The 267260-nt window shown below is 43.5% G+C and overlaps 1 protein-coding gene and 1 long non-coding RNA gene across 3 annotated transcripts; one reads left to right on the top strand and one right to left on the bottom strand.

The window, feature by feature from the left end:
• Positions 20736–233110, bottom strand: FAM107B (family with sequence similarity 107 member B). 2 transcript variants are annotated; one of them, XM_005687957.3, is made up of 5 exons: positions 232700–233110; positions 152668–152728; positions 34897–35080; positions 25415–25565; positions 20736–23491 (listed from the first exon to the last, which is right to left on the bottom strand). In XM_005687957.3, exons 1-5 carry the CDS (start codon positions 233108–233110, stop codon positions 23375–23377), a joined length of 924 nt encoding a protein of 307 aa, XP_005688014.1. In that variant the 3' UTR covers positions 20736–23374. The 2 variants fall into 2 exon arrangements, with proteins under 2 accessions (XP_005688014.1, XP_017912619.1); XM_018057130.1 differs by lacking the exons at positions 152668–152728; positions 232700–233110 and adding an exon at positions 93338–93488.
• LOC106502747 lies at positions 218330–229368 on the top strand. Its single transcript, XR_001296392.2, has 3 exons — positions 218330–218572; positions 221529–221642; positions 228962–229368. It is a non-coding gene; the product is annotated as an uncharacterized LOC106502747 (long non-coding RNA).

Here is a 267260-nt window from a genome sequence, read left to right on the forward strand (position 1 = left end):
GGGGGAGTTGTGTCTTGTTGGTAGGTGAAGATGTTATTCTTACTCACTCCATTTACGCTGTCTATATATTATATTATCCCAATATTTTTTCCTTTCCTAATATAGACTAGATCCACTAAACTCTCTTTTTCCTTTTCTACACTCTTCTTGAGGACTTCCCTTGTCACTCAGAAGCAAAGAATCCACCTGCAGTGCAGGAGGTGCAGAAGCTGCTGGTTCTTTCCCTGGGTTGCTAAGATCCCCTTGAGGAGGGCACAGCAACCCACTCCAGTATTCTTGTCTGGAGAATCCCTGTGGACAGAAGAACCTCGAAGCCTACATTCCTTAGGGTTGCACAGAGTCAGACACGACTGAAGTGACTTAGCACACTCTTTCTGAAGTTCTATGTTCTATTTTTAGTCTACTAGTTTTACTTCCATTTTTAGCTAACTCAATTAAACTACATTTTCTAGCAACATCAATAATTAATATTCTAACTTCCCTCTTCTCCAAATCAAACTAGATGATATGGTGACAACTTATTGTATCCTCTCTTAATGACCCCTTGCCTTAAGCTTTGTGGAAGTAATGTTGAATTTTAGCTCCAGGATTGTAATTATTATCATGAGGGCTTTTTTTTTTAACTTATAATAGACTATTTTTTAGAGCACTTTTAGGCTCACTTTCTGTACTTTTGAGCAGAAAGTAGAGAGTTCCCATATACTATCATTTGCCCATGCCCCCATGCACACATAGTTTCTTAGTTTCTCCCGCTATCAAACTCCAAACCAGAGTGGTGCATTTGTTACAATCAGTTAATCTGATTCATCATTATCACCCAAAACCATAGTTTACATTAAGGTTCACTCTTGGTGTTGGTGTTTTATATTCAATGAGTTTTGACAAATGTGTAATGACATGTATCCACCATTATAATGTCAGACAGGGTAGTCTCACTGCCTTCAAAATCCTTGGCACTCTGCTGTTCAACCCTCTTTTCCCCAACTCCTGCAGCCACTGATCCTTTACTGTCTCCATAGTTTCGTCTTTTCTAGGATGCCACATAGTTAGAATCATATAGTATGTAGCTTTTTCATATTGCTTCCTTCACTAAGTAATATGCATCTAATTTTCCTCCATGTCATTTTTTTTTAGTGCTGAATAATATTTCACTATCTGGATATACCATAATTTATTTAACCATCCATCCACTGAAGGACATCTTGGTTACTTCCAAGTTTTGGAAATTATAAATAAGGCTGCCATAAACATCCATGTGCAGGATTTTTGAGGATATGTAGACACAACTTATAATTGTATTTGGATAAATATCAAGGAATGCAATTGCTAGACTGCATGATAACATTATGGTTAGTCTTGTAAGAAACTGCCAAAGTGGCTGTACCAATCTACGTTCCCCCAGCAATTGATGAGAGTTTCTTCTGTTCCACATTATCATCAGCATGTGAGGGTGTCACTGTTTGACATCTTTGCCATTCTAATGGTATATTTGATAATTGCTTTAATTTGCAATTCTCTAGAGACATATATTTTTTAGTTTTTTAATTCTTTAAAAAACTTGTCTTAGTCCATTGGAGCTTCTATAACAAAACGCCACAGACTAGGTGGCTTAAAACACAACAAAAATTTATTTCTCAAAGTTCTGGAAGCTGAAAGTCCAAGATCAGGAAGCCAGCATGATCAAATGAAGGCCCTCTTCTGGGCCACAGACTTCTTGTACCCAGCTGTAGGGTCTCTTATAAGGGCATGCATGTATGCATGTTCAGTCACCCAGTTGTGCTGGACTCTTTGCAACCCCATGGACTGCAGTCCACCAGGCAACTCTGTCCAAGGGATTTTTCAGGCAAGAATACTGGAGTGGGTTGCCATTTCCTCTTCCAAAGGATCTTCTTAACCCAGGGATAAAACCTGTGTCCCCTGCATTGGCAGGCAGATTCTTGACCACAGAGCCACCTGCGTATCTCAAAAAGAGCCAGCTTGACCCTGATGTGACTTGAACATACAACCTTCTGATATGGAGTAAGATGCACTACCATTGTGCTAAGGGCACTAATCCCTATTAGGAGGGCTCCACCCTCATGACCTGATCATTTTCCAAAAGCCTAACCTCCTAATACCATCACCTTGGGGGTTTGGATTCCAACATATGAGTTTGGGGGTAACACAAACATTCAGACCACAGCAGTATTAAACCTTATGACAGCATTAACAGCAACAATGTAAATGTAACTTTAGGGCTTCCCTGGTGGCTCAGTGGTAAAGAATCCACCAGCCAATACAGGAGAAGAGGGTTCAATTTCTAGTCCAGGAAGCTCCCACATACCTCAGAGCAACTAAGCCTGTGCACCACAACTATCAAGCCTGTGCTCTAGAGCCCAGGAGCTGCGATTCCTGAGCCCATGTGCCACAACTACTGAAGCCCAAATGCTCTAGAGCCCGTGCTCTGCAACAAAAGGAGCCACAACAATGAGAAGCCTGCACATCATAACTAGAGAGTAGCCCCCACTCTCTGAAACTAGAGAAAGCCTGAGCACAACAATGAAGATCCAGCACAGCTAAATAAATAAATACTTTTAAAAATAAATATAACTTTAAATGTTAATGGTTTCACCCCTCACTATAGCATTCCTTTTCATTTTTTGAGTTTATTCATGTAATCCACAAATATTGACCTCCAGGGAGATCTAACAGCCACCAGCTCATAGTCTCTGTCTTCCTGAAACATACATCCCAGTGAGAGCTTTAAGTTATTTTGTGTTTTGCTGGAGTATGCCCTTAAATCATTATTGTTTTAGTCATTCTTCCCCAAACACTCTTCCCCTGGAAGGAAGCATGGCTCTTCCTTGAGTTCCTCCAGGTCTTGGCTCAAACATCACTTGCCCAGTGAGCACTTTCAAATCCACACCATTTTCAATGGCACCTTCCTATGTTATTATCCTGTACAACACTTCTTATATTCAAAATACCACATTTCATTAAAGGCAGCAAGAATTTTCACATGCACCATTGGGTCATGTGTCACTAAAAGGAAAGACGAGCCAGCTGAGTCAATGCCTTAATGTCAAGTCACACTGCTCAAGTTTCTTTGGTAATTTTTATGAGTCAGAAGTTTTAAGAGTCGTCTACAGCCTTGATATCCTTGGCATGTGATCAGCAATCCATTTGCAAATAGAGCTCACTAATAAAATATGATATGGCTACATCTACTTGGAGGTATCTTCCTTTCTTAAGGTGTCAAAACATTGTTAGTTGTTTATATGAAAATATGGTTAGGGTTGTACAGCAGAAACTAACAACATCATAAAGAAATTATAAATCCAATAATATAATTCAAAACCTAAAATCTATTGTCCTCAAAATTAAATACCTACATGATTTTGATCAAAAAGAATATAATGCTTTAAACAGTGAGAAAACATTAAATTTTTTTTAATTTAAAAAGAAAATATGGAATTGTGGTCATTCTTCCAAGAATGAGTATTTGCTTGTTGGTTCCCAAGTCTTTCAGTGTACATAGCTTGTTGTTTCAATGCCCAATCATCAAGGACTCTTTTTGGAGACATCTTTAAGTGGCAAATTAAATTCTATGCATAGAGTACCAACAATCTGCACAACTGGATTGGAGCAGCAACATTATGATCAACTATTATCAAACTCAAGTCCATGTGCCTGATGCACAGTGAGAACAAAGGATAGCAATACGTTACAATTTGCAGCAGAGAAAGGTTTATTGCAGGGCCCCTGCAAGGAGACAGGTGGCTCATGCCTTAAAAACCCCAAACTCCCCGAGAGCTTTCAGCACAAGCCCTTTTCTAGGAAAGGGGCATGGTTAGTTGTTGCAGACTTCTTGGTATCAGATCCTTTGTTCTTTTTTTTTTTAGATTTTTTTGATGTGGATCATTTCTAAAGTCCTTAATGAACTTGTTATAATATTACTTCTGTTTTATGTTTTGGTTTTGTGCCCATGAGGCTTATAGGATCTTAGTTCCGCTACCAGGGATTGGGATTGAACCTGCATCCCCTGCATTGGAAGGTGAAGTCTTAACTACTGGACCACCAGGGAAGTCCTAGGTCCTTTGTTCTTGAGGCGAAGTCATGGTCAGGTCACGATGTTCCTGTAAACCTTCACCAAACGTTATTCTCCATTCGGATTAGAAAAGGCAAGGTCCTAAGGCTCGGCTTTCACTCTCTGAGGGCCAGATCCTGGCTAAGAGGACAGAGTTCCAGGAGCATTGGCCGAGCCCCCAGTCTGGGTCCTCCTCCTAGCACCTAGGCCCTGCTGAAGAGGTTGATCTCAGCTGGCAGCCCCTCAGATCCAAGTCCCCGCCCAGCTATCATCAATGAGGGAGCCAGGCACCCAGGACCCCGCCGCCCCCAGGCTTTTCATTTAACTGGAGAGAATCCTTTGTAGAGGATCAATAGGAATACGTGTTGTAGCTAATACCAATTGGGTTAATTCCAAATTCACAATGATTGCTCTTCTTAGAACAGCCCGGACCACAGAGGTGGACCCGAAGTAATGACATGCAATGTCCCTGCAATTTAACCCTGACCTCCCAGAGTTAGAAAACTCATCTAAGCCGGATTGATTTCTGAAACTTGAAAGGAGAGACTGAAGCTGGTTGAAGGCATTACCTGAATGGCAGTGTGTGTATCCTTCCATTGCTGGGGCTTCTGTGGACGGTGAACCGTGGAAACGACTAACGTCGCCATCAAGTCTCACAGGCGAGGACCGGGAAGAGGTTCACGGTCACTTCCAGGCTTGGACCCGACCAACGGGCAGCCGTGTGAGACACAGCCCCTGGCCTGTCCCCACGGCCCCCCAGTTCACCTGCTGGCCTGAGGCCAGAGCACCTGGAGGCCCCCGGGGAGAAGGCTGTAATCCACCTCTCACCACACCTTCTGCCGTGAGGACCGCCACTGCCAGGCTGACCATTGGCACAGCGGGATCTCTAACGGTCGCTTTCCGGGTCTCGTGCCAATACTCTCGCGATAACGAGAGTTATCGCACCTGCCCCGCTCCTGTTTCACAGCTCTGCTCAGCACAGTCGCAGTTGATGACATTCTTAAAGGCAGCTGCCTGGCCGACAGCAATTGTAAGATACCCTGTGATTACAGAAAGGCCCCCAAATTCAGAGCAGCTAATGGGGAAACTCTGTACTTCCCGCAGATCAACAAAACATGGTAATTTGGTTGCATTGTCTTTCACATGCTCTATGAGCTTGCAAGTTCAATGAAAATAGGGAATTTCTCTGTCTACTGATATACCATGGATGCCTGGAACAGAATCTGGCCAATAGGACAGATATTCATATATTCAAATACTTTCTGAGTGAATGCATAAATGAAACAGGATTTGACTCTAGATCTGCTTACCTGGGAAACCACGAACTCCCCCTGCCTCGACACCTCATGGCCCTTCACTCCAGCTTGGAATGCACTTTTATGGTCTTGTTGTTTCTGTGTGTTCCTGCCCCTCCAGGGAGCTGGAAGCCTCTTTTTTGGTCAACAGGGAAACGGCTGACTGGCACACGTCATCCAGAAGATGAATGTTGATGTTCTAGGCTGTGGTGGGGTTTTTGTCAAATGCTTGTAAAAAATTCAGCCACGGTGCTCTTGTTATAAATCAAAACAAGAACAAAGAAAGAGAGAGGGACGGAGGAGAGAGGAAAGAAGGAAGGAAAAAGAGACATTTCCTAGGAAGTTACTCACTGATGATATTGGCTCTGGTTCAGTAGACATACTGGCGGAGCACAGGTATCGATTCCTGGGCACTTTGATGTTTGAGAGGCCAAGGAGGTTCTCGGGCACTACAACCCTCAGCAGGCCCTGGCCCTGTGCTTCTATGGAGGGCATCTGTGCTTGACCTCCAAATCTGTGTGCCTGCAGTGAAGGCAGACTGCTTTCATAACCATTCAATTTCATACACAGCCTAGCAGAAAGAAAAATATTTCTCACTAACTACACATTGCCTTAAATTCCCACTCTTATGGTTCTATTTCACAGAAATTTATGTTTGGGAGGCATGATGAGTGACCCCTATGGACAGGTGCTTTTTTTCTTTTATTTTCAGGGCCCAGAAATTAGTTTTGACAACCACCAAGGGATCTGACAGGGAGGCCTGGCATGCTGCATTCCATGGGGTAGCAGAGTAGGACACGACTGAGCGACTGAACTGAACTGAACTGAAGGAAGAGATCCAAAGCTTTGGAGCCTGAAGTAGAGGATATCTCTTTTAATTCCCTTGAGAGGCCATCTAAACTCATCCATTATATTTACAATTCATTTAATAATCTCATTTTATGGAAAAAGATGTGATGTGCTATTCCACATGAATTAGCACAACTCAATTTTTTATTCCAGATACAAACAGAATCTTGATCTTTAAGATCCTAATACCACAAACTCAGCCTCAGGTTACTGATGACCTTAGTGCTGGGTGCAATGGAAACCTGTTACTGTTTTTCCACTCAAAATTAACAGAATAACAAGCTGGGGGAAAAGCCTCCAGATCCAGGGATCCTGAAAGTATGGTCAGGAAAGAGCACTAATGAAAGCGTGGATGCCGGATTCAGCGTTCACCTCATCCATTCATTCATTCAGTGTGATTCAGTGAGTCCCCACCAGTGGCTCAGTCCCCCCCAGTGGCTCCTACCACACTAGGCACTGGTGCTGCAGAATAACATGGGGCATGTCCAATGTCTGGAGGGAAATAACTAAGACAGTCTGTTATTAGAATGAATTTAAATCTTACTTACTAGTTATCTATTCATTCCCTTACATGGTGCTCTTTTCAAAGAAACATATCCATCCTATTAAAATAACAGTAAAACCCCTTATAGAAGAAGCTGATGGAAATAAGACGCTGTTGCATGGACTTTACCTCCCCAAATGATACACTGAAGGTCCCACTTCGAAATTTCTAGTAGGAGCATCCCAAAGTACTTCTTCCTCTGAGAACAGCGGAGAGTCCGGTTTTCAAGGGCCTCACACTCCAGTGCCCCCAGAGCCCTCACGGACAGACAAATCTCTGTCATGTTTAACGCAGACATAAAAATGGAGGTTAGGGCCAAAAGAAATTACAAAGTGAAAGTGAAGAGTAATTTATTATGCACGGGCTCTCCTCCCCTTATAACCTCCGTTTGTTCCATTTTTATAGGGATCTGGGCTTTTAAGTGAATTCCAAATAAAATCTCCTATCAACAGATGCTTGTACTCAAGCAGCCTAACAATAAGGGGCCAGTAAAAGGAGATGAAGATAAGGCGGTCTGAGGTTTGCATGGACAGATGTGGTAAGGCCAATATACATCCTACAGATTTATTACAATGGTTGCCAGTGCTATTGATTTAAACAAGTAACAGGTGAAGCAAATCTAATCTAATTCCTTTTGCTGCAATGTGAATGCACCCTAATTATCTTACCTTTGTTTCTCAGAACAAATTGTATTCACTCCACTGCGTATTGGCAGTTGCTAGAACCCACAGGGAGAGCTGGTTAATAGGCAAGATAGTACTGCAGGGCAGAGGGAGAGAGGCCTGCTCAGAGGTGAAACTAGAGAACCTTTCTTCAAGACCATCATATTGTGAAAGCTCCTGGCTTCTTTCTTCTTCCCAGATATGCTGGTGTCCACTTCCTAGGGGACCAAGGTTTTTCTTACAGAACCAATCGTTAGGTTTAACCGAAATGTTGTCATTGAAAAAAAAGGGACTGTGGAATATTTCATACTAAGAAGAGTATATACAGAATGTCTGTGTTGTAAATAATTATAAAGCAAACACTCATGCTCCCATGAGCCAGGTTCATTCAAAAAGATACATGCCCCCCAGTGTTTATAGCAGCACTATTTACAACAGCCAAGCACATAACATTATTTAAGAAAATTTTGTTTTTTTAATGTTATAATTTCTCCCTGATTGCAAATTATTTCATATAAAGCAATTTTCATTTGCAGTCACAAAAGTCATTAAGGTTACTCGTTTTTGAGTCTAGAACTATTATTCAGGAAGATCAGATAAATATGATGAAATGAGAGAAAGTGAAGACCAGAGAAAGAGGAAGACAATCTACTTAGAGAACAAGGGATGTAGTTTCTATTGTCACAGACTATATAAATCTCATTTTGTCACACAGCCCCCCCTCAAAAAAAGACTCCAGGTCTCACCTATCTAACCAATCCTCTAAAAAGAGAAAATTGGCTGCTGCCATAGGGAGCCATCCTTTGGAACTTATTTCTGACAACACACTGCATTCTTTAGTACTTTCCATTTATTAGATTTTTTTAAAAATAACTATTTATTTTTCTGCACCGGTCTCAGTTGTGGCACATGGGGATCTTTAGTAGTGGAGCGTGAACCCTTAGTTTCAGGATGTGGGAGCCAGTTCCCTGACCAGGAATCAAACTCGGGCCCACCTGGCATTGGGAGTGTGAAGTCTTAGCCACTGGACCACCAGCAAGTCCCCCTTTGTTAGATTTTTAATTGCAAGGGCAATTTACATTCATATTTCTCCCCAATGCCCACAGACTTCTGATAATTTCTGCCAGCTCCAATTTATAGCCAAGGAAACCGCTTTCTAAAATCAATTAAATGACTCTAAGCAATGCGGCTGCAGAGCCAAGGTCTGAATCTAAGAACGCTAGGATTTGAAGGAATCCCAGAAATCATTTGGGGAACTCCTTGTTCCACTGAGAAGTTTAATAAGGAACAGTCAGAGAGGGGCAGAGCCCCAGACAGAACCAAGTGCATGAATCCGAGACCAGGGTCCTACCCATTTCCTGGTGAGGTAAAGGATGAAGAAAAAACTTTTCTCCCAGTCCAAGTCACTACATTGAAGCTACTTGGAGCTCTGTCAGTAGGGTCAAGGTTGCCTTTAAAACAAACAATTTTGCTGCACCGGGTCTTAGTTGCGGCATGTGGGACCTAGTTCCCTGACCAGGGAGTGAACCCAGGTCCCCTGCATTGGCAACACAGAGTCCCAGCCAGTGGACCACCAGGGAATTCCCTCAAGGTTGCCTTTGTGCAAAGTCTGTGTCAGGATAGTTTCAAGTCTCTTTCTCAGTAAGTAACACAAGCACTTCCCCAGATAGTGAACCCTGGTTAAAATGGCAGAAGCCATCCTGAATTGTAATACTAAAATCAAGACCAAGAAATGCTCAGGCACAAGCGAACATTTCATCTCCTATATCCGTTTGCATTTTATAAAGGCATTTTAAAAGCATCTGCTGACTTCTGATTCTCTGAGGTTTTCCAGCATGCAGGGCACTCTCTCCTGAGCTGTTCATTTCCTGCCATTCAGCAAACCTGTGTTTCGTTCAGGCCGCTACAGGTGTGGATGAGATCCTGGTCACATGTTCAGGGAGGCAAATGAGTACGAACTCCGCCACACGTGATAAGGCTTGACCCAGGCAGGGGCCCTTCCAGGGCTGGGGGTGGCCAGAGCAGGGCCATGGATGTGAGGGGCAGTCTGGTGGTGCTCAGGACCTCTGAGCTGCCTCATGAGTAATTGATGAGATTTCACCAGAGGGCCCACACACCCGATGTGAGCAGAGGTGCAGAAGCTGGAAGCTAAGTGGCAGCGTGGCACAGAAGCCAAGGACACGGGCTCTGCCATAAGTGGGACCTGGGTCTGAGCTGCAGGGACCTGCTCTTTACAAGCTGTGAAGCCTCAGGCCAGTTCCTTGGCTCCTCCCTGCCTTGGTTTCCCCATCGATAAGCAGAGGGTAGTGATAGGAGCTCTTGGGCTGTGGCAAAGATGAACAGATAAAGCACTTACTTGGCAGTGCGCCTGATGCCCAGCCAAGGCCACCTGCTATGAGTTCAAAACACCAGAAGCAGCTTGATGGAGCGGCCGGAATAGAGAAACGTCCGGAACAGAGAAACTGGACTTTATTATATTGAACAAGGAGCTGGTTTCTGAGCAAGGCAGTGATGTCCAGATTTGTGTTTCAGAAAAGAATTTAAGTATTAGGAAAGGAAAAAGGCTGGAAGCCAAGAATGGAGGGAGTCCCTTGAAAAATGGTTCCATGGCTTGTTCATTTTGCGTGTCGGTCTATTTCCTCCTGGGTTCCTGGGTCCCGGATGGCAGTCCCCCACCCCCAACCTCCTTCCTCACGAGGGATCCAGGGCTGGTACTCAGCGGGCTCCACCACAGATTGGTCAGACTAATGAATGAACGGGTGAAACTGTGCTCCTCGGACTTGCTGTAGACTGAAAAGGGTTGGGTAGCCCTTTTCATCAGTTTACTGATGAGAAACACTGCGCATCCGGAGGCCCACAGACTCACCTACCGCCCCACAGGAAAAGGGGCTATGGGACCAGAAGAGAGAGGCTCTGCTCTCTGTGCCGGAGGCTAGCGCATCAGCTGGACGTGCTTGACTTCCATTAGACACCTCAGATCAAGAACATAAAACAGATATCCTGAAAAAAAAAATCTTAGGGCCAACAGGGGAAATAATACTTAATTCATTAATTAATTTCAATTCTAAAAACTTAAAGTTCTGCTGATGCACAGTAGAGGGCAGCATCTTGCATCTTTAAAAAAAATTTTTTTTGTTTATTTCTTTCTCTCTAAGCTGTGCCACAGAGCCTGTGGGAACCCTAGTTCCCCAACCAGGGATGGAACCCATGCCCCCTGCACTGGAAGCGCAGAGTCGCAGCCACTGGACCACCAGGGTAGTCCGTTGCATCACTTTTGAGGGCAGTAATAGCAGCAGTCAGCCCCCTCCTTGGTGGGTCTGTAGAGACTGCGCCCTAAGCCAGGGCTTGATTTTTATTATTTCATTTACGCCTCATGACCACTCAGTTCTGCAGATTAAAACAGCCTAGCAGAAAGGATCAAATTTAGAAGCCTGAGGCCGCCAGCCTTCCTCTCGCCAGAGTGGACATGCACAGAGGTTCCATGTGACTGCCTTGCCTTGTCACTGAAGATGACCCCCAGGGAAGCCTCGATTTCTAGAAGCATCTGAATTAGGGTCCTGCCATGGTGAGAAGGGGCAGTAGGGACAGAGGCATCCCTGGACCTTAAGAATGAGCCGGCAACACCTCCAGGGACCTCCCTTACTGGCCCCCTGACTTCTGCTGAGCCAGGCCAGCGGAGGGCACACTAACGACAGCCCACACCTGCCAGTGCCCAAGGTGCCTCTTCCTAGGCCCCGTCTTTCAATGGCAAGTATTTATTGAGCACCTATTGTGCCTGCAATGCAGGAGACCCGGGGTCGATTCCTGAGTCGGGAAGATCCCCTGGAGAAGGAAATGGCAATCGACTCCAGCACTCTTGCCTGGAAAATCCCATGGATGGAGGAGCCTGATAGGCTACCGTTCATGGGGTCGCAAAGAGTCGGACACGACTGAGCCACTTCACTTTCACTTTCCTTATTGTGCACCAGCAACATGCTCCAAATACCAGTCCCCAAGCCCCACATGCCTTTGCCTCTGCACCATCCATACCAGCCACCCTCCTGCTCCTGACTCCTCGGGGTTGCTGCTTAGCTTCCACAAGCCCTCGGCTCATGGCCTAGTCTGTCTCCTCTCTTCCCCAGCCCAAAAGGAACTGTCCTGTTCCTAGGACTTGAGGGTATATCGAGGTGTCTGTGCCACACACGAGAGGGTAACTATTCTCTCTCCCCGGGTGACAGCACATTGGAATTTTCACAGATTTAGACCATGGTAGGAATTAAATCTATTTGCAGGGCAGGAATAGAGATGCAGATGTACAGAATAGACAGGTGGACACAGAGGAGAGGGAAGGGAGGGCAGGATGGACTAAGAGAATAGGACTGACATATATACACGACCATGTGTAAAACAGATAGCTAGTGGGAAGCTGCCGTACAGCACAGGGAGCTCAGCTCGGTGCTCTGTGATGACCTAGACGGGTGGGAAGAGGGAGGGGTGGGAGGGAGGTCCTAGAGGGAGGGGATATATGTATACATATAGCTGATTCACTTCATCATAGAGCAGAAACTAACACAACATTGTAAAGCAGTTATACTCCAATAAAAAACAATAATAAAGAATACTATAGGCTTTTAGAAGAGTAATTCCGGGAGCAGGTGGATGTTATGGCTTTAAATCGCACCATAAGGCAGAGTCTTGTACCGGGATCGCCTTGGCCCTGGGCGTTGATTCTGTAAGCAACACAGTCCTGAAGCCATCTGGCACAGGAGCCTCTGCTGACCAAGCCTGCACTTGTTCATAAATACAAGCTAGAGACCACAGACACAAAGAACATCACAGCCACCAATGTTTATTATGTGCTTCACATGTGCTGACTCCTGTGAAACTCACATGACTCAGTGACAGATCTGCTCATTATTCCCACTGTTCAGATGAGAAAACTGACACCAGATATTTTATTTACTCAGGATCGAAAAGCTAGAAAATGGAGGGGCTGAGATTCAAACAAGAGCCTGGGCTCCTAACCTTACTCTTGCTCACTCATGTTTCCCTCAAACACCAATCCAACATCCAATGTGAATCCCATCTCTCTCTCTCTTTCTCTCTCTCTCACACACACATAGCCCTTCTACTGAAGGCAGACATCCCCAAATACCTCCTGGTTCATGCTGTCAGCTGGAGAGAATGAATCAAAGTTAGTTTCAAGCTGGGGAAAGGAGGCTCAGGAGTTGACCATGGCTTTGGATCACTGCGTTTGACTCGTGTGTGAGCCTATAGGTGTGTTCCTATAGTGACGCAGACAAGACCATGGGATTTTCTTGTGACGCCTGGATTTGACTTTCCCTCATACTCTCTTAGAAAAACACATTGATTTTTTTTGTGGTTCCTACAATACTTACTATATATATCCACGTCTGTTAAGGTCAACACCCGGAAGGTTCCTTGCATGTTGAGGACACTTGTTTACTTGAAGGGCCTCCAAGGAGCATAAGCTCCAGAATGGGGACCTCTATCATACTCAGATTCAATCTTCATGCTGGCTAGCATACAGGAGGCACTCAATAAATGAATCCTTGAGAGAGGAGAGGGTGGACTCAGGAAAGAAGGAGTCTCTTCTGAATTTCTGGACTGGCCACCCCTCCACCTGAAGGCTCCCTCGCTGGGCTTCCCTGGATGCCTGTCCTCCATCAAAGAACAGGGACGGGTGTGACACTGCAGAGCCAGAGCCAAAAGCCACGACAGGTCCAGTCACACAGGAGGAAGACAATGCGGCAACTATAGAAAAGGCCAGCGCAGCTTGGATGCTCAGCTTCCCCGAGATCTTGAGTAAGATGCAGGCCATTCGCGGAAATACGGTAAAGTCATCATCTCCAACACAGCAAGTTGATGAGAGCCTCACGGTTGCAGGTTTGTGAAGAAAAACTCACCTGACTGGATAAGGTTTGATCAACCTTTAAAATATCTTAGGGACTTCCCTGGCAGTCCAGTGGTTAAGACTCTGCACTTATCCAATGCAGGGGGCACGGGTTTTATCCCTGGTTGGAGAACTAAGATCCCACATGCTGTGCAGCACAGCCAAAAGAAAGAAAGAAAAACCAATATAAATACCTTTTCTGTTTCACTGTGTGAGAAGGAGGAGGGGGTGTAGTTAACGAGTTGTGTTGAGGATGAGGGAGGAGGGGACTTATTTTTAAGATGAACAGTTTATCAGTATGAGTAAACAGCCTACATTCGGAATCATCCAAGTCTCAGATTATAGGTTAATGTCCTTGGCTGAAGAATAAAATGTGGAAAAGAAAGGGTAATTGCATGCATTCAATCTTGTTCTCCTCATCCTTGCCTTTGATCTTTCTGACCTTGGCCACCTGATGTGAAGAGCCAGCTCATTGGAAAAGACCCTGATGCTGGGAAAGATTGAAGGCAGGAGAAGAAGGGGGTGACCGAGGATGAGATGGTTGGATAACAATACCGACTCAATGGACATGAGTTTGAGCAAATTCCAGGAGATAGTGGAGGACAAAGGAGCCTGGTGTGCTACAGTCCGTGGGGTCACGAAGAATTGAATACGACTTAGCAGCTGAACAACAACAACAGTAGCTTCTAATTGGCTAGATTCGCTGATGTGTCTTGCCCTGTGGATTCACTGTTACTGCCTAGTCTCCTGATTGTTTGGGGCTGGGTGGGGGCGCGGGGGGGCAGTGATCACAGCACACACCCCAGCTGTCACATTGTCTGATTCTTTGGATAACATTTGGCTCCTTGTTAGATTTTAAGCTCCCAAACAACAGAGACTGAACACGATTTTGTAGCCCGTCGCTGAGCATTGTGGTTAAAAACAAAGAACCTGGACGTGAAATGCATGCTTCCTTGGAACCCTGTTCGTTCCTGAATACCCACTCCAGGCACATGGGGAAAGCTTGCTGTTTACTTGGTATTAATCATGCCACCGCAAACTGCACAGCTCTTCAGGGTTCATGCTAGGAAGCAAATCTAAACTCACCCACAGCCTAACCTTCAGTATCTCAGGAAGTTCTTTGGAAATAAACAATGTCATTCATCACCTGGCAATGCTACAAACTGTTGTGCATGGTGGAGCTGAGGGTTTACTTGCTATGCCCTCTTTGCCACACTCCACTCTCTTATCGCTGATATTCAGAAGAACCTGGGTTTTCAAACTGTCCAGTCTTTTTATTTTTTTCAAGAAACAGTGAAGCAAAGAGGAAGATCAAGGATAAATAAGATGCACATTTCATTTAAAACTTTACTTGAACGGTTCCTTTCCACTGCTTTCTCTCCGAGAACGTTTATGAGAGCATCTGTGTAGCAATAAAACCACTTAATTTAGTGTATTTATTTTCTTTTCCTAATTTGCTCCTATAGGCCTTATCTTCTCGGTATTCATGTGGTCTTTTATTTAATTTAATGCTTGTTATTATTTGCTACATCCCATGCAATGTCTTATGGCTGAACAAGATTATAAATACCCTAGGGCTGGAACTGGCTTGTTGCAAAATATCTTGTAAATGTCTTCAGTAAGTACTTTTAGTTGATCGATCTAGGGGCTTATCTTTGAGAAACACTGAAATCACTGTGGAAGGAGAGAGAAATGGGGATAACCAGCTCATCAAATTAAAGCCAATTTATGAGTTTTAGCCAGAAAATTGCCTTTGCTTATTTGAGTTTACACCGTGAATTTTCTCCTTGTGAAAGTCCTAGGTTGAATTCCAGCTCTAAAGAGGCTACATATGAACCCGATTCTGGTTCACAGTTCACTGTGTAAGATTTTTGCCCAGTGGTTCAGTAGATGTTTTGATCACGGTGACCCCTCTTTGTTGGTACCTGACATAGATGTGATGGTTTTCTGAACTCTTTTGAACACGTAAATGACCATGGAGAAATGACCAAGATGGTATGCATGTGATCACATCTCCCACTTCAACAGTGAAGTCAGGACAATTGGCACTGCTGTCTATTTTCTCCAGCATGAATTCTCTTCTAAGCCAGCCTCCATTCCAAGGCCTATTAGCCCTTTGAAAAGGGCCAGCATTTCTCCATTTCTTGGCTAACTCCTCTTCTAAGCTGAAATCTTTTGTTAAAAAATTTATTTACTTTTTTATTAAAGTATAGTTGTTGTGAAAAAAATGCGTTAATTTCAGGTATACAGCAAAGTGATTCAGTTACATGTATACATTTATATATTAATAGTCTTTTTTTCCTATACTTTTCCATTATAGTTTACTACAACTTACTTAATATACCTCCCTATGTACTACAGTAAATCTTTGTCGTTTCTCTGTTTTATATATAGTAGTATGCATCTGGTAATCCAATATCACAATTCATCCCTCCCCCCATTCCCCTTTGGTAACCAGATATGTTTTCCATGGCTATTCATTTGTGCTAAGTTTTAGATTCCATATGGAAGTGATATCACCTAATATTTGTTCTTCTCTAACTTCACTTAGGATGACAATCTTTAGGTCCATCCATGTTGCTGCAAATGGTAGGATTTCATTCTTTTTTATGGCTGAACCTGAGTTTAAATTTTAAGCCTTCATCCAGAAGAAGCAGAAAAAATAAAAATAAAAGGATTAGTAATAGAATGAAATCTCCACCTGGAAGCAAGGGAGAAGGTGAACAGAACTTTCACCATCATCCAAAAGAGAATATGTGCCAAGAAGACTGCGACTGGTCAACCTAAAGCTCCCAAGGCCCTGCGTGCAGAGGGTACCGGTAATTCATTACCAAGCTACATGTCCCCAGGTTCCCAGTCTCCTTGATCTCAGCCAACAAAAACAAACATGGGAAAAACCAATACTATAGCCGCACTACCTTAAATTCCAACAGCAGAGGAAACATGTAAAGAGCAGAGTTGTTTCTAGGCTGAAGCCTGCAACTGGACCCCTTACAAGGAGCCCCAGCTTAGGTCTCTGGTTCATCATTGTGAGACAGGCTGGGACCTGGCACCTAGGACCCTTTGCTACAATGGCTATACCTGGAAAAACATCTCCTCAACAAAATACAAACTATCGAGGACTAAAAATAACTGCATGCACAGTTGGGGAAAGTTATGAAGAATAAGATACAAAAAGACAAAAAAGCCCGATTAGCACTTCTGAAGAGCCGGGAGCAAAAACAGGGTTCAGTTCAGTTCAGTTGCTCAGTCGTGTCCGACTCTTTGCGACCACATGAATCGCAGCATGCCAGGCCTCCCCGTCCATCACTGACTCCCGGAGTTCACTCAGATTCATGTCCCTTGAGTCAGTGATGCCAGCCAGCCATCTCATCCTCTGTCATCCCCTTCTCCTCCTGCCCTCAATCCCTCCCAGCATCAAAGTCTTTTCCAGTGAGTCAACTCTTCGCATGAGGTGGCCAAAGTACTGGAGTTGCAGCTTCAGCATCATTCCTTCCAAAGAAATCCCAGGGCTGATCTCCTTCAGAATGGACTGGTTGGATCTCCTTGCAGTCCAAGGGACTCTCAAGAATTTTCTCCAACACCACAGTTCAAAAGCATCAATTCTTCGGCGCTCAGCCTTCTTCACAGTCCAACTCTCACATCCATATATGACCACAGGAAAAACCACAGCCTTGACTAGACGGACCTTAGTCGGCAAAGTAATGTCTTTGCTTTTCAACATGCTATCTAGGTTGGTCATAACTTTTCTTCCAAGGAGTAAGCGTCTTTTAATTTCATGCCTGCAAAAACAGGGTACTGGGAACAAAAGCAGAGGACTGCACACGCCCCCTGCACTCAACAACAATGCAGTGGGCAAGCCACCCAAGCCACCCCTCTGGCTGGCTCCCGGGCCTGCCTCTGCCCTAACCCCATATGACGAACCAGCTCACCACCTCAATTCAGGAAGCGACCAAGGGCAACTAACTGTTCTGATTCTTGCTGCCCCCTGCTGCAGCAGCGGCCCCAATAAAGCCTTCCTGAGTTTCTTGTCTGGCCTCTGATCAATTTCTATTGATTAAGGAGGCCAAGAACCCTGGGGGTCAACAAAGAATTGAAACATTCCTCACTGCCATTCTGGAGTCAATGCTTCCCTTTATTCCTTCCCTGGACCCTCTTTTCCTGTGACTCTACTTCAATTACAGGTCTGTGTGCTTAAAATAATTGGATTCTTGAGTTTCTTAAAAGTCACTTTTACCTTGCTGTTGAAAACACTGAAATCATTCCATTGTAATTTTTTACCACATACTCTATGTGCAAATAATTACGAAATGAGTATTATATAGTTCTGAAGATAATTTTGTGTGAAACACTTTTTCAAGATTTTTCTTTGCTTCCTATGACCTTTTAAATACTGGTGACTCAAGAACACCTATTAACTGTGAAAAATTAGTAAAAATCTACACAAATTAAACTAGGAAGCCCCCCTTTATTTCTAACCCAAATTCCTTTCCCTCCCTCAGTAGTAACCACCACTGAGATGGTAAATAAATGTCCTGTCTTATTTATAAGCATTTATATAGATGTGTACTCTTGCCTGGAAAATCCCATGGACAGAGGAGCCTAGTAGGCTGCAGTCCATGGGGTCGCTAAGAGTCAGACATGACTGAGCGACTTCCCTTTCACTTTCCACTTTCATGCATTGGAGAAGGAAATGGCAACCTACTCCAGTATTCTTACCTAGAGAATCCCAGGGATGGGGGAGCCTGGTGGGCTGCCGTCTATGGGGTCGCATAGGGTCGGACACGACTAAAGCAACTTAGCATCAGCAGCAGCAGCATGGATAATAGACTTTTTTCATGTAAATGGGATTATATGACACGTATTGTTCTGTAATTTACTTTTTTATGTAACAGTATAGCTTCAAAGTCTTATTTCTGTATAAGTAAATAAAATATTAATAGCTTTCCTGGTGGCTCAGATGGTGAAGAATCTGCCGGCAATATGGGATACCCGGGTTCGGTCCCTGGGTTGAGAAGATCCCCTGGAGGAAGGCATGGCAACCCACTCCAGTATGCTTGCCTGGAGAATCCCCATGGACAGAGGAACCTGGTGGGTTATAGTCCATGGCGTCACTAACAGTTGGACACAACTGAGTGACTAAGCACACACACATTATTTTAAAAGACATGCATTATGGTACATAATAGGGAGTAGGGATGTATTATATGTAATCTAGCAAACTATTGCAATATAGTTGGGTTGTTTCCTAGAGAAATTATGAGAAATGCTCCATTATCTTTGAACAACAATCTTTGTGCAGATAAATACTTCCGAAGAACTCCTAGAAATCTAACTGTGCATTCAAAGGATATGTGCATTTTAAAAAGCTTGACTGAGGTATAACTCACATACCAAAAAAGTTACCCATTTTAAGTGAGCATTAGTATATTTATGTTTATACAGTTACTAGTATAGGTGAAGAGTTGTATGACTATCACAATTTTAAATAATTTCTATCACCCTATCCCCAAAATCTCATGTCCATTTGCAATCATTTCCCATTCCTACCATTGGAACCACTATTTTGCTTTCTGTCCCTATAGTTTTATATACTCTGAACATTGCATACAGATGTAAGTGTACACTATATCATCTTTTCTGTCAGCCACCTTTCACTTAGCAGAATGTTTCTGAGGTTTGTTCATGTTGAAGCAGAGAAGGCAATGGCACCCCACTCCAGTACTCTTGCCTGGAAAATCCCATGGACGGAGGAGCCTGGTAGGCTGCAGTCCATGGGGTTGCTGAGAGTCAGACACAACCGAGCGACTTCACTTTCACTTTTCACTTTCATGCATTGGAGAAGGCAATGGCAACCCACTCCAGTATTCTTGCCTGGAGAATCCTGGGGACGGGGGAGCCTGGTGGGCTGCCGTCTAAGGGGTCACACAGAGTAGGACACAACTGAAGCGACTTAGCAGCAGCATGTTGAAGCATGTATAAGTACTTTGTTCCTTTTCGTGGCTGAATAATATTTCATCACATAGATATACTACCTTTGCTTATCCATTCACCAGCTGATAGACACCTGGATTTGCTGGTCCACCCTGGAAATCCTAGCACAAGAAGAGTGAGCCTCAGCAGTGGTCACACACAATAACCAAGCAGAAAAGCAGCCATAAACACAGAAACAACAAATTTAGAAGGACCCAGTAGTACATCCAAGACAATACCTAGGCAAATGTCTCAGAGGAAGCACCACTTGATGACTTTAGGTAGACAAAATCTCAATATGATTCTACTAATTATACAAGATATTGGTAAGGCATACCAGACTCTGGCATTACCATCTTTCTGGGAGAGTGGCAAGATGTTCCCAAACACCTCCAATTAATAATCAGACTGCATTTTTTCATGAGAAGAAAAAAAAAGGAGAAATTATAATTGTGAGACTGTGAAGCTATAAAGATTTTATTTACCCTAAGACCTTGGAATAAAACACTTCATTCTTCATTGTATCAGTAAATGTAAGCCTGATAGTAGTATTCTAATCCTCTTTTTTTAGCTGTACTATAACATTTTAAATCTTATCAAACATATTCACACATTATCGACCAGGGGAGTTTTACAGAAACTAAAGCCTGAGGTGTTAATATGTCTCCAGTCAATACTGTGTTAATTGACCTCTGTCTTCTTTCAAGTCTATGACTATACTGTAAGAACCACACAATGGTCTAATGAAATGGACCAACGGCCTCAAAACTGTCACCTTGGAAAACTGCCTAGTTATTCCAAGGATGTGGTTATTCCTCAAATTATTTTTGTAGCCCTTCTGCATTGGCCTTTGGAGCTCATGGTATAATACTAGACACAGAAAATCTTCACTGCCCAGAGTAGATATAATTTTTTAAAACAGTCCAAAGATACTGGAGTTGGGTGAATGAGCTGAGTAGTAATTTGGTAGTAATGAAAAATAAGGGCATAATTATATAAAGAAATTTGACTTTCCAAGGCTATTACAACCAATAGTATAATGTAATCAAGTGACTTGAGGATGAAATTAATTTAGCTGAAAAAGCAAAATAATTCCATGGTCATACTTATGCCATACGTGCTCACAAGCACTAAAACGTGGCCCTTCCAAAAATATATATCCCACTGTTCTACCAAGCTACTTAAAATGCAGAATACTCTGATCTGAAGAACTAACAGCTGCTGCTAAAATACCACATATTCTAAGTGTAGCATAATATCTTAGCATGAATTTGCTTGACAGAATAAATTGCCAGCCTTAACTGACATAAGGCAAGAGGACATAACTGATTTGGAGGGGGAAGACCATCAGAGGGAAACCCCAGAACCACCTTCTGATCCTTGAATTGAACACAGCAACCCCCCCACATCAGTTCCAGACATCCACCTTAAACAGATCAGACAAACACAGCTGTATGGTCCAAGCATGTGGTGATTTTTATTAAGAATAACTTTGGTTCTAAGAATTCCACCCTCAATTCTGTAATACTTTCCATTAAAAACAATTATACAAGAGCAAATACAAAAAATATTAAATTATGAAAACAAATCCATTAAGGCTCCCTTTATATATATTATATACACTCAGACAAGTGAACATTTTTCAGAGTAGAAGAATAAAGTCAACTGTGGTAGCTTAGAAAGCAACACTACCTTCCTACTTGGAGATTAGAAAACACTGAGCTATTTTAAGAAAACCTTAGAGTGGAAAAATGGAGCCATTTTTGTCAAAAAGTGGCTCAAAGCCCAAAACTGCTCAGATGTCCGTGAGTCCTAGAGGTTTGGACTCTAGAGTATTGAAGTGTGGGGCAGCAGGGAGGGAGAGAATGATGCCTTTTTAAACTCAAGCTTATGAGCAGAACTGACCTGGCAACTTCAAAGAGCTTTTCTATCTGTACATTCCACTGTTTAGCGAGGAAACATCACTTGACACTATTTACAAGTCTTCTTTCAGCCAGACCTCGGACTACCAACCACTACTAATTTTGCAGATTTGTGAGTGAGATTGAGAGGGAAATGCTTTTGGAATTTAGCTTTTCCCAGTGAAGCATGAATTCTAGGTAAGTTCTAGGAACAGAATTGGTCCTTCTAAAGAAGCCTGTCTGGGCCCTTGAAAATTTTATCAAGTGGCAGAATTTTGCTTCAAGGATACAGGATCTAAAGATCTTGCATATCCAGCTGGATTAAAGGCTATGAGCTAGTCTTGAATCTTCATTTTATAAATCGCATCACTATTTCGTATACACAGAGAAAGAACTCTAGTCAATGTGCAATCAGAAATGTACTTTCAAGATGCTTAGTTAACACACTTTCTTCTCGCAAAAAGAAGAAGGATGGGAAAAAATAGTTATCCTTCCATCCTTCCAAAGCAAATTACTATACAGCAACATTTTATCCTAAGCTCCTCGTATTTTATTCATATAATACTTGCTGATGAAAGAAATAATCTGTTTCAGATGTAGTCCACGTGTTCTCTGACTAGCAGTATATTATCTATGCATTTACTTTTGTCTTGTTCACATTAGGGACGAATAGAAGCCTCATGGCCCACCATGAAAACTGCAGAATTCCCAGAGAAAGCTAATTTCTACTAGGCTGATTAAGGATTCAAAAGCTTAGGATCCAGCTTTCTTTGATTCTTGAATTATAAGAAGAGCCTTCAACGCCAAAATTACTGGATGAATCATTTCTACAGAGAACATACTGGATCCACACAGATTCTTCTAAACCACCCCAAACAGAAATGTTTCCCCTGCCCATACTGGTGACAGAGAATGCATTCTGCATTAAGAATCTGCTGTAAAGTTGGTAACTCGGGGTTCATGTGGAGGATAGTATGCCAGTTGGAGAGCACAGACTGAGTGTGCCCCATTCCCTCAGCTGTTCCGGAGAGATCAACAGTGGTCACAACATCATCCTTACCAACAGTACCACCATCACAAAGGTAGGGATGAGACAGTCTTCCTTCACAAGGAAAAAGGGCAAAGAGCTGGTGATCCTTAGAGAATTTCAAAGCTTGCATTCAAATAATATTCAAAATGCATAAATGCTATAATTCTTCCAGAGACCAGTTCATATTCGTTTCACATCAAAAAGCCCAAAGAACTCTTCCTTCCCAAGCTTCCGGTGGGAGCTTTCCCCATGCTGTTCTCAGAAGAAGGCAAAAGGCTTGAACCCACTCCTTTGACACTGAAGTTGGGTGATTTGGACTAGTTTTTATTCCTCAAAGGGCTGGGAGATTATTTCACATAAAAGGACTAAATGAGCAAGAAATTAAAACCAAACACGAAACAAAAGCCCTAACAGTTATCAAAGCAATACACAGATTTGTAGGACATACCTTCCCTGAAGTAGAAGGTCACTGTGACGCCTCAGAAAACCAGCAGGAATGAAAATAAGATCAAGATGGACATTTACAGAGTTTTGTTTCTAAATTTTTGTTTCTGTATTTTTACACCTCCTCATCCTATTTCTGAATCTAAATGTCAACAAAGGCAAAAGCTGTGCTCAACATGAATATTAACATTCTCCAGTGTGAAGCCTAAAGTGGGTGAAAGGGTAAATGAGACAAGAAAACGGAATTTACAAACGGTGGATGTAACAGATTCAACGAGTTTCTGTGCAGTCTAAATTACTGGATAGATAAGAAAGGAAGAATGAAAGGTGTTTTCTTTAGGTTTTGAAAGAGAAAAGGCTCTGTGCCCCACTATACTTGGCCTGGAAGAAAAACCAAGTAGTGCAACTCTCAAGAATTTATTCCAGTGTCCTCTTCGTTTCTTGTTGTTGTCTTTTAAAAGTCTTTGAACACAGGTCCATTATCCCACCTTAAGTGCTGGTCAACATCCTTTGTTTGGCGAATAGGAACTGCAACAGTCACAGGTGACTCACCCACCCGGATGAGAGAAAAACCAAAATCAAACCCTTTTGAAAGTAACAGATCCCTGCTGGCTGGGATTCGCTCCAGGGGCTTTGGCCCTGAGCTTAAGCGCTGGGGAGGCCCCGGCACAGGCCTTCTGTGTGCTGGGCTGGGTGCGTGGTCTCTGCAGCCTGGACCTACGACTCCTGGGCTTGCGCCACTTCCTGGCCTGTTCTTCTGAGATTGCCTTTAACCTTCACAAACTCTGGGGCATTTTCTTGCTCTTCTTGCAGTTTCTGTTTCTCAAGTTCAAGCTAAACAGAATTCAGAAATAGGAGAATTATTTACAAAGTATTCACAAAGGGAGAAGCTTTCCAAAACACTGTTTTCTCTTCGCAAAGGCCCTAATGACTTCGATTCCCAACAGAAGAAAAGTTTCTCCTGTCTCCACTTTGAATATATTTATATTTTCAGATATGCGGTAGGATCTAGGTCCTGGAGTAAGAATTCTGTACAGAAGCAGCAGCCCACTGGTTGTTGCTGAAACCCTGGGGGGTGACAAGAACATGAAGATCAAGGCTAAGGATGAAAACAAGAGCTGAGGGAAACACACACATGCTCTCCAGTTGTGAGTGAAGCTGAACTTCACTCATGTGCTTGAGCTCCAGCACTAAGCTGTGAATTCAATGGCAGCCCCTGGCTTTGGCTGTGCCTCCCTGATCTCTTCTAGACCCTCAACAGAATCCTTCTCTTGATCTTGAATGTCTTTTAGTCCACCTGCAGACATCTGTCTCAGCTTTTCCTTTCACTGTACATAAACACTTACATCCGATGTGTCTGGGAAATTCTGGACAAGGGAAGTCAGGGAAAGACAAGTACTGTATGATCTCTCTTATATGTGGAATCGAAAAACAGAGGGTAAAATGGGGACTAGCAGGGACTTAGGCTGGAGAATAGGAAAGATGCATTTAAGGGTACACACTTGCAACTTTCAGAAAACTAAGATCATGGCATCTGGTTCCATCACTTCATGGGAAATAGATGGGGAAACAATGGAAACAGTGACAGACTTTATTTTGGGGGGCTCCCAAATCACTGCAGATGGTGATTGCAGCCATGAAATTAAAAGACACTTGCTCTTTGGAAGGAAAGTTATGACCAACCTAGACAGCATATTAAAAAGCAGAGACACTACTTTGCCAACAAAGGTCTGTCTAGTCAAGGCTATGGTTTTTCCAGTGGTTGTGTATGGATGTGAGAGTTGGACTGTGAAGAAAGCTAAGCACCAAAGAATTGCTGCTTTTGAACTGTGGTGTTGGAAAACGGTGTTGGAGAAGACTCTTGAGAGTCCCTTGGACTGTAAGGAGATCCAACCAGTCCATCCTAAAGGAGATCAGTCCTGGGTGTTCATTGGAAGGACTGATGTTGAAGCTGAAACTCCAATACTTTGGCCACCTCATGTGGAGAGCTGACTCATTGGAAAAGACCCTGATGCTGGGAAAGATAAAGGGCAGGAGGAAGGAGAAGGGGACAACAGAGGATGAGATGGTTGGATGGCATCACCGACACAATGGACATGGGTTTGGGTGGACTCTGGGAGTTGGTGATGGACAGGGAGGCCTGGCGTGCTGTGATTCATGGGGTCACAAAGAGTGGGACACGACTGAGCGACTGAACTGAACTGAACTCGCAAGTAGAAGATAAGTCCTGGAGACCTAACACATAGTCCAGGGATTACAGGGAGCAAAGTGATTATAAACATGAACATGAAGAAACTAGAATGCTCCCCACCACTAGCTGCTACTGCTGCTGCTAAATCACTTCAGTTGTGTCCAACTCTGTGTGACCCCATAGACAGCACCCCACCAGGCTCCCCCGTCCCTGGGATTCTCCAGGCAAGAACACTGGAGTGGGTTGCCATTTTCTTCTCCAATGCATGAAAGTGAAAAGTGAAAGTGAAGTTGCTTAGTCATGTGCGACTCTTAGCGACCCATGGACTGCAGCCTACCAGGCTCCTCCGTCCATGGGACCTTCCAGGCAAGAGTACTGGAGTGGGGTGCCATTGCCTTCTCCACCCCACCACTAGAAGAAAGGGTAATTATACGACAGAGGTGTGCGCTAACACTACAATGACAATTGTGATACAAATGCATCAAGTCAATGTATCTTCCCTCAAACAATATTTTAAGTCAAATATCTCAATAAAAACCCCCACCTTTATCCCCAATCACCCTTACCTGCTCCAACTTCTGCTGCCGTTTTAATAGTTCTATTTCCAGGTCAGATTTCTTCTTTTGTGCTTCTTCTTCCTTCTGCTTTATTACTTGATCTCGTTTTCTCTTTTCCATCACTTTCTGCAGTTCTGGTTTATTCTGAGGGGCAAGACCCCTGCAAAAAACGCATTAACAAATCACTTTGCTGAACACCTCAAACTAACGCAATACTGGACCTCAAAAAAAAATTTTCAGTTGAAAAAAGTAAAAAAAAAAATTAAATTGAAAAAATTTTAAAGCATTAACAAAATTTAAAAGTTGTACTCTAACAGACGCATCTTTCATGATCAGAAATTTAGGCATCAACCACAGAAGGGTCTAGTAACTTAGCATGACTGTGACACCTACTACCAGCTAACAGTCAGCACTGAGGAGCCTCAGAAATTCACAAGCATGAGAGAAAAGGGCAAGAACATCTTTTTAAGCGTAAGCAAAACCTGCCGCTCAATAAAATCTCTACTGCATGCCAGATACTAGGCCATGCAAGGGAGGCTAGTGTCTGTGGTCTGTGGGGGAAGTTGAGGAATAGCACACTCATTCAGAGTGTGTGATGGTCACCTATACTGGAGAGGAAGTTGCCTCCACCCAGAATTCCCGGGGAAGTTTCCCAAGATGGAGCCCCTGACCCCAAGTATTAAATGCAGCCTGGAGAGAAGCTAGAAGAAAGCTCAACAACAAAATGGCTTGGAAACCTCCTCCAACCCTCCCTGTTTCAGACTTGGGAGAGGATTCTCACACATCCCAAGGCACACCCAAGGCTCCATCACTGCTGGGGTCATGGCCACAGAAAATCCAGATCCCGACTCCCAGCCCAACGCTCTGGAACCATTTCAGACACACAGTTCAACTGCTGACGACGCTTGGAAGTCAGGCTTCAGGGAGCGATGGATCAGGCTGCCAGCTCTTCAAATGGGGCAAAACAAAACCCAAACTCAGGCCATTCCCCGGCAACTCTCATCTGAAAGGTTTGAGCCAGGTCAGGGGAAGGACATTCACGGACACTGTTGTAGAAGGGATTTCTATGCTAAAGTCAGCTGGGATTTGCCCAGTCTCCATTTCTTCAGACAGGGCTGTTGGCCAGGTTGCTCCTCAGGGTTTCTCCAGTCTGGACTCCCCCTTGTGCCCCGACCCTCGTGCTAGCTTAGCTGCCCACCTCCTCTTCACTGTCCTCCCTCCCTTGAGCCAGTCTCCACTGCCCCCTAAAGTATCTCAACTCAGTATTCACACTGATGACAAAAACACAGCAAGTTACAGAACAGGAAGAGTGTTATCAAGGTCAGACAGCCAAGGGTGTAAGGGACAGAGCTATCACACTCGCGCCCACGAGCACACACACAGCCACAATAGGAACTCGTGCTTTTCTGGAAACCAGCTCTGCTGGATCAGCCCAGGACCGAGGAAGCCTGTGTGCCTCCCAACACACCGGCCGGCCTCAATGATGATGCCCGGGAGTCTGTGCACCAGGCCCATCAATCTCCGTGGCTGTTCTCCAAACTACTCCAATCAGCTAAGGCGACTAATCAACTAGGAGTCATCTGAATAACTTAAAGAATTTCCAAAACATGTTCTGGTTTTAAGAATCTCAACAACACCCTTGCTTCAATCTCTTTCAAGTTCACTCTATCATATTTTGCAAACTAATCACACTTGCAAACATCACACTTCCTCATCTATCGGAATTTTTAAAATTCTGGCATCTCTGCTCTCTACCTACATTTTAAATAAATGATTTTTTCAAAGCTTCTTTTTATAAAGTAAAGATGAGTATAATCCATCACTGAATATAAAGGACATAGACCTCAAAATAACATGTATGTCTTCCCTTTCCCCATTTTCATTAGCAGAATCCTTGGTTTAAAAAAAAAAGAAAAGAAAATATTAAACTCAGCCATATTTCCAGTGAAATAAAAGAGGCTATTTTGTGATTTAATTAACAGTTTGTTTCCTAGTTGTTAACATTGTATGAGGAGGAGAGAAGTATAGACAGACTAGTCCAGAAACCAAATCTTTACTCAGTGCAATAAACAAGTTGCTTACGGTACTCTTCTGCTATAGACTTAGGTGTCACTGAGCACTGGAAAATCTGTTTGTAAATAATCTGAGAAAGACCCACTGAGCTTCATGACTATTAAAAACTCTCACTATAACACTTACAGAGTTAAGGGATTTAAATTATAGAATTAAGAATTTAGCTACCTGCACAATTTAAATTTCAAACTATAATTCACTGGAGAAATTAACCTCAACTGTTATTAAGTGCTTCTGGATTATGCAAAAGCTGTTGAACAAACTGATGTATGATGCATTAAGCTGGCACTCTACAGAAACATGTGAATGGGTTTAACTAATACACGTACTCATTTTCTGTTCAAAGATTTTACCCAATAGTGCAGTAAGATAAAATATTTAGTAACACAAAACTCAGGAAAATGGCGCTTATATGATAAATGTCCTGCACTTATAATAGTCAAGAAGTCATACAAATTTAATTAATATTTTATTAAGCAGCTCACTTAACTTTGTGCCAAATGGAAAAAGGCAATCACTATCTATGTGATTCTCTGAGTCTAAAACAGTATAAGCCTCTGCATGACAACATTGATTATCTTTAATCCATTCTAACATATACAATTAACAAGAACTTTCAATCACTTGATGACTGACAACTTGGCCTGGGGGCCACGGTACCACTCAAGACCAACAGTTATTCCTGAATTGCTTGCTGCTGCTGCTGCTAAGTCACTTCAGTCGTGTCCGACTCTGTGAGACCCCATAGACGGCAGCCCACCAGGCTCCCCCATCCCTGGGACTCTCCAGGCAAGAACACTGGAGTGGGTTGCCATTTCCTTCTCCAGTGCATGAAAGTAAAACGTGAAAGTGAAGTCGCTCAGTCGTGTCCAACTTTGCAACTCCTTGGACTGCAGCCTACCAGGCTCCTCCACCCATGGGATTTTCCAGGCAAGAGTACTGGAGTGGGTTGCCATTGCCTTCTCCACCTGAATTGCTTACTGTGACTTTTATAGTGGACCAAATTGATTTTTCAAATTAGTAAGTCCTCTTTGAAAAAAACAATGTTTTATAGGGCTTCCCTGGTGGCTCAGATGGTAAAGAATCTGCCTGCAATGCAGGAGACCTGGGTTCAATTCCTGGGTTGGGAAGACCCTCTGGAGAAGGAAATGGCAACCCACTCCAGTAATCTTGCCTGCAAATCCCACAAACAGAGGCTACAGTCCATGTGGTCACAAAGAGTTGGACATGACTTAGCGACTGACACTTTGAAAAAAGTTAGGTGACTTATACATATTAGCAAGACAAAAAGTGAAAGCACACCTCAACTCCCCCCGGTCGACATCTACTGGGCACACCACGCGCACAGTGTTCTAGGTGAACGGTGGCTCTGAAAACTGTACAAGATAGAGGCCCTACACCCATGGACTGCTCCCCACTCCTGTGTGCATGTGTGCTCAGTTGGTCGACCATGTCCAATTCTTTGTGATCTCCTGGACTGTAGTCCACCAGGATCCTCCGTCCATGGAATTTTCCAACCAAGAATACTGGAATGTGTTGCCATTTCCTCCTCCAGGGGATCTTCCCAGCCCAGGGATGGAACCTGAGTCCCCTGCACTGGCAGGTGGATTCTTTACCACTGAGCCACCTGGGAAGCCCTCCCCACACCACTGCATCCACAGATAACTCCCCATCTCGTCTGTGCTCCCCTATACTAGCTATAGCTTTATCAGAGCGCAGAAGTGCCAAAATTTTGTCACGCCTATAATGAGACATTTAGGTTGTTTCCAGTTGTCCCCGATGGAACACAAGGAGGCGAGAGACTTCCTCGACCATTTATATCTGTCCTATCCAAGTATTTCTGTTGGTGACATTCTCAGAAGCAGAACTGCTGGCTAAGCATCTGCATATTCTGGATTTGGATGTGGATGGCCAAATCACTTTCCAAATAGGCTGCAACAATTTATATTCCCACCATCACCAATGAAAACGTACAGACAACTTTTAAAGGTCCCTTTCACTTTTCACAGAAACCACTGAACACATCTGGGGACCGACTGGACCGCCCCACCTCCATGGCAGCCACACTTAAACCTGTGACAGGGAAACCATCGTGCAGGTCAGCACCAGGCAGCGGAAGGTCTGGCACAAACTTTAACACAACACGCTCCTTTCCCCTGCCTACCCAGCCAAGCCTCTTGGCCTAATATTTTCCTTTATGGGGGAGGAGAAGGGTTGCCTTTGGTTCTCCAGCCCTTGATCTTGAATCTTGGAATCTTCTGGTTTGGTTGGCCCACCTCTACATTTTTAACTAAGCCCTTTCTACCTGCATTGATTCAAATGCAAATATTTCTACATCAACTTCCCTTACTTTTTTTCATGTTGCACAGCAATAAGCATTTATTGAGGAACTAATTGTTTGTCTAGCAAAGCACGCCAACTGCAGAAAGTCCTGGAAACTGCTGCCTGAAAGGTACAAGCCAAAGATCCAGCGGTGGGGATGCAGGGTAGCTGGGGGTTCTATATTTGTCCCAAAGGACTCTTTCTAGAAGGGCTTCCCTGATGGTTCAGTGGTACAGAACCCACCTGCCAATGCAGGAGACATAAGAGATGCAGGTTCGATCCCTGGGTCGGGGAGATCCCCTGGAGGAGGGCATTGCCTGGAGTATTCTTGCCTGGAGTATCCCATGGACAGAGGAGCCTGGCAGGCTACAGTCCATAGGGTCGCCAAGAGTCAGACACAACTGAAGTGACTTAGCACAGATACTCTTTTTAGAGAAGGCAGATTCTCTCTAAATTATATCAGAAATAAGCACTCTTGAACACTGATCTTTCAAGTATCAAAAATAATGCCTCTTGCAATCTGCCATTTTATGGAAATAGCTAAAGACTCTGAGAACCCTAACACAAGGTCTTAATCATCAGACCAAGTGGAATGACCAGATCAAAAGATGACTTTTAGGGACTTCCCTGGTGGTCCAGTGGTTAAGATTTCATCTTCCAATGCAGAGGATACGGGTTCAATCCCCGGTCAGGGAGCTATGATCCCATATGCCTCTCAGCCAAAAAAATCAAAACATAAAACAGAAGCAATATTGTAACAAATTCAATAAAGTCTTTAAAAATGGTCCACATCAAAAACATCTTTTCAAAAAAAATTTAAAGACTTTTAACCTGAAACATAGCTGGGTCCAGAAGCTGGCAAACAAAAGAGCAGAATACTTGAAGGCGTATGGGATGCGGAGTGAGAACACCTATGAGAATGCGCTCTCCTAAGCACGGACTCTGCTTTTGTCTTCTGATCTCTAGAAGGTGCTTCCAACAACTCTTTGAACTGCGACAGAGATTTGAGCCAAATATGTAGCCACAAAGAGCAAAGGTTCCACAAAGCTTGTTCTGTGATCTCAGTTCTGTCTTCCTCTCCTATTCCTACCCCTTCTTCTCATTTATATATTATTTTCAAAATTATTTATTTATTTATTGGGCTGTGCCAAGCCTTAGTTGTGGCACTTGGGATCTTCAATCTTTGCTTGGGGCTTGCAGGATCTTTAGTTGGAGCACACAGGAGCTAGTTCCCTGACCAGGGATTGAACCCAGGACCGCTGCACTGGGAGCAAAGTTTTCACCACTGGAACACCAGGGAAGTCCCTCATTCATATTTTTATTAAATTTGATTCATAGCTATCTTTAAAGATATATATAATTAAAAACATACATAATTCTATATTGATTTCAACCCTGTTTTTATTCCAAAAAGCTACTGTGTCACCTTGAGAAGACTCTTTAGCCTGGTACCCTGAAGAGTTTCCCTTCATTCACATATCAAATTAGAACAATTCCAAAACAACATACACTGGGTTTCTGAAAAAATCATTGGATAAAATATGGAAAAGCCCTTTACAAGTTGCAGAAAAGTCAATAGAATTTCATTACAGTACAAACTAGTCAGCAAGTATGACAATGCTTTAACTGAATATATACATACTATCAGGGTTTTCTGGAGAAGGCAATGGCAACCCACTCCAGTACTCTTGCCTGGAAAATCCCATGGGTGGAGGAGCCTGGTAGGCTGCAGTCCATGGGGTTGTGAAGAGTCGGACACGACTGAGCAACTTCACTTTTACTTTTCACTTTCATGCACTGGAGAAGGAAATGGCAACCCACTCCAGTGTTCTCGCCTGGAGAATCCCAGGGACGGGAGCCTGGTGGACAGCCGTCTATGGGGTCACACAGAGTCGGACACAACTGAAGCAACTTAGCAGCAGCAGCAGCAGCAGCAGCAGCACCAGAAGGGTTTTCCTGCTGGTTCAGATGGTAAAGAATCTGCTTGCAATGCATGAGACCCAGGTTTGATCCCTGGATTGGGAAGATCCCCTGGAGAAGGAAATGGCAACCCACTCCAGTATTCTTGCCTGAAGAATTCCATAGACAGAGAAGCCTGACAGCCTATAATATAGTCCATGGGGTCACTAAGAGTCGGACATGACTGAGCAACTTTTATTCATTCATTCATGCATACTATTGATGTGATACTTTCTACTATTTGGTACTAAAACTTAGAAACGAAAAGCCAAAGTTGTGAAAAAGTATATGTGCTAGAAGATAAATGTAAGAGAAGAAACTGCTTTAGAAGTCTTTACTCTAAAAGCAGGTGTATTATAAAGAGGATTCTACCAAACTAAGATCTTACCTTTGGAAAAAACCTAAAGAAGCAGGATAAGATATACTCACTTGATTTTGCAACTTCTATTTTATTTTTTTAAATACACTTCTACAACCAGATCAGAACTCTTCAGAGAAAAACAGGAAAAGGCAATACGGATTTTTCAGATGCTGCGTCAGGGTAAGTGGAAAGACAGATGGTGCTAACTGAGCACGTCTTACATAGGTCAGGTATTTTAGTAGATGTTTATCCACGTTCTCCTTCATTTTCATCTTTATAAGAAAGATTATTTTTATCCCTCACTTAACAGATGAAGAAACAGATCTCAGGAAAGAAGACCTGATTTTGTCCAAAATCATAAAAGGTTGGGAAGATCCCCTGGGGAAGGGAATGGCAACCCTCGCTAGTATTCTTGCACAGAGAATCCCATGGACAGAGGAACCTGGCAAGCTGTCCATGGGGTCACAAAGAGTCAGACATGATGTAGCAACCAAACAACAAGTTAAATGTTGAACCGGATCCATACCATTTCTCCCTGACCTCAAAGCCCATGTGCTCTCCTCACCTTGGTGCTCAAGGGAACATGAGCATTCTCTAAAATCCCTCTAAAAGCAGCTGAGCTGGGCCCAGCTGAGAGGTCAGCTGTGCAAACAAGGAGAGAAAAGCGCAGGAGAAAGGCCAACAGGAGGATGATGCATCCTCATAGGATGTATCTACTCAGGAAATCTGGAAACAGATTCACTGCACAAACCAAACCAGTAATGTTCTACCTGTACAGGTATGACCCAGGCTGCTACATACATTTCTGCAGAATAGTCTAGAGGGTCTAACTCAAACAACGACTATGCTGCCAATTTTGGTTTACTTTTGCCTCTATTTCTGACATGGAGGCTTTCTGTAAATGTTATAGAAAAAACAAAAAAACCCAACAACAGTTTGAACTAGAATGTTTCTCAGAGATCAATTAAGTGTCCTAGTGCTGTCTGACAGACAAGAAATCTAAGATCCAAGAGATAAAGATAGTCAGAAAACTTTTTGTTCAGAAAACCATTTAGCTACTCTCTTTTAGAGGATATTAACCTTTCCATCTCCCCAGCAAAATGCAGGTGCGGTTTCTTGCAGGGACAGCTTCCAAATTCTTTGGCCTACTGAGGAACTTACATAGTCCTGTTTCACTTTGGGCATGATGATACCCATTTGGTTTTGTTGTTGTTTTAACTTTTATGTGATGAAGACAGGTAGAAGTTAAGCACTTATTCAAAAAGGATCAAACTCACATTCTGTTGAATAAGGGTTAACCCAGCAGCACACTGTCACGCTGGGGACAGAAAGCAAAACACATTACCACTTTTGGAGGGAGAGATGTAATCACAGAGAGTTCCTGGGACAGGAGTTAGGAGTTCTGGCCTAGGTGTACTCAGACAGAGAACTACCATAAAAATGCCCCCTCATATCCTGTTGGAAAGGTTTTATTTTTGATTAAGCCTTCCTTCCATAACATTACCCCAGTGCTTAGCTTTGTCTGCACATCTTTCAGTTCAGTGAGTAGTAGCTACCTTATCACCAAAGCAGAGCAAACAGCGAGTGGTTGAGTGATCCAGTTTCACAATTCAGATCAACAATTTCAGTCTGAAGACCCAAAAACAGTTCTAAATGAAGCTTAACAGATCTTAGAGAAAATAATGTTTGTCTTACATCCTCAGCTCTCCTAGCCCAATGGTCTTGCTTAGAATCACTTAAAGAGCAGAGTACCAGCCACAAAAAAGAATGAAATAATGTCATGTGCTACAAAATGCATGGACCTAGAGACTATGATACTAGGCAAAGTCAGAAAGAGAAAGACAAATACCATATGACATCACTTACTTGTGGAATCTAAAATATTACATAAATGAACTTATCTACGAAACAGGCTCACAGACACACAAAACAGACTCATCGTTGCCAAGGCAGAGGAGAACAGGGGAGGGATGGACTGGGAGTTTGGGATTAGCAGATGCAAACTCTTATATACAGAATGGATGGACAACAGAGTCCTACAGCACAGGGAACTATATTCGTATCCTGTGATAAACCATCATGGAAAATAATATATATTTACATGTATAACTGAATCACTTTGCTGTTCACCAGAACAGCAAATGTAGTTGTAAATCAACTACATTTCAATAAAATAAATTTTTAAAAAAATTTAAAAAGCAGAGTACACCACACCCAACAATCAAAATTGCATTATTACACAGATGGAACCAACAAATGGTTTACAAGGAAGACAGAAGGCAAACGCTTTACTCCTCTCCAAAAAACAAATAGTAATAATAAGAATGACTGTAATCATCTAAAATGCCCCCCTGAAAACAAACAAATGAGAACACAAGAAAGGGGGTCCTTATCTATTGTTAAGTCTGATGTGGTTCTAGAGACTTCTCTCGGCCACTCTACAAATGCTAAGGTTGGCAGTATCTGGTTCTCACGTTTCCCCAAATATATGGGGAAACAACGTACTTCTCTTTGATGAAAGACAAGCTCTTTTATCCTTAATCCAGCCTCTTGTGTACACATTCTAAAATATGTGTCCATCTGAGAAGGGGACTCAGGACCACAGAACCCTCAGTGATCCTGGAGGCGGCAACTGAGCCTACAGATGGCTTTATACCATGGATGTTCTGACTCAAGGATGCGTGAAGGAATAAGGAAGCTTTCAATATGGCCAAGAAACAAATCTAGCTACCTCAAAAGTCCCCTAAGGAAAACTTTGCTCAAAACGCCATCGTACCTTTTCTGATTCATAAGAAGTTCTCTGTGAAGGTCTTGATGGTTCCGGGACGTCTTAACAGGATTGACTAGTTTCTGAGGCCTAATGAGTTCAGGATTGTCATCGTCTATATAGTCTGGCTCGGCCATGATGTTTCTTGGGATGAGATACGTGTCCTTGGGGTCAGGATCCTCCAATGGGCTGTCTGAAACAGAACGATGAGAGTCATTGTGGCATCGGTTCAGATGTCTGTCTGCCCAGAGCAGAGGCCTGGGATAGCCGAGCGCATCCTCCAGGGGGCCTCCGCCACTTCATTGGAAACCCTCTGAAGCTCTGTCTTAGCCACGGTGGGTGACGAGGAGCGGGAGGAGCCCACTTGGTTCTGGGAGCAGACAACTAAAGCACAGGAGAGGCCCACCCCCAGACGGGTCCCCACCAGGCTCACTGTGAGCTTCAGGTCACACGGGTCCTGCCCACCACCGTGTCTAAATACCCACTGAACCCACAATGAGCACCTGGACACCAGACCCAGGTCCTTCACACTCCCTTCAGCCTCCAAATTAAGACGTTCTAAAAACATACAGATCCCAGAGCCCACATAAGAGGCCAGCAGCTCCCTGGGGGCAGATCAGCCTTCTTATCCTGCCAGGCTATTGGACCCTGTCTCCTTCCCACTCCTGTGAGCACCCTGGAGACTTCATCCCATTCATAGCCTTTTGCATCTTTCCTCAGATGGCACCTTCTCAGAGAGCCCTGACCTCCTAACAGCCCTGCTTAAACCTGCAATCCCACCCCAGCCCTTCTGCGCTTCCTCCAAACCACAGGTTGACTGACTAGTCACTGGCCACCTAAAGCAGATGCCCCTGAGGGCAAGGATTTCATCCGTGCACACACCCCACCCCCCAGCTGCCAGAACATTGCCAGGCGCAGGGGGAGGGACCAGGCAGCAGAGCCCAGCTCTCCACACTTGTCTAGAAGGAAGAGGAGGCTTCACTGGAGAACAGAACAGACCACCCAAGTGGCTTATTTCTGGGCTTGGACTCTGTTATCAGCACGTGAAAGGAACACATGACGTGATGACCCCTGGGTCCTGTGTTCAATTTAAGTGCATGTGTGTAGAGGTCCCTGGAGAGTGGGGTACACGTCTCCTTCCTTCGTTCTCTGCAGCCTCGATACCCAGAGACAACTGTATGAAAACGTGTCATATTTTGTGAGACGGAAGAGAAAAGGCATGGGGGCAAGAGCTGGGGGGATATGGCTGGCTGAGTGCAGGCTGAAACCCCTGTGATCCACCTGGCAGGTATCCGGTTGCTGCAGACCCCTGGGCCTGTCTCTCAGAGCTTACCCACCCCTGCTCCCTCTCCCTAACACACATAAACCTTTCAAGATAACCAACACGTCATTTTATGCTTCCCTGTCCTGCAGGATGACGAAATTTTCCAAACCAAAAGTCAGAGGCAGGGCCTCACTACAGCAGAACATCTGATAGCGGGACTTCCCTGGAAAGTCCAGAGTACATGCGTGTTAATTCTCTGGCAAGAGCCATGCCCCCGGATGGAACAGGGATCTGAGAAGAGGGCAAGGGCAGGAGGGAGGATCCCATCTGAGCAGGCTCACACCCAGCACTGCCCCCTGTCCCCACCTCTCCAGGTGAGTCAAGAGAGTGGTCCCCCTCCCCTGCATCCTCAGAGCCCCAGCAGCACCATGCAGATGTATTTCCGGTACAAGAAGCATCCGTACACCTGGGAGGGCTTCCCCAGTGGCTCAGTGGTAAAGAGCCTGCCTACCATCACAGGAGACACGGGTTTAATCCCTGACCTGGGAAGATCACCTGGAGAAGGAAATGGCAACTCACTCCAGCATTCTTGTCTGCAGAATCCCATGGACAGGGGAGCCTGGCAGACTGCGGTCCACAGGGCCACAAAAGAGTCAGAAACGACTGAGCAAGTGAGCACTCGTGCACGCACACGCCGTAACCATACATGTCTGTCTAGTCTGTGAAAGGGCCAGAAACACTTTGTCTCCAGCTTTAAATCCGAGGGTCCAGCCAAGTGTCTGGCACATGGCAGAAGCTGAATAAACTTTGAACTTAATCAAATCTGTAATAAACAGAAAGAAGACAGAGCCCCTGTGAGCAAGCTCCTGGATGGAAGACAGACTCCATCTTTATTTCTGCCCATGAAATCAATGCCCCAAGCAAATACCCAAGTGAAAGACAGAGAGAGAGTGTGTGTGTGTGTGTGTGTGTGTACACACGGGGCAGGGGTGCAGGCAGGAGAGATGTGGCTATGTGCTTCCATGGACTCTGGCATGGGGGTGGGGGAGTGGGGGTATAATCGAAAAGAATAAAGATGCAATCTCAAGTAGAATTTAGAAATAAGTAAAACGGGTCCAGAGGCCGGTAGCTACAAGTAGGAGTCTTGGGTCTCAAAGTCATCAGTGATGTTTCCTGAATCTCTGAACTGTCCTCAACAGCAGCCAACAATTTCCCAACACTTTAGATACAGCACCTGTGGGTACGTGATCACACCTGATCCCAGTGACAGTCCTATGAACAGAAGCACTAGAATCTTTATTTCACAGACAATAAACAGAGGAATAAAAGTTAAAATAACTTGCCTAAGCTAATTTTGCCAATAGTGTAAATCTCAGACTTGAAAAAAAAATGAAAATTAACACTCTCTGATCTGAAAACTCATGTTCTGTCTCCCAAATTACAATTTTTCCTATTTTTAATAGAAAGATCTTTTGAAAATTGACATGAAATAAAGAGGGAAAAAGAATAAATTAAATCAACTAAAACAGAAACACTGTGGCTGCATCATTTGTGTATTTTAGGTATAAATGCACGGCCAAGCAATAATACACACGTATCTAACAGACTGGGCTTCCCTCGTAGCTCAGTTAGTAAAGCATCTGCCTGCAGTGCAGTAGACCCGGGTTCGATTCCTGGGTTGGGAAGATCCCCTGGAGAAGGAAATGGCAACCCACTCCAGTAGTCTTGCCTGGAGAATCCCATGGACAGAGGAGCCTGGCAGGCTACAGTCCATGGGGTTGCAAGAGTCAAAAACGACTTAGCAACTAAACCACCACCACCCCATCTAACAGATTAAACCAAATATTCCTTAAATGCTACCTGCATTGATCTTTTAAAAGACAAGTATGTCTGCAGCCTCCCCCAAATGGAAACTCACGAATTGGGCCTGTCATAGGTCAGCGATCCCATCACATCAGCCTGCCTATTTGAACTGGCCCCTCAGAGAATGCACTCCTTAGTGGAGACTGGAGAAGTGCCAGACAGACCTGCAGGCAGTCTTGATTTTGTTTAAAAGCCAACAGCAGTTTCATCTAGTTAATCAGTAGACAAGAAGGCAATGAGCTGCCATAAAAGGATTAGTCCCTCTGTCCTAAACCAAGGATAATCTCCCCGACCTCACATCCAGATTCCTGCCTCCTGAGGTCAAGGTGTCAGCAGGGTAGGGGAGCCTGTAGACCTGGGGAGAAGAGTGTTCCAGACTCGGGGAATAGAGAGTCAGGAGCACGCCTGATGCATCTGAGGAAGGAGGGACATGAGTGAAGGTGGGGATGGAGGGGGACCAGTGGGGGCACCAGAGAGGGGTGGGATTCGATGCGGGGACTTGAAGGCCAGTGCCAGCGCTCTGGCTTTTGCCCTGAGTGACAGCAAAGAACCATTCAGGGCTCTGAGCAGGAAGGGACGAGCTCTGACTCATGTGTCTGGACAATTATTCTAGCCGAGTGTAGGACAGGCCCAGCACAGCCAAGGAAAGACTCCAGGAGGCAGCTGTCAGGGGACCCAGGTGAGAGATGGGTGCAGCAGACCGGATGTCATTTCATTTCAGCGCTTGGGACTTCCTGAAGGACTGTACACCAGGAGTGAGACACACAGAGGGGTCGAGGGTGCCTCCAAGGGCTCTGGCCTGAGCAACGAGGACAGAGCTGCTGTGGTGGAGGCTGTGAGCACAGCAGACGGGAGTGAGGTCAGGAGCTCCCTTTGGGACATGCTGGGTTGGAGATGTCCCTGGACACCCGGGTGACTGAGGGAAGCAGCTGAGGCAGTGAGGGCCCAGACCCTGGGGGGCTCCTTCCTGGTCCTACTAAGTGACTGCCGGGGTCTCTCACTTCACCTCTCCCACAACCCCCCAACCCTCCACTCCCACTATTCCCATGACAGGAGGCCACACAGATGCCCACTGCCCCTGGCTCCCAGGGGGCAGGGCTGGGGCTCACTGTCTGGGGCCTTGGCGGCAAGAGACAGATTGAGCTTCCTGTGCACACAGCGAGCAGACTTCAGCTCTGAGCCTAGAGCACAAGCTCTAGCTTGCATTCTTCTTCACTTTCTCTTAAGACGAGGGGCCTGAGAAGCCTCTCTTTTTCCACTGGCAGAGAGGCCTGAGACAGAATCGGCCTGTCTCCTGCTGGACAGAGGCAGACAGGCCACGGGTGGGCAGCGGCTGAGGGAGCTCTGCCCATAAACGAAGGCACAGACTTCTTCCTTCTTCTCTCTCCCTGGTTTGTCCTTCATCCAAGTGGAGACAGGAAAGGGGGCCCCAGCCTGAGTCAAGTGTACAGACCTCAAGCGAGACTGCAAACTAGTCTGAGGGGAAAGCTGTGGTCACAGGGAGTGAACCATGCTGGGGTCTGGGAAAGGTTATGTATGAGAAGGAAGGTGGCCCTGAAAACTGTACACGATAGAGGCCCTGCACCCATGAACTGCTCCCCACTCCTGTGTGGGTGCGCACTCAGTCGCACGACTGTGTCTGAGTCTGCAACCCCACGGACGGTAGCCCACCAGTCTCAGACTCTTGTCTGTGGAATTCTCCAGGCAAAAATACTGCAGTGAGTTGCCATTCTCTTCTCCAAGGGATCTTCCCGACCCAGGAATCGAACCCAGGTCTCCCGCACTGCGAGCAGATTCTTTACAGTCTGAGTTACCAGATACATTGCACTGGGTCGAAGACTAATCCTTAAATGAAGGAACAGAATCCAGGAAGAACCACCAGGAGAGGGAGCCCCGGAGCTGCCTGGAGTCTCAAGCAACGTGGCTTAAAGCCTGAGCAACCAGTAATCCACAGCCCAGAAGGAAAGAGGAGACAGAAAAATGTCTGGAAGTAAAGGCACTTTGAAATGGATATCAGTATTGCTACATGAAACCTTCTTCCAGAAATTAACATGAAGACACTCTTATCAGATACACGCACCTGGACCAGTAACTGATTCATAAAGGGATTTCTTAAAAACTATCAAGTCAGTGAAGGAAAATGAGGGTCAGCTCAGTAGAGAAGCCCCCTTCATGTTCTCTCTGGTAACTTTTTCCTTTTTTTAAAAGCTTTTTCTTCTTTTAAATGATGGAGCCCATTAAATCTCATTGCTGTTTGCTGGTGTGTTTGCTTGTTTTAATGATAATAAAGCATTCTTTACAATCCCCTAACTCACTGGGAAGTCTCCCTAGGTTTACTCACCCCCTCCCCTCATGTAAGCCACAGTCGATGGTAACTTTCAATGGTTCTAAGACCCGTTCATGCTACCGACATTAAGACCTTTCTGCAAAATGTGAAGTCTATCACACGCACATGGAGTTCTGAATGGCTCTGGCTGCAGTGTAAGGCATGTACCAAGGGGACAGGGCTGATGTTGAGAAACTCTGATGCTGTTTTGAGGTCGAGGGGATTCAGTGAAAGATTTTAAGCTGAGGAATAAAAACACAGATTTGCATTTTAGACAGACACTAACACTGTACACTAAAAATGTAACCTGATGAGAATTCTGCCTTTGATTCCTGTGAATGAGCAAAATCATTACTAAACTCCACTGCCCCAGAAGAGAGGGGAATTCCAGCCTTATAGATGCCCTCTTGAGTCCTTCTTTGCATTTTTCCCCTTTTCAAAAGTTAACCGTGGGTCCAGGCCTCTGCTAGTCCCGGGTATTTTGTGTTGACTGCTTTTCAGAGGTGAATAACCATCCCCACAGAAAAATTCCACAACTGGATGAATAAACATTCACTGCATCTGGGTTTCCCATTAGACTATTCCTGGCTCCAGGAGTTCATTTTCAAATTTCTACATCACAAAGATAATTTTATTATTTTTTTTGTAGGGCTTGTGGGAATCTTAGTTCCCTGACCAGGGACTGAACCCAGATACTCATTAATTCATAGTCCTAGCCCCTAGGCCACCAGGGAATTCCCACAAAGATAAAAGTTAAAACTTAGTCCTCGGAGATATTGCAGGTTTGGTTCTAGACCACAATAAACTGAGTACTGAAATAAAACAAGTCACCCAAATTTTGGGGTCTTCCCTCATGGCTCAGCTGGTAAAGAATCCACCTGCAATGCAAGAGACTTGGATTCGATCCCTGGGTTAGGAAGATCCCCTGGAGAAGAGAAAAGCTACCCACTCCAGTATTCTGGCCTGGAGAACTCCATAGACTGTATAGCCCATGGGGTCACAAAGAGTCAGACATGACTGAGCGACTTTCACTTCACTTCACCTCAGTACATATCAAAGTTATATTTATACTATAAAATAAAACAATCCTCTGAGAGGAAAAAAATCAAAATTTACAGATTATGCTAAGTTCCATGTCCACCTCAATATTTAAAATCTATCTAAAGCACTCATAAATGAATCCTTTAGAAAACAACACCTGAAACCTATCAGTGCATGCAGGTTACAGCTATACCAGAACCAAACCGAAGCTAAACAATTAAATGTCTGAAGTACTGCAACTTCTGGGAAAGTAATTCCCAGGAAGTTTTTAAGAGCATTTGTTTCCCAGGCTGTCTCTAAGAGATTTACTTGGAAAAATCCAAGTCACTTAAGCTTGCACACCAGCCAAGTCCAGGCTCGGGTCAACCTGGAAGAGCAAAGGACTGTCCCTGGAGCCATGGCAGTCTCCCTCAGCACCCACAGTTCCCAGAAGGGAGCCTGGTTGTGAGGAGGAAGGCCTTGAGAGAGCAGAAAGTGAGTTAAAATGGGAATTTCTCCCAAACACCCAAGGGCTTCACTTACAAAACTCCTGAGCCTGGGAACAACCTGAAGATTCAGTCTTGTTGACAGGAGATCGTGGCACTATCTGGGACCCAAAGGCATCAGACAAGTGCCCAGATGACCTTCGTGGCCACAAACTCAACAAAGGCAGACAAGTGACGCCGAACCAGAGCAATCCACGCGAGCTCAGAAACGTGGCTTTTCCAACTGTGCCGGGCCCACCGCTGCTGGAATTTCAGACTCGCAATAAACTGGCCACAGAGATGCTGCCACACGCTTGCCAAACAGTGACGTGCTTGGGAAAATACCAAACTCGTTTTCTCATCCTTAAAGAACGTATTTTTATATTAAAAAAATAAGGCACACATTTTATATTTAGAAGATGGGAACGAAGGCAAGAGAAACCTTGGGAAGACAGAACACGTGCCCACGTTTAAGATCTCAACTGGACCAAGTGAGACGGGACCAACCAGTAGGTGGCGATGGCTCCACAAATAACACGGTGTCCGTTTCCAGGATGACGCCTGGTGGAGCAGGGCCACCTCACCCAGACCCTCAGCACTGTTAGCAAAAGCATCAGAGACAAGCCACAAGAGGAATCCACTGTGGAGTCACTATGCATCATCTCTCGGTGTTCTGCATAAGCGTCTCCCCATCACTTAAGCCTCACAATGGCCCAGTGAGGCAGGAGTTTCTATTCCGTGTAAGTCTCCCCATTCCCTCTGAGCTCAGACAGCTTCAAGGATGTAGGCTCCGATCACACCAAATGGGTCTAAATTCCAGCTCTCATTTACTGTAAGTGTGATTTGGGGTTATGTTTCCTCACCAGTTAAAAAGAAGAAGAAGAAAGGAAGGGGAAGAAGATGGAGAAGAGGAGGCGGAGGAGCAGTGGAAGAAGAGGAAGAAGGAAGAGGAAGAGGAAAGGCAGATCCTCTTCTACGGTTATGAAGAACAGACGAGACGGGCACACCCACCTCGGGGCCTGGAAACGGTAAGCCTTCCGTAAGTGTCATCTGTGACAAGTGCTGTCGCTGGCCACAGGTAACAACTAGGGCTTCCCTGGTAGCGCAGCTGGTAAAGACTCTGCCTGCAATGCAGGAGACCCTAGTTCGAATCCTGGGTGGGGAAGATCCCCTGGAGAAGGGATAGGCTACCCACTCCAGGCATCTCCTGATGCCTCAGTAGGTAAAAATCTACCCGCAATGTGGGAGACCTGGGTTTGATCCCTGGGTTGGGAAGATCCTGTGGAGGAGAACATGGCAAGCTACTCTAGTATTCTTGCATGGAGAATCCTCATGGACAGAGGAGACTGATGGGCTACAGTCCATGGGGTCACAAAGAGTTGGACAGGACTGAGCAACTAAGCACAGTAAACAGAAACCCTGTTATTTTGCCCCAGGTTACACAGCTCGTAAAGTACAGGACCAGGATTTGAACCTGGATCTGATTCCAAAAGGGTGCTTTCACCCCTTTCAACATCATACTCTTCTGAGCTGGGAAAATGGAAGGGGGCAGGCAGGAGAGCAGAGAATGGGTTTCACTTTAAACAGGATGATTTTCTCAACAAGATTTTAGAAGCTAACATCATAGCTTTATAATCCCAACTAGAAAACACCTTGCAGAAACCCATACTGAAGTGGGGAAAGGTGGCAAGAGAGACACATTTTCTTTCAAACACATAAATGTTTTCATAGAGATGTTCAGAGTAGTACTATTCACGACAGCCCCGAATGGGAGGCAACCCCAATGTCCATTAACAGCTGCGTGGAGAAGCAGACTGTGGGGCGTGAGGATACCGTTGAACAGACAGCAAGGAGAACGACAGCAACAGCCTGAGTCTCGGAAATACAATGTTCAGCCAAAGGAGCCAGACACACAAGCGTCCATCGCAGATCATTCCATCAGTCAGATGCTCAAAACGAGCAAAACCACCTCTGATGTCAGATGTCAGCATAACGGGAGGCACAGAGTGAGTGGATGGAAAGAAACAGGGCTCCTGGGGTGCTGGTAAGGTTCTGATTTCCGATACAGGTTCTAGTTACACAGGCATATTCACTCTGAAAATTTAACAAGCAGTTCATCTATTTTTTTTGGCTTATGCTCTTCTCTGTATGTGTATTATACCTCAATAAATAAAGTCCCTATTAAATACTAACAGCTATTAAAATTACCACCTAGAGATCACTCAGTTGCTGCTGTGTTATTACAGTTTTGTTCTTTCATCCATTTTAAACCTTGTTCAGTCATGAGAAGTAATAAATACCAGCCCGTTTGAAGACCACCTCCATCCTGAATTAGAAGCCTATTATGCCACGTACCAATTATGTGACTTAACCTGAGTCTTGTGATTTCCTCATCTGTAAATCAGGGTGCTCATAGCCACACTTGCAGGATTATTGTGAGCACTGAATAAAACTTAAGGAGAACATTCACTACACATGGTACCAGACCATGTGGCAGATGTTCAATAAACTGGATGGTTAAATAGTTAAAACAAATTAATTCATTAATCTAACTCTCCATGAATCAATGTCCTATCAAACTGAAAAATGGATGACCACGCAGTACAAACATACTAGTTTAGACCAAGCTTAATGGTGAACCCCATATAGGCCTCTGCTCGTTTTTCCAATTTGTTCTTAGATGGGAGAGAGGGACAGAGTCTATGGGAGAAAACAGAATCCCTAACGGGCTTTTGTTTCACAGCCAAAGCAGAGAGAGTAGCCAACAGCCCAAGCCAGCCCACACCATGAAAATGCTGATTATGTCCCAATCTCTGGGCTTCGGTCTTCTTATCTGTACAGCTAAACTGCCACGTCACTCTGGTTCCTGTTGTAAATAACTATTCTGCAGACAGAGCAATAATACAAATATGAGGGATCGATAAAAACATAATTTTGAACTGTGCTGGAGAAGACTCTTGAGAGTCCCTTGGGCTGCAAGGAGATCAAACTAATCAACCCTAAAGGAAATCAACCCTGAATCGTCAAGGACTTATACTGAAGCTGAAACTCCATCCAATACTTTGATGTGAAGAGCTGGCTCACTGGGAAAAAGACTCTGATGCTGGGAAAGATGAAGGCAAAAAGAGAAGGAGGTGGCAGAGGATGAGATGGTTAGATAGCATCACTGACTCAATGGACATGAATTTGCGCAAACACTGGGAGATAGTGGAGAACAAAGGAGCCTGTCAGGCTACAGTCCATGGGGGTCACAAACAGTCGGACACCACTTGAGGACAGAACAATAACAACAAATAAAAACAGAAGCTAGTCCAATATAAAGAGTCTAGCTGTTCACAGGTAGCCCTGGTGGAATCTGACCTTTTGATTCAGTTGGACAACTCTACAAAAAAGTCAAAACAGAAAACAGGCAAGATCTTTTTAGAGGCATTTTTGCATAACGTTCAAAATGTCAAACCCCATGGGAAAGCAGTGGGCAGAAACGCAATGGGTGGAGGACAGACAAAGATGTCCCCCAAAAACTCAGCACTTTGTTCTTCTGCACGTCACTCCACTGGCTCTGTAGGTAAAGTGTACTGCTGCTGCACGTTTATAATCAAGCAGTGTATTAATGCTCTAACACAGAACAGCTCAAACACGTACAAGCGGTAACCAGAAAATACACGCCTGCATCAGGACCTCAGAAAATGCTCATACCTAAGCTGGGCACCCACAAGTCTGCAGGTGTCTGATCAGGGGGAAAAAAAAAAGTGATGCTGATTGTCAACAGATGCAAGTTTGGGTTGCTTTCCATAGAAACCAGCAAATTAACCCTATGATTGAATTCCTTCTGCCTTCTAGCTCCCCAAAGTCCAATGCTTTGGAAGAAAAAGGAGTTTGCTATGTCGCCAATGAGGTCATGCTCAAAGCCTAAGAAAAAGTTTAAAACAAAAAAATCAAAAAAGAAGTTCTTGAATAACCTCGTTTTGCTAGTAAGTTGGCCATTCAAGCTACCTTGGTGAAGTGTGAAGACAAAATACACAAAGAAAATGAAAACAAAAACACTATGGGGGTATGAGAAAAAAATGTTTCTAAGTAGAACTAAACTAATATAAAATTGATAAAGATTTACTAAGTTGCTCAGTTGAAGGAAGAAAAGAAGTGAACAAAATCCCTCAAGGGCACCGAACCAATGATGCCATTCACACCGTCCGGGCAGGCAGCTCATCCAGGTGACATCTTCTCTCCGATACCTAAACAAATCCTAGAACCTCAGCTGAGACACAGACTCTGTACATGCCCTCTGTCTGCCTCCAGAGAAGAGTCTGGAACTCCCTGGTGGATGGCGGCGCTACCTCATTCTGCGAGCAGTGAGTGATAAGGGGTCAGCACACATCTGAGAAAAGGAGAGAGGGTGCCCAGAAGTGGCTCACCGAGGCGGGGTCCCACCACCACAGGAGGGCCACCAGCGCCGCACGGGGTATCACAGGGTCCACTGTACTGCTCATCCTTCTCAACCACGCACAAGCACTAGGGCATTCCCCCAAGAAAACAGCTGGGCCGGAGTATAAATCAACATGTATTTCAACCTGGAAGGACAGTAGCATACCTCTTTCTGCCCAACTACTAGCTGGGGGGCAATGTTCCTTAAGATTCAAGCTCCTGTGCTCTGGCCCCCAGGTCTGTCCACAAGGGCTGTGACCTTCGAGGCCCCAGGGACAAAAAGCCACCAGCGAATCCTTAACAGAAAGAGATCGCAGAAAACGTCCCATTCACCTCACAGTCCACATGCAGGGGACTCCCGGCTTCTTGGGGTACCTTCTCCCCAGCCTCTTGTGAGAATTCAAAGCCGCTGTCCATCTCCTTGTCAACCTGAAAGCCAGCCGTCTGGATGACCCTCTCTCCTGGTTCTCCCCACACCCGATGGCCCCGTGTCTCTTCCATCCTGACCTCTTGGTGCTGAGAGGTCTCAGGAACAGGCTCCAGACCTTTCTCTCAGCCTCGCCTTCCCAGCCCCCACACCCTTAGTCCTCCAGTTCTGTGAGTAATTTCTCCCCCCGGCCACTGACCCAGCCGTCTCCCTCCCATCTGCAGTGCTGAGTACAATGTTACCTGGTGTTCCCTCCGTCCATGAACCTGACACTCATCATCCATCAATTTTTTTCCTGCATCTCCAGGTGGTCCCTCCTGCAGGAGAGATGTGCGTCCCTTCGGTGGGGAAAAGACCCCTGACCAACTGGAAAAGACGCCTGACCAATTTCAGTCACCCTGCCCCCCAGCACATATGCCGTCCAAAGTGGAAGCAGCCCCACCATGACTAGTGGATGAAGAAAAGCCAACAGGAAGGTGGGGCTACTGGCTCCGTGTGCCCACAGCTAAGCATCAGGGGAGCCAGCGGCACACCCAGCTTTATTCCCTCCTTCATTCCCAGGCTGGGAGTCACCCCACAGGCACCTGGAAGAACTGCACTGAATGAAGGGGGCAGACACTGAAGGAATGGAGAATTCAAACCAGGTAGCTCATCTCCTGAAGCCTCTCCTGACTCCTCTTGCGGTTTTCCTCCTTTCTGTTCCAACAGGACACTCACTGTGAGCCCCTCTCTAATGATGCTTATAGCTGCTGCTATGAAAATGACAATGACAGTCTCTCACTTTAAAGTCACAAAGGGAAGGCCTGACTTTTCCTCACTTCTTACCTGCAGAAACATTGCTATCTATACCTCCTGTATATCGTTCAACTCAATTTGACTCACTGACAAGTGACGTGCAGAGCTCAGATCTACACAAGGGGTGGAAGGCAGGGGAGGGGGAAAGAGGACATCTCATGCTTTGAACAAACTCTGTCCTCATCTGATCTTGACAAAGCTTGGGGACTTCTCTGGTGGTCCCACGGTTAAGACTTCCCCTTCTAATGCAGAGGGAGTAGGTTCAGTCCCTCCTTGGGGAACTAAGATCCCCCATGCCTTGTGGCCAAAAATCTAAAACACAAAACAGAAGCAATATTGTCACACATTCAATAAAAACTTTAAAAATTATCTACATCCAAAAATAAAAAAAAATCTTAAGAAAAAGCTCAGAATGAGTGAGAGACAAGTTCCTAGTTCTTCTGGTACATATCAGTCCAGGGAACCAAATGCCCATTTTTTTTTAACCCAGCAGACGGTGCTCCTTCTCGCATAAGATGACCCCCAAAACCCTCACTCAAAGTCTGTAACATGAATTGCTATGTACGAGCCATGTGTCTTTTGCCCCAGAAAGATAACTCAGATTGTCTGGTGGGAAATAAATCTGAGTGCACAGGCTTGCACCAATATTCCCATGAAGTAATTAGCACCTCATTAATATGCAGCCCATCAATCTGCACAAGCCTCTAAGCAACTGAAATGCTGTCCAATTAACAGATTTCCTCAATAATTGATTACCCTAAACCCGCTGGCCTCAAAATCGCCGTAGGCTGATAAATTACACTTATCAAATAACATTTGATAGATGGCCATTAAGGGGTTCAGAGTTTCTCTCTCTCCTAGGTAAAGCAGCCTGATGAGATCTGAAGTTCAAAGACCCTTGATTTTACTCTCAAAGAGTGTTCTGTGGTCTAACAGTGTCACCCAGTGGCAGAAGGCACCGTCTGTGTTCAGAGCAGCTGTCGTTTTTTAAAAGAAGTATTTGTCACATGTGTTTCTTTACTCAACGGAAAAGAAGACCATTTTTGAGGAATTGCTCTAAGAAAACTAGCATGTGTAAATTCAAGAAAAACATGGGGCTGGCACAAGCGGAGAACTCCCCTAAGTCCAAAATTACTTTGAAGCCTTTGGGGGCCAGGCAGATGTGTGCCCCTCTGAAGCCAGACATGCGGGAGGCCCCTGTGACCAGGGGGAGGTGCAGGTTTGATGTGAAATCTATTCAGTGTTCCAGGGCTGAGCAATACGGTCACTCATGCCATCTGCTTTCCCGTCCACCATTCAGCCCTTTCAGTTCTCAAAAGTTCGGCTCTCCCACAACAAGGAAAGAAAGCCCATTCTGTTCCAAGGTTGACTATCTGATTTTAAAAACTTATGAGGTGAAGTTTAATTGAAAACAATAAATTATTTATCTTCCTTATCTGTAACGAGAGAAGGCTAGACCAGACGGTCCTGAACTCCCTTCTTGGTTCTAACATTCTGAGAATACAGAAGAGTTCGGCTTATCTGGTGCTCCCACCACGGGGCTTCTGACCCAAGGCTGCGAAACTGGCCCCATCATCAGGGCCTGACGGACCCCGGGAGGGCACCCTTCTCATGTTCCATGCACGCCCCACCATGCCCTCCACTCCTCCTCATCCCTGTTCCCAGTGTCTGACATCTAGGCTTTCTGGTCCTGATGCGCCGTTACTCCAGAAGCAGCCACCCTCATTCCTAGTCCCTCGAGGAGAGTCTCAGTGGCCTGGTCAGGGGCTAGAGATGTCCACACAGGAGGGAGCATGGCCTAGGCTTTATTAAACCAGAACCCCAGTCCAGGGAGCCCCTAGATACTCCAGTCAAGAACCACACATATATCATATATGATCAACAAAAACGAAGCACTGTTTATTCTTCTTTGCGTGAAACCACCTATATAGCAAGTATACGTTACACTACAATTAAATTAATTCGTCTGAATCCTAAACTGCCCTGAAATCAAGCCACAGTTCAGCCTTTTGCTCCTTCTTAGCTCTTCTTGACGTATCTTGGCCTTCTCTATAAATCCACTTTCTTCCTGCCTACTCCCAACAAGCCCAAACAGGTGCATTTCATACAGTCAATGACAGTTTTTTCTCCTCGCTGCCTTACATTTAGAAAATCACTATCTACTCTCACAGGCTATTCATAAGAAGATAAAATTTTGCTACTTCCTGTCTGAAGAATTGTGGGCAGTCTGTGACAAGAGGCTTTAACACGTACACATCCGTGAATCTGGTAATTCCACTCCCAGGAATTTACTCCAAAGAGATAATCAGACATGTACACAAAACATATGTATAAGAATATTTTACGTGTGGTTCATGAGAGTGAAAAAAGAAACCCCGCTTAAATACCTAATAATGCAATACAATCCACCTTTAAAATCATATTATTAGAATAAGTAATGAAAGGGGAAATATTCATGATGGATCGAATGGGAGATAAACACCAGGTTCCAAAATAGTATGTCCTTTATTTCCTAATACGTGCATCTGCGTGAACAAAAGGTATTTGGAGTGTCCAAAGACCAGCTGTATTGGCATTGCCCAGGAACTCGCTCAGTGCACGTGCCCTGAGAAGCACAGGGGGAGTGCCCAGTGCAACCTTTTGAGGGAGATACTAAAATCTGCCCCATTGTACAGATGGGGAGATTGAGGCTCAGAGAAGCGAGGTAAATTCCCTAAAGCTGCAAAGCTCGCAAGGCTAGCTCCAGAGTCCACACTCCACGCCACTCTGCTCTAGGGCCTCTCTGGGATAGCTCTGTACCTCTAAATGTGCTCTGTGCTCCTCTCCCTCAGTCAACAACACGATGCGCCCCACTCTCCTAAAGTTTCAGTGTTTCTGTCACAGAGCTGTGGCTGGGGCGGGCAGGCGGGGGGCGCTACCCCGACACAGGCACCACCCCCGACACACCTCATGGTGAGGATCTGCTTAACATCACTGAAGTCTTTAAAAAGATGTTTTGACATAAGTGCACATTAAATACCACCCCCCATCAACAGAACTCCTAAAGCCCTCGAGCGGCAGCACGGAGCATGATATGGACTGAACATGCAAAGCTTTCCTGTCACCAGCAAGAGTGGGGCTGCCACTGGCCATTCCATAAACACCTGGGACAAGCCACCTGTCTTAGAAATCAGGCAACTTTTGATCAATTTCTTTTACTCTTTTGATTCCTGCATTCAACATCTGCATGCATCAAAATACTTAAATTTTATATAATGCTATTTTATAGTCATCAAATTTGCAAACACACACCACCAGCCTTTACCCACAAACTGAAAATTCCTGAATAAAGGCGCCTCCCTTAGCACATTTACTGGATATGACTTTCTAAGGTGTTAACACCTCGGAGACTACAAAGGGGATGCCCTGGGAAGATGTGGGTTTAGGCCTGGTTCCCGCTGAGGGGAAGAAAACTACACAGACCAGGAAAAAAAAAAAAAAAAAAACTTCCTGCTGAACTAGCTTTCAAAGCCCTCAAGTATTCCTGCTTTTAGAAACGAACAGTAATTTCATAAAATGGATGACCTGGTCCATTTTACGGGAAACTGAACAAGTCTTTTCCAAAGAGGGGAGTATCTTCAAAAAGGACTTAACAGAGAAACTTAGAGCAGAGACAATCTGTTCAACTTCCCCGGCACCAAAGAGGAGGAAACAGAGGCCCAGAGAGATGGAAGTTTGACTAAGTTCAAAGAGAAGGTGGCCAAGCCTGGACCATAAAGTGCGTGTCTGCCCCCGCTCCCACTCGGCTGGACTACACCACCTCACTCACTTCTGACTCCTATACTAAACGGTACTGAGTTTTCTAAATTCATTTCCTACTGATTTGGGGGGCAGGGGGGCTGGCACCAGCACTACCACCACCGTTAACAGTACCTCTTGATCAGTAACTGGATGGCATCTTTAGAGATAATGATATGCTTCAGTTGTAAGTATCCACATTTCCACCTGCTTCTACATCCTGCCAAATTCCAGAAGACTACAAAGTCACTGTGACGATTAAAACAACAAAACAAACAAAAACACCTCTTGTTACTTCCCTGGTGGGTCCAGTGGTTGGGACTCTGCGCTTCCGAAGTAGGGGGCATGGGTTCAATCCCTGGTCGGGAAACTAAGATCCCACATACATGAAGCATGGCAAAAAATAAAAACAAACAAACAAACAAAAAACCCATGCCTCTTAGGGTAGGAGAAAACAACTCATTTGCCTTTTTTTAAAAACCTGATATTAACATTGAGCAACTACAACATTGAAGAACAGTGACTGTTCAGACTCAGTGAGTGACTTCAGACATCCTCTTTGGACTCTCCACTCACCATCTCATTCTTCTCCTACTAAAGCCAACCATTCCTCAAGCATCATTATCCAGGATCAAACCAAATCAATTACCGGAAAAGTAAAAATCTGCCTTACCAACAATGGGACAAGGAAAGACAGGCCTTACTAATAACCAACCCCAATATTCCATCAGGACATAAACTTCAGCATGGAACCCAGACACCAAGCCCATGCCTACCTCCACAAAAATGAATGACCGTCCCACTTTTCTCACTAACCTGTGACTGCTAATTATTTACCAAGTGGCAACTCTAACCCCACTTTAATCTCTTGCATCCTATATAAAAATTAAGATACCCAGTCACTGAAATGTACCTGCTTCCTTACCACATCCAAACCAGCTCTGGCCCCGTTTCTCTAACCCCACCTTCAAGTCATCCAGCACAAGCGCAAACCTAACTCTGCCTTTCCAAAAGAATTCCAGAATCCCAATGCTGTTCCAGGCCACACTCGCCCTGCTGCTAAATGAACTGAATCTCTACAATGACACGTGCATTCCTGGGGGCTGCTGGCTGGGGGGATTTGACACTCTTTTATCTTAATAAGTTACTAATAACATGAGGTACAGCAAGAGAAAACCTGAAAATTAAAGGTCCACTAACCTGAATCTTGACTTATTGCTTCTCCGGGTCTGTTTCCTTAGTGGTAAAATGACAATTATTCTATACTTTTACAACTTTTCATCTCAAATACACTATGCTCTGACTTCCAAAAACTCAATTACTTCACGTGCGAAATACAGCAGAGTGGCAAAAACCTCATTTTTCACTCTAAAGAAAAGAGATCTTCATGTGAGAAACAATGGTTACAATTATGTGCTTTTCTGGATGGTTAATATGTTTCATAATTATACAAATGTAATATTTGATTTGATTTCTCCTTCCACAGTGACAAATTAGCATGAGGATTGGGGCACGTCTCCATCTGGGTCTTTGGAATACTGTCTGGCGCTAACTAAACCCCAGAGAGCAGCTGTGCGCACAGCTCAGGTACTTTTAATTAAAGTCTGTTTTCCCACTTACTCCTCTTCTGGTTACCCGGTGGACTTTCTGTGAACAACAAATAGCCAGTCTTGTGATGAGGACACCAAAACCAGCATAGGGTTATTAAGCCAAGGCTAGACTACGAGTGTCCACTCCTTTGTACGAGCCTTGAGTCAGCCCCTAAAGATCTTGGAGGAGTGAGATGTGGTCCCTGCTGTCCAGAGCTCAAGGCCTGGAGGAGACAGGCTCACAATCAATACTGTGATATGTACACCTTGAGGGTGGGAAGACCAGGCCAGTGTCAGGGATAAGGTCTTCCCAAGACTGTACCTCCTCCCAGCTCCAAAAGGAGGAAGGTTCTCCCCTGTGACTCCATCAGTGAGGATGCCCTGGACCACACTCAAAACCTGCCTGAAAGGAGCGGCGCCACAAGGGCTCGTTTGTACCTCTCACAAGGATGTGGCATTAGGCTGTGCAAGGCTGCCTCGCAGGTCAGCGGTGTCAGGGGGGCACTGGGATCTTCTCACTGCTCTGATCTGCTCAGCAGCCCTGGCATCTCCAGGAGGAAAGGCCGACTGGGAAGGCACCCCCCATCCGGCGTCCCTTTATCTGGGAGGGAGGCCGCTCCCAGAAGCCCTCTCATTGGCCAGAGGTGTGTCCTGTGATGACCATAGCAACAAAGGGCCCTGGGAAAATGGGGACACGGCATTCCAGCAGCGAAGGGGGGACATCTGTTAGGTAGACAATCAACTCTGCCACACACAGACAGTTATGGGTGGAATGGGTCTCCCCCAAATTTGTATGTTGAGGCCCCAACCCCCAATGTGACAGTATGCAGAGGTGGGGTCTTTGTAAGATGATCAGGTCTAAATGAAGTCATGAGGGTGAGGCTCCCATGATGGGACTGGTGTCCTCATAGGAGGATGAGATAACACGGCTGGCATCTCCCCCCACCCCCACCTTGTAAAGACTCAGGTGAGAAGGCTGCCTGCCATCTGTAAGCCAGGCAGAGAGTCCTCACCGGGAATCCCATCTGAACCCTGATCTTGGACTTCCAGCCTCCAGAACCATGAGAAATAAATGTCTGTTGTTTAACCCATTCAAGTCGTGTCAGACTATTTGCAACCCATGGACAGTGGCCCACCAGGCTCCTGCGTCCACTCAGCCTATAGCAGCCGAAGTTGACTAGGACACAAACCCAATTCAATTGTCTTCAAAGGCACTCCGGCCTTCTGAGGAGGGGCTCACCGGGCCCCTCTGGGTGAAGTCAGCGGGCACCCTGTCTCTCCGCTCCAAAGCTGACGGGGAAACTAGAGCACCAGTCGTTTCTCAGAAGTGTTCTGACATCAGAACATTCATAAGGAAAGCTACAGTGAGCAACAGAGACAGGGTCCTTTTAATGGAAACCCTTCCTTTTAATGGAAACCCTTTCAGCCTTCAGCTTCTCCTTCCACACAAAACTCCCCTTTTCTAATGAAGGGGATTTTGGCAAAAGTTCAAACGTAAACATATTTGTCGTGGGAGGGGATGCCAGAACGAGGGAGTAAACCACACTGACGTGAACTTTCTCTGTTTGAACTCCACACATTAACTCAGCTCCCCCAGAGGTTTGTCATTCTAGGTTGCCAGGCCTTACCGTGTTCCCTCAGGTTGTCTTGCAGTCACAGCAAAACAAAAACAAGGTGCCCCCAGCTCCAAGAGGCTGTCTCTGCAATCTAGACAGTGATTTCTGCCCCCTTCCCCACCCCCGCCATCTAACAGGCCCACCCAACCTACAAACTAGATACAATCCCCCTTGGGCCTCCACTGGAGCTCTGACTTCCTCCATGTACAGGAACAGGCAGAGGAAAACTTTCAAAATAAGAACGGGGGGAAAATGACAGCAATCTACTTGGCAAGGAATACAGAAAAACAAAAGCCTGAAAACAAGGAGCCTGCATTTAAACCAGCAGGTCTCAGGTGCCACCATCTCTGAAAAGCCTAACATAACATAGCCTTTCTTCTTACTGGAAAGGAAGGGGGCTCGAGGTTAATTAGAAAATAGTCAAGATTTCAAAAATGTATCTATTCCAAGAGCATACAGAGGCCTCAGAGACATAGGCACTTAGCTTGACTGACAAGCAACAGGCACATCAATCACAACCCAGGTCCTACAGAAACTGGGTGATATTACTCATCTTTATTCCAACAAGATGGTTTAGGGATATTTATTTTCAAACATAAAATGTTTTATGTACAATTTATGACTACTTCAAAACTCTCATATTTATTTGGTAGCTTCCACCAAGGATATGCTCTCTTAAAATAAAGCCTTAGCCATCGCCCCTTCCTCCCTCCATCCAAGTATGCACTTACCAGTGTCTACAGCCCCAGGTCCTCAGCCAAGAGGGATTAGGACAAGTTCCATGAGTACTAACACATCCTCCATCAGGCTACTCACTCTGGCATCTCAATCAAATCTGTTGCTTACCAACAATACTGTTATATTATATGTTTTCCCCAAGTCTTGATACATCCACAGCAGCAATACTGATTAAGAACAGGACAGCTGGTAACTAGCAAATGCTCTGCTCAACCCCAGTTGCATAGGAAATGGAGAATTCTGCTTCTCTCTCTCCCTGAAGTTACCCAATTTTGAGATGTTCTTATTTCTTTTGTTGCAACAGGACTCCTTACTCAAAAACTTTGCATCCAGAAACTTCCCATCAGCTTCTGACTTCTCTACAGCTCTTCTCCGGAAGTTCAGAACTTTGTATCTGTTTTAAAATCCACACACAACAGGAGCTACTGGTTAATTAAATGAAAAGGGCAAGGATAAAGGGCATATCAACACATTCATAATGAAAATTTCTCCTCTACTTATAGCTGGTTATAAAGGAAATCATTCACAGCTTCCAGAAGAACAGCTATAAAATAATTTAACAAGAAACTAGAGATGTATCATGATAGCTAACTACTTCCCTGATGCCTTAAAAAAAAAAAAAAAACAAAGAATCTAAAAAGCTTAATTAAGACAGGATAGTTTTACCTACTTAAATGAAATATTCAAAAGCAAAATATAGCCAAAGGCCATGAAAAATGTTTCATTTAAAAAGTTTTCAAGGTAATTCAAGGAACAAAAATCACTACCCTTTAGTTTTTAATCTTACAAATGCCAAACTGAGTATGAACCCAAGTATTTAAGAATCAAATTTAAAAATTTTAAATTCAGTCTATAGTACAAAATCTACAAACACAACGGTACATGTGATATGATAATTAGGAAGGCACTATCAACTTTATTTGGTAATTTCATCCATGAACCACTGGCGTTAAAATCATAAACCTTACTTTCTATTTATAAAATATATGTTAGCTTTGGGGGAAAAAAAAAATCTCTGAGTTACCACACTGTGTTTCTAAATTTCATTCTGTGAACCCTATACAAAAACCAATGTCAAGGACTAAGCTAAAGAACTTCCCTTCCATGCAACATTCAGACTTGCTCTCAAGCTGATAAACTTTCAAAAACACCTCAGATCAGTGCCTTCCAAACTTTTCTGTCTGTAATTGTCTTTATACACAGGGACCCAATAACAAGCCCACACTAAAACAAACTGAAGTAGAAGTTTCCAGAAGCAATACCAGCCTATATACACTCTGATAATTTTCACTATTTTGGGGGGGGGGAGGGTAGCGGGGGGTAATGCTTCTTGCTTAGTGGCTCAGTTGGGTCTGACTCTCTGCAATCCCATGAACTGCTGCCTTCCAGGCTCCTCTGTCCATGGAATTCTCCAGGCAGGAATACTGGAGTGGGTTGCCATTTCCTACTCCAGGTAATGCTTCTTGTGACCCACTAAATTGATTCTGTGATCCACTAATGGATGCAGCTTGGAAAATCTTATCCTAATTCATTTACTTAACTTTGCCACCAGCTGCTGCCAGCACTCAGGGTACTAGGGAAGACACCTGAAAATTTCCAACGGAAATGTAAACTGGAAGACGGCATGTATGCCAACTGTTACCATCCCCTCCAGATGGGAAACACTTAAGATCCACGACCTTTTAAAAGCTTATTTGGGCTTCTATTACTAATGCTGAAGCCATCATCTTCTCCTCTGTCTAATCTTTAAAATACCATTATTCCAATCGCTAAAGAATAACCTCAAATCCTTCTAGCTATATGTGAATGAGAAAAGGAATACAAATTAGAGATTACTTGGAGAATTAAGTTCATTCATAGTTCAGCGATAAGCCTTTTTCTCCATGATGACGAACACAGGGGATGGAGATCACCAAGGCGGTATTTTCTCTCCTTATTAAAGTGTTTTTTAAAAGCAGGTTCAACAGTTTCTCTATCCACAAATAAAATGATAGCCATAGTACAGCAATATTTAAAACCAACTTTATGGCATTTGCCTATTTGTTAAAAATTATAGTATAACTCAGCTTCTTAACACCAAAACAACAATTCTATTTACATATTTTTTAAGAAATAGGACAAAATCCACAGTTAACTGGAGTGAACGATGAGTAAGATGGGTCTTCCCCTGGTGGCTCAGTGGTAAAGAATCTGCCTGCCAAGGAAGGAGACACAGGTTCGATACCTGATCCAGGAAGATCGTACATGCCAAGGAGCAACTAAGTCCATGCACAAGTACTGAGCCAGTGCTCCAGAGCCAGTGCTCCAGAGCCAATGCTCCAGAGGTAGTGCTCCAGAGGCAATGCTCCAGAGGCAGTGCTCTGCAGCAAGAGAACCTACCGCAATGAGAAGCCCGCACACCACAACTAGAGAGTAGCCCCCACTCACTGCAACTGAAGAGCGCCTGCACATAGCAATGAAGACCTAGCACAGCCAACAATGAATAACTAAATAAAATTATTTTAAAAAATAAAAAGAATTTAAAAAAAAAAAAAAAACAGTAAGAGGAAGTTCTCCAGTCCTGGGTACCTGCAACACAACTGTCCAAGGTCATTTACAGCGACCACATGGGAACCGGGCCAGAAAATGGTAAGGGAGGCAACTAAGAATTGATCTGTTTTTCTTCCTGGTAAAAAGAGACATGGCAGCAGTAGTGGTGGTTATGAAATAGGAGAAAGAGCTAAGCTTTAAAGTTTGAGGAGCCCAAAGCCAACTCCGCCACGTATTAGCTGGATGACCTTGGTTCAACAAGATAAATACCTAAAATGATTACTCAATAAATATTAGCACGTGGGCTGAACAGTCCTAAATGTCCCCACATAGTGCATTTTCACAACACTGGAGGTAGATTCTGAGTGCCAGAGTGGCTGAGGCAGCAGTCCCCCACTTTTTTGGCTCCAGGAACCAGTTTCATGGAAGACAATTTTTCCATAAACAGGGGGCAGGAGTGGTTTTGGGATGATTCAGGGACATTACATTTACTGTGCACTTTATTTCTATTATTATTACATCAGCTCCATCTCAGATCATCGGGCATTAGATCCTGACAGCTGGGGATCCCTGGGCCAAGCCACTTATCCAAATTCACACAACCAGTCATGGAAAGGCCAGAGTTCAAACATAAGTCAACTCATTTCAAAATGTGTGTGGGGGCTGCCTTCTGAGCCTGGTTCCTTATCTTCCCTTCTCAGGGTTGCTGTTTAGATTAACATCTGCTAATAAGGACTCATCACTCCCATGACCCAGCATCTCAGCAGCTGCTTACCTGCGCAGGTCACCAAATATCTCAGGTGAGTGGGCTTCACCTATTCAAACTCAGAAACTTATCTTTTGTTCAGCAATAGAAACCTTATCTTTGTTTTCCTTCTACCCTCTCACTGCTCCACCCTTCAAACACACCTCCCCTACAAATACCTTTTATTAACCTTAGGAAATATTTCACCAGCACTGCAGGCAAGGGTACACAACACCTACCATGAGTATGTTTACTAAAGGAAGGGAGGTGAGTGTCTAACGTTTGTTAGGCAGGGCTGAGTTGTCAGGCTTCATTCAGAGCCAAGACAATGACAGACAGAGAGCACAAAGGCTGGACTCAGAAGGCACGGCAGGAGCACCCCAGAACAATCACGAGGGTTAAATTGTATTTACCCTGTGAGGTCCTGACCAGGGACAGAATGAAGGCAGGAGAGCGACTGAGCCAGTTGTGGCTTGGGGATCCGGCAGGAATTAGAGGGGCAGAGCCTCAAATATGCCAGGAATTCTGCTGAAGGCAATAAACAATCTCATAGTGGAGGGTAGGCTGGCATTAAAACAGTTTTGGAAACAGGAAGTACCGGGACTGAGTGGTTAATGAGTGTCGACAGAACTTTTCAAAATGGGGTTACATTTCTCCCTCGCTTTCCTGTCCACCTTAGTTGGCAAATGCTACCTCCTCCACTTCCTTACCCCTCAAAAAGTAGGTAAACAGAAGCACTGATGGGCTGGTTCCATGAACAGAACCAAAGCACATCAAACAAGTTAATTTCACCAAGTTGATCAAAGACATGTCAATAATACAACATCACCCAATCACTGAATCCAGTCTGTTTTAAAAACAAAGAAATTAACTGTGCATGTGCCCTCAAGGTGTAACAAGCTAGCTATATATGTTAGACTTAAACTATTAGTTTTCATAGAAACAGTAGACAGTAAATGCCTGCATAGATCAGTATTTGCCAATTTAGCTCTTTGTTTTACACTATACATCCTATCACTAATTATATTATATACTTTCCAAGTATTAAGAATTCCCCAGTTTGGGTTTCCCTGGTGGCTCAGTGGTAAGGAATCCACCTACCAATGCAGGGGACACAGGTTCCATCCCTGATTCGGGAAGATCCCACAGGCTTTGGGCCAACTAAGCCCATGCACCACAACTACTGAGCTTCTGCTCTGGAGCCCAAGAGCTCCAACTACTGGGCCCACGTGCCACACACTGAAGCCCATGAGCCCTAGAGCCTGGGCTCTGCAGCAAGAGAAGCTACCGCAACGACAAGCCCGTGCAGCAACAGAGACCCAACACAGCCAAAAATGGACAAATGCATGTTAAAGAAAGGAATCACCATTTTGCCAAACCAAAAGGGAATACAACCCGTAAGGCTGACTTGGAAAAATACACTCATAAATCTAAAGGACACACGTTGAATTTATGAATGTTCAGAAAACAGGACACTGCTGATATATAGCTATTTAACAATCTGAAGAGATACAGTGGCTTTTTACCCTTAGGGAAGAAATTATGAAACAACCTACCTGATTAAATAGTATTATCTAACAAAAGTAGATTTCCTAATACATTCATTATTTTAATTAAATTAAGTACTGATAACATTATGAGTTTACAATCATAAGTCATACAATCATACAATCGAAAGTCACTCCCACTGACATACTACTTTTTAAAAAATTGTATTAGAGTTGATTTACAATGTCAAGTCAGTTTCTGCTATACGGTAAAGTATATCAGTTATACATATACATACAGCCACTTTTTCTTAGATTCTTTTCCCATACAGGTCATTACAGAGTATTAAGTAGAGGTCCCTGCGCTATACAGTAGGTTCTTATTAGTTATTTATCTTATATATAGCAGTGTGCATACTCACTGACATTTTTATTTAATGCCTGATTATAAAACAAAGATACAAAGTATTTAATCTAGTTTTATTTTGCCTCTAATCTAGGTTTATTTTGCCTCATTCTCACTTTTTAAAATAAGCTGTTTCCACCTCACTAGCTAAAATCAAATTTTGTTTTCTCTTAAAATAGTTCACTGCCAGTTTTACAAGATCCAACTCAGTGGCTTGAAATGACTGGATGTTACTTATTTCCTCGTTACATCTGCTACTGACCATTTTCTTTACAATTAATCCAAACAACACATTCTGTCAAAGGCCACAGGTCCAAGCACCAAAAATGCCAGGTCTTGGTCCCAGCTCAGCCACTGCCAGGCTCTGTGGTTCAGAAAAGGATCATGTCCCTAGTGGTCAGTTTCCTCACCTGTGAGCCCCAGACCAGGAGACCAGCGATTCTCACCAATCAGGAGACACACACACACACACACACACACACACACACACACACACACGACACAGACTGAACACAGATACACACTGGACACAGACACACACACACACACACACACTGCACCAGGCAACACAGTCACGCCCCAACAGAGACAGGCCTTTCTAAGCCACTCCATCTAAGCCACTCCCTAACCCCGCAAAGGGGAAATGTGAGAACTATTTTTACCCATCTTTAGGTATGCATGCTAAATCGTTTCAGTCTGACTTTTTGCATGGCCATGGACTGTATGTAGCTGGCCAGGCTCCTCTGTCCAGGCAAGAATATGGGAGTGGGTTGCCATGCCCTCCTCCAGGGGATCTTCCCCACCCGGGGATTGAACCCATGTCTCCTGCGTTCCTATACTGCAGGTGGATTCTTCACTGCTCAGCCACCACAAAGTTCTATTTTTTTAGGTATAATACAAAATAATAGGGTGACTCTTCAGAAGATCTGTGACCAGAAGAAATCCAGGTTAAATTCTGTATCTGAAATGCAGCCCCTCACTGCTTGTACACACGGACTCTCCATGCTTGGAGGCGACCAGGCAGAGTAAGAAAGCAAACCAGTAAGACAGCACAGCACTCCTCTCTCAGCATTCCCTACAATAAAGAACACTACTGGATTAATAACAATTAATAACAATTGCTCTAAAAAGGCCTTCCATCCAGTCCTCCTCTGTCATCTGAAACGATTGATTTCATCATCAGTAATTTGACATCAGAAATTTACAATAAACTAGTCCATGCCCATTCTTCCCAAAAGCACAGAATATCTCCAAGTGCTGATGGTGGTGTTTCTGGATTGTTCCTGGCTCAGCTGGGATGCTGTGATAGAAAAAGAAAATACATCAGTCAGCGCTTGGCTTGCCAGCTGTCAGCCAGGTCACAGTATTGTCATTGGTCACAGTCCCGATGAATGACGGTTCTGCTCTTGACACCACAAAGCTGTGCCAACCACTGGCTGGACTAGCCCCTTCCCACGTGTTCTTCCTGCTGGGAACCTGCAGAATGCGACCCAGGCCACCAGCCTGGCCCCACAGTTAAGCCGCAACGTTAATTTGAGGGTGAAAATTTAGGAGGTCACCTTGCCATTGTGTGTGCTTAGTCGCTCAGTCATGTCTGCCTCTTTTCGACCCAGTAAACTGTAGCCCACCAGGCTCCTCTGTTCATGGGATTTCCCAGGCAAGAATACTGCAGTGGGTTGCCATTTCCTTCTCAAGGGAATCTTCCCGACCCAGGGATCAAACTCGCGTCTCCTACTTTGCAGGCAGATTCTTTACCACTTGAGTCACTTCAGAAGCTCAACCTTGTTATTACTGCTTCTCAAACACACTCAGAAAGCAACAGTTTCATGGCTAAAAATGCTGTCCCAATGTTCTCTTCATTATCAAAGAAAAAAAATGTTAAAGCAGGAAGCCTGCACTAAGAATCGATATTCCTCCCATGGGACTGTCTTAAAATGCAAATGAGGTAAGGTCAGGTCACTCATCACAAGCTCCTCTAAACCCCAACCGTGGCTGTCACTCCCTCCCCAGGTGTACTTCTCTCACCTCATCTCCTGCATCTCTCTCCAGACCTCACTCCCCACCCTCCAGTCCCACTGGCCTCCTTTCATTTCTTGCCTAGTTTGTGTTCATGCCAGTTCCCCCCACCACAGCTCATCTCCGTTGCAAATCTCTCCCTACCAAAGGCTCACCCTTTAATCTCCACTCATACAGCATCTGCCCAGATCACCCTATCTAACCTGGGTCCTTCCACCATTTGTCTCTGTCCTAAGTTTGCATGCTGCCCCCCAGCCCGCATCTGGAACTGTCCAATTCACTGCTGGGAACATGTTTTTTGATCATCTCCCATCTAGGTTCAGCTCCCCCTGATAGCTCAGCAGTAACAATCTGTCTGCAGTGCAGGAGACCCTGGTTTGAGTCCTGGCTTGAGAAGATCCCCTGGAGAAGGGATAGGCTACCCACTCCAGTATTCCTGGACTTCCCACGTGGCTCAGACAGTAGAGAATCTGCCTGCAATGTGGGAGACCTGGGTTTGACCCCTGGGTTGGGAAGATACCCTGGAGAAGGGAATGGCACCCCACTCCAGTAGTCTTGCCTAATGAATTCCACGGATAGAGGAGCCTGGTAGGCTACAGTCCTAAGGGTTGCAAAGAGCAGGACATAACTGAGCGACTAACACACTTCACCCGTGTAGCTATTCAAGCTTCCCAGGTAGCCCAGCGGTAAAGACTCTGCCAGCCAGTGCAGGAGATGCAGGAGACACAGTTTCAGTCCTTGGGCTGGGAAGACCCTCTGGAGTAGGAATGACAACCCACGCCAGTGTTCTTTTTTATTCTCCTTCACTCCAGTATTCTTGACATAAAAATTCCATGCACAGAGGAGCCTGGTGGGCTACAGTCCATGGGTTGTAAAGAGTCGGACACGACGGAGAAACTGAGCGTAAATGCACTGTTCTTTCTAAACAGCATGCAATTAGCAGGAACAGAATCAAAGTTCCTGCCTTCATCAAGTCTATCTTCTGCATTGTGGCAACGATTTCAGAGTATATCCTAAATGCTCCCACAGTTCATGATTATGGTGATGCAATAGGAACACTTCTTATGTCTTACTTAGAATCTGTGATACCGTCCAAGCCCAGTCTACCACATTAAGGACAATGACAGAGACAAGAAATAATTAAATTCAAAGTTCGTTTCAATTATAAAAGGAAGAAATCAGTAGGTATATTTGGAGTACATTTCTTAGCCTCCAAAATGTTCAACTCATAAAAGCTGACCAAAATTAAATTAGAATATTTCCAAATTTAATGATGAATGCTTTAAGGATGCCCCCAAGTAGAAGAGTCTCAATTGTTTTAAGCAGAGAATAGAACAGTCTTTAAATTTAGTAAAACAATATTAGGATAAGCAATTAAGTGATTTCCTATCACAGTTTATACTTCAGAGTCAGGTGTGCCTTTGTAAACAGTCTTGGGAGAGACTGCAAACATTAACAGTCACTAATTTATTAACTAAAGCCACAGAACTGTATGTTCAGTTGGAAGAGTCAAAGTAACAGTGTTCATATCTTTAAGATGATTAGTAGTGGATCCAAAATTGCTAATTTCCTGCTTTGTGGGTGCTTAGCTGCTTCTGTAGACATCTTAATGATCACTTAATTATATCACAAGGAACATAAAACAAAGAAATAACAGGATGGAGTCCTCCACTTTTAGGAAAACAGACCATCAGCATATTTGGATTCCTGTCCATAAAGGACAAGAGCCACCACCGTGTCAGTTACACAACAACCAGTAAACAGGCTTCCTAAATCCAGGTGTTAGCAGGGGGCATCCCCAGATGTGAACTGCCCTTTGCAGCTCTGTGTACACACTTCAACTTCCAGCCCTACAACTGTAAAGAGAAATATACAACACACCGCTGACAAAAGGACTTAGATAAAATAACTGACAGGTTAATGATATGCTAATTTCCAGGATATTTCTCAACTACTAAAGGAGCTGTACTATCACCATAGGACAAAATCCTTTCACCATTTTACTTAGATAAGAATCTGTGTTTGCTTGGGGTGTAGCAGAAATGAGGAAAAGTAAATTGTGTCCTTGCTATAAAGTTCCACCATCAATACTTTGCTTGAATAAGTCCTGAATAAAGTTTCTCTAATAAATCAATTAACTGTTATCCAAAGAAAGAGGGAAAGTTCTGAGGTTGAAAACAGACAGAAAAGTTACAGTAATCTGATAAGTAAATAAAAACTTAAAGGAGGGAAAGGGATCTTAGTTATCACTCCAACTACAAAAACTGGGATTTTCACATACAAGGTAACCTGTGGATGAGGGAAAAGGCTTAACAGACTCACTTATTTCCCTATTGAAAAAAAAAAAAAATTCCCCTCACCCAAGTTTTGGAAGCAATGTGATCCTAGAAAATTTGGAAAATCAGAATAGTATGTAGAAAATAAAATATCATCCATGAATGCATCACTAAACACATCCATATTTTGATATATTTTCCTTTCACTTAATACATATGTCTTTTCATTAATTTTTAGCAAAATGAAGGTTATACTAAGGAGACAATTTACTACATTTGTAAGCTTTCCATCCATGATAAAATACTTTTAAAATATGGTTGCATAATATGGCATTAAACTGGTTCACTTTTCCTTCTTCTTATTCAAAAAGAAAGGTAATTTAATGAATTTTAACATTAACAGAGTAAGAAAAAAACCACTGTCATGGTGTCAGAATCCACACTGCGCCATCCATAATTCCCTGTAAAGGTTATTTCAGTAATCCCACCTTAACCAGCTATGCATCTGCATGAGATTGGATTTTCCACATACACTTCCACTGACACAACCTACAGCAGACTGAATGCAGAAGCAGACATGAGAACTGAGTTATTTTCTATTATAGCCGGTTATGAAATAGATTTGCAAAAAGCTAAACCAACGCCACTAGCCTCACTACTGTTTCAATTCTGCAGAACAGTTTTGCTCCATTTTTAAACATAATTGAAGAAATGTGCACAAAAGTAAAATCATGTTCATCTTTCTTTTTCTGTTTTGGAAACATTTTTCAATACAAATGATCTTTTCCTAAACTGGAATGGGTTTGTAGTTATTTTTGTCATTTTTAAGTGAGATTTTTCAACCTTCTCAGTTTTAATTCCTAACAATAAATAATCAATAGATATTACAACAGGCAAAGGTCTTTGAGGGGCCACAAGTAATGGGTTGGCCAAAAAGTTTGTTTGTGTTACATTTCATAAGATGGTACAGGGAAACACGGTCTAACTTTTTGGCCAACCCACTGCTTTGTAACACTGTAAACAGGTCCTGAAATCCAAAAGTTTGAGAGCCACTAAGCTGGATAATAAAGGGTCTCCTTAAAACAAATAAACCTATGTATTATTTTGTTTGCTTGTAACAAACTTCTACTGAAAATGAGACTTCTCCAAGACCTTTGATAGATGAGGAGTGTCTTTGTTGAATGGAATCCTTCCTCTTCTGGCCCACATTTAGTTTCTAAATAATCAGGTCCCCAAATACTTAATGTATTTCAACACTTTGTTACCAAACACTTTTTTAAAGCAGATATTGCAAGGAAAACAGGACACTGGGAAATTAGAGATATAGATCTCTGACCACAACTACCTCTCCACTTGTTTAAAAACACACACAAAAAATAAATTATCGAGACATCTGGGGTTAGAGCAGAGTGATTCAGATGATGGTACCTGATACACGCTTATCTTCATAGCTGCCATCATCCGTTTTTACTTCCTCCTACCAAACTATACAAGCGATTCTGTCAACTTTGCAGAGTCAGTGATATATGCTGCCTCCCAACCACCAAGCCCAGAACTCGATGGAAATAAGAAAACACCCACTTAGTGCCTGTTACAACTTTACTTTCTAATCAACAACACTCCAGTCAAAAAGTCCAAAACTGTCATATCATTATAGACATTCCTAGCATCTCCAGAAGAGGAATTCTTCTCTACCCTTGTCCTGTTTTTCCAAAACATATGCTTTCTACAAAGGAACCAGTCACAGTTTAAAAAAAAAAAAATCAGTTTGAAAATAAAAAACTCTTTCATTAAAATACATATTTACTGGTGGTCCAGTGGCTAAGACTCCATGCTTCCACTTCAGGAGGCATAGGTTCAACCCCTGGTTGGGGAACTAAGATCCCACATGCCCATGGCATGGCGAAAATGTTAATTAATTTTAAAAAGTAATTAATTAAAAAAACACGTATTGCAGATGTAGCAGGTGCCCAGCTCCCTGATACTGAGGACAAAGCAGTGAACAAAACCAAGTCCTGCTCTCATGAGGCTCTCGTTCTAAGACGGAAAGCAGACCTTTAACAGAGAAGACATGACAGGTGCTCGGTTTGAACAAGCAAAGCCCAGGAGGCCCTGAGAACAGGAAGATCATCCCGATGAAATACAGCCCCAGGGAGGCCCCTTCACAGCCACGTGGAGGCACAGACCTCAAATACAAGATGCATCAGAAGAAGAGAGAGGGAGCTCAAGGCAGGAGCATAGCAAAACCAGAGATCCAAACTCAGCTGGGGGCACAGTGGAGCCATTCGCCACAATGGATGCTCTAAGATTAACAAGGTTGATGAGAGAGAGCAGCGAGATCCCCATGAGACACACGGTGCTTAGAAGCCAGTAAAGCACACATGTGAACATATATAATCAAAGAAGCACTGGACATGGTACTTGAGCTCGGGAGTCAAGATAAGGGCTGGGTGTGTGGATCTGAGAGCCCCAAATCCACAAACGACTGAGGCTAAGGAAACCGCTCATATTACTCATAGGGTGGCCAAGGTGCCCTCCAAAACCCCCAAATACCAAAGGGAGGACAAAGAAGAGGAGGATCCAGAAAGAGAAGAGAAGGCGGGAGAGAGCAAGCTCTCAGCGGTTCAGGGGCGTGAAAGTGTTTCAGAAAGCAGGATGTTCTTAGGGGTGGCCACTAATGTGGCTACCAAGAACATGAACTTCTAAACCACCTTCCTCAGTTACAGAAAGAGAATTCGTCCATGAATGAAAGCTTTCAAAAGCTAAGCCATTATTACTTAAGATGGCATGTATTGATTGCTATTGAAAATTTTCGGTTTTGTATATTTTTATTTTTATTTTTATTTTTAAATGTATGATTAGCATTTTGGCCACACCATGTGGCCGGAAAGATCTTAGTTCCCTGACCGGGAATCGATCCCATGCCCCCATGCACTGGTGTTGGTGTGGTGTGTGTGTGTGTGATCTGTTTGTCTACATCAACATTACCCTGTCACCAAATATCTGTGCACGTCTAGGCAAGACAGGAGTGTGAGGTAGTAGGTAGCAAAACAAGTCAAAAACACTGTGGAAATTATGACACCACAATGAAGGACGGCATTTAAATCCCCTTGGGTCATTAGACAGGTATGAACAGAGACTGAAAATCCTGTTTCCACGATGGACACCCAAGAAAAGCACCCCGACCAAGGAACAGGCAGCAAATTAAAACCAAGGCCTATCAGACTGTCTTGTTGCTGTTCTCACAAGTCTGTGCATCTTATAACCACAACCATCAGGGAGAAAGTCAAGATAAGAAGCAAAACAATTACAAAGGAAATGAAATTTTGCTAAAATGAAGCACTTCAACACACACATCAGTCCTGTAATTTTCACTGGAGAGTGAAATTTGTACCAGAAGTGGATATCTTCAAAGAAGAAACACAATTTAATCACCAGGAGCCCAGGCACTGAATGAAACATGGATAAAATAATGGAGACAAAACTTACTGAATGTTGAAAGATATTTTTAAAAGGTGAGCAAAGGGCAATTCATCCAGAGTTTGATAAGAGATGCTCGGGCATTTGAAGAAATTGTTGGGGGAAAAAATTAGTCTACAACTGCAAGACAGCCTCTTACAGAGCTCTCTCCCTGGCAAAGACATGACATCCCGAACTATAACAAGACGTGACTTTTTATTTAGTCTTGTATATGTCTGATGTTTTGTTAAACCCACTAGTTCAAGTTCACACATTTGAAGGACTATTCAATGACCCAGGGGAAGATCTCAAGGTTTACAATGACCTCAGATATTCACATATTTATGCTTTCATCATGAACATTCAACATTTTAAAAGCCATCCTTCAGGAAGATAAAGTTTGCCCAGAAAATCACCCTACACATGTTACCTATTCAAGTCATAAGTGACCACACGTTAAAGAGGATATATGTTAATCTCTTCAGAATCATTCAGGCTCCTCGTTCAAGGCAACAGATGAAGAGACCACAGTAGGAATGCGCCTCCCATCAGTAATGCTTTTTTTCTAGCGATAAAAGCAAGGCACCCAGAACAAGAATTTACTACCACCACCACCTCTCCCCCACCAAGGAGCTCTCTTGCTGGAAATTTTAAAAATAAGAACTAAAGTTCAAAGGGAGTCACTGCAGCAACTTCAAAAAGCAGGAAAGTTTGCATACCCATCTCTGTGTGCAACTGCATGACTTCATCTGGCATAGAAACGAGAGCAAACAATGAAAAACAAACCATCCCACGCTGGACCCTGGTACCGGTTACCGACCTTCCAGATGGAACACACTGTCTCCAGCAGCACATATGCAGAAAAACATGCACAGAGCTTACAAGTAAATACCCTCTATACAGGCGAATTGAAACCTATCGATGAAAGCAAACATTTCCCCCTAAGAATCAGCTCCCTCAATAAGTGGTATAAACACACACACACACCACAAATGCACGGGGATCTCACACACTCACACACACACTCCCCGCAAATGCACGGGGATCACACACACTCCCCGCAAATGCACTGGGATCTCACACACACACACACACACACACACACACACACAAATGCACGGGGATCTCACACACACACACACACACACTCCCCGCAAATGCACTGGGATCACACACACACACCCACAAATGCACTGGGATCTCACACACTCACACACACACACCTGCAAATGCACCAGGATCACACACACACATACCCCTGCAAATGCACAGGGATCTCACACACACACACCCCGCAAATGCACTGGGATCACACACACACACACACACACACATACAAATGCACGGGGATCTCTCACACACACACACACACTCCCCGCAAATGCACTGGGATCACACACACACACCCACAAATGCACTGGGATCTCACACACTCACACACACACCCCACAAATGCACTGGGATCTCACACACACCCTGCAAATGCACTGGGATCACACACACACATACACCCGCAAACGCACGGGGATCACACACACACACCCACAAATGCACCGGGATCACATACACATACACCCGCAAATGCACCGGGATCACACACACACACACACACACACCCGCAAATGCACTATGATCTCCCCAGGTCTGCATGTGCACCATCCCCAGCCTGACATTCACACACCTTGATCACCCTTGATTGACCTTTCCAACTACTTATAATCCCCTTCCCAACTAGAGAGGGATTCCCTGGTGGCTCAGTGGTGAAGAATCCACCTACCAATGCAGGAGACTCCTGTTTGACCCTTGGGTTGGGAAGATCCCCTGGAGAAGGAAATGGCAACCCAATCCAGTATTCTTGCCTCGCCTGGGAAATCCCACAGGGAGAGGAGGCTGGCGGGCTACAGTCCCGGAGGTCGCAGAGAGTCAGACACAACTTAGTGACTAAACAACAACACCCCAACTAAAGGAGGTGGAATTCTAACATTCTCTGTAACCCCCACAATCTCCGTAGCATCCAGGCTTTGAGATAATGCAAACGTATACTTTTAATGATCTTAATTCATGACATTACAGTCCACTCCTGAAATATGCTGGGATGTTTCTATTTTGGAGGGAAGCATTTAATACAGTAGGGGAAAAAAGCATCAGGGGAGGAGGGTCTTGAGCACTAGTCCGCATTTCATACAAATACCTGAGTGACCTCTGGGCTGAAGAGTCTGTCCCTCTAAAACCAAGGAAGTTTCCTTCTAGGGCTAGATTACCGATAATAAATTAGTAGGAAATACCAAGTCCAGATCAAGACAAAGAGTGTAACACAACAACCGCAAAGGCATGATCAAGACATAACATCCCATGAGCTGACCTCAGCTCTGATCCACGGTCCACGTCAACTGCTACACCAAGCCCGTCCCCCAGGAGCTGAAGACTCTCCCGGGCACGCAGCCCCATCTCATTCCGCGCCCTATAGCAGGAAAGGACCCCAGAGAGACAGGAGAGACAAGTTCCAGGGAAAACCCTGAAAACTATTTACAAACAATGCTGTCTGACTCCCACTGGGCCCACCTGAATTCCTTCTATGTATATCACTCTGGACACGTGATGCTTAAAACAAACAAGGAGGCAGCATTAGCCTGCTCTTCAAGCTCCTACTTTCCTAGCCCATCCCTCCCAAAACACAGGAAGCACTGCAGAGTTCTCTACGTGATGAGTGCCACAGACCTGGGAGATGCCGAAGGGTTCTGCACTACAATGTCCATACAAAAATAAGTATGGTTTAGTACAACACACACACATACACACACACACATCACACACACATTTCACAAAACAGTACTGATCCTTAATACAGGCAAACGTTTCCTACTATATGTTTTAAAATGCTGACTATAACCCACAGTATAAAAGACAGATCCGTCAACAGACAGATGTATTGACAAAATATAGCGGATACATACAATGGAATACTATTTAGCTTTAAAAAGGAATGAAATTCTGACTCATGCTACAACATGGATGAACCTTGAAAATGTTAAGTGAAGTAAAAACAAGCCACAAGATGACGAATACTGTGTGATCCCACGCAGTATACGAAATACCTAGAGTCATCATTTTCATGAGGACAGAAAAGAGAGGGCGGGTACCAAGGCAGGTGGAGGGGGAACAGGGAGTTAGTGTTTAATGAGGACAGGGTTTCCATTTGGGGAAGATGAAGACAGTTCTGGAGATGGATGACAGTGATGCTTGTACAACAATGTGAATGTGCTGAAGGCCACTGAACTAGTTATACACTCAAAAATGGTTAAAATGGTAAATTTCATATGTATATTTTATCACAGTAAGAAACAGGAGTGGGTCACCTGGGGACCAATAATTCGAGATGGGCCTATGAAGACGGGAGGGGGTAGTCTCCTGGGACTGAGCTCCAGGTACACAGTGTCAGAAAACAGTTAAAGGCCAAGGGCATAGGATTAGGCCTGGCCTTGAAGTCACTGGCCTTTCATTCATGTTAATTCACTAGAAGGAAACACTAACCTGAGCCTCCTGTTTGGCCTCCCAAGATCCCGACTTCATGCCAAGTTGTTCTTCAGTCGCCCAGTCATGTCCGATTCTTTGCGACTCCATGGACCGCAGCACACCAGGCTTCCCTGTCCCTCACCATCTCCCAAAGTTTGCCCAAGTTCATGTCCATTGCTTCAGTGATGCCATCCAGCCATCTCAACCTCTGACGCCCTGTTCTCCTTCTTCCCTCAATCTTTCCCAGCATCAGGGACTTTCCTAATGAGTCAGTTGTTCTCATCAGATGACCAAAATACTGGAGCTTCAGCTTTAGCATCAGTCCTTCCAATGAGTATTCAGAGTTGACTTCCCATAAGACTGACTGGTTTGATCTTGCTGTCCAAGGGACTCTCAGGGGTCTCCTCCAGCACCACAGTTTGAACACATCAGTTCTTTGGTGCTCAGCCTTCTTTACATGCCAAGATGGAAGCTCAAATCATGTATTCTGCAGAACACGTTTCCCAAACATTTCTCTCTGCAGCTTACGGAGCAGACAGACCATTCGGTTATCCTTGGTAATTACTACCTAGCGCCCTCTTATCCCCTGCTGCTCTGCAAGTAGGAGAAGCCATCTCCCCTACCAGAAGGACACCTGGCAGCCCAGCAAAGGCCCGCATGTGAGAACAAAGCAGTGTCTCTGTGCTGGAAAACCTGGTTTCATGGACTTTCTGATCCAGTGGTGGGGCGAGGGCAGGAAGAAGACGAGCAAGAAACCAGTGACCAGACAAGGTGTCTGCAATGTGCCTGGGAAGGAGGGCAAGTGGGCAGGTAAGAGGCTGCAGGTCAGGGGCTGGCTCTGGAAAGGGTGATGGAGAGGCTCAGGACCTGGGATGAGCTTTCCAGACGGCAGCCCTGGAGAGCCCGTCAAGCCCTGGGCAAGCGTGAGCTTGGCTTGTGTAGGAAAAACAGAAAAGAAGCCAGTGTGGCTGGAGCCCACAGAAGAGGAAAGTGGCTGAAACTAGGTCAGGGAGGTGGCAAGGCGAGGCCAGCTTCTGGTCGACTCTCTCACTTGTAGGAGCGGCTGATGCAGGTCTCAGAGTTCCACATCCCTGAACACGGTGGGACTCAACTGTCCTGGAAGATGCTAAAAGCCGCCTCCCCCTGCCCCCAGCCTGATAAAGTCATTAAGAGGTCCCAGAGGACGTCTAACTTGGGCTTCATCCACAGGGGCCCACAGCCGTGGGACTTTTGTTTGTCTCCTGTTTTATTTATTTTGGCTGTGCGTGTCTTCGTTGTGGCATGCGGCGTCTTTAGTTGCTGGATCTAGTTCCCTGACCAGGGACTGAACTCAGGCCCCCTGCATTGGGAGCACACAGACTTAGCCACTGGACCACCAGGGAAGTCCCACCGCAGGAGTCTTTAAATCAAAGCCCAGGTAAGGAGACAGGCTGTGGGGAGTTGAGGCTGACTGATCAGGATTGTGCAGGATGCTTTCCAGGGCTGACAGCTTCAGTTCAGGCATTCTGCTGTTGTAGTCTTGGTGACAGCAGATAAAACTCCAGACACATTAAAATAAACCCATCTCCAACCAAAGAACCTATTTTCAACATCCTGTAACCCAAAAGATTCTGGTTTTCTAAGCCACTCCCGATTTTAAATATTCTTCTTTATCAACCCCAGAAATGCATGCACAGTTCTCACACAACTCCCTCTGCTCATGATCAGAGGAAAGATGGTGATCATACCTCTAGGAGATGGATAACAGTTCCAAAAACAGCACCAGAGTACTCAGGTTTATATTATTATCAATGCCCACACTTTTTAACACTGAACTGAATGCTGACTGTATTATATGCAGGCACTCTGCAAGTGTACTCGCTGTATTCTTATAAAACTCCATGAAGTGTGTACTATTATTATCCTCATTTTACTGATAAAGCTATTAAATAATAAACTGCAGGCCCAGAAGGTGGAACCAAGCAGCGTGATTGAAAGCCTCCGAACTCACACGACTTCTCTATTTAAAGAAACCGGACAGAGAAAAATATACATTAGACGGCAGTCATCCAGGCAGAGAGACGAGGACACGTCCTTTTCCACTTAACTAATAAGACGATCTAGGTCTTATTTAAGATCCAGAGTTAGGACTCTTTGGAGAAATGTATGTAACCCAGAACCAAACAGACTATATAGAAAGGACCTGCTATTTATTAACCACAAGTGACATGAAATGCAGAACCATGGAATGCACCAGAGAGCTCAGACAACAGGAAGCAAGCTCACCTTCCTGGGCAAGCAACCACCCACCGGCCCACGGCCCTTTTCCATTTTAATAATCTTTCATCTAGGGGCGATCACAAGCCGGCAGCACAGCTCTCTGTTTATTTTTTTAAAAAGGGGTCACAGAATTCGTGGCCTGACACGGCACCCCACCCAACTTGTAAAGATAGGGTGGGTGGAGATGCAGGAAGAAGACAAGGCCCCACCCAACCAACCAGCACATTTACTCGCCAACATCAGCTGTGGGAAGGATGGGGAGAAGTTCGTACAGGAAGTAATTAACCAACAGAAGCCGAGGAAAGGAAAACACACAGGCACACAAGACCCTTCCACTCACTGGAAGGGTATTTCCACACTGCAGTGGGACCCTCTGCAGCGTATCACAAGGCTGATTCTTCTCAGGTTCCAGGGCCTGGGGATACAAACTACAGTAGGGGACAACACTTTCCCCTTAAAGGACCTGTTCTGTTGCTGCTGTTGTTGCTGTTGTGTATGTGCATGTGTTTGTCTGTGTGTGTTTCAGGGCAAGTCCTTTGCAGAGAGGTTTCAAGCTCAGGCAATGTGGGACCAAGTAAACATTGCTTTTCAAAGAAACTCCAGGCTCCTCCTGCACATCTCCGATGCTCACCCACACTGAGTCTGAAACAAAGTCTGAAAGCAGAGGCCCAGCCTTCCTCCCGTGTCTTATGAAGGTTATGAAGCTGGCCCAGCCACACTCAGGGTCTGAATTCAGCATCTGAGCCCAACCCAGAGCAGCAGTGGTTACTTAGGAAGAAGCCCTGACCCTGAGTAAGATGAGATTAGGATGACAAGGTCCTGCCCTGGAGTTTCCAATCAGAGATGAAAAAACGCAGTCTACGATCAAGTGACCACAGAGAAACCCAAAGATGCAGAAGTCTCTCCCGCAGGGGTGAGATGCAGTTGGGGTCTGCTCTCTCAGCCCAGGGAAGGGGGTGGGGGCGGGGGGGGGGCACACAAGCCCTCTGAGCCTTGCTCCCAATTCATCCCAAACAATGCAAGACCCTATCAGATATTAATAGCTTGTCACCTCTCCTTCTGTGGAATACCACTCTTATCAGAAGCACAGAGAACCCAGGGCAAAGGGAACAAGAAACATGCAGGGCGTGTTATCAACAGCCCCAGATGGCACCCTGGGCTCTGTTCCCCACCCCACCTACCTGCCCTCCCCCACACCCCAATGGCCAGACCTCAAACAAGACTTCCCAAAATCATTCTCATCAGGATGACCAGTAAAAGGACACAAAGCATCCTCCACCTCCCCTCCTCCTCCTTTCTTCACCAGTCCCTGCCACCAGGGTGCTACTGGGGGTGGGGCGCCAGCACCCAGGAAGCCCCAGGGAGAGAGCAGGGTCTCCCAAGGAGCTCCAGGTGAAGAGGTGCAATTAGATATGCTGCTGGTGCAACCGAGTGACAGTTTACAGCATTAGTGGATTGCTGCCCAAACAGAAGGAAAACCAAGAGAAAAGAATGCTGAAAAACAGAACATAATGCTAACACAGAACATTCTTCAGAGTTCAAACAAGGAGCAAAGAGATAGCAGCCAAGCTCCCTCAATGAGGCAGGTAATAAACCTCAGGCTTACAGAGGAACCTCATGTCAGACAAAATTTTGATGGGGATTTTTTTTTATGCACACAGCAAACACTTACCTGCAACTGAGGAAATATACAAAGAATGATGACATGATCTATCAACCAGACCAGGTCACTTTGAGCGTGGATGAAGGCTCTACTTAAGTTACACTGCGCAAAGATGACGTGGATCAAGCTGCCTGCAGACAACCTAGGAGGTCCCAGATGGGCTGCTCTCTTGCCACTCACTGCTGACCCTGGGTCCCTCTTTACTTGTAAGGCTCCCCTCATTCAGCAATCAGTTCCTGTGCTTACAGGAGCCCACAAACCAACAAAGAAACAGAGTGAGAACCTTTATCCGGCATCCTTGGTCCCCTGGCTGCTGCTGCTACTGCTGCTGCTAAGTCACTTCAGTCATGTCCAACTCTGTGTGGCCCCATAGACGGCAGCCCACCAGGCTCCCCCGTCCCTGGGATTCTCCAGCTATGGGTGACCTACTGACCCGATTCTCTCCTCTGCTGGCTGGCTCAGATTCCTGACCCAGAGCTTCACTCTCACTCTCATCATATCCCCCCTACTTCACTTCCATCCTGAACCACTGAAAACCTTCCTTCTCTACAGAACTCATCTTTGTTTCTAAGATGCTTGCCTACAGGTCCTAAACCTCAGCTCACACAGGCTGAATGTCTGCATCTCCCCAAGAATCACTGCTGAAACCTTAACTCCCAAAATGATGGCATTTGGAGACAGGGCCTTTGGAGGTGATGAGACCATGAGGGTGGAGCCCTCACAAATGAGATTAGTGCCCTTACAAGAAAAGACACAAAGGGGATCTCTGTTCGCCATGTGGGGATACAGCAAGACAGCCATCTGCAAACTAGGAAAAGGGCCCTCAATGAGACATCAAATCTGCCAGCAACTTGATCCTGGACTTCCAGCCTCCAGAACTGTGAGAAATACATGTCTGCTGTTAAGCTGCCTGGTCTGTGGTGTTTGTTACCACACCCGAGCTGGCTCACAGCCACATCCACACCCTTGAGCCCAGTGGGTCTCTCTGGCCCTTCATCCTCGGCTTCCAAACCCATCTTTCCAGCTACCTCTGCTTATACAACCAGCACAGCACTTCAGGTGCAGAAGGTCCATGAGAGTGGTAGGGCTGACGCAGGCACTCTGAACCTGCGGCAAACTCGAACTGGGTCCTAATGGAACTAAACTGTTTTGTTCCATCAGGTGGGTGAAAATAACCAGGTGTGACGTCACATCCCGACCTCAGCGTAAGGGGAGCAGACACAGGGAGGACGCTGACATTGGTTAGCACCTACCTGCAGGCACCATGCCAGGCGCTTTACCTGTAATACCTGCCTAAGACTCACCTTGTAGAATCGAAGACACAGGGCTCACAAAGAGAAAAGAACTTACCTCCCAAGGTCTGTCTGACAGAAGGTTCATCTCTTTCTCAAATGCCAATGTTAGAACCAATTGATGACAACCAACCCTTGAAAAAAAAGACTTGCAGGGAATGGTGATGTGAGAAGCACTCTTCCAAAATCATGGAAAGAACTCATATATTTACTCTTACATAGTCTCATTTATTTACATTGAAAGACATCATATGTTTATTCAACCCATAGGAAGTAGCTTAGCCCTAGAAGTCGAAATGTGGACACCAGACAACATTAGCAAAGACAGTTCTCAGGTATTTAAATAAACACCGCGGTTTCTGCTTATGGTATAAGTAACTACTTTTTAATGTTGAACATTTTAAAGACTTCACATTAGAATGAATAAGAACATATGCATCAAAAAAAAGAAAAGAAAAGAAAGAAAGACTAGGATGACAGAACCATGTGAGGTTTTTCTTTAAAACGTTCTGCCAGTGCAGGGGACACGGGTTTGATCCCTGGTCCTGGAAGACCCCACATGCAGGGCAACTAAGCCTGTGTACCACAGCTACTAAGCCGGTGCTCTAGAGCCCGAGAACCACAACTACCGAAGCCCACACACCTAGAGTCCATGGCCCACAACAAGAGAAACCACTGCAATGAGAAAGCCCAGGCACCACAATGAAGAGTAGCTCCCACTTGCCACAACCAGAGAAAAGCCTGGGCAAAGCAATGAAGACTCAGCGCACACACAACACACATTACTCTTTTTCTGCAATAAAATCATGGGTAACATCCTAGGATGCCAGAAACTAGGATGTTTTCTCTTTTGTTTTTGCTTGTGCTCTTTTGTGGTGGCAAGTGCCAGTCCATGGGGCTGATGGGGGTAGGCAAGGATGTCAGAGCAAAGGAAGCTGTGTTGGATTAGCAGTCAAGGGAAGAGAGGTCTGGTCCTAGGTCTGCATTAAGGAGACTTGTAAGATGCTGGGGTCCTAGCTTCTCTGAGCACCAGTTTTCCATACAGAACTCCACATTCTGGAAGGCCTCGGCCCCCTTCAGAGCCTAAGGCTTACAGAGAACAGAGAGTGACACACTTGAGAGAAACGGCGGGATGTGTGTTTAAAGAGAGCTATGAAATGAGTCATCTGTGAATAAAACGTAACTTATCTCCAATTAAAAAGTCATATTAATCTACATGGCGGTGGTAGAGAGAACATCTAACGTCTTACAATTACTGTGAAGAGGCTATAAAAAGGCAGCATTTGGAATGAGTCAGCGCTGCGCCCCAGTCCACCGAGAAGCCCATGCTTCAGCATCTCCCAGGCTGTATGTGCAGGCGGCTTTGTTTCGAGCACAAATGGAGGGGGGTATAAAAACCGGTGTTGGCCGAGCCCATCATTGCAGATTCAGCTCTATGTCTGACACAGGAAGCTCACGAAGAACTGCAATTTAGAAAAAAAATTCTACTCTGGGCACCTACACAGATAGCTGCAAAGCCAACTGGGTGTTTGTTCTATCACAAACTGTTTCAAGTCACCATGGACCAGGATGCAAAACATTCCCAAGTGGAGATTTCCCTGGACGTTACCAGGGTCTCCACACTTCCCTCCGCCCTTATATACTGAGGACGACACAGACCATCTCGTCAAAACAACACACCTGCAGCACCCACACCAGGCTCTGCAAGGGCAACACGAACAGAAACACGGTGAGTCTTGCAGGCTTCAGAAAGGAGAAGCTCGCACTCAACACCAGCACCCTCTCCCGTTTCCAGAAGCAACGTCTCCCCTCCACTGCTCCCTCTCCACCATCCTACACACCCTTGCTCCCAAAAGCAGACCTGCTCCTGATGAAGTCTCTGCCACAGGACGGCCTGGAATGTGACGGGATGAGGAAGGGGAGAGAGAGGAGGAAGAGGAGGGGGAGAAGCAAGAGATGAGGAGGCTTTCAAGGACGGAGCTTCTGCTTTCCAGGCCTGCTGCAAGGAAATGCCTTGGTGAGGTTTTCTAAAACTTAAAGCTTAGGTGGTTGGTTTGTTTGCTTTTAAAAATGCCCAAAGGAACTTTTTCACCTTCCCAGACTCTTTTAAATGCTGAGTAGTCAAGTTACTTATTGTTTTCCATTGACCACATTTACACATTAGAGTTTACACATTAGGGTTTAATATAAATCTTGAGAGTAAATGGAAAGCCATGGATGGAAAGGCAATGTTTATGGGCTGTCAGGAATAATTCCTTTAATATGGAATAATAAAGTTAAAATAATTATAGTGATAAGGGGGAGGGGAAAGGAAGAAAGAAAAGAAGAAAGGGCTATAGTAAAAGGCAGAACCAGAGGGTGAATAAACATACCTTTTCTCTAATAAATATACAGTCATCCCCCAGTATCAGCACAGAAGGGTTCTAGGACTACAACAGACACCAAAGTCTAGACAAGATGATCTCTTGATCTCTAAGGCTTCCTCAAGCTCAAACCCTTTGTGACAATGCGGGGTAGTTTCTAATTTCAAATTATTCTAGGTTTCCAGTTGTCACACCGTTATGATATACTGGTCACAGCTACGATTTATTTGATACCAAGATGTGCAAGATCCTTAGATGAAATATTTGCATATAACCTAAGAGCATCCATCCTCCTATACACTGTAAAATCATCTCCGGATTACTTATAATACTTAGTACACTGCAAATACCATGTAAATAGTTGTACACACAATATAGATGTTTTGCAAATAATTATCAGAATGCCACAAATTCAAGCATTTTGGAACCTTCTGGAATTTATCAAAAATTGGTTGAATCCACAGACACAGAACCTGCAGATACAGAGGGCCAACTCTATCTGAGTTCTGTGTGATCTTGGATAAATTACTGATGGTCTCTAGGCCTCAGTGTCCTCTGCAATAAAATACAGTCAATTAAAGTCCTCCATCCTGGGATGAGGATCCCATAAACGACACACAGAGAGCATTTATCACGTGCGTAAGAAACACCCACATGTTAGTGACTGTTAGTGTGGGGTGAGTTCCAGTTCCAAGTCAACCACTAATGAGCTATGTGGTCTCAGGTAAGGTAGTTAACACATCTGAGTGTTGGTTTATACACCAAAGAAAATGAGTCTAAAAGAGATGATCTCTTGATCTCTAAGGCTTCCTCAAGCTCAAATCCTTTGTGACAACGCAGGGTAGTTTCTAATTTCAAATTCTTTTAGGTTTCTAATTGTCACACCTTTATGATATACTGATCACAGCTACAATTTATTTAATACCAAGTGTCAGGTCACAGGCACAGCTCCTAATCTTGAGACTGTGCCTGTGGGGATCCTAGAACCTGCTTTATGAATATCTTTTTCATGCTATAGTTTCGAAGAACTATGGCTTTACCATATGGCTCATAGGGTAAGGAATTTGTCTGCAATGCAGGAGACCTAGGTTTGATCCCTGGGTTGGGAAGATCCCCTGGAAAAGGAAGTGGCAACCCACTTCAATATGCTTGCCTGGAGAATGCCATGGACAAAGAAGTTTTACAGGCTACAGTCCACGGGGTTGCAAAGAGTCAGACACAACTGACTAACACACTTACTTACTTACATGCTGGCAAAAGGCGAGCCTGCCTAGGGCAGGAGGAAACAATATATTTCCATCCCAGGGGTCTTCAAATGTTGGGTATGTCCCCAGATCATACTGTTGTTGTTCCAGTGGCCCCTGGCAGTGACGGAGCACACGTATATTAAATTCATTTGCTATAACCACCCTCCTTTAAAAGGAACTCCCAATTACTTCCTGCTACACACGTTGCAATAATCCATCCTTTCCGATCTTAACAATGAAGTCGAAAGTTGCCAGCAGAGGTCCATTTTTCTTCCATCTAGGCAGAACAGAAACTCAACTATTTCAGACTTGTCATTTGCCTCCTGTATTTTTAAACTCATCAACGGCTTACACCTCTTATAAGGAAAGATGAGGCATAAATGTCCTTATGTGTCAGGAAATTTTAGATGATTATTGAAGAAGTTAACCTAGCATGGTCTACACCATCATGTGGAATTCTAATTTATAAACCCATGTCATAATCTCTTAATTTTTAGGTGATGGTCAAGCACCCAAGTTAGCAAATACAGACAAAATTTCTTATGTTGCTGCTAAACAAGAGTTACAATAAAATCAACCTGGCACAGTAACATGGGCTTCCTTGGTAGCTCAACTGGTAAAGAATCTGCCTGCAATGCAGGAGACCCCAGTTCGATTCCTGGGTTGGGAAGACCCACTGGAGAAGGCATAGGCTACCCACTACAGTATTCTTGGGCTTCCCTGGTGGCTCAGCTGGTAAAGAATCCACCTGCAATGTGGGAGACCTGGGTTCAATCCCTGGGTTGGGAAGATCCTCTGGAGAAGGGAACGGCTACACACTCCAGTATTCTGGCCTGGAGAATTCCACTGACTGTATAGTCCACGGGGTCACAGAGTTGGACACCACTGAGTGACTTTCACTTTCACTTTTTCACTTTCACAGTAACATTCATAAAAGACTGTGCAAATGGCAATTACCTCTAATGTCTGGAAGTATTTGCTATGCTTGGATAAAGCCAAGCCAATCACTGCTTCTCTACTGATTATCTAGCCATCCTCAAGTGGACACCCTGGCTAGTTTAAGTTTCATCTCACACTCACTGATATGTTCATTAAGACAAAAAGAATAGCAACCTCTCATGAAATAATCAATTCAGGCAACAGTTCCCAGTGGATGCTAACAGACCTTTGGAGAAAGACTGATGAGAAAATTTACAATGAAAGGATCAAGCTGCCACTACATGAACCCAATGATTAACCTCAGCATCACTACAAGGGAGAAAACCAGACATTGTCCTGAGATTATGGGACATAAAGTGTACAACACCGTCAACAAACTAATTTTGCCCTCCCCCCCCAAAGCTGAACATGAGTCTATGAAAATTAATAAAACGAAACCTCATTTAAAATGGTATCTGGAGGCCAGAAGGGGAAGTTCTCAGGCCTCATCACTCTAGGTCAACTGCAGACCCAAAAGGAAAAGAGATACTTTTGTATCTCCAACAGAAAGAAGGTTATTACTTTATCACCCAGCCGGAGGAAGGAAGGATTTCTCTTCGCCCAGTAACAGCGCAGCCAATGAGAGACTGTCACATGTCAGCCAATGAAAAGCCACAACACTTTGAACTCCCAGTTTCTGCCAATGGACTCTTTGTTTATAATGCTCCCCCACCCCAACTCTTACTTCTCATCTACAAAAGAATGTTTCTCTCCTTTGTTCTCTGGACTTACCTATGGTTCACCGTAGGTTGCACGTCCCAAACAGCAATTCTTTACTGTTCCCAAATAAACCCATCTGCTGTAAAATTAAGTGGTTGTTTTATTGTTTTATATCAACAAACTAACTCAAGCTTTAGTGCTAATTTCCAGGTTACAGAAATACAGAGACTAGTGGAAAATGTTTAAAGAGAAAAGTCTCAGTCAAATCCAGAATGTGCGACATTCTATAAGACAACTGACTTGCTTCTTCAACAAAGCAATAACTTAGGGAGAACAGGATGGGGGAAAGAAGAGCTGTTCTAGAGTTGAAACTACACGAGGCATATCAAATGCAATGTGCGGGCTTTGTTCAGACCCTGGTGTGAAGAAATCAACTACTAAAAGGCATTCTTAAGCCAGAGGGGTGAAATCAATGTGGGGAAGATGGAGGGTCCTACAAATTCCTGGGCTGCCCCACCCCTTGCCTTCTAATTCTCTGAAACTGCAATTCAGCCACTCCCCAACTGAAAGGGCAGGGCCCATGGGCAGAAACTGAGCCACAGATGGCGGGGCCATACCCCACTCTGCACAGGAAGGGAAACTTTTGGTAAGAAGGCTCAGAAGATCTTGGTTGGTAGAACAAGAGGCAGTAGGTATAGTAATGTAGAGAGAAATTTACAGGTTCCTGAGCACCATTTCTGCTGACAGGATTCTAGCAGTTGTGAGCTTCATTCGAAACCCATTCATGTGAAAAGGGTAAAATCAATGCTCTGAGCAGAGAGGTCAGCATTTGAAGCAAGCAGGGTACCTATGAAATGAGAGAGAAGGAAACAAGATGAACAGCCAAGTGGTAATGCAGATTTTGCATTCTTGAACAAGACTCCACCCTAGCAGTTAGTCCCTGGAGAGTTTTGGTTTTGTGTAGTTTGCAGGTCTTTTTTTTTTTTTCCAAATAATTGAGATACATGGGACTTCCCTAGCGGTCCAGTGGTTAGGGCTCTGTGTTTCCACTGCAGGGGGCACAAGTTCAATCCCGGGTCAGCACACTAAGATTCTGCAAGCCACACTGTGTGGCCAAATAATAATTATTTTATTATTATTATTGAGGTGGAACGTACATAAACTGCTCCAACCATTTATACCTCCTGCAATCTAAATTTTATTTGGCTTGGCTGCCCAGTACCACATCCCCTCTCAAGGATACTGCCAGTCGGAAGCAGCCTGGAATGCAAACACAAACAAGTGGGAGCCTGTTTCCAGCTTCTGAGCTCTGTGTGCTGGTAGCCTGCACAGCTGAAGCAAGCTGTCTAGCCAGGGCAGAGTGAAGTTAAACAGTGTGATGGCAACTAAAGACCAGGCTTCTTCACTGCATTTTTTAAAGTCTCTCCCTCTGCTCCCGAATCTTAACACCCTCTTCTAGCTGAAGTCGTGAGTTTTTTTTAACCTGCCACTCCTTGGAATGGCCCAATGAGTCTGCAACAATGCTTGTCCCCATCTGCTAAGTTTTCAAGATCTGGCATTTCACTGGTTAATCGTTTTCAAAAAGAATACAGTCCCTCTGGTTTCAATGGCAGGAAGAGATCAGAGTAACACAGATTCAAAGACAATCTTTTTAGATCAAAATTTAATCCTGTTGAATTTTTACTATTAAGATCAGGTTTTCTGAAATAAAAAGTCACCTTTGTTTGCTATTTTGAGCTAGTAAACTGGAACTATAACTTAAAATCCCTAAGAATGCAAGCTATACTACACTTACAGTTAGTTTAAAGATGCTATAATTCCATTTTAAAAAGTTAGGAAGCTGTGACACCAGTAAAAAGTGCCTTACCAGAAACCAAGGGCAGAATCTCATGCAAAGTTAGTCCTTAGTCCAATGAGGTTATCACTTATCATGGCTAAATTATATAACTAGCTCTTAACAAGCAACTTGATAACCTTTTAAAAAATAAGTACAGACAAAAAGATATGAAGTGTTTAAAACTCTTCTCAAAACTTTCAGCCATCTGTGATGTACAAAGAACTCCTCTGCAATGGGGAAGACAAAATCCTCCAGTATGAACTATATGTGAATTGGAGAAAATACTGTTTAAATACAGAATTGTTACCCCGAGGGGAAAATACATCAATATAAACATATAATGATATAAACATTTTGAAAAATGCATGATGCCTAATTAAATTACACTCATTAATACGAAGGTAACAGCCTTGGGAAACTTCATACCCAAAAAATTGCCCTTCTGGTAAACATAATATTGAAGACACAACTCAAACATACAAACTCTGCCTAATGACATGATTATGTGTTTTTAATTTGGTGCCATCCTCACATCATACCTAAGAAAGTTCCTTCAAAAATGGATCAATTTAAGACATCATCATTTCCATGCAAGGATGCCCAAATTAAAATGCAGAATAAATGTCCTCCTTAAAACTACAGTTTTAGATTGTCCTGGCAAGTGCATTATTCCCCCTGGGATTCCAAGCCCTTCCTAAGGCTGAGAAGTCAGAAGTTTCATCAACACAGCTAAGTGACTGTGGAGTCGTGGCCAACAGGAGGCAAGGCCGAAGTCTGATCCCAGCTCTTAGAACCTGGGGCGAGCTTTTTCATCTCTCTAGGCTTACTTCTCCTCCTTTCTAAAACACCGACACTAATGGTACCTCCCTCGTGGCATTTCTTGGAAGACCACAGAATATAATGAACAAAACCACACCTGGCACAATCAGAAAGGCGTGCCATCATTATGTTTATCATCTGAAGGCCCATCTCCACGGAAATCATTCTCATCGGCACTGAGCACCTCTTTCTAACCAAGGCAAAGAATGTTCCTTAAGACCAGATGTGTTGTGCCACGATGGATGAGCCTCAGAAACTCTTGGCTAAATGAACAAAACTGGACACAAAAGGCCACGTTGTATTATGATTCTCTGTGTAGGAATTTCTAGAAAAGGCATAACGTTAGAGACAGAAGATCAATGGTCGCCTGAAACTAGGGATGGAAACAGGAAGTGACTACAAAGTCAAAAACTGGATGAAGTGATAGCTGCTCAACTGTACAAACTTACTAAATTACGGAACTGTACACTTATCATGAGGGAACTGAATGGTATATCAGTGACAGCTCAGTAAGGCTGTAATGAAAAAAAAAGAGAGAGACACGTTTTCAATGTTTGCACAGCTCCTTTCTCACCAATCTACTCTGATAGTAAATTCAGATACTTTGCTGAGCACAGCAAAACAGCTGAGAATACAAGGCTGGGGCAAGGACCAGACCTGGATCCTAACTTGTTACAGCCAACTTGTTACTTCTCTAACCCTCAGTTTCCACATCTGTGAAATGGGAAGCCTAGAATGGTATTCATTTCAGAGGCTGTTTGTGCGCATTGATAATCCTCTTCCAGGTCTCCCAGATCAATAAACAGTGTCAACTTTCACCCAGGGGCTGAGGCTAAATACATACATGTCACTCATGACTTCTCTCCTGTCCTGTTATCAGCTCCAAACCATGATTAAGTCCTGATGGCTCCATCTTCAAAATATTTCAGGATCCATCCAACCACTTTTCACCAGCTCTATCCCAGTCCCCAGGACTCACAGAAACCTCCCATGGGTCCTCCTGCCTCCACTCTGGCCTTTGCAATCATGGCTACAGGGGTATATTTACAAACCACAAGGCTGATCTCCACCACTTCCTGCTCAGGACCCTCCCCTGGTCCCCAATGGCCTGCAGGCCCACATGATGACTGCCTCTGGCCCCTGGGTTGTTATCTGTACTTGCTTTTGCACAGACAGATGCAGGCCTACCTCTGCTCCTACCCCTTGACCTGATTTCTTTACAGCACCAACAGGGCTCTGAAGGACATCATTTCTGTGTCTGCCTTACACTCTGTCTTCCCGCTAGAAGAGAAGCCCCATGCAGGCAGAATTTTGCCCCTCCCATCCACACTCTCCAGAGTCTGGCATGGGGTCTGGCATTCACTAAGCATTTGCTGAAGGAATAAAGAGCTCTCATAAAGCACTTAGCACAACACCTGCCAGGAAGGAAGTGCTCAAGAACTGTTAGTTGGTAATAATGAAAATATTTATTATAATTACATTTCACAGATGAGAATATGGAAGCCCTCCTAGGTTAACTGTCTCAGCCAGTCGGATGCTAAGTCTGACAGGGTAGTACACGCCCATGGTGACTCCCACCACAAGCACAGAGTAACTGATGCTCCCTCACTCCCACCCCACAGCAGGAAAACAAAGGGTGATGCGGCCAGTCCTGCTCTCCCTTCTGTGCCCTGGCCTCCCTCACCTTCAAAGAGTCACCTGATCCTAGGGGGTGGCCAGCATGATACTGAACCCCAGAGCAGCCCCAGGAATGATGACTGATCATCCTGCGTGTGCCCGTAGGGAAACTGAAGACAGGCTTCCACCTCTCCCTCAAGACCACTCTAAGTAGTAGGTAAGGCTGATTATCTTCATATAGATAAGGAAGCAGAAAAAAGACAAATAAATAACCTGCTAGGAAACCATTAATGGTGAACGTGGGCCCAGGATTCCAAACATTTTAAGACCCTAGGCCTCTCTCTTTCCAACACACTGCACTACTCTGGGCATCTGGGAAAAAATGAAAGGAAGACAAAGAACCTTGACCACAGCTTTACCTATTTTAAATGACATGACAATGTATGGGAACAGAACATTCAAAAGAAAGTGCTTCTGTGTGTGTGTGTGTGTGTGTGTGTGTGTGTGTGTGTGTGTGTGTCTGACTCTTTGTGACCCCATGGACTGTAGCCCACCAGGCTCTTCTGTCTATGGGGTTCTGGAGGCAAGAACACTCGAGTGGGTTGCCATTTCCTTCTCCAGGGGATCTTGCTGACTCAAGGATCCAACTCGCGTCTCCTGGATCTCCTGCATTGACAGGCAGATTCTTTACCACTGAGACACCTAGAAAGCCTCCTTCTATACATATCCACAATGGCATTAACTTCCTTCAGCACAAGGACATGTTCATACCTCCCTATGAGACACCCCAAAACAACTGATGATTTATACTGCAGGAGTTCATAACATGACTGCATGGTTTTGTAAACTGATGAGCATGGATCACGCCCAGATGCCTGAAAAACCAGGATGAAATGTGAGTTTAACTTGAATGTTCACCGAGTGCACTCTGTGTTACATATACTAACAATGACACAGAAAAGCTGACAGCATGGGATCACAGCCTCTCTCCTAGACATGCGAATATGACACTTTACAAAGGGTGCCAGAATCTGTGTCCAAGAATAGAATAAAACACACCGTTTCTAATAGCAAAGCCAGGTTATCTTTAAAACACTCCTGAAGGCATGTGAAGGCATCCCGAAAGGTCAGATGAAAAGTGATAAAGTCTTTCACGCATCGCCTCCTCTCACTGGTGTCCCTCATCAGCATCTTGGCGCCACTGCTGTCACCAAATATCTGTGCGCGATGACACAAGAGCCTAAACACCCATGGCCAGCCACGTCTCACGGACTGTGTTTTAAGGCTTCTGGCCCTTGAGGTAGATCTTACCAAGTGCATCTCACAGACAAGAGCACTAGAGCTTCCAGGGGCTCCGTGACTTGTGGAGCTCATGAAGCTGTGTGTGTGTGTGTGTGTGTGTGTGTGTGTGTGTGTGTGTGTGTGTGAAGCTGTGTGTGTGTGTGTGTGTGTGTGTGTTTAGTTGCTCAGTCATGTTGGACTCTTTGCAACCCTATGGACTGTGTGTGTGTGTGTGTGTGTGTGTGTGTATTTAGTTGCTCAGTCATGTCGGACTCTTTGCAACCCTATGGACTGTGTGTGTGTGTGTGTGTGTGTGTGTGTGTGTGTGTGTATTTAGTTGCTCAGTCATGTCGGACTCTTTGCAACCCTATGGACTGTCCAGGCAAGAATACTGGAGTGGGTTGCCATGCCCTCCTCCAGGGGATCTTCCTAACTCAGGGTCTCCCACATTGCGGGCAGATTCTTTACCATCTGAACCATCAGGGAAGCCCAGAATTCTGGAGTGGGTAGCCTATCCCTTCCCCCGCTTTTCTTCCTGACCCAGGAATTGAACCGGGGTCTCCTGCATTGCAGGTGAATTCTTTAGCAGCTGGTTCTAACTCAGATGGGTCTGACTTCAAAGCTCCAAACCATTCCCCTACAGCACATTCATTAACAGGCCCCGTTCCCCAATTTCACTCCTCTTGCCCAGGACTGGTACCAAGCAGGGCTGTACCCCATAGATGCTTCACTATAATACCCTTGGCATTGACAACAGAAAAGAGAACAGAGAACAAGGTGCGAAAATCCTCCAGACAATGCATACCTACAACCCACCAGGATTTGGACAGCTGGTCTACCTGCACTTTTTTTCCCTATGTCTTGCCGAGGCTCTACAATCCTCCATTTAAGACTTTTTCATGAAACTATTCCTAGGGTCTATAATTCAGTAGCATATCCAGGAACAGAACTGCAGACAGCCCACACACAGGTCACGCTGTGTTCACAGCTCTGAGGGTTGAGGGAGCTTTTTTTTCACACTGAAGAACTCCAAGATTGTGCTGTCTATAAGAAACATCACTGCCACCAAACTATGCCTCCTTCCCATCTCCCCAAGCATGCGAGGCACAGACTACGGCTACTGCTTTACAGTTGCTCTGATCAGCTGCTGGACCTTAAACGCAACCCTTGGTAGAACGGCAGAGTTCACAGAAGAGTTCACTCATGTCAAAGCAACAGTCCTTCTTTTTCTGCATCGCTCCCCGTTTTCCTTCCTACAGTTCACCCGAGTCTGAAAGGTCTTCTTAAATAAGTCTTCCCCCAATTTCCGCACAAACCCCTCTCTTATGTTTTCAATAGTAACAGAACCTGGGGTGGGCACAGATGTAGTTGGTCCTGCCTCCCCCCACCACGTAACACTAGCCCTCAGGTCCTGGGAATCCCTCGGACCTGCTGGGACACCTTGTCCCCAACTGGCCTGCAGGTTCACCTTCAGCGAGAACATTAAGAACAAGACCTTGGTTTCCCAGTCCCTCCTCAATTTTATACCAGAAAAGTGTCTGAAACCCTCAGCCAAATTCTAGACACAATTGAACAGTCTTCCAAATCTATTCCACCAAGCTCCTATCACCAAGCTCTCAGCCTGGGGTAAATCACACTCAGTTCCCACCAGGCCTCTCACCCCAAACACTTCACCCACAGTTCAGAAACTCAATCCCACAGCCTGAGCTGAGATTTACACCATTCTTTCTGAGACACCTTAATTCAGAAAGCTTCCCTTCCCTTCTCTTAACATCATGGTCATTAAACTCAATGTTTGCGTGATTTTACACAATTCTTTAAACATTTCCCTCTCCTACCCTGCCAGGTGGACAGGGGCGCAATGGGACTTGTCAACTGCAGTATGCCCAATGCAAGGGCAGTGCCAGCACATGGAAAGAGCTAAGAAAATGTTTGTTCAATGAAGGAATGAATAGAAAACAAAGCATCCCCAAATCAGCCTTAGAAATAGCCTCTCGTCCATTCACTAGGACAAAGTGGCAGCGGACCAATGATTTTCTCTCTTTTGCTGACAGGGTCCTGGAATCAGCAGCATCAGATGCGATAAAAGCGTGAATCCTTTTCAGCGGAGTTCCCTGGGTACATTGCATAAGGAAAGGTTTACAGTTCAGATGGATGGGGCCCAGCACTTCTTGCACGAGAAGGAGAAAGGGAGAAAGCGGTTTGCTTTGCAAACGAAGAGCAAAACTAGGCCAAGCTTGGACAAGGAAATTGTGTGAGGAAATGCAATGAAGTCTCCTCAGGCCATTCCAGCACTAAGTGGCCCCGGGCTGTGCACACAGACTCCTCTGTTGCACAGTTCTCTCCCTGCACAACGGGAGCCCAAAGTGAGATGCAAAAACGGGTCAGTGCTCACAGCTACTTTCTCCAGACTTAAAAAAGGCTGACAAGTCCCTATCTCTCAAGATATTCGGGGACTTCAAAAATGCCTCAAATCTAGACTTCACCCAACCAAACCTCCTGGCCCCTTTTCTCCAAACATTTTCACAGAGAATTCTGGAAGGAAAGGGCAGACAGGACATTAAGAAGATGAAGCCCTATGAGACTTCCCTGGCAGTCCAGTGGTTAAGACTTTGCCTTCCAATGCAAGGGGTACAGACTGGGTCCCTGGCCGGAGAACTAAGATCCAACATGCCTCATGGCCAAAAAACCAAAACATAAACAGAAGCAATACTGTAACAAATTCAACAAAGACTTTAAAAATGGTCCACATTAAAAAAAAAACTTAAAAAAAATATGAAGCCTTATTATTAACTTACTATGTTCCCTCTTTTTAAAGAAGTCTTCCACACCTTAACTACTCCCCTCTAAATCAGTAAAAACTCTTTTCCATCTCTGTGACATTTTAAACAATGAAGAAATCAAAGGAATGAATGAACAAATGACCACATGCATCCTACCACATACAGCTCAGGAACCAGACTTCTCAGAGCACTTCTCTCAAATCCAAACCAAGCCTACTTTTAAACATGTCAGGAATGGAATCTCCAGGCCACAGCGACAGACCATCACAAACAGCCATACAAGTCTGTAACCCTGGACCACTTCCAAACTTTTCTCTCCTCCCTGTGAGGCAAAAGAACTTTTCAGAGCAAAACGACTCAACTCTGACCTCACGTCCAGCTTGGCTGTGCTGCTCGGACTGTTCCAGGTCACAGGAGGGTTGAAAAATAAGACTGAGAGATTCTGATAGTCCCTATTTTAGTTTCTTTTGACTTCTGGATGGAGAAAGGTACCGTTATCACAACACGTCACAAACTTGACACTCACAGGTCACTGTTGTTGACCTTGTGTCTATGGGTATTGGTTGTAGGACCCCTGAGGACACGAAAATCCACAGATGCTCGTGTCCCTATATAAAACAGTGCAGTATGATGAATACAGTTGGCCCTCTGCATCTTGGGGTTTGGCACCTGCAGATTCAATACTTGATTGGTTGACCATGGGGATGTGAAACTCAGGGGTTTGGAGAGTCAACTGTACTGCATTGTAAACCCCCCAAACACATATGCAGAGTAACGAGCCCCATGTTAGAAACAGGAACACAGACTGCACCTGACAGCACGTAACCACTTCCTTCTCGTAAATTTTTCTAGCTTCAAAAAACATTGCATCATCCTAATCATCAATCAAGCACTTCTGAACAGTCAATTCCAAGACCTCTTTTTAAATTTTCATACTGGAGAAATTAAATGTGGGAAAATTTTACAAGTGGAAAATAAAAGTATATAATGACAAAAACATTCAGCGGCCAAATGTGTGGTTGAACGCGTTTTTTGTTTGTTTTTTCCCAGAACACAGGCACTTAAAAACTACTCTCTACACTCACAGGAAAATCCTTCTTGTTTTACTTTCCCAATGTAAGGTCTTTTAGAAGCAAGCATGTCACCAGCTACAAAACCATAGCTATTCCTGATTCTACAACGAGTTCTTTTCTGCTACAATTTTTCATGGATCTTAGAACACAATTTTATTTTTTTAACATTTTTAAAAATGAAAGGTTGCTTTTATTTTTTAAAAAAGTCAACCCAAAGCTACTCCTGAAATCCAAGGAACAGAGTACATTAAACACTTTCATCAGTCCATTCTTTCCTATTTAAGTGGAACTTGCATTGTTTTTTCCTACTTCTTCCCTCCCCCTTCTGCACAGGTGGTTATTTGCAAGGCTATAAGGAAATATATTTCAAACAATTTGTTGGCAAAACACTATTGTAGACTAAGGTTATTAGAGATCATATTTTAGACCGATGGCAGTGGTCAAGATTAATAATCAGTAACTCCTTCATTCATTCACATTCATCTACACACACACACACACACACACACTTCACACCAGGGCTGCCAAGCCATAAATGAAGCAAACAAGCCTTTATTCTAGGGTATGTCTGGGTGGTTGGGTACATCAGTGACTCTTTTTTCCCTATGCTTCTTTTCAATTTGTTAATAAACATATATAATTTTACACCTAAAAGCTTTGAACTGGAAACTACTAGTATTAAGAAATCTCTAGACATGCACCTCAGATACTATCTCAACTTAAAGCAATTTGTACAGCTGAAATCTCCAACGTGATGAAAAGGGGACACGGTCCGAACAGAAACTAAGTACCTGTTGGCAAGTTAAAAATATAAAGCCTAACAGGCCTTATTCCAATTTTCTATATTCGTCTTGAATATCACACTCATTCTCATCAAAGAACTTTGCTCTACTGTCACTGACTCAAGTCTTCCCGCGAAAGGCAGGCTATGGTATCTTACTACAGAGAAGATCTGCCATTTATCCTCTATGGGATTCCTCTTCATATTTCAGAAGGACTGACTGTTACCATCCCCTATAAAGCTCGTCAAAACTTGGCCAGAGGCATCCACGCTATCCCAGAGAGGACCCGAAGATGCTCGGGGGAGGAGTTATGAGAATCAAAATTTTAGGACTCCTTGGGTACAGACGCCACCCAACATACTGGGTTCACTGGAGCAGTAGGAGCGGAGCGGAGAGGAGGCAGAAATGGAAAAGTTACTTGCAGGCTGTTTGGGAAACAGTGCCCCGATCACCTTTCAACCAGCGGCGCAACCCCCCCCCCTCACCCCCCGCGGCCCCTCCTTTGTTTGTCCAGGCAGAGGCTCCGCGGCGGCCAGGGCTGCGAGGGGCGAGCCGGGCGCCCCGGGCTCGGCATCTGGCCGCGCGCGGCGCAGCCGGTGGGCAGCGCATCCCTCCAAGCAGGGTCTCTCCATTTTCAGGGCCGAGGAAGCAACAATAAGCCGAGCGGAGCGGCCGCCCAGGCTCGCCTCCCTTGCGACGCCCCCCGTATCCCCTGCACCCCCGGGTACTGGGGACTCCTCGCACGCGGGCCCTGCCACGCCCCGACCCCGCACCCCGGACTTGTCCCCTGCACCGCGCGGGGTGGCCGGGGCTCCCCGCAAGCCCACCGCCCTGCGCACCGTAACCCCCCAACCCCCGCACGCCAGGACCCCCGCCCCAGCGCCAGCCGCCGGGAGGGGAAGCCTGGCGGCCCTTCCCACCGGGAAAGCCTCGCGCCGGGGGTCAGAGCAAGGTGGGCGGCCGCGCCGTAGCCCTGGCAGGCACCCCGCCTCCCCTCAGCTCCCAGTCTTTGTGTGCAAAGTAAGTGCTGGAGGCGAACCCACCTCGGCGCGCGCACAAAGGCGCGCGGCTCCCTCCCCGGCGCTCGCTCCGGGCGGCCGCGGCGGCACCCAGCGGCCCAACAGCTGAGAGCGGCCCGGGCGGCGGTTCTGACGGCGGCTGCTACCCGTCCGGCGTTGGGCGGCTCTTTCACACCCCGCGGCCCGGAGCGTCCGAATTAAGTGGCGGGGCGGGGCGGGGGCGGGGCGAGGTTGCCGAGGCCACGCCCTCGGACACGCCCCGCCGCGCTGGCTGAAGCTCCGCTGTCCGGACCGGGGCCCACTAGGGCTATACCGGGAAAAAGTCAGCGGGTTTGGTTCCGGAGGTTTTCCTTCTGTGGTTTTAGTTTGGTTCGCTTTGGGAATTCTCGAAGGAGAGAGAATACTGTATTGGAACAAAAAACTGAGTATCACCAGATGAGGGAAATGGGAAATTAAATTACACACACACAGCCCGCCACCACTACCACCACCCCCGCAAGCACAAGCACTGTGGAGTGTTTGGCTGCTGCTGTCTGGCTTCAAGCTTCCCCGTTAAAGTCCTGCCAACACGTCTCCAGAGAAGACTCAAAGGGTCAGGGAATCAGATTTGTTTTGTAACTGTACAAATTTACTGGCCAACCAGGGCCTGAAACCCAGAGACCGGGTAATTTGTTCAGACTCCTCCTCCTCATTCATGAAAGGGTATTTAAATTTATAGGAAAGGAGAAAAAGGTTTGTTTTGCCTCTTTTCTTTTTTCCTCTCAGGTTTTCATTTTTCTCAGCTCTCTTAGAGCAAATTGCTTTTCTGACCAACCCTAAGACTCTTAGATTACAATCTACCTGAATCACAGCAGGTTAAAAAAAATAGAAAGTTGGGGGAGGTATCTGTTTCAGGGTAACAAACAATAAAGACAACAGGTAATGGCTTTTAGATCAAAAGATTTTAATTTTCTTGGCCGCAGATGAATAAGCACTTATTTATGAGCAAACCTTTCTGACCAAAACAGCTTGGGTCATGATCACACAAAAAAGCCATATCAATTATGGGTTTTAGTAAACCAGTTGGGACTTCCCCGGTGGCTCAGGGGTAAAGAATTTACCCGCCAGTGCAGGAGACTCCGCTTCCATCCCTGGGTTGGGAAGATCCCCTGGAGAAGGAAATGGCAACCCCCTCCAGTATTCTTCATCAGGATAATCCCGTGGACAGAGGAGCCTGGCAGGCTACAGTCCATGGGGTTGCAAAGAGTCTTGTACATAATTTAGCAACTGAGCACACGAACCAATAACTTCCTCCAAAGATGCTCTGAAGTCACAACACTTTAGAGTTTGGTCATCCCTAGGCTCTGAAGCCGGCTGGGGGCGGTGGGGGTGGGGGGGATCACCTGCCACAGGATTTAGAGAGACAGTGTCTTCCAAGCCCAAAAATTCACCTGTGTGAACTTTATCCACTCTGTTCCCCACAAGTCTTCCTTCTCTCCCGTTCTTAGGTTGTGTTGGCTCTGCTCTTGACAATGGATCCACCAGTCATGAAACCAGAATCTGGGATCCGGCCTAGATTTTCCCCGTGCCCCACATGGGACTCAGTTCTACATGATGCCTTGATGGCTCTCCCTGCCCCCATCCCACCGGTTCTGCCGCAGTTGGCCTTTGGGCTCTGTCACCACCCTGTAGCAGTAGCCTCCCAATATCCCCAGCCTCCCATCTCACACATGCTTTTCCTCCAGATTGCTTCCCCAGTGAACTTTCAAAGTTCCAATCTGCTCTTAAAACCCTTAGCTAGTGGGAAGCTACTATATAGCACAGGGGGCTCAGCTCCGTGCTCTGTGATGACCTAGAGGGGAGAGATGGGGAGGGCAGGAGCAAGGCTCAAGAGGGAGGGGGTATATGTATATATATATACACACACACACACATAGCTGATTCACCTCAATGTACTGTAGAAACAAACATATCGTAATACAATTACATTCCAATTAAAAATAAATAAAAAGTCCTTTAAAGGATGTCCAATTCCTACTACATGACCCAGTTCAAGTCCCTTCACACAGTACCCCATAGAGCAACACATTTTTTGATGTCACCTTGATGACCTTCCTGGGGTCTTTCCACTTCCTCCAAACACATACCCATGGCTCTACTCAGCCAGAGTGCTATATTTGCTAAATGGCCCTATTTTGTGACTATGAGGACTGCATGAAAGAATCAGTTACCTGCTGGCTTTTCTACATGCCTCCCCTCTGCCTAGCACACCTCCCCACCCCAACCCCCAAGAGCTCCTCTCCTCTCTGAAACCCAGGTTCCTTTGAGAAGACTTCCTAACTTGTTCAAACTGAATGGACTTTTTCTGCACTCCCATACCTAGTATGATCTTATAATTAGTGCACGAATTATAAATATGTGCCCTCCTTGAGCAGAGTTTATACTTAATAGATATACATATCTTCACAGATATACATAGCCTCCTGCCAACCTAGTGTCTGGCATATAAGAAATGTTAGGGACTGAATTATGTCTTCCCCGAATTCGTATGTTGAAACCCAAACCCTAATGTGACTATGTCTGGAGATAGGGCCTTTAGAAAGGTAAAACGAGGTCATGAGAGTGGGGACCTAATCCAGTAAAACTGGTGACCTTATAAGAAAAGGAAGAGATACCCGAGGTCTCTCTGTCTCTGTCTCTGTCTGTGTGTGTGTGTGTGTGTGTGTGTGTGTGTGTGTGAGGTCATGAGAGAACACAGCCAGAAGACAGTCACCCACAAGCCAGAAAGAGCTTCAGCAGAGACCAACTCTGCCAGCACCTTGATCTTGGACTTTCAGGCTCCAGAACTGTGAGAAATGTGTCTGTGGTTTAAACCACTGTTACGGCAGCTTGAGCAGAAGGATGCCTTAACTTTTAGACTCTAACCCTGGAAAAGCACTGACCCACCAGTGAGTCTATAACGTCCCCTCAAAGCAGTCTGGACAAACGTTGATGATGCCAGGACAATGGACAGAGTGTCTAGATGTGATAAGTGACCATACAGCCTCTTCCCTGCCCTGGAGAGAAACAGAAACATGCAGCTTATTCCCTAGACTGGGGTATTAATGTCCAGAAGCTCTCAGCCTCTTCCTTACCTTTGTATCAAGAACCATTACTTCTTCTAAACCAAAAACAATAAGAGGAGATCAAATATTTACTTTGCACTTCTTGAGTCAAAGCTTTATTAAAAGATAGGATGCCAATACTCATTCATTAAGTCTACGGTTTGGGGCTTCTATTATATTTCGCATTCCTGAGAATCTTAAGGAGATCTTAATTCAGATAGGATCAAATATCCAATTTGGCTTGGGACCCTTGAAGGCACTGTGGGTGGAACCCGGAAATAAGAACTTAAAGATTATGGACTAGGACTTCCCTGGTGGTACAGTGGATGAGAATCTACCTGTCAGTGCAAGGGACACGGGTTGCATCCCTAGTCGGGAAAGATTTCACATGCCTCAGAGTAACTAAGCCTTCATGCCACAACTACTGCACCTAAAGTCCATGCTCCACAACAAGAGAAGCCTCCACAGTGAAAAGCCCACACACCACAAAGAAGAGTAGCCCCCACTCACTGCAACTAGGGAAAGCTGGTACCCAGCAACAAAGACCCAGAGCAACCAAAAAGAAATGACTTTTTTTAATTTTAAAAAGGTTATGGACTAGAGTGTTGGGGGCTTCCCAGGTGGCAATCACCTGCAAGAGTGTCGGGGCTTCCCAGGTGGCAATCACCTACAAGTAAGACAAAGGTTTAATCCCTGGGTTGGGAAGATCCCCTGGAGAAGGAAATGGCAGCCCACTCCAGTATTCTTATCTGGGAAACCCCATGGACAGAGGAGCCTGGCGGGCTACAGTCCATGTGATCACACAGATTCAGACACGACAGAGTAACTTGGCATGCACACACACGGAGTATGATATTTATGCTTGAATCCACCGCCTTTATCAACAGCACTTGGACCATATTCAGGGCATGACAGGTGTTTGTCTAGTAAATAAGCCTGGACTTTCAGGGCACAGCTAGACTTCCTAGGGGTTACATCAGGTGACACATAACTCTCAGCCTGAGTCTGATGTCCTGGTAGATTCCATATTCTGGATTTGAACAGAACCTCAGAAAGGTCAGGTGAGCTGGCAGCACCTCCCTGGGTCTCTAGTCCTGGGCTGGCATAGTTCACCAGGTGTACAGAGAACCTTTCTTTCTCCAAATATAAAACAAAGAAAATGTTCCCCTGAGTGGTTTTTTAGTCTGTTAACCAATCATTAGTGATAGAGTCTCTACTGCAGAGTACACATAATAATCTTCCATCTTATAACACTCACCCAAAAGACCACCCATACTCTCAGCTTTAACCTCATCCTTCTGCTTTGACATCTGGGACTTTTTATATTCTTTCCTAAAGAAAACTGAGAAGAGCAGAGACGAACATGTGGAGGGAACATAAAATAGAACAAACCAAATCAATTCAGAATGAGATATGCTGTGTTTTAATCCCCCACTTGGTTATTTTCCCTATGTATGATCTGGAAATAGTTGCTTTTTTCCCGGAACCATCATCCTGCAGAGCTCCAAACAGATGAGAAAGGTTTAACAGTGCCCCAGAGGAGAAGGCCATGGCACCCCACTCCAGTACTCTTGCCTGGATAATCCCATGGACAGAGGAGCCTGGTAGGCTGCAGTCCATGGGGTCGCTAAGGGTCAGACACGACTGAGCGACTTCACTTTCACTTTTCACTTTCATGCATTGCAGAAGGAAATGGCAACCCACTCCAGTGTTCTTGCCTGGAGAATCCCAGGGACAGGGGAGCCTGGTGGGCTGCCATCTATGGGGCTGCACAGAGTCGGACATGGATGAAGTGACTTAGTGGTAGTAGTAGTAGAGGAGGGAAATTTTTTTATATATCTATACTCTTTTGTGTCTTAAATTTTGCACTGTGTACATGGCCATTTGAATAGATAAGAGTTCATTCAAATAGAAATAGAATCTTAATTTTCAGTTCACATTTTAAAAGTCATATTCTTCAATATCTTTATCAGTTGCCTATTAATGAATAACCCAGCGTGTCAAAACATAGTGGCCTAAAATAGTGAATGATTTGCTCACTATGCTGTGGGTTGGCAATTTGGAGGAGGCTCAGCTGGGATACCTTGCTTCTGCTCTGTTTGGTTTCTGTTCTCTTTCACTCTATCATGCATTCGCTGTCACCTGGAAGGTTGGCTATGGACCAGCTTGTCCTGAGTGGCCTCAAAGTCCGGATGTTGATTAGAGCCATCTGCTTGGGTACCTCAGGTGCAGGCTCACAGGGACTTCCTCCCATGGCAGCTGGTCCCAGAGGGTGAAAGAGGAAGCCATCAGACCTACTGAGATCTAACCTCATCCTGCTACATTCTGTAGTTTGAAAATCACAGACGTAGCCCAAATCCAAGGTTTAGGGGCTCCACCCCTTGGAGCACGAGCATTTGTGAGTATGGGAATGGAATCACTTCATTAAATATGCTAACAGCACCAGTAAGAAAAAGGAACCCTCTTCCCTTTAATAGTTAATGGTTAATCTGCTACAAAGCATTTGGCAAACTTTACAACACAGCCCTGCTTCATAATGTACTGGACACTTTGCCATTTCTAGAGTCTAAAATTCAGCAGAGTTTTCATTTCAAAACCTTTAGTAATATGTGTTGCCTAAAATGCTTGATTTTGATTTTGTTTTTACAAAACACTTGTCTTTATTACTCATAATTTTAAAATCAAAGGGACTCTATAAGATGGTGATTCAACTTTGCAACTAAACATCCCAAGAATCCAAAGAAACAGCTGTTAGTCACATAAACAACTAGGGCATGATGCAAAGGTGTGACTTTTACGTCTTTTTCTTCACATAAATCTAAAACCAGAATAAAAGAAGGATTTCCTGAGTGTCTTCCTGTACATTAAAACAAAAATCTTTAAAAGCAAAGACGGGGGAAAAGCACTAAACCCTCATTCTGTCAAAAATATTAAGATGTCTTAGTAGTAGGTATATATCAATGAGTAAACAAACCATCTCTGTACATAAGCATAGTAAAGACGATCCCTCTTAAATGTTTCCTAATTCTAAAACCAACATAGGAAACGAGTGGCCAGTTCACTGAGAACACTCTGCATTTGCTCCAGCTTTTTTTCCTTCTTGCTCTGCATTCCAGATACATTTCTATTAGCAGGAAGTATCCCTTTAAATGTCCATAATGGTAATAATTGGTTGAATGCTATTTATACACATTCACCTACCTTTTAACCAATGCAATAAAGTAAGTTCATGAAGTTATAGAATAAAGACCAGGCTAGGGCAGAAGAGATCTAAACCATGGCTCTGCTACCAACTAGCTTTGTGATTTGGGACAAGATATTTAACTTCAGTTCAGTTCAATTCAGTTGCTCAGTCGTGTCCGACTCTTTTCGACCCCATGAATCGCAGCACGCCAGGCCTCCCTGTCCATCACCAACTCCCGGAGTTCACTCAGACTCATGTCCATCGAGTCAGTGATGCCATCCAGCCATCTCATCCTCTGTCGTCCCCTTCTCCTCCTGCCCCCAAGCCCTCCCAGCATCAGAGTCTTTTCCAATGAGTCAACTCTTCGCATGAGGTGGCCAAAGTACTGGAGTTTCAGCTTCAACATCATTCCTTCCAAAGAAATCCCAGGGCTGATCTTCAGAATGGACTGGTTGGATCTCCTTGCAGTCCAAGGGACTCTCAAGAGTCTTACTGCAAGCTATTGCCTCTGGATTTAGTGGTTAGTGATTCAATTAAAATATATATCTAGATAAATGCATGTTTAGCACTATCCCCCCCCCACATATATATATACATATATATAAATAAGTGTGTGTATACATATATGTTCTATCTAAAAATTACAGTATTAATAGTTTTTCTGTTAGCTGGAAGTTGGGGGCCGCTTAATCCACTTTGGGCTTGCAACTAAAGTCCAAACTGCAAGCTAATGTTAAATCTTGCCACAGAAAGTTTGCTTATTAACTCTGCCTAGAGAATTGCCACATAGTTGAAGTGCTAATGATTCCTGGGCTTTAAAAAATGCTCTCTGAGTGATAACATTCTTTCATGTGTTCCACCAAATTTCAACATGTACTAAAATGCTATAGCTATAGCTGGATAATATTAATATTAATAACTATTTGAACTTGATAAGAAAAAAGTTCCCACGTGGCACAGTGCTAAAAAATTCACCTGCCAGTGCAGGAGATACAGGAGACACTGGTTCAGTCCCTGGGTTGGGAGGATCCCCCGGAGAAAGAAATGGCCATCCACTCCAGTATTCTTGCCTGGAAAATTCCATGGATGGAAGAACCTGGCAGGCTACAGTCCATGGGATCACAAAGAGTCGCTCAGTTGAAGCACACACCCTTGGAGGAAAATTAGAGAGAAAGACTGAGTGATAAAAAGGGCAGAGTCCTGTGGGGTGGCTGAAGGCTAGTTCCTGGCAATGTTTGTAATCCTCCTGGGCACCTCTCAGTCACTGTCACTGAGCAAAACAACCTGCGTTGTTCTGATTGCAGCTTGACCTGATGACTGCCCTTTTGCAAGTCAACAGCTGAGACACATTGCAAGAAATCGGACTTTGACACGCACCTGCTTTTCCCAAATCATTTCTCCCTACAACAACTGCTTACACCATCTGCTCTCATCTGCATGAGTGCATAAACAACTAGTGGGTTGCCCAAAAAGTTTACTCAGGTTTTTCTGTAACAGCTTACGGAAAAACGTGAACAAACGTTTTGGCCTCCCCAATAGTTAAATGGATAAATGAGGAAATGCAGATAGAGTAGAAGCTATTTCTTTTTCTTTAAAAGCTCAATAAAATTGAAAAACTTCTGTCCAAAATGATGAGAGACAGAGAGATAAAATTTAAAGAATATTAGGAAGTAATGTGGAGACATAACTATTGATACTCAAGACACTCAAAAGAGAATATAGAAATACTAGGAACAACTTTATCTGAATATTTAAATGAAATGGAAAAATTCCTAGAAAAAATCAACTTGCTTTAAGTGATTCAGAATGAAATAGGAAACTGGGAGAGTCCCACACACTTTTGATGAGTCAGATCAGCAGTCAAAATTTTCTCACAGGATAGGAGGAACCTAGTAGTATGGAAATTGATTTTCAGAATGATTAATGATATTCATGGCTTAGTTAAATATATATCTCATCCTTTTGAGAGACAGTTTATCAATGTGACCAATCAAAAGCAGAGCTTCTCTTTTTTCCTCTCAACTCCCCTCAGTTCAGTTCAGTTGCTCAACCATGTCCAGCTGTTTGCAACCCCATGGACTGCAGCACCCCAGGCCTCCTTATCCATCACCAGCTCCTGGAGTTTACTCAAACTCATGCCCATTAAGTCGGTGATGCCAACCAACCATCTCATCCTCTGTCGTCCCCTTCTTCTCCCGCCTTCAGTCTTTCCCAGCATCAGGGTCTTTTCCAGTGAGTCAGTTCTCATTAGGTGGCCAAAGTATTGGAGTTTCAGCTTCAGCATCAATCCTTCCAATGAATATTCAGGACTGATCTCCTTTAGAATGGACTGGTTGGATCTCCTTGCAGTCCAAGGGACTCTGAAGAGTCTTCTCCAACACCACAATTCAAAAGCATCCATTCTTTGGTGTTCAGCTTTCTTTACAGTCCAACTTTCACATCCACACATGACTACTGGAAAAACTTTACTTACCCTCTTATCAAGAGGACCCCTGACAGTCTCCATCCTACAACTTTAGGGTAATCATCATTTCCTCTCTAGAGCCCCACATCTGCTTGGGTCACAAAGCCAGTCCATTGCTTCCACTGTTTTTCTCTCTTATCTGCATGTTCCTCTCCTTCTCCATCAAATTCTGCCTGAACCACAGATACATAATCTTCATTGAAAGGACATCTATGAGCACTCCTTCCCTCCCATCCACCCCACATAGCGAACACTATCACACAAGCCATAGCACCTGTAGAGCATGTCCCACATAGCTAGTTACATAAGGCTTCCTTCCTCAGGTCGACACCTTTAGTTGCCTTTTAATTAAAATTAAAAATTACTTCTTTCTTTAAGAAATTATTTTCTGAAAAGTGGAAAGTTCCCCCCATACACACAATGGTAACTATGTAAGGTAGCATGTTAATTAGTTTGACTGTAGTAATCATTCCACTACGTGTGTGTATCAAATCAGCATGTTACATACTGTAAATATATACAACTTTTTTTTCTAATGGCTTTCTTTTCCATCAAACAGCCAATGTTAATGAATTCAGTTGAGCTGAAAATTAAGAATGCATATAGAGATAGGGGACGTTTACTCCTATAGAACAATGCATTTTCTCATGAAATATAGTTACTCATCAGATTTATTACTTTACAAGAACTGTACACATTTTCAGAAATAGTAGCTTCTGGGACTTCCCTGGTGGTCCAGCAGATAAGACCCTGCACTTCCAATGCAGGAGGTGTGGGTTCGATCCCTGGTTGGGGAACTAAGATCCCACACACCACATCCAAAAACAAAACGAAAAAGAAATAGTAGCTTCTTAAGGATTTAGAAAGACCTGGATCTTAAATAATATTGCTTATGAACAATTATCAAAACATATGCCTAGATAATTTTTCCTAATTAGCTATGTTCTTTGTATAATTAGGATGAAAATAGGTAAGCAAAACTGTGAATAATTCTGAATATTTATTCTTTCATGAAACTGATATATTTTCTGATATATTGTACTACTTTGGATAATAAATTTAATTAATTTCCTGATTTTTCTTATCTTCTCAAAATAGAAGTAAATTCCCATATAATCCTTTTAGTGATTTACAAAGTGATGGGTACGTTTAGAATTAGCATGTTCTTTTATCATCATTTATTTTTGAGCAAGTTATAACTCCTAGCAACAGAAGGGAAATCAAATATTTTCACTGTTTGGAGGTTATAAAATAATATAACTAAAAATGCCTGGAGAACAGTGCCATGTCTTGTGTAAGATTAAAAAAAACGCTTGCTTTGCCCATCAGGGGACCGAATACAGTGATTGAGTCCACAGACCAACTGATGGAAATTTCTGTCTTATATCCCCTGCTGAGCAGCTGAGTAACCTTGGCCAACTTATTCAGCTTCCCTAAGCTTCGGTTTTGCCATCAGTTAAATGGGGATTTACTCTTTTAACAAATAATTCTCAGATACATTTTGTTTTGTTCCAGGCCCTGTTCATTCTAGTCCCTGGGAATACAACAGTGAACACAAGGGGAAAAAAAATCCCTGCCTTTATCTGATACACATTCTAGACGAGGAAGTCAAACAAGAAAGGAAGGAATGAAAAAAGAAGGAAAGAAAGAAAGAGAAGAAAAATAGAGAGGCATATAATATGTCCAATAGCATCAGTTATTCCTACGCTATAGAAAAAACCAAGTTGGATAGTAAACTAATAAGGACCTACTGCATAGCACAGGAAACTGTACTCAATACTCTGTAATGGCTATATGGGAAAAGAATCTTAAAGAGAGTGGATATATGTGTATGTAAAACAGATACACTTTGCTGTACACCTGAAACTAACACAACATTGTAAATCTCAACTATAGTCCAATAAAACTTTAAAAAATAAAATAAACTGGAAGGGGATAAAAAGTGGTGATGGGAATGTATAATTTTAAACAGGGTGGCAAGGAAAGGTTTCTCCCAGAAAGTGCCATTTGGGCAAACACCTGGAGGATATGAAGGCACTCCTTGTGCAGGCATTGGGAGGAAACTCTTTGCAGGCAGCTAGAATAGCAGTGCAGAGGGCATGAGGCTGACACATAGTAAATTCGAGAAACAGCAAGAAGGCAAACGGTTGAAGGGCAGGTCCAGAGGAAATTATGGATGATGAAGTCAGATCACAGAAGGCCCCATAGACTGTTGAAGGGCGTCTGGCTTTAACTCCAAGCAAGCGGGGAAGCTACCAGCAGAAGATTTCGAACAGAGGAGAGACCAGTTTGATGTACATTTTTATGGGATCACCCAGTTGCAGGGTTGAAGACAGACTCCAAGGGAACAAAAGTGGAAGCAGAAAGAATATTTGGAAGACTGCACTCTTCTGGGAGAGAGAAGGTGGTGGCTGGAACCTGAGTGATGAGAAAGAGTCACATGACGGAAATTGTGAAGGTAAAACCAGTTGGATTTGCTGACGGATTATGAGATGGTGAGTGGAAGAGAAAAACAGTCAAGGATGACTTCAAAGTTTGGGGCTTGACTTGGACCTGGAAGAATGGAATTTCCTTTTTCTGAGAAGGGGGAAGAGTTCAGCTTTGGGTATGTTTAGTTTGAACCGCCCTCCGTGATCCAAGTGAAAAGATCAAGTAAGTAGAGCTAACCTTGAACCACATGGGTGTGAACTGCAAGGGCCATTTAAACCAGGATCTTTTCACTAAATATGCACTACAGTCTTGAATGGCTGAATCTGCCCATGGGGAACTGTGGATATCGAGGGCTGATTATCAATTATACCTGGGTTTTTCGACTCCCGGAAGGGTCCATGCCTATAATATCTGTATTGTTCAAAGATATTGAACAGTGTACTCGGATATGAGTTTGGAATTAACAGGAGAGGTCCAGTCTGGAGCTATACATTTAGAAATCATCAGTGGGTATATGATACTGAAAGCTGGGAGACTGCATATGTCACCAAGGAAATGACTGAGGTCTCTGCCCTGGGCCACCTGGCATTTAAAGATTAGGGAGGTGACTGGAAAGTAGCAAAAGACACTGAGAATGAACGGCCAGTGAAAGAGAATGAAAACCAAGAGACCAGGGTCCTAGAGTTCAAGTGAAGCCAATGTTTCAAGAAAGGGAGAGCGGTCAGCTGTCTCAAACACTGCTGGAGGCCCAGTGAGATGGGGGCCAAGAGCTGACCATTGGATTTACATTTACTCCATGTCACTGGTGGGGCAGAAGGGATGGAGACCTAGATGGGGCAGCTCAAGATAGAATGGGAACCAGTGTTCATGGTGACACTTTTTTTTTGTCCACATCGTGCTGCTTGTGGGCTTATATTTCCCTGAACAAGAATTGAAACCGGGCCTTTGGCAGTGAAAGTACAGAGTCCCAACTACTGGACCGCTAGGGAATTCCTGCAGCACTATTTGCAATAGCCAAGCCACGGAAGCAACCTAAGTTGCCATCAACAGACGAACAGACAAAAAAGATGTGGTACACACACACACACACACATATATATAAACACAATGGAATAGTCAGTTCAGTTCAGTTCAGTCGCTCAGTCGTGTCCAACTCTTTGCGACCCCATGAATCGCAGCACGTCAGGCCTCCCTGTCCATCACCAACTCCCGGATTTCACTCAGACTCACGTCCATCGAGTCAGTGATGCCATCCAGCCATCTCATCCTCTGTCGTCCCCTTCTCCTCCTGCCCCCAGTCCCTCCTAGCATCAGAGTCTTTTCTAATGAGTCAACTCTTCGCATGAGGTGGCCAAAGTACTGGAGTTTCAGCTTCAGCATCATTCCTTCCAAAGAAATCCCAGGGCTGATCTCCTTCAGAATGGACTGGTTGGATCTCCTTGCAGTCCAAGGGACTCTCAAGAGTCTTCTCCAACACCACAGTTCATTTCAAAAGCATCAATTCTTCGGTGCTCAGCCTTCTTCACAGTCCAACTCTCACATCCATACGTGACTACTGGAAAAACCATAGCCTTGACTCACGGACCTTAGTCGGCAAAGCAATGTCTCTGCTTTTGAATATGCTATCTAGGTTGGTCATAACTTTCCTTCCAAGGAGTAAGCATCTTTTAATTTCATGGCTGCAGTCATCATCTGCAGTGATTTTGCAGCCCAAAAAAAATAAAGTCTGACACTATTTCCACTGTTTCCCCATCTATTTCCCATGAAGTGATGGGACCAGATGCCATGATCTTCGTTTTCTGAATGTTGAGCTTTAAGCCAACTTTTTCACTCTCATCTTTCACTTTCATCAAGAGGCTCTTTAGTTCCTCTTCACTTTCTGCCATAAGGGTGGTGTCATCTGCATATCTGACGTTATTGATATTTCTCCTGGCAATCTTGATTCCAGCTTGTGTTTCTTCCAGCCCAGCGTTTCTCATGATGTACTCTGCATAGAAGTTGAATAAGCAGAGTGACAATATACAGCCTTGATGTACTCCTTTTCCTATTTGGAACCAGTCTGTTGTTCCATGTCCAGTTCTAACTGTTGCTTCCTCACCTGCACACAGATTTCTCAAGAGGCAGGTCAGGTGGTCTGGTATTCCCATGTCTCTCAGAATTTTCCACAGTTTATTGTGATCCACACAGTCAAAGGCTTTGGCATAGTCAATAAAGCAGAAATAGATGTTTTTCTGGAACTCTCTTGCTTTTTCCATGATCCAGATGATGTTGGCAGTTTGATCTCTGGTTCCTCTGCCTTTTCTAAAACCAGCTTGAACATCAGGAAGTTCACGGTTCACGTATTGCTGAAGCCTGACTTGGAGAATTTTGAGCATTACTTTACTAGCGTGTGAGATGAGTGCAATTGTGCGGTAGTTTGAGCATTCTACTCAACCATAAAAATGAATGAAATCTTGCCATTTGCGGGAACATGGATGGACCTAGAGGTTATCATACTAAGTGAAGTAAGCCAGAGACAGACAAATATTATATCACTTATATATGAAATCTAAAAAGTAATATGAGTGAATCTATTTACAAAACAGAAACAGACTCACAGACACAGAAAACAAACTTATGGTTACCAAAGGAAGGGTGAGGGATAAATTAGGAGCTTAGGATTAACAAGTACATACAACTACATATAAAATAGATGAGCAACAAGGGTGTACTGTATAACACAGGGAACTATATTCAATATGTTGAAATAATGTAAATGGAAAATTTTACAACATATATAAATATATAAAATATATTCTACTTCTATGTTCTATATATTATTTATAATATAAATTTATTATAATCATAAATTATCATATATATTATAATCACATATAAAATATATATCTGAATCACTTTACTGTACATCTGAAACTAACACAATGTTATAAATCAACTACATTTCAATTACAAAAAAGAAAGAATAGGAGGGGAGGAACTGAAGGCAGCTGATATAGGCAACTTTTTCTAGGGAGATAGGCGACGGTAAATACTGAGCTAAGAAAGGTTCTATTAATATTTATGTTTTATTTTTAAATTGGAAGAACTTGATGGCATGATGAGGCCTAGGTGTAATTCTTGTTACTTTCTTTGTAAGCTGATAGGGGTGATCCTGTATGGAGAGAATTAGTGATTATCCTTATTGGCCTTTTGAATATTAAACCCTAACCTTGCTAAAGGGGATGCTTTGCTCTAGCCAGTTTCCCTCCCATCGGCATGAACATACTTGCTCCCACTTCTGAACCTTGTTCATACAGTTCCCTCAGGCAGGAATGCTATTCCTTCCCCTTTCAACAGATCCAAATTCTACCCATGTTTTTGTTGTATTGTTTTCCTTTTTCACTGAGAGGTATATGGGATCCTAATTTCCCGACAAGGAATCAAACCTGAGCCCCCTGCTTTGGAAGTTGGGAGTCCCAACTGCCGGAACACCTGGGAAGTCCCTCTACCCATGTGTTAAATTTCAGCTCAAGCCCTGCTTTCCCCATGAGGCCATCCCTAATTTTTATCATCTGGATTCATTGCTTCTTTTATTTTCTTTATAACACCCAGTATTTTTCAAACACTTATTAAATATCTCTGTCTGCAAAGAAGTGAGCTAGATATGAGACAAGAACGCACTGAATAGAAAGCACAATATCTACACTCTAGAAGGCAACAAACTTGTTACCTGTCACGTATTATAATTTTTTTGTACCTTTTTCCCCCTAGTTACCTTGAAATCTTGAAGGCGGGCAGCAATCAATATTTTCATCCTCTTGGTATTTTTAGCACAATGAGAAAGCCATGAGGCAAATGAGATAGATATTGTTTGAATTATATTAAAAATTCAGTATGATGGAATTATTAACAGGACCATTATGTTTCTTCCTGATTGTAGAAATAATCACCCAAAAACTCAGCTTCCAGTTTATTCCCTCAAACATTTTATGACAATTATTTGTAATCTTTCCAAAAGATGTTAGATATTTCCCTGCTGTGTCACAAAAAGTTTCTTAAAGTAATTATTTCAAAAAAGGATTCTGATTTCCTTGTAGCAGGCAGAGCTGTGTCTTCATTGGGAATTTTGATAAAGGCACATTGCGCATTTGCTGGAGTGGCTGTTTTTTTAAGACTCAGTTTTCTATATAGGAAAAGAATCTGATTAGCAGTTCTATGGAGCAATTGGAAACTTGTGTTTTAATATAGATCAAGGCCAATGAAAAGACAAGGGACATTGTTTAAACTGAGATTTCCACAACACTCTGTGCTCTCCGGATGACACAGAGTCAGTCCAGGGGACTACTGATGAGATTGAAACATGAATATGCATGAGCTTGAATCACACCCAGAGGCTGATAAAGGGTATTGTCCCTCGCCTGGGTCTGCCTGGTATTTAAAAAGTGGAGGCACTTGGAGAGTATACAGCTGGCAAGTCTGTGGCAGATTTTCTTCTAGGCTTCTGAGAACACAACTCTTGATTGAATAAGAACAGCAATCATGTAGCAGATGCAAACTGGGATGAATAAACAACAAAGTTCTACTATCTAGCACAGGGAACTAGTCAATATCCTGTAATAAACCATAATGGAAAAGAATGTGAAAAAGAACGTATACACACACATATATATGTATACAACTGAGTCACTTTGCTGTACAGCAGAAATTAGCACAACATTGTCATTCAATTATACTTCAGTAAAAAATAGATTTAAGAAAAGATACATTTGAGTCTCTTGTAGTAGTCAAAGAGTACTTTAATTGGGATTGACATATACACACTATTATATATATAAAACAGATAACTAATGAGAACGTACTGTTTAATACAGGGGACCCTACTCAGTGCTCTGTGGGGACCTAAATGGGAAGGAAATCCAAAGAAAAGCAATATATATATACATATAGCTGAATCACTTTGCTGTACAGCAGAAACTAACACAACATTGTAAAGCAACTGTACCCCAATAAAAATTATTTTTTAAAACATAAAAGAAAGAGTAGCAAAAGTGAAAAAAAAAGAGTAAGAATAATAAGGGCAGGTGAGCAGATAAGAGCAGACGAGGAAGAGAAGGGGAGAGGGGACAGGAAGGCCTTACCAGGGAGGGGACAGGGGTAGGATAGGAGGGGAGGCTGGAAAGGAAAAGGAAATTAGTGGGGAGAAAGACATGGGATATTTTAAGAGTTTTTTTGAAGGTCATGGCCTGGTTTTCACTGTGAATTCAAGACTCAGGAAAGAAACCTTCCTGTTGAGGGCTGTGTGGGACTCTTGCTAAGCTCCCTGTAAATGGTGGTTGTGTACAAAGAGAAGTATACAGCTGGCAAGTCTGTGGCAGACTTGGGGTTGCACCTGAATTCTGGGGCCCTTTTCCTGGGGAAGACAGATGTAAACTTGAAATGGGCAAGTTCACTTGAGAGAGCCCTGGTCTTGCCCAAGAAGGCTGAAGCCATGCAGGAGACATAGCTAAAAGAACAAAACTGGCATACGTCAAATACAATTGAATATAAATTTGTATTAATACATCCTGTCATTGAAACTTAATACAAGTATCCTTGAAAGATTGCTTTACACCGCTTTACTTTTACGAAAGATATTGGTACCTGTTTTTGCTAACTGAAATCCGAAAGCGATTTTTGTTTTTACAAAAAAAAAAAAAAAAGGGCAGAAAGCAAAAATAGTGTTCAGTGTTTGTTTTCCAGCAAGTTGTTGTATAGGCAGTGAGCATTCATGCAGGGAGAGGGGTCCCACCAAGCTCCTTCCCTGGGAACCACACTCAGCATCTAAGCATCAAATCGTTAGAGCTTTGAACTGTGTCTGTGAGCATCTCTGCTTTATCTCCATTTGTTTTGTGCATCCATTAGCAAGATGTGTCCTAAGGTATAATTCTTTCTTCGCTTTACATCACTTTGGCTTACAAAAGGTTTCAAAGAGCTGCATCCTAACCACTGGACTGCCAGGGAAATTCCCAGTCCCATTTTTAAAAATATCATTTTTTTATCAATTGAATTACCATGGTAACTTTGTTGGAAACCAACTGACTATATAAATGTGGGTCTATTTCTGGACTTTCCATTCTGTTCCATATATCTCTAGATCTCTCGTTTTACCAAGACCACACTGTGCTATTTGTTTTGCTTTAAGTCTTAAAGTCAGGCAGTGTGAGTCAACCAACTCCAGTTTTCTTTTAAATTCCTTTGGTTATATTAAGTCCTTTGTTTCTCCATACACACCTTCGAATCAATATGTAATTAAAAAAAAAAAACCTTCCTGAGACTGTAATTTAGATGATATTAAATCTGTAACTCCATTTGAGGAGAGCTGACATTTTAACAATATTTAGTCTTCTAATCCATAAACATGATATATGTTTACATCTAGTTAGATCTTTTAAGATTTCTCCCATTAAAGTTTTGTACTTATCAGCATACAGATCTTGCACATATTTTGTTAACGTTGAAGTGAAAAGTGAAGCTGCTCAGTCGTGTCCGACTCTTTGCGACCCCATGGACTGTAGCCTATCAGGCTCCTCCATCCATGGGATTTTCCAGGCAAGAGTGCTGGAGTGGATTGCCATTTCCTTCTCCAGGGGATCTTCCCGACCCAGGAATCGAACCCGGGTCTCCCGCATTGCAGGCAGACGCTTTAAAAATGTGTTATTTTGTATTGTGATATAGCTGATTAACAATGTTGTGATAGTTTCAGGTGAACAGTGAAAAGACTCAGTCATACATATACATGTAAATGATACATTTTTAAAATGTCAACTTCTAATTATTTATTGCTACTATATAGAAATACAATTGATCTCCATATATTGACCTTGTATCCTGTGAAGTTGATAAATTCTCATATTACTACTTGATAAACTCTCTTACTTCTTTAGGATTTTTAATGTAGATAATCATTCATTTGCAATAGAGTTTTATTTCTCAGGTTCTTTGTTTTTCAAATTTGGACATCCTTTCAGGGGACTTCAGGGGAAGGGGCATGCCTACAGCAAATAAGAATGAGATTCAGCTCCATATTTATATGTTTTCAAAGTACCCATTAAATTGCTGCTTATATTAAATGAATTCATTTAAAATTTTTCCTGTTGAACTGCGCCTGTGTCATCCATGTTCTGTGACTGACTCCTCCTGCAGCTCTTTGGTTCTAAGCTTTTAAGCATTCAAACTACACAATTCACTTTTGAATAAACTATTTCTTCTTGCAAACCACTTTTTAAAATGTATACAAAATGGAGCATTTTGTGGCTAGACATAAGCCAAATGCCACAGGGCAAGGGAACATTAAAACAAGACTTTTGATTAAAGAGTTAAGACCAAGGAATTAAAGAACGTAAAAGACGGGGGTGGGGGTGGGGGTGGGAGATAATTCTTGGCTCAGTTAGGCTGCAGTCTATTAAAGGAAACAGGATACACGGCCTTGAAAAGTCCCCTAGACTCCTAGACTAGACGCGTATGTTGATTTGAGGTTAGGGAAGAGAGGAAGGAGAATAAACAAGATTTGAAACTGAAGGATTCAGATGCCTTGAGGCTGTCCCAGTTGATGTGGGGTGGCCCCAACCCTGTTTCACAGCTTGCTTGTTAGCTGCTGGAAACAGAATACAGCACATGAAGGGCAAAAAAGAAAAGGGAATAAAAATTCTGCAAGTGAAAAAGACATACATGAATATCTTGCAGTTAGACAAAGTGTCCAGACAATGCACACTAACAATAAAATCTATTGACATTGTTCTATGTTTCCCAGGTATTTGGTCTTTAATCTCATCACAAAACACCTCTCAAGTCCAGAGAAATGACTTATTTATACTAACAAAGTTTTTCCACAATCTTTCCATAAAGTGATACACCTTTTTTTATTTTTTAAATTTTGGTTATTTCATCAACACATTTAATGAAGTCTGTTTCTCAGTCTTCAATCAATAACCCCTCATGCATCCACACTGGGGCCAGACAGTGTTTCAAGACCTAAGAATTTGGAGATTAAAAATGACTTCGCTGATAGCAGACTCACAGCCCAGTGGAGGATAGAGACAACTAAGCAAACAGTTGCGGTGTAATAAAATGCTGTGATGGACAAATAGCTGGGACCCAGGATGAAGGAGGCTTCGATCAGGGAAAGCTTCCTGGAGGAGACTGCACCCAAGATGTCCGATAAAGGATTGGTACCCAGGAAGTCTTCTTATTGGCTCAGTTTCAGGTAGATTAGCAGTTAACCAAAGCAGGCAATTATATAAAAATAATCTATGCCTTGAACACTTAATTCAACGTAAACTCATATTGGGTTTTTATTTACCAGTTTACCTGGTGTAGGATCAATGTTTTCTCTTAAGCCTTCTAACTGGAGTTCCCCTGTCTTGTTTCCTGCATAAATCACACCCATAACACACTAACTACACAATATCCAATTTGTTGGGGTTTTATTCTTTTTTGAATTTTAAGAATTTTATTTTTAATTGGAGTATAATTGCTCTACAGTGTTGTGTTTCTGCTGTACAATGAAGTGAACCAACTATATGTATGCTCAGTTGTATCTGATTCTTTGGGACCCCATGAGCTGTAGTGATCCAGGCTCCTCTATCCATGGAATTTTCCAGGCAAGAAATACTGCAGTGGGTGACCATTCTCTTCTCCAGGGGATCTTCCCCACCTAGGGATCAAACCCTTGTCTCTTGCATCTCCTGCAATGGCCACTTGCACCATCTGGGAGTCAGCTATATGTATGCATATATCCCCTCCCTCATGAGCCTCCCTCCCACTCCAGCTCCTTATCCCACCCCTCTAGGTCATCACAGAGTACTGAACTCAGCTCCTTGTGCTATACAGCAGCTTCCCAATAGCGGTGTATATGCGTCAGTGCTACCCTCTCAATTTGTTCCACCCTGTCCTTCCCACCCTGCCCCTCCTTGTTTGGAAACAAGAATGGGGAGAGAATTGCAAAGCAATCTGTGTGAAGAGCCCTTCTTGATTTTCACTCATCTTATATTAATGTAATCCTCTTGAGTGTAAAAGTCGCTCAGTCGTGTCTGACTCTTTGCGACCCCATGGCCTATACAGTCCATGGAATTCTCCAGGCCAAAATACTGGAGTGGGTAGTCTTTCCCTTCTCCAGGAGATCTTCCCAATCCAGGGATCAAACCCAGGTCTCCCCCATTGCAGGGGGAATTCTTAACCAGCTGAGCCACAAGGGAAGCCCAATTGCCCACACCTAATCTGACAGCAATTTGTCTTCTGAAGCTCATCCTCCTTCTTTTCCAAGCATTTGATTTGCTTTCCATAATCACTACTCCCTTTCTTTTGGCACTCATATTTTGTTGACTTAATTCATGTCTCATTACATTAGGGTATTAAAATAACAACAGGTGTAAAGAAGTTTGAAGCAAACACATCTTTTTGTCAGTAAAACAAGCAGTAGGTACAGATAGGTATAGCCTATCAGCTGCCAGAGTCTAGGAAGCTACGGATGTAATACCCTGTACACCCTACGCAGAGCATTTAAAGTCACCCTTAATCCAGCAGGTGGCTACATGGAGATCTGTTTAAAGGACATCAACAATGGACAAGGCACAAACATCCAAGGAGAGTGAGCAGCACAGAGGTACAGGGACATGGGCACAAAAGTATCACAAACATGTACAGAGGATTTGATAAGTTCAGACTTCAAGCTAAATATCCCACAGTTGGGCTTTGCATTCTAAAAGCATTTAAAACTGTCCATTTTTCCTTAACTTTTACACTATTTATCAAAAATGTCAGACTCATCTTTCTCAACAGTAATATTCAACATTGCTAAGGACACTAGTTTTTAATGTGAAAAATAGATAAAAGCCTTTATTTACTATGATAAAACAGCATAGGATAATTGCACCCAAATGTTCATAGCAGCACTATGTAGTGTAGCCAGGACATGGAAACAACCCAAATGTCCATCGACAGAGGCATGGATAGAGAAGATGAGGCATGTGTACACAATGAAATATTACTCAGCCGTTCAAAAGAATGAAATGATGCCATTTGCAACAACATGGATGGACCCGGATATTGTCATACCGAGTGAAGCAAGTCAGAGAACAAGAAACATCAAATGGCATTCCTTATATGCAGAATCTAAAAGTAAATGATACAAATGAACTTATTTACAAAACAGAAACAGACTCACAGACTTAGAGAACAAACTTATGGTTACGAGGGGAAAAGGATGAGGGGAAGGGATCGTTAATGAGTTTGGAACTGACATGTCCACACTGCTATATTTAAAATGGATAACCAAACAAGGACCTACTGTACAGCACAGGAAACTCTGCTCAGTGTGGCAGCCTGGATGGGAGGGGAGTTTGGGGGAGAATGGATACATGCTGCTGTCCACCTGAAACTATCACACCATCGTTAATTGCCTATACTCCAATATAAAATAAATAGTTTAAAAAAAACAGCATAAGGTTGAAAAATTATTCCATTCATTGACAGTCTTTCTAGTGATTATATTATGTTGGTAGGTCTAGCAGGTTAGAACATGAGATAATATTTTGGGTTTTTTCTGTGACTAGAACTGCCATACAACCCAGCAATCCCACTACTGGGCATACACCCTGACGAAACCAGAATTGAAAGAGACACGTGTACCCGAATGTTCACTGAAGCACCATTTAATAGCTAGGACATGGAAACAACCTAGATGTCCATTGGCCAATGAATGGATAAGAAAGATATGGTACATATACACAGTGGAATAGTACTCAGCTATAATGGAATATTACTCAGCTATAAAAAGGAACGCATTTGCGTCAGTTCTAATGAGGTGGATGAACCTGGAGCCTATCATACAGAGTGAAGTAAGTCAGAAAGAGAAAGACAAATATTGTATATTAACACATATATATGGAATTTAGAAAGATGGTACCAATGATCCTACATTCAGGGCAGCAAAGGAGACATAAATGCAAAGAACAGACTTTGGACTCACTGGGAGAAGCTGGGAGTGGGATGATTTGGCAGAACACCACTGAAACCTACACATTACCATATGTAAGACAGATGACCAATGCAAGTTCAATGCATGAAGCAGGGCACCCAAAGCTGGTGCTCTGGGACAACCCAGAGGGATAGGGTGGGGAGGGTGGTGGAAGGGGGGTCAGGATGGAAGGGATACATGTGTACCTGCAGCGGATCCATGTTGGTGTATGGCAAAAACCATCACAATATTGTAAAGCAATTATTCTCCAATTAAAATAAATTAAAGTAAAAATAGAAAAGAAGATAAATATTTGGGGTTTTTTAAGAAAAATTAATCTATAATTTTACACACTTTAGTTTTAATTATGAAACTTTATCTGGCTCATAGCTAAATAATGAGTATTTGTTAAATATCTTATATTCAGTCAGCGGACCCCTAAGGCTAGGAAAGCCCAAAAGCCCGATGATCAATAAAACCCAATGTTTTTTTCAAAGGAACTAAGGCTAGATTCACCCATTTCACCAAATTACGTTAGAGGTCCTTTCCAGTTTTCAAATTTTATTAATATTTTTAATTGACATATAATTGATTTATAATGTTGTATTAATTTATGCTGTACAGCAAAGTGATGGAGTTATACACATATATTCTTCTTTAAACTATCCTTTTCCATTATGGTTTATCATGAGATATTGAATGTAGTTCCCTGTGCTATACAGCAGGACCATATTGTTTATCGGTTCTGTATATAATAGAATATATCTGCTAACCCCAAACTCCCACTCCATCCCTCCCTCAAATCCCTACCCCTGGACAACCACTAGTCTGTTTTCTGGTGCTGAGCACATCACATTTTCTTGAACTTGCCAACATCAGTTACAAAGTATTCTTCTGAGTGATGAAGGATTGTAAAATGTCAGTTGCCTGTATCATCAACTACCATTGTCCCCAAAGGGTTCCTAGCAAACAGGAAACAAAGTAGAGGCAGCTGAGGCTGGTGGCCAGTTCAGAAAACACGTGGAGGATCATTACATGACCAGTGGAAACACAGAAAGAGACCCAGAACAATGCAAACAACCTAGTGATAGTAAGAACAGTCCATAAAACCACGAAGCCCCCCGGGAGAGGAGAGAAACGTGGAAACTATTCCAAAATAGGCTGGAAAGGTTGAAGAAGAAATGACAGAGCTTCCACTGGGTCCAGGATTGGTTTGGCCTGTTTCATCTCAAAGTAAAAAGAACTTGGGGGTCAGTTTCCAGGGAGCTTGAAGGTCCCTGAGTAGAACTCCATCTTTGAGCACAAAATGTGGTGAAACAACTCAAGCAACTGACACATGTAGGGAGAAAAGAACACGGTGAGTGAAACAGTTAAATCAATAATGCAGAGGTCTTAGGTGGGGAGGGGCAATACAGGGGTGGGAGAGGGGGACGTACAAACTATTGGGTGTAAGACAGGCTCAAGGATGTATTGTACAACACGGGGAATACAGCCAATGTTTTGTAATCACGATAAATGGAAAGTAACCTTTAAAACTGCATTTAATTTTTGGCCCTCCCCTGGTGGCCCAGTGGTTAAGACTCTGTGCTTCCAAGGCAGGGATCACATGTTCAATCCCTGGTCGGGGAACTAAGATACTACATGCCACATGACCAAAGAAAAAAATTGCATTTGACACATATGGAATCTAGAAAAAATGATACTGATGAATCTATCTGAAGGGAAGGAAAGGAAATGCAAACGTAGAGAATGGACTTGTGGACACAGTGGGGGAAAGAGAGAGTGAGATGAATGGAGAAAGTAGCGTCAACATATAGACACTATTTATTGAGTGTAAGATGGATAGCTGGTGAGAAGTTGCTGTGTAGCCCAGGAAGCCCAGTCTGGTGCTCTGTGATGACCCAGGGGGAAGAGGGGAGGGAGGGGATGTATGTATAATTATGGCTGATTTGCATTGGTGAATGGCAGAAACCAATACAACATTGTAAAAAAAAAAATTAAATTAAAAAAAGCTGAAAAATTGCATTTGATTTTTAAAAACAAATAAAATATTGAAAAAAATAATAATGCAGAGGTCTTGTCAACCAAAAGCACATACATAACAAAGTTTATCTTGATCAGTAAATATTTAAGAGTGAGAAACTCTTGTGCTCCTGGTGGTCCATTGAACGAAATACATGACAGTAATTCTGTTGACCAGAATGCCACTTCTTTGTGTGTGTGTATGTGTGAATCCCTTCCAGCCCTGCCAGTTCTCCAACTTGGCACCAAATTTCTGCCCCATGCCCGGGTCATCCTTCATTCCTGCTTCTTTGATCCCCTGACAAAGTCTCATGTAACCACGCACACCTTCCCAGGACAGTAAGCAGAGCTTGGCCTCTGCTCTGAAACACAGACTTCGTATTTCCAGCCAGACCCTGACAGTCATGAATATGACCATTCCGGTAGCGCTGCAGGGAGCTCATCAGAACAGGCCAACAGGAGGGCCCAGCCCTGCTTTGCAGCTGTGACAAGATGTGCCAAGATTGGCATTAATGTCGCGTGGAAGAGGAACAGGAGGGTTGGACCCAGAGGACTTGTCTCCTATTGGAACCAAGCTGCGGTTTTACAAATCCAGATCAAATTTCTTGGCCATTTTTACGGTGAAATTCTAGCAACTTCAGAATCTGGGGCTATTGTACAGAAGAAGGGAAAAAAATGGCAGAGAAGAATAACTGAATTAAATAAATATTCAGTAGTGCCTTCTCCCAGCCCTAGTCAGTTTCACACTACAAGCAAAAGCGACCAACCCTGCGTGCAGCTGCTCATAGATAAATGAACAGCTAATTTCAACAGGGCTGCTGAATAATCATGGCTTAAAAGGAAATGTCCTAATGGAATTTGATCTCTTGCCTTCCTCATTAAAAAACCTACAGCTGTACATCAAAGCAAAGCACATCCTCCTCCTTCATTATGGCCAGAGGGAGGCTGGGGACGCAAGGTCCCCTCGCAGTACACTTGGGACTCTTCTGATTCTTTTAAGACAGTGGTTGTTTTGCAGCTGGCAAAGCAAGAAGAAAAGAGAAAAGCCATCTCCTGTTACGGTGATGATTTTATTTAGTTTTTTGAAGGGTTGACCACTGCTAGCCACTGCCAGTCCCTGGGTGGTCCTGGATTTACACAAGACTCTTCTTATAGCTTGAATTAACTCAGACCTCTCTGCTCTCCTCTGCCTTCAATATACAATTCATCAGGAGAACAATGAAAACAACACTGTTTTATATTTGAGTGGCAATTTAGAATTTTCCGCTGTCCCGGACAATTGTCCAGGAGCTGGAGATCTTGGAGTGTAGATGCTAAACAGTGCAGTCTCCCCCAGCGCTTCTGCTCTTTGGCTTCTCATCTGAAGTCCCAGTTATAGCAGGGCCAGACTTTCATGGAAGCAGACTGTAGATGTGAAATGGCTCATTTCATAGCTTCAGGAGTCTTGTAAGTCTCCATGTATCTCGGCAAAGCTCTTTTTGGGCCACGCATAAAAAGAACCACGGAGGACATGATCAGTGACTTCTGAATTCATTTCTGATCTGTCCCCATATGAGTTGTTTGTGCCTTGCTCCATCTCTTGGCTGTCACACTCTAAACCCTCATCTATAATTCTGATTTTCGTCTGCATCAATTGGTTATGCTCTCTGTTCTCATCAACATCTCTCCCCTCCCAGGACACTCCTAATTAGATACGACCATGGCCTGAAGGTGATCTTTAGAAAGGACATTTACAAGGCAGGCACTGCCTAGTTCTTATTGGTGAACTACCTAGTTCCCCCACAGGCACCAATTTACCATCGGGGCAATTTAGGTAAATTGCCATTGCTTGAACGCTGTGGTCTCAGTCAAGGTTATTTGATTCAAAAGGAAAATTTCCTAAATGAATGGTTATTAATTCTTAAAGTACAGTAATCTGATTCTGCCAAAGCATACTTTGGTCGCAGTCTGAAATTTCCAACCTCTCAATATATTTAATGTTATACTTAGAATATTATCATTGGAATGAATTTAGAGGGACTTCCCTGGTGGTCCAGTGGTTAAGACTGTGCACTTCCACTGCAGGGAGCACAGGTTTGATCCCTGGTCAGAGAACTAAGATCGTGCATGCCAGGTGGAAGGGCAAAAAACAAAAAGAATGACTTGAGAAATTGACCATGCAGTTAAACAGGCAGGAGAGGCGAGCAGAAGCTAAAGGATGTCACACAAATAGTTATTTAAGATAATGAAAAGAATGTAGAGTAGAAATAACTATTACACAGATTGGTTGAATCCAATTAGGTTGTGAAGCAAAGAGGACAAATGGAATTGGGGTTTGGTAGGAAAGTCACATTGGAGAAGGCAGTGGCACCCCACTCCAGTACTCTTGCCTGGAAAATCTCATGGATGGAGGAGCCTGGTAGGCTGCAGTCCATCGGGTTGCTAAGAGTTGGACATGACTGAGCGACTTCACTTTCACTTTTCACTTTCATACTTTGGAGAAAGAAATGGCAACCCACTCCAGAGTTCTTGCCTGGAGAATCCCAGGGACAGGGAGCCTGGTGGGCTGCTGTCTATGCGGTCGCACAGAGTCGGACACGACTGAAGTGACTTAGCAGCAGCAGGAAGGTCACATAATATAATTTGCCCTAATCTAGGATGCAATTGAGAGTAGTTACAAAAGAATAAGCATGAATCCAAATGACCTACAGTGTAGGACATTGACTTGATGCCTCCCTCCCCATTGGTAGAAGCCATTAAGAAAAAAAGGCTCAAGCATGATTAGTCACTCAGGAAATGAAAATCAAAACCATAAGAAGATAGCACTTCATAGGCACTAAGATGGCCATAGTTCTTTTTTAATGGCAAGTAACAAATGTTGAGTAGGATGTCAAGAAGTTGGAACCCTCACACATTGCTGAGTGGAGTGGTGTAAAATGGTTCAGCTGCTGTGGAAAACAGTTTGGCAGTTCCTCAAAAAGCTAAGTGTAGAATTACCACACACATGACCCAGTAATTGTACTCCTAGGTAAATACTCCAAAGAATTGAAGACAGGTGTTCACAAAAATACATGTACAAGCACATTCATAGCAGCATTATTCACAAGAGTCAAAGATGGAAACAACCTAAATGTCCATCAGTGGATAAACGGATACGCAAATTGTAGCGTATCCATACAAGGGAATATTATTTAGCCAGAGAAGGGAATAAAGTAGTGATACATGCTGCAACGTGGGCTTCCCTGGTGGTGCAGTGGTGAAGAATCTAACTGCCAGGGCAGGAGATGTGGGTTCAGTCTCTGGGTCAGGAAGATCCCCTGGAGAAGGAAATGGCAACCCATTCCAGTATTCTTGCCTGGAAAATTCCATGGACAGAGGAGCCTGGTGAGCTACAGTCCATGGGGTGGCAAAAGAGCCGGACACGACTTAGTGACTAAACAACATGCTATGATACGGATGAACCTAAAGTCATGCTAAATGAAAGAACCCTGACAGAAAAATCCACATGTTGCATGACTCCATTTATATGAAATACCCAGAACAGGTAAAACCATAGAAATTAAAAGCACATTGGTGGTTCCTGGAGCAGAGGTAGTGAGCAATAGAGAGTAACTCCTCAGTGGGAACAGGGCTTTATTTGGAGTTATGGAAATGTTTTAAAACTAAATAAAGGGGGTGGTTTCACACATTGTGGATGTACTCAATTCTGATGATTTTTTTATTTTGAAGTGGTTAATTTTATGCTACATGAATTTCACCTCAATGTCCTATAAAAGGGTCAATATGCTGTTATACACAGTGAAGTAAGTCAGAAAGAGAAAAGCAAGTATTGTAGATTGATGCATATACATGAAATCTAGAAAGATGGTATTGGTTAGCCTATTTGCAGGGCAGGAATAGAGATGCAGACATAGAGAACAGACTTGTGTGTATAGCGGGGAAGGAGCGGGTGGGATGAGTTGAGAGAGTAACGCTGAAACATACGCACTGCTGCTGCTGCTAAGTCGCTTCAGTCGCATCTGACTCAAAGCAACCCCAGAGACAGCAGCCTATCAGGCTCCCCCGTCCATGGGATTTGCCAGGCAAGAGTACTGGAGTGGGTTGCCATTGCCTTCTCCAGAAACATATACACTACTATGTGTAAAACAGATTGTTGTTCAGTTGCTGAATCATGTCCAACTCTTTGTGACCCCGTGGACTGCAGCACTCCAGGCCTCCCTGTCCTTCACTATCTCCCCGAGTTTTCTCAAACTCATGTCCATTGAGTCAGTGATGCCATATGACCATCTCATCCTCTGTCGCCCCCTTCTCCTCCTGCCCTCAATCTTTCCTGGCATCAGGTCTTTTCCAGTGAGTTGGCTCTTTGCATCAGATAGTCAAAGTATTTCAGCTTCAACTTCAGCCTCAGTCCTTCTAACAAATATTCAGGGTTTACTTTCTTTAGGATTGACTGGTTTGATCTCCTTATAGTTCAAGGGGCTCTTCAGAATCTTCTCCAGCACCACAATTAGAAGGCATCGATTCTTCCGCTCTCAGGCTTCTTTATGGTCCAACTCTCACATCCATACATGATTAGTAGAAAAACCCCATAGCTTTGACTATATGGGCCTTTGCTGACAAAGTGATATGTCTGCTTTTTAATACGCTATCTAGGCTTGTCATAGTAAAATAGGTAGTGAGAATTTGCTACATAACACAGAAAGCTCAATCCAGTGCTCTGTGAAAACCTAGAGGGGTGGGAGAGGGTGGAGGTGGGAGAGAAGTTCAAGAGGGAAAATATGTATACTTATGGCCAATTTATGTTGTATGGCAGAAATCAACACAGCATTGTAAAGTAATTATCTTCCAATTAAAAAGAAAGACTCAATATGACAGTCTATTGGTGAAAAAAATTATGTTGGATGTCTCTAACTCTTCATCTTATGCTCAGTTCAGTTCAGTTCAGTCACTGAGTCATGTCCAACTCTTTGCAACCCCATGAATTGCAGCACGCCAGGCCTCCCTGTCCATCACCATCTCCCGAAGTTCACTCAAACTCATATCCATCGAGTCGGTGATGCCATCCAGCCATCTCATCCTCTGTCATCCCCTTTTCCTCCTGGCCTCAATCCCTCCCAGCATCAGAGTCTTTTCCAATGAGTCAACTCTTCGCATGAGGTGGCCAAAGTACTGGAGATTCAGCTTTAGCATCATTCCTTCCAAAGAACACCCAAGCCAATCTAATTTTTATGCACTAAGGTCACCTCAGTGCACTTGGAATGGGAATCCCATTTCCTTGGAATAGTATTCCAAAAAAATACTTGGAAAGAAAAATGAAACGAATGTGAGAAAGTATAATTGGTTCCTTGTGGGTGTGATTAACACCAGATCAGCTTAGAGCTAAGTCTAAAGATAATTGAGTAAGTGCAATTCATAATATTTATATTTTGGGGTTAAATTGTGTGTAAAGTTTTGTGTACCTTGCATTTGAAATGTTTGTATAAATTGTCTAAAGAATAACTGGCATGGATTAACTGATTCAGACTCTTGATTTTTAAGCTGACCACGTAAAACCCAGTTTGTAAACAGTACTGAAAGATTTTAGAGAATTTAAGATTATGGGCTGCCCTGGTGGCTAGGACGGTAAAAAATCCGCCTGCAGTGTGGGAGACTTGGGTTTGACCCCTGGGTTGGGAAGATCCCCTGGAGGAGGGTATGACAACCCACTCCAGTATTCTTACCTGGAGAATCCTATGGATAGAGGAGCCTGGTGGGCTACAGTCCATGAGGTCACAAATAGTCAGACACAGCTGAGCAACTAAGCACAGCACAGCAAGATTATATGTAAGTAGGTAAGTATAATGCATGTATTATCATATTACATACATTGTAGTTATATTTCTTAAGTAAGTTTTGGGAAATTTTGATGTTCCAGAGACAATTGAAGGACTTAGAAATAAAGCTATATAAATAAATCATGTATTTAAAAATGACATTTTAAATGTTAAATAAATTCTAACATTTAAAGATATTTAAATAAATTTTAAATGTTTAAAGGAGTTTAGGTTTTAAATGGAACCCAAAGATGAATCGAAGAGCCTTTAAAGTGAATTTTAGAAATCCATTGCATATAATTTAAAGGAAGGTAAGATTTATAAACTTAAGGAAAAATCGTGACCTCAATTTTTTTTAATCGAGTATTAACATTAAAAAACACAAAAGTCATGGAAGTGAAAACAATCTTTTCATCTAAGATACATGAAAATATATATGTGTATGTATTTGTATATAAATATATGTTCTTTGAGGTTTCACAGTAAATGAACAATCTGTATCATGGTAAAACTTGGATGGAGCTTTATCTTCTGCAGGATGTTATGTACAGATAATGTTTCTTGGCTGCAGAATTTCCTGTCATCCATACTTCAGGGTCAGTGCAATAGTCAGGACTTTGAAGAAAACACCAAAATGTACTTCCCTTGCTCACTTCAGCAGTTTGCATTAAGGGAAGCACTTACCGCCCTGAATGCAATGTTTAAACTTGGTTGTTGAGTTCAATATGCCATTGCTATTGCTTCTGTATTGAAAGACACAATGGAAATAGACTTGCAGAAAAATAGTTGACTTCGTAGATTGACCATAGTGACCATTAGCAAAAGGATTGCCTACAAATGCCCACTGCTCCCAAGTAATCCCAACACATAAGAAATAAAACAGTGCACCTCAGCAGAGCTAAATTTTACATGTATATATTTTGAAAGTTATAGTGATAGTCACTCAGTCACGTCTAACTCTTTGCAACCCCAAGGAATAGTCCATGGAATTCTCCAGGCCTGAATACTGGAGAAGGTAGCTGTTCCCTTCTCCAGGGGATCTTCCCAACCCAGGGATCAAACCCAGGACTTCTGCATTACAGGCAGATCCTTTACCAGCTGAGCCGCCAGGGAAACCCAAGAATACTGGAGTGGGTAGCCTATCCCTTCTCCAGCGGATCTTCCCAATCCTGGAATCAAACTGGGGTTTCTTGCATTGCAGGAGGATTCTTTGCCAGCTGCGCTACCAGGGTATATGTTTTACTCAGCTCGCATTTTCAAAACCATACTCTGAAATGAACTTGCTTCAAGAGCAGTCAATTATTAAATGAAAGAACTTCAGCAAGAGCCTTCAAATGCTATTGTTTAGAATTCTAATGGAATCTAGGCTGTTTGAAATGGTTTGTCCCGTGGACTTTTAATACTATTTTACACTTATTGAGAGCCAACAAAAGAATGATTACAAAGCAAACAGGCAGGAATTTGCAATCTCAACTCTGCCTTTCTGTTGTCCAGATCATCACAGAGACCTTTCTATTTGGATCGACATAGATAATCCTTTTTTCCAGGACAGTCTGAAATTATCTCATGTGTTTTCCTTTGTTTTCTTCTCACATATAAATCTCTTTGTTTTCCCTCAGGTTCTGCCTGGGCAGCATGTTATCACGTCTCGAAAAGGTCAACATCACAATTCTCTTTCTAATTTACTCTCCCAGGATTTCTGTCCTGAACCAACACACTATAACATCCCTTTACAGTCAACATCTGTGAAGCACCTTACTGCCACTTCTTATCTTTACAGGACAAGATTTTGCTCCTGGCTTTCCTGGGATAAACCTGTCTATCTTTTAATTAGTTTACTTGTTAGACGAAAGAGATGGGCCAGTGTGTAAATTCCACAGCAGGGTTTTTTAAATCAATCTATTTTTAGAGATAGATTCCTTTTGTAGAATTTGGCAGGGATTCCCCAAGAGTAGATCAGAATCGACTATGATCATTTGAACAGTTCTTGGAGGCTCCCCTGGTGGCTCAGACAGTAAAGAATTTGCCTCTAATGGGGGAGACCTGGGTTCAATCCCTGGGTTGGGGAGATCCTCTTGAGAAGGGAATGGATACCTACTCCAGTATTCTTGCCTGGAAAATTCCATGGACAGAGGAGCCTGGTGGGCTACAATCCATGGGGTTGCAAAATCAGACATGACTGAACAACTAACATGTTGATTGATCACCAAGATGTCTACCACTATGTCTTCTAACTCTGGTCCAGCGTTTTAAGGAGATTCCCAAGGGAAAAGAGAACACTGCTGAAAGATGATCCTATTTTCCCTCCTTTTCTAACTTCCTGGTCCCCTCCTACCCCTCAGTTGTGTCATAAATAGCCCTGATTGCTCCTTTCCCCTCCCCCAGTGAATTGCACAACTCTTGACCCACTGAGCACCTCTCCTGAATTCAGACTGCTTGCATAGCTGTGGGGGCCAGCACAGAATAAAAACATTTCAAAATGCATCTTGTTAAAAAAAATAATTTAAGCAATTTAAGATGGTGACAGCAGAGTAGTAAGCTAACTGCAAGGCTCTTCTAGGTTCAAGTCCCTGTAGGACAATGCAGGCTGTAGTATGCCCATGAAGAAAAGTGCAGATTCCTGGCTATCAGAATTAGAATCCCCTCCAAGAGAATTCAGAAGTCTGCATATAAAAATTAGCACATAAAGGAAATCCAAAAGTAACTTTGTTCTTGGGGAAAGGATAAGGACGAAGACAGGTGGGGGATGGAAGGTAGGTACAGTATGAGATAGGGAAAGAGAGGCTTGGGACATTACCCAGGGACTGAGAGGCTGACCAGCTTATGATAGAGACTAGGAGGTACAAGACAAGAAGTGCCAGAGAAGGGCCAGAGAGGAGAGGGGTTCCAAAATGAGCTGGAGGTCCATATGCTGGAATAATTGATTTAAAATCATATGGCTAGTCAAAAACATCTCCTTGACAGGACTTCCTTTGTAATCCCGTGGCTAAGACTCCACACTCCCAGTGCAGGGGACCTGGGTTCCATCCCTGGTCAGGGCAATAGAACTCACATGCTGCAGTTAAGAGTTCTCACGTTGCAACCAAAAAAAAAAAATCTCATGAGCTTCAGTGAAGATCAAAGATCCCCCAAGCTGCAACTAAGACTCAGCCCAGGCAAATAAATAAATTTAAAAAAAAAAAAAAACACCACCTTATTGAATGATGCCTCCCTTCAAGAGATCACGGGAAATTTACATGGGCCTTTGATTATGAAACTGATGACCAGAAAAGTGAAACTTTACCTAATACTTGAGAAAATTGATACAGGTACTATGCATGACTCCTGGTTTTCCAGTAATGCAAGAAGGTATCCATTCAGTTTCAGTTCAGTCGCTTAGTCGTGTCCCACTCTTTGCGACCCCATGAATTGCAGCACGCCAGGCCTCCCTGTCCATCACCAATTCCCGGAGTTCACCCAAACTCACATCCATCGAGTCGGTGATGCCATCTAGCCATCTCATCCTCTGGAGTCCCCTTCTCCTCCTGCCCCCAATCCCTCCCAGCATCAGGGTCTTTTCCAATGAGTCAACTCTTCACGTCAGGTGGCCAAAGTATTGGAGTTTCAGCTTCAGCATCACTCCTTCCAATGAACACCCAGGACTGATCTCCTTTAGGATGTACTGGTTGGATCTCCTTGCAGTCCAAGGGACTCTCAACACCAACAGTTCAAACACCAACACCACAGTTCAAAAGTATCAATTCTTCAGTGCTCAGCTTTCTTCACAGTCCAACTCTTACATCCATACATGACCACGGAAAAACCATAGCCTTGACTAGACAGACATTAGTTGGCAAAGTAATGTCTCTGCTTTTCAGTACTCTATCTAGGTTGGTCATAACTGGAGTAAGCATCTTTTAATTTCATGGCTGCAATCACCATCTGCAGTGATTTTGGAGCCCCCCAAAATAAAGTCTGACACTGTTTCCACTGTTTCCCTATCTATTCCCTATCTATTTCCCATGAAGTGATGGGACCAGATGCCATGATCTTCGTTTTCTGAATGTTGAGCTTTAAGCCAACTTTTTCACTCTCCTCTTTCACTTTCATCAAGAGGCTTTTGAGTTCCTCTTCACTTTCTGCCATAAGGGTGGTGTCATCTGCATATCTGAGGTTATTGATATTTCTCCTGGCAATCTTGATTTCATCCTGTGCTTCTTCCAGCCCAGCGTTTCTCATGATGTACTCTGCATAGAAGTTAAATAAGCAGGGTGACAATATACAGCCTTGACGTACTCCTTTTCTTATTTGGAACCAGTCTGTTGTTCCATGTCCAGTTTTAACTGTTGCTTCCTGACCTGCATATAGGTTTCTCAAGAGGCAGGTCAGGTGGTCTGGTATTCCCATCTCTCTCAGAATTTTCCACCGTTTATTGTGATCCACACAGTCAAAGGCTTTGGCATTGTCAATAAAGCAGATGTTTTTCTGGAACTCTCTTGCTTTTTCCATGATCCAGCGGATGTTGGCAATTATATATAATTGATGCTAAAACTATACTGAACAAAACTAATTAACTTGATATTTCAGAAAGCATTTCAGGATCTTGCAGGGCCTTGGAATAAGGATTAGACATTTATTGAAGAATTAAATTATTGCATTGATTCATTCACAAATTAACTAAATTAAATTTATGAAATAAATTAATTTATTGACGAAGAAAAGTGTGACCACACCAGCTAATCACTAATCCACAAATGACTAAACTAGTTTTCATTAAACAAGCTAATGAATAGGTAATGCGAATCTAACACATATTTGTTGAGCGAATGAACCACTGAAGAAAGGCAGACAAATCCCTTATTAACCCCCAGATCTCAGAATTATCTTTTTCCAATCTGAAACCTGTTAGCTTTTTTTCACAAGGCACCCAGAAAAAATACGGATCTAATGGGTGCTTGTTTTGCAAGATTAACCTTGTATTTCTTCTGCGTCCCACATAGTGGGAAACTTAGAACTTTTCTGGTTAAATGTTGAGCCACTTTGTGGAGCATAAACACAATTTAGGGAAGAGATTAAATGAGTCAACTAAGCCTCAGCTCACGTGCCTGAAAGCAAAAGAATGTGAAGCCATTGCAGGGTTTCCCCTTAGCGCTCTGAAGGGGGTTGTGATGTTTTTTCTATAGTTGAGTTATGATTTTAAGATGTTTTATTATAGATTTTTAAAAAATCATAAAAATATTAACAGCTCTTAAGATTTCAAAAGATACCCTCAGCGTCCAAAATTTGGAAAATAATGGGACGTCCCTGCTGGTGCAGTAGTTAAGACTTCACACATTGGATCCCTGGTTGGGAACTAAGATCCTGCAAGCTGCACGACCAAAACCAACACCAACATCAATATCAAAAAAGGGGGAAGAAGCCTGGGTTTTTTCACACGGCAGCATGAGATGGGATGATTAGAGAATGGATGGTTAGAAAGGGGATAAGGGTCTGCTTCCAGCAGCTCAGAGGTTAAAGCGTCTGCCTCCAATGCGGGAGACCTGGGTTCGATCCCTGGGTCGGAAAGGTCCCCTTGAGAAGGAAATGGTAACCTACTCCAGTAATCTTGCCTGGAGAATCCCATGGACGGAGAAGCCTGGTAGGCTACAGTCCATGGGGTCGCAAAGAGTATGACACAACTGAGCGACTTCACTTCAATTCACTCCGCTCCAGTAAAGGTGGACTCAACGCTCCCACAGAAGACAACTGTCAACTGTAAATAAAATCCCAAAACAACTCCTGAAGTTCTGGTGAGTGATTAAAAAGCAGGCAGAACCTGGAGAGGAATCCATATTCGGGGCAGTAGTGGCACCAGCTGACTTTCCTACTTGCGTGGGCTTTAGCTTGAAGTCAGGTGGTATCTTTAGGATGGGGGTGAGGATAGAAGAGCGGCGAAACCTTGGATAGAAACCTGCAGTCTTTCTGGGCTAAAAAAACACAGAACAGAAGCAGGGAAACCACAGCAGACGGAAAGTGAGGGGCAGAAATTGAGAAAGGAGAGCAGGAGAGAAGAGCAGCCCCAAATTTCCTGCATAAACTTTGCCCACATCTCTGGACTGACCCTTAAACTCCGCCTGCATGGTTAGACTTCAAGCAGCCCCGAGGAGGCTGAAGAAACTCAACAGAGAATTTAACCGTTGCTCACTACTTACGAAAACAATCATATTCTCTGCCAGAGGATCTCCAGTGGGAGCTGGAGGCACCTCCTGCCACGGAAGAGACAACAAATTACCATTTGACTCAAAATGTGAGTTTCTACTTTCCACCCATGAGGATGGCTCTCATCAGAAAAACAGAAAATAACAAGTGTTGGTGAGAATGTGGAGAAAATGGAAACTTTGCACACTGCTAACTGAGAATGTAAAATGGTGCAGCTGCTGTGGAAAATTAGTGGTTCCCAGGGACTTCCCCGATGGTCCAATGATTAAGACTCAGGAGGTGCAGGTTTGATCCCTAGTCGGGGAACTAAGATCCTACAAGCCTTGCAGTGTGACCAAAAAATTAAAAAGAAGAAGAAGAAATAAAAGAAAATTAGAGGTTCCTAAAAATTAGACATAGATTTAATGTGCAATCCAGAAATTTCACTTCTGGGAATGAAAGCAAGGATCCAACAGATACTCGTACATTTATGCCAGGTGGCACTAGTGGTAAAGAACCCAGCTGCCAATGCAGGAGACATGAGATTCAGATTCTATCCATGGATGGGAAAGATGCCCTGGAAGAGAGCATGGCAACCCATTCCAGTATTCTTGCCTGGAGAATCCCATGAATAGAGGAGCCTGTGGGCTACAGTTCATAGGCTCACAATGAGTGAGACACAACTGAAACGGCTTAGCAAGCACATGTTCATAGCAGCATTATTTACAGTAGTCAAAAGGTGGAAATAACCTAAGTGTCCATTGGCAGATGAATGGATAAACAACATTTATTGTAGATATATACAATAGGATATTATTCAGCCTTTGAAAGGAAGGAAACTATGACACATGCTACAACGTGTGTGAGCATCGCATCTTGGTTTTGTTTCCCATTTGCCATGTGACCTTAAGCAAGCTGCTTACTTTTTCTGTGACTCAGTTTCTTTACCTAGAAAGTAAAATTTTTATCTGTCTGACTTTATCCCAAGTCATTTTAATGACAAATTGAATAAACGGTTGTGAAAGCATTATGAAGAACGTTGAACATAGGTGTGCTTTGGTATGTTGTATTTACTACGAAATCCGGAAATGTTTCTCCACCTCCTCCTCCCGCTTCCTCCCCCCACCCCTTCACCTCCTCTCCCTCTTTCTCCTCTCTCTTCTTTCCAGTTTTATTGAGATATAATTGACATCTAGCACTGCACATCTTTAAGGTATACAGCATAATGATTTGACTTACATACATCATGAAATGATTATCAAGCTTATCCATCATCTCTTATAGAAATAAAAGAAAAGAAAAAGAAAAAATATTTTTCCTTGCAATGAGAATGCTAAAGATTTATTTCTGTAACAACTTTCATATATAATGTAAGTAGTGCCAATTATGTTAATCACAGTGTACATAACGTTGTTAGTACTTATCTTATAATTAGAAGTTTGCACCTTTTGACCATCTTCATTCAATTCCCCTTTCCCCCACCACTCGCCTCTGGTAACCATCAATCTGATCGCTGTTGTATAAGTCTGTCTTTTGAAGTAGAAGTCTGTTTTTTAAAGGAATTTTTCTTCTTACTTGACAGATAGGAGAGATCTTTCTTAAATATAAATCCTCTATCTTCTCATCTTCATGTCAAGCTTTATAAATTAGGCAGTAAATTATCCCCTATTTATAAGAAGAGATAAACATAGAGTGTTTGATCTAGTAGGAATTCAATAAATATTAATCTCCTTACTTTGTTTGAATGGGCATAGGAGGCAAAACCTGTCAGAGATTAATTACGTGTTAACTTGACTGAGCCATAAGTTGCCCAGATATTTGGCCAAAACTCTATTCTGGGTGTTTCTGTGAAGGTTTTTAGATGAGATTTGCATTTCATTCAGTAGGGTGAATAAAGCAGATTGTCCTCTTGGATGTGGGTGGGCCTTGTCTAATCAGCTGAAGTTGTAAACAGAAAAAAAGACTGATCTTCCCTGGAGTAAAAAAGAATTTCTCTTGCCTCTGAATCAAACTAAGATATCAGCTCTTCCTGGATCTCAAGCTTGCTGGCGTTTGGCATTATGTCCTTGCCTCTCCTCTATCTGCAGATCTGCAGATCTTGGGTCTTGACTACCTCCAAAATTACCCAAGCCAATGAAATATATATATATATATATATGTATGTATATATGTATGTATGTATGTATAAGTGAATCATTTTGCTGTATACCTGAACCATTGTAAATCTACAGTACTTTAATTTTTAAAGCTAATAAATAAGAAATTAAAAATTAAATAGATGTATATATACACACACATTCTATTAATTCTGTTTCTCTGGAGAACTCTGATTAATACAATCTGGTACTTACTCATCTAAAGGTATGGGGAATGTGTTTCCAACATCCTAAAAGTAATAGCTATAATCTTCTTATGAGCAATTAGTTTCAAAATTGAAAATCCTGAGTGTGGTAGGGAAAGGGAACTCTGCCTTAGGAATCAAGTAGTTACAGGAGATCCCCAGCCTCAGGACACATCCTTGGGGAATTCCATTCTTTTGCGCCTTAAGCCGTAAGGTGCAAATTATTTTGTTGTTGTTCAGTCGTGTCCAACTCTTTGCGACCCCATGGACTGCAGCACACCAGGCTTCCCTGCCCTTCACCCTCTCCTGGAGCTTGCGCAGACTCATGTCCATTGAGTCAGTGATGCCATCCAACCATCTTATCCTCTGTCACCCCCCTCTCCTCCTGCCCTCAATCTTTCCCATCATCAGGGCAAATCACTTATTTGGTTACAAAATCTCCCTTATGGTTTATCTCGCCTTCTCCACGTCAGACATCCTTCCCCACATTATATGTCATTAATGTGTCAGTTGCACAGAAGGCAGTGACTATTTTTTTAAAAGTCAGAAATGATCCGCAATGGCTTGTCACCTGGCTCTATTAAGAATGGCTTTTAGGTGTCCGCTCCCCTTTATTCTCAGCCAGCCCGAGAAGGAACACACCGTGGTTGTCTGGCTTTGGGTGGGCCTTCCTTTCTCATATCTCCAGTGATGTACAACCTCGCTTTTAAGTTAACCACGGCCATGGCCGTGACCATGCACACGGTCTACCCTGGATAGACTCAGCTTGTGGGGGATACGGCTATTAACGAGAGACAGCCTGACTCCCAGAGGGTTTGGCTACTGAGATGCATTTTTCTTCCTCTCTCACTTACTAGTGGAAAATACTGGCTGGGAGGAAAAGAAGATAAACAGTGGCCTTTCAATTTTCCCCTAAGCTAGGGTTTATGTTTTACTTTTCCCAGATCCCAGATAAATTATCTTCCCGCTTTCTGTTTTATGCCACTTTAGAGGACATATGTCAAGCTCTTAACACTGATTAAAAATAGACCATTTGGACGGAAACAGAATACCATAACATAGGGGGATTTTGCTCTTCAGCTTTGTTGTTTTAATAAATGTAAGGTTAATCAAAAGAGCTGATGAATCATCTTGGAGCCCAAGTCCTCCGTTATCTACAGAACAGATGGAACTTTTCAGCTCTCTTCCCTCACAATCATTCTACTTGATCACCCAGAAAGGTGAGTTTGCCCTGTCTCCACCACTACCCTCTCATGGGAAGACTCAATTAAAGACAATGTCTATAATTGTGCGGTTTTATCTCTGTTTAGGCTATGAGCTTGCTCGATAGTTACTGGGGTACATATCTTACTTCCTCTTTTAAATTGACAACCCCCACTAACCAAGGTTACAGACATGGTTTTCCCACAAGACACACCATGATCTGTAGACACATGTGTGTGCGCGTGCTAAGTTGCTTCAGTCATGTCTGACTGTTTGCAATGCTATGAACTAGTCCACTGGGCTCCCCTGTCATTAGGATTCTCCAGGTAAGAATCTTGGAATGGGCTGCCATGCTCTCCTCCAGGGGATCGTCTCAACCCAGAGATCAAACCTCATCTCTTAGGTTTCCTGCATTGCCGAGTGGGTGCTTTACTTCTAGTGTCAGCTGGGAAGCCTGTAGACACACATAGGAGCCCTCAATTAGAAACAGTTATTGTCTAAACAAATGAGTGAATAAAAACATTTTAAAAGCTATAGATGACAAGGATTCCAGGCATTGTTAGGCTCAATTATAGTTAGTCACATGTTGCCAGCAGTTTGGGTCAGATAGTCAACATTATCAACAGATACCAGCCAGTCGGTAGGTGAAGATGTAGAACCACCTCCTTTAAGATCACTGTTCTCACAGAGAACACTATTCGAAGTAAGAAATTTCCAGTCAGCAACTCTGAACCCACACTCTGCCGATGTGCTGAGGTCCGGAAAGATTTACCCTCTTTCTAAAATAGGGCTCCAGGGTCGCAACAGGAAGTGGATCAATGCTCCTAGTGAGAATGACTGTTTCTAGAACCTCAGAGTTTTCTAGACTGACGCAACATCATAAAAAGATACTTGTTAATCTCCTTGTGCATTCGACTTCATATTGACATGCTGACCTCTATAAGAAATGAAGAATTTGGCTTCTGTGGAAAAACAAAGTTAGAAGGGAGTGAAAATGAACTCTTTGGTGGTAGGGGAGGTCTACTAAACGTTTTCTTAAGAAAATCAGGTCATTTGAAATAATGTGCAAAAACTAGTATTTTTTTTTACTCAAAATTTTCCTCAGGCACCTCAGAATTTTCCATTTCTGGTCAACATCTGAAAGACAGAAAAGGAAGTATGGTGTGAGGTAATGACGGCCTGACCAGGAGCAGAGCAAGGCCCCAGACCTCATGAGGAAGCTCCACCAAAAGAGGAACAGGGCCCCTCAACTCAGAAAACAAACGGCTGGGGTTGAACGGCCTCCCTATAATTCAGAGCAGGTGCAGTTGTTCTGGCCATTTGCTGACGGCGAGATGGAGGAGAGAAAAGAAAAGGCAGGGGGGAACACAGAGACGCAGAGGCTTCAGAGATTCCTGTTGCTAGGGAACCACTTCCTCTGCACACACACAGCTATTCAGATATCACTAGAATAATCCTTCTTAGGCTTCGAAGGAAAGGAAACAGCTCTCAATGCTCAGATGTCACGGTAATGCTGGGCCAGGCCTGGCTCTTCCAGCAGGCACTGAAGAGCTGAGGGTGTCAGGAGAGAGCAAGACATGAATGGGCATCTTGTTCCCAGTCAAAGAGACAGTGGGCTGACCCCCGTCCCACCTTTATCTTCCCAGACACGTCAGGTGCACTCTGTAGCACCACACACAACAGGCACAATTCTACCATCAGTTCCCTAAGAGCAGAGACAACATTTCATTCATCTTCAGGTGCCCGCATTCTCCCACACAGCGTGACATGCTGTATGATTCCAACTCTATGACATTCTGAAAGAGGCAGAACTATGGAGACAGTAAAAGATCAATGGTCACTAGGGGCTGGGGGAGTGTGGAGAAGTGAAGAGATGGAGCACAAAGGATTTTCAGGGCAGTGAAAAATACTCTATGTGATATTTTAATGATGGATACATGCCATTATACAGTTGTCCAAACTCATTGAGTGTAGAATACCAAGAAGGAACCCTCATGTAAACTATGGATGACTATGATATTGGACTATAGGTTTATCAATGGCAGCAAGTGTTCCATTTTGGTGAGTGATGCTGATAATGAGGAAAGGTATGCAGTGTTGGGGCAGGGAGCTTGTGGGAAATCTCTGTACCCCGCCCTCAATGTTGCTGTCAACCTAAAACTACTCTAAAAAAATGAAGTCTATTAAAAATAAAGGAAATAAAGCTGAAAATTCATTGGAAAGACTGATGCTGAAGTGGATGCTCCAATACTTCGGCCACCAGCTGCGAAGAACTGACTCACTGGAAAAGATTCTGATGTGGGAAAAGATTGAAGGCAGGAGAAGGGGACAACAGAGGATGCGATGGTTGGATGGCATCACCAGCTCAATGGACATGAGTTTGAGCAGGCTCCAGGAAACAGTGAAGGACAGGGAAAGCTGGCCTCCTGCAGTCCATGGGGTCACAAAGAGTTGGACATGGCTTAGCAACTGAATAACAACAACAAAAATAAAACTCAGCTGCATTCCCTTACTCTTAGCATCTTCAGCACATACTGGCCCCAGCTTGAAACTGCCAGCCCCTAATGTGCATCCCACTGTTCCCTTCAGGAGGAAACTCCAGCCATCAACAACAGTGACTATTTTATTTCAACAACCAACCCTTGCTTTCCCACCTGCCCTGCTTTTTTGCTTCCTCTCTCCACTACCTGGGCTTCCTAAGATCTTCTCCAAACAATCTGTGCTAGAATCCTTGTCTAAAAATCTACTTCTGGAAGAGCCAAAGTAAGGCATCTCCTGACAGCTTATATATCACTGTCCAGCCCTATCTGTAAGAGAGGCTGGGGAATATAGTTCCAGAACTAGTGCAGTCGTTCTGGCCATTTGCTGATGGCGAGATGGAGGAGAGGAAAGAAAAGGCAGGGAGAACACAGAGACTAAAATTGCATTCAACGATTTAAGCCTAAAATTGTATTCAACAGTATCAGATCCCTTGGCTAGAGAAGAGAATGTGAATATTGCAGAAACTCTCAGGGATAAGACATGTCCATATGTGATTGTAAATGATGGCCCATAAGGGAGGTATTGGTGAGATTGCTTCTTGGTAGGTGCTCCGTTATTTAATTGAGACTGTAGAATTGGACTTGGGCCTTCAAGCCTAGGTGTGATTTTAATAGATGACTAGATACTCTGTCAGTGGTACATAAGATGTATAAGAGCAGGTAAAATCTGGATGCACAAAGACCTGTTAGAAAACTATTAAAATAGTTTAGACATGAGGGAATAATGACCCCAAAATTATGTATAACAGCAGAACTGGAAATGTTGGCATATATACAAGAAATACAGTAAAGGAATTCAAAAATTGATACAGAAGTTAAGGAGAAAGAAGGAATCAAACACGAGCTTGAAGCCAAGAGAGACCATGACACCATAAACAGCAATTACACAATTGGAAAAAGAAAATCAAATCTGATGAAAATTTATTATTATTATTGGCTCTATGAGATTTAAATATAATGTCTTATTAGAGTGAAGTAGATTTAAAACAGATATCCAACTTCACTAAACCTTAAAAAAAAAAGAGAGAAAGATAAAGGCTCTCATTTCTTTACTTCATCTCCATGACATCTCCAAAGCATGACTTTATATGCCCAGAGCAAATTTCAAGAACCCCTCTACTCAACTCTCCCTCCTTGTAAGAAACCAGGAAGGTTAGGCCTTTCTAAAGGGCACTCAAGCCAAGATCCCTGCTGACAAACTTGCTCAAATCAGAAGGATATAAAATCAACCCTCTCATATGGTGCGTGCGTGTGTGCCAAGTCACTTCAGTTGTACCTGACTCTTTGCAACCTTACGGACTGTAGCCTGCCAGGCTCCTCTTTCCATGGCTTTTCCAGGCAAGGGATTCTTTCCAGGCAAGAATAATGGAGTGGGTTATCATGCCCTCCTCCAGGGATCTTTCTGACCCAGGAATCAAACCCAGGGCTCCTACAGCTCCTTCCTTGCAGGCAGATTCTTTACCACTGAGCCACCAGGGAAGCCTCTCATATGGTTCAGTTCAGTTCAGTTCAGTCGCTCAGTTGAGTCTGACTCTTTGCGACCCCATGGACTGCAGCACACCAGGCTTCCCTGTCCATCACCACCTCCCGGAGCTTGCTCAAACTCATGTCCAGCAAGTTGGTGATACCATCCAACCATCTCATCCTCTGTTGTTCCCGTCTTCTGTCTTCAATCTTTCCCAGCATCAGGGTCTTTTCCAGTGAGTTAGTTCTTCGCATCAGGTGGCCGAAGTATTGGAGCTTCAGCTTCAGCATCAGTCCTTTCAATGAATATTCAGGACTGATGTCCTTTAGGATTGACCAGTTTGATCACCTTGCAGTACATGGTACTGCTCAGAAATTCTTAACTCTATCCATAAGGCATTTGGTATTTGCAGAGTCACTGAAATGGCGAAGACAGTAGGATTTGGACTGACTCAACAAGACTTGTTGGGATAAATGGATTTTTTAAACTGAGTTCCCTTAACCGTATGGTGGAAATAATATAGTACCTACTCCATAGGACTGTTAAGAGGATTAAATAGGAAATCCATGTAAAGCACTTAGCAAGGTCCCTAGTGCATTGCAAGTACTTAATAAATGTTAACTGTATTACTGTTAAGTATCGGACTGGCATGGTTACCAGATGTTTTATGTTCAGGTATTAGAAAAGAACAATTCAGATGATATGATCCTGAATATGTGAAAATCAAAAATGGCAACTTTACTGGAATAATTCAGGATAAAATCAGTGGATTATAAGAGGTAAGGGACAGAGAAAGTTGCGGTCACCTGAAGGAAGTGACACAAGTATCAATTTTCCTTCCATCTTTTCAAATTGTTTGAAGGATCTACATACCCTCTTGGAGGATGGCAGCCATGAGAAGAATCCAGGAACAGAAATAAATGGCAAAGCATGAACTTCCAGAAACATGGCTATTAGGGTGAGGGCAGCAACTGGCTCCAGGTGAACAAAAAAGCAAGACTGCAAGACTTCAGACCCTGTCTTAGCATCCAGCATAACAGCAGGCTTCATAAACCTGTTCAACAAACAGACAAATGAAGCCTGTGATCAAATACACGGATGTCCTGGTGTTTACAGTTACCACCAAATACTAGAATTGACTCTGCGAATGTGGTCTGACTTTCTCAGTCCTCGATCTGTTCTACTTCTGTAGCTTGAAATTAGCCAAGGGCACTTTGTCCCTTTTGTCAGCTTCTCCTTGGATAAGAAAGCTAAAGATTTCTATGACTGCAATGCACACAGGAGTCATGCTTGATCAAAATCCATCTAAAAGGTGCCAGGCACATAGCCAGATGGGCAAATGCTTGCAAAGAGATATGACATCAGGCTTGCTGAGCAAGTGCAGAAACAGAAGACCTTGGTTGTAGACTTCTTGGTGGGCTACACAGTGGGAATACACTGACCTCTCAGTTCCCATGAAAAGATGACCCAGAGGAGAAGTTTGTGGGCTCTTAGGTGACCCCAAGTTCCCCAGCATCACGTGTCATCAAGATGCGAGATGGAATATATTAATACTTCTAGCTGTTGGGCCACACCATCCATTAAATGGTTTGGTCTTCTCGTGGTACCCTGCAGAGATGCAAATTGTGAGTAATCCTCCATCACTGAGATCATGAGAATCCTCTGAAGAGGACAGCATTAGCCCCTTACAAAGAAGAAACCATCCCAGGGGAGCTTCAGAGACTTGTGTAAAGATTGCTGGCTGTCGTAAGCACTCGTCAGCTTGATGCTAGCATGTCTTCCTGTTTCCATAGCAACAGCCCCCGCATCATCTTACCTGCTCCTCAGACCATAGGCAGGATGGAGAGGGGACACCTAGAGGATGCAACCGCAGCTATTTTTTTTTTTTTTTTTTAACCACTTAAGGATGTAGGCCTGGTTTGGCCAATTCTTACAATTTCTAGAGAGAAATAAGAACTTAGATTTTTAAATGAAAGTTCCTGCTTTTCAAACTTTGTGCTTGTGTCTGCGTGTGTGTGTGCTCAGTTGAGTCCAACTCTTTGCAACTCCATGGACTATAGCCTGCCAGGCTCCTCTGTCCATGGAATTCTCCAGGCAAGAAAGCTGGAGTGGGCAGCCATTTCCTCCTCCAGGGGATCTTTCTGACCCAGGGATCGAACCCAGGTCTCCTGCATTGCAGGCAGAGTCTTCACCATCTGAGCACCCAGGGAGGCCCTCTAGCCCCTTCTGTCTATGCCCAAATCAAAATCCACATTCTAGCAAGGCCTATGGACAGCATCTGTGAGCAGTCTAATTTCAAAGCAGTTATTATGCATTTAGATTTTTAAAAACATTTTTGAAAGGTTTTTTGAGATTTCAACCAGGCTTGTTGATGTTTTTAAATATGTTATGATGAGTGTTCGATGCATGACTGTGTCAAGGAATCTTCTTTTAGTTCAGGTTCCCCCAGTTTATGTGGGTGGTGGAGGATATAGGAGGGCAGTGGGGTGCAGAGATGGGAGGGAGTAGCTGGCACAGGGCTTATTGCAGCCAGCAACTTCTGGGGTAACTGGGGCTTGACCCTGTGGGGATCATGATTCCCAGCTGTGCTTTTCATGAGGCCAGAGAGCAGAGGTATTGACTCACTAAGGCCCATAAGTGATTGCTCAGGGCTACCTCTGAAGGGCCTTAGAGCAGCCTCAGGCCAAGCTGGACCCCATGCCCCTTCTAGATGTTAATACAAATTTGGGATCAGTGGCTGCTGCACCAGGAATCACTGAAGCATGTGGTGAAGTGCAGATGCCACGAAGCCAAGTTGAACTGGAGCGCGTGGGGAGTGCTGGAAACAAAGCAGCTGACTTCAGGGGCCCCAGGACCAAAAGTGCCACTTCACTGAAATGTTTGCAGAGAGACATGGGCAAGCAGCAACAACAATGACAATAACAATCTCTGAGATGTAAAAACCCTCACATTTTCTCTCCTCAAGCTTTTGTGACAATACTCAGCTGGAATTTCTAGCTGGTGACCCCTACTTTGTACATCCTGAGAACAAGAGGGAAGGTGGACTCCAAGGAGAGAGCTAGGTGAGCATCCACATGCATTGCATACAACACAAGTGCCATCTTCTTATTCGTGTGCGGGAGGCGGGGGGGTGGGGATGTTGGTGGGGAAGGAAGTAAGAAGCAGGGAGGGGGCAGAGAGATTCCCCCGGGATGGAAATCTTTAAAGACCAATGCTGGCAGTTTGATTTATTTAATGCACATGCTATTCTAATAATAACGTCACCATCCCAGTTCTGTGTTCCCTAAGGGATTCTTCGGTTCAGTTCAGTCGCTCAGTTGTGTCCGACTCTTTGCGACCCCGTGGATTGCAGCACTCCAGGCCTCCCTGTCCATCACCAACTCCCAGAGACTGCTCAAACTCATGTCCAATCGAGATGGTGATGCCATCCAACCATCTCATCCTCTGTTGTCCCCTTCTCCTCCTACCTTCAATCTTTCCCAGCATCAGGATCTTTTCTAATCAGTCAGTTCTTCTCATTCAGTGGCCAAAGTATTGGAGTTTCAGCTTCAACATCAGTCCTTCCAATGAATATTCAGCTGATTTCCTTTAGGATTCACTGGTTTGATCTCTTTGCAGTCCAAGGGACTCTCAAGAATCTTCTCCACACCACAGTTCAAAAGCATCAATTCTTCAGCGCTCAGCTTTCTTTATAGTCCAACTCTCACATCCATACATGATTACTGGAAAAATCATAGCTTTGACTAGACAGACTTTGGTTGGCAAAGTAATGTCTCTGGTTTTTAATATGCTATCTAGGTTGGTCATAACTTTTCTTCCAAGGAGCAAGCATCTCTTAATTTCATGGCTGCAGTCACCATCTGCAATGATTTTGGAGCCCCCCAAAAATAGTCTGTCACTGTTTCCACTGTTTCTCCATCTATTTGCCATGAAGTGATGGGACCAGATGCCATGATCCTGGTTTTCTGAATGTTGAGTTTTAAGCCAACTTTTTCACTCTCCTCTTTCACTTTAATCAAGAGGCTCTTTAGTTCTTCATTTTCTGCCATAAGGGTGGTGTCATCTGCATATCTGAGGCTACTGATACTTCTCCCAGCAATCTTGATTCCAGCCTGTGCTTCTTCCAGCCCAATATTTCACATGATGTATTCTGCATATAAGTTAGATAAGCAGGGTGACAATATGCAGCCTTGACGTACTCCTTTTCCTGTTTGGAACCAGTCTGTGTTTTCGTGTCCAGTTCTAACTGTTGCTTCCTGACCTACACACAGATTCCCCAAGAAGCAGGTAAGGTGGTCTGGTACTCCCATCTCTAGAAGAGTTTTCCACAGTTTGTTGTGTACCACAGAGTTAAAGGCTTTGGCATAGTCAATAAAGCAGAAATAGATGTTTTTCTGGAACTCTCTCACTTTTTTGATGATCCAATGGATGTTGGCAATTTGATCTCTGGTTCCTCTGCCTTTTCTAAACCCAGCTTGAACATCTGGAAGTTCATGGTTCACATACTGCTGAAGCCTGGATTGGAGAATTTTGAGCATTACTTTGCTAGTGTGTGAGATGAGTGCAATTGTGTGGTAGACTGAGCATTCTTTGGCATTGCCTTTCTTAGGGATTGGAATGAAAACTAACATTTTCCAGTCCTGTGGCCACTGCTGAATTTTCCAGATTTGCTGGTATATTGAGTGCAGCACTTTCACAGCATCATCTTTTAGGATTTGAAACAGCTCAACTGGAATTCCATCACCTCCACTAGTTTTGTTCGTAGTGATGCTTCCTAAGGCCCACTTGACTTGGCATTCCAGGATGCTCTCTAGGTGAGTGATCACACCATCTTGATTATCTGGGTCATGAAGGTCTTTTTTGTACAGTTCTGTGTATTCTTGCCACCTCTTTTGAATATCTTCTGCTTCTGTTAGGTCCATACCATTTCTGTCCTTTATCGAGCCCATCTTTGCATGAAATGTTCCCTTGGTATCTCTGATTTTCTTGAAGAGATCTCTAGTCTTTCCCATTCTATTGTTTTCCTCTATTTCTTTGCATTGATCACTGAGGAAGGCTTTCTTATCTCTCCTTGCTATTCTTTGAAACTCTGCATTCAGATGGATATATCTTTGCTTTTCTCCTTTGTCTTTAGCTTACAGAGGGGGTTCTTACAAAGACCAAATAATAAATGTCAAGCAAACAAGAAAATAATAATTTTTAAAAAGTGAAATTAGATGGAAACATATCTTGTCTCTCACACACACAAACAGAGATTAGGGTATTCTGCTTTAAGTATTTGTTCATGTTCAGTCACTAAGTGGTATCCAACTCTTCGCAACCCCACGGACTGCAGCTTGCCAGTCCTCCCTGTCCTTCACTATCTCCCAGAGTTTGCTCAAACTCATGTCCCCCTGAGTCAAAGTTGCCATCCAACCATCTCATCATCTGTCACCCCTTTCTCCTGCCCTCAATCTTTCCCCAGCATCAGGGTCATTTCCAATGAATCAGTTCTTCACATCAGGTGGCCCAACTATTGGAACTTCAGCATCAGTCCTTTGAATGAATATTCAGGGTTGATTTCCCACACTGAAAATTTCATCCCTGGGAACTGATTCACTTTTCCTGGTTGACCTTCTGGAAAGCTCTCAGCCTCCATCCCCACTGAGCTAAGGGGCAGGACAAAGCAGAGGAGGTGTCTCCTGGCACACATGTACACAGAGTCAAAACCTAACATCAGGGACTTCCCTGGTTGCCTAGTGGTTAAGACTCCAAGCTCCCAATGAAGGGGGTATGGGTTTGATCCCTGGTCAGGGAATGAAGAACCCCCATGTTGTGATCTTAAAAACAAAAAATACACACATTCAAAAAAAAAAAACAAACGAACACCCAGACATCAGCTGTGGAGGTGAATTTATGCTTCTCCTCAAGGCACAGGTGCCTGTCAATCAACAACATAGCAGATATACTGTGAACACAGAGGACTAAAGCAGACCCTCACTTTCTTTATATTTCTGCTTTCCCATTTATGAACAATTGGTGGTCTGTTGAATTCCTCCCCCCGCCAAAAAAAATATCTGGAAATGATTAGCTCTGTGCCTATGGAGAGAGCAGAAAAGGCCAGGACTGCTCTCTGGGCCGTGCTGAGGAGGATGGATGCAGTGGGTTCAGAGCAGTGGGTGGACCATCACTTAAGAAATTTCACCTAGGAAAGCCCTGAGAACTTGGGAACCTGATTTCCTTTCTCTAATGCCTTCTGGAATATGGCACCGAGCTGGGGGCTGACTGGCACCTTTCAATAGGCAGACCAGGAGGTCTCCCATCACTGCAGACAGGAAGACTTCCCAGGCTGACCACTCTCTCCTGCAAACACAATCATTTCTCCCACTGCCACATCCTCCCAACCCCAGTCACAAGAGGAACATCTCTTCAGATTTTAGGACAAGTCCTACTGACTTCACAGGTGAAGAAAATCTAAGCCAAAAAAAAAAAATAAAAAAGACTCTTTCCTACTGACACTGACAATGCAGAAACTGTAAGTAAATTCTGGAAACATCTTCCTTTCTGTGAATGTATGTTGGAGCCCACGGCCTCCTGTCCAGTGGTGTTTTAGTTCTTGGAATAGGAAATGTTATCACCTTCAAAGGAATGTGTTCCTCTGACAAACCTCCAGCAACAAGCGTAGCACTGCTTTCGTTTCTTCGGAAGAATTTATGTGATTGTAAACATCTAAACACTGTTATCTGAAGCAGAGACACACAATGGTAGTGAGATTCCTTAGGTTAAACAAAAGTATGGGGCTTCCCTCGTGGCACAGTGGGTGAGAATCTGCCTGCCAGTGCGGGGCACATGGGTTCAATCCCTGGTCCAGGAAGATCCCACTTGCCACAGAGCCACTAAGTCCATCGGCCACGACTACTGCACCCATGCTCTAGAACCTGTGAGCTGCGATTACTGAGCCCCCGTGCCACTACTACTGAAACCCGCAGGCGGCAACAGATCTCTGAAACTAGAGAAAGCCAGGGCAAAGTAACAAAGACCCAGTGCAGCCAAACATAGATAAATAAGTTTAAAATATATATACTGTAGCAAAGTCCCATAAAAGAATTTAAGCATCAGGACTTTGCTGAAATTCACCTACCGCCTCCAGTAGCATTTTCTCTAATACACAGCCTCCCAGGAATCCTCAGGTTATCTGTTCCAAGTTTAAGGGAGCAGAAACAATGTAAATTCAGAATAAAGGAAGTACACCACCCTTTTGTTTCCTAATTTCCCTACCTGAACAATTTTCTGGTCATTCTTTGGCTGGGGCCTCAGACAAATCAGTAAGGAAGACAAATAACTTTCTTGCACAATCAGAAGAGAGTCTACTGAAATACAGTTGGCTGGAGTGGAAACCTCACTTTGACTGTTTTCCCTATGATGTGAAAACAAAAGCAGACATTTTGTCTGGTTATCAGAGACTAGGTCTTATTTCTGACCTCTCACAAGGATCTCAGTCAGAAAGTCTGACTTCTGAGTCTCCTTGGGGGCCTAGCCTCACATACACAGTAACATCATGTCACTTAAGAAGCTGCAGAGTAGAACTCTGGTCTCAATCCCCAGAAAGGTTACAAAAATACATATACTTTCCCCCTCATCACATCCATTTTTAGTAGAAGAATTTTAACCATTTGGTGCTTGTTACTTTACACTCGAATAACCTACAAACCACAGGAAATGAAAATTTGACTAAGTGCAGATGACACAGACAGCCACCTCTGAAGGGGGTTGGGCCCCACTCAGCCCTGGGTGACCTTTAGCCAAAGGAGAACACTCAGATGAAATCCTCTGATGGGAATAAAATGGCTTCCCGCCTCCAATGAACAAAATGTTGCAATTTTGCAGCCCTACCAGCACATGGTGAGTGTAGACCAAAAGACAATAAGGATTCCACAAAGTCTTCTTGGATTTTAAACACATTTAAAGTTGTTGCAACATTCAAAAGTACTTGGCTTGCTTCTAAAGCCATGCATGGCAAGAAACATGGCAAGATCAAGCCAATATTTTAAAAACACATTTTCCTTTTTTTTTCCCCTTGAAAATATAGCCATCAGAAAGGATGTAATTCTTTTTTAAAAAGAATTCTCTCAAGAAACCATAGTTGGCCCATTCATTGGTCTCACCACCAATAGAGGAGCAAAAAGGAAAGAGATAATCCAGGGAAAGAATGACCTGAGAGAGGTTGGGGGTCTGAGTCATGCAGACCAAAAATCTGACTACTATACAACAGCTACTTTTTCACTGAGGCACATGCCCAGGCGAGAATGTGTAGACTAGTTCTTCCCCTTAGGTCCTTCAGCTCAGTTCAATTCAGTAGTTCAGTCACTCAGTCGTGTCCGACTCTTTGCAACCCCATGGATTGCAGCACCCCAGGCTTCCATGTCCATCACCAACTCTCAGAGATTGCTCAAAATCAAGTCCAATCAAGATGGTGATGCCATCCAACCATCTCATCCTGTCATCCCCTTCTCCTCTCACCTTCAATCTTTAACATCATCAGGGTCTTTTCAAATAAGTCAGCTGTTCGCATCAGGTGGCCAAAGTACTGGAGTTTCAGCTTCAACTTCAGTCCTTCCAATGAACACCCAGGACTGATCTCCTTTAGGATGGACTGGTTGGATATCCTTGCAGTCCAAGGGACTCTCAAGAGTCTTCTCCAACACCACAGTTCAAAAGCATCAATTCTTTGGCTCTCAGCTTTCTTTATAGTCCAACTCTCACATTCATACATGACTACTGGAAAAACCATAGCTTTAACTAGACAGACATTTGTTGAAAAAGTAATGTCTCTGATTTTTAATATGCTGTCAGGGTTGGTCATAACTTTTCTTCTAAGGAGCAAGTATCTTTTAATTTCATGGTTGCAATCACCATCTGCAGTGATTTTGGAGCCCCCCAAAATAAAGTCTGCCACTGTTTCCACTGTTTCCCCATCTATTTCCCATGAAGTGATGGGACCAGATGCCATGATCTTAGTTTTCTGAATGTTGAGTTTTCAGCCAACTTTTTCACTCTCCTCTTTCACTTTCATCAAGAGGCTCTTTAGTTCCTCTTCACTTTCTGCCATAAGGGTGGTGCCATCTGCATGATGATGCAGGTCCTTAGCACCTTCCAAAAACTGGTGAGAAATGGAATGTCTCCTGCCATATCAGTAACCAAAGGATATCACAGTCATCAGCAACTGTGACCCTCCAAAGCGAGCTGCTGAGCCCTGAAGGAACTCAGGAAGGAAAGAACTTCTGCCATCTAGCAGCCATCAGTCTGTGTCCACTCCCTACAGTAAGCCTTGAGAAAACTCAGAATCTGATAACACAGGATACTGACCCCAGATAGCTGAGATGCATATCAAAAAATGATTTCAGTGAGTGGAGACTCTCGCATCTTCCCTCAAGTAGAAAGCACTAAATTCCTTAACTTGATGTATCTGGCTTCTTAAGCAGTAATCTTTTGATGTTCCCGACTACCTGCCCTACCTGCCCTACCTGCCCTACCTGCCCTTTGTTGCAAAACTCTTATATGTCCTAGCTCCTTCCCTCACCTTCTCGGAGCATTTTCTCAGAGCTATCTGGAATGCTATCTCCCGGGCTGCAGTTCCTATTTTGCCCTCAAATAAAATCTAACACACAACTCTCACACTATGTAAATATTTTTTTCAAACCTGGCTAATAGGGTGACTTTGCTTCTATCACCAGTCACATCCACAACTGGGTGTTGTTTTGCATTGGCTCCGTCCCTTCATTCTTTCTGGAGTTATTTCCCCACTCATCTCCAGTAGCATATTGGGCACCTATTGACCTGGGAAGTTCATCTTTACAGTGTCCTATCTTTTTGCCTTTCATACTGTTCATGGAGTTCTCAAGGCAAGAATACTGAAATGGTTTTCCATTCCCTTCTCCAGTGGATCACATTTTGTCAGACTCTCCACCACGACCCACTCATCTTGGGTAGCCCTACACGGCATGGCTCATAGTATCATTGAGTTAGACAAGGCTGTGGTCTACGTGATCAGATTGGTTAGTTTTCAGTGATTGTGGTTTTCAGTCTGTCTGCCCTCTGATGGAGAAGGATAAGAGGCTTATGGAAGCTTCCTGAAGGGAAAGACTGACTGAGGGGGAAACTGGGTCTTGTTCTGATAGATGCGCCATGCTCAGTAAATTTTTAATCCAATTTTCTGTTGATGAGTGGGGCTCTGTTCCCTCCCTGTTATTTACCTGGGGCCAAACTATGGTGGAGTTAGTGAAGACTGAAAGGTCCCATGCATGGGAAACTGGAATGTTAGGTCCATGAATCAAGGCAAATTGAAAACGGTCAAACAGGAGATGGCAAGAGTGAACATTGACATTTTAGGAATCAATGAACTAAATGGACTGGAATGGGTGAATTTAACTCAGATGACCATTATATCTACTACTGCAGACAAGAATCCCCTAGAAGAAATGGAGTAGCTATCATAGTCAACAAAAGAGTCTGAAATGCAGTACTTCAAGGAAAACCATTCAGTACCACAGTAGTCCAAGTCTATGTCCCAACCAATAATGCTGAAGAAGCTGAAGTTGAATGTTTCTATGAAGACCTACAAGACCTTCTAGAACTAACACCCAAAAAAAGATGTTCTTTTCATTATAGGGGACTTGAATGTAAAAGTAGGGAGTCAAGAAATACTTGGAGTATCAGGAAAATTTGGCCTTGGAGAGCAGAATGAAGCAGGGCAAAGGTTAATAGAATTTTGCCAAGAGAACACACTGCTCATAGCAAACACCCTCTTCCAACAACACAAGAGAAGACTACACATGGACATCACAAGATGGCCAACACCAAAATCAGATTGATTATATTCTTTGCAGCCAAAGATGGAGAAGCTTTATACAGTCAGCAAAAACAAGACCGGGAGCTGCCTATGGCTCAGATCATGAACTTCTTATTGCCAAATTCAGACTGAAATTGAAGAAAGTAGGGAAAACCACTAGACCATTCAGGTATGACCTAAATCAAATCCTTTACAATTATACAGTGGAGGTGAGAAATAGATTTAAGGGATTAGATCTGATAGAGTGCCTGGAGAACTATGGATGGAAGTTTGTGACATTGTACAGGAGACAGGGATCAAGACCATCCCCATGGAAAAGAAGTGCAAAAAGGCAAAATGATTGTCTGAAGAGGCCTTACAAATAGCTGTGAAAAGAAGAGAAGTGAAAAGCAAAAGAGAAAAGGAAAGATATATCTATTTGAATGCAGAGTTCCAAAGAATAGCAAGGAGAGATAAGAAAGCCTTCCTCAGTGATCAATGCAAAGGAAATAGAGGAAAACAATAGAATGGGAAAGACTAGAGATCTCTTCAAGGAAATTAGAGATACTAAGGGAACATTTCATGTAAAGATGAGCACAATAAAGGACTGAAATGGTATGGACCTAACAGAAGCAGAAGATATTCAAAAGAGGTGGCAAGAATACACAGAAGAACTGTACAAAAAAGACCTTCATGACCCAGATAATCACGATGGTGTGATCACTCACCTAGAGAGCATCCTGGAATGCCAAGTCAAGTGGGCCTTAGGAAGCATCACTACGAACAAAGCTAGTGGTGGTGATGGAATTCCAGTTGAGCTATTTCAAATCCTAAAAGATGATGCTGTGAAAGTGCTGCACTCAATATACCAGCAAATCTGGAAAACTCAGCAGTGGCCACAGGACTGGAAAAGGTTAGTTTTCATTCCAATCCCTAAGAAAGGCAATGCCAAAGAATGCTCAGTCTACCACACAATTGCACTCATCTCACACACTAGCAAAGTAATGCTCAAAATTCTCCAATCCAGGCTTCAGCAGTATGTGAACCATGAACTTCCAGATGTTCAAGCTGGGTTTAGAAAAGGCAGAGGAACCAGAGATCAAATTGCCAACATCCATTGGATCATCAAAAAAGTGAGAGAGTTCCAGAAAAACATCTATTTCTGCTTTATTGACTATGCCAAAGCCTTTGACTCTGTGGTACACAACAAACCGTGGAAAACTCTTCAAGAGATGGGAATACCAGACCACCTTATCTGCTTCTTGGGAAATCTGTATGCAGGTCAGGAAGCAACAGTTAGAACTGGATGTGGAACAACAGCCTGGTTTCAAATAGGGAAAGGAGCACGTCAAGGCTGCATATTGTCGCCCTGCTTATTTAATTTATATGCAGAATACATCATGTGAAATACTGGGCTGGATGAAGCACAAGCTGGAATCAAGATTGCTGGGAGAAATATCAGTAACCTCAGATATGCAGATGACACCACCGTTATGGCAGAAAATGAAGAACTAAAGAGCCTCTTGATGAAAGTGAAAGAGGAGAGTGAAAAAGTTGGCTTAAAACTCAACATTGAGAAAACTAAGATCATGGCATCTGGTCCCATTATTTTATGACAAATAGATGGGGAAACAGTGGAAACAGTGTCAGACTTTATTTTCCTGGGCTCCAAAATCACTGCAGGTTGTTACTGCAGCCACGAAATTAAAGGACGCTAACTCCTTGGAAGAAAAGTTATGACCAACCCTGACAGCATAGTAAAAATCAGAGACATTACTTTGTCAACAAAGGTCTGTCTAGTTAAAGCTATGATTTTCCCAGTAGTCATGTATGGATGTTGGACTATAAAAGAAAGCTGAGAGCCAAAGAATTTATGCTTTTGAACTGTGGTGTCAAAGAAAACTCTTGAGAGTCCCTTGGACTGCAAGGAGATCCAACCAGTCCATCCTAAAGGAAATCAGTCCTGAAAATTCATTGGAAGAACTGATGTTGAAGCTGAAACTCCATTACTTTGGCCAACTGATGGGAAGAAATGACTCATTTGAAAATACCCTGACGCTGGGAAGGATTGAGGCAGCGAGGAGAAGGGGACAACAGAGGATGAGATAGTTGGATGGCATCACCAACTCAATGGACATGAGTTTGAGTAAACTCCGGGAGTTGGTGATGGACAGGGAGGCCTAGCGTGCTGTGATTCATGGGGTCGCAAAGTGTCAGACACGACTGAGTGACTGAACTAAACCAAACTGAATTGGGTGATACTGTCAGCCGTTTTGCTGATGTAGAGTTCTCCCTCGCAGAAATTACGCCTTCTTCCTTGTCACTATCAGTAAAGCATATTTATTTTTACTCAATTATAGAAGTGATGTCATGGTCATATCAAAGGGGGTCTTAAATTTATGGAAATTCTTCTCCATGATATCTCCATCTCATGGGTCTATCACTCATTCTTCCTTTTCCCTGTGCAGGGTGATAAGTTTCATTTCAGTTCAGCTTTCCATCCTTTATTTTTGCCTTGGACATTATATCAGAAAGAAGTTATGTCTTGAAAATGGCGTCTTTCAATAAAGGATTTAACCTCACTTGTAAATGTGCTTCCCAGGTGACTCATTGGTAAAGAATCCACCTGCCAATGCAGGAGGTGTGGGTTAGGAAGATCTCCTGGAGGGGGAAATGCCAACCCACTCTAGTACCCTTGCCAGGATAATTCCAAGGATAAAGGAGCCTGTCTGGCTATTGTCCAAAGGGTCACAGAAAGCCAGACACAACTTAGTGTTGGAGCACTCACTTGTGAAGAGACACAATTCCTGCTCTGAAGAAACACTCTCTAATGGAATCTTTGCTGAGCGTTCCATGACTCAGGGCCATTCAATGCTCAGCTTGAGAAAGTGGTTCCACAGGCATTGCGATTGTATCCAGAAATGTCCCTTCTTCTTTATCTGTTTGCTGATCCCTTTAACAACTACCACATTTTTTCATTCCACAGGTAGCTCTGTGGCTTAAATAGCAATTGGCTGAAGAAGAAGCAACACAATGATGTGAATTAACATGGACTAAGGTTTATGTGCCTGACTGCACAGTCTTCTGAAGGTAGAGAAATCAGGGGGTGAGGTAGTAAGGAGGAACCTCACTAGGAGGTGCAGGGCACCAGAAGGGTAGGCTGAAGTCAAAGGTAAACCTCATTCACTGAATGAACCTTCCCAATGCTGGTCTTGCTGAAACAGAGCACCAGCTGACAGCAACCCATGCTGTATCACATTAGGAGGGACTTAAGTGGCTACTCCATCCATTCAGCTATTGTATCCATAAAGTCAAGGGAGGATGCTACCTGATTCTGAGCAGGCATTAGGGTTCTATCTATTACAGGCAGGTCACTTATTAAGAAAAACTTCAATCATACATAGATGCTGAATCATTAGAGTGCAAAGCTGGTGATATTTAAACACACTCCCAATTAACCTGTCACTGTACCCTGGGTTGCCCCTGCAAATAGAAATCATAGACCTCAGGATAAGGTGACAGATACCAAAGGATCAGATCATCAGCCAAAACACGGTGGGGGGGGGGGGGGCAGAATTTCAAATAGATATCCCTTTGGAGTCAATTTACAGTATTTTGTTTTCACTTTATAAACACCCCAGCTAATGCACTTCTTTTCACAAATATGTTTTCATATCTGTCCTTCCAGACTCAACTCCTATGCTACAATATCTTGAGGGAACAATAAGAAAGGAAACCAATCCATAGAAAGATGATTTGGGATCGTAATAAGTAGTATGGAAAAAAAAATATTGGGTTAGCTCAAAAGTTTGTTTGTTTTTTTCCCATAAGATCTTGTAGCAAAACCCAATTAAACTTTTGGGCCAACCCAATAAAAGCAGACAGTGAGATGAAGAGTGATCTCAAGGAACAACAAAGTAGCCTCTGGGACTGGATGTTTCAGCTGAGAGCTACTTGAAGAAAAGGAACCAGTCATGCAAGAATCTGCAGGGGGCGCAAGTCAGGAGAAACATGAACCTAAAACAGTGTCTGTTTCTGATGGGGCAGACACTTGGGAGGGGCATAGAGGGAGATGCCGGAGCTGGTTAATCGCCAATTCTCTCTCCTCCATGGAAATCTGAACAGGGTGCCAGTTCCTCTCTACCCCCCACACACACCCACCTTGCATATTCTTCTCATTACCATTTTAATTTTCTTAATTCTTCTCCCTGATTTTCATTAACTTACAAGAACATGAGCCTCTGCCAGTGGCAAACATATCTGGAGCCCTCTTCTAACCCCTCCTCATAGTCATTGGAAACTAGAAGCAGAGAGTATTAAGATTTAGCTCTCATTATTATGAGGTCCATTCAACTGTTTATTTTTATGACTATTACATCTCATTATCATTACCAATCATAGGAAGAAACTAAAGTATAGGCTCATTTGCTCCTTTGCATTTTATCTCATATGAAGTCCTATGATGGGGTAAATATCTTTAGCAAAGCTGCATATTTAACTATACACATTTTTTAAAAAAGCAACTGCATCTAGATAGCATTTTCCAAGGTAATCATAAATACTTCAGAAAAAATGCACTACTTATTTTAGTATGACTAAATTTGAAATTTCTTCATCATTATCATCATCTACTTCATTGCAAGTATTTGTTCAGCAAGCACTGAAATCATTAGAAGAAAGAAAAAAAAAAAAGAGAAGAAGCTATTTTTTGCACCATGACCAGACTGTCCAGATGTCGTGCCTGGCATACATCACAAGTGACATTCCTAGTCATGTTTCTAATCAATGGGAACACACAAATTTTCTTTTGTGATCTGCTAACTTTTGGATTCTTCGAGCCCTGCTGTCAACAACAGCAGCCCAGGAAAGGAGGCGTTGCTGTGAATGGACTCTACCTGCTGTCATCTTCGGTTCTACCCCGAGGCACTGTGGTTTTCTTGGGGATCCCTCTTCTTCCTGAATTCCAGTCCCACAAACCAGAAAAAAAAAAAAACAGGGAGAAAAGAAAAACAATGCATTAATTGATAGCAATAGCTTTTTGCAAATTGACTAGTTAAAATGAGATCAAGATCTGAAAAAAACTAGACCATGACCTTATGAACTGAGGCCCTGGATAAGGGACAAACTCAACCACAGATGTTGAGTAGAATAACTATGGGGGTGCTGGGTTACAGACTCCAGGGTGCCATTCACGTGGAAGCAACTCAGGCATCGTCTGTGACTGATCCATTAGGGGACATCAGTTAATTAAATACAGTAGTGGCAGGTTTCTTCATAAGATGGAAAGTCAGCCAGTATGGTGCAACAAAAAGAACTATGTTTTATTTTTCACAATTCAAAAAGCTGATTTCATGTACCTTTGAAAATTCTATTCCAGCTCAGTTATGTTTATCTCTGGGAAAGTGAGCAGACACATTCTTCTCTGAGCTCTGGTATGACACACTTTAATGACAATTGTGACTCCCGTATGTAGCACTTATCAAAGTTGGTCCAGCTAGAAGTGGAGGTAAATTAAAAGGAACATCTCCATGGGGCTTTTCTAATTTTGTCTGATACCTCTATTTTTTTCCTTCGTTGAATAAATATCTGTTGAGTGCCTGTAATGTGCTAAATCTATGGGATCTTAATCTTTAGGAAAGATTCCTTCTCCAGTCTCTTGAATTATATTGTAGGTAGTTCCCTTCTCACTTCCTCCCTAGGCTGACAAACTTTCTTCATACACTTTGGACCTTAATAAAGCTTACGGGTGTCAGTCAGTCAGTTCAGTCGCTCAGTCGTGTCCGACTCTTTGTGATCCCATGAATTACAGCACACCAGGCCTCCCTGTCCATCACCAACTCCCAGAGTTCACCCAAACTCATGTGCATTGAATCGGTGATGCCATCAAGCCATCTCCTCCTCTGTCTTCCCCTTCTCCTCCTGCCCCCAATCCCTCCCAGCATCAGAGTCTTTTCCAATGAGTCAACTCTTCGCATGAGGTGGCCAAAGTATTGGAGTTTCAGCTTCAGCATCAGTCCTTCCAATGAACACTCAGGACTGATCGATCTCCTTTAGGATGGACTGGTTGGATATCCTTGCAGTCCAAAGGTCTTCTCCAACACCACAGTTCAAAAGCATCAGTTCTTCGGTGTTCAGCTTTCTTCACAATCCAACTCTCACATCCATACATGACCACTGGAAAAACCATAGCCTTGACTAGACGGACCTTTGTTGACAAAGTAATGTCTCTGCTTTTGAATATGCTATCTAGGTTGGTCATAACTTTCCTTCCAAGGAGTAAGCATCTTTTAGTTTCATGGCTGCAGTCACCATCTGCAATGATTTTGGAGCCCCCAAAATAAAGTCTGACACTGTTTCCACTGTTTCCCCATCTATTTCCCATGAAGTGATGGGACCAGACGCCATGATCTTAGTTTTCTGAATGTTGAGCTTTAAGTCAAATTTTTCACTCTCCTCTTTCACTTTCATCAAGAGGCTTCCATAAATGATAACTACTCTCTAACCAGATGGGAACAATGGAATTTCAAAACTGATATTATCTGCTATAGGCTGCTGCTGCTGCTGTGTTGCTCAGTTGTATCCGACTCTTTGAGACCCCATGGTCTCTAGCCCACCAGGCTCCTTTGTCCATGGGATTTTCCAGACAACAATACTGCAGTGTGTTGCCATTTCCTTCTCTAGGGGATCTTCCCAACTCAGGGATCAAACCCAGGTCTCCTGCACTGCAGGCAGATTCTTTACTGTCTGAGCCATGAGGGAAGCCCATCTATCAGGGGATCTTCCCAACCCAGGGAACGAACCTGGGTCTCCCGCATTGTAGACAGATGCTTTACCATCTGAGCCACCAGGGAAGTCCCCATCTATCATAGGATCTATCAAATCCCCAATTTGTTCTAAGTTTGTAGCTCCTAGGTCATATCTCATCTGAGAATTCATCATACTCTCAAGCTTGGTTGGTAAGATAAAAAAATATTCTTTTCAGTTCATAAAGATTAGTTTCATTAAATCACCATCAGTATCAACTCAGAAAGGAATTGGTTTCACCTACATTGGGTACAAATGTTGTTTTCAGAGATCAAAAATCATCTTCAAATGTTTATCATCTGGGACCAGTTTCAAAATTTCTTCATACTTTCAAGAACCATGAAATAGTACTGATGCAGGCAATTTGGACAAACAAGCCTTCCAGTCCAATTATCTCAAATTTATACGTTATAAGAAATTGCAATGAAAATTGCTTCCACAATTACAATTCTAAAAAAGATCTGAATTAATAGTATACGAAAGATATGCAAATGATAGTGAAGCCCCATTCCACAGCAAGTAAATGCAGCAAATAATTTCTTGTTTCACAAGGCCCAGTAGAACAGTATAGAATAAAAACATGAGGAATTTTTTATAATACAGCCACAGGAAACATCTCTTGAGAAGCCAAAATAATCAAAATAAATTTGTTTCATGGATGGAAGGATTCCCCTTTGAGCCAGTAAGACTGTTTACTTTTTCATTGCTCTGAATTCCAGAAGTGTGAAATAACTAAGCCTTTAACATTCTTCCAAATGCATTTATTACTTCATTTTAAGTTTCCCCTCCCCCAGTCTTGTCATTAACTAGTAAAAATTGCAAATCCCTGGAAGGATCTGCAGATGGAAGGATATTTGAAATCTGCCTGGCCAGAGAGCTCTCAGCATAGAATAAATAAGCATCTGTCTTTAATAGCATAAACTATGTTCTATTTAGAGAAAAAAGGCTGAGCTCCTAGATTCTTGAGTTTCTTCTCTTCAGTGCAAGTCTGTGATTTGCTGAATTTGTTCTTACTGGCTTTTTCCCAGCAAAGCTAGAATAAAATGACAACAGTCCAACTGTAGTAGACATCTGTCGATTTTGCTGCCTGGAATTCACTCACATTTTCTAGTAAGTGTCCTGATTTCCTCTTTAAAGTCATCCTTTCCCCTTAGTAATGAATTGTTGTTCTTATGAAGCTAATTCAATTCTCCCCCACACATATGTCCCTCCCCACCACGCCAGAGGTGGCCATGTGACTCAGGGCTGGGCCCAGCAGGCCACTGTATTTCCCTATTATTGGTGCAGAGTGGTCATGCGACCCAATCTGGGCTAATGAGAGATTTTCAATGCACTTCCAAGAATATGGCTTCTATTCTACCCTGGTCCCAAATCCTGAGATGACTGTGGTGTAAGGGTTGGGCTGTTGCTGTCACATGCAGCTGGGATGGAAGCCCACATAAAGGAAAGCTCTGCCAACTCAGGGAATTCCCTTTAGAAAACTGTAGATGTAGGGAAGCCCAGGAAGATGGGAGGTGTCATTCCTGTCTTAACCACTTCAACATTTCACTCCCATCAGCACTGGGTCCATGGAGAATATTCCTCATGAACAAAACCTGCAATTCACTCAGCTACCCAAGATCAGGGACACTGGGGCCTTGACAAGGGATTTGCTTTGTTTCCTGTTTGCATGATGCCATAGAGTCCTTGGTGCTTCTTAGTGTCTGCATGTCAGAAACCTAAGTCGCTGCTGCAAAAGAGGAGGTATATTGGGTCACATGTTTGTCAAGTTGTAGTTCTCAACTTTTGATGTGTATCCAAACCACCTGGAGGATGTGGAACAAATACAAAGGAGCCAGCCCTTTCCCACTTCACCATGGCCGGGCTCTGGATCACTTATTAGTGCTCCCCCTGATGCTGACACACACCCAAGCTTGAGAACTGCTATTATAAAGGATAGAAATTTGGTCTGGTAGTCAGATATCACCAGGGTCCTCTCTTTCTCCCAATCTCTCCATCGGTCCATTTCTATCTTTGTGTTGCTTCCCAGGCTTCTCCTTCTTTGCACAGTCAAGGCCACCAGATGATCTAGGGCCATAGCCTTTCGGCTCATGTTTCAAAGGGGAACAAAGAGTGTCTCAGTCCCTGCACTCATAATGTAGTCAGCCCTCCGTGTCAGTGGATTCAACCAACCTTTGATCAAATTTCAGAAACCTTTTTATGTAAGGGACTTGATCATCTGTGGAGGACAGGAGGGTATTGGAACCCATCCCCTATGGATACCGAGATGACTGTGTAGAGTTCTAGGGGAAGCCTCTGGTGGCTCTGTCTTGGATTACAAAGCATATGCCTGTCAAGGAATAGGGACCTACATCACTGCCCACCCCATGGGCCATGGAGGGGAGGAGGTGCTGTGGTTGGAAGCCTCCTCAGAACCTTAGAGAATGGGGAAGGCACAGTTCCCCAAGAGAAAGAAAGCTGTGTCCAGAAGTGGGGGAGGAAGGGATACTTGCTACAAAATATAGACTCCAAGCAGACAATTCTCCAAAGCCACAGGACTAAAAATACCTCCTGAGAGGAGTGATGTGGGGAATGGATGGCGCTCAAGGACCTGGGGGCAGCTATTTATGGGTCAAAACAAAGGTGTTTTTATATCTTAAAAACCAATGTTTCTTTTACTTCTTTTTTATTTTTTTATTGAAGTATAGTTGATTTATAGTGTAGCCCAGTCTTTGCTGTACAGCAAAGTGACAGGTTTTCACATATAGAGATTCTTTTTTAAATATTTTTTCCATTATGGTTTATCAGAATATTGAATATAGTTCCCTGTGCTATACAGTAGGATCTTACTGTTTATCCATTCTTGTATACCAGTTTGCATCTGCTAATCCCAAACTCCCATTCCAGCCCCCCCACCTCTGCTTCCCCCTTGGCAACCACAAATCTGTCCTCTATATCTGTGAGTCTGTTTCTGTTTCATAGATAAGTTCAATTGTGTCATATTTTACATTTCCACATATAAATGATATCATATGGTATTTGTCTTTCTTTTTTATTGTTTTTTAATTAATTAATTTTTAATAGAAGGATAGTTGCTTTACAGAATTTTGTTTTCTATCAAACCTCAACATGAATCAGCCATAGGTATACATATATCCTCTCCCTTTTGAACCTCCCTCCCATCTGCTTCCCCATTCCACCCCTCCAGGTTGATACAGAGCCCCTGTTTGATTTTCCTGAGCCATACAGCAAATTCCTGTTGGCCATCTATTTTACATATGGTCATGTAAGTTTCCATGTTATTCTCTCCATACATCTCACCCTCTCCCCCTTCTCCCCTGTCCATAAGTCTCTTCTCTATGTCTGTTTCTCCATTGCTGCCCTGCAAATAAATTCTTCAGTACCATTTTTCTAGATTCCGTATATATGCATTAGAATATGATATTTATCTTTCTCTTTATGACTTACTTCACTCTGTATAAGAGGTTCTAGGTTCATCCACCTCATTGGAACTGACTCAAATTCATTCCTTTATATGGCTAAGTAATATTACATTGTGTATATGTACCACAACTTCTTTATCCTTTCATCTGTATTGGAGCACTATTTACAATAGTTAGAACATGGAAGCAACCTAGCTGTCTTTTTCTTTTTGACTTACTTCACATAGTATGATAATATCTAGTTGCATCCATTTGCTCCAAATGGAATTATTTTGTTCCATTTTTATGGCTGAGTAGTATGCTATTGTCAGAGAAGGCAATGACACCCCACTCCAGTACTCTTGCCTGGAGAATCCCATGGACGGAGGAGCCTGGTAGGCTACAGTCCATGGGGTCGCTAAGAGTCAGACATGACTGAGGGACTTCACTTTCACTTTTCACTTTCGTGCATTGGAGAAGGAAATGCAACCCACTCTAGTGTTCTTGCCTGGAGAATCCCAGGGACAGGGAGCCTGTTGGGCTGCTGTCTATGGGGTCACACGGAGTCAGACACAACTGACGCGACTTAGCAGCAGCAGCAGCAGCAGTGTGCTGCTGTATATATGTACCACATCTTTTTTATCCAATCATCTCTTGGTGGACACTTAGGTGGTTTCATGTATTGGCTACTGTGAATAGTGCTGCTATGAATATAGGGATGCACGTATCTTTTTAAATCATAGTTTTGTCCAGGCACATACCCAGGAGTAGGATTGCTGTATCATACAGTAATTCTATTTTTGGTTTTCTGAGGAACCTCCAAACTATTTTCCATAATGGCTTTACCAACTTACGTTCCCACCAGCAGTATAGCAGGGTTCCCTTTTCTCCACCTCTCCAGCATTTTTAATAGGCAACATTGTTCTTACTGATGTATCAGTTCAGTTCAGTTCAGTCGCTCAGTCGTGTCCAATTCCTTGCGACCCCATGAATCACAGCACACCAGGCCTCCCTGTCCATCACTAACTTCCAGAGTTCACTCAATCTCATGTCCATCGAGTCGATGATGCCATCCAGCCATCTCATCCTCTGTCGTCCCCTTCTCCTCCTGCCCCCAATCCCTCCCAGCATTAGAGTCTTTTCCAGTGAGTCATCTCTTCCCATGAGGTGGCCAAAGTACCGGAGTTTCAGCTTCAGCATCAGTCCTTCCAATGAACACCTAGGACTGATCTCCTTTAGGATGGACTGGTTGGATCTCCTTGCAGTCCAAGGGACTCTCAAGAGTCTTCTCCAACACCACAGTTCAAACGCATCAATTCTTTGGCACTCAGCTTTCTTCACAGTCCAACTCTCACATCCATACATGACCATGGGAAAAACCATAGCCTTGACTAGACAGACCTTTGTTGGCAAAGCAATGTCTGTGCTTTCAAACACGCCATCTAGGTTGGTCATAACTTTCCTTCCAAGGAGTAAGCGTCTTTTAATTTCATGGCTGCAATCACCATCAGCAGTGATTTTGGAGCCCCCAAAATAAAGTCTGACACTGTTTCCACTGTTTCCCATCTATTTCCCATGAAGTGATGGGACCAGATGCCATGATCTTAGTTTCCTAAATGTTGAATTTTAAGCCAACTTTTTCACTCTCCTCTTTCACTTTCATCAAGAGGCTTTTTAATTCCTCTTCACTTTCTGCCATAAGGGTGGTGTCATCTGCATATCTGAGGTTATTGATATTTCTCCCGGCAATCTTGATTCCAGCCTGTGCTTCTTCCAGCCCAGCGTTTCTCATGATGTACTCTGCATACAAGTTAAATAAGCAGGGTGACAATATACAGCCTTGACGTACTCCTTTTCCTATTTGGAACCAGTCTGTTGTCCCATGTCCAGTTCTAACTGTTGCTTCCTGACCTGCATACAGGTTTCTAAGAGGCAGGTCAGGTGGTCTGGTATTCCCATCTCTTTCAGAATTTTCCCCAGTTTATTGTGATCCACACAGTCAAAGGCTTTGACATAGTCAATAAAGCAGAAATAGGTACTGATGCATACCTACTGAATATTTTCAGTCCTGAATATCATCTTAACAGCCAGACTTCTAGAGTACAGGTTCTGGGCTTCTCTGGTGGTCTAGTGGTTAACAATCTGCCTGCCAATGCAGAAGACACAGGTTTCATTCCCAGTCTGGGAAGATCCCACATGCCTTGGGGCAATTAAGCCTGTGGGCCACGACTACTGAACCTTTGCTCCACAACAAGAGAAGCCACCACAATGAGAAAGAAGCCTATGAATCACAAAGAAGACCAGCCCCTGCTCGCCCCAAGTAGAGAAAGCACACTCACAGCAACAAAGACCCAGTGAACTCATAAATAAATAAATACATTAAAAAAAATAATAAGACAACAGGAAACATTCAAACAAAGGTATAGGCACCTCCCAGTGGTATGCTGTAACATGCTAGAAGTATGCAAAGCCTCTCTCTGGAGCGTCAATCTCATGCAAAGATTTGGGAGAGAAAACATAATTTGTACTTTAAAACAAATCTGATTACATCTCAAAAGAGTATGTAGAACAGACCTAAATGTTTAGGATGAACATGGAATGTCAAAGAAGTTTGCCGGGAGGGTCCCTGACACAAAAGGTACTCTGTAGATAATACTGAAAAACATTGTCAGAGAAAGTGCAGAGTTGATATTTGTGTCCCTATTATGCAGAAGGGGCCCTGGAGAGTCGAAGACTAACTAAAGCTGTGTGCTTCTGGGCAGGACAATGCTCATACAATTTGCCTGGGTCTGGGCCCCAGTGCTCTCAGCAATACCAGGCTGTCTTCTTTTCCTGTTTGCTCCTTACTGGTGTTATTTTTTAAAAATTTAATGGTAAGTGGAAAGAACATTGAATAATTGAATAGTTATCCTAAGTGAAAGGACTAATGGCAGCGAACTTTGGGTAAAGAAGGATATAGTACAGTTTTATAAAGGAATGGATGATTGTTCCTCTTCGCTAGGGAAGATCATTTCAAAGACATACCATTGTCTGTTTCAAGGTTTAGAGAACCCCACACCAAGGATGCCACAGAACAAAACATTTATCACCTGGTGGAAATTTCAGAACCAGCAGCATGGGAAACTTTGACACGATCTTAACTGCAATTCAACATGCTGGTCCAAACTTTCAAATTACATAATGATTGCAAAAATATTTGAATTAAAATAACTGTCAACTAGTGAGGAATGAAATGGGTAAGATTAGTTGCCTCTACAGATTACTATGGATGGAATGTTTTTGTCCCTCTCTGCCCCCAGTTCATAAATTGAAATCCTAATTCCCCATGTGATTGTATAAGAGGTGGAGCCTTGGGGGAGTAATTAGGTCATGAGAGTGGAACTTTCATGAATGGGATTAGCGCGCTTATAAAAAGAGACCCCAGAGAACTCTCCAGCCCGTTCCCGCTTGTGAGGACACAGAGAGAAGATAGTCATCAGTGAACCAGGAAATGGGCTGTCACCAGACACGGAATCATTTAGCACCCTGGTCTTGTATTTCCCAGCCTCTAGAACTGTGAGAAATAAATGGCTGTTGTTTAAGCCACTCAGTCTCTTAAGGGAAGCATGCTGACCGAAGCCGCCCACCCTGGCCAGGCCCTTTAGTAACCATCTGCATGAGTTGTTTTATGACAGGAGATCCTGGTAAGGAATACGGAACTAATAAGCCACCACCAACCGGAAGAGTTCGGGAAAGGTCAAAAGGAGACACTTCCACTTCCCACAATCCCTCTCGCTAGCATCCATCTTGGCTGAGCAATACGTGCGCCACCAGGAAAGACTCTGAATTTGAATGATTGGCCAAAGACAACCCAGAAACTAATGCCTTCACCGTAAAACCCGAGACTGTGAGCCACATGGCAGTTCTCCTGAGTTTCCTTACCCTACTGCTCTCCACCCAGGTGCCCTTTCCCAATAAAATCTCTTGCTTTGCCAACACACGTGTCTCCTTGGACAATTCATTTCCAAGTGTTAGATAAGAGCCCAGTTTCAGGCCCTGGAAGGGGTCCCCCTTCCTGCAACAAGTCCATGGCAGTTTGTCAAGCGGCCTGAACAGACAGATCCTGGTCAACTGAGGATTATTACATATCTCGCATAGAGATTTGTGTTACAGTTCTTGAATAAATGATGAGAGAGAATCAGGACTCTTTGGCTACTTTTCTATTTAATTCTACTTCCATTCAGCTCAGTTCAGTTCAGTCACTCAGTCGTGTCCAACTCTTTGCGACCCCATGAATCGCAGCACGCCAGACCTCCCTGTCCATCACCATCTCCCGGAGTTCACTCAGACTCACGTCCATTGAGTCCGTGATGCCATCCAGCCATCTCATCCTCGGTCCCCTTCTCCTCCCGCCCCCAATCCCTCCCAGTATCAGAGTTTTTTCCAATGAGTCAACTCTTCCCATGAGGTGGCCAAAGTACTGGAGCTTCAGCTTTAGCATCATTCCTTCCAAAGAAATCCCAGGGCTGATCTCCTTCAGAATGGACTGGTTGGATCTCCTTGCAGTCCAAGGGACTCTCAAGAGTCTTCTCCAACACCACAGTTCAAAAGCATCAATTCTTCGACGCTCAGCCTTCTTCACAGTCCAACTCTCACATCCATACTACTTCCATTGGCACTCTATAAACATGGGTTAAATGAATGAATGAATAATGCTTGCTTAAGGAAGATTATTTCTAATCAAAACAGATTCACAGACATAGAAAACAAACTTACGGTTACCAAAGATAAAAGGAGAGGGAATAAATCAGGTTGTTTGGGATTAACATATACACACTACTATATATAAAATAGATAAACAAGGACCTACTGTGTAGCCACAGAGAATTATACTCAATATCGTATATCTTATAATAATCCAGAATCTGAAAAGGAATAGAAATATATATGTGTGTGTGTGTGTGTGTGTGTATAACTGAATCATTTTGTCCTATACCTGAAACTAGTACAACATTGTAAATCATCTATACTTTTTTTAAAAAGGCATAGCAAATATAACTTTACAAATGATTGCTAACTCTTTTTAGTTCCTGGGAGTCGAATTAAGTGAATTATGACCTTGAAAAAGAAAAGAATGTTTCCCTCCAATCTTCATTTGCATAAAATTGATGCTCCAAGAAGCCATTCACAAGTATAATGTGGCTTCAAGCCCTGCAGGGCACACTTCAGATGCCCCTGGAAGACAATGCAAGTTTGAGAGAGACTGTGTCAAAAGGGTTTCACCCACACATGGTGAACAAGAACATCAGAGTTTTTGTTGGAAATGGGGACACCAGTTTTTTATTCAGTCTCCATATCGGTTCACAGAATTAGTAACACTTCTTTCTGTCTCCAGTGTTCTTGCCTGGAGAATCCCAGGGACGGGGGAGCCTGGTGGGCTTCCATCTATGGGGTCGCACAGAGTCAGACATGACTGAAGCGACTTAGCAGCAGCAGCAGCAGCTTTCTCTCTCCAGTATGTCTCCATTTATAAAGTGCTGTCTGTGTGGTTTCACTTGACCCTGTCAGTAATTGTGTATGGTGGGCAAAGCAGGTATCCCTGTCTCACAAAAATGCACTGCTTTCCTCTATTCACGCAGCACTTCTGACACTCTATTTTTTCCCACACTGAACAATTCTCCAATACCAGTTGGGCATCCACAATTAAATTTAGTTCTAATATGAACCAGGGTTGGCACTGACCCTGCAAGTTAAAGGCTTAGCCCCACAAGACTGCCTCTCACTTTGTCACCAACAGAAAGCAGTAGGTCCCAAGCTTTCCTATAATTTCTGTCCAACTTGACTACAAATCAGAGGTTCCCACAGTCCCCTTCTTGGGGTCACTCATTTGCCAGAATATCTCCCAGAACCCAGCAAGACAGTCCACTTATTCCTGCTGATTTGTTACCAAAAATATATTACAGGATAATACAGACCAGACAAAGATGTACATAGGGTGAATCTGGAAGGACCCCGTAGGCGTTTCTGTTCCCACGGTTATTGTGTGTAGATGTGTTGGCTAACCCAAAAGGTTTCCGAAATCCACAACTTTGGCATGTTTACGGAGGCTTCCTCATGTAGGCATGATTATTAACTCCATTTCCCGCCCCTCTCCCCCTCTGAAGAATGAGGTGTGGGCCTGAACGTTTGAAGCTTCTGATCATGCCTTGGTCTTTCTGGTGACCTGACCCCATCCAGGAACCCACTCAGAGACACCTCATTAGAACAAAAGACACTCCTATCACCCAGGAAATTCTAAAGGATTTAGGAACTCTGTCAGATGCTCTTATCACTTAGGGAATTACAAGAGTTTAAGAGCTCTGTGTCAAGAATCCAGGTCAAAGATCTGTTAGGACCAAATTGAAGCCAGGACAGGCTCTAAGGGGCAGGCTAGGCCTGAGGAAAGCTGAGGCTCTGGGAACTCCTGCAGGCAGTGTAGCTAGACCAATCAGAAAAATCCCGGTAGCCCCCGGCCCGCACCAGACCCGAGCCAATCCAGATAGGGATGCAAGGTTTTAAAAGTCCCGTGCGCCTACGGTTTAACCAATCAGCTATGCTGTTACAGAAACAAAGAACTGTCTAGATAAAGGTATATGTGATTCAGAGCTCGGGGCCTTTGGCGGATTCCACTGTGCTGGATGAAACCTAGGCCCTGGCTCGAGCTAGTAATAAACCCCTTTATGCTTTTGCATTGCTGTGGACGTCTTATTCTCTCAGTTTTGGGGACTCGGACTCTGGGCATAACAAGATCAACTCGGATTCTCCCTGCACCTCTACTTACAAGAGTTTTAGGAGATTTGTGCCAGGAACCAGGAGCAGAGATGGATATACATAAATGTTTGTTTCTTATTATTTCACACCCTCATTTTCCACGTGAAGAATTTAAACACCACAGTCACACAACCGTAAAAAAAAAAAGGAAGGCCATTCCCTCTGCTGACTGGCCATGAAAGAAACACTTCCCATTTTGCTCTGAGCTCTTCTCATCCCTCAGAGTTTAGGTAGACGGATCAGAAAACAGGTGGTCTTTTCCCAAGAATTGAAAAGCAGGAAAGGAGAAGAGATTTGGCCAGAGACCCAGGGTACATCGGCATGTGCACACTCATGGAGCTTCTATAAGAACCTGGAGATGACTTCTAGGCACTGGTTCTCATTTCCTGACCAATCTCACTTCCAGGACTTATTCTAAGCTTCCATTTGTGGAAGCAGGAATTATGTCTCTAAGAAATTACACCCCTCAGTGGTGACACCCAAGAACTCTTTTGGCTTCCTGTAGAACCTTCAAGAATAAGTGGAAATTTGAAGGTGGATTTTGTTTTTGTAAACCTAAATTTTTCTAGTCCTAGCTGAAGCTGCAGTAAGGACGTTTAGATTCAAGGTTGGAAACTCAACCTCTTTTCTTGAAGCTTGACTTGCCACAAAGTACTATTTATAAATAGCCAAAATGAACTTAAAATATAGTCTCAATTCAACCTGGGGGAAAAATTGCTAAACTGAGATTGCTTAATGCCACCTAAGAATGGGTAGGGTGGGGGGAGGGAAGCTAGCCACCAGTTGTGCAACCCTGTCCTGAATAGGCACATCTCTTAAAGCAACTTTTAAAGCAATAGCATTTTATTATGATTATGGCAGCTCTTCTAATGACAGAAGTGCCATGGAACTCACTGATTTTCAGGAATGTCCCTCACAGAAGGCTTATGCTCAAATAACCCTGACTAGTTTTACTAGAGAGGATTAACAATTTCCCTGGCTCAGTATACAGCTCTCATCTCTCAGACTGTGTTACCCACAAAAGGATTTTTTCATTGATTTGGGTATAGTTGCTTTACAATGTTGTGTTAGTTTTTGTTATATAACAAACTGAATCAGCTATACATATACATATATCCCCCGCCTTGGACTTCCCTCCCAGCGACCCCCATCCCACCCCTCCAGGTCATCACAGATCACTGAGCTGAGCTCCTTGAGTTATACAGCAGCTTCTTACTAGCTATCTGTTTTACACATGACAGTGCATATATATCATTCCCAATCTCCCAATTCATCCCACCCCCACCAAGAGAATTTTTCAATGTCCATGAATCCTTGTTAACATCACTTTAGAAAGGCAGTGATATCTGATGGAAAAAGAGAGTCTAAAGAGCCACTTTCAAGTCCCAGATGTTCATCCTTCTCTGGGCTTTATTTCCTCCTAAAGAAGGAGATGCTCTTCACAACCTCATAGCAGGCCATGCTTCCAGATCAAATGAGAGAGGGAGGAGGGAAAGCATCCCGAACTCTTTCCAATAACAGAAGGGTCAACATTCTTGTTATTTGGAAAGAGATAATTATAAAGGTCAGTATTTATCTTTTTGCTTAAACAGAACCCAGGCAGTTCCGTGTACATACAAAACCAACACAGAGAAGAGAACTCTGTCACCTTGCACACAGTGATTGCTCAGCAAATATTTATGGTCTGTTAGCTAAATTCACCACATGATTTCAAGTCCTCCTGGAGGGCACAGGGAAAATTCAGCAAGAGAGGAACAGGTGTGATGGGAGAGGGGCAGGCTGTCATGAAAAGTGCTGCCAAGAGTTATTTGCTTTCATTTTCATTCTCTTTCTACTTAGAAATGCTTCTCTACTCAATTCTGAATCCCAGATAGAGTGGGACAGAATCACTCCTAGATCATAAGTGTCCAGTAACATATACACATGTGCACACATAAACACATTCACACATGCACATACAAACATTCAAACACACACTTATAGACACACATTATATATACATACATAATCACACACACAAACACAGATATACACATAAACACATATACATAAAGACAAATATACACTCAAAAACACAGATACACACATATATAGACACACATACACAAACATACATGCATAGACAAACATATATAACACACATATGCAAACACATACACATACAAATGCACACAAATACACATACACACATGCACACATATACACAAACACAGACACACACAAACATATACATATATAAACACAGGCACATATGCAAACATATACACAAGCACACATATTTACACATAAACACACATACACAAACACACACGTGTATGTACCTATTTGCAAATACATATGCACACACACATGCATGTATGTGCACAAACAAACACACATACAAACACCCTTACACACCACGGATCAAAAGCGAACTGGGCAACAGCAAAGAGTTGGGGAAGAGATGCCTGGCAGCTGAGCCTCCCAGCCTCCTGTCCACGCCTCTGACTTTCATATTACGATTCATGCCCTTTGTTTCGGCAGAGCTTCTAGAAAGAGAAGGGGGTTTACTGTGAATTCAAGTGTTAATGTAACCAACGCCCCAAGTTCCTTTACCAGGAATTACTTAATGGAGTTTCCTTTCTCCCAACGTGGCTGCAGGTCTGAGCGCCCCCTTCCACCCAGATTTCTGCTGACCCCATACTCTGGGCACCACTGACCTCCAGATGCTCGGCTCTGCCAGTGCCCTCTCCGCTTTCTCTCTGTTTTCACTTGCCTGCCCCTCTAAGGGAGAAGAGATGTGCTTACAGAGAAGGCAGCAGTTCTAGGCTTTAACCTAGAAAACAGAGGGAACGAAGTATAGCAGCTGAATGGCAATTTTCTTTTATTTGGGGGATGGGAAACTTATTCATTGAACCAACAGTGACTGAGCACCTACTGTGCGCCTGCCACTCCCTGGGTGTGGGGGAGACGCGGACCAGTACCCTGGAGAAGGAGACCAGTCATTAGCACGTCAGAACTTCAAGGGAGAACAAAGAAGAAGGCACCCAGGCCCCTGTAGGTGACCAGGACGACATCTCAGGGGAGAGGGAGGACGCCACATTCCTGAGGGGCAGGCGCTGGTGTTCCTGGCAGGGAACTGCTTCAAGGATCCAAGATTCTAATAGGGGTTTTCACTTTTTTTATTGGAGTATAGTTGCTTCAGGGCATAAATTTGAGCAAACTCCAGGAGATAGTGAAGGATAGAGGAGCCTGGTATGCTGCAGTCATAGAGTCACAAAGAGGCAGACACAATTGAGCGACTGAACAACAAGAAGAGCATAGCTGTTTTAGAATGTCGCGTCAGTTTCTGCTGTCCGGCAGAGTAAGTCAGACTTACGTACACATTTTACCCCCTCTTTTGTGGATTTCCTTCCCTTCAGGTCACCATGGAGCACTGAACAGAATTCCCTGTGCTGTTCAGCAGGTTCTCATTAGTTATCTGTTTTATACACAGTAGTGTGTATATGTGGCAATCCCATTCTTCCAATTCATCCCACCCATCTCCTTCCTCCTTGGTGTCCATACCTTTGTTCTCTACATCAGTGTCTCTATTTCTGCATTGCAAATAAGAACATCTATACCATTTTTCTAGATTCCACATATATACGTTAATACACAATGTTTGTTAACCCGTTTTCACTTTTAATTTCCTCTTTAAAAAAATTACCTTGGATCTCAGAGATAGTGCAAACCCAATATCTTTCATGTGCACTGTCCTCTCCCCTTCCCTTCCCATAAATACATCATGGGTTCCTTGGACCTCTGGCTTCCCATTGAGCTCAGCCCATGGGAACATGAGCAGGAGACCAGAGGGAGGAAGGACCGTGCAGTCCAGGCACTTGCTCTGCTGGCCTCCTATCAAGGCAGCCTTCTCAGGAAATGCTCTTTTATTCAGGTTCCTGCGGCACCTCCGGCCCTCGTCCCTTAGAGCCTAGGACTGGTAACAGCTCTTCCTCTGCCACTAGTGTCCCTTGTGGTTCCTCTCCATCCCAACCACACTTTCATAAACAGTCGTTTTATTAACCTCTTCTTGAATTATTCTAATTTGAGGGCCATCTGTTTCCTGTTGGGATCTTGACTGATACCAAGTAGTTCTGCAAATAGCAAATATATCAGGACAAGCAGGATGCAAACGTTATGCACATGTCTATAAAAACTATGCATTATTCTATTTATATTTTATATGAATTTATAAAATATATAAAATATTTATATTTGTATAAATGTATAAATATATCCACACCAGTGATGGCAGTGGTGGTATCCTATTCATTCACTCATTTATTCCACAGACGTTTATTCATAACTTGCTACAGGAAGTATTCTTGTCTAGAGAATTCCACAGACAGAGGAGTTTGGCAGGCTATAGTCCATGGGTTCTCAAAGAGTTGGACACGACTGAGCGACTAACACACACACACACACAATCACACACACACACATACACACACACACGGCAAAAACACAAGCAGTAAGGAAACCACCCTTTCTGGATTTTATGAGACAGCGTCAGTTACAGCACATTTTGTTATGGCTGGACTATATATTTCATTTGTGGGGTTCATACAATATGATCGCAATAGCTATCACCAGGGGAAGATGAGTACTCTGGTTTTTTTTTTTTTTTCTAGTCTAGCTTATTCCTCCAAAGTCCATGTCTCTAACAAACAAACAAAAAAAGCAAGTGGAGAAAACCAGAGGCAAGATCAAGTTCCAGGTCTGTATTCCCCAGTAGGTAAAGTTCCTTCACTCTCTGAGTAGCAAGTCAGCTGCTTTGGGGTCAAAAGCTTTCAAAATGATAACCAAGGCTCGCTATGAGCCCAAGCCATGAGTCAAAAGTTTTGCAAATAATACTGAATTTATTCTTCATGAAAATCCCTCTGAAAAAGGCATGGTTTTCCTCATTTGGCACTTAGCAGTAGTTGTTAGTGTCTGGATTCAAACCCAAGTCTATATTCAACACCCATTGCTCTCTCCTCCACTGCATCATCCTTTCTAGAAATAGACAATTTACGGCCAAGATGAGAGGCTGTTTGATAAATATGAGACAATTACAGGTTTGGAGGCAAAGAGCTATCTAGCAATTTTGGTGTATTCTCCATTATTATATCCACAGAGTGAGAAATTGGCTGGGGAACTAACCTTACAAGAGTCTTCTTCTGATTCTGCATGGTGGCATCAGACATTAGCTAACAATTTGCTCAGGGATTAGAAAGAAGGGAGAGAGGCAAGCAAAAGATGTACTTGGGGCAGGACTTCCCTGGGAGTCCGGTGGTTGAGTCCACCTGCCAATACAGGGGTCACAGGTTTGATCCCTGGTCCGGTAAGATTCCACATGTCTCAAGCAAATAAGCCCATGTGCCACGAGTACTGAGCCTTTGAGCCTGGAACCTATGCTCCACAACAAGAAAATCTAGCACAATGAGAAGTTGGTTAACTTCAAAGAGTAGCCCCCGCTTGCTGAAACTAGAGAAAGCTCGTGCATAGCAACAAAGATCTAGTGCAGCCAAAAATAAATAAACAAATAATTAAATTGCTGTGGAGGAGGGGGGAGAAGTACATTCCTTTGAGGGGGAAAAAAAATGGACCTGGGGCACTCCCAAAGTTTGCTTCTGAACAGACTCTGGCTCCCTTTGAACTAACTGATTATTGATTTGAAGAAGTAATAGAAATTGGAGTGTTAATGAGAGGAGTGAAATTTGAAATTTAAGACTGTTCCACGGAATTCCCTGGCTGTCCAGTGGTTAGGACCCTGCGCTTTCACTGTCTGCTGAGGGCCAGGGTTTAATCCATAGTCAGGGAACTAAGATCTCACACACTGTGCAGCCCAGCCAAAAAACAAACAAACAACAAAAAAAATTGTTCCACTTGTGATTAACCATATTGGGGCTGGGGTGAGTAGCACCGCCGTGTGCTTCCTTTGGCTACAAGGGTCGCTAACCTAACTACACAAAAGGGTTTTTATAGTTGGCAAGCAGTACACATGCTGGTAAATTTAGAGTACCCCATAAATTTTGCAGAATCCAAATTTAAGATCTGTTGATGACCTCAGTTTAAAAAAAAAAAAAGCTACATTACTTTTCCCCTATGTCTAAAGTACCCATATACATGGTTTAATGGCTGTTCTTCCAGAATGATTATTAATGGTGTCCCCTTTCACACTCAAAAGTGTTGATTTAGGTGATAAATTATCATCTCACTTTTGCTGTATGTAACTGATCAACAAAAGAAGATGAGGCATCAGAGCTCGGAGCTTCAAATACCTCAAGTCTGGTTTCAGAATGATTGTTGCCTTGCTGCATGAGCCTAGGTTATTCAATTAACTTCTCTGATCCTTCACATGTAAGGTGAGAATGAAATAGTGGCCCCAGCAGTAACAAACAGAAGTCGTTCATAGAGTTAGAGGTCTTAGAGCTAGAAGCCATCTGGAGAGATGGTTCAACACATGATGGTGTGGGCTACGATCATGTCATGTCTGTGCTCAGTCCTGTCTGACTCTTTTTGACCCTGTGGATTGTAGCCCACCAGGCTCCTCCATCCATGGGATTCTCCAGGCAAGAATACTGGAGTGGGTTGCCATTTCCTTTTCCAGGGGATCTTCCCAACACAGGGATCGAACCCAGGTCTCCCGCATTGCAGGCAGACGCTTTAACCTCTGAGCCACCAGGGAAGCCCAAGAGCTACGAAGAGCCTTACAAAAGCCACAGTGAAGCAGTCAGTCTTCCCCATGGCTCTGTGGTGTTTTAGAGAAAGCTAGCAACTCGACCCAGCTACAGTAGGTTACATTACAGGGAGCTGACTGAAGGCTTAAGCCTTTTATCAACTGGAATTCAAACTAGCCATCAGTCTGTGTCTGTTCGCCTGTGTTTACCATAGCAAACCATCCAGGGGCCCCAGTGGATCTGCTCACCACAACAGTAGCGGCAGCACATGCTGTGGATGTTCTGAGAAGGATACAACCGCATCGCTTTGGGGGACTAGGAAAATCTTGATGACAGCACTAGGTTTGATTTGGCACATGGAAACTGGGCATACTGCGGGTGGGAAGGGAGGGGAGAAAGGGGTTCATAGTTCTACACCAAAGAGACAATATGAGAAAAGCCAGGGGAAGTATGTGTGTGATCAGAGTGGTAAGACACTGGTTTTGGTTACAGAGAGGAAATTTGTAGGGGACAATTAAATAGGCTGAAGCACATGGTACGGTGGTTTGAGTGTCATCCTAAGGCTTTTTACTTAATTTGAAAGGCTGTGGGAAGCCCACTTTGTAGCAGAAAGGTAGACCATCAAAAAGATCGGTCTGGAATTAGTGCGCAGATTGGCATGCAGAGAGCTCGTGATGGGGGAGGGCAATGAAGAGTCCTGGGGAAAGAAAGCAGAAATGACAATTATGATGCAAGGAGAATAGCTGACTAAATGAGGTCAAACAAAATCCAGGAGAAAATTAACAAAAATTTGAGAAATAATCCCCAGTGGAAAGAGTATTCTTTGAAGGTGAGCCATTTCTTTGGGCAATTTATGAAACAGGAGGCAAGAACTGTCACAATAAATGACCGTTAAGCTTGGCATCCTCTCTGGCACCCTGGGAGATGAGGGGGAGCCCCAGTTCTCCAACTGGTAACTTTCAGAACTCAAGAAAAAAATGGAGTGGATGGTTTACCTCCATATGGAAGCCTTGGGGGCATTTCAGTGGTTGCAGAGAAGTTAACATAGGGAGAGTAATCAGTGCCGACACCAGATGAGAGCCAATAAAGAGATGAATGTCCTGATTGTGAAATGACAATAAAAACAGGGATGAGAGTGGAAGCTGAGCAACCCAGTCTAGGTTTATCTCTGCATCCTAAGCTGGATCCATGATTCACAATCGGCTACAGTTCCCAGGGCATCCATTTTCCGCCATAAACAAGAATGACAGGGCTCTTCCCAGATGTGGAAACAGATTGTAAAACCTCCACTTTCCACTGGCAGCTCTGACAGCCAAAGTTATTTGAAATCGCACCAGCCTGAAAGGAACTGGAGGCCCAGCGGCTCATTGGGACGCTGCAAGCGAGCAGGGAGAGAGATGGCCCAGAGCGCACAAGGGAGCACAGCAGTTCAAGCTGTGATCACTAATCACCTTTATCTGGCTACAGGGAAGCACCGGGACAGTGGCCAACACCTGGGGCACACGGACTCACACTGTACACACGACGCGCACGCAAGTGCGCATGTGTGTACGCACATACACACGCACGTACGTGCGCCTCACGTACTCGCATCCCCATCTTACGTCTCCGAGGACATGGCTCCTTGCCTGCTCGGTGCCAGACAAGACCCAGCAGAGAAACCCTGCCATGTTTGCCTTGGAAACCTCCTCTCTCCTGCTGATTTCTTATGGAAGTAAGCGTTGAGTTCATCTGACGTTCAGCCACTTTTATTAAAACATTCTTTAATGTCCTAATGTAACCTCATGTTCCCTAACATCATGCTGACCTCATTTAAGGCTCTCTAACAAACTTACTTTTAAAAAGATCACTGCCAGGCCAAGCCCTCCCGTTTAAATGGCTAAACAGCTTCAATCATAGTTTCCTGTCTCTCACAGACAAGAGTCATCCCATGTGGGAACGGAAAGAAGGCATCCAGGCCACCGGCTCCGATTACACATCAGGAAAGGGAGACCAGACAGAAGGCACGACTGGCCCCAGGCAAGGATTTCTTTCTTTCTTTTTTTTCCAACCAAAAGGGCCAAAGGAAGTTTGCGCGGTGTCACAGTGCTACCTTTCGAGAAACTAGCCCATTGCACACTTGTCCTTCTGGTGGCGTTTTGAGTTGAGCAATGTAGCTGCTCCTTTCTGAGGTACTTCTTAGCAAACAAGATAATTAAGACAATTGTCACAGCACTAGCTATGGAGGTCTCCACATCTTTGGAGGTCTGGTTTCCTCCTGCTGGCAATAGCACCCTACTGGGGGAAAAAATATTGCAGAAATAAAAATTCTCTGTCTTCTTTTCAGCTGAAGAATAGGGAATACACTGATGAGGGAATACAGGAGTTGTGACAATTTGTCCCACAAACAAGGGCATTTAATGAAATATTCTTTTTTTAAATGGGAGGATAATTGTTTTACAACAGTTGTGTTGGTTTCTGCTGTACAACAATGTGAATCAGCTATATGTATACATATATCCTCTCCCTCTTGAGCCTCCCTCCCATGCCCCCATCTGACCCCCAAATCCTACCCCACTAGTTCATCACAGAGTGCCAGGCTGAGCTCCCTGTATTATACAGTTGCTTCCCACTAGCTATCTATTTTACGCATGCTAATGTATATCTTCATGACCAAGATAATCACGATGGTGTGATCACTCACCTAGAACCAGACATCCTGGAATGTGAAGTCAAGTGGGCCTTAGAAAGCATCACTACGAACAAAGCTAGTGGAGGTGATGGAATTCCAGTTGAGCTATTTTAAATCCTAAAAGATGATGCTGTGAAAGTGCTGCACTCAATATGCCAGCAAATTTGGAAAACTCAGCAGTGGCCACAGGACTGGAAATCCCAAGAAAGGCAATGCCAAAGAATACTCAAACTACTACACAATTGCACTCATCTCATATGTTAGTAAAGTAATGCTCAAAATTCTCCAAGCCAGGCTTTAGCAAAACATGAACCATGAACTTCCAGATGTTCAAGCTGGTTTTAGAAAAGGCAGAGGAACCAGAGATCAAATTGCCAACATCCGCTGGATCATGGAAAAAGCAAGAGAGTTCCAGGAAAACATCTATTTCTGCTTTATTGACTATGCCAAAGCCTTTGACTGTGTGGATCACAATCAACTGTGGACAATTATGAAAGAGATGGGCATACCAGACCACCCGACCTGCCTCTTAAGAAACCTATATGCAGGTCAGGAAGCAACAGTTAGAACTGGACATGGAACAACAGACTGGTTCCAAATAGGAAAAGGAGTACGTCAAGGCTGTATATTGTCACCCTGCTTATTTAACTCATATGCAGAGTGCATCATGAGAAGCACTGGACTGGAAGAAGCGCAAGATGGAATCAAGACTGCCGGGAGAAATATCAATAACTTCAGATATGCAGATGACACCACCGTTATGGCAGAAAGTGAAGAGGAACTTAAAAAGCCTCTTGATGAAAGTGAAAGTGGAGAGTGAAAAAGTTGACTTAAAGCTCAACATTCAGAAAACTAAGATCATGGCATCTGGTCTCATCACTTCATGGCAAATAAATGGGGAAACAGTGTCAGACTTTGTTTTTGGGGGCTCCAAAATCACTGCAGATGGTGATTGCAGCCATGAAATTAAAAGACGCTTACTCCTTGGAAGGAAAGTTATGACCAACTTAGATAGCATATTGAAAAGCAAAGACATTACTTTGCCAACAAAGGTCTGTCTAGTCAAGGCTATGGTTTTTCCAGTGGTCATGTATGGATGTGAGAGTTGGAGTATGAAGAAAGCTGAGCACCGAAGAATTGATGCTTTTGAACTGTGGTGTTGGAGAAGACTCTTGAGAGTCCCTTGGACTGCAGGGAGATCCAACCAGTCCATTCTGAAGGAGATCAGTCCTGGAAGGAATGATGCTAAAGCTGAAACTCCAACACTTTGGCCACCTCATGCAAAGAGATGACTCATTGGAAAAGACTGTGATGCTGGGAGGGATTGGGGGCAGGAGGAGAAGGGGACAACAGAGGATGAGATGGCTGGATGGTATCACTGACTCAATGGATGTGAGTCTGAGTGAACTCTGGGAGTTGGTGATGGACAGGGAGGCCTGGCGTGCTGCGATTCATGGAGTCGCAAAGAGTGGGACACGACTAAGTGACTGAACTGAACTGAACTGAATGTATATCTAATGAAATACTTTTAAGGAACAAAGAGAAATACATGGTTTATTTGTGTATGTAGACAATATAGTGTGTATGTATATTTCTAAACTCTGTCTTATGCCTGATATTTTCGTAGGCTACGTGTGATAGAGTTAACCTTTGGTGTTAATCCTTTTCATAAAGTCTTTGACTAAATAATCAAATTATTATCTTTTAAAATAATAAAAGATAATATTTTATTAACTTTGGTGTGTGACACCATGCGTTTGGTGCATCACAGCTACAAAACCAGCTCTCCCATAGCAGAGTCAGGTTAGATCTTTCTGGGCTTGAACAAACCACAAAACAAAAATTTGCCTTTAAAATGTGACACTCTGACCCATCTCCAAGTCTTCCTTGAGTCATGATGAAATGTAATTACTGACCCTGCTTTAGCAATCAGCAAGGAAATGCTTCCAGCTTTCACACCCACAGCAGGGCTCAATGTCAAGTTTGGTCTTAAAATCTCCCTTTTCCAGAAGCACTGCCTCATTGTTTGGGGAGGTTTTTTTGTTTTTTTGTTTTTTATTTTTTTAAGTTTGCCATTTATGGTCAAGGGAGCATTGTAGACTACAATTTCTGGTTTATTTCCAAGTGCAGTAGCAACCGAAATGACTGAGCAGAGAATCAGTTATGATGGTTTTAAAACAAAGTTTTTTTTAAGGGAGAGAGAAAAGGAGAGAGAAAATGTTAAAACACTCGGGGGAAAAAATCTGGGTTATCATCCCAGCTAGTGCTAAGTAAACCCTGTGCATTTTGTCTAGTTTTGAGAAAAGCAGCCCTCATGATTCCCATCTTTTAGACAGTAGGAGCAATCTTTCTCTGCTTGAAGAGCACACATCCATGTGGCCTGTGTGTACATCCTCAAAGAAGGTTAAATAGTTGAATCCCATCCTTCCTTCATTAGATCTTAGAGATTTTATGGCTTTGAAGGAAAAATCGAATCCCTTTATTTGTTCTAAATGTCTAACTGTTCTAAGAGGCTAACAGTAAAGGTTTGGGTAAATTGCCATGCAACATAAATGTAATAAACGAATCATTCAAACAAAAAGGAACAGATTTGAAATGGTAGCCGACAAGGTGCTCAAAGTCATAGGAGACTCCTAGTGGACTCCTAGAAAATGATTTCCTACTGTTTATTCTATGTTGAGAGGTTATAGCCCAGCCACAGAAAGGTCCAGAGATAGGTCCCTGACAAAACCAGGAAAAAAACAGAGGGAACACAAGTTGGGTAGTTAAAAATTAAACTGGACATAGGTGGAATCAAAACAGAATACAGCCCACAGAATGGGAGAAAATATTTATCCTATATGTCTGATAAGAGATTAATATCCAGAGTAAATAAAGAACTCCTGCAACTCAACAACAACAAAAACAACCCAATTCAAAACAGGCAAAGAACATATATAGACATCGCTCCAAAACAGATAGACAAATGGCCAATCAGCGCATGAAAAGATATTCAACATCATTGTGCGTGTGCGTAGTTGCTCAGTTGTGTCTGACTCTTTGCGACTCCAGGGACCCTAGCCACCAGGCTCCTCTGTCCATGGGATTCTCCAGGAAAGAATACTGGAGTGGGTTGCCATGCCCTCCTGCAGGGGATCTTCCCAACCCAGGGATCAAATCCAGGCCTCCCACACTACACGCAGATTGTTTACTGTCTGAGCCACCAGGGAACATAGTTAATCATTAGGAAAATGCGCATCAAACCACAATGAGATACCACTTCATACCTATTGGAGTGGGCATTATCAAAAAGCTAACAGAAAAACAAGTGTTGGTATGGATGTAAAGAAATTGGAACCCTTGTGCATTGCTGGTGCTCATGTAAAATGGTGCAGCTGCTATGAAAAACATTATGGTGGTTACTCAAAAAGCTAAATGTAGAATTACTCTGTGTGTAATGTGTGTGCGCGCATGTGCGCACGCTTGCTCAATCACTTCAGTCATGTCCAACTCTTTGTGACCCTGTGGACTATAGTCCACCAGGCTCCTCTGTCCTTGGGATTCTCCAGGCAACAATACTGGAATGGACTGCCATGCTCTCCTCCAGGGGATCTTCCTGACCCAGGGATCAAACCTGGATCTCTGGCATTGCAGAGAGGAGCTACCTGAGGAGCCCATACAATTACCAAAGGACCCAGCAGTTCCACTCCTAGGTACACAGCAGGAAAAACTGAGGCAGGGACTTGAATAAGTATTTATACACCCATTTTCACTAGCAGCATTATTCAATTGCTTTATGTCCATTAGTATATGAATGGATAAACAAAACGTGATACAGCCATACAGTGGAATTTCAGTCAACCTTTAAAAGGAATGAAATTCTGATGGATGCTACAACATGGGTGAACCTTGAAGACATAACGCCAAGTGCCATAAACCAGACACAGAAGGGCAAATAGTGCACAATTATATTTATATGCGGTGCCTAGAGTAGTCAATCCAGTACAGAGAGAAGGTAGAATGGTGGTTGCCAGGGGTGGGGGAGGGGGAAATAGAGAGTAAGCGTTTCATGGGTATAGCGTTTCAGTTTAGGATGAAGAAAAAGTTCTCTGTGTGGTTGGTGGGTAAGGTTGCAGAAACCATGTGAGTGTAGTTACTTACTGTCACCGAACTGTCCACATAAGAATAGTTTAAATGGTAAATTTCAGGTTCTGTTTATTTAACCACAGTAAAAGAGAGTAAAAATGATTTTAAACAGTCTAGCCCTGACTCTGTCACAGTCACCTCGTGACACACAGAGAGACTGGCCCTCTGGGTTAAGTGCTCATCCCACTTGGCAGCTCAGAGAGCTTGTGTTTCCAGGTACCTTCAGAGATTTCTACTCGGCTCCAAGTCACTGGGACCAAAGAGATGATGGTCACCAGCAGAGTGTCGCCAAGACTGAAGAGAGGTGAACCCGTCCCTACACGGGAAAGTTCCACCATCCTAGGACTGTGCTCCTCATGAACCACTACTGCTACTCAGGCAACCTTGGCCTCACAAATACTCCCCTCCCCTCTGTGACCACCACGGCTGGGCTAGATTAGGGAGCCATATTAGAGCTGTAAGTAGGAGGACCCAAGTATTTATTCTCCTTTGCTTTTTCGTTCTTCATTCTGCTAAAATCACTTTACTTTTAACATAAACATGGCTCCCTGCTCGCACTCGATCAAAATAGTGAAATATTCATACCTATTGGATTTTTAAAAAAGAGATCCTGAGTCAGAGAATCCCAGCTTGTGGAAGAGATACCAAGCTTATGAGAAAGAAAGGATACAAATGCTGACCAGGCAGTGGAGCGCATGGTGCCTGTTTATGGCGAGGAATGGCAGAACCCTCAAGCCCCAGCTTCACGGGCAAGCGTCCCAGCTCGAGCACTCTGTTCACAGGCTCCTCTCTGCCTCCCATCCTGCTGTCAGTTCGTATGACTGCCCAGTCTCTCCACCTTAGGAGGCCTGAACCCAGTCTGACCATTTCTGTTTCTCTTGACTTGCTGTGCATTTCAGACAGATGTCTGCAGAGATAAAACAGTAGGATGTTTTCCACTTGTTTCATGATCCATGGAGCTGAATTTCTCAAGGTAACAGCCTTTGAAACCAGTGGTTAAAATGCACTATCAAACCATGAAAAGGCATGGAGGAACCTTAAGTAAAGTTGCTAAGGGAGCAAACTCCAGGAGATGGTGAAGGACAGGGAAGCCTGGCACACTGCAGTCCATGGGATCGCAAGGAGTCAGACAGGACTTAGCGACCTGCAATGAGAAACCTATGCACAGTAGAGTAGCCCCTGCTCACTGCAACTAGAGAAAGCCCACATGCAGCAACGAAGACCTAGTGCAGTACTAAATAAATATTTTTTAAAAGTCTGTTAAACAAAACATATATATACACACACAAATACATGCATACATGCATATATATGGGAGGATTTAAAAAATACACATGCCTCGGCCCCACCCCAAAGGTTCTGATTTGATTTGTTTCCACTGGCACATGTGGGTTTCCCCAAAGTAGTCTGAGGCTTAAAGTCACACTTTGTTGTCAAAGAGCAAGAAATCCCGCAAGTTTACCAAGTCAAGACCTGAGCCCATCAGCATCACTTAAGAAAAGTGGGTCAAGTCTTCAATACTTTAGGAAGTTGCTGAAACTCAGAGACTGGCTGGAGGCCAAGACCACTGTTAGGGTCACTCTGAGGCTTAAATGATTTCCAAACTCATTGCTGGGAAAGTTTTAAGGAACAAAATGAGCAGAGTGTCAGACAAGATGATATGAGTTTGGTTTTATTTTTTTCCCTTAAATTTCTTTTTCTCTGAAGTAACTAAGAAGAGCTTTGTTTCAAGACATGAGTCCAAAATTCACATTCACTTTGGACTGCAGTTTCTGGCTATTTCCTTAGTGGTGACTGTGACTAGAAGTGCGCCCACCTTTCCCGTTAGGGTTCTGGTGTCCTTTGACTTTTCTTCCTCAACTCCGGTTTTCCGCAGCAACCCAGGCCTTGGCCACTGAGTTTCCAGGGCACTGAGCTCCTTCCCTCACTTCTCTCCTCTCCCCTGCGCTTCCTCCTCTGTGGACAGGTTTAGAAGCTCACTCAAATCCGTGCTTGCTTCTGACTGATCAGATTAAGGTGACCACACTATTATAATGGAGGATAATGCCTTATTATGTTACTCCCTCTCAACAATTGACAATATGCACCCAAAGCTTCCGTATTCTTTACATCTCTTGGCCCTGAAATTCCATATGTGTCAGCAAAGCTTTATCTCAATGGGTGTTCATTTTACAGCACGGGCTGTATTACATGGAAAACATAAATGTTTGACAGGGGTGTGTGCATGCGTGCTCAGTCATGTTCGAATTTGTGATCCTATGGATTGTAGCCCACCAGGATCCTTTGTCCATGTAATTCTCCAGGCAAGAATACTGGAGTGAGTTGCCATTCCCTGCTTGAGGGAATCTTCCCCACCCAGGGATCAAACCCAGGTCTCTTGCATTGCAGGCAGATTCTTTAGTGTTTCAGCCACCAGGGAAGTCCTTGATAGGGGACTGCTCTTCAAAAAAAGCTCCCTGCAATCATTCACCATTTCGGCCCCAAGGAGAGGGGAGAGGGATGCCACTGAGGGTTGGAGGGTCTGAGACTTGGGAATGGTCTTTGAGTCGCAAGAAATTAATTAATGCAAATCACTTACTGTTTTTGGAGAAGAGGAAAAGAGTGTGGGAAACTGAGATGGGGGAAGTAGGCAGAGGCTTGTGTTCCGTTTTCACTATTCTGCCCTGAAATTCTGAAACAGGGCATGTTAAATGGGTTGAATGGAAAGAGCAGAACATCAGGGTTCATGGTTGCCCAGCCTTGGGGCCCCTGCAAGCTAGGCCCCATGTGGGCCTAGAGAACTGCGAGGTAGGAGGGGCCTCTTGGGGATTCCCAAGACCATGTTCCTGAACCCCCGCAGTCTGTTAGCACAGGGATCCAGCAGGCCTCTGTGTGCCTCGGTATAGCACACAGGGTTAGTGGGCTGGCAGCCTGGCTCAGGACACACTGGTGACGGCATGCTGGGATCCTAAACCAAGATGCAAATGACTGGACCATTAAACCCAGTGGCTGGAGCCACAGAATAGCTCAAAAGGCCAAAAGAGAGTGTGCTATCTCAGCGGACAGCAGACCCAGGGCAGATCCAGATCCGCCAGTCTTCATTAGAGAGCAGCGAGGGCGCAGATGGCAGCACACAGCTCCAAAGCCTTTAACCAACATCCCAGCCCTTCTCTGAGAAATCCAGACACAGTCTCAGGAAGGCGCTAGGGGCGGGGACCCGAAAACCGGAACATTTATCAAGAGAAACTGACCTGAATGGGATTATTCAGCCAGGATAAAAACAAAGACTTTTCATTTTCTCCCTAAATAGTATGGGAGGCCAGAGATACAGAATTGGATCTGATGGAAAATGTTTTTTCCATCAGAAGAAAACATGTTTCTTGGCTGTCTGAGTAGTGCTGTGTTAAACTTTCAGACAACTATGTTTACCATATAGCCAGGTTACCCTCAAGGCAGGAGGTCAGAGGACCCATTTTCAAAGAACTAAACCAAAGAAAAAGCATTAAATATTGATGTTGAGGTGTTTACAATAAGAAGCTGTGGTCCAGCCACTATGCTACAGTGTAATCACTAGTTGGCAAACTCCGGACCTCACAAAGTCTTGCTAGTTTCCAGCACCTTTTCTACTGCCTCTCTCCTAAATGCAGCAGACAAGGAAGGCAGCAGACGTTTAAGGACAACTTCCACCATGAGAGAGACAAACAGAAAAAAAGGTGGGGGCTCGGAAGAATCAGGCACAATACAAAGAGTGGGGAGGGAATATCAAAAAATCACTAACATCTTCAGAGAGAAAAGACCCTTAAAAAAATAGATTATGTGCAAGAAAAGAAACAATCAGACTTCAAGAAAGAACCTTTGGAAATTACAAATATGACAGCTGAAATTAAAAGAAGGCAGAAGATACAATCAAGGAAATCTCTCAAGAAATAAAAAACTAGGGAAAGGTCAGTAGGAGAGAAAAATACAAGAAAGTTATAAGATAGGTTTAGGAGATTGTATTAGTTAGCTACCACTGTGTAACAAATTACCCCTGTGACCCCTAGTTTAGTGCCTTAAAACAATAATAAGCATTTACCACCTCACACAGTGTTTACAGGTCACTTAGCACTTAGCTGAGTGATTCTGGTGTGGGGTCTGTCCCAGGCTAGAGTCAAGATGTTGTTGGGGACTGTGGTCACCTTGGGCCTGACGGGTCTGCAGGGTCACTTCCAAGATGGCTCCCCCTTGGGGAAGTTCCTCCCTGGCTGTTCCTCGTCATGCGGACTCTGCATAGGGCTGCTTGAGTGTTCTCTCAACATGGGAACTGGCTCACCCCAGAGCAAATAACCAGAAGGAGAGCAAGGAGCAAGGTACAGTGCTTTTCAGAAGTAACATGCTGACCTTTCCATCACATTCTGCCTGCTAGAAGTAAAGTCACTCAGTTGGGCTCAGGGAGAAGGATCTAGAAAGGGTTGACAGCAGTGAGATGACTCACAGGTGCTGGGCAGTAGAGCAGGTAGGGTGGAAAGAACACAGATTTTGATGTCAGGGGATCATGAACTTGAATCTCGGCTCCTCCTCAGGCAAATCATTTATCTCTCCTCAGTTTCCTGTCTTGTAAAATGGGTATGATATTAGTTAGTTAGTGAAGTTGCTCAGTCGTGTCCAACTCTTTGCGATCCCATAGACTGTAGCCTACCAGGCTCCTCTGTCCACGGGATTTTCCAGGCAATAGTACTGGAGTGGGTTGCCGTTTCCTTCTCCAGGGGATCTTCCCAACCCAGGGCTCAAACCCGGGTCTCCTGCATTGTAGACAGACACTTTACCATGTGAGCCACCAGGGAACGGTATGATATTGCCACTATGCAAAGTTTTAGTAAATTGAGAACAAACTCTTAAAAGTGACTTATACATGATAGGTGCCAAATAAACCACAGTTTTATTAGCAGTAGTATTGAGATGCCTTGGGTAAGAGAGAAAGGATGTGGTATGCTGTGAAGTCCTGGCTAAGTCCCAAACTGGAACTCAGAAAACCAGCAAACTCCGCTCTGGTCACCCTCAGTAATGGACAGCCAAACAATTGGAATGTACTGCTCTCTTATTTCTGAATAATGATGGGGATTCTGCTCAGACCCCAGAGACATCATTTAGCAAGTGGGTTTTATGGATTTGGAGGAATCTTTTCAGCTACTGAAATGTCATCCTTCAGTTTTTAGTTTTGGGAAGACCTTTACCCAACTCTAGGAGAAGTATGTTTGATTTTGCAACCTCACAGATTTAATGGCTACGTAGTGGCAAGAAGAAAGCTGCAACCATCCTTAAGTCAAAATCCTCCCAATAAGATTAGCTTCTCACTGGGTAAATGCAGACCTGGTGGATCCTCCATCTGCCCCTCAGTATGCAGACTGCATCTCAGCTTATAACATACCTGCGTTTTGGGAAACAGGCAACACGGGACACAGAAAACCAGTACAGTTTCTGGTGGTGAAATTGGTTCCTGTTTCCGCGATAGATAAAGCTGGTTATTGATCATGCCAACTTAGGTTTGTGGATGGACCCCCGCTTTCCAAAGCCAGGATGGTTTTGATCCTCAACCACCTTCAGAGGTGGGAAGAGTCAAAAGGCTTTTTCCCAGTTCTACAGATGAGGAAACAGACACTGGAAAAGAAGCAGCACCTCCTGGACACAGTCCTTGTTTGCAGAACTAAGATGAGAGTTCAGATCTTCTCAGGTCCAAGGCTGTTCCCATCACCTCACCACCTGCTGGTAGGAGGGGATGAGGCTTTGCAGCCAGATGCTGGTGTGAGGGTCCTGGCCCTTTGATGTGGGGCCCCCTGGACAAAGCCTGCCCCACTGACATGCTCAGGCCTGGGTCTCCGAGTTCAGCCAGGGACACCTTCCTTAGCCCTGTTTTCTTGCCTCTAAAATAAGAATCCTGACCTACTTCATTAGCCTGTCCTCAGGGAAGAAATCAACATTTTTTAACTAAATTAGTTTGTGTTTGTGAACATCCTGATATAGCCTAATAATACTTCGCTTTCAATGTTGCTTCCTCTCCTCTGCCTGAGAATCTAAAAGAAGTTCATTCCTGTTGTTGTAATTAATGTAAATATTCTGTGCAGAACGAAAGATTGAAAGATGTTAGTAATTTCCTCTGAGAAACCCATACACACATCATTTGCATATTTGCTCTCGGATTTGTTCTCTGCTTATATGTTTCTCAGGCCTCTTGGCCCCCTGGCTTCCTGCTTGGAGACAGCCAGTGGAGTCAGAGGGGGTCAGAATAGGGGAGGAAGGGAGAAGGGGTCAGAGGGGGAGGAGAGGGAAAACCAGAGGACCTCTTCCCCTCCTCCTCTGCTTCCAGGAGCACCTCCCCAGTGGATCCAGTTCCCCCATGAACTCGCTCCTCCTCCCTGGGCCCACTGCAGGCTGGTGGTCCAGGCTCCCACCTCTGTCCTTGGTGCCTCTGGCCCCAGGCTGGTAGCTGCTGCCAGGTGTTGCTAATCTCTGGGTTGCCTCACCCTGCTCTGTGGGCTTTTCAACTCTTCTCACACCTTTGTCACCGGTTTTCTCTGTTCAGTTCCATCTTTTGAAATCGTGGTGTGGGCTATTTGCTTTACTGGCCCTGAATTTGTGGTTCTCACAGAGGGAGTGGGGTGTGGGGAATGCCTTCCCCTGGAGAAGGAGATCTCGGCCCAGGAGGGGCACCTCCTCCAGCTCGCCAGGGAATCAGAGGCAAGTCACTGTGCCTTCAGACTTTTTCTGCAGAATGAAATAACTAGCCTAGGTGATTCAGTTGCCATCAGTTTCACAGCTATGATTCATCCGTCAGGTAATTGATTGACTATGCCGAAACACCTTCCAACTCAGACTCTTGTTAACAGTAAAAAGATTTTTTTTTTTTCCCAAGTGAAAGTTTCAAGTTGCTGGGCCCCATCAGGTCCAATACATCAATGAACTGAAGGGCCTTTGGGGAAGTAAGAGACAATAATAACAAACGAATAATTCCCTCAAAACTCTACCAGACTCCTTTGTCTTAGAGGAATCTGAGACTTCCTCAGGCAAGTATTTTAAGGAACAAAATAACCCAAAGGACTTAGAATGCATTAGCAAATGTTGTTGGCACCCTCCTTTTCCCTCCCCTATGAAATATTTTAGAGTTTCAAAGGAAATACTTCAAAAAAAAATTTTCAGTGTACAGTCAGTAGTCTTCAGTGTGTTTACAAAGTTATACAAACTTCACTGCTAACTTCAGAACATACTCCTCACACCCCAAAGAAACCGCAACCCACTCGCAGTCACTCCCCATTCCTCTCTCCCTTCGACTCCCAACAAACACTAAACCACTTTCTGTCTTTATAGACTTGCCTCTTTTACACATTTCATAATATGCGGCCTTTGTTACAAGCTTCTTTGACTTGACATAAGATTTTCAAAGCCCATCCATGTTGTAGGATGTACTTCATTTCTTTTTACTGCCAAATAGTAGACCAATATGTGAATACGCCACATGTTGTTCATCCACTCATCAGGTAGACATTTGGGTGGTTTCCACTATTGTGAATAATGCTGCTGCAAACAATCATGCACAACTTTTTTCTCCTTTTTGGGGAGAGGGGGGCCTTGCAGCATGGCCTGCAGGATCTTAGTGCCCTGATCAGGGACTGAACCCAGGCCCCAGCATTTAAAGTGCAGAGTTCTAACCACTGGACTGCCAGGAAATTCCCTACCCTGTCTTGATCACTGTAGATATATATATAGTAAGTTTTGAAATCAGGGAAGTATGAGTCATTCAACCTGTTTTTTAAAGATTATTGTTGGTTGTTCTGGATCTATTTCATTTCCATATGAATTACAATATGTTTGTCTTAAACTGCAAAACAGGTGGCTAGGATTTTGGTAAACGTTGTATTGAATCCATAGACCAGTGTGGGAAATATTGCCATCTTAGCAATATGAAATCTTCCAGTCCATGAACATGGTATGGCTTTGCATTTATTTAGGTCTTCTTTGATATCTTTCAGTGATATGTTATAGTTTTCAGTATATAAGTTTGCATCTCTTTTATTCAATTTATTCTCAAGTATTTCATTCTTTCTATGCTATTTGTAAATGAAATTGTTTTCTTACTTTCATTTTTGAGTGTTGATTGCCAGTTTATATGATTGCAATTGTTTTTATATATTTATCTAGTATCCTGAGGCCTTGCTGAACTTGTTTATTAGTTTCAACAGTTTTTCAATGGATTCCTTAGGTTTTTCTATTAAACGTATCACATCATCTGCAAATAGAGTTTTACTTCTTCCTTTCCAATCTGATGCCTTTTATTTATTTTTCTGTCCTTATCGCCTTGTCTAGAATCACCAGCACAGTTTGATTGAAGTGGCAGGAGCAGACATGCTTGTCTTGTTCCTGATCTTAGGGAAAAAGCTTGCAGTTTCTCACCATTTAGTATGATGTTAGCTGTGAGGTTTTCACAGATGCTCTTTATCAGGTTGATGAAGTTCCCTTCTCTTCCTAGTTTGTTGACTAAGAGTAGAAAAGCAAATACAAAGGAATACGCTTCTGTACCTTGCCCTAAGCTTTTAGTCCCTATTGCTCTAAATGAATTTCTTCTTTTATTTTCATGACAATGACAGCAAACAGCTACCACTTGATCTGTTCCCACTAACTCACTCTCTCAGATTGATTTTTTAAAAATGAAGTTGCTTCTAAAGGCAGTTAGGATGTCCTATAATGTATAAAGCACACATGGTACCAAAATTTTAAAAGCAAGCAAAGAAGAGTGTGGTAAAAAACAAAATCCGTATTTTATTACTGCCAGATGTCTAGTATTACTTGAGCCATTTCTTCCTGTTATCCCGCAGCCCTGGGCATTAGTGGGCCCTTCTTGGTCATTTATGGGAAGTGGATGAGGAGGTGGGTCATGCTTTCTTAGATGTATAACCTGGAGAAAATCATTTAATCTCTCTGGACCTTACTTTCCCCATCTGTCAAATAATCTTTGAGTACTTAACTTAGGAAGACACAAATAGCCCGTCTCTGTGAAGTGCTGAAGTTAATGCCTGGCATTTGGCAAGTGCACAGTAATTTAGCTCCTATCATTGTTTGAAACATCATCATTATTATTAGCCACCTGTGAGCTCTGTCTCTACTGCGTCTTGCTCAGGTTACCTGACATTCGTGTATGAAGACGAATAACCCACTTAGAAAGCAAAAGGGACTGTGTTGTGGTCTAAAGACCACCATGACAGCCACCACCTCCAGTTTCCACTTTCTATCAAATATTCAACCAGATCTGAGACTGTGGGTTTAAAGATCAACTTAGACACAGAGAGGAGTTTACAAATCATTTTGAAAATTCAGGCCTGTATCAGTTTTACTTTATCCTCTGCATTCTCGCTGGCTTAAAAACAATTTCCTAGAAATAAAAGAAAAAGAAAATAGTATGCTATAGATCATGCTTCTTAATGTTGTTAAACAGGAACAGTTACTAGAGGAGACACTTCATATCCCAAGGGGAACAGCTTCTCCCACACATGTACAACCCCCTCCCCTGAAGATGGGTTCCTGCACTTCATGTTGCTTCACAGCGTCTGCAAGGCTGGGGGTGCTGGGAGGAGGAAGGTCTGTCTTTAGGGACAATCCATTCCCAAGCCCTTGTCTCTTATGACATCTTAATGCTGGCTGTGGGGACCTGCTTTGCAATCCCTTTGGGGAGTTAGGGCTGAAATTTCCTTGGCTTTTGTGGCAGAGAGAGACCGTTGTTCCCCCAAGTTCACACACTCCCTCTCCCTCAGTAGAGCTGGTACTGGTACTGGCGAGGGACTACTGAGCCAGGGACCACGTTCATGCATCTGGGTGCCACCAAGTGACCCAGCACACTGATGCAGCACCCACTGAAGCAATGTCACATCTTGGGCCGCTCAGAAAACTTTGTGGGGCTCCTCCATGATCTCTTTACTTTATGGCTAGAATATAGGTAATCCCCAGGGAGCTGAGCCACAACTTCCCTGGTGGCTCAGACAGTAAAAGCATCTGCCTACAAAGCAGGAGACCCAGGTTTGATCCCTGGGTTGGGAAGATCCCCTGGAGAAGGAAATGGCAACCCACTCCAGTACTGTTGCCTGGAAAATCCCATGGATGGAGGAGCCTGGTAGGCTACAGTCCATGGGGTTGCAAAGAGTCGGACACAACTGAGAGACTTCACTTCACTTCAGGGAGCTGAAGATGGCCAAGCCTTCATCACCTGGGTCCCTGAACAGCTGGAGGCAGAAAGCTGCCCCCTGCTGATCTCTTCACCTGCCAGGACTGTAATGCGAAAGAGAAACAGAAGGTGACTGTGTTAGACTTCTGAACATTCAATGTGTGTTTGAGGGCTAGAGCATCACTCTAATGAGTTCAGCTTTTCTCACTGTAACAGACCCTGCATGTTTATATAATTAAGATTGTTTTAATGCTACGCGTTTGTCTTAGTCTGTCTGAGCTGCTGTAACAAAATACCACAGACTGGGTGGCTTATAAACAACATAAATTTACTTCTCACAGTCTGGAGGCTTGAAGACTGAGAGCAAGGTACCAGCAGGTCAAGGTCAGGGTTAGGCACCTTGTGGTTGCAGATTTCTTGTATCTTCACATGGAGGAAGGGACAAGCTAGTTCTCTGGGGTCCCTTTTACAAGGACATTAATCCCATTCATGAGGCTCCAGTCTCATAACCTCATCATTTTCCAAAGTCTCTACCTCCTAATACCATCACCTTGGGGGTTAGGTTTTCAACATATGAATTTAGGGGGAACACAAACATTCAGGCCATAACTGCATTACAGGGGGACAAAGGCCTTTTATTTTCCTAAATAGTGGGAAAAAAGCCCACTTTGATTCATGTTAGAACATGAGTTTATCAGGCCATGCTAATTTGAAAGATTAACACATGTGAATATATGCATGAGTATGATGTATTTGTAATCATATATGTTTATGTGGATCTCTCTTAACTACTGAGTAGTGAGTCATCTCTTACTCTTTAAACATCAAGCGCCTATAATACACCAAGCACTGCCTGGACCCAGTAGAACATTAAGGTTAATAAGATCTAGTCCCTGGCCTCAGGGGCTCACAGAGAGCTGCTGGCCCAGTTTTGCAGATACATATTTAGATAGTTTATCTACTGGGATGACTTGGAACACCAGCTCCCCTGTGAATTGTTTGGATCAGCTCTAGAATTGCCTGGAATATAGGCTCACATTTCATTTTCCAGGAGGAGAGTGTTCTCTAGGATAAGAAGCTTAGAGCAGGACCTTCCCAGAAGGGAAGATCAGTGCTCACACAGTCTTCATACTAATTCCCAGGAGCCCAATCACAGTGAGGACAAGGAGCAGGAAGAAGGCTAAGAGAGGAGAGCAGACAGCGGAAGCTCATCCGGGTCTGAAGAGTGGAGAAGTCCCTGGACCTCAAACAGACACAGACTCCAGCCTCTCGGCCCCAGGGTCTCTGGCTGTGAGAAAATGAAGCACGCTTGAGAATGAAAGCACAAAAATAAACATTTGTGGAATCCATCCATAAGGCTCTCATAACTTCAAAAGGCTGCAAGGAAACAACATTGCTAATGAATTTGGTGTCAGTGGAATGGAGACATGTGATTTAGATTTCCAGAAAAATAAACCTAACCTTCCAGGGGAAGAGAGACACTGCACCTAAGGGCCCTATGCTTTTGGGTGGGCCTTTGTGTTTGTAAATCCACAAGCCTTAGGAAAATGTTGAGATTCTCAGACCCTCAGCAGCATCTGAGCTCCCTGCAGAGAACTAGGGCCCAGCTCACTAGGTGGAGTAATGAAGTTTGGCCGGGTTTTCTAGAGGCCACAGTCTACTTGATATCAGAGACCCTCAGGGGTCTCTCAGAGAAGAATAAAAGAGAGAGAAGAAGAAAGAAATGAGATTTACTCCTTAAAAGGCCAAGTTGATTAACCGCAGGTTATCTTTTACTCTGAAATTTATATTCAATCAATGCTCCAATCTTAGTGTGAGCTACTGTAACAGGTAGAGCATAGATGGACTGGGTGGCTTAAATAACAAACGTTTACTTCTTAACAGTTTTGGGGGCTGGGAAGTCCAAGATCCAGGTGCCCACAGATCTGGTATCTGGTGAGGATCTGCTTCCTGGTTTGCAGATAGCCATTTCTCAGTGTATCCTCAGGTGGCAAAGAGACAACGTGGGGAATGGGCAGGGGAAGCAGGGGAGAGGAAGAAAGAGTCTGCTCTTCACATCTCTTCTTCTAAGGGCACTAATCCCATCATGAGGGCAGCACTCTTATGACCTCATTTCCTCCAGAGGCCTCCCCTCCTGACACCATCATATTGGGAAGTTAAGATTTCAACACATGAGTATTCAGGTGACACGGAATATTGAGTCTATAACAGTTCCCAGTCAGACCTGGAGGAAGTGAACACAGGAAAACGCTCAGTGGGAGGCATCTCCCGTGATAAACCAGATACAGTGGTTTGGTCTGTGCACCTGCCTTGAGCTTAGCAGGAAGATACAGCAGGACTGGGTGTCTGCACCTGCCTTGAAGGAAGAAAGTACCAAAGTCATAGCACAGGACAGCATGGGACCAAGCTGGAAAGACAGTTGACTGTTGCTTGGATCTCTGGGGCCAATTTTTAAAATAATATTCCACAATTAAGGACAATAATACCATGCTTCCCTCTAGAAACCATGTGTACTCACATGGCAGCTAGAAGTCTTGGTAGCCAACTTTTTGCAAATGGCTTGATCCTACCCAGAAGGTACAACCCCAAAAGACTAGAGCATTAAAGAACCTTTAAAAGCATTAAAAGCTTAAAGGACCCTTCCATGCTTCCCAGATTATCAGCTGCTCTCTCGTGGCTTCCCCCACAAAGAGGTCCTTTAAACTCTGATCATTCTCTGATTATCAAAAACAGATACGTACTGTTCTAGAAATAGCACCATCATGCTTTGGGCTCTGGTCACAGTGCCCAAGCCCTGTCTCTCATATCTTAACGATGACAGTGTGTTCCAGCCTGGACTTCCAGCTCTCAGTGGCTGCATCTCTGTGCCATAGAGCTTCATCTCTAACTAAGGAAAACTGTGGCCTGGGACTCAGCAGACACAGAGGACCAGGCAGTTAACACCCGCCAGTAGTAGCCCTCAGGTGATGACTCTTGGGAGTTGGTGTATAAATACCCCAGCTCCCTCAGCAGCCAGTGTGAGGGATCACTTCCCCCAGTTTCCCTATAGTATTAAGCACTGGTTGTCCACTGTGGTGGCCGACTTAATAGCAGGCTTCCTTTCCCTTAATCACTGCCCCACTCTCTTCCTGGGGCTTCTTGGGGAAGCTGCTTAGCTAAATTTCCATACTGTAGCATCCGTCTCACTTCATAAGATTGAGTAAGAAGCTTGGAAAGTAGTTTCATGATGTTTAAGGTAAATAGAAAAGCTCTAATCAGATTCAGGAAGATGAAATACCCTCTAGCAAACTTTTAAATTCCAAACAAAAGAAGGAGTACTGGCTTAAGCGAGCCCGTTATGGGCAACCTCTATTGTCTGTCTGTCTGTCTTCTCTCTTATTCACTGTCACTCCCACCCTCATATAATTATGGAGCAAGGAGCCCACTGAATGACCCAAAAAGTCAAAGGGAATGTCCAGCCAACACAACATTTGTGAGCTACTAGGTGGTCTGAAATCTGGGCTCAAAGCCATAACTTGGGTCATTATGTGAATCTTTAAGGTCAGTTGCATTTGCACTGTTTTCCATTAAGCAAAACTCCCTTCAATCCAGCAACTTCCTTGAAGAACAGTTGACAGTTATCTTTCTTTTTGGTTATTTATTTCTTTGCTGGTGTGATTTTTAGGGTGTGCCTGCGTATGTGTGTGTTTTCTTTTTAATAGCTAGTGGCAGAAGACAAACTTGAATTTAAAACCAGTGAGAAATATAAAGATGGACATGCTGAATAGAAATGAAGGGGAAAACAGAAGAGAACTGCCCCCAGGGTATTGATGCTGAGTGGTGCAAAAGCCCAGCTGGGCTAGCTGGGTAATTTATGTGGACTATTCATCATCAAGGGCCTCAGGAAATACATTCCTTCATCTCTTTGTCAATATATACTCTTGCACTAGAGTACTGGGTTGGAAGGTCATGTTTCCCTCTCACTGCAGGCTCGTTTATTTACAAAATTCTGAATCACAGACAAGCTTGCAGGGGAATCTGCTAAGAAGGACCACAATGCTTCTTAAGTGTCCTATATAACACTACTCTTTATATTCACCTCCAGCTTTGTTCTGAACATGCTCACTTTCAGGCACCCAAGAGAAAACCCAAGTATCAGTCAATTCACTGACTGATTTATTGAGCGCCTACTAGGTACTGGGCACTGAAAAAAAAACAAGAGGATGCCTGCCCTTATGCAGCTCTCAGTCCAGTAGGAGAGAGGAACTAAATCAGTAATTTTACCAAAAAGAAAATTTATTTCTCAACACTTAACTCTTCTGTTTCCACCGTACTCTTCCCCTTAATACTGTGATATCTAAGGTGACCAAATATCTAGTTTCTCTGGGAGAACACCAGTTGACACCTGCTGTCTCAATGGAATTAATAATGGCTCCTTCCACTCTCAACAGTGCCCCAGTTTCTGTGGTGAGCTGTGTGATGATCTGACCATACCTACCCTCTCTAGGCCACCGCAGCCACACTATTGATTTCCTGTGTTCATTTTCTTACAACCACTGGCTCTCGCATAGACATCATTGCTCAGCAGATATTGATCACCAGTGAGAACAAGGAAATAAAGCAAATCTGTTCCACACTCTCTAAACCAGTCTCTACCCAAGATGGACAATTAATCAACTTGTCAGGGAGGCAGTGCTGGGTCGTGGGAAAGTATTGATTGGACCAGGAGTCAGAAGAGCTGTCTTCAAGGACAGCTCAGCCATTTGCTAGATTGTATATCACCTACTATAGCCCTAATAAGTGGCCTTACTCTTCAAAACGGGAATAATAATACCTACCTGAGCTGTTTTAGGGGGCTTCCCAGGTGGCACTAGTGGAACCTGCCTGCCAGTGTAGGAGATATAGAGACATCGCTTCAATCCCTGGGTTGGGAAGATCCCCTGGAGGAGGGCATGGCCCACTCCAGTATTCTTGCCTGGAGGATCCCATGGAGAGAGGAGTCTGGAGGGCTACAGTCTGGAGAGGAGTCTGGGGTCACAAAAGAGTCAGACATGACTGAGCAACTAAACAACAACAATCCAAAATACAGTTTTTGCTCATGGAAATATATAATGTCTGAGCGTAAAGTAAGCATATTTTGAAGGCCTGTATAATAATATTGTTTTATTATATTTAAAATATTGTTGGTAATATTAAATATTATATATTAAAATATATACATATTTTATTTGGTTCGAAGATCATGTTTTCCTCTCACTGCAGGCTAGTTTATTCACAAAACTCTGAATCACAGACAGGCTTGCACAGCCATCAGGTAAGGAGGACACATTGTTTTTTAAGTGTCCAGTCACCAAACAAAACTACATAATATTTAATATTATGTTTTATATAATTAAATTATTTATAATAAAATATTGGACGTTCAGAAACAGAATAAATTATTCAAGTTGCATGCAACATTTTAGCTACTCACAGACATCATACCAATTCTGTCACAGAAAAGAATCCCAGTTATAGTACATGCAGACAACTTCACCCAGTTTTCCAAAGTCAGTTAGCCCTGGAATTGCTAGTGGAAGCCAGTGGTATAATTGGGTCAGAGTCCAAAGACCTGAGAACAAAGGGAGCTGATGATTTAAATGCTAGCTTAAGGGCAGGAGAAGATGAGAAGAGATATCCCAGCTCAAACCATGAAGCAGAAAAAAGAGACACATTCCTCCTTCCTCTGGCTTTTTGTTCTGGTCGAGGCTTAAACAGATTAGATGATACCCAACCACCCTGTGGAGGACGATCTGCTTGCTCAGTCTATGACTTCAATGCTTATCTTATCTAGAAACACCCTCCTGGACACACACAGAAATAACATTTAACCACCTAGCTGGGCAGCCTCTGATCCAGTCAAGTTGACACCTGAAATTAACCATCACAGTCCCTAAAAAGAAGTTCTGGTCACCTGGTGTATGTAGAGGACTTTGGCAAGGACAATTGGTGCCAATCCAATGTTGTCATCACTGGAGCCACTGAATCACATAAATGGACTGCCAGCCATGCCCATGTAAACTGGAGACTAGATTTGTTCACATGCGCGTGCACACACACACACACACACACACTTAAACTCACTTCAGTAGAGTCTTCTTCACTGAAAAGAATACAAATCAATTCATAATGATTAAAATGCTAAGATAATGAGAACAAATGTCCTGCCACATATAAGGTTACAAATCCATTGCATCATTGATGAGTAAGCCATCGCGGGGGAGAGTGTTAATGAATGGAACTCAGAGACACCAACATTGTCAGACACAAGCCAGAGCCGAGTTTCGCTCTTCTTACTTTGGCCTATCCAGACAGATAGAGAATTAGAAGTATCTACTGAATGACGGTAAGAGTGATTACCGGGAGCTAGTAGGAGCCGTGCCCCAGATGTTAGGACAGATCTTCACTGCTCAAATAGTGTGATGAGTTGGGTCTACAGGTTCAGTACTGCTCCTGGCATTTCCCTCTAGTTCTGCACTCTTAAACAGTTCATCTGTCTGCTACCATGATAGTGAAATGTCATGGCCACAGTTTTACAAATCCTTCAAAGAAAACAAATTAATAAACGTCATCCCCCTGCCCCCTCCCACCCCATGGCACATGGAAGCCCATCTGTCCCAGTCTAACCTGCCAAGTCAGTTCAGTCCTGAGCCAACTGGTGTTGGCTGCAGGCTGGTGTCCTGCAAGATGTCGCCCGCCTGCTGTCTCGAGGTTTGTATTGCAAAATTGGCTTGTATTTCAGGGTTCAGTCATTCTGTAGTCCTGTGCATACTAGTGGGAAAAATAAGTGGAATTCATCCCCCTTGATCTGATGGCCTTTTGTGATGGAAAGATACACATCTATTGGAGCTATTTAGAGGATGTTGTTGTTGGTTTTTAGTCGCTAAATTGTGACCAACTCTTTGCAACATCATTGACTGTAGCCTGCCCAGTTCCTCTGTCCATGGGATTTCCCAGGCAAGAATACTGGAGTGGGTTCCCACTTCCTTCTCCAGGGGATATTCCCAACCCAGGGATCAAACTCGAGTCTCTTGGATTGGCAGACGGATTCCTTACCACTGAGCCACCTGGGAAGCTCCCTATTTAGGGGTGGCCTTGTGGCCTTGATGAAAGGCAGGATGACAGCTGGTTAGATGACTCCTTGGTAAATGAAAAAGAGCTTGAATACCAGATCCACTTGAAGGTAATGTATTGTTAAAGGATGAGAAAGAAACTTGGGAGCAAAAGACAATGTGCCTCAGAATGCTTCTAGGAAGAATCAATTGGATGCAGACTTCTGCAGTTTCAGTAAGATGTCAGGTTTGAAAACAGAACTGGCAGAAGTGGGTGGTTGGAATAATCCAAGTTATGGCTCTTCCAGGCAGATGCAGACTTTGTTCAGGAGGTGAAGATTTGAAGTCTTTGGGAATAGACTCCTAGAAGTGATACTTCCTGGAGAGCAAAGGGAAGAAGCTATGTGGGGAGAAAATATGGCTGGGGAGGAGACTGGGGATCTTGATACCATAGAAGAGCATTTATATCCAGAAGATTGTGTGGACAACCTAGAAAGTGAGGCCAGAATAACTGAAGAAGTCTTTGGACTTAACAATTGCTCGGCCAGTGGTTCAGCAGTACAACTGAAGCTTCCTGTATAAACTTGTGACTCAGCTGGCAAAGAATCTGCCTGCAATGTGGGAGACCTGGGTTCTATCCCTGGGTTGGGAAGATCCCCTGGAGAAGGGAAAGGCTACCCACTCCAGTATACTGGCCTGGAGAACTCCATGGACTGTATAGTCCATGAGGTCACAAATAGTAGGGCGACGGGGTGACTTTCACTTCACTTCACCTCGGACGTATTGCAGATCTGGTTCCAGATCACTGCGATAAACTGAATATTGCAATAAAGGGAGTTACAGTGATCTTTTTTGTGACTGGTTTGATGTTTTCTCCAGACCACTAGAAGTTTCTCTGTATCAGCAGTAAGGCTGTTTTGCTTTCTTACCACTCATGTATTCACTGGCACTTTTTATTCCCTTCAAGAACTTTTAATTTACATTTAGAACTTGGCTAACCAGGGCTGGAGCATATTTTTCAGCCTGTCTCAGCTTTCAGCCTGCCTTCTCACTAAGCTTGATCAATTCTATTATATTAACAGCTTCTGATTTAAATTAAGAGAAGTATGACTCTTCCTTTCATTTGAACACTTAGAGGCCATTGTAGGGTTATTAATTGACCTAATTTCAATATTATTATTTCTCAGGGAATAGGGGGGCCCAGGAAAGGGGGATATGGGGGACACCCAGTTAGTGGAGCCGTCAGAACTTACACAATTTTTATTGGGTTAAGTTTGTTGTCTTACATGGGCACAGCGGGCAGAGTTCATGGTGCCCAAACAATTACAATAGTAACATTAAAGATCATTGACCACAGATCATCATAATAAATATAATAACAGTGAAGACTTATTAGAAGACTTAATAGAATACTTCAAGAATTACCAAAATGTGTCACAGAGACATGAAGTGAGCAAATGCTGTTGGAAAAATGACACCAAGAAGCCTGCTTAGAGTTATCACTCAGTCACGTCCTACTCTCTGGGATCCCATGAACTGCAGCCCACCAGGCTCCTCTATCCATGGGCTTCTCCAGGCAAGAATACTGGAATGGGTTGCCATTCCCTTCTCCAGGGGATCTTCCCAAGCCAGGGATCGAACTCCAGTCTCCTGCATTGCAGGCGGATTCTTTACTGTCTGAGCCACCAGGGAAGCTTGCTTAAAGTTATCAGAAACTCTCAATTATATTAAAAAAAAAAAAAAACCCAGTATCCGTGAAGCACCATAAAGGAAAGTACAATAAAATGAGGTCTGCCTGCATTTTGTATAGCTTGGTGCTTGGCATTAGCCACTGAATGAGTGAATGAGTGAGTGGATAAATTAATGGAAGAATCAATAAAACAACAAAGAGACAGTAATAGTTAAATTAAAAAGAAATGACACCAAATCTTGTGCTCCACTGTGTTGTTTCTGGAAATTAAAGGAAATAATATCTTAGGACTTTACTGGTAGTCCAGTGGTTAAAACATCGCCTTCCAATGCAGGAGTTATGGGTGCAATCCCTGATCGGGCCACTAAGATCCAGTTTGCCTCAGGGCCAAAACAAAACAAAGCAAAAATACGAAAGAGAAGCAATACTGTAACAAATTCAATAAAGACTTCTAAATATGGTCTACATCAGGGGGGAGAAAAACCAAAACAAAGAAATAGCATCTTGATGTAAATTCTTCAATCTACTTCCAGCCAGATCTCTGATGACATGAGTAGTCTGTCTCTCCCTTATTCGGTTCCCACCCCCACCCCCAGTCTAAGGGACAATCCAAACTGTTTAGAACAGCTTTCTTATAGATTTCACAATTAAATCTCTATTTGTATATGCTTCAACATCCTGTTGCACTAAATTGAACAATACTTTATATAAGCTCGGTAAGTCTGCCAAAAAACTCGACCCCATCATCACTCAATCCTCCTCACTGGCTCTATCAATCAATACTATTGTCTAAGTCCAAGAGACATTAAAATCCTTTACTGAGTACAAACAGCATAAATCATTAACTGTTCATCTCCAAAAATTTACTGTAACTTTGGCCGGGATATCTACGACGGGGATTTATTACTCTGCACACGAATGCAGTATTCTGTCAGGACAGTCAATCCTGTAATTCTGAAAGGGTCAGCTAAAAATAGACTTTAAATGAATGCATGGGAAACATTGCCAGTGGGCTAGTGAGTGAGTGTGGTGGCTTAAAACTGCAGAGGGACCCACTGGAGCCACGGTGAAGTCACCCCCCAGCCCCCACTCAGAAGCCAGCAACCAGGCGGCCCTGTGGACAGCCTGGGGAAAGACCGCCCTGCCTGAGAGAGAGTGAGGAACGGGAAGTTCTGTGAACCCGCAGACAAGATAGGAATGAGGGAGTCTTCAAGGAGGCAAAAAAGAAAACAAGCCAGAGGAAATCCCGGAGCATGAGGGAGCCAGAAATCTTGTCAGCTGCGAGGAAGCAAGCGGCAGAGCGCCGCCATTCATCTCTGCTTGACAGCAGGCCCTTTTGTTTTGCTCATATGGTTTCTCTTGTATCATCTATCACTGAGTTGGGGTCGGGAGGCCATGCAGAGATAAAGGAAGTAGAAGAGAGGGGAGAAGAGTGAAGAAAAGCACTTCCTTTCATCAGGAGAAGAATTTTATTTCCACAGGGAAATGGTTGAACATAAATTTCTCTTCCCCAACCACGAGGCCCCTCTGAAAATGTTCCAGAGACCTTTCGGTCAGCCCCTCCCTATGGGGCTCTGCTCTCTCCTCAGCCAGCCCGTTGGCTCTACTGGGACCAGGCACCAGCATTGTTTTTCCTCATGAAAATGTCATTTACCCCACTGACTGATAGCGATTTTGTCAGCCACAGTGACCACCTTGGATAGACCCTGCCCGCTAGAAAAAGCTCTGTCTCTAGGCATTTGATTTCCACGACACTCAGCAGCAGCTAGTGCCCCCTGTGCCCCTTCTCTGGCAGCTCAGATGGTAACGAATCTGCCCGCAATGTGGGACACCTGGGTTCCATCCCTGGGTCAGGAAGATTCCCTGGAGAAAGGAATGGCTACCCACTCCAGTACTCTTGCCTGGAGAATTCCATGGTCAGAGGAGCCTGGCAGGCTACAGTCCATGGGGTTTCAAAGACTTGGACACAACTGAGAGACTAAAACTTTCTTTTACTTTCAGCACTGGGAGAAATAGTCTATGTGCAGTCTCTCCTTGGAACTTAACAAGCTGTACCTACAGATGTGAAAAAAACCAGGGAGGAATATGTCTCCATTCTACAGCTAAGGAAGCTAAACCATGGGAAATCTAAATAGCTTACTGCAGAGCTAATATATGGCTGAATTGGGACATTGAATGCAATGAACTCCAGAACCCAGGCTGAACAGTATGAAAAGGCAAAAAGATAGGACAATGAAAGATGAACTCCCCAGGTTGGTAGGTGCCCAATATGCTACTGGACTTCAATGGAGAAATAACTCCAGGAAGAATGAAGAGACTGAGCCAAAGCAAAAACAATACCCAGTTGTGGATGTGACTGGTAATAGAAGTAGAGTCCGATGCTATAAAAAGCAATATTGCATAGGAATCTGGAATGTGAGGTCCATGAATCAAGGCAAATTGGAAGTGGTCAAATAGGAGATGACAAGAGTGAATGTCAACATTTTAGGAATCAGTGAACTAAAATGGACTGGAATCAGTGAATTCAACTCAGATGACCATTATATCTACTACTGTGGGCAAGAATCCCTTAGAAGAAATGGAGTAGCCATCATAATCAACAAAAGAGTCTGAAGTGCAGTTCAGTTCAGTCGCTCAGTCGTGTCCGACTCTTTCGACCCCATAAATCACAGCACGCCAGGCCTCCTTGTCCATCACCAACTCAAGGAGTTCACTAAAACTCATGTCCATCAAGTTGGTGATGCCATCCAGCCATCTCATCCTCTGCCGTCCCCTTCTCCTCCTGCCCGCAATCCCTCCCAGCATCAGGATCTTTTCCAATGAGTCAACCCTTCACATGAGGTGGCCAAAGTATTTGAGTTTCAGCTTTAGCATCAGTCCTTCCAATGAACACCCAGGACTGATCTCCTTTAGGATGGACTGGTTAGATCTCCTTGCAGTCCAAGGGACTCTCAAGAGTCTTCTCCAACACCACAGTTCAAAAGCATCAATTCTTCAGCGCTCAGCTTTCTTCACAGTCCAACTCTCACATCCATACATGACCACTGGAAAAACCATAGCCTTGACTAGATGGACCTTTGTTGACAAAGTAATGTCTCTACTTTTGAATATGCTAAGTTGGTCATAACTTCCCTTCCAAGGAAGAAGCATCTTTTAATTTCATGGCTGAAATCACTATCTGCAGTGATTTTGGAGCCCCAAAATATAAAGTCTGACACTGTTTCCACTGTTTCCCCATCTATTTCCTATGAAGTGATGGGACCAGATGCCATGATCTTCGTTTTCTGAATGTTGAGCTTTAAGCCAACTTTTTCACTCTCCTCTTTCACTTTCATCAAGAGGCTCTTTAGTTCCTCTTCACTTTCTGCCATAAGGGTGGTGTCATCTGCATATCTGAGGTTATTGATATTTCTCCCAGCAATCTTGATTCCAGCTTGTGCTTCTTCCAGCCCAGCGTTTCTCATGATGTACTCTGCAAATAAGTTAAATAAGCAGGGTGACAATATACAGCCTTGATGTATTCCTTTTCCTGTTTGGAACCAGTCTGTTGTTCCATGTCCAGTTCTAACTGTTGCTTCCTGACTTGCATGTAGATTTCTTAAGAGGCATGTCAGGTGGTCTGGTATTCCTGTCTCTTGAAGAATTTTCCACCGTTTATTGTGATCCACACAGTCAAAGGCTTTGGCATAGTCAATAAAGCAGAAATAGATGTTTTTTCTGGAACTTGCTTGCTTTTTCGATGATCCAACAGATGTTGGCAATTTGATCTCTGGTTCCTCTGCCTTTTCTAAAACCAGCTTGACAACTTATGCAGCTCAATTCCAGAAAAATAAACGACCCAATCAAAAAATGGGCCAAAGAACTAAACAGACACTTCTCCAAAGAAGACATACGGATGGCTAACAAACACATGAAAAGATGCTCAACATCACTCATTATCAGAGAAATGCAAATCAAAACCACAATGAGGTACCATTTCACACCAGTCAGAATGGCTGCAATCCAAAAGTCTGCAAGCAATAAATGCTGGAGAGGGTGTGGAGAAAAGGGAACTCTCTTACACTGTTGGTGGGAATGCAAACTAGTACAGCCACTATGGAGAACAGTGTGGAGATTCCTTAAAAAATTGCAAATAGAACTGCCATATGACCCAGCAATCCCACTGCTGGGCATACACACCGAGGAAACCAGAACTGAAAGAGACACATGTACCCCAATGTTCATCGCAGCACTGTTTATAATAGCCAGGACATGGAAACAACCTAGATGTCCATCAGCAGATGAATGGATAGGAAAGCTGTGGTACATATACACTATGGAGTATTACTCAGCTATTAAAAAGAATACATTTGAATCAGTTCTAATGAGATGGATGAAACTGGAGCCGATTATACAGAGTGAAGTAATCCAGAAAGAAAAACACCAACACAGTATACTAACACATATATATGGAATTTAGAAAGATGGTAATGATAACCGTGTATGCAAGACAGCAAAAGAGACACAGATGTATAGAACGGACTTTTGGACTCTGAGGGAGAGGGAGAGGGTGGGATGATTTGGGAGAATGGCACTGAAACATGTATACTATCATGTAAGAAACGAATCGCCAGTCTATGTTCGATACAGGATACAGGATGCTTGGGGCAGGTGCACGGGGACGGTCCAGAGAGATGATATGGGGTGGAATGTGGCAGGGGGATTCAGGATTGGGAACTCATGTACACCCACGGCAGATTCATGTCAATGTATGGCAAAACCAATACAGTATTGTAAAGTAAAATTAAGTAAAAATAAAAAAATTTTTTTTAATAAATAAAAAAATAAAACCAGCTTGAACATCTGGAAGTTCATCGTTCACGTACTGTTGAAGCCTGGCTTGGAGAATTTTGGGCATTACTTTGCTAGCATGTGAGTTGAGTGCAACTGTGTGGTAGTTTGAGCATTCTTTGGCATTCCCTTTCTTTGGGATTGGAATGAAAACTAACCTTTTCCAGTCCTGTGGCCACTGCTGAGTTTTCCAAATTGCTGGCATATTGAGTGCAGCACTTTCACAGCATCATCTTTTAGGATTTGAAAGAGCTCAACTGGAATTCCATCACCTCCACTAGCTTTGTTCACAGTGATGCTTTCTAAGGCCCACTTGACTTCACATTCCAGGATGTCTGGCTCTAGGTGAGTGATCACACCACCGTGATTATCTTGGTCATGCAGATCTTTTTTTGTACGGTTCTTCTGTGTATTCTTGCCATCTCTTCTTAATATCTTCTGCTTTTGTTAGGTCCATACCATTTCTGTCCTTTATCGAGCCCATCTTTGCATGAAATGTTCCCTTGGTATCTCTAATTTTCTTGAAGAGATCTCTAGTCTTTCCCATTCTGTTCTTTTCCTCTATTTCTTTGCATTGATCGCTGAGGAAGACTTTCTTATCTCTCCTTGCTATTCTTTGGAACTCTGCATTCAGATGCTTATATCTTTCCTTTTCTGCTTTGCTTTTTGCTTCTCTTCTTTTCACAGCTAATTTGTTAGGCCTCCCCAGACAGCCATTTTGCTTTTTTGCAGTACTTGAATGCAATCTCAAAAACGACAGAATGGTCTCTGTTCATTTCCAAGGAAAACCAGTATCACGGTAGTCCAAGTCTATGTCCCGACCAGTAATGCTGAAGAAGCTGAAGTTGAATGGTTCTATGAAGACCTACAAGACCTTCTAGAACTAACACCTGAAAAAGATGTCCTTTTCATTATAGGGGACTTGAATGTAAAAGTAGGAAGTCAAGAAATACTTGGAGTTACAGGCGAATTTGGCCTCGGAGTACGGAATGAAGCAGGGCAAAGGCTAATAGAGTTTTGCCAAGAATGCATTGGTCATAGCAAACACCCTCTTCTAACAACATAAGAGACAACAACACATGGACATCACCAGATGGTCAACACCGAAATCAGATTGATTATATTCTTTGCAGCCAAAGATGGAGAAGATCTATACAGTCAGCAAAAACAAGACCAGGAGCTGACTGGCTCAGATCATGAACTCCTTATTGTAAAATTCAGACTTAAATTGAAGAAAGTATGGAAAACCACTAGACCATTCAGGTATGACCTAAATCATTCCCTTACAATTATACAGTAGAAGTGTGAAATAGATTCAAGGGATTAGAAATGATAGAGTGTCTGAAGAACTATGGAATGAGGTTCGTGACATTGTACAGGAGACAGGGATGAAGACCATCCCCAAGAAAAAGAAATGTAAAAAGGCAAAATGGCTGTCTGGGGAGGCCTTACAAATAGCTGTGAAAAGAAGAGAAGCCAAAGGCAAAGGAGAAAAGGATAGATACAGCCATTTGAACGCAGAGTTCCAAAGAAGAGCAAGGAGAGATAAGAAAGCATTCCTCAGTGATCAATGCAAAGAAATAGAGGAAAAGAACAGAATGGGAAAGACTAGAGATCTCTTCAAGAAAATTAGAGATACCAAGGGAACATTTCATGCAAAGATGGGCTCGATAAAGGACAGAAATGGTATGGACCTAACAGAAGCAGAAGATATTCAAAAGCAATGGCAAGAATACACAGAAGAACTGTACAAAAAAGATCTTCATAACCCAGATAACCACAATGTTGTGATCACTCACCTAGAGCCAGACATCCTGGAATGAGAAGTCAAGTGGGCCTTAGAAAGCATCACTACAATCAAAGCTAGTGGAGGTGATGGAATTCCAGTTAAGCTATTTCAGATCCTAAAAGATGATGCTGTGAAAGTGCTGCACTCAATATGCCAGCAAATTTGGAAAACTCAGCAGTGGCCACAGGACTGGAAAAGGTTAGTTTTCATTCCAATCCCAAAGAATGCTCAAACTACCGCACAGTTGCACTCATCTCACATGCTAGCAAAGTAATGCTCAAAATTCTCCAAGCCAGGCTTCAACAGTACGTGAACCATGAACTTCCAGATGTTCAAGCTGGTTTTAGAAAAGGCAGAGGAACCAGAGATCAAATTGCCAACATCTGTTGGATCATCGAAAAAGCAAGAGATCAAGAAAAACATCTATTTCTGCTTTATTGACTATGCCAAAGCCTTTGACTGTGTGGATCACAATAAACTGTGGAAAATTCTGAAAGAGATGGGCATAACAGACCGCCTGACCTGCCTTTTGAGAAACCTATATGCAGGTCAGTAAGCAACAGTTAGAACTGGACATGGAACAACAAACTGGTACCAAATAGGGAAAGGAGTACGTCAAGGCTGTATATTGTCACCCTGCTTATTTAACTTATTTGCAGAGTACATCATGAGAAATGCTGGGCTGGATGAAGCACAAGCTGGAATCAACTTTGCTGTGAAAAATATCAATAACCTCAGATATGCAGATGACACCACCCTTTTGGCAGAAAGCAAAGAAGAACTAAACAGCCTCTTGATGAAAGTGAAAGATGAGAGTGAAAAAGTTGGCTGAAATCTCAACATTCAGAAAACCAAGATCATGGCATCTGGTCCCATCACTTCGTGGGAAATAGATGGGGAAACAGTGGAAACAATGACAGACTTTATTTTGGGTGGCTCCAAAATCAGTGCAGATGGTGACTGCAGCCATGAAATTAAAAGATGCTTGCTCCTTGGAAGAAAAGTTATGACGAACCTATACAGCATATTAAAAATCAAAGACATTACTTTGCCAACCAAGAGCTATGTCTAGTCAGAGCTATGGTTTTTCCTGTAGTCATGTATGAATGTGAGAGTTGGACTATAAAGAAAGTTGAGTGCTGAAGAATTTATGCTTTTGAACAGTGGTGTTGGAGAAGACTCTTGGGAGTCTCTTGGACAGATTCAACCAGTCCATCTTAAAGGAAATCAGTCCTGAATGTTGATTGGAAGGACTGATGCTGAAGCTGAAACTTCCATACTTTGGCCACCTGATGCGAAGAACTGATTCATTTGAAAGACCCTGATGCTGTGAAAGATTGAAGGCAGAAGGAAAAGGGGCCGACAGAGGATGAGATGGTTGGATGGCATCACCAACTCAATGGATGTGAATTTGAGTAAACTCTGGGAGTTGATGATGGACAGGGTGTCCTGTCATGCTGCAGTCCATGGGATTGCAAAGAGTCAGACATGACTGAGCGACTGAACTGAACTGAACTGAACTGGGTCTAAATGCAGTCAACTAAAGAACCTTAAAATAATCTTTGCCTTAAAATAATCTTAAATTAGATGAGACAGAACAGTCAGAAGAGTGAGTTTGTTTGGGGTGGGAGTCAGGGAAGAAAGAATGTATATTTCAGAGCAAAGTTGGTATTATCCATACCATCACTGAGCCCATGCATTTGTACAGATAGATTACTGACTGGAAAGGGGTGTAAGTGACCATCATCTTGGTTCCAGGTCAGGCTCTTTCTCCTGACCACAGCCACGCCCCCAACTGCCTTAGGTCTCTTTAAATCTTATCTGTAAGATGGTCTCCCAGAGGCCTTTCAGCTCCCAAACATTCCCTTTGGATTCCCAGCTGCAGCCTATTTCTAAGTGGCCTGAAGCATGTCACATACCTCCTGAAAAAAAGAGGTTAAATGAGTCAGTACAGAATTAGGTCTACAGTACCTGCAGGACAGCCTGTAGGACTAATGAAGGCACAGTGTCCAGATGTTAAGACCGGCATTGAATTGAACCGGTCTTAATGGGTTTGTGTGCTCAGTTTCAGTTGATTATATTGTTAGACCTGTTGCTGTCTGTTCTGGATGTTATTGCTGCACAACAAATACCCCCAAACTAGTGGTTTAAAGAAACTGTTTTATTTTGCTCACAATTTTGTGGTCTAGAGTTTGGGAAGAACTCAGCTGGGCTGTTGAGCTCTGATCCACATGCATCAGCCGGGATGGCTGGGGCTGAAGGACCCCTTCCCAGGTGGCTTCCTCACCCACACTTGGAGCCCCTCTCCTACATGGCTTCTCATCCACCTGGGCCCCTTCTCATGGGCTTAGAATTCTCCCAGCATGGTGGTCTCAGGGTATTCATCCTTCTAACATGGTGAGTGGCTTCCAAAGACCAAGACAAAGCTGCCAGTCCTCTCAGAGACTGTGCCAGATCAGAAGCAGTGTCCCTTCCATCCCACCCTGTTAGTCAAAGTGGTCACAGTGTGGCCAAGTCTCAAAGGGAGGGGAAACAGCCTCCAGCTGTCTAGAGTGGCACCAATCTGTTGTGTGTACTACCTCAGGGTCTGGCCAGAGAAGACCCAGGCCACTGCTGGATTTGGAGAAATCGGGAGGATGCAGGACATAGAACTGTAACCACTCACTCAGTCTGGCAAGCCCAGTGGGCACACTCAGCTTGCGTTTTGCTTGCCCAGCGTCCATGATCCAACCAGCTCTCTTCTGGCAACAGCATACTGGGGGCACCTTACCTCTTCAGTTCTCAGTTCATGTGGTTTGGGTGGGGTTAGATTACCCCTGGAGCATGTGTTTTGGGTCTGACCAGTCATCCTCAGTGCCTAGAATTTGCCTGGCACACATGAGGTGCTCAGTGAAGAATGAGAGAATGGAAGAAAAAGATGTTGGGTGGTTGGCCACAGGATTGTTTCAGGGATGGATATGTGATTTAAATTCTAGGACTTTCTCTAGAATGACCAGGAATGTGGTATCCTCCTTATCCCAGACTTGAGTTATGGGCACTAATCCTAGAGCTGTAGAGAACTACCACAAACCAGGTCCCTGCAGGAGAGTGCAGCTTCCCTGGGGGAAAGGAAAACAGAAATGAAAGAGCAGGTGGAAGTCTGGAAAACCATTCGACATCCAGCTATACCGGAAGCTAGTCTGTTGCCTGGACTATTCAGCTAAATGCCTAAAACCCAAACACTGACACCACTGAATGCTGGTGAGGAGGCAGAAGAACAAGAACTCATTGATTGCTGATGGCAATTACAGCCACTTTGGAAGACAGCTTGGCAATTTCTTAAACATACGCTTACTGTGCGCTCCAGCAGTTGTGCTAGTGAGTTAAAAACTTAACGTTCACACAAAATCTGCACAGGGATGTCTATGGCAGCTTTTCTTTTTTTTTCTCCTTTTTTGTCTACACCAAGGGGCATGTGGAACTTCCCCAACCAGGGATCAAAACCGTGGCCCCTACAGTGGAAGGGTGGAATCTTAGCCACTGGACCACGAGGGAAGTCCAGGCCACTTCATTCTTGGTTGCCCCAAATTAGAAACAACCAAGATTTCCTTCAATAGGAGAATGAAAAAATTAACAGAGGTATATGCATGCAGTAGACTGCACTGCTCAGGTATGAAAATAAAATGAGCTCTCAAGGCACAGTGAGGGCTTCAGGGGAGAGAAGGCAGGAGGGATGGACAGGGAGCACAGGGCATTTTCAGGGCAGTGAGACTGTTCTATGTGGTGTTATGTTGGCAGATACACGTCATCATACATGTGTCAAAACCCATACAATGTACAACACAGAGAACGAACCTTAATGAAATGGACTTAGTTAATAATAATATGTCAGTATTGGTCCATCAGTTGTTACCAGTGTTCCCCACTTAATGCAAGATGATAATAACAGAGGAAACTGTGGGGGAATGTGGGGGGAGAGATTGGGAGGAGTGGGTATGTGGACTATCTGTATTTTCTGTTCAATTTCCATGTAAACCTAAAATTGCTCTAAAAAATAAAGTCTATTTTTAAAGCTTGACAGAGTCTTGATGACATCATTTGTCATAGCTATGCCTAAAATTAGCCTAGTCTGTGGACAATGCAGCTAGAGAGTCAATGCATTCTCCTTTTAGCTTAAACAAGCTTGGGTTCATTTTCTGTCACTTGTAATCAAAAGAAGTTCTGATAGGTTTGGAGAGGAAATCCAGCGTAGCGGTCAGGAAACAACATGCAGAGATGATGACAGGCCCTGACCGAGGCCCAACAGCCATCCAAGAGGGGTTTCAACAAGCCGGTGGTGCCAGGGTGGAGCTGCTGTGGTATTGGGGATCTGAGCAGCGGCAGGCAATACACCAGCCAAAATCAGGATGCCAGGTGAGGGCCCAGGGACAGGGCTCCAGACCAGGAGATGGGGGGCAGCAGGAGCCAGGTGGGAGCCGAAGTGCTGAGCAGGTTGTCAAGACAGTCAGGAGGGGGAGCAAGGCACAAGCCGCGCACCAAGAACAGCGGCACCTCCTCTGACCGGATACCGAGTGTGTCAATTGCGTGTCACCCAGGAAGCCCTCACAGTTCCCCTGACCTTGCCTACTTTTTCTCTTACTTGCTAGCATTTCATCATTTACATGCTGTATAATTTATTTCATTACACTCTCCTCGAGGAAGCCTTGGCTTAATGAGCAGCAGCAGTCACTGTGTTTTGTTCACCAGTGAATTGAAAGCAGTACCTGGCCTATGAGAGATGTTCACCAAATATTTGTGAATTCTGAAGGGAGAGGGAAGAGGGGCAGTTGATTGCATGCATTCAAAGATCAATATTTGGTCTGGTAATAAAATTCTGGAAAGGGAGTAATGGCCAGATTTTGGTTAAAATCCTCTCTGAATGATTCTCTATCACCCCTTAGGTCCTGCCCTATCTAATTCCTTCTCTTTCGTAAGCAAACTGCCTGGAAAATACTCTGCACTCCTGGGTCTCACCTGCTTTCTCTTCTAGACTCACTGTAATACTTGAAAACCACCGCTGTATTGAAAATGTTATCATAAAGTCATTAATGGTGTCTTCCCACCAAAACCACATGCACAATTTAGTCCTTCTTAAAAATCTTCCTTGCTTCGGCTTTCACACTCTTCAGGTTTTCTTGCTGCCTCTGTTCATTTCACCCTTCTCAGGGGCTTCACAGACCCTTTCTACTCTCTTCTTGCAGTGCGGACAATCCCCGCCCACCTGGTATCTATGGACCTTCTCCCCTCATCTGCTTGCTCTAGATTCTCACTGAGTGATACAGCATCACTATGACATCAGCAACAATGACCACAACGGCGACAGTCTCCAACCTCCATCTCCAGCTTAGCCTACTTTCCTGAAGTTCAGATCTTCCTGTCCCTCTGCCTCCCAGCTCCCTCTACTTCAGTGTCAAACTCAGCATCGAACTCAACATTTCCAAAATCAAACACATCCTCTTTCCCCCAGATATAAGACATTACTATCCCCAAATTGCCCAGCCCATAAACTAGAAGTCATCTGTAACTTCTCCTCCTCTTATAAACCCCATATTTAATCAGTTACCAAGTCCTGTCAATTTTATCTCCAAAGATCTCCTAAACTATTTTTTTCTGGGATCTCTCTGTTACTCTTTCTTCCCTAGACTCCTGTAACTTCCTGAAGGGAAAGTCTTTCCCTTTAGTCTTATTCCCTGCAATTCTCAGGATAAAGTGGTGCTTCTAAAATGATTTTCCTTAAAATCCGCAAGTGATTCTCCATAATCTTCAGTATAAGATCCAGACTGCTCAGTAAAGCATGCAAAGGTTTTGTGATTTCTCTGTCACTCCATCAGCCCTCACCTGGTCCCTCCTTGCAACCACCCACTGCTGCGGAGTTCCTCTTCCTGAAACACCCTCACCTACCTTTGCCTTGGCAATTTCCACTTATTCCTCTAGATCTAATTTGTGGATCACCGCCTCTGATTAGGGACGCCAGAGCTTCTGTCAAAGCACCCACTACACCTGTCTTATTCTGCTTTGCCTGCCTTCCCAACTAGATGGGTAACTACTGAGAAGGTCATTTTCTTTTAAACTCTATATTCCATCCCTCCCCTGCAACAAAGTTATCACAGCACCTGGCTCTTGACAAGCACTCACTGAGTGATGTAAGTCAGACGAAGACAAATCTTATGCTATCACTTAAATGCAGAACCTTAAAAAAAAAAAAAAAACAGTACAAATGAACTTATTTACAAAACAGAAACAGACTCACAGACTTAGAGAATGAACTTAAGGCTACCAGAGAAGGGTCGGGGAGGAATAGTTGGATATTTGAGATGGACCTATACACCCTGCTATATTTAAATCACATAACCAATGAGGACTTACTGTATAGCACAGAGAACTCTACTCAATATTATGCAACAATCTAAATGGGAAAAGAATTTGAGAAAGAATACACACATGTATAACTGAACCACTTTGCTGTACACCTAAAATTAACACATTGTTAATCAACTATACTCCAATATAAAATAAAAAGTTAAAAACAAACAAAAACCAAATACACCATAAATGTATACTGAATGGATGAATGTCTTTAAGCTGGGAGTGAGTATGTGAGGGTCAAGGTTAGACCTAACAGAGGCTCGTGGACATCTATCGTTCTTTCTGGACACCCAGTATCTGAACCTTCCTCCTATATGTAGGGACTTCCTCCCTTTGTGACTCAGTGCAAGGCAGAGCCTCCCACTGTGGATGTTGCAGGTATCAGCAGCTCATGATCCCAGTCTTTTACCTGCAGCTATTGGCAGAGACTGTATCTTGACTTCCTGCAGTTAGCTGCTCACCCCCTCCCCCAAGACTTTGAATAGGAAGCTAGCAGCTTAAGATAGATGGAACTGGAAAGAGTGGTCACCAGGCAAATTTGCATCCCTGGCCAGCCACAGCAGTGGTGCTAGTAGCAACACCCGGTGTCTAGAGCCAGCAGAATCCGAGGAGCAGGCTGCGGCACCTGTGCTAGCAGTGGCTATAGCACTGTCTTCATGGGGTCGGTTCTACAGCACAGTTTGAGTGCTGTTCCAGGCTGTGTGGTCCAGAGCCTAATTCCAGCTCCTCTGTAAACTACCCAGCTATCCTTTGATCAATTTCATTTCAGTCAACCAGAGTTAATTTCTGTTGCTTACACATACAAACTCTGATTGGTACCCAGAGGTTTCAAAGGTAGGACATTTAATTGAGATGCAACACAAAGAAAACCAGGGACATCAAAGCCACAGCGGTCCCAAGTGGGCCTGTGTGACTGGCTTGCTCAAGTGCCAGCTGGCCTGGATTTTACCCCGTCCTTCAAAGCAAGGTGTAAGGAGAGATCTGACTATACCACTGGGATCTAGAGTAACTTTCCTTTAAAAAAAAAAAAAACACAAAAAACCTGAATGCTTGTTCTGGAGTCACATCCCTTCTGTTCTGCAGTGTTTCAGGACCTATTAAAGATTCTCAAAGGAGGTGAGGTTTGGTTCCAACCAGCCTCTCTGGGAAGGAGTCACCACCCAGGTGGAATTTGGCAATGTTTCTAAGCCAGGGAACAATGCCATTAAGAGGAAACAAAAGCCAAGACCATGTGATCTGTCAGCCTCTTGGAAGCCAGCTTGTCTGAATTGGAACTGAGTGAGATGCTGAGGGGTGGCTGATGAGTGGGAAATCTTTCCCTACTCACACCATCCAGTGCGCTGTGGGCTTAGCAGCCTTCAAAAAGATCCTTGCCTTTTGGCATTTCCCTGAAACTCCCTTCCCCTGTCAATCAACCTGGCTTCTGAGATGCTAGTCTCTCATTCCTGCTATGAACATTATCTTATAATTATGGTTTTCTCCGGATATATGCCCAGTAGGAGAATTGCTGGATCATATGGTAGCGAGGGCTCCCCTGGTGGCTCAGAGGTTAAAGCGTCTGCCTGGAATGTGGGAGACCCGGGTTTGATCCCTGGGTCAGGAAGATCCCCTGGAGGAGGAAATGGCAACCCACTCCAGTACTCTTGCCTGGAGAATCCCATGGAGGGAGGAGCCTGGTAGGCTACAGTCTATGGGGTCTCAAAGAGTTGGACACAACTGAGCGACTTCACTATGGTAGCAGTTTTTAGTTTTTTAAGGAACCTCCAAACTGTTCTCCATAGTGGCTACACCAATTTATATTCACACCAATAGTGTTAGAAGGTTCCGTTTTCTCCACACCCCCTCTATCATTTATTTTTTGTAGACTCTTTTAATGATAGCCATTCCGACTGGTGTGAGGTGGTACATTATCATAGTTTTGATTTGTGTTTCCCTAATAGTGACAGTGGGCATCTTTTCACGTCTTCTTTGGACAAATGTTTATTTAGATCTTCTGCCCACTGGGTTGTTTGTTTTTTGTTGTTGAGTTGTATGAGCTATTTGTGTATTTTAGAAATTAAGTCCTTGTCAGTCACATAATTTGCAAATATTTTCTCTCATTCTATAGGGTGTCTTTTTGCTTTGTTTTTAGTTTCCTCCTTTGTGAAAAAGCTTGTAAGACTGAATAGGTCCCATTAAAAAATTTTTTTTTCTTATATTTCCATTGCCTCAGGAGACTGACCTAAGAAAATATTAGTATGATTTATGTCAAAAAATGTTTTGCCTGTGTTGTCTTCTTGGACTTTTATGGTGGCATGTCTTATATTTAAGTCTTTAAGTCATTTTGAGTTTATTTTGTGTATGGTGTGAGTGTATGTTCTAATTTCATTGGTTTACATGTGGTTGTCCAACTTTCCCAACACCACTTGCTGGAGAGACTGTCTTTTCCTCATTGTATATTCTTGCCTCTTTTGTTGAAGATTAATTGACAGGTGTGTAGGTTTATTTCTGAACTCTGTTCTGTCCCGTTGGTCCATGTACCTGCTTTTGTGTCAATACCACAATGTTTTGACTACTATAGCTTTGCAGTATTGTCTGAAGTCCAGGAGGATTATGCTTCCTGCGTTTTTCTTTTGGGAAAGCATTTTTAAAGCACCACAAAGCTATCAAATTGAGAACATGCTTGTCTATGAAAAGTATAAACACAGCACATGACACTTATTAATATTGTCCTGGGGACATCTTGAAACTGCAGGACACAGAATGGAGCCTGTAGAACCACACAGGCACACCTGCGCCTGAAGCACTTTGTTCTAGAGAATTCCACAGGAGGAGTCCTAGGCCAGGGGATGTGCCTACCCAGCACCCATTACCCCTTCTAAGACCAGTGAGACTCAGGACCCAGGAATTCTTGACGAAACCACCCAGGGGGAGCCTTCTTCCTCAGGTCTAGACTCCTGAGGCACAGCAAATGTGTGCACTTCTGCTAAAGAAGATGGTTCAAAGAGTGGCTCTTCAGGGAGGGATGGGGTAGCTCTGCGGTCTGCACGTGGAGGGGTCCAGACACATGTGCTCAAAGCCCCATCAAGGTACAAGATGGAACCAGGGATGGCACAAAAGGGGAGCTTGACCTCAGACTTCTACTCTGGTTCCAGGCCTGCAAATGTTAGAAGCATGTCTGCCTAACACATTATTTATATGTCAGAACATCTGTTAACAGGCTGGCCCCAGATGCTAGGGGACATCCACCAGGTCATGAGGAGGAGGAGGAGGAGGATGGGTCCCAGCTGGGCAGATAGGGTGTGCATATCTGCCTTCTTCCTTCCTCACTGTGGTCCCTGAAGAAAGGCTGACTCCAAACACAGAGATCCCTTCCCCCAGCCTTCCCAAACATGAGAATGTTCCAAAGCAAACCCACACATGTGGGCTCTTAGCTATTAAAACTAGGGGATGTTTTGGGAAACCATTTGGTTTTTATATGATTTTCCATAATGGCCCTTGTCCTGTAAGGAGCCAAGTGTGTTTGGTGGTCCTCTGCATCTCTTCTTGAGCTTGCCAGTTCAGGCTAGGGGACTGCCACTGAAGAGAGGAGTCTGAATGAACCTGGGATGCCCAGCATTGGGCAGAGCCCCTGAGGGAGGCAGGTTGAGTAGAGTGACCTGATATGCTAATCCTTTGAAAAAGTGTGGAAAGTCCTGGGATGTCTGTAGGTCCCTAGACCACCCCCAGGTACACCCAGAGGTGTCCTTGGGTGTCCTCCTGCCCTGGTCTGTGGCCCTGAGACCTACAGGAACAGGAGGGCAAGGAAGTATCAAGTTCTTGAGATGGCAACATACCTTAAGTGAAGTCTACCTGCGTAAGCTCCCACTTCCCCCACAGAGAAGGTAATAGTGTGAACAGGACCAGTGGCTGTGAACACAAGGAGGCTGAAGAAAGAAGGAAAAGAATCAGAAAAGAGGTTTGATCCACAGCCTCTCTTGCTCTGGTTTGCACGTGCTTTTTGAAACACCCATCAGTCTTCCTATTTTCATTTTCGCTGAACCAGGGCAAAGTTTTCCATCCCAGGTTGATGTCATCCCCAGACTGCAGTTTTCCCAATACCCCGTCTGCTGGTGCAGAGACTCTGACCTACTCATTCTAGCCTGTGAGAGCATCCTTCCTGTTTTTGCTGCAGCCTGGAATGTGATGCCTGGAAAAAGGGACTCCACCTTTTGCCTGTCAAATCTCCATGACGTCAGAGTCTCTTCCTTTGGCTCCTCACTCATCTCTTCAAAGAGGACACTTGGGAAGGGGCCAAGTGCCGGGAAGGGACTCAGCTTCACACTCAGGTTTCCTTTTCCCATTCCACTTGCAAAACATTCCAATGAGAGTTTTCCTCCCCTCCAGGGCCCAATCCAGGCACAAAGGCATGTAGCTTCTGGTAACCCTTGGTTGTTAATAGTAAGAAGAGTTTAGTACAGGATATGTACAGCCAATGCAATGGAGCTAAATCTGTGCCATGGTGTGCAAGCCTATCGTGTATCTTGGGGACTCTTGTGTGCGTGCGACAGTCTCTGACCTTAGGATGGGGTGAATAAGGCTCATGCAAACTTAACCATTCAAACAGCATATTGTACAAGAGAAAATGGGAGAATGGGCAATGTTTACCAGCCCAAGTATAATTTTAATACAGAGTAGGTGCTCCCAAACACAAAGTTTCTAGTTCAAAAGCTATTAATGATGTTATCAAAAGGGTAGTAATGAGAAGAGGGGTAACAGACTTAGTGCATGCTTGCACTCACACACGTACAGTCACCACTGTGACGTATGTATACGAAGTTGTATGGCTATGCTTTTCTTGACAAACCAAGCTCTACTATTTGCTCTCAGTCAGGACAGCAGCAGGAAGTAGGATTTAAGAAGGAGTATAAATAAAACCCTATTATACTGAAGACACAGAGATTAGATTTAAAAAAAAAAAGTTCCAACACTCCCACACTGCAGGCATAGGCAGGTCTTCCTCAGCGTAGTTGAGGATGCTTGGGCAAGGTTCACAGAATCTAGAAGGAACTTCTAGATTTCCTGTCGAAGCCCACTGTGATTATTTAGTACTTACTTGACTTCATGGTAAACTAGCGTTCTCCTTCATGAGTTTTCCTCACTTCCATGTTATCTTTACTGTGTATGTCTGGTGGAAGGGAAATGAGAGGAATGGGGCCAAATGAAACGATGAGGATGAATATTTATATGAGTGACTTTTTGTTATTCTGAGGTTTGACTTCACATCTGCCCTTCAGTGACACAGAGAACTTTTACTGCTTTTCAAAGAAAGAAAAAAAGCACAGTCAACTTTTCCACTTTGATAACCAAAGGAAGTGTTTTGTGAGTTGTTTTCCAAATTGTCAACATCCTCCTCCTGCATGTAAAATGTAACATGTGGCAGTGTTCACAGCAGCACTATTTACAATAGCCAGGATATGGAAGCAGCCTGAATGTCCCTATATAGCCAGGGAACTCTACTTAATGCCCTGTGGTGACATGAATGAGAAGGAAATCCAAAAGGGTGGGGATATATGTGTATGTTTCAGCATATTTCTTAAGAAATCTGTATGCAAGTCAGGAAGCAACAGTTAGAACTGGACATGGAACAACAAGCGACTCCAAATAGGAAAAGGAGTACATCAAGGCTGTATATTGTCACCCTGCTCATTTAACTTATTTGCAGAGTACATCATGAGAAACACTGGGCTGGAGGAAGCACAAGCTGGAATCAAGATTGCTGGGAGAAATATCAATAACCTCAGATATGCAGATGACACCACCCTTATGGCAGAAAGCGAAGAGGAACTAAAGAGCTTCTTGATGAAAGTGAAAGATGAGAGTGAAAAAGTTGGCTTAAAGCTCAACATTCAGAAAACTAAGATCATGGCATCTGGTGCCATCACTTCATGGCAAATAGATGGGGAAACAGTGGAAGCAGTGACAGACTTTATTTCTGGGGGCTCCAAGATCACTGCAGATGGTGACTGCAGACATGAAATTAAAAGACGCTTCCTCCTTGGAAGAAAAGTTATGACCAACCTAGATAGCATATTCAAAAGCAGAGACATTACTTTGCCAACAAAGGTCCATCTAGTCAAGGCTATGGTTTTTCCAGTGGTCATGTATGGATGTGAGAGTTGGACTATAAAGAAAGCTAAGCACCGAAGAATTGATGCTTTTGAACTGTGGTGTTGCAGAAGACTCTTGAGAGTCCCTTGGACAGTAAGGAAATCCAACCAGTCCATCCTAAAGGAAATTAGTCCTGAATATTCATAGGAAGGACTGATGTTGAAGCTGAAACTCCAATACTTTGGCTGCCTGATGCGAAGAGCTGACTCGTTTGAAAAGACCCTGGTGCTGAGAAAGATTGAAAGCGAGAGGAGAAGGGGCCGACAGAGGATGAGATGGTTGGATGGCATCACCAACTCAATGGACATGAGTTTGAGTAAACTCTGGGAGTTGGTGATGGACAGGGAGGCCTGGGGTGCTGCATCCATGGGGTCAGACATGACTGAGCGGCTAAACTGAACTGATATGTATATGTATGACCGATTCATTTTACCACTGAGCCACCAGGGTAACCTATTTAATTCCAAAGTGAAAATGAAAGTGTTAGTTCCTCAGTCATGTCCGACTCTTTGTGACCATATGTACTGTAGCCCACCGGGCTCCTCTGTCCACAGAATCCTCCAGGCAAGAATACTGGAGTGGGTTGCCATTTCCTCCTCCAATTTAATACCAGCCATGGCCCACACTGGCTTCCCAGGTGGCTCAGAGGTAAAGAATCTGCCTGCCAACGCAGGAGACATGGGTTCAACCCCTGGCTCAGGAAGATCCCCTGGAGGAGGAAATGGCAACCCTCTCCAGTATTCTTACTTGGGAAATCCCAGGGACAGAGGAGCCTGGCAGGATACAGTCCATGTGGTCGCAAAAGAGTCAGGCACGACTGAGCAACCGAGCACACACACATGGTCTAAATTAAGCTTTAAATGATTCAGTGATCTGAGAGGAATCTCTTTTGAGCAAGAACAAGTCACACTGGGTATCAGGACAGGGTTGAGTCCAGGAGAGTGATGCTACCCCCAGAGAAATCAAAAGGAACTCAGAGCTCCCCTGTGTGCAGGCTGTGTAGTCACGGTGCTCTGGCACATCCTTAGTTTACATCCTTCCAGTCAATTCCATCATAGCTGCTCTCTCCAGGAATCACTCCATCCATTTCTTTTTTAGGCATTCTTCCCCAGAGAACACCTTTTCACTCACTGAGAATTGCTTGTAATGAGCACAAAATCTGTAACACACTCCACGGGCAGTGTGGGGCATCGCAGAGGAAAGGGAAGCCTCAAAATGTAGCAGGGTTAGGTTTTGTGGGCTGAGTAATCTCATAGGCTCATGAGTGGGGTTATTACAACTATTTGGGGATAGGGGCAGGGATTTCCAGGGATTGGACCACCGCCCACTTTTTGGTCTTTGATGGTCAACCTTGGAACTGTCATAACACCTCTAGGTGCCATTTAACTTGCTGGTGTGATATAATGAGCATGTATCCTGAGAATCAAGGCCTAATCAAGTTGACCTGTCTGCCATCTTGGATCCATTTAGCTCTAAACAGTTTATGTTGTGCCCTCAAGCTATGTCATTCTTTCAAAGATTGTGCCTTGCCCCCTTCTCTCCTGTTTCAGACTCAAGGTCTGGTTTGGGTACTGTCTATGTGAAGCAGTTCTACTACTGTGAAATTTAGTGGTTAATTCATGAAGGATTGCTCCTTAGAGAGCTCTTCCTTGATCCAAAAAGACAATGGAGAGAGCTAGTCAACCTTGGCTCCAGACTTGTCAATCATCTGCATCCTGCAAATGAGCCACATTGGAAGCTCCCTCAGACAGGAATAAACAATCCAGTAGGTCATTCAACAGTGAGCATTTGGAACTCAGAAGGGGAGCTTCGCTTCTGCCCTCTGGGGGCAATGAATTATAATCTAGACGGTCACACAGCAAAGATGGTGCCACGCACAAGCGTGGGAAGTACAGAAATTCTAAGTGAAGAACTGGCCGTAACGACTGGCTAATGAATACCCGAAGCAAATGTGGATTTTGAAACTAGCCTGGGGTGAGAATATCTTGTTTCAAAGGCCTGAAATCAGAGGCATTTAGGAGATGGGCCTGGGCTTGTGCTTCCATGCCCAGGAAAATACCTTACGGGCCAGCCAGCAACGTGTCTTCTCCCAAGCGAGCAGAGCATTCTGCTGGTGGTGGGAGGCAGGGATGCCCTAGATGCCTGGACCCGGGTCCCCATCTGCAGGAGGTGCCAGCAGGCTGGTCCCTGGGAAACAGAGGAATGCAAAACTTTCATCTGAAGTTCACAGCCTGGGTTGGGCTGCTGAGGCTGCTGACATGCATTCCCAGGTGAGTTGAAAGAAAAGCAGAACACAAACGGCCAACGAATGGACTTAAAAACAGAAGCTATGTTCTGGAAACATTCATTTCAACCCTCTCTCTTGTTTGTTTCATTTCCTTCCTATTTAAGTCAATTGGACTCAGGCTCTTGGCCGCCTGCCGCTTTTGTCTGCCTTGCTTACCTGGCGAACACCTTCCAGCTTTGAGACCCTGCTTCATGTAGCATTGATTCACTGCCCACCTGCTTATACCCCATATGCCTACCACGGCACCCACACTTTTATGGATATTTCTGTCAGCCAGACCACAGACTCCTTAGGAGAAGGAAGAAGTCTTATTCAGTTTGTTTCCAGAACTGACAGAGTCCCTAGTACAATTGGAAGGTACCTTAGAGACAGAGGCCCCTATATCAATGAAAATGCTGAAACATAAGTAGGAGTTAGGAGGAAAGGGAACAAGAACAATAAAAGATGCAGTGGAAACGGGAAGACAGGAGACAGCAAAATGGGAAAAGTTTGAGATTATAATTATGAGAAACTGATACACAGTCATTTGGGTTTATGGCAATTTCATTGGGTGGGAAAGAGAAAAGTGTGCAGAACTGTATAAACATTTTTAATAACTGGGCTTCCCTGGTGGCTCAGATGGTAAAGAATGTGCATGCGATGCAAGGGTCCCTGGTTCTATCCTTGGGTCTAGAAGACTCCCTGGAGAAGGGAATAGCTATCCACTCAAGTGTTCTTGACTGGAGAGTTCCATGGACAGAGGAGCCTGGCAGGCTATAGTCCATGGGGTTGCAAAGAGTCAGACACGACTGAGCACACAGAGTCACAGTTTTGAACAATAAGCCATAGAAATGGATCAATGTTAATGCCATTTTGCCATTGATGACCTCATTTTGCAGCTGTTTTTTGTTTGCTTGTTTGTTCTGGGTTTTATTGTTTGTTGTTTGCTTGCCTGACTCCTGTCCTAACTAACAGCAAGCAACTCCAAGGTAAAATGAGTGCTTGGTTCTTTGTGGCAAATTCAGCCACTGACACTGCATGTATTGGGTCCCTACTGAAGTTTGTTGGACTCAGGAATGAATGAAAACTTTAACACTCCCAAGTTAGTCTTTACAACAACTACAGAAAGCACAGAAGAAATAAGCTGAGGAACTTTTTATTTGAAATGATTTTTTTCCTTGTTAAATCAAATTACTTTTTTTTTCCCCATGTGCTGCACTGTGCATAGTTGCTTAGACTCTTTGTGATACCATGGACTGTAGCCCGCCAGGCTCCTCTGTCCATGGGGATTCTGCAGGCAAGAATACTGGAATGGGTAGACTCCTCCAGGGGATCTTCCTAACCCAGGGATCGAACCCAGGTCTCCCACATTGCAGGCAGATTCTTTACCATCTGAGCTACCAGGGAAGCCCAAGAACACTGGAATGGGTAGACTATCCCTTCTCTAGGGGATCTTCCTGACCCAGTAATTGAACTGGGGCCTCTTGCATTGCAGGAGGATTCTTTACCAGCTGAGTTACCAACGAAGCCCTTTTCTCCATAAACACCCTCTAACTTGATAATAATATGTACATCTTTGACTTATCTCAGATTTCAAAAGTAACCAATTAAGTGCAAAATCATATGCTTTGTGCTTGAATCAGATTAACTAAAAATATCTTTTTGGTACTGAATTCTTTGCAAATCAGAAAAAAAAACAAAACACCTTTTTTCCTTTTAGACAGAAGCATTGTAAAGTCAGAATTGTGGGGGAAAAAAAAATGTAAGCCATTCTTGGCAGTGTCATTAATACAGCTCAGGGTCTTAATAATGTGAACAAAATTATCTATATACTTGTTCACATGCTATTAAAGTCATAGAGAGTAATGAAGTGAATGCATCTCTTTGTTTCCTTCAGCTCCCATTTTAATGGTATCATTTATGCTATTAATATTCTCTATTTTCTCCTGTATTTCTTAAAGTTCTGTATAAATAGTCATTCTTCCCAAAACAGCACTAGAATCATCAAAGCTCTCATTATCCTCATTTTGCAAACAGGGAAACAGAAGGATAAAGAGGCTAGTTCTTCGCCATGTAGAAAGTTCATTGAGGGGTCCAGAAAACAGGCTAGAAGGACAGTTGATAGAGAAGTGCTTCCTCTGGCTGAGGTCACTTCAAAATCAGTTTTTCTGGCTTTTTGTGTCTCAAAACTGAGCAAGAAACAGTTCATCCTTCAAAGAGAAAAAAGTATCTTGGCCCCTATTCTCGGTGTGGTCTTAAATTATTTCCATTCATTTCTAAAACAAGGGATGGATCACAAAGATGTTGGCAAGACTAAACAAAGATGAAATGAGAAAACTCTAAGAAGACTTGTATATAGTAATCCTCTCTGCTGATTTTGATTTTATTGATTCATCCTTTAATTTATTCAGTAAACATTTGTTAGGTATCTTCAGCATGTCCAACATGGTTCTAGGCACTGCCCATGATAGATGAACAGAAAAAATGATACAGTGCCTGTTCTCAGGCTCCTCAGAGTCCATCAGGACAGCCAGACATGTGAACAAACATGGTGCGGATTACAGTGCTTTAATCCAGGGAAACACTGAGTGCCAGGAAAGACCAGGAGAAGGCACAAACATGAAACTAAGTTTCGGGGATGGTGTCAGAAAAGGAAAGGAGACAGAGAAGGCAGAGCAATAATAATATGAGGAGGAATTGTCCAGTGTATGGGGATCCTAGGGGGAGGGAGGAGGCACCCAGCTGCTATAGGAGCCATTTTGTCACCACCAAGGGAAACACGCAGAGGTGAGCCAAGGTCAGGGGTGGCTAAGCAGAAAGATGGAAGATGCTAGGTGTTCCATGGCTTCACCGAACTGCTGACTCAACCCATTCCAAAACCACCCAACCGTGGGGCTTGTTTATAAGTGAAGTAATTCATTGACATAGTGTCTAAATTAAAATTTTTCTGTTTCTTGCAGCTAAAAGCATCCTAAGTGATACATGGAAGAGGAGGTTTGGGGGAAAGTTAGTTTGTCTTTGCATATATTGAATTTGAGATGACTGGAGACCACCTGGAAGTTTCCCCGGGATAGGTGAGTCTGGGCCCACCTTTGTTAAAACACGTGTAATTATTCTCCACTACGCCGGCATACCCCATGGACAGTGAGTTGCACTTGAAGTGGTTCCATGGTCTCTGCAGGGACCCAGGTTCTTTCTTCCTGCTCCACCATCTCGAGGTTGTTTGCTTTGTCTGCAGGTGTGTCCTGCCCCACTTGAAGGACGGCTACAGCAGCATCAGGCGTCCCATCAGGCAATAACGTCCAAAGCCAAATTCCAGCACATTTTTCCTTGTGTTTCCTCTTGAGGGCAAAGAAAGTTTCGAAGGCCACACTCAAGAGGTGCTTAACATCTGAATGACCCTATTCAGGAATCTACATCCAGAGACAACCACAGCAAATGTTTCAAACAAGGCTAGCTAAATCTCAATTAGAGGATTTATTTATTAGCCTAAGAGATTAATTCATTTTTCACTTGCAAAACAAATGGTATTCAAGGTCCTTGACCGACCAGCATTTTTGCCTCTGTAAAACAAAGTATGAGAATGTGGCCAGTTCAGAAGTCCAACTCATTTATCATATCCTGGATCTTAAACTCCAGGTGGCCCTGGACCCACATCTAAATGGGGTCTGCACTCCATTTTCGTGGCTTGCTGGTTTTGCCATTACAATATTGTTGCCTTCGTAGATATCATTTTATTCATGACAAAGGGCAACCACGTAAAAAGACAAGAGCTAGGGGATCTCTTACAGCCTCAAAATCAGAGAAACTGTCTCTTTCTGTTAGCCATCCTAACACGTGTGGAGTGGTATCTCATGGTGTTTCTGGTTTGCATTTCCTTGATTAGTAGTAGGTTTAAACATCTTTTCATGTATCCATTGGCCATTTGTGTGTCTTCTTTGGTGAAATGTGTGTACGGGGCCTTTGCCCATCATTTAATTGGATTATTTGTGGGGTTTTTTTTTTTTTTTTGCTGTTGAATTGATGAGTTCCTTATATATTTTGAATAGTAGCCTTTTATCAGATATATGATTTGCAAATTTTTTCTCCCAGTCTGTAGGCTGCCTTTTAGTTTTGTTGATTGTTTCCTTTGCTGTGCCTAAGCTTTTTGGTTTGATATAGTCCCACTTGTTTATTTTTGTTTTTGTTTCCTGTGCTTTTGACGTCAACTGAAAGCTCATCGCTGAGGTCCATATCAAGGGTTTCTTCCCCCGGTTTTCTTTTAGGAGATTTGAGGTTTCAGGTCTCATGTTTAAATCTTTAACCCACTTGGGGTTGATTTTTGTGTTTGCTATAAGACAAGGGTCCAGTTTCATTCTTTTGCATGTGGATGTTCAGTTTTCCCAGTACCATTTATTGAAGAGACTATCATTTTCCCATTGTGTACCCTTAGTGGCTTTGGTGAAGATTACTTGAGTGTATGTGATTGTTTAAAAGAGATAACTTTAAATTGGTTCTAATTACAGGTGTACTTATTTATCATATTTGAACTTTTTCTAAGACTGTGTTGTCTTTTATTTATTTATTATTTTTGGCTGTGCTGGGTCTTTGCTGCTGCGTGCTTTTATCTAGCTGTGGCAAGTGGGGGCTACTTTCTTGTTGGGGCTTCCAGGCTCTTGAGCACATGCTCAAAAGTTGTGGCACACGCCTCAGTTGCTCCACAGCATGTGGGATCTTCCCCAGACCACAGAGTGAACCCATGTCTCCTGGCAGGTGGATTCTTTACCACTGAGCCACCAGGGAAGCCTAAGACTGTGTTGTCTTATATAAATGTATTTAAGCTTTAAAAGTAAGTTTAGTATTTTGAAATTGCTGTAATTACTACGAGTGATAACTAATGTGAGACAACACAGTTTTTTGAAATCTGATGTTTCAGGTTGTGGAAACTGACTTTCCGCTTGCAGGTGGTCCATTTGAGGGGAAGTTCCTCTCATGCTGTGGACAACCAAATCATGCCTTATGTGGATAGGTTCTAACAGTTGCCTGGGCTGTAATTTTCCACTTAACTGAATGTAGGAGACCCACAAACCACCTTCACACAACAAAATCATGAACACTTCCCGTAGCAGGTCCTGTGCCCTTTGTGGAGACACTCTCTTCCTCTAATCACCTCAAATTTCCCAACTCTCACATCCCCTGATGCGGAATTACAAAAGCAAGTGTGTCAACCTCACATTGGAAAAAGTTTTAACGTGATGAGATCTATTTTCTTTGGAATGGAGGAACTGTGAGTGCAAAAGTAAAGGCTGTTTAGACTAGGTTAACACACGTCCTTGGCTGGGAAAAAAAACCCTCTAACTTCCTATGATTGATATAGCACATTTGTTCAGCTAGTCGCTATGGTTCCTGCAGGGTAAGAAATCTTGAAGTTTCCAGTGTACTCAGCGAGTGAAATAGCAGATTTTTTTTCAACTAAAGTACAACCGCATGTTATATAATCAAGAGAATGGAAATCCCAGTTCTACAAAAACAGTTATTTTGAGGAAATGGGTCTTGTCAAAAAAATTGGAATCTCCTTGGTGGCTCTTTGGTTAGACACTCCTAGGTCATTGCCTACGAACAAAGTAAACCCTGCTCTTTTATTAAGCACCCATAAAAAGGAGGTCAAAGGGTCAACTCGGTCATGGGCAGATTGCCAGGTTCTTTCTGATGAGCTGGAAATAGGCGCAGCTCAAATATAGGCTGACCTCTTCCTTTCGTACCTCTTCCTCTACCATCTCGCAGCCTACTTAAAATATACGTACTAGTCTTACCTGAATTGTAAATGCAGGAGTAACCTCATTTGAAAATGATGCTTTCAATTTTGATGAAATTATACACTAAGCTTTTATTTCTGAGTTTAAAATATTATTCCACTCTGCTCTAAACTGTCTGAAAATTTGCTTTGTTGTCATCCCCTGTAGTATTTTGCAGAAGGTCTACAGTAGTCACAGTTGTTCATTATAAATGTGCATGCTTTCATGAGGACTGTTTATTTTGTTTCACTTTAAGAGAATCCAGGAAGCTGTCTCTCTCTTTTCCAGTTGGGCTGCAACTGAATATCTGGATTGGAAAATTCCTGTCTGAGTACACCGGGTGTATCATGTGCTGTCGTGCCAGTTTGTTTAACAGCTTTTGAAAGTAGAAACCTAGCATGGGAGGTTATCCCGGCTTAAAGTGAATGGGATGATATTCCCACCAGCTTATTAAGATATCCTTGTTGGTACTGGCATGGGGTTGGGGTGAGGTGGTGGTTTGTTATTTTGTTAGGAGTCCCTAATAGCTCAGCTGGTAAAGAATCCACCTGCAATGCAGGAGACTCTGGTTCAATTCCTGGGTCAGGAAGATCCGCTGGAGAAGGGATAGGCTATCCAATCCAGTATTCTTGGGTTTCCCTGGTGGCTCAGCTGGTAAAGAATCTGCCTGCAGTGCAGGAGACCTGGCTTTGATCCTTGGGTTGGGAAGATCCCCTGGAGAAGGGAAAGGCAACCCACTTCAGTAGTCTGGCTTGGAGAATTCCATGGACTGTATAGCTCATGGGGTCACAAAGAGTCGGACATGACTGAGCGACTTTCACTCTACCAGGAGCATGAAAGGGAACTAGAAAACTAATATTTGATTGCATGAGTCTGTAAGTTGCTTTCTATTAGAATTGTTTTTATGTCAAATCATCTGTCTAGCAAAGAGTTTCCTTAATAGGGCTTTTTCGTTGTTGTTGTTGTTGTTGTTTTAATAGCTAGCCTAGAATTCTGTTCTCTTCTATTAGGATCCATAGGGGAAAAGGGAAAATTTCATTCTAAAGAAATTGCAAGAATACTGGTTTTTACTAGGAAGTAGAAATGCAGCCTAGCAGAGTTGTCCCTAATAATGCTTAAGTAAAGAGGATGCAGAGTTAGGGTGGGATGAGGGTGAGACAGAAATTCACAGTATGATAAACTCGTGTGACACACAAGTTTACAGTATGATTCTAAATAACACTGCCTTCAATAGAAGGTATTCCCAAGGCTTGGCTTCAAGGCAACTTTAAGACACTGAAACTAAAATCAGTTTTTTTGAATGAGATCAGTTGCCTATGGAGGTGAATACCTCCAAGAGTTTTTCTGCTGTCAGGTATCCAGGAATCTCTCCAACACCAAATAACAATTAACATAGCCTTGATGTAGCTTCAAGAGAGCATGGCTGGAATCTGATTCTAACCATGGAAGCTGAAACCCAGTTAATTAAACTATCCCAGGTCTTAACAAAGACTGTGCCAAGAAAAGAGGAAGGATGGGCATGGAGCCTAGACCAGTTATTGGCAGCATGAGTTCTGCACAGCCCAAGAAAGTCATGCTTTAGCTGGTTAAACTGAGCTTCCCAGCCTGCTGGAAAGGTTACTTTTAGAGAGGAAATGGACCAGATGCCTAACTCTACTGAGTCCTAATTTCCCCATCAGTAAAAACAGTAGGAGGTGAGTTTAGAGAGGTAATGAGACATACTTTATTAAGGACCTGTGGGCCACTGTTAAGAGTTGAGTTTTACCCTGAGGGAATGAGGAAGCCATTGAAGGGTTTTGATCAGAGGAATGATTAGGATTATCAGGAAGTAACATTGTAGAAGGATTAGAAGGATCAAATGAGTTTATCCATGGAAAGCATTTAGCACCACCCTAAACTATTAATAGTGCTCAAAAAGTGGTAATAATGATTGCAATTACCATAATAAAGTGATGCTATCAAAGTGGCTCCTCTTCACCCAGGCCAAATCATGAAGAAATAGAAAATCTGAATAGATCTATTACTAGTAAGAAGATTGAATCAGAAACCAAAAACTTCCTAACAGTTAAAAGCCTTGGGCCAGATTCACTGGTGAATTTTACCAAACATGTGAAGAGTTAACACCAATCCTTCTCAGAATCTTCCCAAAAACTGAAGACAGAGGAACACTTCCTAGCTCATTCTATAATGTGAGATAATTCTCTCCCTGATGTTCAATTCACTGATTCAATGGACATGAATTTGAGCAAACTCTGGGAGATAGTGAGAGGATAAAGGGACCTGGCATACTACAGTCCATGGGTTTGCAAAGAGTCGGACATGACTTAGTGACTGAACAACAATAACCAATTCAAAGATACTACAAGAAAAGAAAACTAGAGACCAATACCCCTGATGATTAGTGATGCAAAAATCCTCAACAAAATACTAGCAAACAGAATTCCACAACATATTAATAGGATTATACCATTACCAAGTGAAATTATACCATTTATTCCTAGAATGCAAGTATGGTTCAAAATACAAAAAAAAAAAAAAAGAAAAAAAAAGAAAAGAAATCAATAAGTATAACAACATATTAACAGAATGAAGGGGGAAATATGATCGTATCAATTAATGCAGAAAAAGTGTTGAGAGAATTTAATACCCTTTCATGATAAAAATACTCAACAAACTAGGAATAGAAGGAAATTACTTCATATAATAAAGGCCATATAGGAAAAACCCACATTGTACTCAATGGTAGCATCATACTCAGTGGTGGAAGGCTGGAAGTTTATATTGTAAGATCCAGAAAAAACAAGAATATTCACTTTTGCCACTTCTATTGAACACAGTATTATTGAATAGTATTGAACTGTGGTGTTGGAGAAGACTCTTGAGAGTCCCTTGGACTGCAAGGAGATCCAACCAGTCCATTCTAAAGGAGATCAGTTCTGGGTGTTCATTGGAAGGACTGATGCTAAAGCTGAAACTCCAATACTTTGGCCACCTGATGCGAAGGGCTGATTCATTTGAAAAGACCCTGATGCTGGGAAAGATTGAAGGCAAGAGAAGGGGATGACCGAGGATGAGATGGTTAGATGGCATCACTGACTCGATGGACATGGGTTTTATTCAAAAAGAATAAAATACTTAGGGATAAACATAACCTGGAAGGCAAAAGACTTGCATACTGAAAACTACACAACATTGCTGAAAGAAATTAAAGAAGGCACAAATAAACGGAAAGACAAACTACATTCACAGATTAAAAGATCTAATATTTTTAAAACATAAATACTATCCAAACTGATCAACATATTCAATGCAATCCCTATCAAAATCCCAATAATTTTTTTAAAAATAGAAAAATCTATCCTAAAATTCATATGGTAGATGCTAGGGAGTAGGAAGGCAGAAGGCAATGGCAAGCCACTCCAGTATTCTTGCCTAGAAAATCTCATGGACAGAGGAGCCTGGTAGGCTGCAGTCCATGGGGTCGCTGCTAGTCGGACACGACTGAGCAACTTCACTTTCACTTTTCACTTTCATGCATTGGAGAAGGAAATGGCAACCCACTCCAGTGTTCTTGCCTGGAGAATCCCAGGGACAGCGGAGCCTGGTGGGCTGCCGTCTATGGGGTCGCACAGAGTCGGACACGACTGAAGCGACTTAGCAGCAGCAGCAGCAGCAGGGAGTAGGAAGAGGGGCTGATGGGGCCAATGGGGAGTAAGTGTTTTATGGATACAGAATTTGAGCTGGAAAAGATGAAAAAGGTTCTGGAGAAGGATGGTAGTGATGGTTGCAGAACAACGTGGAAGCAGTGACAGCCTGAGCCTGCGAGACTTCAACCAGACCACCACATGGGTCCTGGGCATGTCTGTGCTACCACTTCTCTGTCTAGTAGCAAAGCCAGCCTGTTACAAGAAGCAGTGCAGTTAGCAGCTTCAGTATGGGCTATGTCTCCCTTCCCTTTTGCAAAACCAACTTTTAATTAAAATACCCAGGGATGATTTCCTGAACCACATTTACTTTCTCTTCCTGTGTCAGGATGGCTACTTTGTTGAAGTAAGAACTAGATGAAAACCTACTACTGCTATAGAAAGGCTTTCTGACACTACCGAACTATTCTGAAGCCCTTAGTTGGGAATACCCCTGTGGTCCAGTGGTTTTAATAAAACCCCAAACTTCCAATGCATGGCGCTTGGGTTGAATTCCTGGTGTGGGAACTAAGATCCCATATGCCTCACAACATGGCAAACAAACAACAAAAAAATAGAATCCCTTAGTTGCTTCAAGTGAGAGCTGTGTGTTTCTTACCCTGCCAGCTTTGTTAAGGGAGAGAGAAAGACAAGAGACACAGCACCATTCATCTAGGAAGGGGGCAGAGTTGAGTCTGATGCACAGTGATAAAAGAACAAAGTAGAAAGCCTTCTCCTCCATATATTCCATCCCCCCCTGTCTTCCCAAGGCTAAAATGAGAGTCTCTTCCATGTGCTCTTATGGCAGCCGGTGTTGACCCATTAGCCTTCTCATGCTGCACTGATACTGCCTGTTCACCCAACTGTATCTCCTCCCACTAGAAAGGAAGCAGCTTCACAGACTGTATCTTAACCCCTCTTTGTTTCTACCACTAGGGCTGTCCTGGCACAGAGTAAAAATGCAGTACTTCTTGGCAGAAAAAGTCAACATCCTACTCTTCCACTGACTCTACAATCCAACCCATTATAAGACTTTTCTACTTCAAGACCACTAAGAAAGAGAAAAAATTATAATCAGAAGATAGTGGCAATTATAAGACACATTCCAAGCTTGGGATTGTTGTCACCATCCTGGATGAGGGAAGAGACCACCACGAAAGGTTGAAGACTAAACTGGTACCACTTCATAAATACAGATGTGCACACATCTATTTACACAAACAAAAACCTTTTCTTTTTAATTAGTTCACTTGGCCTCCCTATCTTGAGCTGTCCTGCTCAGACCAGATGTTGTTTCAAATTTAAATGACTCACCCTCCTGCCTAAACCCCAGGAAACTAAAGACAAATAAAGAGACTCATTTCTCAGCTATGATTATGTTCTAAAGTTGAGTTCTTTTCTTTTTTTTTTTTTTAAGAGTATTATTTGTTGCCTCTACCAAGACAGCTTAAGTGATGAGGATCAGTGCATCCAAAAAGGAAATATTTTTGCCTCCAGGCAAGACTGTAATAAAAGAAGCTCATTCATCATCTGCTGAGGAGAAACATGTCACAACAAAATTACTAGGTAATGAAAAATCTGGGCAATCCTGCGGCACTTCTAATCGTAAGATCTCAAAGCAATCCTACACTATTGTCCACAAAGCCTTGTCATCAGCTGGACGCAAAGTAGGAAGCATCTCTTTCCATAGTGTTGTACACTATGAAACTAAGAGAAAACAATGTTAAGCAAATTAATAAAATAACTATTATTATAGACACAGACACATTTATATATAATTATATGTACATACATGCACACATAAAATTTTAATTAACTGCAAATCAAGTGAGATCACATAAGAATACTTACTTGTAAATCCTCAAACACCACAAATAATAATAATAATAAGCAGTGGAAGCATGTTATAATTCAGAGGATAGACTTTGGAATCAAACAGAACTGGGCTTTAATCCTGGGTCACTTCCTCCCTCTGTGAACTAGGGCAAGCGTCTTACCCTCTCTGAGCATCAATGTTCTCCTCTGTAAAATGGAAATCATAAGAACAGTCCCCTCATTGTAACCAGGTAACGATGGAATATTCTGTGTAAAGCACTTAGAAGAATGGCTGGCATAAGCAAGTACTCTGTAAATGTTAGCTCCTCAAATCTGAACCAAAGAGAAGCCATTTACCATGCCCATGGAATCCCCTTCTTCTTGTACATCCTGACAACTGAATTTTGCAGTGTTCCATTTCATCACTCCCAGTTTGATCTTGCCTTCCTCCCTATTCAGTTTGGAACCCAGAGTCCACTCTGGGATCCTTTCTTCTCCACCCCTCCCACCCCACCTTCCTGTTGTAACTTCTGTGACCATCGTCAGGCCCAGATAATTCCAATGGCCTCTCAGCTCCAGTCTTCCCAACTTTAATTCCTCCTACATGGGTCCATCTATTTATCTTCCCAGAATGAAATCCCAGGCATGACATTCCCCTGCTCAAAATTCTCAAAGCTTCCCTACTGCCTTCTCATGATAGCATTCAAACCACTCTGGGCCTCATTTTTCCTTTCCAGATGTCTCTCCAACTTGGCCAGCCTGATGCACCTGCCTATTCCTGTCTGCACCCCCCCACATTCAAGCTTCTGTTCACACAATTTCCTTTTCTGGCAAAGCCCTTCCCTTCATCTCTGCCCTTAAAAATCCTAACCCTCCTTCTAGTTTAGTCGCTCAGTAGTGTCCGACTCTTTGTGAACCCATGAATTGCAGCATGCCAGGCCTCCCTGTCCATCACCAGCTCCCGGAGTTCACTCAGACTCACGTCCATCGAGTCAGTGATGCCATCCAGCCATCTCATCCTCTGCCGTCCCCTTCTCCTCCTGCCCCCAATCCCTCCCAGCATCAGAGTCTTTTCCAATGAGTCAACTCTTTGCATGAGGTGGCCAAAGTACTGGACTTTCAGCTTCAAAATCAGTCCTTCCAAAGAAATCCCAGAGTTGATCTCCTTCAGAATGGACTGGTTGGATCTTCTTGCAGTCCAAGGGACTCTCAAGAGTCTTCTCCAACACCACAGTTCAAAAGCATCAATTCTTCGGCGCTCAGCCTTCTTCACAGTCCAACTCTCACATCCATACATGACTACTGGAAAAACCATAGCCTTGACTAGATGGACCTTAGTTGGCAAAGTAATGTCTCTGCTTTTGAATATGCTATCTAGGCTGCTCATAACTTTTCTTCTAAGGAGTAAGCATCTTTTAATTTCATGGCTACACTCACCATCTGCAGTGATTTTGGAGCCCCCAAAAAATAAAGTCTGACACTGTTTCCACTGTTTCTCCATCTATTTCCCATGAAGTGATGGGACTGGATGCCATGATCTAGACCCATCCCAAATTTCGCTTCCCCTGCAATGTACCTTTCCAGACACTCCAACCTCCTTGAACCGTCTTCTGTGTGTCTCTCTTTGGGGCACTTACATTCAGCCTTGCAGTGTGTGTGATGGCTGGTTCCATCAAAAGCCCTGCCTCACCTCTTTGGCCTATCCTTGGCTTTGCTCATACCAGTAGACAATAGATATGGATGTTACCCTGCTGTGTTTCATTGGTTATATTTGATACATTTATTTATCCAGAACCCCTGTGTCACAATATGCCCCTAAAACAGAAAGATGAAATCAAATCAACCCCTGTACTTGCTGCTATGTTTAGCAACATAAGGTGGGTGCTGAAGTGCTGGAATCTCTACCCAAAAGAAATTCTTCCAGCTCATTAAAATAGTACATCATTAGTTCCTTTAACTAATGCAACAAATATAATCTTAGCCATAACATCCACTATGCTGACTATGGTATTACTATAAAAATATCTTACTCTGGATCTGGGTATAAACTGAAAAAATTGAACAAAAATTTTTTGATGTTCTGTTTACTTTGGATTTTGACTTAGAAAAAAAATTACAGTTCTTGCTCTAACAGAGGGCTTGGTGAAATCCTTGGTTCAATCTCAGAAGAGAAAGATGTGGACAGTAGAGCTGAGCTTCAGTCATTTAATATAAGCCTGTAGAGTGTCAAATGAAACTATTTTTAAAATCATGTTTTGACCCTGTCTTCACTCTCTGGCAGCTTTCACTGCTTAATGAGACTCCTTAGGTTCAAACCAGCAAGTCAGATGGAAAGTGATTTTGTTAGACTAGATAGAAAAAATAATCTTGAAAAAAATCAGAATATCCTAACAGTGGATCCTCTCTTTTTTTTCAATCTGGTCCTAAGCAAAATGGCCAGGAATACAACCCCAAAATGCTCAAGGAGTATCTTTGGAAAACATCATTCAAGAAAGCCTACCTCTATCCTGCCTCTCCAAACAGATTATCAAGAACTCTGAAATGATTTTGTAGCTCAATCCAATAAGAATATTTAACAGTTAAAATTCAGCAGTGCCAGAAACAAGAAAGTAGATATGTAAATAACTCAAGAGGCTGCCTGTTAAAAGCAGCAGCACCATTTCTTTTTCCCCCCAAATAACTCCCTTCTCTTGCCTGTAAGTCTCAGAAAATGATCACTTCCTCTCACTAGCAAGAGTTCCCCCGATGTTTTACTCACTGATAATGCTAAACAGGTTCATTTCCATTTGTTTGGCCACCAAACATGAAATTCTCTCCCAACTCCATTTCTTCCACGGTAGCATTGGGAACACTCACCACTGGCGTTTCAATAATTGATGGTCTGGGAATAGAAGGCTGAAAAGTAACTGCTTCATGAACTGATCCTCCATCCGGAGACCCAGGCAGATCCTCAGGGGTGTCAGCGGGCTGGACGGCAGAGTGGTTGCTTGAATTCCGGTTTGTGCTGCCATTTGTCTCTGAATGGGCACCTGAATCTCGCCTTTTCTCTGAGGTGCCTTCTTCACCTCGCGGGTGACTTGGGTGTCGGCCCGCTTTGGCCTTGGGCTGAACATGGATGGTGGAACAGGTATCAGCTGCGCTGGTCTGATCTAAGGGAGCAGTCTCCCTTGTGCTCCCAAAACAAGCAAGCAGAGCCGAGCATGGGAACGGATGCATCCTTGCAGACGGAGACTTCAGTCTTTCAGCCAGCCTTGCCTTCCACGTGGACATGATCTGCAGTGGAACATTGCAGAGTTCACAGGGGGAAAGGAAACTGTGTAGGGATTCGGATCACCTCGTTTCCTTATAGCAACCGTTTCCTTGCCTGAAGACTTTTAGCGGTTGCGCCCTAATAGAAGGTTAGGAAATGGCCAGGCCACCCGCCGGAGAATCACTCAGCAGCCAACCCCCTGCTTCGGACACGTCCATCCCTGGCGATTTCACGCTCTTCCTTCCTTGATGCCCTCAGTGGCTAAAGAAAGCTGTGAGGCGTGTGGTTGGCTTGAGTTACAGTCCCTGGGCAGGGCAGTCGCTTCAGTGTAAGGTAGTGCCAAGTCAATGGACAGCTGCTTCAGATTACCTTGGAGGCATAAAGATAATGTAGCTGATAGCATCCGCCATAATAGCGTCAGCCCACGTATCAATAACATCACAGCAGCCACATAACCTTCTTCAGTTACCCCCTTCAAATATTTATTCCCTCCAACAAAACAAAACCACCCAGTTACCCATCATGAATGAAGACCCCCCAAGTGGGTCCTCAACCCTGGTAGCTGTTTCATTATTAAAACAGGAGGTAGACTTGCACCTTTTGTCTGGAGAGGTCCATGTAGTGTCTGATGTCTCCAGGACTTTTCTCGATCTTTTCTGAATCTTCTCCCAAACAGGCTTCCAGTATTCAGGATCCATATTGTGTCTCTTCTAACTCGAAATAAGACTTTGCTAATTTGTTTTATTCCTGGAGTAGGAAATGGCAACCCACTCCAGTGTTCTTGCCTGGAGAATCCCAGGGACGGGGGAGCCTGGTGGGCTGCTGTCTATGGGGTCGCACAGAGTCGGACATGACTGAAGCATCTTAGCAGCAGCAGCAGAGCAGCTGACACAAATATTATGTATGTGTGAATGTGTGTTCTGTCCATTTACTGTGTATATTATTTAATTTTGGAAAATAATGCCCTTTTGAGCACAGATCTTCTATTTTTCAGCACATTAATATGTGAGTGGTAAAAAATAATAAATTATAACCACATTCCAAGATAATGCTCAAAAAAACTGAGATTTGTTTTTCCTTAGCCAAGCATCTGCTAAGAATGTTAGAGAAATATAATACTGTAATGGTTTTCCCATGAATAGTGACTTTCAGGTCAAGATTTCAGGGTATATTGGCAATTCTAACTTATTGTTTTGCTCTCTCTTTTAATATAATGTCAAGATGTGTTTTTAAGCTCAAACAGGTGGTAGAGCTTATATCATGAATTCCCATTTTGTGGAGACTAAAACTGATTCATTGAAATTTCAAGATTCTAACAGAAGATTAGGTTGTTGAGAAAGGCCGGTTGAAAGCTCAAGACCCCTGCTATTCTATCTGGTCTCTGAGCCCCACTGGACCTGACAAGCCTCTCACTGAAATAACAGGCTTCCCAGGTGGCTCAGTGGTAAAGAATCCACCTGTCAATGTAGGAGACACAGAAGGCATGGGTTTGATCCCTGGGTTGGGAAGATCCCCTTGAGGAGGAAACGGCAACCCACTCCATTATTCTTGCCTAGAAAAGTCCCATGGACAGAGAGCCTGGTGGGTTACAGTCCATGATGTTGCAATAGAGTTGGACGCAACTGAGCATGCGTTGGGAATATTGTCCCAAGCAGGCAGCCATATTCATAACACAGAGGTCAGATATGGTGGGAGGGAGAGTACATGCAACATCACATGTGGACTTTAATTTTAGTCTTGGCCAAATTTTGTAAATAAAATCTAAAAAGCTACTATTTACTTAAAGGTTACTGTGTAACAGTCTCTCTACTAACCCAGGTATACCAGACTCCCCAGTCTGAGGAGATCATTCACCTTTTAATGCCCCAGTACAAGCAGTACAAACCCCTTTTCATGGAAGCAGGAAGTCCAGGCTTTTAGCAGGCTCCCCCACCAGGTATTCCTGAGCTGCCTTGGGACCTGCGTCTTCTGTCTCTTCTGCAGTGTTTGCTACCATGCCCTCAGGCAGGGTGACCCGGTGACCCTCCCTCCTGTGCTCCCCCTCCTCAGGACCCTTCCCCCAAATGGCTCACAACAAAGGGAGGCTGGTGGTTAACAAGACTTTACTGAGGACCCGAGGTGACAGGAAGGAATTCAAGAGAAGAAAAAAATTCATTCTTAACCTGGTTTTGTTCACCCGTTCATCTGTTCATTCAACTATGTGCTGAGCACCTTCTGGAACAGCAGCTTTCCCATGGCTATATTCTGCAGACTAGTGGGTAAGAAAGCTTCAAGCCCCTCCCTGAGGTCTCCTGTCTTATTCTTCTCTGCCCTGAACTTGCAGCCCTGCTGTGGGGACACCATACCCTGGGTGGTACCCCCCCCACACACCCAACAAGGAGCATGCTTAGGAGCACAAGCCAGGGGGCAGCTCCAGCCCCTGAGAATAGTGGCTCACTTTTATTAGTGTTGTTGTGAAGTCCGACCTAGAATAACAACATTTAACAGATAATGATAATTCAGTGTTTTTTTATCAGACACGAACTTTAGCAGATTAACTCATTTAATCCTCACGACCCTAAGAGAAAGGTGATATTATTAATTCTCATTTTTACCCATTAGAAAAATGAGACACAGAAACATAAGTAACTTGCCCAAGGTCACAGCATTGCCAAGGAAGAGAAGCAGGATTATGAACCCAAGAAGCTTGGCCCCAGAGTTCATGCTTTTAATTACTGTACACTATCACTTTCCAAACACACACACACTCCAAAGAGGAACTTCCTAATAACCTTCAATCCAACACTCTACCTCTAAGAATTTATTCTATTAGTACAAATACACATGTGCATAGAAGTGTCTCCAAGAATGTTTATGGCAGCAGTGTTTGTAATCAAAAAGGTAATTGTTAATCAGTAGAAGACAAGTTAACTTATAAGAAAAAAGCCATATGATTGAATACAATGCAGCTATTAAAGAGAAAAATGTAGAGCCTTCCGGTTTAACAAGATGTACTGATGGAGCACCTGTATTTATATCATTGCCTTTCTAAGAAAGCATTAGGATAATAGTAATGGAATCTTTTTAAAAGCTGAAGTTCACAACACTAAAGAGAATAGAAAGGAGGCCACTAATATACAAGAAAACTCAACAAGTTTCTGTATAACAAAAAGCAGATGAAACAGTACTGTTGCACGAAGGCGGACCCCTTCTAGGGCTTGAAACCCGGCTCTTGTCTAACATTCGAAAATGAATTGTCCGAGGAGACACATGTGCTGGCAAAGCAAGAGTTTTATTGGGTAAGGGCCCCCGGGTGGAGAGCAGTAGGGTAAGGGAACCCAGGAGAACTGCTCTGCAGCATGGCTCGCAGTCTCGGGTTTTATGGTGATGGGATTAGTTTCCGGGTGGTCTTTGGCCAATCATTCTAATTCAGAGTCTTTCCTGGTGGCGCACACATCGCTCAGCCAAGATGGATGCTAGCGAGAAGGATTCTGGGAAGTGGACAGACACACGGTGTCTCCTTTCGACCTTTCCCGAACTCTACCGATTGGTGGTGGCTTATTAGTTCCATATTCCTTATCAGGATCTCCTGTCATAAAACAACTCATGCAAGTGGTTACCATGGTGCCTGGCCAGGGTGGGCGGTTTCAATCAGTGTGCTTCCCCTAACAGTACTAATTAATTTTTAAAATAAAGCAGAAAGCCAGCATACTGAGTGGTACCTCATGGAAGCTCTTGGCTTGGATAGTAGAACTGAAGTGAGTGAAAGTTGCTCGGTCGTGTCCGACTCTTTGAGACTTCATGGACTATTCAGTCTGTGGAATTCTCCAGGCCAGAATACTGGAGTGGGTAGCTATTCCCTTCTCCAGCAGATCTTCCTGACCCAGGAATCAAACCAGGGTCTCCTGCATTGCAGGCAGATTCTTTGCCAACTGAGCTATCAGGAGAGCCCATGGAACTTAAGAGTAGGTCTGAAAATGTGGGTCTGTATATGGAAATCAAAAGTTCCTATCCCTCCTCTACCTGTGGGAAGACTATTAAACAAATAAATAAAAGAATGAATGAATGAATGCTCAAATAAATAAACAAATGAATAAATACAACAAAAATTATGGTAGGAGTCAGGGTCTTATTTAAACATCGAAATTATTCAATGAACTATGTAATCAGTTCTTATCTAAACTATTGATTGAATTGTGTAATGAACTAGTCAGGATAACTAGAGTGGATGTCAATATCCAAGAATAAAGCCCCTCTAGTTCTTTATTTAGATGCCACATCATAGCAGAAAGCTTCCTGCCAGTTCACTAAAAGTGCACAGGTCAGTTGATAAATCACACCAACATTCACAGAGCTCCCTGTCAACTTCAAACTCCTCTCTTAGGTAAAAATACAAATCATAAGACATCACCAGACATGTGAGAAGAGCTGCAACATCAATGACAGCAACCAAGAAAAAGATCCAAACAGGCAAGGACAAGGGAATGTCAGGAGAGTTGGCAACCACATCTGCCATTCAAAGTTAGGGGCAAGTGTGCAGCAAACGACACTGCAGCTAGATTCTGAGTGATGGGGGAGGATAAAAGGGGAGAATCTTTACAGCTTGAAACCAAGAACATTCTCTGAGTCTGCAGGAGTCATGACAGAAAGCCTAGAGAATCTGAACACGTTCATTCACTCTGCTCTTAAAACTGCTTACATAGCTATAATAATGTAAACGCGATTCACACTTCTTGAACTCTCAGAATTCGTATACAGGCCAGTAGTGGCAAACTGGTGGCTCTCAAGCAAAATTAGGCCTCCAGAGGTGTTTTGTATAGCTGATGACATTTTAAAATTTTTATTGCACCTCTGTTAGATCGCAGAAACTACCACTCTCTGTTTCCTTCACTCAGTTCACAAGTTTATGTAAACAGAACCCTGCAGAGTTTATGGTCCAGGGTAGGTATTTGTTATTTTTGATGCCCAGCATCCTTTCCCTCTTTCTTTTGATTTCCTTCAGAGGAACCCCTTCTGTGCCTTGGGTGGAGCTCCAGACCTGGTTCCAGAGGTGGTGATTAGATAATCAGCATACCCAGGGTCCTCAGTTCCAGCAATGGGTTCAGAGATGAGCCTGAGAACACAGTGTTCCAATCCTAAAGAATTCTGAAGTTTGACTGGGAAGAAACTTCCTCTCTTTCCACTGAATTTATTGGATTTGAGCTTGAGAAAGTGAAATCTGGAGCAGGTGCCAATATCTTGCCTCCTTGACTAGAAAGAAAGAAGCTAGGTCCTGACAACACCTTTAAATGAAGCTTTGCATCAGGCTGCATTTTCCCCCAATGCTTTGCTGTTATGTGAGCAAATTTCCTTTCCTTTTCCTTTTTCATTTGAGCTTTCTGTCACTACCTACTGAAAGAGTTCAAATCAATATATGACCTACAGGGCTTCCCTGGTGGCTCACCTGGTAAAGAATTCACTTGCAATGCAGGAGACCTGGGTTCAATCCCTGGGTTGGGAAGATCCTCTGGAGAAGGGAATGGCTACACACTCCAGTATTCTGACCTGGAGAACTCCATGAACTCTATGGTCCGCATGTACCAGCAAATCACAGGAGAAGACTTCATTATGGTTACAGAACAGAATGAGGACATAATCCACATTGGCAATGGCAAGATAAAGAGGGAGCTGAGTGACTCTACTAAAGGGGAAAGTTGCAGAGAAGATGATATAAGTAGAGAGAAGGATTAGGTTTGTTCATGTTCTTATATTTCAAAGTCAGGAAATGCTTTCTGGTGGATGCAAAGAGAAATAGAGTTAGGTGTGATGTTGAAGGCTGCCAAGGTCACCAAAGGGAGGACTGTAAATAGAGATGGAGCAATATTGGAAAGAGATGGTGTGGAGTAAGTGCTAAATGCTCACCTATCTTATTAGAAAAGTAATGGATAATGTCTAGCACTGATAAATAGAGACATAAGCATGTTAGTTAGTGGGATGGTTCATCATCCATCAGAGCAGACTGTCAATAGATAATATTTTAAGTCAATAAATTAAGGAATATAAACCTTTCACTTATAGTACAGTGCTGTTTATCAGAAAAACTAAAAGACAGATAAAAAGTTGCCTTGGAGCAAGGCAAGAGGCTCCTCTTGCCTTGCTCCAAGGAGATGAGACAGACAGTTCACTTTTGTTATGAACCCTTATGTATGGTTCATGCTAAAATCATGTGCAAGTTTTATTTTAATTCATTTTTTTAAGGAATAGAGTCATTTTATATGTCACAATATGGGAAATCCTCAAGATACGTTTTGAATGACAAAGCAAGTTGGAAGCAAGTTATATATAATACGTTCCCAATTGTATTAAACTCATGTATATATCTATATATACCCTTATATAGATATATACATGAGTGTGTTTACATTTATGTAGAAAATTCGCAGAAGTATACCCTATAAAGTTAGCATCTGTCTCTGGAGAGAGGGCGTCTCGGTAAATGTCTGGCCTGGTAAGGAGACACTTTTCATGGTTTACCCTGTTGGTTGAATTTTTTAACTTTATGCAAATATTTTTCAATTAAAAAAAAAAAACTAGCTTAGAAGCATTCGAAAGTAACACAGCACCAACATAATTATTTCTAGGCAGAGTCTCAGATAAAAGTTGAAGACTTAGCTGAAATGACGTCTCCAAAGAGAAGACTGACAGGGCTGATATCAGTCGCCTAAGAGTGAATGAAGTCATTCTGTGCCATCATCAGAATGCCTTAAGGATGTGAATCATTTTCTGTACAGAACTCCGAGGTGAAACACTAACGGGGGGGACATATTTACTTAAATGATATTAATATATTGAGAAGCCACTGTGTGTCAGATTCTGAGTGTGGTGTTGTCCTGAGCATGAGCCAAACAAGACAGGATCCTTGCTTTCCTGGGGCTCCCAGGCCAGTGGGGCATGTGAGAGAGTGTGTCAAGTGGTAAGGGAAGCCCGTTGGCTCCCGGAAACGAAATGGGATGTGCAGGGAAGGACGACTGACCCACAGCCCAGGTCTGCAGACATTCACTTTCTCCTTGAAGATCCCACTCATCACTGCCCTACCACACAACCTGGGGCTGGTAGAGGGGCAGAGGCCCTGCCCTCCCTTTCACAAATTCAGCCCAAGAAAACCACACCTGTCCCTTCTCCACGGCTCAGCTAATACTAGCCTATGGTTGTGATGGTTGATTTTAGGTGACAACCTGATCGAGCTAAGGATGCCCAGATTGCTGCTAAGACGTGATTTCCAGGAGTGTCCTTGAGGGTGTCTGCAGGAGAAAGGAGCATTTGAGGGCGTAGATGCCCCTCTCCGGTGTGGGTGAGTGCCTGCCAGGTCACTGAGAAGCCAAGAGCACAGAAAGTGGAGGAAGAGTGACTTCATTCTTTCTCTCTCGGGATGAGACATCCATCTTCACTGCCTTCAGGCATCAGCGCTCCTGGTTCTGACTTTGGGATTCAGATAGAGGTTTGCACCATCAGCTGTCTGATTCTCAGGCCTCTGGACTTGGACTGACTCACAGCAGCTTGCCTGATTCTCCAGCTCACAGACAGCAGGTCATGATACCGCCTGGCCTCCATAACCATGTGAGCCAATTTCTATAATAAATCTCCTCTCACGTCTTCCTACCTAGGTATCTAAATATCTATGTGTCCATTGGTTCTCTTTCTCTGACGAGTCCTGACTAAATACATAGTGGTGTGGAAGCAGACTCTACTGATTACAAAAGGGAATCACAGCTCCCAAAACCCTGTTCTTTTCTTTTTTTTTTCACCAGCTACTAGGTAACATCACTGTCTGTGTCCCAGAGCCCCAGGAAAGCCCTTCAGTGTCCCAAAGGCTTCCCACTTCCTCCTTCCTGTCTAGTATCCTAGTCTTACCCTGTCTAGACTCCTTAGAGACTCGGCAAGAGACAAGGCCCCGAGAGAGGAAGGGGCACCCCTTCCTCCCGAGGGTCGCCTTGCTGGATGTTTCCTGCCAGAGAGTGATTGACTCTGGGAACATCCCCTGTCCTAACAGAAGACGCGCCTTAGCCTCCAGGCCTTAGCCCACCTCCTAGTGAGACAAACAATCACCCCAGAACTCAGGGAACCCTCACCAGTCCCTGAAAACAGCAGGAAGGACCAGCTTCTTCCTAAACATGGAGGAAGGAAGGTCACCTATAGGAGAGAGGAATAGCAGGGGAAAGGCAGGAAGCAGGTCCCTCAGCTGTCAGACCCAGAAACACAGCTGTGCTCCTAGTCCAGGCCGATAACTGTCATTGTGTGATCCCACATCCTCTCCCCCTCCTCATATTTATTTTAAAATCAAAGTGAATTAAAAATAAGTTTTAAAAGAAAACAAAGTAAAACAAAAGATAAATAAAAATATGCTTCCTTTTTTTGGTAAAAATTTCTCAAACACTTCTGAGACTATTGAAAATGCCCTTATTATTTTTTTGCAAAATGAGATTGGACTATATATACCTCAGAGGAAAACTGTCCTTCCCTCGCATTTCCAGAATTCTCTTTACCCATATTTTTAATCCTCACACAGAAATCCCAGCTGACTACAACATAAATCTTTTGGGGGGAGTAAAAGCAAAAGCTTCTTTGCTTTCCACCCAAAAACACAGCTGAAATTAAAAGGGCTGACAGATCAGGTAGGCTGAAAAAAGTCAACCCTCTCTGATGCTCAGCTAATCTCCAAGCTTCAGGATTATATTTTCATCATTACAGCTTCCACAGATACTTCTGGGAAATACTGATCTGTCAGGTTCCTAATTAGTCTCTTTCAGTGGGGCCCTTGATCTTGAGTAGAGTCTATATTCCCCAGATGTACCCATTTCCCAGATCCTTCCACCATTCTTCTTGGTCCACAGCCTGCCACCAAGGGGTGTATTCAACCCCCAGGGGTGACTATAAAACAAGCAGTGGGTGTTGGGAGCAGCGCTGATGAGTTCACAGATAGAATATATCCTTAGGACAGTGGCTAGTCTATCTCATCACACAGTTACTATTACATCTTTTTTAAAAAGTAGTTTTATTTATTTATTTTTGTGCTGGGTCTTCATTGCTCTGGGCAGGCTTTTCCTAGTTGTGGAAAGCGGCGGCGGCGGGGGGGGGCGGGGGCGGGGTGGGCTACTATATAGTTGCAGTGTGTGGGCTTCTCATTGCAGTGGCTTCTTTTGTTGTGGAGCATGGGCTCTAGGGAGCAAGGGCGTTAGTAGTTGTGGCATGTGGGCTCAGTAGCTGCAGTTCCCAGGCTCTAGAGCACAGGCTCGATAGTTATGGCACACAGACTTAGTTGCTCTGAGGCATGTGGGATTTTCTCAGACCAGGGATGGAACCCATGTCTCCTGCATTGGCAGGTGGATTCTTTACCACTGAGCCACCAGGGAAACCCTACTGTGATATCTTATCCATAGATAGTCTCTGGATGTGTATAAGGTTTTGCTGTAGTAGTTTCAGAGTAAAAAGGCATCTGCCCTAAACCACATACGTCATGCCCTTCCCCAACAGCTGCACCTGGGCAGTGGTTCATCCTGTGTTCACATGTCACCTTACTTAGGACTTGCAGAGCCTTGCAGTCTCCATCCTCCCAGGGGCAGGTGTGGTAACCATGTTTGTTTTCCTGCTCTACTGGTGGTGATGAAGGAACGAGGAGGGCAGGTCCCCTGCCAGTTGGCCACAAATTAGAAATCTTTATACTGTAGTAAGAAAATAAGAAAAAGGATTCTAAAGCATCATATATGATCTCATTGGTTACAAAGAAAGAAACTGAGTTTTGAATAAAATGTGGTATGGTTCAAAGGTTTTGTGCAAGTCCTAAGTGACTAAAGAGTAGTAAAATAACAGTGAAAGCCACTCAGTCATGTCCGACTCTTTGCGACCTCATGGACTCTACAGTCCATGGAATTCTCCAGGCAAGAATACTGGAGTAGGTAGCCTTCCCCTTCTCCGGGGGATCTTCCCAACCCAGGGATCGAACCCAGGTCTCCCACATTGCAGGTGATTCTTTACCAGCTGAGCCACAAGGGAAACCCAAGAATACTGGAGTGGGTAGCCTATCCCTTCTCCAGAGGATCGTCCCAATCCAGGAATTGAACCGGGGTCTCCTGCATTGCAGGTGGATTCTTTACCAACTAAGCTATGTGGGAAGCCCCAGTGAAAGAATCTAACTAACAGTGAAAGAATCTGACTAAAATAACAGTAAATAATGTCTTAGTTCTGGCTGCTATAACAAAATACCATAGACTGGGTGGCTTAAACAGCAGACATTTATTTCTCACAGTTCCTGATTGGGAAGTCTAAGATCCAAGTGCCAGGCAATTCCATTCTAGATGAGTGCCCCCTTCCTGGCTTGCAGCTGTGTCCTCATAGGGCAAAGAGAGAGAGCCCTGGTGACTCTTCATGTTCTTAGAAGGTCACTAATACCATCATGAGGGCTTCACCCTCATGACCCCATCTTGAACCTAAATACCGTCCAAAACCCACCACCCCCCAGATCCCATCACATTGTGGTTTAGGGCTTCAACATGTGGATTTTGAGAGGTCGTGAACATTCAGTCTGTACCAATGATTTAAGGGGTTTAAATTCATAAGGACAAGAGGACAGAAGAGGCAATAGAAGACAAGAGATATAAAAGGAAACTGGAGGAGACTGATAACTGTCTTAGCTGAATGAAACCCATGTGTCTGAAAAGGATGTGAGATGATAAGCAAGCTAATCTCCATACACTTGTCTTACCACTCCATCCAAAGGTTTAGAAATTGGAGGCACCAGGTCATTTGGGAGTTTGGAGGAGTGGGAGATCGTTTGAAAATTCTTGAAAGAGCACTCAGATGCCATGTCCTTTCTTTAGTCCATGCAGCCAAGATACTGCTCCCTCCACAGAAAACTAGACTGTTATTCACCAAATCAGGAAGTTTCTGGGCACCCACCTTACCCTTGAGCAACCATGTTTGTTTTCTACATCTGTAGATTGGGATTGACATATACACACTACTATATAAAAAATAAATAACTAGTAAAACCTGCTTTATAGCACAGAGGACTCTTCTCAATACTCTGTAACGACCTATACGGGAATAGAATTTTAAAAAGAGTGGAGATATATATCAAGGTGTTGCTGTTGCAGCCCCTATGTGAGAACCAAGGAAGGGTTCTCCCCAAAAGTTTTCAGAGGGAGCACGGCCAACACATTGATGTGGGACTTGTACTTTCCAGGACTGTGAGGAAATACGTTTCTGTTGTATTCACTTACCCAGTTACATTTATTTGTTTTTATTTACCCAGTTTATTTGTTGTCTTTATTTACCCAGTTGATAGTACTTTGAGACAACAGCCCTGGGAAACATACAGTGTGTTCACACAAATCAAGAAGAAAGTCATGAGTTTTAATTTCTGTCACATAGAAAACTTTTGATCTAGTGAAACAATTTTCCTGATAGTCTTTCTATTTCAGTCTTGGGACAGCAGCATTTGAAAACAATAAACAATTTCAAGACTTCAACAGTGTATTTTGAAAGCATATTATCATATAGGCTTTGCATGTCCGTCATCAGTATTGTACAATGAGAACTGGTATTGACATAGACTGTTAGGGAAGCCTTTGCTTCAAAGAGCAAATTGCACTTTGTATACAGCATTTACTTGTGCAGGAAATGAACTGGAAAACACATCTACAACACCAACCACCAAGATCAGTTGGATAGTCTTACCTTGTGTCTTATAGCAAGAAAGTTATCACCTTTGCATGCATGTTTGTAAACATTAAGTAATATAAACCTATTTGATGTCATGTTTCCTTAGCACTCTGTTCTTAACCTCTATGCAGGTTTTAGTACCTGTGTTAGAGTTATTTGTTTTCATGTCTGTTTCTCCCAAAGATGATACATTTTTCACAATCAGGAATCCTTCTTCATCTATCTTTGCACCTTCAGCCCAAGCAGGGTGCTGTGCTATGCTGTCACTTCAGTCATGTCTGACTCTTTGTGACTCTTTGGACCATAGCCCACCAGGCTCCTCTATCCATGGCATTCTCCAGGCAGGAATAGTGGACTGGGTTGCCATGCCCTCCTGCGGGGGATCTTCCCAACCGAGGGACTGAACCCTGTTCTCTTATGTCTCCTGCACTGGCAGGCAAGTTCTTTACTACTATACAGAAGCCCCCAAGAATGGTGCTGGGACCAAAACATGTGTCCAATAAATGGTGTAGAGAAAAAAACAAAACAAAACGAAACAGAAAACCCAAGTTCAGGATATGCTTAGTGCTTAGTTGCTCAGTCATGTCCCACTCTTTGTGACCCCATGGACTACAGCCCACCAGGCTCCTCTGTCCATGGGGATTCTCCAGACAAGGATACTGGAGTAGGTTGCCATCCTCCTCTAGAGGATCTTCCTAACCCAGGGATCGAACCCAGGTCTCCCTCATTGCAGGTAGATTCTTTACCATCTGAGCCACCAGGGAAGGCCAAGAATACTGGAGTGGGTTGCCATTCCCTTCGCCAGGGGATCTTCCTGACGCAGGAATCAAACCCAGGTTTCCTGCATTACAGGTGAATTCTCTACCATCTGAGCCACCAGAGAAGCCTAAGATCAGGATAGAACACCTTTTTATGCTTACTCACAATTAACTAGAAAATTTTATATTTTAAAACAATTTCCCATGAAGTTAGTAACTGTTCAGTTCAGTTCAGTTCAGTTGCTCAGTCGTGTCCGACTCTCTGCGACCCCATGAATTGCAGCACACCAGGCCTCCCTGTCCATTACCAACTCCCGGAGTTCACTCAGACTCATGTCCATCAAGTCAGAGATGCCATCCAGCCATCTCATCCTCTGTTGTCCCCTTCTCCTCCTGCCCTCAATCCCTCCCAGCATCAGAGTCTTTTCCAATGAGTCAACTCTTCACATGAGGTGGCCAAAGTACTGGAGTTTCAGCTTTAGCATCATTCCTTCCAGGACTGATCTTCAGAATGGACTGGTTGGATCTCCTTGCAGTCCAAGGGACTCTCAAGAGTCTTCTCCAACACCACAGTTCAAAAGCATCAATTCTTCGGTGCTCAGCTTTCTTCACAGTCCAACTCTCACATCCATATATGACCACTGGAGAAACCATAGCCTTGACTAGATGGCCCTTAGTCGGCAAAATAATGTCTCTGCTTTTCAATATGCTGTCTAGGTTGATCATAACTTTTCTTCCAAGGAGTAAGCGTCTTTTAATTTCATGGCTGCAGTCACCATCTGCAGTGATTTTGGAGCCCCAAAAAATAAAGTCTGACACTGTTTCCACTGCTTCCCCATCTATTTCCCATGAAGTGATGGGACTGGATGCCATGATCTTAGTTTTCTGAATGTTGAACTCTAAGCCAACTTTTTCACTCTCCACTCACAATCATCCTCACTCTTTATTTGATGAGATATAACTTTTACTGTCCCAAGAATCTTATATCTGACAGCATAGCTGGAGAGAGGTCTGGGGCAACCACAAGCTGCACCCACTATCCACAGGGAATAATCAGGGAGGCTTCCCGATGGCTCAGCAAGTAAAGAATCTGCCTGCAATGCAGGAGACGTGGGTTGAATCCCTGGGTCTGGAAGATCCCCTGGAGGAGGAAATGGCAACCCACCCCAGTATTCTTGCCTGGGAAATTCCATGGACAGAGGAACCTGGCAGGGTACAAGTCCCTGAGGTCACAAAAGAGTCAAACAAAACTGAGCATGAGCAGGGAGGGGACAAACTATATATCTAGGGCTGGACCACGTATGTCTGAGATTTCTCAGTAGATTGCCACCTGCGGGTTTTAAGGTCACATCTCTGTATAAACTTGTTTCTCTAATTCAGAGAGCAATAAGACAAGCATGGTGGGGCCATGGTGATGCACTTGAAACAGTAGTGGGCTGAAGTCCCAATCCTTTCTCTGTAGAGCTCCGTGACCATGGACAAATCATGAAGTCTCTCTTGGCTTTCATTTCTCCAGGTGGAAACTAAAGGTCTAGGGCTACTTCTGCTCTGGGACCATTCTGGGAGTGTTTCTCTCAGAGACCCATGAGTTAAGGTCCATTATTGCCAGATCATATCTAAATCTCTGATCTGTAAATACACCACCATCCCTCAACTGTTGTGATACATAAGAAGATCAGGGAATTCGGATGTATGTGGATTTTCAGATGCTTAAGGAATGGTTCAGACTGACCAACAGGCAGTACTCTGAGCGTAGGGTCTCTGAGATCACCTTGGTAGGGACAGCTATGAGTTTGTCTGGGAGCTCCTCTACCTGGGGTTCCTAGTTCCCCTGCCTTTAGTAACAAGATGTGGTTAGCCTGCTTTTCTAAGACCACTTTCATACTATCTTTTAAAGACTTTACACAATAACAGAAGCACTCTTGTTTTGTTTTGTTTTGAGTCTCCATATCCTTGACTGTGGCTACACAGGCACAGGAGAGCTGAGAGAAGCTACTCCATGTTCAAGGTCAGGAGGGGCAGCGGTGAGGAGATACCCCTCGTCCAAGGTGAGGAGCAGCGGCTGTGCTTTGCTGGAGCAGCTGTGAAGAGATACCCCACGCCCAAGGTAAGAGAAATGCAAGTAAGAAGGTAAGTGTTGTGAGAGGGCATCAGAGGGCAGACACACTGAAACCATAATCACAGAAAACTAGCCAATCTGCTCACATGGACCACAGCCTTGTCTAACTCAATGAAACTAAGCCATGCCGTGTGGGGCCACCCAAGACAGGCGGGTCATGGTGGAGAGGTCTGACAGAATGTGGTCTACCGGAGAAGGGAATGGCAAACCACTTCAGTATTCTTGCCTTCAGAACTCCATGAACAGTATGAAAAGGCAAAATGATAAGATATTGAAAGCAGAACTCCCTGGGTCGGTAGGTGCCCAATGTGCTACTGGAGATCAGTGGAGAAATAACTCCAGAAAGAATGAAGGGATGGAGCCAAAGCAAAAGCAATACCCAGTTGTGAATGTGACTGGTGATAGAAGCAAGGTCCAATGCTGTAAAGAGCAATATTGCATAGGCGCCTGGAATGTCAGGTCCATGAATCAAGGCAAATTGGAAGTGGTCAAACAGGAGATGGCAAGAGTGAACGTTGACATTCTAGGAATCAGCAAACTACAATGGAGTGGAATGGGTGAATTTAACTCAGATGACCATTATATCTACTACTGTGGGCAGGAATCCCTTAGAAGAAATGGAGTAGCCATCATGGTCAACAAAAGAGTCTGAAATGCAGTACTTGGATGCAATCTCAAAAATGACAGAATGATCTCTGTTCGTTTCCAAGGCAAACCATTCAGTATCACGGTGATCCAAGCCTATGCCCCAACTAGTAACACTGAAGAAGCTGAAGTTGAACGGTTCTATGAAGACCTACAAGACCTTCTAGAACTAACACCCCCAAAAGATGTCCTTTTCATTATAGGGGACTGGAATGCAAAAGTAGGAAGTCAAGAAACATCTGAGGTAACAGGCAAATTTGGCCTTGGAGTACGGAATGAAGCAGGGCAAAGGCTAATAGAGTTTTGCCAAGAAAACGCACTGGTCATAGCAAACAACCTCTTCCAGCAAGACAAGAGAAGACTCTACACATGGATATCACCAGATGGTCAACACCAAAATCAGATAGATTATATTCTTTGCAGCCAAAGATAGAGAAGCTTTATACAGTCAGCAAAAACAAGACTGGGAGCTGACTGTGGCTCAGATCATGAACTCCTTATTGCCAAATTCAGACTTAAATTGAAGAAAGTAGGGAAAACCACTAAACCATTCAGGTATGACCTAAATCGAATCCCTTCTGATTATACAGTGGAAGTGAGAAATAGATTTAAGGGACTAGATCTGATAGACAGAGTGCCTGATGAACTATGGATGGAGGTTTGTGACACTGTACATAAGACAGAGATCAAGACCATTCTCATGGAAAAGAAAGGCAAAAAAGCAAAATGGCTGTCTGGGGAGGCCTTACAAATAGCTGTGAAAAGAAGAGAAGCGAAAAGCAAAGGAGAAAAGGAAAGATATACCCATCTGAATGCAGAGTTCCAAAGAATAGCAAGGAGAGATAAGAAAGCCTTCCTCAGCAATCAATGCCAAGAAATAGAGGAAAACAATAGAATGGAAAAGACTAGAGATCTCTTCAAGAAAATTAGATATACCAAGGGAACATTTCATGCCAAGATGGGCTCGATAAAGGACAGAAATGGTATGGACTTAACAGAAGCAGAAGATATTAAGAAGAGATAGCAAGAATACACAGAAGAACTGTACAAAAAAGAGTTTCATGACCCAGATAATCACAATGGTGTGATCACTCACCTAGAGCCAGACATCCTGGAATATGAAGTCAAGTGGACCTTAGAAAGCATCACTACGAACAAAGCTAGTGGAGGTGATAGAATTCCAGTGGAGCTCTTTCAAATCCTGAAAAATGAAGCTGTGAAAGTGCTGCACTCAATACGCCAGCAAATTTGGAAAACTCAGCAGTGGCCACAGGACTGGAAAAGGTCAGTTTTCATTCCAATCCCAAAGAAAGGCAATGGCATAGAATGCTCAAACTACTGCACAATTGCACTCATCTCACACACTAGTAAAGTAATGCTCAAAATTCTCCAAGCCAGGCTTCAGCAATATGTGAACTGTGAACTTTCAGATGTTCAAGCTGGTTTTAGAAAAGGCAGAGGAACCAGAGATCAAATGGCCAACATCCAATGGATCATCAAAAAAGCAAGAGAGTTCCAGAAAAACATCTATTTTTGCTTTATTGACTATGCCAAAGCCTTTGACTCTGTGAATCACAATAAACTGTGGAAGATTCTGAAAGAGATGGGAGTACCAGACCACCTGACCTGCCTCTTGAGAAACCTATATGCAGGTCAAGAAGCAACAGTTAGAACTGGACATGGAACAACAGACTGGTTCCAAATAGGAAAAGGAGTACATCAAGGCTGTATATTGTCACCCTGATTATTTAACTTCTATGCAGAGAACATCATGAGAAACGCTGGACTGGAAGAAGCACAAGCTGGAATCAAGATTGCCGGGAGAAATATCAATAACCTCAGATATGCAGATGACACCACCCTTATGGCAGAAGGTGAAGAAGAACTAAAAAGCCTCTTGATGAAAGTGAAAGAGGACAGTGAAAAAGTTGGCTTAAAGCTCAACATTCAGAAAATGAAGATCATGGCATCTGGTCCCATCACTTAATGGGAAATAGATGGGGAAACAGTGGAAACAGTGTCAGACTTTATTTCTGGGGGCTCCAAAATCACTGCAGATGGTGATTGCAGCCATGAAATTAAAAGACGCTTACTCCTTGGAAGGAAAGTTATGACCAACCTAGATAGCGTATTCAAAAGCAGAGACATTACTTTGCCAACAAAGGTCTGTCTAGTCAAGGCTATGGTTTTTCCAGTGGTCATATATGGATGTGAGAGTTGGACTGTGAAGAAAGCTGAGCACCAAAGAATTGATGCTTTTAGAAGAGGTCTGCCTTTAAACGTAAAATATTTTTCATCTGTTGAAATGTTCAAATAGCAATGTTTAGAGTATTTTTGTTCAATTAAAGTTCATCATTAAAATTAATTTACTTAAAAAAAAAAGAATTTATGCTTTTGAACTGTGGTGTTGGAGAAGACTCTTGAGAGTCCCTTGGACTGTAAGGTTATCCAACCAGTCCATCCTAAAGGAGATCAGTTTTGGGTGTTCATTGGAAGGACTGATGCTAAAGCTGAAACTCCAGTACTTTGGCCACCTCATGTGAAGAGCTGACTCATTGGAAAAGAGCCTGATGCTGGGAGGGACTGGAGGCAGGAGGAGAAGGGTATGACAGAGGATGAGATGGCTGGATGGCATCACTGATTTGACGGACATGAGTTTGAGTGAAATCCAGGAGTTGGTGATGGACAGGGAAGCCTGGTGTGCTGCGATTCATGGGGTCGCAAAGAGTCGGACAGGACTGAGTGACTGAACTGAACTGATCCTTGACTTTCTCTTCTTCTACCTGAATTAACTGTAGCAGAATTAATTCTGTAACCAGAAGCATATAAGGGGGGCCTTCAGGTTCTCAAGCAGGCTGAAGCTTGCTAAGATGAGACCCATGTGTGCACCCAGCATCTATTAGATTTCCTCTCACACTGCTGTACTTCTAAGTCCCCTCTCTCCATTTCTTTTGTAAAACTGTCTCTCCTGCACATTGGAAGATCATTGTATCCATTTTCATAACCATCAGGTATAATGGTTTGGGCAGCAAGAGTAAGACAACTCAAGAGAAAATGGTCACAGCAGCAGAGAGATTAGTTGGCTCACATAGGAGAATGGACAGCTGGCTTTGGCCAAGTCAACACACAAGAATACACACCCTCCCCTCTCCTCCAGCCATTTCCAGCCACCACTTGAAAGCTCTCAAGTCATTCCCATAAAGGAATGAACTAAAAGATCTAGCCCTTTTAGGTTCTTGGTAGTGATGCGCCCTTTTCTAAACTTGTCTTGAGTATCCAGGATTTAAATATACTTTGTGTCTGAGAGTTACTTATAGAGCATTTCTCTGGTTTAGCTTTTTAGATCTTGTTCTGCTTTTTAGAGTAATTTCTCTTTGCTTATGCATTAATGGATAGTTCCAGACATTACCCTTTGTGACCAAAACTATAAAGAATCCTGTGTACCTAAAACTAATACGATTACGAGAGGAAAGAAAAATATAACCAAAGGAAGGCTAGCACCTCCTAGCTTAATTCTCATTCATGCTTAGAAATTATACTCAAGTTACCAAAAAAGCTCAATAAGCTCCATGGCAGAGAATGTAAATAAGAAGCAGTATATATTCATTTTATTCTCTGATTCTGAAATTCTAACCTGATTTTCAATATGTATTTTAAAGTTTTAAATACATGTGTGCATACATATATATATTTACATTTTTACATGCAGGGATAGAGAAAATTCTGGAATACATGGGACCAAAACATCAGATATAGAAAAAAATCACCAAATTCCCTTAAACTGTTCCCATTCCTTTGTGATGTTGTGTTGCTTAAGATGTTAACAGGATCACTCCAAACAATGCCATAAATACCTCCTACCTGAATACAGTAGCAACTTATTTCTGTGATGTTCCTATATAATTTATAAAAGCACCTTTGCTTCTTAGAACTGCCTACTTTATTAAACATTAGATATTTCTAGTGAATTTTTAAATTATTTATTATATGTTTATGTTATACAATCTAGGAAAACAGATATTCAAAGCCATCTTTAATTTCACCGCCCTACAACTAATATAATTTCTAGTTGTTTTATTTGAATAATGTCTTCCAAATCATAGAGAATATACAATTTCGTAATCCTATTTTTTTTTTACTCGTTATAGCATATATTTCATACTTCTACAAAGTCTTGGCATCAGTATTTTCATCTAAGTGATGTCTATGGGATTTGTCTTTCTCTTTCTGTCTTACTTCACTTTGTATGATAATCTCTAGGTCCATCCACGTTGTTGCAAATGGTTCTTTCTCATGGCTGTGTAGTGTTCGATTGTATATATATACCACATCTTTATCCATTTACCTGTTGATGGACATGTAGGTTCTTTCCATGTCTTGGTTATCATGAATAGTGCTGCTATGAATACCAGGGTGCATGTATCTTTTAATTATAGCTTTGCCTGGATATATGATCAGGAGTGGGATTGCTGAGTCACATGATAATTCTGTTTTTAGTTTTCTGAGGAAACTTCATATTGTTTTTCAGAGTGGCTGCACCAACTTACATTCCTACCAACAGGGTGAGAGGGTTCCCTTTTTTCCTCCCCCTTTCCAGCATTTGTTATTTGTAGACTTCTTATTGATGGCCGTTCAGATTGACATGAGCTACTCCTTGTAGCTTTGATTTGCGTTTCTCTGATGATCAGTGATGTTGAGTATCTCTCCGTGTGCCTTTGACCATCTGTGTGTCTTCTTAGGACTTCCCTGGTGGCTCAGTGGTAAAGAATCTGCTTGCCAATGCAGGAGATGCAGATTTGATCCCTGGGTCAGGAAAATCCCCTAGAGAAGGAAAGAGCAACCCAGTCCAGTATTCTGGCCTAGGAAATCCCTTGCACAGAGGAGTCTGGTGGGCTACAGTCCATGGAGTTGCAAGAGTCAGACACAACTTAGCCACTACACAACTTAGCCACTAAACAACAGCACTGTCTTCTTTAGAGAAATGTCTGTTAAGCTTTTTTTGCCCATTTTTTGATTGGATTATTTGGTTTTTTTATTGTTGAGTGGTATGAACTATGTATACATTTTGGATAGTAAGCCCTTGTTACTCTTATCATTTGCAAATTTTCTCCCAGTCCATAGGTTGTCTTTTTGTTTTGCTTATGACTTCCTTTGCTGTGCAAAAGCTTGTAAGTTTGATTAGGTCTCATTTGTTTAGTTTCATCTTTCTTTCGATTGCCTTGGGAGACTGATATTAAGGTTTTTTGGTTTAGTTTCTTTTTTAGTTCAGAGAAATATTAAGGGAAAACAAGTAAGCAAGATTAGACCACGATTGACCTGCTTGGTTTACTCTTGTTGACATTTTTGTGTGTCTCTGGCTGCACTGAGTTTTAGCTGTGGCACGTGGGATCTTTGTTGCATCATGCGGAACTTTATTTCCGGCGCATAGAATCTAGTTGTGGCTCATGAGCTCAGTAGTTACAGCTTGCAGGTTTAGTTGCTCCGTGGCATGTGGGATCTTAGTTCCCCAACCAGGGATCGAACCCACGTCCCTTGCATTACAAGGCAGATTCTTAACCACTGGACCACCAGGGAAGTCCCTCTTGTTGACATATTTTAATAAAAGTAATATATGTGTTTAGTTAGCAAATGCGAACTGCATTTTAAAAACACACACAGAAATGAGCATGGACTGATATCGATCTGGTTTTGTATAACTAGAAAGGAAACAGAGTGTCTGAGTCCTAAGGTAAGATTTGGTGGAGGAAAATCCAGGCTGTTCTCTGGGATCACATCTGTTTTATTAACTGGAATCAAGGCCAACAGTTAATAGGGAGGACTCATGAGGAGGTGCTAGAATTTCAGGAAAGGACAGAAGCCATGAAGCGGTCCTCTCTGAGAAGAGGAGAGCTCACTGACCAGGGGAATGAGGTGGGGCTGCCAGCTGTGCCCAGAGCTCCCTAAGACTGACAGTCGTGGAGCTGGTGTGAAACAGTCCTCTGGGTTGGGAACTTCTCTGCACCCATATTTAGCTGCTCAGATGCAGGGACAGAGATTTCATCAGGGTTGGCCGCGAGAGCCCTGGGCAAAAGCAGGGATTATAACACTGCTAAGCTCAGGGAGAAGGGAAATAAAGACACACGGGGCAGAGGTGTGACGAATTTAAATAAAGTGATGTGCTACATCCAAATGCTGGCTAAATGATGACACCACGAGATGCTTGGCCTTAGTTCCTCCAGGGTCCCCGTCACCACCTCCCTTGGTGTGTTCCTGCCCCCATCTAACCTCTAAACAGAGCTCGTGTCAACTGACACACAGCAGCCCATTCACTGAAAAGCTCAAGGGTTATGGATTTTAATAAGACACTTGCTTTTTGGTCAATAAAATCTTCCAGACACAAAAGTCTCAAACCGCTAATAGATAGTGAGGATGAATGAGTATGTTTATTAAATGAACCAAAACATAAGATGTCAGTGTCAGAGCAGGGCCTGGATTGGTAACTTTTGATGGACATAAGAGCTGGGTGGATCAGTGAGTCCTTAGAGCAGCTATTTGAAGGTTCTGCAAAGTCATCTTGAACTTGAACTGAAATCTCTTCATTGGTCACATGGTGAAAATTCTGAGGAAATAAAGCTCTCACTTTTACACATTCTTCTCCCCTCTTTTCTCCCCAGGCACCAATACAGTGTTAGGTAATCCTTAAGAAAATATTTGGGCTTCCTGGGTGGCGCTGGTGGAAAAGAACCTGCTTGCTGATGCAGGAGACTTAAGAGATGTAGGTTTGATTCCTGGGTTGGGAAGATCCCCTGGAGGAGGCAATGACAACCCACTCCAGTATTCTTGCCTGGAGAATCTCGTAGACAGAGGAGCCTGGTGGGCTACAGTCCATGGGGGTAGTGAACAGTTGGACATGACTGAAGCGGCTTAGCACAGCACAGGAATATATTTACAAAATGACCCAGTATATCCAAGTAGAGAAGCCAGACAAGCTGACATTGACATCAGAGGAAGGACAAGAGGGATGGGAAGCCCAGGAATCAGTGTGCGCACATCCCTCAGCACAGCCCCCAACATCCTCTGAATCTATTCGAGAGCCACGTTTGCCTTCCCAAGCACTCAGCCCAGAGAAGCACCACAGGGCAGCACTCGAATAGAAAAGCATTGCACTGCTGTTTCCCCCTGAATCTGGGCCGCAGCCAGCTTCCGCAGCAGACGATTCATTCTGATCAAAGAGGGAGGAAACCTGTTTCCTGGCCTCCTGTCCCTGGGAAGGAAGATGCACCCCCCAGGAGAAGAGCGGGGTGTGAGATCCCCTGGCCACTCATGCAGACCCTGCCCGGCCTGCCTGCTGCCTGCTTTGTGGGGATGTTGTGCTGCTGGGTCCAGCCAGCAAGAGGCTCAGGGGGATAGGGGAGTGGTCCCCGAGAGGATTCTGTTCCTCCCCTGTACAGCGAGAAGAGAAGGGAGCAGGAACTCCATAATCTTAGTATCTTATGCTGATGTGTCCAGATATAAGACTGGAACGGCCTCTAATTAAATATTAATGGTTATCTTTGCCTGATTGGGGTTACCTGTGATAGCTAACACCTTGCTTTTGCTTATATTGGTTGTCTAAATTTTCTACAGTGAATATATTTTGCTTTTAGGGGTAGGAGGTGGGAAATATTCTTTAAACATCTCCCATGTCCTGCACTGGGGAACATTAGCTCATTTGATCCTCACACAACAGGTTTCTAAGATGGGAAAGCCCATGTTTATCTTCTCTTTTGCAGATGAAGAAGCTGAGGGCCTGACTTACATCATTCTGCTCTGGGTTATAGTTATCCCAAGGGGATGGGTGCCATAGGCAAGCCCCCTTCATGATACCCTGCGCCCTGCTGCCCCACACCTGGCTAGTATGGCCACCCACGCCTCTGAAGCCATCTCCCACGCTCCACCTTTTGCAGCCTGCTGAAGGCTGCTGCTCACTGTTCAGTCAGTGGCTACCAGAGCAGAGAAGACAGAAGCTTTATTTTGAGACTCAAGATCTGTCCCCAAGGCAGCAAGAAGTAGCAGAGGAGCCTGATGTCTCCAGCTATGGCTTCTCTTTGAAGAGAGAAATCTTAGAGACTAGAAGAAGTTGACTAGTTTGCCCAGGATCACACAGCTAGCAAGTGGCATAGCTGTTATATACACCTAACATTCCGACTGTAGGGATCTCCCACTCAGCCACTAGATGATAGCCCCTCATAGATTCATTCAAAACAATACAGGGGGAGCACTCCTAGCCAGCATACCACCAGGGCTTGGGGAACCTCTTAGCTCTTGACCTGCACTGGTCCATGTGAATCAGAAGCACTGGAGATGAGAAGACAGCCAGGAAGAACAGGAGATGGGTTATACCTGAAAGAATCAATCAGATACATTGAGGATAATGGGAGCCAGGCTTCCCACTGTTAGAGAGGGGAAACCTGGAAAAAGGGAAGACTAGAATAACTCAAGTGATGTTGGATTATAACTGAAGCCATTGACATGAACACAAGATTTCCAGAATACATAGATAAGGATAATTTATGTGTATGCTAAGTCGCTTCAGTCATGTCTGACTCTTCATGATCCAGTGGATTGTAGCCTGCAAGGCTCCTCTGTCCATGGGATTCTTCAATTAAGAATACTGTAGTGGGTTGCCATGTCCTCCTCCAGGGGATCTCCCCAACCCTGGGATTGACACCGGAAGGTGGGTTCTTTACCACTTGCACGACCTGGGAGGCCCATAGATAATGTATATGTGTGTATATAGCTCTACCCATAGAGAAGACATGGAATTGGTGACACCGTGGTAGCAATGAACATGTTCGATGTCTAAATCTTGATTTCTAAGTACCATTCTCAGCTAAAAATTAGCTAGGGCTTCTTACAGAATTGGATGACTCCAAGGCTGAGGCAGCAAAAGTATCAGACATGCTTGAATTTCTTCTGTGAGGGATAAGAAGTTCTCCAAGAATGATGGGGACTGTCAAAGGTCACAGGACCTTGAAAAGGCTCTCACTGGCCAAATCTGGGCCAGCTTAAGCATCATAATAAATAATACCAGTAGAGGATGATAACTCATTTGATAAAATAGAAGTCCATGAAGCCATACTGACATAGATAAATAAGAGAAAGCTCTGCCTTATATTAATAGTAGGATGCCAACAAATGTGTATAGAAGGAATGGTAGATATATAATTAATAAAAATTAATTTTCAGCCTCCTTAATAATAAATGGGTCAGGTAAGAAGCACTTGTAGATGTCACAATTAATGGATAAAGGTTTAATGAGGGATTTGATATTTATATGGTCTTAAACTGTATCCTGGCAAAATGCTTATTAACATTGTAATGAATACTTATCAATATTTATTACTATCCCACCAGAAATTACTTAGTAACTTTACTGTGGAAACTAACACAACATTTAAAATCAACTATACTCTAATGCTTTTGAACTGTGGTGTTGGAGAAGACTCTTGAGGGTCCCTTGGACTGCAAGGAGATCCAACCAGGCCATTCTGAAGGAGATCAGCCCTGGGATTTCTTTGGAAGGAATGATGCTAAAGCTGAAACTCCTCTACTTTGGCCACCTCATGCGAAGAGTTGACTCATTGGAAAAGACTCTGATGCTGGGAGGGATTGGGGGCAGGAGGAGAAGGGGACGACAGAGGATGAGATGGCTGGATGGCATCACTGACTCGATGGACGTGAGTCTGGGTGAACTCTGGGAGTTGGTAATGGACAGGGAGGCCTGGCGTGCTGTGATTCATGGGGTGGCAAAGAGTCGGACACAACTGAGTGACTGAACTGAACTGAACTGAAAGAGACATGCCAGCTTCCTACAATGCATGCTTCTGGACATATAAGGACATCATTGGGATGATCAATGAAATTTGAGTGGGGACTTGTGAACCAAAGATTGTACAATACCAATGTTAATTTCCTGATTCGAATGGGTGTCCTGTGGCTATGTCAGGAATCTTCTTGTTTTAAAGAAATACACATTGACTTATTTAGAGGTAACAAGGCATCACACCTTTTACAACTTAATTTCGAAGGGTTGAGAGAAAATAATATATGTATTTGTAGAGAGAGAGAGAGATGGAAAATATGGTGGAATGTTAACAATTGGTGAATCTAGGGGAGAATATTCAGGACTTCTGTGTGCTATTCTGGAAACTGAAATTTTTTCTGTTAAAAATTATTTCAAAACAAAACCTATCCCCCAAAATATATGCTACTGCTGCTGCTGCTGCTAAGTCACTTCAGTCGTGTCTGACTCTGTGCGACCCCAGAGACGGCAGCCCACCAGGCTCCCCCGTCCCTGGGATTCTCCAGGCAAGAATCCTCCAGGAAAGCCATTTCCTTCTCCAATGCATGAAAGTGAAAAGTGAAAGTAAAGTCGCTCAGTCGTGTCCAACTCTTAGCGACCCCATGGACTGCAGCCTACCAGGCTTCTCCGTCCAGGGGATTTTCCAGGCAAGAGTACTGGAGTGGGGTGCCATTGCCTTCTCCATATGCTGCTGAGTCACTTGCAAAATATTAAGTTATCAATTCATCATCATTCCTACAGGGGGTGGAAATTTCATCTCAGTTATGCAATGATTAGTGGAAGCATTTAAATGAACTTTTAAACATATATTATTTACTCATAGAAGTCTTTGGTTTAAAATTAAGGTATAAGTAGGCTTTTAACCAAAGCATATTGATTTATTTTCTCAAGGACTATATTACACACTTTCCCCTCCCTCTAGAAGAGAGAGATTATACTTTAGAGTGTGTTCCAATACGTATAGGCTAGATGAAAATAGTTGATACCACTCGGAAAATAGGAAAAGAATATCAACCCTTACATTTCTAACAATTTCAACAAGTGAAAAGCAACTTTTCAAATTAGAACAATAAGTTATCACATTACAGTATATAATCTATTTTGCCTAGTGGAAAAAGGAAGACAGGTGGGAAAGTTACTAATAGTTAAAATTGTTCAAATCAACCACAGCTCACAAAGTGCTTCATTTGAGATTGCTGAGTTTCAGTAGTTTTTATGGGCTTTCTAGAGACATGCTAATGAGTAAATTTTCCAGGTGTTTCCAGAGAATTGGTAGATGTGGCTGCAATAAAAAGATCCATGAACATACTCATACTTATTTGGAGCAGAGGGTTGACTCAAGACAGCTGACCTATATTCTCCTGCATCCCTCAAGATGCAATAGCATCACGGAGGAGTGTAACATTAAAGGCTGCTCCAGAAACATCAAGTCATCTCAAATAAGAGAGACAACCCACTGCTTATCACAGGTGCCATTCTCGAATGCACTATGTTCGTTATTTACTTGCCATATCCTTTAAGGACCCTGAGGATGCGGTGTGAGTATTCCTACTTTCCAATGATTAAAGCCCAGGTTTCCAAATGATCCAACTCTCTCATTCCTGAATTTCTCAGCCTGATCATCCAGTTACATCCAGTCCAGAAGTCAGGTGACTGAATTCATTTCCTGGCCTCAGGAAACAACTTGCTAAGTGTCTCCTTTGCCTCACTTCCTCATCTCTCAAATGTCTTCATGGGAGTTCCCTGATGCTCCAGTGGTTGAAACTCCATGATGCCAATGCTGGGGTTTGATCCCTGGTCAGGGAACTAGGACCCCGCGTGAAAAGTGAAAGTGAAAGTCACTCAGTCGTGTCTGGCTCTTTGTGACCCCATGGACTACACAGTCAGCGGAATTCTCCAGGCCAGAATACTGGCATGGGTAGCCTTTCCCTTTTCCAGGGGATCTTCCCAACCCCAGGATTGAACCCAGGTCTCCTGCATTGCAGGCGGATTCTTTACCAGCTGAGCCACAAGGGAAGCCCAAGAATACTAGAGTGGGTAGCCTATCCCTGCTCCAGGGGATCTTCCTGACCCAGGAATCGAACCAGGGTCCCTGCATTGCAGATAGATTCTTTACCAACTGAGCTATAAGGATCCCACGTGCTGCAATGTAGTCTTTCGGCATTGTACCCAGAAAATTTTTTTAAATGTGTTCATGTACATCGGTGTGACAATAAATGAAATCTTTAACAGAAAAGTGCAATTCAGATTCAACTAATATCTGCTGAGGTGTCCACCATGACCTAGGCACTCTATTACATATCTTACCTATATTTGTCCACTTAACCCTCCTAATAATGCAATTAAGTAGAACTGGTGCATTCTAAGATGAAAAACAGAGGCACAATCAACCATAGGCAAACTTAGAATTCAAAATCCAATTCAGTACTCTTTCCATCTTATTTCTGTCTTACAGTCAAGATGCTATTAATAAGATTTTCCAACAGAATGAAATTTGGGGGAACCACCAATAAACTATATTAGAGAAAATAGAGGAAACTAAAGGTCATTTGCAGAGTCTGGGTCTGAACCAAGCTTTTGAGCACATGCCACCGAGGGACAAGGTGCTATGACCCTAAACTTTCCAGGGAGGCAAAAACATACAAATATAACGTGAGAGGAAAAAACTGATTTCTTTTTTGAAAGAAAGAAGGAATTTACTCATTTAGAATTCAGGGAGAATAGAGATATATGAGAAGTAAATATCTGGCTGTCAGTGGAAGACTCAGAAATGAGGAGAAATAAATTCCGGGACCAGGTACACACATTTTTAGGTCATATTGAGCGGGCCAGCAAGTTTGCTGCCTGCTAGAAATTGCATGGCCCAAAGTCCCTCAGAATGTATTTATAGCTGCTCTATCAAGAAGGCGCCAAAACATTTGATCTGGCCTTTCCAAAATAGGTTTTAAAAAATTCAAAAGGAAAAAAGGCAAGAGCCCTGCAAACAACGTCTTCTGCAGCTGATTGTCAGAAAGGGCAGTGGATTGCAGAGTCTGAGTAAACTTTCAGTCTGATGACAGAGGAGGCTTGGGGGAGAGCAAGTGGGGGGCTATAGAAAGGAGGAAGATACTCCTTTTGGCTTCTTGGCTACAGTGACCTGAAGAGGAGAAACCACTGCTGACCTACCTGTTGGGAAGGAAGACAGCTGGTGAGCACTGGCTCCCTGAGCAGGTGTTTGGTGCTTACCATGCCCTGTGCTCCTGGAAGGCCCGGGGCCAGAAAAGAAAGAAACAAGGCCCCAGGAGTCCTAATTTCCTGAGGCCCCCAGGTGTTTTCAGCTCCTTTATAGAAGAAAGAAGTTCTATCTATGGGACACTAGTCTATGGGCTGTAGAGGCTTTATCAAAGAAGGCCCAAAGTCTTCATTAATGATTGATAAACCCTCAATTGGAGTCACCACAGAGCCACAATCTCTCATCCAAGATCCAGAAATCCAAAAAGCTTTGAAAATACAAAATTCTTTTTTGTAACTCATCTGACAGGCAAAACCTGGCCGGATTTCTTCTGATGACAAAACCTGACCTAGATTTATGGGAGGGTGCGGCCACAAGCCCAGAGGAAATTATGACATATATAGTATATGAATCATGCTATCTTTTCTTTTCTTCTGAAAAATTATGAATTCTAAGCATACCCAGCTCCAAGTAGTTTCATAATGGATTGTGCGCCTGTATTATATAGCTTTATGATTTCTCTTTTCCTTCTTGTTTTATTCTGCGCAGTGCCAAGTCGCTTCAGTCGTGTCCAACTCTTTGCAACCCTATGGACTGTAGGCCCCAGGCCCCTCTGTCCATGGGATTTTCCAGGGAAGAATACTGGAGTGGGTTGCCATTTCTTTTCTAAGTGTAGGTTAATTCATCTCTAACACAGTATAATTGACTAGGTGTCTTCATAAGCAGGTATACGTTCATAGAAAATGCACAGCTTGTCACATTATATATATTGGCTTGCAGAGTCTACCAGCAGACTAGAAAGAGACTAATGTAAAGGTCATTTCCGACACCAAGGAGCTACCACCACAGGGAGGCAGCTATCAGAATGGTGTGCAGAAAACCTAAGACAGCCTCCCAGGGAAATCACCTGAGAAGCTGTAAAAAGTACTGTAAGTCAGGAAGAGAAAAACAAATATCATACATTAACACATGTAATGTGGATTCTGGAAAAATGGTACAGATGGTCCTATTTGCAGGGCAAGAACAGAGACACAAATGCAGAGAATGGACTTGTGAACATGGGGAGTGGGGGCGAGGAAGCAGGGGAAGGGGAGTGCTCCCATGTGTAAGATAGATGGCCAGTGGGAAGCTGCTGTATAGCACAAGGATCTAGCTCTGTCCTCTGTGATGACCTAGAGAAGTGGGACAGGGGAGGGAGGGAGACCCATGAGGGAGGGGATATATACGTATACAGATGGTTGATTCACGCTATTGTATAGCAGAAACTAACACGACATTGTAAAGCAACTACACCCTAGTTAAAAAGAAAACGCTACCTTAAAATTGATCCACTTCACTGATATCTAATGATCTTCCTTCTCTCAACGATCACATTTAAAATTTTAATTTATCCGCCTCACACATTAAAATTTTAATTTTAATCCCAATGAACCTTAGAAATTCACCACCAGATGTGCCCACATAATCCCAGATTCTCAAAAATTTTTGCCACTGAAAAGCATACCAAATACAAACTTAGTAACACGCACACCCTTTTCTGCTTCTCCTTTGGTGGAATTGTTTTTCTTTCAAACACACTGTATAAGAATGGGCACCTGATGGTCATTTCTTCTGGTTGAGACTCAGAAGATAAAAACTGAGATATCTCCTTTAAAAAGACTCTTACCAACCTGAGCACTGCTCAAAACCACAAGTAGGGCTTCTGGGCCACAAAATGCTCTCTGCTGCTTTTTAGGGATCTGATAATCAAATATTTTCTTGTCCTATGTGGCAAGGTAACTCATTCTGTATTTAGCATTTTTTAGTGAGATGTAGATTATACATATCTACACTCAAATGAAGAACTACAACTTTTAAGTTGTACTTTATCTAGTCTCTTGTGTGTATTTAGGAACCAAATTAAAGGGTCATTTGCTTGGAATTTCTGAAATCTAGAGTAGATTAGGGGTAATGTCTGCCCTCGACCGCCACTGATTAGATGAGAGTTTTTAGCCCAGAGTTTTGTTACTCTTTGAAGTCAGATTGTCTGACTTCTAACATGTGTGCTTATGGATTTGGGGTAAAAACATACCCAAAAAATGCACACACACACACACGTGCACATGCACACACACACACACAAGAAAAAGAGGGAGGAAGAGAGAGAAAGCCATTTTAAATGAAAATAAAATAGAAAAACAGTAGCCACTTCTTGTCAAACAAAAAAGAAAGACTGAGCCAGGTACATTTACAATGGAATCAAATAGCAAGGAGGGAGAAGTATTTATGATCTGATACAACAATTATATTTGGTCTTCACTGGTGGCTCCAGGGGTAAAGAATCCACCTGCCAATGCAGGAGAGGCAGGTTCGATCCTTGGGTTGGGAAGAGCCCCTGGAGAAGGAAATGGCAACCCACTCCAGTTTTCTTGCCTGGGAAATCCCTTGAACAGAGGACCCTGGCAAGCTACAGTTCATGGGCTTGCAAAAAAGTCAGACACGACTTAGAAACTAAACAACAACACAACAACCAGGAATTATAACTAAGATTCACAGGAAGAAAAATGTGTGCTCTGTGGCAGAGATGGCTTGTGGTCACAAACCTCTTCCTCTCCCTTCCTCCTCAGTTAAAAGAAAAAAATCCTGGTTTTATTTGGGCAGCAGTAAACTCAATTAAAAGCTGTTATTTCCCAAACTCCCTTGCAGCAGGGCTCAGCATGTGATTAAGTCCTCATCAGTGACACATAAGCAGAGTACTGAGTGGGACATGGAACTTGAGGACTGGGAGTGAAGGGAGAGGGAAGGGAAAGGCTGCCCTAAAGAACCTGGCTAAATAAAAAGGAATGAAATTGGGTCATTTGTAGTGATGTGGATGAATCTGAAATCTGTCATACAGAATAAAGTTAAGTCAGAGGGGAAAAAAACAAATATCGTATATTAACACATATGTTTAGAATCTAGAAAAATGGGACTGCTGGACCTATTTCGAGGGCAGGAACAGAGATGCAGACATAGAGAACACATATGTGGACAAGGGGGAAAGGGGAGGGTAAGACGAACTGGAAGATTATTACTGATGTAGATACACTACCATGTGTAAAACAGACAGCTAGTGGGAAGCACAAAGAGCTCACAGCACAAGGAGCTCAGCTTGGTGCTCTGTGATGACCTAGGGGGGTGGGATATGGCATGGGGGTAGGAGGGGGGCTCAAGAGGGAGGCCATACATGTACACATATAGCTGATTCACCTCACTGAACAGCAGAAATAAACACAACATTGTAAAGCAATTATACCCCCAAACAAGAGCTGGCTCAGCTTACAGATCTTTTCTACCTTCTCACTCCTGGAACCAGGAGTTCCAGCAGCCAGCTTGGACTGTGGGTTAAAAAAGAACCCACCGCTAGGAAATGAAGTAGAAAGTTAAGAGCTGAGTCGCTAACAACTTCGTGGAACTGCTGTATTTACTCTGAACTGGCTCCATCTGGACCTTGTTTATGTGAGAGAATCAACTCTTGTGCCTTTGTTGTTTGTCTTATTGTTATTATTATATTCAGCTCTCTCTATTGAAAACCTCAGTGGGTTTTGCAGAAGGAAACAGATCAATCAAACTCGGGACCCATGACTTAGGCCCTTGCCACTCAAAGTGTTGTCCCTAGTAGAGCAGCCTGAGCATCACTCCGGGGCTTGTTAGAAATGCAGAGTCCCAGATCCCACCCAGTCCTACTGAGTCAGAATCCACATTTTAACAAGATCCTCGGGTGACCTGTGGGCTTCCCTTGTGTCTCAGCTGGTAAAGAACTGCCTGCAATATGGGAGACCTGAATTTGGTCCCTGGGTTGGGAAGATCCCCTGGAGAAGGGAAAGGCTACTCACTCCAGTATTCTGGCCTAGAGAATTCCATGGACTATACTGCCCATGGGCTCACAAAGAGTCAGACACCACTGAGCGACTTTCACTTTCACTTTCCGGGTGACCTGTATACACACCTGGAGAAGTTTGAGCGGCACTGCCTGAGAGTAAATGCCCCTCAAAATACCAGATTTTGGTTTGAAGGACCTGCTGCACAATGCTCTTATTACCTAGATGTATATCCTAAAAAAATGAGACAGATATATGACCCGATTTTAAGATCAGATTATCTTCAAATGATTAGTTTCTCAAAAGGTTCAAAATGCACTAAAGAAAAACAAACATGAAGGGTGTAAAAAGCCTAAAATTAGGCTTTTATAATTAAAAATAAAGTAGGGAACTTTACACATAATGACAAAAATCCAGAAACAGTGACCATTTTGGCTATTTATCACACGAAAGCTTTTTTATTCTCATTTTAAAGTTACTAGCCGCTAATCCCTGACAAGTTCATTTGTATCCTAACTGCCTAGCTGAAAACACTTTCACCTGTGCAGGATTTAAAAGTGTAAATTATATTCTAATGTATTCTTAAAGTCTGGAAAATTTCACTCCACTCCACAAAAGAACTCCTAGTAAGTAAATGCAATTCATTTTTTGAATTTTTATTTTATTGAAGTTTAGTTGATTTACAGTGTTGTGTGAATTTCTTCTGTACAGCAAAGTGACTCAGTTCAGTTCAGTTCAGTTCAGTTCAGTCGCTCAGTCATGTCCAGCTCTTTGTGACCCCATGGACTGCAGCACTCCAGGCCTCCCTGCCATCACCAACTCCCGGAGACCACCCAAACCCATGTCCATCCAGTTGATGATGCCATCCAACCATCTCATCCTTTGTTGTCCCCTTCTCCTCCTGCCCTCAATCTTTCCCAGCATCAGGGTCTTTTCCAATGAGTCAATTCTTCGCATCAGGTGGCCAAAGTATTGGAGTTTCAGCCTCAACATTAGTCCTTCCAATGAACACCCAGGACTGATCTCCTTTAGGATGGACTGGTTGGATCTCCTTGAAGTCCAAGGGACTCTCAAGAGTCTTCTCCAACACCACAGTTCAAAAGCATCAATTCTTTAGCACTCAGCTTTCTTCACAGTCCAACTCTCACATCCATACATGACCATGGGAAAAACCATTGCCTTGACTAGAGGGACATTTGTTGGCAAAGTAATGTCTCTGCTTTTCAATATGCTATCTAGGTTGGTCATAATTTTTCTTCCAAGGAGTAAGTGTCTTTTAATTTCATGGCTGCAATCGCCATCTGCAGTGATTTTGGAGCCCCTGAAAATAAAGTCTGACACTGTTTCCCCATCCATCTGCTATGAAGTGGGACCAGATGCCATGATCTTAGTTTTCTGAATGTTGAGCTTTAAGCCAACTTTTTCACTCTCCTCTTTCACTTTCATCAAGAGGCTCTTTAGTTCTGCTTCGCTTTCTGCCATAAGGGTGGTGTCATCTGCATATCTGAGGTTATTGAGATTTCTCCCGGCAATCTTGATTCCAGCTTGTGCTTCCTCTAGCCCAGCATTTCTCATGATGTACTCTGCGTAGAAGTTAAATAAGCAGGGTGACAATATACAGCCTTGACGTACTCTTTTCCCTATTTGGAACCGGTCTGTTGTTCCTTGTTCATTTCTAACTGTTGCTTCTTGACCTGCATATAAGTTTCTCAAGAAGCAGGTCAGGTGGTCTGGTATGCCCATCTCTTTCAGAATCTTCCACAGTTTATTGTGCACCACAGAGTCAAAGGCTTTGGCATAGTCAATAAAGCAGAAATAGATGTTTTTCTGGAACTCTCTTGCTTTTTCCATGATCCAGCAGATGTTGGCATTTTGATCTCTGGTTCCTCTGCCTTTTCTAAAACCAGCTTGAACATCTGAAAGTTCACGGTTCATGTATTGCTGAAGCCTGGCTTGGAGAATTTTAGGCATTACTTTACTAGCATGTGAGATGAGTGCAATTGTGCAGTAGTTTGAGCATTCTATGCCATTGCCTTTCTTTGGGATTGGAATGAAAACTGACTTTTTCCAGTCCTGTGGCCACTGCTGAGTTTTCCAAA

Source organism: Capra hircus, chromosome 13, assembly GCF_001704415.2.
Source record: "Capra hircus breed San Clemente chromosome 13, ASM170441v1, whole genome shotgun sequence".
In the NCBI taxonomy this organism is placed as follows: domain Eukaryota; kingdom Metazoa; phylum Chordata; class Mammalia; order Artiodactyla; family Bovidae; genus Capra; species Capra hircus.

Excerpts from the sequence above, each read along its gene's own strand:
- FAM107B (XM_005687957.3), bottom strand. The coding sequence starts at position 233,110 with ATGTCCACGTGGAAGGCAAGGCTGGCTGAAAGACTGAAGTCTCCGTCT. Across the intron at positions 152,729-232,699 it reads CATCAATTATTGAAACGCCA|GAAGAAGAGGGATCCCCAAG; the intron begins GTGGTGAGTGTT and ends ACTGGAATTCAG. Across the intron at positions 23,492-25,414 it reads GGCAGCAGAAGTTGGAGCAG|CTTGAACTTGAGAAACAGAA; the intron begins GTAAGGGTGATT and ends AATTCTGTTTAG.